The sequence below is a fragment of the Symphalangus syndactylus genome, chromosome 20 (assembly GCF_028878055.3).
Source record: "Symphalangus syndactylus isolate Jambi chromosome 20, NHGRI_mSymSyn1-v2.1_pri, whole genome shotgun sequence".
In the NCBI taxonomy this organism is placed as follows: Eukaryota; Metazoa; Chordata; class Mammalia; order Primates; family Hylobatidae; genus Symphalangus; species Symphalangus syndactylus.
In genome coordinates this window covers 23,543,021-23,778,369 of record NC_072442.2, presented here as the reverse complement: position 1 = coordinate 23,778,369, position 235,349 = coordinate 23,543,021, and the positions used below count along the sequence as shown (strand labels likewise).

Below are 235,349 nucleotides of genomic sequence, written 5' to 3'. Positions count from 1 at the left end.
TGATATAAGAAGGAAACATTCTAATATTGTACATGACCACATAATGTACAGAAGAAGCAACAAACGACACAGAACAAGGACAGGGAAAGAAGACAGGGACATTTCCCTCGTCCATGCCTGGTTCAGGCTCAGGATCTTACTGATCCCCAGCTGAGGAAAGACTGGAAATTAAGAACAGAAAAAAGCCTGGCCATGACTCCTCTTAGCTCCCACTTCCTCATTTTTCTGCTCCCTTCATGGCCAAACTTCTCTAAAGAATACAACTTAGACTTGTTTCCAGAGACCACACCAGTTGTCTTCCGGTCTACCCCAGGCTCTGAGCTTGCAGACTTCTCTCCTCATGGTGTCACAAAACTTCTTCGTTGATCTCCTGTATTCTCCCTAAAATGGAACCTAAAGGCTTAACAAGATTCAAGTTAAACATTTTGGGGATGATTACCTTAGATGTGACATGGTGTGCCTTGTGTTGCATCACCTGGAGAGGTATGTGGTGTGTGATTGTCCTGGATTTGTACAGTTTTAATTCCATCAGTTCTGAGTCTGTGTGGCTTGGATTCTGAGAAGGAACATTCTATTGACTGCACTATCAAGGCAGAGGGAACTGAAGACTCAAATGAGAACATCATCGTACTGTGGAATTTCTAATAGGTAAGAACATTTTGTTTTGTTTCATTTTGTTTGTTTTTGTTTTTGAGATGGAATCTCGCTCTGTTGCCAGGCTGGAGTGCAGTGGCACAATCTTGGCTCACTGCAACCTCCGCCTCCTGGGTTCAAGCGATTCCCCTGCCTCAGCCTCCCCAGTAGCTGGAACTACAGGCACGGCCACCAAGCTCAGCTAATTTTTGTATTTTTAGTAGAGATGGAGTTTCACCATGTTGGCCAGGATGGTCTCCATCTCTTGACCTCGTGATCCGCCCACCTTGGCCTCCCAGAGTGTTGGGATTACAGGTGTGAGCCACCGCACCCGGCTGGTAAGAACATTTCTTATTCATTTTATGGAACAATGTGGATGTCTTGCACAAAATTAGTTTACATGTTGAAAACCCTCATGACTTGAATGTCATTTATAAAAGTTATTTATTAAAATGTTTATAATGTAGTTTCCTTATTAAAATAAACTTTTTATTTTGAAATAATTTTAGATTAACAGAAAAGTTGCATGATAGTAAAGAGTCCCATATATTCATTCAGTTGTGAAGCTGGAGTGCAGTGGCCTGATCATGGCTCATTGCAACCTTGAACTCCTGGGCTCAAGCCATGCTCCCACCTCAGCCTAGTGAGTAGCTGGGACTACAGGCAAGTGCCACATGCCCAGCCAATTTTTAAAGTTTTCTGTAGAGATGAGATCTCACTATGTTGCCCTGGCTGCTCTCAAACTCCTGGCCTCCAGCAATCCTCCTGCCTTGGCCTCCCAAAATGCTAGGATTACAGGCATGAGCCGCCACACTCAGCCCCATATACTGTTTTTTTTCTTTTTCTTTTCTTTTTTTTTTTTTTTTTTTGAGGAGGAGTCTCACTCTGTTGCCCAGGCAGGAGTGCAATGGCACGATCTCTGCTCACTGCAACTTCTGCCACCTGGGTTCAAGTGATTCTCCCACCTCGGCCTCCTGAGTAGCTGGGATTACTGGCACGTACCACCGCACCCCGCTAATTTTTGTATTTTAGTAGAGATGGGGTTTTACCATGTTCCCCAGGCTGGTTTTGAACTCCTGACCTCAAGCAATCCATCCACCTTGGCCTCCCAAACTGCTGGGATTACAGGCGTGAGCCACCATGCCCAGTCTTTTTTTTTTGTCTTTTTTCTGAGACAGAGTCTTGCTGTGTTCCCCAGGCTGAAGCCCAATGGCACAATCTCTGCTCACTGCAATCTCTGCCTTCCAGGTTCAAGTGATCCTCCTGCCTCAGCCTCCGAGTAGCTGGGATTACAGGCATGTACCACCATGCCCAGCTAATTTTTGAATTTTTAGTAGAAACGGAGTTTCACCATGTTGGCCAGGCTGGTCTCGAACTCCTGATCTCAAATGATCTGCCCACCTCAGCCTCCCAAAGTGCTGGGATAACAGGCATGAGCCACCATGCCCGGCCCCCATATACTTTGAACCCAGTTTGCCCTAATGTTAAAAATCTTATATAGCTATGACACATTTATCAAAATTAAGACATTAACATTGGTACAATGATATTAACTAAACTATAGATTGTATTCTTTTCCAGGATACCACATATCATTTAGTAACTTTCTCTCTTTCTTAAGGTTGTTGTGATTTTTGAAATTGTGGTAAAATATACATAACATAAAATTTACCATGTTAACCATTTTTAAATGTATGGTTCAGTGGCATTAAGTACTCACATTGTTGTGTGTGTAACCATCACCACCATCCATCTCCAGAACGTTTTTATCATTCCAAACTGAAACTCCGAACCATGAGACAAGTTTCTTTTTAAGTATTAATTTTCAAACCTCCAGTATATTAAATTGAAATCATTTAGTCTGGGCCTGGCTTGGTGGCTCACCCCTGTAATTCCAGCACTTTGGGAGGCTGAGATGGGTGGATCACTTGAGGCCAGGAGTTCGAGACTAGCCTGGCCAGCATAGTAAAACCCCGTCACTACTAAAAATACAAAATTTAGGTGGGTGTGGTGGCACATGCCTGTAATCCCAGCTACTTGAGAGGCTGAGGCAGGAGAATCGCTTGAACCTGGGAGGCAGCAGTTGCAGTGAGCTAAGATTGTGCCATTACACTCCAGCCTGGGTGACAGAGCAAGAATCTGTCTCAAAAAAAAAAAAAAAAGGAAGAAGAAGAAGAAAGAAAAGAAAAGAAAAGAAATAATTTAGTTGAACATTCCTGGAGAAAGACTGCTCTCAGGATGTATCAGCTCCTGCTTTTTTCTGCCATTATTCGCATGCCCAGCTTGCGTTACCCACCTCAGTAGAACCTGGTCAAGCAAAAACAAATGCTGTCAGAGTGCCAGATCTATTTCCCTTTCTCCATGTAGCATTACCTTGATTTTGCTTTATTTATTTATTTATTTATTTATATTTATTTATTTATTTATTTATTTTGAGACGGAATCTCGCTCTGTCGCCCAGGCTGGAGTGCAGTGGCGCAATCTCGGCTCACTGCAAGCTCCGCCTCCTGGGTTCACGCCATTCTCCTGCCCCAGCCTCTCCAAGTAGCTGGGACTACAGGTGCCCGCCACCACGCCCGGCTAATTTTTTTGTATTTTTAGTAGAGACGGGGTTTCACCGTGTTAGCCAGGATGGTCTCGATCTCCTGACCTCGTGATCTGCCCGCCTCGGCCTCCCAAAGTGCTGGGATTACAAGCATGAGCCACCGCGCCCGGCCTTGATTCTGCTTTACAGATTGCCCCTTACTCTTTGCTTGAAGCTTTAGGGGACTTGTCAGGCATGATGTCTTGTTCTCTGTGTGCCACGGTGTGGCAGGTAACTCGAACTCTAGCTGGGTGTGTGAATAAGGGTAGAAAGGAGTCAGAGCTGACATATCCTGATAATGACGTCCTGAAGAACCAACCTTTAACTTCTGTGACTTCCTTCCCCAGAGCTACCCTGGTTCTCGTCCCTATTATTACAGCATTTTTTTTAAAAAGACTCTTTTTCTTGCCCTGTATCTTTCCAATAAGTTCCACTCCCTACCCCCCTTAAGTTAGTCAGAGTCAGGCACAACCAAGAACCCTATTTGATATAGGAAATTATTTTAACACAAAGACCCTTGGAGTCAAATCAATTCCAGAAAAGCATTTAATAATTTATTCTACTCTGTCAACAACAAACTATTGCACAGTGAGAAAAGGCTCTGGTGGAATCATGTCTGGAAGCAGCCTCTCCACCTGAGGAGGGGTCTCTGACCTCTGAGATTGATGACATAGGTTCTAGAAAAATACATAAAATTAAAAGTAGGGAGAGATTCTGCCACATACAAGCTCTCAGTCACTTTAGAACCATATAAGCTGTTTCCTGCCCTTTTCCGGGTACCTTAGTAGAGGGCTGGGTGCAGTGGCTCATGCCTATAATCCCAGCACTTTAGGAGGCCGAGGAGGGCAGATCACGAGGTCAGGAGATCGAGACCATCCTGGCTAACACGGTGAAACCTCGTCTCTCCTAAAAATACAAAAAATTAGCTGGGTGTGGTGGCGGGCGCCTGTAGTCCCAGCTACTCAGGAGGCTGAGGCAGGAGAATGGCGTGAACCCGGGAGGCAGAATGTGCAGTGAGCCAAGATTGCACCACTGCACTCCAGCCTGGGCGACAGAGTGAGACTCCGTCTCAAAAAAAAAAAAAAAAAAGAGAGAGACTCTGCCACATACATGCTGTCAGGCATTTTAGGAGCCATATAAGCTGTTTCCTGCCCTTTTCCAGGTACCTTTTGAGAGCCCACGTTAGGATAGAAGCATAGAGGCTGTGGCACTAGAAACATTCTGGTGAGAATCGTGGCTGCTTGTTGCACACGTAACCTATGTAAGTTAATTGATCCCTGCACCTCAGTTTCCTCATCGGCAAAATGAAAGATGATGTCTCATAAAGCTGTGAGAGTGGAAGAGATCACTTTTGCTGAGCACCTGGAGTGTTGTAGGCATTCACCCTGGATGTGCCCATTTTTCTCAGACCATTCTTTGCTGCTGAAACTACTTCTGCAAAGAAGTTGGGGTGGCTGAGATACTGAACTGGCTTGTTTGGCAGGTTATGTTTGGCGCCTATGCATGAGAAGCTGATTGGCCATTCGTAGGACACTGAGCAGTTTGGAGACTCAGGACCTCCTGCATCCTATGTGCTTGAATGTTTGCATGGTCAGCAGTTCAGAAATATGCACATCCTGTTGAGAGCTCCACAGCTCTGTAAGAAGGAAGGATTGGGTCTCTACACCAAATGCAAAGCCTGGCCTGGCATGGTGGCTATGCCTGTAATCCCAGCACTTTGGGAGGCCATGGCAGGAGGGTCGCTTAAAGCCAGGAGTTACAGACTAGCCTGGGCAACATAGTGAGACCCCCCATTTCTACAAAAATAAAAATTAGCTGAGTGTGGTGGTACATGCCTATAGTCACAGTTACTCTGGAGGCTGAGGCGGGAGAATAGCTTGAGCCTGGGAGGTCAAGGTTGCAGTGAGCTGTCATTGCACCACTGCCCTCTAGCCTGGGTGACAGAGCAAGACCCTGTCTCAAAAGCAAAACAAACACAAACAAAAAGCAAAACCCCAGGAGCTCTCCCAAGACACTATTGGTCAGTTCTGTAAACAATCACTGGAGGTGCAGAGGAGCTGCCCATCTTCAAGGAGTTCTGTAGCCTCTGACATGGCTGTATGGGGTCAGTTCCCTGAATATAGGTTGCTTTTTCATATTTCTGCCAAGTAGGCCCCTTCTGCCTGGATACCCTTCCCATCTATAATGGCTCACTGAGTGCAGGGCCAGCATTGGAATTGTGCAATGTACAACCTGCACGACTGTAAATAGCAGCCTTGGGTAAGAGAATGGGCTCCACAGTCAGGAAAAGCTGCATCTATTTCTCACTTCTGCTATTTATTCTTAGTAAAGAGGTGAGCAGGTTGACTTTATTTATTTATTTATTTATTATTAGTATTTTTTTGAGACAGTGTCTCACTCTGTCACCCAGGCTGCAGTGCAGTGATGCGATCTTGGCTTAGTGCAACCTCTGCCTCCTGGGTTCAGGCAACTCTCCTTCTTCAGCCTCCCTAGTATCTGGGACTACAGGCATGTGCCATCACGCCCAGCTAATTTTTGTATTTTTAGTAGAGACGAGGTTTCACCATTTTGGTCAGGATGGTCTTGAACTCCTGACCTCAAGCAATACACGTGCCTTGGCCTCCCAAAGTGCTGGGATTACAGGCCTGAGTCACCATGCTCAGCCTATTTATTTATTTATTTGAGAAAGGGTCTCGTTCTGTCACCCAGACTAGAGTGCAATGGCATGATCACGGCTCACTGCAGCCTCAACCTCCCGGGCTCAAGCCATCCTCCCATCTCAGCCTCCCAAGTAGCTAGGTCGACAAGTGCATGCTACCATATCCAGCTATTTTTTTTTCTTTTTGTAGAGACAGGGGACTCACTATGTTGCCCAAGCTGGTCTCGAACCCCTAAACTTAAGTGATCCTCCTGCCTCGGCTTCCCAAATCCTGGGATTATAGGTGTGAGCAACCACGCCCCACCAAGGTGACCTTGCTAAATCTCACTTTCTTCATTTGTGAAGTTGGAATAATTACAGTAGTGACCTCTTAGAGTTGTGAGGATTAAAATAAAACAATATATATAGGGAGATTTTAGCACAGTGCTTGGCATGTAGAAGACGCTTTAAAAAAGCTGTAATAAGGATTATTCTTTCTGGCAAACTTTTACTCTACTTTAAAGCCTTTTCCAATTCTTTCCAAAGCTGGGTCAAATGCCTCTTCTATGTGCTCCCATTCTCCACTAGCGCTGCCTCCAGTACTGCTGGGTTCCTTCCAGAACTGTGACCTCTTGACAGCAGGGATTGTGTCTTATACACTAGGGTCACCAGTACCAATAACAATGCCAGGAACATAGCAGGAACCCAATAAATGCTAGTTAAAGGAATGAACGCCTGAATGAATGTCCACATGTTATCTTTGATGGGACCAAAGGGAAGCTTGTTCTTCTTTTCTGTTAGAAGCCAATAATGGGAGAAAGAGGCAGAGAAATGGGAAAGGAGAGTATGGACTGGACATTTGGCAAAGGCAAGTCACTCTTTCCTGTGGTCATTTTTTGGGTAGAAAGAAAACTGAGTGAAACCTTGTACTAAGCTGGGTCTGAGAAGATAAACAAGCCAAGAGTTCTACCTAGACAATGGCCTGATTCTTCCTGATGGGGGCAGGTGGGAGCCATGAGGAGCCAGACAAACATCCCCTTCCAATTTCCTTCCGTCTGTGCTCAGCTCCTTCAAAGTATCACAGCCCACCCCCCTCACCCCCTGCCAAAGCCTTTCCTTCATAGAAGGTGTCTTCAACTCCAAGCCAGGCTCTTATCCCGTGAGATCTTTGAAGGCTGGAAGGAGATGCAATGAGTCTGAATCACTCCCAACCACAATGGCATTAGAATGACACATGGTTTCTGTTTCCAGCGCGTGTTCTAAAGTGGGTTTTTTGGTGGCTCAATTTGCTTCCACATGGTCCCTGCCAACCAGGAGCTGAGATGAGCAGTTTGCATAGATCAAATTATTGAACTTCAAAACACCCATGAAAAATTGTGAAAACAAAACAACAGCAGAAGTACAAAGTACAAAGAGATGTGGTTTCCCAGGAGCACGTGTGAAAAATGACTTTGCAGTCCAGATGCCTGCAGGCCCAGCATGAGTCAGTTGAAGGATGTGGAGGCCAAAAAACCTCAGACAAGTCTGGACCAAGCGGAGCTTCCAGAAAAAGAAAGGTGAGAGCCAACTGCACTCCACACTGGCCGGACCACCCTGGAGGAGGGCTGGCTCCCTCTAGATGTCATCATGTGACAGAAAAGCGTGTGTTCTGAGTGGAATTACCAAGATTGGGAGGGGGTGGGAGAGGACTCAAAAGTTGGACAAGAGGAGAGGAGATGTGTGCCCTGCGGAAGAAAGTGGTTAGTGTCAGGGTGGTCTTCTGCCTGTAGCTTCTGCTTGTTAGTCCTTCCCCTCCTGTCATCCTGGAGAACGCCTATTCATCCCTTAGGCCTCAGTGCCTGCCACCTCTTCTGAGAAGCCTTCCCTCACCTCTGTAAGCAGAACCAGCCACACCTGCATTTGGACCTCCTTCTCCTGCACTGGGAGTCAGGTCCCTTCATTACAGCACACCTCCTGTGGAAGAATGTTTTGAGTGTGTGGCTAGGCAGGGACCTCGTCCTACTTATCTTTGCATGCCTACTGCCTGGCACAGTGATCACTCTTCAGCAAATGTCTGATGAATTAAATTATTGGCAAGAAAACTGGCACCAAACATTTTGACCATGAGGAAGAGAGATTGTATTTTTTCTAGGTGGCCCAAAAAGACGGAACTGGAAGACAGGGTGGCAATTACAAGAAAGTGGATTTCAGCTCCAAATCAGGAAGTACTTTATAATAGTAATGACAGCAACTTTATTGTGTGTTTTAGTCACCTATTGCTGCATAATAAATTGCTCCAAAATTTGAGGCCTAAAACAACAATAAGTGTTTATGATCTCACACACTGTATATGGGTTAGGAATTCAGGAGCAGCATAGAAGAGTGGTTCTAGCTTAGGATCTGTCATGAGTTTATAGTCAAGATACTAACTTGGGCTATAGTCATCTGAAGGCTTAATTGGGGTTGGAGGATTGGCTGCAAGATGGCTGGATTGGCTGGGCATGGTGGCTCATCCCTGTAATCCCAGCAATTTGGGACACTGAGGTGGGAGGATCGCTTGAGCCTAGGAGTTTGAGACCAGCCTGGACATCATAGGGAGACCTTGTCTCTACAAAAAACACAAAAATCAGCTGGGTGTGGTGGCATATCCTGTAGTCCCAGCTACTCAGGAGGCTGAGGTGGGAGGATCACTTGAGCGAGATTGTGACGTAAGATTGCCCTGGTAACATGGAACAGATCTGGACCCGAGCCTAATAAAGGTGGCATAAATAAAGGTGTCACAAAGACAGGGTGGGGCGCATGCTTATAAGGGGCATGAGCATCTCGGGGCTGCCAGAATGGCTCCCATTGAGTGCGCAGCACTAGCGTGTGTCATGTCTTGGCAGCGTTTCTGGGGCCCATGGCCCTTCCTTACGTGGCAACTATTGTGTCTACTAGTCAAGGGGGCTCAGCCTCTGGTGTGGGTCAAGGACCTGCTCCAGCTAACCTCTAACCCTCTGGGGCCGCCTGAGCCCTGGTCTTCCCTCTCCTCCCATCTCCCATGGGAATCTCCCCATGCGCCTACTCCCCGGACAGTCCCCAGGGGACTTTGATTACATGGGGCCCTCTGCTTCCTCACAGGTGTCAGCCCTGCCTCAGGAATTGACTGAAAATTTGGTTCCATTCCTGGACACGGATTCAGCTGGAGAGCTGCCCCTGGGGCCAGAGCAGTTCTTGGCTGCACACCAGGATTTAAATGACAAGCTGACTCCACAAGCAAGGCTCCCAGAGGTGGTTCCACTGCTGGACGGGGATAGAACCAGACCCCAGTTCAGCTTCCTTGCCTCAAAAGTAAGGTTCAAACTGCAGATCTAGGTTGGGCTGCAGGTCATCAGGCAGATGAAATACTTGACTAGACAGTAAGATTTCAAAACCAACCAAATTTGTTGTTTTGCCCAAGAATGTGAAGAAAGATCTAGCTGAGCCCTGGTCTTCCCGCTCCTCCCATCTCCCATGGGAATCTCCCCATGCACCTACTCCCCCGACAGTCCCCAGGGGACTTTGATTACATGGGACCCTCTGCTTCCTCACAGGTGTCAGCCCTGCCTCAGGAATTGACTGAAAATTTGGTTCCATTCCTGGACACGGATTCAGCTGGAGAGCTGCCCCTGGGGCCAGAGCAGTTCTTGGCTGCACACCAGGATTTAAATGACAAGCTGACTTCACAAGAAAGGCTCCCAGAGGTGGTTCCACTGCTGGACGGGGATCAGAACCAGACCCCAGTTCAGCTTCCTTGCCTCAAAAGTAAGGTTCAAACTGCAGATCTAGGTTGGGCTGCAGGTCATCAGGCAGATGAAATACTTGTTTGACTAGACAGTAAGATTTCAAAACCAACCAAATTTGTTGTTTTGCCCAAGAATGTGAAGAAAGATCTAGCTGAGCCCTGGTCTTCCCGCTCCTCCCATCTCCCATGGGAATCTCCCCATGCACCTACTCCCCCGACAGTCCCCGGGGGACTTTGATTACATGGGACCCTCTGCTTCCTCACAGGTGTCAGCCCTGCCTCAGGAATTGACTGAAAATTTGGTTCCATTCCTGGACACGGATTCAGCTGGAGAGCTGCCCCTGGGGCCAGAGCAGTTCTCGGCTGCACACCAGGATTTAAATGACAAGCTGACTTCACAAGAAAGGCTCCCAGAGGTGGTTCCACTGCTGGACGGGGATCAGAACCAGACCCCAGTTCAGCTTCCTTGCCTCAAAAGTAAGGTTCAAACTGCAGATCTAGATTGGGCTGCAGGTCATCAGGCAGATGAAATACTTGTCTGACTAGACAGTAAGATTTCAAAACCAACCAAATTTGTTGTTTTGCCCAAGAATGTGAAGAAAGATCTAGCTGAGCCCTGGTCTTCCCGCTCCTCCCATCTCCCATGGGAATCTCCCCATGCGCCTACTCCCCGGACAGTCCCCGGGGGACTTTGATTACATGGGACCCTCTGCTTCCTCACAGGTGTCAGCCCTGCCTCAGGAATTGACTGAAAATTTGGTTCCATTCCTGGACACGGATTCAGCTGGAGAGCTGCCCCTGGGGCCAGAGCAGTTCTTGGCTGCACACCAGGATTTAAATGACAAGCTGACTTCACAAGAAAGGCTCCCAGAGGTGGTTCCACTGCTGGACGGGGATCAGAACCAGACCCCAGTTCAGCTTCCTTGCCTCAAAAGTAAGGTTCAAACTGCAGATCTAGGTTGGGCTGCAGGTCATCAGGCAGATGAAATACTTGTTTGACTAGACAGTAAGATTTCAAAACCAACCAAATTTGTTTTGCCCAAGAATGTGAAGAAAGATCTAGCTGAGCCCTGGTCTTCCCGCTCCTCCTATCTCCCATGGGAATCTCCCCATGCACCTAGTCCCCGGACAGTCCCCGGGGGACTTTGATTACATGGGGCCCTCTGCTTCCTCACAGGTGTCAGCCCTGCCTCAGGAATTGACTGAAAATTTGGTTCCATTCCTGGACACGGATTCAGCTGGAGAGCTGCCCCTGGGGCCAGAGCAGTTCTTGGCTGCACACCAGGATTTAAATGACAAGCTGATTCCACAAGAAAGGCTCCCAGAGGTGGTTCCACTGCTGGACGGGGATCAGAACCAGACCCCAGTTCAGCTTCCTTGCCTCAAAAGTAAGGTTCGAACTGCAGATCTAGATTGGGCTGCAGGTCATCAGGCAGATGAAATACCTGTTTGACTAGACAGTAAGATTTCAAAACCAACCAAATTTGTTGTTTTGCCCAAGAATGTGAAGAAAGGTCTAGCTGAGTATTGGAGCCTTGCTGAGATTTTTGGGATTCCACACCAATTATCCAAACCTCAGCGTCAGAAACAGACTCTGCAGGATGAATTTTCGAGTATGGACACACTGTATCCGGGCAGCCTGCCTCCAGAACCCCGGGTGAATGCAGATGAGCCTCCAGGGCCTCCTGAGCAAGTTGGACTTTCTCAATTCCATCTAGAGCCCAAAACTCAAAATCCAGAGACCCTGAAAGACATCCAGTCCTCTTCACTCCAGGAAGAAGCCCCAGCACAGCTTCCACAGCTCCCTCAGGAGGTAGAACCTTCAACCCAGCAGGAGACCCCAGCTCTGCCTCCAGTGTCCTCTGTGGAGAGTCTAGCTCAAACTCCACTGAATCATGAAGTGACAGTTCAACCTCCAGGTGAGGATCAAGCTCATTATAACTTGCCCAACATTACAGTTAAACCTGCAGATGTGAAGGCTACGATGACTTCAGAGCCTAAAAATGAGACAGAATCTTCCCAAGCCCAGCAGGGGGCCCCAGTTCAGCCTCCAGAGGGGGTGGAACCTTCTGCAACCCAACAGGAGACCCCAACTGAGCCTCCAGGTCCTCCTATGGAGCCTGAACTTTCCCCCAGTGAACAGGAGCAGCCAGCTCAGCCTTCTGAGTCTTCTGGGGAGGTTGAATCTTCTCCAGCCCAGCAGGAGACCCCAGCTCAGCCCCCAGAACATCATGAAGTCCCAGTTTCACCTCCAGGTCACCATCAAATGCAGCATTCAGATTTTCCCAATGTCTCTGTTAAGCCTCCAGACGTGCAGCTCACCATAGCAGCAGAGCCTAGTGCAGAGGTGGAAACTTCTCCAGTCCATCAACTCTCGGCCAGGTAATGATGTAGAACCTCCCACCATCCAGCACGGGGACACACCTCTGCCTCCAGAGTCATCAGAAGAGGCTGGACATTTAGCAGTTCAACAGGAGACTTCAGTTCAATCTCCAGAACCTATTAATAGAGATTAATTAGTGAGAACCCCTCTCCGACCCAGCAGGAGGCTGCAGCTAAGCATCCACAGACCGCTGAGGAGGGCGAGTCTTCTCTAACACAGCAGGAGGCCCCAGCTCAGACTCCAGAGCTCCCTGAGGAAGTTGTAGCTCAACCTCCACAGCATCATGAGGTAACAGTTTCCCCTCTAAGTCATGATCAATTTCAGCCTCCAATACTGCACTACGTCACTATTAAACCTGTGGATCACGTGGTTACCATGACTCCAGATTTCACTAATCAGGTTGAAATGTTAACCCAACAAGGGGCCCCAGCTCAGCCTTTAATGTCCCCTGAGCAGCTTCAACATTTGAAAGACCAGGGAGAGATTATAATTCAGCAGCTAAGTAGACCTGAAAATTATGAACTTCCTCCAGTCCATAAAGAGCCCACAACTCAGCCTCCAGCTCAGCTCTCCTCAGACTTTGGAAGTTCACTGAATGATGAAGCAATAGGTTCACCTCTAGATGTGTCATATCTACATCTAGATAGGGAGCTTACCAAACCTACAGCAGTCACTATGGGGGTAGAACCTTCTCCAGTCCAGCAGGACAACCCTCCTATTCCCACTGAAAAGGCTGACTTTTCTCCAGCCCAGCCTGATCTCCCTTCCCCGCCTCTGCATTCTCCTGAAAAGATTGAATCTCCTGTCCACCAGGAGGCCACAGCTCAGACTCCAGATCCCCCTAAGGAGGCAGAACCTTCTCCAGTCCAGCAAGGTTCCCAGCGGAGCCACCAGAGCCCCCTAAGGAAGTTGAACCATCTGCAACCCAGCAGGAAGCCTCGGCTCATCCCCGGAAGTCCACTGAATAGGTCAGTCCTCCACCATAGTGGGAGATACCAGCTCAGCCACCAGAGCCACCTGAGAAGTTCGAACCATCTCCAATCCTACAGCAGGCCCCAACTCGGCTTTTAAAGCCACCTAAAGAGGTAGAATCCTCTCCAGTCCAGCAGGCGGTCCCTGCTCAGTCTTCAGACCCTGCTATGGTTATAGAACCCTCTTTGACCCAGCAGATGGCCCCATCTTTGCCTCCAGAGTTCCCTCAGGAGGTAGAACCATCTGTAACTCAGCAGGAGATTCCAGCTGAGATTCCAGAGCTCTCTATGGAGGTAGAACCTTCTCTGACCCAGCAGGAGGCCACAGTTCAGGCTCCAGAGTCCCCTAAGGAGGTAGAACCTTCAAGGCAGCAAATGGTCCCAGTTCAGCTTCCAGAGCCACCTAAGGAAGTTGCAGCTCAGCCTCCAGCTCATTATGAGGTGACAGTCCCAACACCAGGCCAGGATCCAGCTCAGCACTCAACATTGCCCAGTGTCACTGTTCAACCTTTGGACCTGGGACTTACCATCACTCCAGAACCCACTATGGAGGTTGAACATTCTACACCCCTGAAGAGGACTATAGTTCCTCCAAATCATCTTAAGGTGACACTTCCACATCCAGACCAGGTTCAGACTCAGCATTCACACCTGACTGAAGCCACAGTTCAACCTCTGGATCTAGGGATTACCATCACTCCAGAATCCACAACAGAGGTTGAACCTTCTACAGCCCTGATGACTACAGCTCCTCCTCCAGAACACCCTGAGGTGACACTTCCACCTTCAGACAAGGGTCAGGCTCAGCATTCACACCTGACTGAAGCCACAGTTCAACCTCTGGACCTGGAGCTTAGCACAACTACAGAGCCTACTGCAGAGGTTAAACCGTCTCCAACCACGGAGGAAACCTCAGCTCAGCCTCCAGACCCGGGGCTTGCCATAACTCCAGAACCCACTCCAGAGATTGCACATTCCACAGTCCTGGAGAAGACTACAGCTCCTCATCCAGACCAGGTTCAGACTCTGCATCGAAGCCTGACCGAGGTCACAGGTCCACCTACAGAGTTAGAATCTTCACAGGATTCACTGGTGCAGTCTGAAACTGCACCAGAGGAACAGAAGGCCTCCACAAGCACCAACATATGTGAGCTCTGTACCTGCGGAGATGAGACTCTGTCATGTGTTGATCTCAGCCCAAAGCAGAGGCCCCACCAAGTGCCTGTGCCAGAGCCCAACACCTACAATGGCACCTTCACCATCTTGTAAGAATCACCTTTCCTCAATCGTCCTCTGTGTCTTGCCTGACATGGCAGCCTTTTCCTGGAGGCCTTCCTGGGCCTTCTTTATCTCCCCAAGCCGTACTGACAACTGACTTTCTGCTTTCACCTTTGCTTGTCAACTCTCCCTTCTCCTCATTCTCCTTTAATGTCAGACCCATTCCCCAGTCTTTTACTCTTACTCATTTTCTTATCCATTTTTATTTAGCCCCATCACATCATTGCTTAACCGCTGCTCTGCTCCTATTTTCACTTCACCCTCTTTACAGCAGCCTGTCACTCTCCCGATCTCAGTGATGATGCTCTAAGTGGTTAAGAGTTGATTCTGGAGCCAGGCTGCCTGGGTTTGAACCCAGGTCTGCTTACTAGCTTGGTGATCCAGAGCAAGTTATTCTGCTCTGTGACTCAATTTCCTCACCTTTAAACTGGGGATTATGCTACTTACCATTTCATAGGATTGTTGTGAAATTTAGGTGAGGGAATATATGAAACACTTCATCAGTGCCTAGCATATGTAGGAGTGTTGGCTGTTAACATGATTACTCAGTCCTTTAGTTATGTCCAGAACTCATCTTTGTCCCTGGCGTTTTATATGTAGCACTCATTTTGTGTCAAACCCAGGACCAAGTATGCTACTGTTTGCAGAACATGAAAATAATAGGAGGGAAGAAACAGAATAGGCATAAATAGGGAGGTATATATAATTAATTACTAAAAGATAATGCATGCCATCGGTGCTAGAATTTACCAGAATCGGTGGTCCTTGAGGTGTGGAGATCAGGGAAAGCTACATGGATAAGCTAAAACTTTACTTGGGTATTAAATGAGGTATGGAAAACCATTGAAAGTTTCCAAGCAAGAGAGATTAAATGATTAAAACAGGAAGATTATTTTATTTTGTTTTTTGCCTTATGTGGAGACATGCAAAGGATTATTTTAGAATCCATATGTAGAGTGCCCAAAAGGAAAAGCTTATTTCAGGGAGACAAAATAGAAAGGTCTAGCAAAATGTAGGAGTAAAGTGTGAAGGGGTTAAATCAGATCAGTTGTAATAAGAGAAAGAAAAAGCCTAGGATGTTTCAACAGAGGGCAAAGCTTTGGTGTTACCTGACATAGGGTTTCTTTCTACTTATTTATCGATAATGATAAGCTTATGCCCATTGTTCTGTTGAATTATTTACTATTTTTGTGTTGATTTGAAGAAGTTTGTTTAGACACATAAGTGCTTTTGGATAAAATACTTACATTCAAAGTAATTAACTGGCATCGTCTGTCCAAGAGATGGGATGGATAGGAAGTTAAGCTTCCGGGAGATGCCTCATCATTTGTCCCAGTGGCCCCGCATTATTTCTTGATGAATTGTGCAAACTGGGAAGCTGATAGCTCTGGTAATGAGAAGGCAGGTGTTATTTTCTGTTTCTGAATATCCCCGACAAGGTCGCCATGATTCTTTTATGTATCCTGTTCATTCTTTTCCTGCCTATTCAAGGATATGAACTGCCTTTCTTCACAGAAATTTCCAAGGAAGCTATGTTTCATACATTGATAGAAATGTATGGAAAGCATACAGTTGGACCGAGAAACTGTGAGTATATTCTCTCCAAATATGACAAAAAACTAACTGCATTGTAAGATCCTTCTTGGTCCAGAATTTTGAGGTCCATACCTCTGAGAAAAGATATTTCCCCTCCATACTCCAAATCAACCTCTGTGGATTGCAAACCTATGGTTATTTTAAAATTAAATTTGTTAGGCTCTAAGAGGCAATTTAAATTTATTTTTTATCATACAAATAATACATGGTTATATTCTTTTTCTTTTTCCTCTTTTTTTTTTCAGAGACAGGGTCTTACTTTGTCCCCTAGGCTGGAGTGCAGTGGCACAATCACATCTCACCTCCCAGGCGCAAGTGATCCTCCCACCTCAGCCTCCCAAGTAGCTGGGACCACAGGTGCATGCCACCACGCCCACCTAATTTTGTATTTTTTGTAGAGACAGGGTCTTCCTATGCTGCTTCGGCTGGTCTTCAGCTCCTGGGCTCAAGTGATCCTCCCACCTTGGCCTCCTAAAGTGCTCATATTACAGGTGTGAGCCACCATCTCCAGCCCATGATTCTATTTTTAATGTATAAAAATGCAATAACAGGTATAACAAAAACCCTCCTTGTGCCGTACTCCCTCATCCCTGAGGTAATGCTACTCTGCCTTTAGTATACATGCTTCCAGACTTTTCCCCATTTGCCTACATACATATTTACATAAAGCAAAATAGATTTGCTGTGTGGTTTTTAAAACCTTTTTTCCTTACATAAATGGTAACATCTTGCAACTTGATTCTTTCACTTCATGGTATCACTTATATTCTTTCACTTCATAATTTCTTTCCTTCCTAGGACTGAGTGGGTCACCCCATTCATTTAAACTCCTGCATAATCCATGGCATGGATGCATCATAGTTTATTTAATAAGTTCCCCATTGACGAATGTTTAGATTATGCTTAGTGGGCAAGTATTCCTGTAGCATAGATATCTAGAAATGGGAGAGTTGGGGTGAAGACTATGTAGATATAAAATTTTAATTGTCCTCAAAAATGTTGTGCCAACTGACTCTATTGTCAGCAGAATATGACAGCATTCATTTCCCCACACCTTTTCACTGCTGGGTATTCGCCAACTTTTTGCTGAAGTTATGGATGAATAAAAGGGATTCCATCCAGATTTGAATTTTTCTGATTACTCATGAATTTAAATATCTTTATATGTTTATTGAACATTTGTGTTTCTTCTCCGAGCTTTCTGTCCTTTGTTCATTTTCCTGTTGAATTATCGTTTTCTTACTGATTTATAGAAGGAATTAGTTTAGACACATAAATGATTTTGGAAAAAATGCTTACATTCGAAGTAACATTTTTCACAACAGTTTGTGTCACATCACTTGTTTGACTTATATAGATAAGACATACATGAGTTCTAAATTAAAAATAAAACACATGCTAGGTGCAGTGGCTCACGCCTGTAACCCCAGCACCTCGGGAGGTCGAGGCAGGCGGATCACCTGAGGTCAGGAGTTTGAGACCAGCCTGGCCAATATGGCGAAACCCCATCTCTACTGAAAATACAAAAATTAGCCAGGTGTGGTGGCGGGTGCCTATAATCCCATCTACTTGGGAAGCTGAGGCAGGAGAATTGCCTTATTTATTTTTTGAGACGGAATTTTGTTCTTGTTGCCCAGGCTGGAGTTTAATGGTGCGATCTTGGCTCACTGCAAGTTCCACCTCCTGGGTTCAAGGGATTCTCCTGCCTCAGCCTCCTGGGTAGCTGGAATTACAGGTGCCCACCACCACGCCCAGCTAATTTTTATATCTTTATTAGAGACAGAGTTTCACCATGTTGGACAGGCTGGTCTCGAACTCATGACCTCAGGTGATTCACGTGCCTTGGCTTTCCAGAGTGCTGGGATTACAGGCATGAGCCACCACGCCAGGCCAGGACTACATTTTAAAAGCAAGAAAATTATTACAAAAGTCAGGGTAGTGATTACCTATTAGGGTTAGAGAGAGGAATATGATTGGAAAGGGGCACACTGGGGTTTCTGGAATGCTAGCAATAATCTTTTGTAACAATGTTTACATGGGTATCTGCTTTATAATTATTAAACTGAATATTTGGCCAGGTGAGGTGGCTCATGTCTGCAATTCCAACACTTTGGGAGGCGGAGGCAGGAGGATCACTGGAGCCAGGAGTTTGAGACCAGTGTGGATAAGAGAATGAGACCTTGTCTCAGAAAATTAAATTAAATTAAATATAAACAACTTTTATGTTATGTGCACTTTATGCACATTGTAGTTCTCAAAGTTTTTTGATGGGGGAAAAATGTTGAATGGCTTCACTTGCAGCCCTGACATGGTCCCATGTGGGGCTTTCATAATAAGGTTTGGGAAGAGAGAGAAGGAAATGGAGGGTCTGCTGATCTTGGTGCCACCCAGAGTTGGATTCTGAAAGGTATATTATGATCTAGAGAGGAGTCATTAAAGATACAATTTGGTGGGAAGAGTGGAGCGGTGTGCTTGTGTGTGTGTGCTTGCATGTGTGTGTGTGTGCTTGCCTGTGTGTGTGTGCTTGCATGTGTGTGTGTGTGCCTGTTCGTGCTTGCATGTGTGTGTGTGCTTGCCTGTGTGTGTGTGCTTGCATGTGTGTGTGTGCCTGTTCGTGCTTGCATGTGTGTGTGCTTGCATGTGTATATGTGCTTGCCTGTGTGTGTGTGCTTGCCTTGTGTGTGCTTGCATGTGTGTGTGTTTGCCTGTGCGTGCTTGCCTGTGTGTGTGTGCTTGCATGCGTTTGTGCTTGCATGTGTGTGTGTGTGCTTGCATGTGTGTTTGCTTGCATGTGTGTGTGTGTGCTTGCATGTGTGTTTGCTTGCATGTGTGTGTGTGCTTGCATGTGTGTGTGTGCTTGCATGTGTGTGTGTGCTTGCATGTGTGTGTGTGTGCTTGCCTGTGTGTGTGTGTGCTTGCCTGTGTGTGTGCTGGTGGTGGTGGAGAGAGATGGACACAGAAAGGAGAATGGAATAAAAGGTTTGAATGGAAGCAGAGCAGATACCACCATCTTGAAATGACCATGACCCAGCTTTCCTCCACATGCAGGAGATAGTCCTGTGTAGCAAATAGTTGTAGTTTGCATTTTAATCTAGAAATAACTTTTTCATTTTCCAGAATTCTCAGTGAAAATTATTTGACTGAATTACATAAGGATTCATTTGAAGGCCTGCTATCCCTCCAGTATTTGTAAGTTAGTTAATCATATTTTTGAGTTTTTAGTCATATTATCTTTCAAATGAATAAGGGGTTCAAATTAGATAATCTCTAAGATTTCTTCCAGCAATAAAATTCTGCAATTCTGTAAGTTTGTATAGGGTCTCAGCCCATCTCTAGCATTAGCTATGTCCTATGCATTTTCAGTTTTTAAATTATATAGACAAAATACAGACAGAAAAAATTTCACATGGTAAGAAGATCTGAGTAGTGACTGACACCCATATGAATCTTGTTTTATAAGGATTTACATACCATCTTCTTCTATTCAATCTACAGCCAATAGATCAAATCTAACCTAAGGTCTATTTTGTAATAGCCTATTAAGTTAAGAATGGTTTTTGCATTTTTAAAGGACTATGAAAGAAAAAAGAGAAATATGCGAGAGAGATCGTACATGGCCCACAAAGCCTTAAAATATTTACTGTCTGACCTTCACAAAAAAAGATTTGAAAAAGTTGGCTTAGTAGGATGAAAGGAATTAAAATTAACGTCAGATTGTTGCCTAAAGGAGAAGAAAATATGGACCACCTACATTCATTTGAGCATCATTAATCCAGAATTTTTTGTAATTTAATCGGAATTAAATTAACATTTAAATATTTGAAATCAGCTGAATTATGGAAATAATATTATCAAGAATATTAAGCTACCAAAAGAATAGACTAGTATTAAGGATTTCATTTCGAGAATTGTTATATTAAAACAGATGTTTAAAATGATGGTTAAGTGGTAGAGCTAGAAATGTTTACACTAAGAAGCATATCAGAAATGCCCCTAACTCTTCACTAATTACACAATAACTATCTCCCCAGCCCTGTTACCAAGAAAGGGATACCTGCATAGTATTTCTGTCTGTTTAGAGACAAGGAGATACTATGTTCAATTGCTATGAAAGCTTGATTCTTATCTTTTGTCCATAGAGGTGTGTATGTCATTAATCCTTATTAAGCTTATTAGTGATGCTTTTTTTTTTTTTTTTGAGACGGAGTCTCGCTGTTTTGCCCAGGCTGGACTGCAGTGGCATGATCTCTGCTCACTGCAAGCTCCGCCTCCCGGGTTGACGCCATTCTCCTGCCTCAGCCTCCCACGTAGCTGGGACTACAGGCGCCTGCCACAGCGCCTGGCTAATTTTTTGTATTTTTTTAGTAGAGACGGGGTTTCACCGTGTTAGCCAAGATGGTCTTGATCTCCTGACCTCGTGATCCACCCGCCTTGGCCTCCCAAAGTGCTGGGATTACAGGCGTGAGCCACCACGCCAGGCCTAGTGATGCTCTTTTGCAAACAGATTCTTTCAAATGTGAAAGGCTTAAGGATAGTGGGTGTAAAGACCCTCAAGTGGATGCCAAAGTGCTAGAGAGGCCATGAAGTAATAAAACTACATTTGCTTTAAGATAGTAATTTTCCTTCTACTCACTCCCCCAGCTATTCATTCATTCATTCATTTTTTTTTTTTTTTTGAGACAGAGTCTCGCTCTGTGGCCCAGGCTGGAGTGCTGTGGCGCGATCTCGGCTCACCGCAAGCTCTGCCTCCTGGGCTCACGCCATTCTCCTGCCTCAGCCTCCCGAGTACCTGGGACTACAGGCACACGCCGCCACACCCACCTAATTTTTTGTATCTTTAGTAGAGACGGGGTTTCACCTTGTTAGCCAGGATGGTCTCGATATCCTGACCTTGTGATCCGCCCGTCTCAGCCTCCCAAAGTGCTGGCATTACAGGGATGAGCCACCACGCCCAGCCAGCTATTCATTTGTTTTACAAATATTTGAATTTACTTTATTTCCATGTGTCAGTTTTAAACATGATGGGCAATGCAGATGAGCAAGACCTAGTCCATGCTTTCAAGGAGTTTATGCTCAGAAAAAATGGGATGAAAAATAACTACATTAAGAGGAAGAAATGGATGTGGGCACTAGGAGGGATAAATTGTTTCTGAAGCATAGAAGAGGGGAAAATGACTTCAGTTTGGACCCAGGAAGATGTTACTAGAACAATCCCATTTGAATAGGACTTTGAAGGGCCATTGTGTAGCATCGGACAGACATCTTGGGGACAATATTCTAAACTTGGAGAAGGGCAAAACACAGGAAAGTATTCGAGGAATGCCATGAGTACCTGTAGATTACAAGGAGGGAGAGTAGGAAATTGGAGCCAGATCTTCTAGGGCTTTGAATGCCAAGTGAGGAGCCATCATGGGGTACTGTGTTATCACAGCAGTGCTGTAAGATGGATCTGCATCACAATCATTGAGGGGGCACGTTAGAACTCAGTTCTGGACTCCACCCTCATAGTTATTGATTCAGTTGGTCCAGAGTGGGACCAAGAATTTGCATCCTCAATAATTTCCCAGGAGGTGCTGGTCTTTGCAAGCCACTTCTGGAGAGTTTATGTGATGACTGTGTGCAGGATAGTTTAGGAAGAGAGAGACTAGAGATGGAGACATCAGCCAGACAACGTTACACCATCCAGGTAAAGAGGGAGGGAAAAGCCCCATCACTGTATAACTGAAGAAATTGCTTTCATGAAATATTAAAGCGATATAAAACCAAAAATGAATTTCTATTAATATGATAGAAATTAATTGTATTAATATGATTTGAATATTAGTTCCAAGTTATGTATTCAGTAAAGGGGTAACTTCCTTTCAAATGCTGTGAAAGGATGTCTTTTATTTCTTCTGATACTGAACTGGCTTAGCAAAACAAACCTAAACTAGGAAGGTGTATAAATGTGAGGCTATTCAATGTGAGGCTATTCATTTTAATATTAGAAACTGTATATAAAAACTTTGAACTCATAATCTAGGATTTGATGAGACTACAAAAGGGCATCTAGTCAAGTCTACTGCTCTCAGGAAAAATTAATCCCAAAGTCTATTAAGTAGTATATTTTATTTATTAAAAGTATGAAGATGAGAGTCTAGGAGAGGTACGGGCAGGGTTAGGGGCTCTGGAAAGCTCAAATACAGGTCCAAACGTTTAGAGTCGAGATGAAAAATGTGTATTCAATATTATTCTAAACTCTTGCTGTTATTCATACTAGTCAACACTGATAACTTATCAAGGCAATATTTTCCTTTTATTTTTCTAGAGATTTATCCTGCAATAAAATACAGTCTATTGAAAGACATACATTTGAACTACTACCATTTTTGCAGTTTATATAAGTTACAAATATAACTTTATTAAATTTGGAATTTTTATAAAACTTAATTATAAACCTCCTTGCTATTCATGTTGAAATATGATTAAAATTTGACCAGTAGAAATATACTAAAATTATATAGCAAGTCCTTTTTGTCTCTAGCAAAGATTAGTGTGAGAATTATTACACAGATCATAGTGAATCATCAGAGAGCAGTGGTTCTCAACTGGTGTGATTTTTTACTCAGGTGCCATTTGGTAATGTCCAGAGACAGTTTTGGTTGACAAAACTGTGGTTGTGCTCCTGGCATCTGGTGGGCAGAGGCCAGAGATGCTGCTAAACATCCTGCAAAGTATAAGACAAACCGCCATGGCAAAGAGTTATATAGTCCAAAATGTCGATGGTACTGAAGTCGTGAAATCCTGTTCTAGAGAAATAAAGATCACTTAACACAGGTACTTACTGAGCGTTCACTGTTTTGTAGCTAATGTACCACATGTGCAGTGTTAAAGTATAAATCATAAGCCAGTATCTTCCACAGCGAGATTTCCTTAGCGCACAAAGGACTGAGGTTATGTTCCATCCTATATAAATTAGACTCACAGCAAATGATAAATGTTCTGAAATAAATTTTTTCCTTTGGCTTATGTCTTTTTTTGTAGAAATCTGGGCTGCAATTTAATTACGGAACTGAGCTTTGGAACATTTCAGGCCTGGCACGGAATGCAGTTTTTACACAACTTGTAAGTGAAATAGAAGATGAATACGTGTAAACAACTATTTTGTATAAAAACTCATACAATTATTGGTTAGCTGGGTATAAGCCCATTATGAACTCTGAAAAGCGTGTCTTAAGATCCATTTGTTTTTCTCAAATGGGGAAACTAAGGTACAAAGAGGCCAAGAGACTTACACAGCTTATATATGACCTGCTCTGCTTGTCCTAGTTCTGACCTATGGCATGGGCAAGAAAAGGCATCAAACAAGTGACCCTCAAATTAGCCTTGTTGCTGGGCGGGGTGGCTCAGGCCTGTAATCCCAGAACTTTAGGAGCTGAGGGGGGTGGATCACCTGAGGTCAGGGTTTCAACACCAGCCTGGCCAACATAGTGAATCCCCATCCCTACTAAAAATACACAAAAATTAGCTGGGCGTAGTGGTGCAGTTTTTTGCTCCCTGGAGGACTTTGTGTTAAGCTTTCTTCCTTGCAGCTAAATGTTGCAGACATTTAAGCAGTTTGAAACTCTGCAAATGAGCAGGAATCAAAGTTAAATCCAAAGTGTAGGGCCAGATATAGTGGCTTATGCCTATAATTCCAGCACCTTGGGAGGCCGGGGTGGGAGGATCACTTGAGGTCAAGAGTTTGAGACCATCCTGGCCAACATGGCGAAACCTCGTCTCTACTAAAGATACAAAAATTAGCAGGTTGTGGTGGCAGGAGCCTGTGATCTCAGCTATTGGGAGGCTGAGAGTCGAGAATGGCTTGAACTCGGGAGGTGGAAGTTGCAGTGAGCCGAGATTGTGCCCACTGCACTCCAACCTCCCCTCCAGGCTGGTCTCGAACTCCTGTGACCTCAGGTGATCTGCCCACTTTAGCCTCCCAAAGTGCTGCGGTTACAGGTGTGAGCCACCATGCCTGGCCAAAATGGTGTTTATGTTACGTTATTGTGCAAAAAAAAATTTTGTAAAGAAAATACGTCGCTCTATTTTAATTCCATGTACTTTCCTGACTACTCTTCTACCGTAAGTGCAAAAATTCTATGATTTCTCTGTATAACACACCCAGCAAATCCGAGTGGATATATTCAATGGCCTGAAGGGGATTTTAGACTCAAAGTGAAGATTCTCCTCTACATCTGACTTTAGAAAATACTTTCCATCTTTCTTGTGGTTTAGAAATCTAGTTTCACACAGTTCATTTTGAGGTAGAGGGAGATGTTCAGGATGTGTCTGGATTAGAGCAGAAGTTTCTGCAGACGCTCCTCTCTGTCTTCATTAATTTGCTGATGCTTAACTTAGGGAAGAGACACTGAGGGTCTGTTTTTCTTTTGCCCTCACACCAGAGAACAGGCTCATTATGTCCCTCCACCAAGAGGTTTAGGTAGCATCAATACAAATATCTTAAAACTCACCACCTTTACTAAGCACTTTATAACACTGGGAGTCCCACATAAGAAACTGGTGGCCGGGAGCAGTGGCTCATGCCTGTAATTCCAGCACTTCTGAAGGCTGAGGTGGGTGGATCACCTGAAGTCAGGAGTTCAAGACCAGCCTGACCAACATGGTGAAACCCTGTCTCTACTAAAAATACAAAAATTAGCTGGGTGTGGTGGTGGGCACATGTAATCTTAGCTACTCAGGAGGCTGAGGCAGGAGACTCATTTGAACCCAGGAGGCAGAGGTTGCAGTGAGCCAAGGTCATGCCATTGCACTCAAGCCTGGGCAACAGAGCAAGACTCCGACAGAGATGGAGTTTTACCACGTTGGTCAGGCTGGTCTGGAACTCCTGACCTCAGATGATCCACCCGCCTCGCTTCCCAAAGTGCTGGGATTATAGGCCTAAGCCACCAGGCCCAGCCAGTAAATGGAAACTTTAACTCAAAAGAAGGAAGGAAGGAAGGGAGGAAGGGAGGGAGGGAGGAGGTGAGGGAGGGAAGGGAGGGAAGGGAAAGAAGGCGGGAGGGAGGGAAATGAAGAAAGAGAAAGAAAGAAAGAAAGAAAAGAAAGAATTGTAAAACCATAAGGTTAAAGTAAACCTTTTTTCTTCATACAGATTAAGCACATGAGTTCAGATTACAGCTTTGCTTCTTAATAGCTTGGTGACCTAGGACAAGTTATGTAACCTCTCTGTGCCTCAGTTTCCTCATTTATAAAATAGGGCAATAATAATATCTACCACATAAGGTTATTGTGAGGATGAAATGTGAAATGCTGATCACAAATACGTAGCAGCCTAATAGATACTCACTGTAATAATTATTATTTTTATAACTTCTGCAAAAATACAGTGATGATTCTTGGGTTAACCTAAAGGGTGATTTTCTTTTATTTCTTCCTGTTTCTTTTCTTTTTCTTGTTCACTTTACAGAATTAAAAAGAAAATAGATTCCAGCATTTTGGAATAAAAATTCACATCAAAATGAATTTATTCATTTTATTGACAGATAAACAAAATGTCATTTGTTTATTCAATAAACATTTATTAAATCCCTAGTAAATTTCAGACATCATGCCAGGCACAGGGATGACAATGACAATACGATGTGGTCTCTGCCCTCAAGGAGCTGATAGCCCAGGAGACTGACAAGTAGACAGGTGGTTACATGCAGTGTAACAAAGGCTGTGATGTCATACAAGGAGACAAGTTTGAGTATGTGATGGGAGTATGGTTTTGACCAGTTCCTCCTCTTAGATTTATCCCTTTTTCTTTGGCTGTAAAGCAAAAGAATTGGTCCTATTTTTTTTCCTTAACTGTGCAAATTAAACCATAAATTTTAAAAAACTTTATAAAGATAAAAGGCAAGCAGTCAGGTGCAGTGTCTCACGCCTGTAATCCTAACACTTTGGTAGGCTGAGGGGGGTGGATCACCTGAGGTTAGGAGTTGGAGACCAGCCTGTCCAACATGATGAAACCCCGTCTCTACTAAAAATACAAAAATTAGCTGGGCGTGGTGGTGGGAACCTGTAATCCCAGCTACTCAGGAGGCTGAGGCAGGAGAATTGCTTGAACCCAGGAGGTGGAGGTTGCAGTGAGCCAAGATGGAGCCATTGCTGTCCAGCCTGGGTGACAGAGCAAGACTCCATCTCCAAAAAAAAAAAAAAGCAACTTGAATTATGGACGAACAACTTGAATTATGGAGGACTCTAGAAATAGTGTTTCCTACAGAGTCAGGGCTTCCTACCAACATAGTCATTTCTAGGGTTTTTGACCTGAAAAGTTCTGTGGCATAATTTTTCTTTGCTATCCACTTCTTGTTTTTTTTTTTCTATTTCTTCTCTGCTTTCTCTCCTCTACTTTATCTTCTAGAGACCTAGGTAGTTCCCAAAGGAATAGTACTTTATGGAGTCTAATGGTGATTTATTATGTAAAAGCAGAAAATTATTTTTTTTCCTAAAAGTTCCATACCAAAAAATGAATATAGACTTTTTATGCAGTCTCACACATTGAAAATGCAGGTAATTTTAATTTCATTGCATTTTTCAGAATTCTCAATCGCAATTCTCTGACTGCTGTCGAAGATCCATATCTCTTTGAACTGCCAGCATTAAAATATCTGTAAGTACTACAGTACTGTCATGAGTCATGAGATGATTTATGCTTTTTAAATTTGTCATCAAAGATAAAGTATTTTGCATTTAGGCTAAAAAGTCATAATTTAAATTTTAACTGAGTTATTGAAAAAAGTTATTGGCAAAGAAAAGGATTAAGAAAGGATGTATAATGGTCAAGACAGCCAGCGGGGAAGAGAATAGTGTGGAAGAACCCGTATAGATTTGGAACATGTAGACACATGGAGGAATATTATTTAACCAAGAAAGCAAAGAGGAATAGGTGTTCATTATTCTAAAAAGGAAGAAAAGAGTAAATAATCAAGATGGGTGAATGCAATATGAAATGAGAAGTAAGATAATGGTAAAAAAGTGTAAGTTCTCTTAAATTTCATTAATTTGATGATGTAGATCAACTTAAATTTCTTTAATAAGATCTCTCTGGAATTTTACGGCAAATAAACTCTTGAAGTGGCTTGTTTTATAGAGAAGCCAAAATTGAAGTAATCACATGTCTTTGAATTATCTTTTGAAGTACAGAATTTTGTAATGGGTTCATATCATGAATGTTTCAGCTTTCTTCTTCAGAGACATGGGAACAACGCACATCACACTTACAACACTTAAGAACATTCTCACGGTGACTGTTGAACTGCAAAAACTGTAAGTTATTTTTTTCTTAGGTTTATTTTTACTTAGTTGGTTTTTTAGGTTTGTTTTATTATTTTCTTAAGCCAGATTTATTGAGATATAATTTTCATAAACATTCACCCTTTATAAGTGTATAGTTTGATGAGTTTTGACAAATGTATAGTTACATAACCACCACCACATTCCCAATATAAAGCATTTCTGTCACCTCAGAAAGGCCCCTCGTTTCCCTTTGTAGGCAATCCCTTCCTCCCACCAGCAGCCCCTGTTAGCTCCTAATCTGATTTCTGTCCCTATAGTTTTGTCTTTTTCAGAATGTCTTATAAATGAAATCATGTAGCATGTAGCCTCTTGTGTTTGACTTCTTTCACTTAGTATTGTTTTTTATTTTTTTTGAGATAGCGTCTCAGTGTCGCTCAGGCTGCAGTGCAGAGGCATGACCTCAGCTCACTGCAACCTCAGCTCACTGCAACCTCCACCTCCCAGGTTCAAACGATTCTCCTGCCTCAGCCTCTCAAGTAGCTGGGATTACAGGCGTGTGCCACCATGCCCAGCAAATTTTTGTATTTTTAGGAGAGATGAAGTTTCACCATGCTGGCCAGACTGGTTTCGAACTCCTGACCTCAAGTGATCCGCCCACTTTGGCCTCCCAAAGTGCTAGGTGTGAGCCACCTCGCCCGGCCTCACTCAGCATAATGTTTTCGAGATTATGCTACCATCTCTGTTGTTGCCCCTATCAGTACAGCTGGCCCTCCATGTCTGCAGGTTCCTCATCCATGGATTCAACTAACCATGGATGGAGAATATTTGGAAAAAATAAAATATATAAAATACAACAATAAAAACAGTAGAAAATTTAAAACACAGTATAATTATTTACATACCATTTACACTGTATTAGGTATTTAAAGTATACCCGAGGCTTATGTCATTTATTATATCAAGTATTATGTCATTCCATATAAAATACTTCAGCGTCTGTGGACTTTGGTATCTGCGGGGGGTCCTGGAGCCAATCCCCTGCAGACACCGAGGGACAACTCTTCACCCCTTTTTATGGCTGAGTAGTATTCCAGTTGTGTGGATGTATCAATTTGTTTATCCATTCATCAATGTATGGACATTTGGGTAGCTTCAGTTTTTTGCAACTATGAATAAAACTTCTAAAAACACTCATATACAGGTCTTTGTGTGAACCTATGTTTTCGTTTCTTTGGGTAAATACCTAGGAGTTGGATTGTTCACAAGCTTAGTGTATATTTAACTTTTTAAGAAACTGCTAAACTGTTTCCTAAAGTGGCTGTGCCATTTTACATTTCCACCAGCATTGTATGAGAGTCACAGTTGTTCTACATCTTCATCATTTTTTTTTTTTTTTTGCAACACAGTCTTGGGGTATCCCCAGGCTAGAGTGCAGTGGTGCCATTTTGGCTCACTGCAACTTCTACCTCCTGAGTTCAAACAGTTCTCCTGCCTCAGCCTCCCAAGTAGCTGTAGGCACCCGCCACCACACCCAGCTAATTTTTATATTTTTAGTAGAGACAGGGTTTCACCATGTTGGCCAGGCTGGTCTTGAACTCCTGACCTCAACTGATCCACACCCCCTGGTCTCCCAAAGTGCTGTGGTTACAGGTGTAAGCCACCATGTCCGGCCCAGCAGATGTTCTTTTGAGACAGAGTCGTTGCTGGAGTGAAGCAGCAAGATCTCAGCTCACTGCAACCTCGGCCTCCCAGGTTCAAGCGATTCTCCTCCCTCAGCCTCCTGAGTAACTGGGATTATAGCCACACACCACCATGCCCAGCTAATTTTTATATTTTTAGTAGAGATGGGGTTTCGTCTTGTTGGCCAGGCTGGTCTCAAACTCCTGGCCTCACTTGATCCACCTGCCTTGGCCTCCCAAAGTGCTGGGATTACAGGCGTGAGCCACCATGCATGGCCCAGCCCAGCAGATTCTTATATTTGAGTTTTTAAAGAAATGTTCACCTTTCTACTGCTAGATGTGCAGTGGAATCTCATTGTGGTTTTAATTTGCATTTAATAGCTAGTGATGTTGAATATTCATGTGCAAATATCTTCTTTACTATACTGTTCAAATTTATTCCCATATTTTAATTGGATATTAATATTTTTATTGAGGTTTTTTTCCCTGTAATCCCATTGGAGATTGGTTATTATTGAGTTTTAACAGTGCTTTAGGCCGGGCACGGTGGCTCATGCCTGTAATCCCAGCACTTTGGGAGGCCAAGGCAGGTGGATCACGAGGTCAGGAGATCGAGACCATCCTGGCTAACACGGTGAAACCCCGTCTCTACTAAAAATACAAAAAAATTAGCTGGGTGTGGTGGGAGGCACGTGTAGTCCCAGCTACTTGTGAGGCTGAGGCAGGAGAATGGCGTGAACCTGGGAGGTGGAGCATGCAGTGAGCCAAGATCGGGGCACTGCACTCCAGCCTGGGGGACAGAGCGAGACTCTGCCTCAAAAAAAGAAACTTCCCTGAATATTCCAGCCCTCCTGAGCCTAGTCCCTTTGTGAGATTTGTCTCCATTTCTTGGACACCATATGAGAGACTTCAGAGGCTGAAGTGGGAGGATCGCTTGAGCCTGGGAGGTCGAGGATACAGTGAGCTGTGGTCATACCACTGCACTCTAGCCTGGGCAACAGAGTGAGACCCGGTCTCAAAAACAGCCACCACTGAAAACTATCTTGGGATTTAATAGGATTACCTTAAATTTGTAGATTAATTTGAGAATTGACATCTGTACAACATTCTAGGAACATGGTATTCCATGTCATGTATTCATTTCTTGTTAATGTCTTTCAGAAGAGTTTTAGGGTTTCCATCATATAGATCTCACATGTCTTTTGTTAGATAACAGATCTTTGTATTTTTGTTCCTAAATACTTCCGACATTTGTATTGCCATTGTAAATGGGATCTTTCTTTCATTTTCTAGTTAGTTATTGGTGGCACATCTCAAAAATATTTGAGGTTTGTGTGCTGCTCTCTTGATTTTGTTTCTAGCCACCATACTGAATTCTCATCTTACTTCCAGTAAAATCTTAGTTGATTCTCTTAGGCTTCTTTGGCTAACATTTATTATTTTATATGCAAATAATGATAGTTTTGTCTCTTCCTTTTCAATACTTACTCTCTTTCCTTCCTTTCCTTTTTTTTTCTTTCTCAGGGCCTTGTTGTCACCCAGATTGGAGAGCAATGGTGTGATCTAGCTCACTGTAACCTCAAACTCCTGGGCTTAAGGGATCCTCCTGCCTCAGCTTCCAGAGTGGCTAGGACTACAGACAGGCAGCGAATTTTAAAACTTTTGTTGTAGAGACAAGATCTCGCTATGTTGCCCAGGCTGGTTTTCCTACCACTTTAGAGCAGGTTTCCTTTTTTTCATACTTTTAAGAGTTTTTTAAATTAGGAATTGTCCGTTGAATGTTAGCTAAAACAGTCAATAAAATGCATTAAGTGCCAGCTGCATGCAAGACCCTAAGTTAGATACAGTCAGCCCTCTTCATCAGCAGGTCCACATCTTCAGATTCAACTAGATGAGGCTGAATATTTGAAAAAAGAAACAACAAAAATACAAATAGAAAGTACAGTATAACAACTGTTGCCTGTTATACAATATCTATACATTTTATTAGTGATGACCTAAAGTACATGGGACCAGGCACGGTGACTCACACTTGTAATCCCAACACTTTCGGAGGCCAACCTGGGCAGCATAGTGAGACCTTGTCTTTAATAAAAATAAAAATATTAGCCGGGTGTGGTGGTATGCACCTGTAGTCCCAGCTACTCAAGAGGCTGAGGTGAGCAGATCACTGGAGCCCAGGAGGTTGAGGCTGCAGTGAGCTGTGATTGTGACACTGCACTCCAGCCTGAGTGACAGAGGGTGATCCTGTCTCTAAGTAAGTAAATAAATAAAGTATATGGGGGGTGTGTTGGTTATATGCAAACACTGCACCATTATATGTAAGAGATTGAGCATCCACAGATTCTGGTATGGTGTGGGGGCGGTATCCTAGAACCAGTCCCCTGCAAGATAGCAAGGCTGACTGAACTGTGGAAGAATCGAAGCACTGTTAAACTGCGTGTAATTCCTGTCTTCAAAAAAGTTATCTTCATCGGGTAGATGAGACTTAAAATGAATAAAAGGAATGAATACAGATTTGGAGATAGTGGTTGTTGTGATAGATAATCTTAATTGTGTTTTCTTCCAAAACAGATTCATTTGCACAAAAGGGCATCAGAGGAAGATAAAGAAGACTCATCAGTGTCAGGCCCCTGAGCCCAATTAAGGCATCTGGATGGCTTGGAGCCACGTTTTAAAAATTTTATTATTTTTTTTTTTACTGGTTAAATCAATGAAAACATTCTTTACTTTGTGGTTATGTTCCTCAAAACGAGGATTTTTAACAATAAAAATAAAGCTTGTTAGATCATTTTTAATGGTAACAAATTGGTTCCTGAAGATTCGACTAAAGAGAAAACTAGGCCAATCTAAGCAGAGTCCAAATGAAGTAGAACGTCCATAAAGAGCGGGCAAAAAGAAGTTGTGAAACCACAGACACAGTAAAAGGAAAAAATTGGCCGAGCGCAATGGCTCACACCTGTAATCCCAGCACTTTGGGAGGCTGAAGTGGGTGGATCGCTTGAGCCCAAGGAGTTCAGGCAACATGACAAAACCCCCATCTCTACAAAAAAAAAAATGGTAAACATGACAAAACCCCCAATGTCTACAAAAAATACACAAAAAACATGAGCCAGGCGTGGTGGTGTGCACTTGTAGTCCTAGCTACTTGGTAGGCTGAGGTGGGAGTATCACTTGAACCTGGGAGGTGGAGGTTGCAGTGAGCTGAGGTTGAGCCGTTATACCCCAACCTGGGTGACAGGTTGAAAGAGTGAGACCTTGTCTTAAAAAAACAAAAAACAAAAAAAAAAAAAAAGGAAGAAAACAAAGAAAAAAAATTTATTTTTGTGACAAGGTCTCTTTCTGTCTCCCAAGCTGGAGTGCAATGGCATAATCATAGCCCACTGCAGCCTCAAACTCCCGGGCTCAAGGCATCCTCCTGCCATAAAGGCCTCCCAAAGTGTTGGAATTACAGTCATAAGCCACTGTAAGGCTAGATTTTTTTTTTTTTTTTTTTGAAGCAAGGTTTGGCTCTGTCACCCAGGCTGGAGTGCAGTGGTGCAATCTCGGCTCACTGCAACCTCTGCCTCCCAGGCTCAAGCAACCCTCCTGCCTCAGCTTCTCAAGTAGGTGGAACTACAGGCACGTGCCACCAAGCCTGGCTAATTTTTGTATTTTTTGTAAAGAAGGGGTCTTGATACATTGCCCAGGCTGGTCTTGAATTCCTGGGTTACAGTGATTCACCCACCTCGGCCTCCCAAAGTGCTGGGATTACAGGTGTGAGTCACCACGACTGGCCAAAAAAATGTTAAGTGTTAAATCAAAAAAAAAATTCACCAATCCATTTTGCATACTTTTCTGGAAAGATACAGATACATATATATACATATATATATGTATTATATATATACATATATACATATATGTTTATATTATACATATATATGTATTATATAATACATATATATGTATTATATAAACATATATATGTATATATATTACATATATATGTATTATATATAATACATATATATGTATTATATATACATATATATGTATTATATATAATACATATATATGTATTAATAATACATATATATGTATTATATATAATACATATATATGTATTAATAATACATATATATGTATTATATATAATACATATATATGTATTAATAATACATATATATGTATTATATATAATACATATATATGTATTATATATATATATATAGAGAGAGAGAGATACAGATAGATCTGGGCTGGACACCTTATAGTATCAGTTGGGTATAACTTTGCTGCAGAAAGGACAAAGGGAACTAATTAGAGTTAAGGTACATATATATGTGTATATATATGTGTGTGTGTGTATATATGTATATATGTGTGTGTGTGTATATATGTGTATATGTTTTCCCAATTCCTCATACCACTCCTTTTTATTAATTTTTATTGAGATATAATTTATACACCACAAACTCACCCTTTTAAATAAGTGCAGAATTTAGTGGGTTTTAGTATAGTATTCACAAGGCTGTACAGCCATCACCACTATTTAATTCCAGAACATTTTCATCACCCCAGAAAGAAGCCCCAGAATCACTGGCCCTACTCCCCATTTCCTCTCCAATTTCCTGTCAAGTATTTACTTACTTCCTATGAATTTGCCCATTTGGGACATTTCATATAAATGAAATCATACAATACATGATTTCACTAAATAAGACTTTTGTGTGTGGCTTCAAACAATTTTTAAAAATTGTGGTAAAGTAGGCATAACATATCATTTACACTCTGACCCCTGCCCCCTCTCCCCACCTATTTTTTGAGACAGGGTCTCACTCTGTATTCCTGGCTGGAGTGCAGTGGTGTGATCACGACTCACTGCAACCTCAACCTCCCCGGGGCTCAGGTGATCCTCCCACCTCAGTCTCACAAGTAACTGGCACCACAGGCACACACCACCAAACCTGGCTAATTTTTGCATTGTTTGTAGAGACAGGATTTCGCCGTGTTGCCCAGGCTGGTCTTGAACTCCTGGACTCAAGTGATCCTTCCACCTCGGGCTCCCAAAGTGCTGGTATTACCGGCAAGAGCTACCACACCTGATTGTCTCTAACCACTTTTAAGTGTACAATTCTGTAGTGTTGAGTATATTCACACTGTCGTACAACAAATCTCCAGAACTTTTTCATCTTCCCAAATTGAAACTCTGTACCTATTAAACACTAGCTCCCCATTCTCTCCTTCTCCCAGACCATGGTAACCACCCTTCTACTTTCTGTCTTTATGAATCTGACCACTCTAAGTATCTCATATGAGTGGAATCACACAGTATTTGTCCTTTGGTGACTGGCTTACTTCACTTAGCATAATGCCCTCAAGGGTTCTCCATGTTGTAACATGCGTCAGAATTTCCTGCCTTTCAAAGCTGAATAATATATCTGTATCTGGGAAATGAGGAGCGCCTCTGCCCGGCCACCCATCGTCTGGGAAGTGAGGAGCGCCTCTGCCGGGCCGCCCCGTCTGGGAAGTGAGGAGCGCCTCTGCCGGGCCGCCCTGTCTGGGAAGTGAGGAGAGCCTCTGCCCGGCTGCCCCGGCTGGGAAGAAGTGAGGAGCGCCTCTGCCCGGCCACCCATCGTCTGAGAAGTGAGGAGCGTCTCTGCCCGGCCGCCCCGTCTGGGAAATTAGGAGCGCCTCTGCCCGGCAGTCTGGGAAGTGAGGAGCCCCTCTGCCCAGCCACCCATCGTCTGGGAAGTGAGGAGCGCCTCTGCCCGGCCACCCATCGTCTGGGAAGTGAGGAGCGCGTCTGCCCGGCCGCCCCGTCTGGGAAGTGAGGAGCGCCTCTGCCCGGCCGCCCCGTCTGGGAAGAAGTGAGGAGTGCCTCTGTCCGGCCGCCCCGTCTGGGAAGTGAGGAGCGCCTCTGCCTGGCTGCCCCCTCTGGGAAGAAGTGAGGAGTGCCTCTGTCCAGCCACCCATCGTCTGGGAAGTGAGGAGCGCCTCTGCCCGGCCGCCCCATCTGGGAAGTGAGGAGCGCCTCTGCCCGGCTGCCCCGTCTGGGAAGAGAGGAGCGCCTCTGCCCGGGCGCCCCGTCTGGGAAGAAGTGAGGAGAGCCTCTGCCCGGCCACCCATCATCTGGGAAGTGAGGAGCGCCTCTGCCCGGCCACCCATCGTCTGGGAAGTGAGGAGCGCCTCTGCCCGGCCGCCCCATCTGGGAAGTGAGGAGCGCCTCTACCCGGCCGCCCCGTCTGGGAAGAAGTGAGGATCGCCTCTGCCCGGCCGCCCCGTCTGGGAAGAGGTGAGGATCGCCTCTGCCCGGCCGCCCCATCTGGGAAGAAGTGAGGATCGCCTCTGCCCGGCCGCCCCGTCTGTGAAGAAGTGAGGAGTGCCTCTGCCCGGCCACCCCGTCTGGGAAGTGAGGAGCGCCTCTGCCGGGCCACCCCATCTGGGATGTGGGGAGCGCCTCTGCCCAACCGCCCCGTCTGGGAGGTCTACCACGGAGGCCAGAAGCAATGTGGGGGCTGGACGTGGTGGCTCACGCCTGTAGTCCCAGCACTCTGGGAGGCTGAGGTGGGTTGATCACTTCAGGCTAGGAGTTCGAGAGCAGCCTGGCCAACATGGCGAAACATATGAAAAATACAACAGACAAACCAACCAACCAACCCAGTGACAACAAAACAGGTCTACCCTGGAGTCATACTCTAATTTTTTCTATTTTCCTTCCTTTCTGATCCTTTATCCCACTTTTTCTTCCTCTTCCTTCTCCTTCTTCTTTGTCAAATAGAGGATTGAGTTATTATCATTGATCCATATAAAGTCCCTCTCTCATTTATTTTCTTTAATTCCCACCCCCCCATTTCTATTCCCCATCTTCCCATGTGCAACCTTCCTAATATGTTTGATACGCATCTTTTTGTTTGTATGTATTTTTAGAAAATGTTTGTTTTGTGTGCAAAAAAAATTAATAAAAAAAGAAAAAATATATATATATATATGTTACATAGATCAATCACATTTGCGTTATCCATTCATCAGTTAATGCACATGTAGGTTGTTTCCACCTTTTGGTCATTGAGAATAATGCTGCTATATACATATGTGTATACATTTCTGCATGACCATTTGTTTGCAATTCTTTTGATTATATATGTATGAATAGAATTACTGGGTCATATAGTAGCTCTAAGTTTAACTTTTTGAGTAACTACCAAAGTATTTTCCAGTGTTACAGTTTTACTTTCTCAATAACAACACATAATGGTTCCAATTTCACCAAATCCTCCCCAACATTTTTTATTTTTATTTTTTTTTAAACAATTACAGCCATGCTAGTGAATGTGAAGTGGCATCTCATTGTGGTTTGGTTTTTAATTTTATTTTAATTTTTAAAATCTTTAAAATTTTTATATTCTTTTAAAATCAAAAGAATATACTTGGTCTGAGGTGGTGGCTCACGCCTGTAATCCCAGCATTTTGGGGGGCCAAGGTGGGTGGATCACCTGAGTTTAGGAGTTCAAGACCAGCCTGGCCAACATGGTGAAATCCTGTCTCTACTAAAAATACAAAAATTAGCTGGGTGTGGTGGCAGTGCCTGTAATCCCAGCTACTCGGGAGGCTGAAGGAGGAGAATCATTTGACCCAGAAGGTGGAGGTTGCCATGAGTTGGAATCATGCCACTGCACTCCAGCCTGAGAGGAGACACTGTCAAAAAAAAAATATATATATATATATACATATATATATATATATATCATACACACACTATATACACACTTTTCTAGTATTAATAAAATTATTTTATAAAAGAAGTCCATTACTAACACACACTTGCATGCAAAGCACAAGACACATCTAAGGCCAGGCATAGTGGCTCATGCCTGTAATCCCAGCACTTTGGGAGGTGGAGGTGGGCAGATCACTTGAGGTCAGGAGTTTGAAACCAGACTGGCCAACACAGTGAAACCCCATCTCTACTAAAAATACAAAAATTAGCCAGGCGTACTGGTGGGCACCTGTAATCCCACCTGCTCAGGAGGCTGAGGCAGGAGAATCGCTTGAGCCCAGGAGGTGGAGGTTGCAGTGAGCCAAGATCCCGCCATTGCACGCCAACCTAGGCGACAGCAAGGCTATGTCTCAAAAAAAAAAAAAGTACTAAAATTAAGTTGCCAAGAATTTACATGTAGTCCTTTCTACATATAAGACATAAATACCTGACACTTCATTCATTCCCTTCATTCTCCAGCCAGCCTCCCCCGGACAAGTCTGGCAATGATTCTGACCATCGGGCACAAGAAATTACCTCTTTTCAGTTTATGTTAGGACAACCTACATGGGTTTACATTTGGCTTAATATAATACTACCCTACTTCTCCAATAAGTATTTAAACATTTATTTAAAAAACAGAAACTTTTCAATTTAACCACTTCTACTACCCTAGTCTCTCTGAGAAAGACATGACACGCCTAACTTCAAGGAAAAAAGGGTCCTTTTTCCTCACAAATATTTCCTTATAAACTTTGTTTCTTTAAATGCTTTTAAAACCAGATTCTAATTTAATTAATATAGAATTGCAAAATTATAAACAAAAAGTCTTGCCGGTTGTTGCTTCGGTTAATTTCACAATTTAGGAAATTCCAACTATGTATTTAATACAAAGCAGCCTTGGGGAGCGGGGGGTGGGGGGTTGGGAGAGCCCGCTGTGTCTAACAAAATGCATCTCAGCACCAGCCTAGAGAAACTTTTCTGTGTGAAAACAGACGAGGGGTTACCATGGAGAAATTCATTACGGATTTCGGGAGGGCTTTTTCCTCAGAAATAGAGTGAAAAGTAAAAGACATTGTGTAAGAAATCTGATACTGACGCTGTATGACTCAGAAGCTGTCCAAAAGTTCATCTTCAGCAATTATGTCTAGATGATCAACTATACATCTTCTGCAACAAGTGACACGAAACTGCACTTCCCAAGCAAGGCAAAGCAATCAAATGAGTTAAGACGCACATTCCTGCGGTCGTGTACTTTTATTTTTGATTTAACCAAAACAATTTCGAATCGGATGAATTACCAAATTTGGTTGGATCTTGTTTGGCTTTCTGCTTTGCTTTTTAATCAGCCATTTACCAGCAACTGTTGCACGGGCCCATTAGCACTCGAAGAATAAAAACAAACACACAGGACCAGGTAAGGTTCCCCTACTAACCCAAATGATCCGTTTCCTTAACACAATTTAAAAACCACAGCCAGAGGTGTGAAAACATGTTTTTCTATGTGTCTGTGTGCCACAATCCGTCCAAATCCTTAATTCCCTTTTAAGGAACAAATATACAATAAAAATCCGAAAGAAACCTCATTAGAAATGCAAAGAGGTTTGCAAAATAAGAGGCTTCTTTCATTCCAGAAAACCACACCAAAACAAGGGGAGAAAAATGAATGCAATGGATATGTGTTTGCCAAAGTTTCAATCCTGCCTGGTGGAGACACTGCACTGGCAGAAATTTTTTGAAGAGGAAAAAGAAGGGGTTGGTTGGTGGGGGAGAGACAGTGAGCGAGTGTGGCCTGCAAACTGCAACAATGCAATCTCCATTTTGAACAATGCACCTCTTTCCTCTTGTAAATCTAGTATTTTTGCTACTTGATGTGTCCTCGCATTTCCCGTTTCGGGGGTCAGCGGTGTTGGGGAGAGATCGGAGCAGGATGCACAGCACAGGATTGAGCAAGTGGGGGGGACAGAGGAGGTGGGAAAGGAATCTGCAGCATCTGGGCTGGGTGGGTACTTGGAGTGCCACTGTAGGCGGATCCCCTGAGGTCAGGAGTTCGAGACCAGCCTGGCTAACATGGTGAAACCCCGTCTCTACTAAAAATACAAAAATTAGCTGAGCGTGGTGGCACGTGCCTGTAATCCCAGCTACTCCGGAGGCTGAGGCTGGAGAATCGCTTAAACCAGGGAGACGGAGGTTGCAGTGAGCAAAGATCATGCCACTGCACTCCAGCCTGGGCGACGAGAGTGAAACTCCGTCTAAAAACAAACAAACAAACAAAAAATCAAGATGGCTTTTTTTTTGAGACGGAGTCTCGCTCTTTTGCCAGGCTGGAGTACAGTGGCGCCATCTCGGCTCACTGCAACCTCTGCCTCCCAGGTTCAAGTGATTCTCCTGCCTCAGCCTCCCGAGTAGCTGGGACTACAGGCGTGTGCCATCACACCCGGCTCATTTTTGTATTTTAAGTAGAGACTGGGTTTCACCATGTTGGCCAGGATGGTCTTGATCTCTTGACCTCGTCATCCTCCTGCCTCAGCCTCCCAAAGTGCTGGGATTACAGGCATGAGCCACCATGCCTGGCCAACGCCGCTACTTTCTATCAGCTCTTTATCATAATTCATTTAATGCAAAAGAGGCAAATGACTATAGAAATGTAATAATGTTTACATATATATATATATATATATATATTTTTTTTTTTTTTTTTTTGAGATGGAGTCTCGCTGTCTCCTGGGCTGGAGTGCAGTGGCACGATCCTGGCTCACTGCAAGCTCCGCCTCCCGGGTTCACGCCATTCTCCTGCCTCAGCCTCCCGAGTAGCTGGGACTACAGGCACCCACCACCACGCCCGGCTAATTTTTTGTATTTTTAGTAGAGACGGAGTTTCACCATGTTAGCCAGGATAATGTTAATATTTTTATGAAGATATTGGCAGAGGTTGAAGGGCTCTAAAAAAATGGAAAATAAAGAGACGCTAGGGTTTTTTTCCCCATGATTACAATTACAGTACAGTAATGTATGGCAAGTTTAGAACAATAAGTCTTATTACTGCTGGTACTCTCTCAATATTGATTAGCTATTTTATCCTGAATTTCCTTTTTTTTTTTTTTTTTCTTAGACAGAGTCTCGCTTTGTCGCCCAGGCTGGAGTGCAGTGGTGCAATCTCGGCTCACTGCAACCTCTGCCTGCCGGTTTCAAACAATGCTCCCGCCTCAGCCTCCCGAGTAGCTGCGACTACAGGCATGCGCCAAGATGCCCAGCTAGCTTCTTGTATCTTTTTAAGTAGAGACGGGGTTTCACCATGGAGGCTGTTCTCAAACTCCTGACCTCGTGATCCGCCCACCTTGGGTTCTCAAAGTGCTGGGATTACAGGCGTGAGCCACTGCGCCCAGCCCTAAATTTCCTTTTCAAAAATACCATAATCTACCTCACATCTATAAAAGAGCTAACATATATCTGGAAGCTAAAGTGATCTAAAAACAGGTATAGTGATTTTTAACAGTTCAAACAAAATGAGTAAATGCCATAATAACCTGGGTATAAAATTTTGTATAAAAATAATTGGAATTAAAATTTAACCATTTATACACTTAAATGGATGCAATTTATTACATGTAAGTTATATCTCATTGATGTTAATTAAAAATACTTCGAATGTTAAAAATAAAATCAGAAAAGAGTCAGAACTAGTATCAAAGAGACCAGTGATAAAAATCATGACTTTGGAATCAAGACAGGTTTGTGTGTTTTGGCTCTGCCACTTACTATGTGGCCTTAGGCAAATTACTTAACTTCTGTAACTCTTAGTTTTTGAGGATAAAAATAGTAGAAGCAACAGAAATAATAGTAGCTATTTATGAAGCACTTATTTTATGAAAAACACTGTGCTAAAGTGCTTTACCTGAATTATTTCATTTAATCCTCTCAACAGTTTATGGAGTATGTACTATTATCACTCATACTGTTTTGTAAATAAATATAAACTAAAGCCCATGGAAGTTAAATAAACTAAGGTCATAAAGCCAGTACACAGAAGAGTAAGGATTAGAATTCAGGTGGTCCGATTTCAGTAGCATGGCTATATACTGCCTTCCAATATGCTATGAGAATTAAATGATATGTACATAAAGTGTTTATAACATTATCTGACATATACATGCTCAATTAAATGTTACTATGTTATTTTAATTACTATCACACAAATTATCCATCCCATCCCTCTTAAATACAGCAATGTTTCTAATTTAGCACTTGCATGGCCTGTTTTGAATAATCCAGCAATTTTTTTTTAACTAGATAATATTTACAAGAGAGTTATATTTGTCAAGAAATTTCATTTGTCTCCTAGTCAAAACTCTTAATAACCAAATTTAACACATCTAATTTATGACTTATTTTATATATTTGTTGTGACAAGATCTTCCATTAATTTTACCATTAGAAGGAAAATCTACATTCAATATACAATAAACACCATTTAATATACAATAAACACAACTTATTTCTATTCTCTTAAGGATATTATCTATGTATTTCTCTAATGATTTCAGTGATGTTACCTTACTTGTCTGGTAAACCATTATCAAATAAATGACTGCAGTCCACAACTTCTCCTCCTGTGCCAATTTCGTCTCTGGACTGAAGACTTACTATTAAGTGATAGAAATATTACTAAGATTCATACAACTAGAAAGAATTATTATAATCAAAAATTTCTATCTTTAGAAGACATCTGGCTTAGCTTATTTTAATACTTTAGAATGACCTCTTTGGTTTCTACTAACATTTATAATTTGTTTTCCCATAGATATTTCCCTTTAGGAGTAATATTAGAATTCTAAAGTTTTCTACACTTTATCATGTTCATGGAAGAAGCCTAATTTCTTCTTTACCATAGTAATGGGGCATAGCAGAGTCACTACTGTACTTAAGAGGCATAACATATTAAGAGTATATTCATGTACAAAGGAGTTTGGAAAGTCCACATTAAGTTTAATACTTGATAATCTCACCATCTAAAAAATACACTGGGCTGGGCATGGTGGCTCACGCCTGTAATCCCAGCACTTTGGGAGGCCGAGGCGGGTGGATAACAAGGTCAGGACATTGAGACCATCCTGGCCAACATGGTGAAACCCCATCTCTACTAAAATACAAAAAGTATCCAGGCATGATGGCCTGTGCCTGTAGTCCCAGCTATTGGGGAGGCTGAGGCAGGGGAATCACCTGAACCTGGGAGGCAGAGGTTGCAGTGAGCTGCAATTGCACCACTGCACTCCAGCCTGGTGAAAGAGCAAGACTCCATCTCAAAAAAAGAAAAAAAAAATACACTGTATTCTAGCAAGAGGGCCATCCTGGTATTCCAGCAAGAGAGCAATCCTTGGATTCCATGAGTTTTAACAGGACACCGTTATCCAGTGTAGTATAAAACCACCACAAAAAATGAAGAAGAAAGAGATGTGAATTCTAGAGCAAGCTCTAGTAACCAGTTTAGCACTGTAAACTTGAACAAAACACTTAATAAACAAGGTTTAGACAACCCTCGTCTGAATAATGAGAAAGTTAGCTTAATTGACATCACTGAAGTCCTTCTTTGCTGCTCCAATTTTGTTTAATTCTAGTAAGTCTCCCAAAAGACAGAAAGAGGTACAGTCAAACTTGACTATAATCCAACTTCTTAAATAATAGGTTAGCACAAAGAGTATTATTACATCTAATGACCCTTCATTCAAAGAAGGGTCTCAAGATTCTGAAATCTTCCAGTTCTGTGAACATTTTGAAAGATCAGTTCAACATAGAGCTCCTTTACATTAAGTCCCATTTAGAGGACAGAACACTACGAAAACCTACTCAGCAAATGTAAACAAAACATTATTATCAAAACTGTACTAGACAACTATATGAATCAGTTTTTAAATAGATAAAATAAGTTAAATGCTTACCAAAATACAATCACGGTAGAAACAATGTATTTTCTCATTAGCTTTGTTTAGAATAATAGTAAGATTCAAAGCTAAAGAATTTCATGGGCTTCAATTTACATTTCCAGAATGCTGTGTTAATAGCATAGCTATTAACTGGTTAAATGAATTACATACCCACCATGGACTATCATATAACATTAAAAGTGCTATAGATTTTGCAAGCCTTAATGCAAAGTAGGAAAAAAAAAAGTAACAATGCTATAGAAATGTATTTATGGGCCAAAAAAAGATGTTTATGATAAATTTAAACCAGTTTTTAAAAATTCAGTATAATCTCATTTTTTAAAAAAATACATAGAAAGGGTATACATTCGAGTGATAACAATGACAATACAGTAGATTTCCCATGCTCAAATGATCCTCCCACCTCAGCCTCCCAATGTGGCTGGGACATAACAGTTTTAAACAAGGAAAAAAGTTTGTACTCCTTGAATCAATTATCTCAACTTGGGAGATCTTTTTCTTCGTACCAGCAATGATTCTAAAAAAGAATAAAGCAAAGTATACAAAAACGTTTGCAAGTTTCAATGTTATAATAGCAAAAAAAATTTTTTTAATTATTAAGTTGTGATATATCTATATACTTCATCCTTTAAAAATCATTAATTACGGCTGGACACGGTGGCTCACGCCTGTAATCCCAGCACTTTGGGAGGCTGAGGTAGGCAGATTACCTGAGGTTGGGAGTTGGAGACCAGCCTGACCAACATGGAGAAACCTTGTCTCTACTAAAAATACAAAAAAAAAAAAAAAAAAAAAAATTAGCCAGGAGTGGTGGCGCATGCCTCTATTCCCAGCTACTTGAGAGGCTGAGGCAGGAGAATCTCTTGAACCTGGGAGGTGGAGGTTGCAGTGAGCCAAGATCGCGCCATTGTACTCCAGCCTGGGCAACAAGAGTGAAACTCCATCTCAAAAAAAAATATATATAGATATAGATATAGATATAGATAATTACAAAGATTATAAATACTAAAAATGATTATGGTAAGTGAAAGAAAGCAAAGTAGAAATTTAATCTTTGCTGGAATTAAAGACATAAATATATACATTTTATATAAATATTTATGTATATAAAAATACTAGAGGGGAATACAGTTTTTAAAGTTAGTCCTCTAGTGTTCTTTTCTCCATTTTCCAAAAAGTATATATACCTACTTACAATTATTTGTTAGAGGGCTAATTCTGAAAGAACTGGAACTCATTCTGTTTTTGAATGACAGAACTAAAGAATCATAATGTTTGAGTCCAGCCTCCCTATCTCTTATTAATGGTCCTATTATGAATAGCAGATTCACACAAGAGCTTTAAATAAATACATATATATATATACATATACACATATTTAAGAGTAAAACATTTGTTTTCTATGTAGTATCATCCAGTAGGTATAGTTCTTTCTTTCTTCTTTTTTTTTTTTTTTGAGACAGAGTTTCACTCTTGTTGCCCAGGCTGGAGTGCAATGGTGTGATCTCGACTCACTGCAACCTCCGCCTCCTGGGTTCAAGTGATTCTTCTGCCTCAGCATCCTGAGTAGCTGGGATTACAGGCATGGGCCACCACACCTGGCTAATTTTGTATTTTCAGTAGAGATGGGGTTTCTCCATGTTGGTCAAGCTGGTCTTGAACTCCTGACCTCAGGTGATCTATCCGCCTTGGCCTCCCAAAGTGCTGGGATTACAGGTGTGAGCCACTGTACCTGACCTCCAGTAGGTATATTTCTAATGTCTAACAAAGTCTGCTATTTATATAAATGCAAATTCACACCTAGTAAAACTATTTTGTTACTACTAGACAGTAGTTGGCAAGCATTATGTAACATAAATTAAATCAAATACAGAAGGAACACTTATATGTGAAAGTACTGTTATGACTGAATTTATTTTTGAGATTTTTTTTTTTTTTTTGCTCCCTTCTCAATCTAAGGATGACAGGAATTATCAGTAATGCTGTAGTGTAGATCAGGGATCCCCAATTCCCAGGCCATGGATGGATGGGGTATTGGTCCAGGGTCTGTTCGGAACCAGGCCGCACAGCAGGAGTGAGTAGCGGGTGAGTAAGCATTACCGCCTGAGCTCCGCCTCCTGTCAGATCAGTGGCGACATTAGATTCTCATAGGAAACACAAACCCTACTGTGAACCACACACACAAGGGATCTAGGTTGCCTGTTCCTTATGAGAATCTAATGCCTGATGATCTGTCACTGTCTCCCATCACCCACAGATGGGACCATCTAGTTGCAGGAAAACAAGCTCAGGGCTCCCACTGATTCTACATTATGGTGAGTTGTATAATTAGCTCATTATATATTACAGTGTAAATAATAATAAAGTGCACAATAAATGTAATGCATTTGAATCATCTTGAAACCACCCCCACTGCAGCCTGGTCTATGGAAAAACTGTCTTCCATGAAACCGGTGCCTGGTGCCAAAAAGGTCGGGGAGTGCTGGTGTAGATACTTCCCTAGGATAACCAGAGTAGGGCTTTGCTATGTGGCTACCCTGGTAGTTCTCCATGAACCCAATTCACTGCCTTGTGAAATGAAGTCCTTCAAGTACCTTCAGTAATTAAAACCTCTATGATGGGTTCATAACAAAATAATCTTATTCTAAGTTCTGCTTTATCATGAAGTGTGACAGTCCTATTGGATTTTTCTTTTTTCTTTTCTTTTTTTTTTTGAGACAGGGGCTTGCTCTTGTCAGCCAGCTGGAGTGAAATGGTGTGATCTCGGCTCACTGCAACCTCCGCCTCCCGGGTTCAAGCGATTCTCCTGCGTCAGCCTCCAGAGTAGCTGGGATTACAGGTACTCGTCACTATGCCCGGCAAATTTTTTGTATTTTTAGTAGAGATGGGGTTTCACCATGCTTGCCAAGCTGGTCTTGAACTCCTGACCTCAGGTGATCCACCTGCCTCAGCCTCCCAAAGTGCTGGGATTACAGGCATGAGCCACTATGCCTGGCCACATTTTTCTTCTTTAATTTAAGAAGCCTCCAAGATGAACAGTGTCCTTCCATACTATGCATCTTGATCAAATCTTTATCAATTCTTAAGAAAGGTCTCAGCAAATTTTATATGAAGGCTTTCCCTCCAGGTCAATTCAAGACACCTAAATACCATATAAGGCTACTAAGTGCCTCATGAGTAAGGTAACAATTTCTCCCTTTTTCCAGTGTTACACTACCATTGCTCATTCTGTTTTTTTCAATTAGCATAGATTTTAAAGCTGTAAAGCATTAAACATTAAAACAAGTTCAATAGAATGTTGTCTTCTTACTAAAAAAACTAGTTGGAGAATTATTTTCAGTAAACTTTAATAACATCTACAAAGTCTGAACTCAGTGCTCTACTATGTTAGGATACTTTGAAAGAATTATTTCCTAAAGGATCAACAGTTCTTCACGACACACTTTTTTTTTTTTACATTAAAGTTTTTAAAATTAAGTTAACCTGGATCCTAGATTCACTGTAACATTTTACCTGATTCATTTAATTCAGGCCAACACTATGAAGCTACAGTTAACATACTTTGATTTAAAAGGTATTTAGACTTTAGGTCAGTTTGATTCATGTAACTTTAAATTCACACTTACCTACTGTCTTCTAACTGTCCTTTGGCCCAAGTTTGCATAAATCCAACCTCTGATCTATTTGAAATCAACAAAGAAAGCAATGAAAACATTAGTTGGTATCAGAGATTCTCACATTTATAGAGTGACAATAAATTTCCACAATCCATTAGAAATCAAACCTATCATTTAAAGAATTCAGATTTCAAAAACCATGAAACACTGGTATATTACATTGCCATCATGCAGTCACTTTCTCTCCAAAACTTTTAGACCACTTTAGTCTGTCTTAATAGTTGTTGGTCTTAAGGAATTTATCCGTGAGCCTTGGTTTTCTCATATATGGCAATATGTGAATCCTTATATTTTTTAAGGATTAAATCAGATAATTATGCAAAACTCACAGAATAGTGCCTGGCACATAAATGGTCAACAAATGTTAGTTGTCATTATTATTTTTTAACTAACCATTTCAAATGACATGCACACAAAAAAGTATTAATAAGAAGCTAAGAATAAACTGTAGAATCTGGGTTTGCATCAGTTCTGCCACTAATTCATTCAGGAGCAACTCATTTTTTCTCTCAGATGCCTCATCTGTAAAAGAGATATAACACTGGCCTGACCCTGAAAGTTACAATAAGGAACAATGTCACCCAAAGCATGCTGGTTTTACTTTGATTACAGTACTTATAGCTGAATACTTTTACAACTGTATGCCATCTGTCTACTTATTTGTGAATTGATAAAAGAAGGAGACCATATCTTAGTCTTTGTATTTTCCACTCCAACCTGGTAGAACGTTGCATCAGGTAGGTGCTCAATAAATATTTGATAAATTCAATATTACTGCACATCAAAAAAGTCAAATAAATTAACACAATGAAATAGTCACAAGAAACACAAAGAAAAATCCATGCCCCTAAACTACAGTCCCTAGTTATCCAATAAAAAATACAGACACTTTTCTCTTTGCAAAATAAATGGGTGCTACTAAGTTGGCTATACAGTGGATTCTGCAGAGCAACTCCTCCTCTCCTACTCAGTCCTTCCAATGTGGCATGCTCCCTTTGCCAGCAGGCCTTTGCCCTTCCTTCTCAAGAGGACAGGGTTCATGCCTTTTTCTCCTTTATACAGCCAGGGTTTAGAACAGTAGCACATTAAGTCTTCAATAAACATTGGCTAAATTGAACTAGGGGTAATGTCAGACATTTGACCTACAATTTTTCAATTTGCTGAGTAAGAAAACAGTTCATTTTTATGTGCAACTTGTTTTTTCCAATCCCACTGTCCTTTCTCTCCTGTTGGTTACCCTGTCAGCCCAGAAATACAAGAACTTCTCAGATGCCTTTAAATACCTTGGACTAAGAACTTCTAGCTCAGTTTTCTGCCTTTTTCTTTTTTACAAGGTCAATATATACCTATGCTGTGGTATCATACTACATTAAAAGAGACAATCTCTTAATATATTTAACATTCAATGCTAAATTTACTCTTTTTTTGTTTATTAATTTCTTTAGCTCTTATGTGAGTTTGTTTAGCATATGCATCTGGGCTAAAATCCCATTACAAAGACTAACAGTATTTTTTGCATTATATAAAAGAGAATTCTATAGAAACAAACACACACAAAAAAAACCTGTTGAAAAAGTAATTCCCATTTATGTTCCAATGGAAAGATCCACCCAAAAGACCGTCACCTGGTTATGCTAAGTCACCTTATAAATCCATTATGAAAACCACTTCTAATGTCTTGATCTTGGTCTAATCTTCTAAACGCCCAGGTTGGTGATAAACTGAACTACAGTTAAGTAGTTAATAGAGCCTTCGTACACTCAAAATAATGCTTAATCTTTAACTTTTAATTTTGTCACAGCAGTTTTATATATTATACCATTCTTATCCCTTGGTAACTGCCCTTTAACTGCCATCTTAAAGACTCCAATCACCTAAATAAAAACATTTTGTCCACAAATCCACCAAAACCAGAAAAGGGTACTAAGAAATTTTAAAAGGTATATACATCCTGGCACCTTTTTTTTTTTTTTTTTTTTTTTTTTGCCATTCCAGGTATCAATCATTTCTTAAAACTTTTAAATTAACTGGAAATGAAGCACCAGCTCTCATTTAGCTCTAAGTTTCACATATTTAAAACGTTTCATTTTTTTTTAAGTCTACAAAATAAATTTAGACCAGGAATTTTTACCAATGTTTCAGACATACATAAGAAGCTATGCGTGAACCCCTACCAACATACTCAAATATATATATTACTTATATATATTTGAGAATACATATATAGTACATGTATGTATATGCACACATACATATACACATACACACACACACACATATATATATAATTTGAAAAGCACTAATATCTACTCACAACCAGTGTCTTTGAGGTGGTTGATGGCACTGGAAAGAAGACGAACACAATGGAGAAATCCAGCACCTTGTTTCTTATGGATCTTCTTGTGATTCTATACACCGATTGTAACTGAATCAAACTTTTCAATATACCTAAAAATGAAAATGGCTGCATGAGTATGTTGGTAGTTATAAGGAGGTGGGCGTAGAATTTTTCTTTTGTTCTTTTTATACCCTAAAGTTACAAATATGCTTCAGAGCCTGGCTAGATTATGCAAAATACATGAGTTAATCCACAGGATTGAATATAAAGTTTTTAAAAATCTTGAAAGTAAAAATTTTAAAAACAATTTTAGTATATTTTTATCACATCTGCCACTCTCAAGCTGGGCTATAATTCTAGTTAGTAAAAAGGCTATTTTAGTAGCTAGTGTCTAATAACACTAAGGGAGTTTATTAAATAACTTCTTTCCAAGAAAAAGAACCTTAAAAACTTTTATCACGGCCAGGCACAGTGGCTCACTCCTGTAATCCCAGCACTTTGGGAGGCCGAGGTGGGTGTATCACGAGGTCAGGAGATCGAGACCATCCTGGTGAACACGGTGAAATCCCGTCTCTACTAAAAATAAAAATAAAAAAATTAGCCGGGCATGGTGGCGGGCACCTGTAGTCCCAGCTACTTGGGAGGCTGAGGCAGGAGAATGGTGTGAACCCGAGAGGTGGAGCTTGCAGTGAGCCAAGATCGCGCCACTGTACTCCAGCCTGTGAGACAGAGCGAGACTCCGTCTCAAAAAAAAAAAAAAAAACAACTTTTATCACAGTCACATTTTAAGTACATTTCAATGACATAACCTACTTTTCAAGGGATAGTGTCAAGGCTGACAGACCAAAAATCTGACCTACCTGTTATATTTTAAAATGCTGTAGAACAAAAGCTGTTTGTAATGCTTTTCCCCTGCTTCTTTCCTGTATGCAGGCCTTGAGCGAGTAGGACTCTTGCAGATTTCGCTTCACCTCCTGCAGACAAGCAGTGCAGGGAAAAGCATTACTGTACTTGTCTGTGGATATACCTGCAAGTACGTAAAGGCTCTACCACAGCCAATTGTTAACATGGCGTCAACCCATGCAAAAAGATAACACAATTGTGTCAGTAGAATCCTAGCTCTATTTCAATGACATTAAGAGGTCAAAGTTTTAGTCTAAAGTATTGCTAATTCAATAAATTAGCAATGTCAGAAAAATTCACCTAGTATAGAGAGAAGCCTAAACCACTTAAGGACTAAAGCTTTCAAATAAAGAACACGGAAGGTACACTTGAGCCGCGGGATCTAGCTGTGCCTAAAATATGCCCACCCCTGGGCTTTTCATTATGCAAATCAGTACATTCCCTTTTTAAAAATTAAGCCGATTTGAACTTGGTCTCTGTTGCTTGCAAATGAAAAGATGTGAACTAAAATATTGTTCAGTATGCATGTACCAATTTTCAAATACACCTACCCGATCTATCTTGGTATATATCTACTGGCATGTAATTCCAGAGCCAGAATCCAGTATTAAGTAGCTGAATTACCCAAACCAAACATTTTTTTTAAAATCACATTAAACCAGTTGTCCAACTAGTAAGCCTGGTTTACAGGTATGCTGAAATACATATATTGATTACTTCAGTCCTCAGGGCAATGCACCACTGGCTTAAGCAACTTCACCTGTTTAGTCCAGTGTGCCATAATATTTTTTATGTGTACCATGATATGAAAAGGTTGGGAAGCTCTACATTAAACCATAATAAGAAATTGCTAATTATGGACCTTCTGGAAGACAGCCTAACTCTGAATTACTCAAAATTATGAAATATATTGTATTACTTAAGTGTACACGTCACAAACATTCTGTCTAAATATTCCTGGGCCAGAAATTAATCAGAAATATTACCTTTTCTTATATACAGAGAAGTACATACTCTCACTTTAATGAGACCTCATGTAATATAACATACATGGCCACATAAAAGAAAAAGTAAAGCCTTTTATAATTGAAAGTGAAATAGAGGGCTCTATTAGTTTCTATTAAAACTTTGACTTCACTAACAAATACATGATTTATAAACAAGTTTCAGCATGTTTTGTTGAGAGGGGTAGATGGCAACCTCTATAGGTGAATATAATGTTACCATATAGACCAAAGTATAATATATATACTCAGGATTTTGGGCTAAAGTTTAATTATTAGACTTTTGTTTGTACATTTAGCCAGTTAAAGGCAAGGATTTTGCAAAATGACCTCAGACACAAGCAAGAGAGAAGCCTCTGGTAGCCAATTAATTTTTTTATTAATTTTTTTGCACACAAAACAATAAGCATTTTCTAAAAATACAAACAAAAAGATGCATATCAAACATATTAGGAAGGTTGCACATGGGAAGATGGGGAATAGAAATGGGGGGGTGGGAATTAAAGAAAATAAATGAGACAGGGACTTTGTATGGATCAATGATAATAACTCAATCCTCTATTTGACAAAGAAGAAGGAGAAGGAAGAGGAAGAGAAAGAAAGTGGGATAAAGGATGAGAAAGGAAGGAAAACAGAAAAAATTAGAGTATGACTCCAGGGTAGACCTGTTTTGTTGTTGCTGGGTTGGTTGGTTGGTTTGTCTGTTGTATTTTTCATATGTTTCGCCATGTTGGCCAGGCTGGTCTCGAACTCCTAGCCTCAAGTGATCAACCCGCCTCGGCCTCCCAGAGTGCTGGGACTACAGGCGTGAGCCACCACGTCCAGCCCCCACATTGCGTCTGGCCTCCGTGGTAGACCTCCCAGACAGGGCGGCTGGGCAGAGGCGCTCCCCACATCCCAGACAGGGCGGCCGGGCAGAGGCGCTCACTTCCCAGATGGGGCGGCCAGGCAGAGGCTCTCCTCACTTCCCAGACGGGGCGGCCGGGCAGAGACGCTCCTCACTTCTTCCCAGACAGGGCGGCCAGGCAGAGGCGCTCCTCACATTCCAGACGGGGCAGCCAGGCAGAGACGCTCCTCACTTCCCAGACAGGATGGTGGCCGGGCAGAGGTGTTCCTCACTTCCCAGACGGGGTGGTGGCCGGGCAGAGGCGCTCCTCATTTCCCAGACGGGGCGGCCGGGCAGAGGCACTCCTCACTTCCCAGACGATAGGCGGCCGGGCAGAGGCACTCCTCACTTCCCAGACGGGGCGGCCGGGCAGAGGCGCTCCTCACTTCTTCCCAGATGGGGCGGCCGGGCAGAGGCGCTCCTCACTTCCCAGAAGGGGTGGTGGCTGGGCAGGGGCGCCCTTCACATCTCAGACGGGGTGGCCGGGCAGAGGCTCTCCTCACTTCCCAGACGGGGCGGCTGGGCAGAGACGCTCCTCACTTCCCAGAAGGGGCGGCCAGGCAGAGGCGCTCCTCACTTCATCCCAGACGATGGGCGGCCAGGCAGAGACACTCCTCACTTCCCAGATGGGGCGGCGGCCGGGCAGAGGTGCTCCTCACCTCCCAGACGATGGGCGGCCAGGCAGAGGCACTCCCCACCTCCCAGACGGGACGGCAGCTGGGCAGAGGCTGCAATCCTAGCACCCTGGGAGGCCAAGGCAGGCGGCTGGGAGGCGGAGGCTGCAGCGAGCCAGACCACACCACCGCACTCCAGCCCGGGCAACACCGAGCACCAAGTGAGCGAGACTCCGTCTGCAGTCCCAGCACCTCGGGAGGCCGAGGCGGGCAGACCACTCGAGGTCAGGAGCTGGAGACCAGCCTGGCCAACATGGCGAAACCCCGTCTCCAGCCAAAGGACAAAAAACCAGGCAGGGGTGGTGGCGCGTGGCCACAATCCCAGGCAGCTCGCAGGCCGAGGCAGGGGAACCATGGGAGCTAGAGGCAGGGAGTGTGCAGTGAGCCGAGTACACTCCAGCCTGGGCAACAGAGGGAAGAAAAGAGAAAAAGAGGGGGAAGGAAGGAAGGAAGGAAGGAAGGAGGGAGGGAAGGAAGGAAGCCAATTAATATTAACCATAAGATAAAACATAATAAGCACATGCAAAGATGCTCAACATCATTAGTCATGAGGGAAATGCACTTCCAAACCATGACGAGGTACAACTTCATACCCACTGGGGGGGGCTACAATTTTTTTAAAGGAAAATAACAAGTGACAGAGGAATAAAGAAACTTCCAGTGGAAAACAACAGTCATGACAGATCAAAATCAGGATGCCATCAGCAATACTCTGAACCTACACTGTCCAAAACGGTATCCACCAACCACATGGGACCTTTGAGTACTTCAAATGTGGCTAGTCCACATTGAGGCAAGCTGCAAAAGAAACCACTGATTTTTTCTTAACATAAAATGAGAAAACCACTGATTTTTCAAAGACATAGTAAATATGTATATATACATAAACATGTAAGTAGCTCAATATTTTTATACTGTCATGTTGAAAATATTTTTGATATATTGAATTAAATAAAATATATTATGCTTAATTTTAAGCATAATAAATTATGCTTATTATGCATAATATAACTATATTATATTATGGGTCTCGCTATGCTGCCCTGTGTGGTCACAAACTCCTGGCCTCAAGTTATCCTCCCACCTCAGCCTCCCGAGTAGCTGGATTACAGGTGCAAGCCACCATGCCCAGTTTATTATGCTTAATGTCATCTTTCTTTTTACTTATCTTAATGTGGATACTAGGAAATTTAAAATTACAGATGAGCTCCCATTTGTGGCTTACATTATATTGCTACTTAACAGTATGGATCTAAATCTAGAAGATAATGGAACAATGCATTCAACATTTGGAGATAAAGTGCTATTTCATCTAGAAGCCTGTACTCAAACCATACCAACAGATAAGAAACCAAAATATATTTTCTGATAAGATCTCAACTTTCTTCCCATCTCTGCATTATTTCTCAAAATGACAACAGAAGATAGAGTTCACCAAACCAAGAGAGTAAACAAAAAACAGGAAGTCACTAAACCTAGAAGAGACAAAGGAAATTGCCAACATAACAATAAAGGCAAGTCCCAGGACAACTGCACAGAAGGTCTTAGAGAACCATCACACCAGACTGAAGAAAGAGAACACAGACCCCCAGGAGGGGTATCTCCAAGAAGAAACAAAGCCAATGGAATACTGACAGAACTGAATATATGGAGAAAAGATCTTTAGTTCTGCAGGAGAGCTTGAGGATTATGACATGTATTTTCTCATTTCTAGCTAGGAGATAAATAGAAAACTAAACAAAAGGGAAAAGTAGCTACTAACTTCAGAAAAAACAAAAGCTGTCAAGAAAGAAAATATAATTCTTGTACCCATGTGACCCAACTATGGATATTTACATAATCATAATAATGTAAACATGGAACAATGGTTTAACCAAAAAGGTTCCTATAATTATATTGGAAGACTAAAGAAAGGAAGGGGCTTGTGAGTGTCATGGGAATGGGGATGACGAATGCCAATTTTAAAAGCTGAACCACTGGGCTGGGCATCGTACCCCATGCCTGTAATCCAAATACTTTGGGAGGCGAAGGAGGGAGAATCACTTGAGCCCAGGAATTCAAGACCAGACTGGGCAACATAGCAACACCCCATCTCTACAGAAAATTACCAAAAAAAAAAAAAAAAAATTAGTTCAGCATGGTGGCATGCACCTGTAGTTACAGCTACTCAGGAGGGTGAGGTGGGAGGATCAGTTGAGTCCAGGGGTTTGAGGCTGCAGTGAGCTATGATTATGCCACTGCACTCCAGCCTGAGCAACAGAGTGAGACTGTCTCTAATTTTAAAAGAATTTTTAATAAAAAATAAAGCTGAATTATCTTCTATCTAGGAAATTCGAAAATATCTAAAACTAGGCTGGGCGCAGTGGCTCACGTCTGTAATCCTAGCACTTTTGGAGGCCGAGGCAGGCAGATCACTTGAGGTCAGGGGTTCAAGACGAGCCTAGCCAACATGGTGAAATTCTGTCTCTACTAAAAATACAAAAATTAGCTGGGCATGGTGGTGGGCACCTGCATCCCCAGCTACTCGGGAGGCTGAGGCAGGAGAATTGCTTGAACCCAAGAGGCAGAGATTGCAGTGAGCCAAGATGGTGCCACTACACTCCAGCCTGGGTGACAGTGCAAGACTCTGTCTCAAAGAAAAAAAAAAAATTACGTAAAACTAAAAAAAAAAAAACTGTGATGGTATAAAATAAGGAATATATCTAGAAACAGATGAAAATACCAGAATAAACAGCCAAAGTTATTAAAGCAGTTTCCTTGAGGGTGGGAATCACGAATGAGAAAAGAGCAGGGACCTTGCTGTTTTCCACAAAACCTTTATAGTATCATTTGCCTTTTTAAAAAGGTGCATATACTCCTATGATTAAAATAAAATTTAAAAGAAAGAAACCATCTACATAAAGGCAAAAAGAATGTGTATTCAGTGCAACCCAAATTCTGATTTCTGGTTTTATAATTGGTCTAAAGTGGTGAATTAATACCTTTATTTAATTGAAAAAAGTCGGGGGGACTGCTCTACTGTGAGCCAGTTTCATTTTTTTCCTCATAGAATTTTAGGGATATCTCATCTTTCAAAATCTGTCTATAAACCAAAGCACATTCCCACTGGGCTTTTCTTTACCTTTTGTGAAGACCAAATTATACCACAGATGAAACTCAGATCATTTCCCATGATTCTTTTCAAAGACTATATTAAGTAATATTAATTGTATGTTTCATTTCAAACTAGTTGTTTAAACCTACAGGTCATAATGCTGATTCCACTTTGGATCGAGCATATTCTTCACAGTATCTATAAAATGGCATTGCCCAGATCCATCAACTATCACCTTAGCAAATGGATCAGGAAGTCCCATGAAAAAAGATTTTTTAAAATTAATAATTTGGCATGTGAGATAGAAGATTATACAAACATTCCATTTGCTACAAAAGATTATTCCATTATTTTAAAAAAAGTTTAACAGCTATAAATCAATAATCCATTTTTTTGAAAAAGACTAAAAGTTACTTCTGTATAAAACACCAAAACTTTATTTTTTCTCATTTGTGTCTCAAAATATTCCCAGTTTAAACTACCAAAATCTACAGATTACTTCATAATGTGGAAGGTTTTGTAAGTTGTTACCAGCCCTCTGACCCCAGGAAGGTGAATTCTTATAACCATTCATGGCTTTTTCTTTCCAAACATCTCCCTCAGTAGCTCATTTAAAGGAGAGCTTATTAAAGGTTTTTATACAGGAACACAGGCTACAGAGAAATCAAATTAGCAAATGGGTTTTGCTGAATAACTGCCAGGAAAAATGAGACCGAAACAAAAGATGTAACACTCTGCCTTAAAAGAGCTTACTATCTAAGTGGAAAGATAAAAAATACTATACACAGAAAAAAAAAAAAAAAAAAACAGAAACAAAAATATCTGAGAATAAACAAGTGCTTAGTGATACTGATTATAATGATTATAATGCAAACACTTACATCACTATGTTAGGTACTATTCTAAATACATTCATCCTTAATCCTTACAATAACCCTCTAAGGTAGATATTATTATTTTCCCTATTTTACTGATGAGGAAACTAAGGCACAAGGGGGTCAATTAAGTAGCCCAAGGTCACACAGTAGTAAGTGGCAGAGCCAGGGTCTAAAGTATAGATGCTAAACCCGTTTGGCTCTCGACTTCATGATCTTAACCACTATGCTGTATTTTACCTCTCATTTACTACGTGGTTCAACAGTGAGTACAAGTAAGAGCTCAGAGAATCAGGAGAACAACGTGAATCTGAACAGTAAAGAAAGGGCTTTAGGAGAGAGGGGAACTCATTTGAGCTTTAAAGCAGGGGTCTCCAACCCCTGGGCCATGGGCCGGTACAGGTTTGTGGCCTGTTACAACCGGGCCACACAGCAGGAGGTGAGCAGCAGGAGAGCAAGCATTACAGCCTGAGCTCCACCTTCTGTCAGATCAGTGGCAGCATTAGATGCTCATAGGAGCTGGAACCCTATTGTGAACTGTGCATGCAAGGGATCTAGGTTGTGCGCTCCTTACAAGAATCTAATGCCTGATGATCTGAGATGGAACAGTTTCATCCTAACACATCCCCTGCTCCCCACATCCTTGGAAAAACTGTCTTGCACAAAACTGGTCCCTGTGCCAAAAAGGTTGGGGACTGCTGCTTTAAAGAACATACAGGAGAAGGAGGACTTTCCTAGCAACAGGAAGAGCGCCAAGGAGGGTATGACAATATAGTATTTAAAAGACTTTGAAGAGTCTAACCAAAGAGCTTGTGCTAAGGTGTAAAAGTAAATACTGTTGGAAATATGAATGATCCAGTAAGAGAAGCTTAGAAGTCACACACTAGGGCTTGGACTGATTGAGGTAGATAACAGAGAGCCATTTAAGTTCTTGAGCATGGCTGTAATTACAGTCATATTTTTCTATCAGTGGTATTCAAGGCCACTAGGAGAAAGAAAGATTAGAGGCGACCATATATGAAGCTGTTGTAATCATCCAACAGTAGGACAAAAAGACCCTGAACGAAGAAAGTCATATGGAAAGGGAAAGGAAATGAAAATTAAGACAGCTATTCTGAAAGATCTAATACAAATCAATAAGAAACTTGTATCAAAGATGACAATACAGTTTTCGGCCCAAAGCAATAATGAAAATGATTTTTTTGACAAAAATTTAAAAGGTAGAACTAAAAATGTTAGACAAAAATGACACTTCACATGTTAGACATATTGGGATAGAGTAGATTTCCTGTGGACAGCTGAAAATACTAGAACAAAACAGCGTTAAGTGTTGGTGACTGGAGAAATTTTGCATGTTGATATCAATGCTAATTTTTTTAAGATACTAATTTGCCAAGTTTCAAGGACAGACAAATCACGTATCAGTTCCCCAATTCTAGGATTCTGTGATCTATCACCTTCAAATAATAAAGGAAGACCAAAACTTAAGGGTTATGTTTCAAAGAAACTTGGTAAGTTAGGGTATTAAATCTGTTTGACTATATTGTTCTTGAAGCTGAGTGCTATGCATAGTATTTCAATAACACCTAACCATTTATAAATGTGTTCAATGGAAGAATGTTTTTACCTCCACCCTCAATTCATGAAGTATTTCCTCCTGGGAAGGATTTACTCTATCTTGTTATTTCTACTCTACTACTTAAACATATAAATTTATATTTATAAGCAAAAACAAAAAATCACATTTCTATACTTTCCCTTTGGGCGTTATTAAACTAGTTGAAGAATTAAGTCTCTCTGCTGGTTTCTTGCTTCTTTAAAAAATTAAAATAAAAAGAATTAAAAATTAGCCAGGCACAGTGGCTCATGCCTGTAATCCCAGCACTTTGGGAGGCTGAGGCGAAAGGATCACTTGAGCCCAGGAGTTTGAGACCAGCCTGGGCAACATAGTAAGACCCCACCTCTACAAAAAAATTTAAAAGTTAGCCAAGGGTGGTGGCATAAGTCTGTAGTCTCAGCTACTCAGGAGGCTGAGGTGGGAGGATCACTTGAGCCTGGGAGGCTGAGGCTGCAGTGAGCCACGATCATGCCACTGCACTTCACTCTGGTTGACAAAGCAAGACCATATCTCGGGGGGAAAATGAATTAAGGATTAAGAAAAACATCTGACAAAGGACTAATATCCAGAATCTACAAAGTAAGCAAACAAATCAGCAAGAAAAAAAAAAAACAAACAATTCCATCAAAAAGTGGGTCAAGGACATGAATAGACAATTCTCAAAAGAAGATACACCAACCAAGATAGGCCAACAAGCTTATGGAAAAATGCTCAACATCACCAAGTATCAGGGAAATGCAAATCAGAACTACAATGCGACGCCACCTCACTCCTGCAAGAATGGCCATAGTCAAAAAATAAAAAAATAACAGATGTTGGCATGGATGCAGTGAAAAGGGAACACTTTTACACTGCTGGTGGTAATGTAAACTAGTACAACCACTACGGAAAACAGTGTGGAGATTCCTTAAAGAACTAAAAGTAGATCTACCATTTGATCCAGCAATCCCACTACTGGGTACCTACCCAGAGGAAAAGAAGTCATTATACAAAAAAGATACTTGCACACGCATGTTTATAGCAGCACAATTTGCAATTGCAAAAATATGGAACCAGCCCAAATACCTATCAGTCAATGAGTGGATAAAGAAAATGTGGTATGTATATATACACACACACACACACACACACACACACACACACACACACATACACATATACATATATATACACCATGGAATACTATTCAGCCATAAAAAGAAATAATGGCATTCACAGCAACCTGGATAAAATCGGAGACTATTATTCTAAGTGAAGTAACTCAAGAATGAAAAACCTAACATCGTATTTTCTCAGTCACATGTGGGAGCTAGGCTATGAGGATGCAAAGGCATAAGAATGATACACTGGACTACAGGGACTGGGGGAAAGGGTGGGGGTAGTGAGGGATAAAAGACTACACACTGGGTACTGTGTACACTGCTTGGGTGATGGGTCCACCAAAATCTCAGAAATCACCACTAAAGTGCTTACTCATGTAATCAAACACTATCTGTTCCCTCAAAACCTACTGAAATAAAAAAAAAAAGAAAAACTTTTTCCATACAAAATGTGGCTTCCAGATCCTTAAATTAAGTAGGAAAGTCACAGCCTTTTATGTTTCCTTTCTGTTAAATAACACAATAACAAAAATACAAGTTCAATATCTTAATTTAAAAAATAGGTTTGAACTTAACCTGATTATATTATTCTACATTTAATTGAGAGCCAAGTTACTCTAATGTGGTCAAAAGCTATCAGATTTCCTGAAGTTAGTGAGACATCTAGTGGTAAATACAAAGTGGCTAGAGAACTTTGCATTTAAAAAACTTTCTTGGCTGGGCGTGGTGGCTCACGCCTGTAATCCCAGCATTTTGGGAGGCCGAGGCTGGCGGATCACGAGGTCAGGAGATAGAGACCATCCTGGCTAACACAGTGAAAATCATCTCTACTAAAAATACAAAAAATTAGCTGGGCATGGCGCCATGCGCCTGTTAGTCCCAGCAACTCAGGAGGCTGAGACAGGAGAATCACTTGAACCCGGGAGGCACAGGTTGCAGTGAGCTGAGATCGCACCATTGCACTCCAGCCAAGAGCAAAACTCCATCTCAAATAAATAAATAAATAAATAAATAAATAAATAATGTCATTATGGTGTATAGGCATACTTAAAAACCTGTGTAATAGAATAAAGCTATAATTTTTAAGGCCTTGAATCAATAAAATATGTAGTGAAACAAGATTAAGACACTAGCATATCTAAAGGGAAATTTTTAAAGTTAAATTTCCTCACATTATAGACAAGGTTAACCTCCTTATTGCCAAGGGCTTTGAAATTAATAATATGAGAAGCAGCATACAAAAACATTAAATTTATAAAAAGGTCTGAAATAAATGTTCTGAAGGAGTAATCTTATTCTACTTCTCCATACCTAAGAATTTAAAATATTACAAATTACACTAAACTGCTTTTTGCAGCCTTTGGTTTTCAAAAAAAATAATGGTCTAAAAATTACCCTAAAGTTTTTACTGTAAAGAATATTTTTCTATCCAAGTCATTGTAAGAAAAGCCTGTATCTGACAGTCCTATAGGTATAATGATATAGAAATTATATATTTTATAATCAATTTGTTCTAGAAATATTAGTTGAAGTTGATAGTGTTACCATACAGCCCATTTTAACGATCATATGTTAATCTGTCACAAAGAACAGAAGTAGCTTGATGGATGAAATTGGGTTCTAACCCCCAATTGCCTGAGGAATCTAAAATTTGGGATCAAATGATTAAATTAGTCCCACCTTATTAGCATTGACAAATACCAAACAATTCACTGATTGTGGTTTTAAGAATAATATGTGGAAAGGTCTAATATCAATTGTGGGCAGAGATCTCATGGTTCAAATATTTCCTCTTCTTCAGAAAGACAGTGTATGAGTGTGTGAGACTGTGTGTGTGTGAGTGTGTGTGTCACCATGCAGGAAATGTTTATACCTTTCAGTAAAAGGGCAATTCCGCAATAAGGTTATTACCAAGTAACTAAAGTTTATACAGCATCTTGAAATCAAAGGTATTCTATAAATTTAAAATACTGATATGGTATTAACTTAAAGCAAAGAACAATAATTTTAAAACATCTTATAGTCCAAGTGTATTGCAAACCAAATATAAATTCACTGTGGGATCTGATTTTTTTTCCTCTATTAGGGAACCCAGATCTAAATGAACTGTTAAACACTTAGTCTAAAGGTATGCCAAACATTTCTAGGTCTTTACAAAGAATCAACTTTTTTTTTTTTAAACAAAATGTGGGCTAGGTTAAATATTTTATTTGGCTTCTCAAGACGGACTGAGAAGTTGGGCACCAGCTCCAGACAAATTCCTGGACGCACATCAAACACAGCCCTGTCATTTATCCAGTCAGTCAAAACAATCTTTTCCATCTAACCCTTTAATGTTTATGTCCTAAAAAGCTGCTAATTAAATCCAGCTCTTGAGATCTATTTGCTAAAATATATACCATCTAATTTGTAAATGATGAACAAAAATGAAAAAAAAATGTTCACTTTCCTGGCAAAACAGAAGACTCCACTGTAACCAAAGGAGGAAGGACAATGTTTTTAACATTTGTCAAATTTTAAGAGAAAACTATTCAGAGACAAATAGTTGTAAGAAACTCAGAGTACCTCAAACTGTTTTTCCTATTAAGTGGACACAGGGTATTTAAAAAATCCTCAGAAAAACCTGAAACAAAATCACTCTATAAATGTAGTTCAATATTCCCTCTTCCCCTAAAATATAAGCATAATCTTTCCTCTTAACAAACTTTACTTATAAATTTTTATAATATATCATAGGCAGTACGGAAACCACAGATAAACACTTTAAGATCTACTGAGTCATACTAAAAACCTCAACTCATTTCATCTGCAGAAAATCAAAATCCCTATTTTTTCCCCTCATTTTCTCTACATAGCCTAGAGGCAAGTAAATGAAAACAGCTTATTTCTGATACTTTCTGCACACCTGGGATCGCATGTTCTTTCGACGATCACTGATTCCAGATAGCAACAGATAAACTCTAAAGCAACAAAGATCCCCTAAAAAGGTTTCCATTGACTTCTCCCAATATAAGGACATTGAATGGGGGGGAGTAGGGGGAAATACAAGTATCCTCCAATCCAGGTTTTCCATTAAGAACCACTCCGTTAATGAGTCCCTGCATTTTTCCCTAGGGAAAGCAAAACTGTCATGAAGGTAATATATTATTTAAATTGCAGCCAACATACATTCAAGCTAAATTCTCAAATACCAAATTCACTGCAAGTTTTCATCTAGCTGTACTGCGATGTGACACACAGGCATTCAACTACAAAATTAGCCCAAATAAATCTCAAAGTCTAGTATGGGCAAACATAATTACAGTTTATTCGTACACGTGCACGCACACACTAATCTTCTATGGAAAATTATCTTTCTCACCACTCATCCGAATATAAACGTGGACAATTTATCAGGGGTAAGTGGTGAAGGTAGGATAACGTCGTGATTTCAATTCCTTTTCAAACCAAATACAAGTTTTCCTAAAATGGGGGTGACGTGTCCATGTAAGAATACCAAAAATGGCACTGTAAGCAAAAAATGTGCCTGTAATGTTAAAGATTTCATGCACCTGGAATCATAAACACTTTGTAAGTGTAGTCTTCTATCTAGCAACCCCTCCGGACATTATTTTCCATTTAGAAAAAGGAAGGGGGAGGGTGGGTAGAGTAAGAGAAAGTTTGCTCTAAAGTTTGTATGAGCACATAGTTATAAAAGTACCCCCTACCCCCCCCGCCAAAGTGTGTTTTTAAAGCAGGTCTGGAGTTAGAAGCGACACAAGTTCTGCGGCCTACAAGGTACAACCCCAAACATGTCACCCTACAATCAGACACTTCCAAAACACAGTGCACCATGAGCCCGAGCCGTCGGATCAGACAGGCACACGGGAAAAGTCAACCTCAGTCTCCTCTCCTCAGAGAGACGTGAGCTTAAGGTGTGCGGCCCCGGCAGCGGTGACCGGAGGCGGGGAGTAAAGGTTTCGCACGTGGGCATAAGTGGGTGTGCAAGGTAACAACCCGGGAACACACACGCACACCCTCCCGTTAAGCGCTCCATCTTTAAGGAGTGTTTACTGCGCGCAGTCAGCAACCGGATTCAATAATCCTCGCCACGGGAGCTCTTCATCCCCTTCACGAGCCCACCTGGGCGGTAGCCCAGGGGCTGCTCCCCGAGCCCCGGGAGGCAGCGTCGGGCTCCTTGACCAAGACTTTCCAGCCTGAAATCCGCCTGCAATGCGAACCTGTGTATCCTCCCCTCCGCAAAAGACCACCCTCCCTCCCCAAGTCATCCTCGGCTTTTTAAAGAATGTCCAAACCGGAGCGAGTGGTTTTCCAATTACTCTCCCTGAACTAGGCTTTCCTACTCCTCCGACCGCCAACTCACCATTGATCGCGATCCTGGCCCTTCCCAAGTCAACAGGTACCCCCCCACCCCGCCCGGCCAGCTCGCCCACCCTGCGGCTGCCCAGCCCGGCCCGGCGCTCCCCCTCACTTGTCAGGCGCAGTTTGACTGGCCCGTTCCTCCGGCTTCCCGGGTTGGACATGTCCCCGGCGGCGGGGGTGGCGGGGCGGCCGGCGGGACGGGCACAGGGGCGACGGCGAGGCGCGGCGGAGTCACCACAGCGGCAGGGGCTGAGGCTCGAGCTGCGGGCCCTGCGACCGCCACGGCCGGAAGGTCCCGGATGTGGCGAGCGCCGTCGCCCTGAGCCGCGGAGGACGCGGGACGCCGAGCTCCCCGCTCCTCCCACTTCTCCTTCCTTGGTCCGGGCAGCACAACTAGGCGGTAGCCGGCCGCTTGCGCCCCCGCCGCCTCCTTGCGGCCTCCGCGGCTTCCGCGGCCTTTCCCTCCTCTCGTCTCGGCTAGGCCCAGTAGCCGACGGGGCTGGTCGGCTGAGGCGGGCGGTGCTCGGCGGCGCCGGAGCAGGACTCTGGGCTCGGCTACTCCTCCTCCACCCGCCCTTTTGTCTGAGGTACCTGGGACTTGGGGCTGCTGCCGCCACTGGTCGGCTCCGGGGGGCTGGGAGGAGACGGGAGTTGGGGCCGTTGGGGCCGTTGGGGCCGGGCGGGGCCAGCGGGCGCGCGCAGGGTACCCACGGTGCCCCGGGCGGGCACCGGCCGTTAGGGAGTGGGTGCGGTGCCGCCGAGGGTCCCACGCGGAACGCGGGGAGGGAGCGGACAGGGAGCAAAGTGGCAGCGGGGGCGACAACGCTGGCACCTGGAGGGGCTTAGTGTCCGGTCCACTTAAGGAGAGCTTTTGTCTAAGCAGGGCCGACTGCATTTATTAGACGCCTACTGCGTGCAGAGCGCTCCTAGAGGCTGGGGCGAGGAAGGTTAGAACCGAGTCCGCTGCCCGCTGGGAATTTGAGGTCTCTCGGGCGAGGGAAGAGACAGCATTCCCACGCCAATGGTTCCAGCAAAGCCCGAGGAGTGCTCTGCTCCTGGTCTTGTAGCTGACACCTCCATCGGGGACTCACCTGATGGAGGAGATCGGGTTACCTGCCAGCTCCCGCTCTTTTCAGGTGCAGCCAAGGATAGGGAGATGATACGTCTTAAAGGATTAACAAGGAAAACCTTGGAGAGTAATGTATGAAGAGTTGTTCATACCCTGCTGTATTTTGTTATCTCAGGAGGAGAAAGATAGGAAATTTGTTTTTAAATGTGTACCTTATCCTTTGACCTTGTAACTGTACTCCTGGGAATTTTTTTTTTTTTTTTTTTTTGACGGTGTCTCCCTCTGTTGCCCAGGCTGGAGTGCAGTAGTGCAATCACAGCTCACTGCAGCCTCAACTTCCTGGGCTCTGGTGATACTCTCACCTGAGCCTCTGGAGTAGCTGGGACCACAGGTGTGCACCACCACGCCCCATTAATTTTTACATTTTTAGTAGAGACATGTTCAGTAGAGACATTTAGGTTTCGCCATGTTGCCCAGGCTGGTCACGAACTCCTGACCTCAAGAGATCCGCCCGCCTCGGCCTCCCAAAGTGCTGGGATTACAGACCTGAGCCACCGTGCCTGGCCCTATTCTTGACAAATAAATAATAGTACAGAAGATGTTCTTTGCTATATTCCATTAATAACAAAAGGAATGAGGGAACAGCATAATGGTCCATGAACCACATGCTTTTTTATGCAGCCATTTAACTGACAAGTTTTATGAAGATCATATAATATGGAAGAATGTACATGTAATGCAAAGTTTAAAAACAGAAGAGAAGTTGTATGCATATGCATGCAAAAGTATGTAGCACAATGTAAACTACTAAGAACAACAGCGTGGGAGATTTTTTATGTGATTTATTAGTTTTGCTTTAGGCTGTTATAACATTAATGCAATTTTAAATGTTTTGGATTAATATATTTTAATCCTTATTCCATGCCAGTCATTTCTTTTAATGCCTCAGTGAAGTCACTTCTCCAGATAGTTACCTCTGAGAGCATTTCATCAGTTTGGATACAGCCTTACAATTAAAGTAGTCCAAAAAAGTATATGAAGTTCTAGACATCACACTAAAAATACCACAGATAGGCTGGGCAGGGTGGCTCACCCCTGTAATCCCAACACTTTGGGAGGCCAAGGCGGGCGGATCATTTGAGGTCAGGAGTTCAAGACCAGCCTGGCCAACTTGGTGAAACCCCATCTCTGCTAAAAAAAAAAATATATATATATATATATATTAATTAGCCAGGCGTGATGGGGCATGCCTGTAGTCCCAGCTACTAGGGAGGCTGAGGCATGAGAATCGCTTGAACCCGGGAGGTGGCAGTGAGCCAAGATCATGCCACTGCACTTCGGCCTGGGCGACAGAATGAGGCTCCGTATCAAAAATAAATACATACATAAATAAAAAAATACCAGAGATAGTGCCAGCAATTCATTCAACAAATATTAAGTGGCTATTTTGTGCAAAACAATGAGCAAGGTCCTTTAGAAATGCTTCCTTGTACTACAAATATATACAAATCAATGTGAACAATAGCTGCTACCACAATTTAAGAGGCTGAACAGTGGCAAAAAACTTAGCAAACTGATGTACACATTCACATTTGCCTTATTTTTATGGCACATTCTTTGTTCCTAGCCACCCAACTAACATAATTTGTAGCTTTATATTAGTTAATGTAAGTTAGGATTTCAGAAGGTGATGGGAGACCTGGGGGCGACTGCTTGTTTTGAAGTTTAAAGCAGTACATTCAAAAATGTAAGTGACAGCATAGAAAACGTATATAGGGTTAACATGCAGAGGTTTATATTTAGCCTTTCCTGTAAGTTTAAATACTATTGTTTAAAACAAATATTCAGATAAGAATAACACTTTAAAACCATTCAAGGACTGGGCATGGTGACTCATGCCTGTAATCCTAGCACTTTGGGAGGCTGAAGAAGAGAAATCAGTTGAGCTCAGGAGTTTGAAACCAACCTGGGCAACATGGCGAAACCCCATATCTACAAAAAATTAGCCGAGAGTAGTGGCATGCACCTATAGGCCCAGCTACTCAGAAGGCTGAGATCGGAGGATCACCTGAGCCCACGGAGGTCAAGGTTGCAGTGAGCCATGATCATGCCACTGCATTCTGTGGGGGAAAGAAATAGAGATCAGACTGTTACCGTGTCTATGTAGAAAGAGGAAGACATAAGAAACTCCATTTTGATCGGTACTAAGAAAAATTCTGCTGCCTTGTGTTGTGGGAAGTCAGGGACCCCAAATGGAGGGACCGGCTGAAGCCATGACAGAAGAACGTGGATTGTGAAGATTTTATGGACATTTATTAGTTCCCCAAATTAATACTTTTGTAATTTCTTATGCCTGTCTTTACTGCAATCTCTAAACATAAATTGTAAAGATTTCAAGGACACTTATCATTTCCCCAATCAATACCCTTGTGATTTCCTATGCCTGTCTTTATTTTTTGTTTGTTTTTTTATTTTGTTGTTGTTGTTGTTGTTGTTGTTTTTTGAGAGGGAGTCTCACTCTGTCGCCCAGGCTGGAGTGCAGTGACACAGTCTCGGCTCACTGCAAGCTCCACCTCCCGGGTTCAGGCTATTCTCCTGCCTCAGCCTCTTGAGTAGCTGGGACTACAGGCGCCTGCCACCATGCCCAGCTAATTTTTCGTATTTTTAGCAGAGACAGCGTTTCACCGTGCTCGCCAGGATGGTCTCGATCTCCTGACCTCGTGATCCACCCGCCTCGGCCTCCAAAAGTGCTGGGATTACAGGCATGAACCACCGCGCCCAACCAACCTGTCTTTAATCTGTTAATCCTGTCAGTCGAGGAGGATGTATGTCGTCTCAGGACCCTGTAATAATTGCATTAACTGCACAAATTGTAGAGTATGTGTGTTTAAACAATATGAAATCTGAGCACCTTGAAAAAAGAACAAGATAACAGCAATGTTTAAGAAACAAGAGAGATAACCTTAAACTCTGACCGCTGGTGAGCTGGGCAGAATAGAGCCATATTTCTCTTCTTTCAAAAGCAATGGGAGAAATATCGCTGAATTCTTTTTCTCAGCGTGGAACGTCCCTGAGGAAGAGAATACGTGCCTGGAGGTATAGGCTTATAAACAGTCCCCCCAGGTGCACCTGTCTCTTATAGTTGAAACTGCAGAGGTGAAATATACTCCAGTCTCCCATAGCGCTCCCAGGCTTATTAGGAAGAGGAAATTCCCACCTAATAAATTTTGGTCAGACCGCTTGATCTCAAAACCCTGTCTCCTGATAAGATGCTATCAATGACAGTAGTGCCTGAAACTTCATTAGCAATTTTAATTTTGCCTCAGTCATGTGGTCCTGTGATCTCGCCCTGCCTCCACTTGCCTTGTGATATTCTATTACCCTGTTAAGTACTTGATGTCTGTCACCCACACCTATTCGCACACTCCCTCCCCTTTTGAAAATCCCTAATAAAAACTTGCTGGTTTTTATGGCTTGTGGGGCATCATGGATCCTACCAACGTGTGATGTCTCCCCCGGACGCCCAGCTTTAAAATTTCTCTTCTGTACTCAGTCCCTTTATTTCTCAAGCCGGCCGACGCTTAGGAAAAATAGAAAAGAACCTACGTGATTATCGGGGCAGGTCCCCCGAAAGCCTTGAGATGCTGTTAATCTGTAACCCTAGCCTCAACCCTGTGCTTGCGGAAACATGTGCTATATTGACTCAAGGTTTAATGGATTTAGGGCTGTGCAGGATGTGCCTTGGTAAAAATCTGTCTGCAGGCAGTGTGCTTGGTAAAAGTCATCACCATTCTCCAGTCTTGAGTACCCAGAGACACAATGCACTGCGGAAGGCCGCAGGGACCTCTGCCCAAGAAAGCCTGGGTATTGTCCAAGGTTTCCCCCCACTGAGACAGCCTGAGATATGGCCTCGTGGGAAGGGAAAGACCTGATTGTCCCCCAGCCTGACACCCATAAAGGGTCTGTGCTGAGGAGGATTAGTGAAAAAGGAAGGCCTCTTTGCAGTTGAGGTAAGAGGAAGGCATCTGTCTCCTGCTCATCCCTGGGAATGGAATGTTTCGGTGTAAAACCTGATCATACATTCTATTTACTGAGATAGGAGAAAACCACCTTATGGGTGGAGGTGAGACATGCTGGCTGGCGGCAGTACTGCTCTTTACTGCACTGAGATGCTTGTGTGAAGCCAAACGTAAATCTGGCCTATGTGCACATCAAGACACAGCACCTTTCCTTAAACTTATTTATGACACAGTCCTATGCTCACATGTTTTCCTGCTGACCCTTACCCATGATTACCCTATAGTCCTGCCACATCCCCCTCGCCGAGATGGTAGAGATAGTGATCAATAAATACTGAGGGAACTCAGAGACCAGTGCCCAGGCAGGCCCTTGCTTGCTTAGCACCAGTCCCCTGGGCCCACTTTTATTCCTCTATACTTTCTCTGTGTCTTTATTTCTTCTCTCAGTGTCTCATCTCCACCTTGCGAGAAATAACCACAGGTGTGGAGGGGCAGGCCCCCTTCAGCATTCCAGCGCTGCTGCATTCCATCCTAGGCAGCAGACTGAGACTCTGTCTCAAAAACAAACCAAAAAAGACTGCTGGGTGCAGTGGCTCATGCCTATAATCCCAGCACTTTATAATGTTAACTAATTTTTTGGCAGTTTTTTTTTTTTTTTTATCAAATTGAGGAAATTCTCCCCATATACCTTCCATACTTTTTTTTTTTTCTTTGAGATGAAGTCTTGGTCTGTCGCCCAGGCTAGAGTGCAGTGGCACAATCTCAGCTCACAGCAACTTCTGCCACCCAGGTTCAAGCAATTCTCCTGCCTCAGCCTCCCGAGTAGCTGGGATTACAGGTGCCTGCCACTGCGCCTGGCTAACTTTTTTTTTTCTTTTTTTTTTTTTTTTTTTTTTTGAGACGGAATCTCGCTCTGTCGCCCAGGCTGGAGTGCAGTGGCGCAATCTTGGCTCACTACAAGTTCCGCCTCCCGGGTTCATGCCATTCTCCTGCCTCAGCCTCTCCGAGCAGCTGGGACTACAGGCGCCCGCCACCACGCCCGGCTAATTTTTTTGTATTTTTTAGTAGAGACGGGGTTTCACCGTGGTCTCGATCTCCTGACCTCGTGATCCGCCCGCCTCAGCCTCCCAAAGTGCTGGGATTACAAGCGTGAGCCACCGCGCCCGGCTACTTTTTTTTTTTTCTTTTTGAGACAGTGTCTCACTCTGTAGCCCAGACTGGAGTGCAGTGGCGCAATCTTGGCTCACTGCAAGCTCCGCCTCCCGGGTTCACACCATTCTCCTGCCTCAGCCTCCCGAGTAGCTGGGACTACAGGCACCCCCCACCAAGCCCGGCTAATTTTTTTTTGTATTTTCAGTAGAGACGGGGTTTCACTGTGTTAGCCAGGATGGTCTCGATCTCCTGACCTCACGATCTGCCTGCCTCAGCCTCCCAAAGTTCTGGGATTATAGGCGTGAGCCACTGAGCCCAGCCGTGCCTGGCTAACTTTTGTAGTTTTAGTAGAGACGGGGTTTCACCATCTTGGCCAGGCTGGTCTTGAACTCCTGACCTCGTGATCCACCCGCCTTGGTCTCCCAAAGTGCTAGGATTACAGGTGTGAGCCACCGCGCCTGGCCCCCTATACCTATTTTATCTGAATTTTATTATGAGTTGGTGTTGAATCTTGTCAAATACTTTTTTCTGAAATTAATTGACATGATTTTTTTCTTTTAGCCTTTTATTACAGTAGACTACATTGATTAATTTTCAAATACCAAATCAGCTACTTATCCTTGGAATAAACCCCACTTCGTCATGTTGTGTAATTCTCATATGTTGATTAATTCTATTTGCTAATATTTTGTTAAGGATTTTGCATCTTTATTTATGATGGGTATTGTTTGGCAGTTTTCTCCTTTTTTGTGCGTGCTTCCTTTGGTTTTGGTGTCAGAGTAAATACTAACTTCTTAAAATGATTAAGCAATGTTCTTTTCTATTTTCTGAAAGAGTTTGGGTAGGATTGGTGTTAATTATTATTATTATTTTTTTTTTCTTGAGACGGAGTCTTGCTGTGTCACCCCCGCTGGAGTGCAGTGGCATGATCTCGGCTCACTGCAATCTCTGCCTCCTGGGTTCAAGTGATTCTCCTGCCTCAGTCTCCCTAGTAGCTGGGATTATAGGCGCGTACCAGCATGCCCAGCTAATTTTTGTATTTTTAGTACAGACGGGTTTTCACAATGTTGGCCAGGATGGTCTCGATCTCTTGACCTTGTGATCCACCAGCCTTGGCCTCCCAAAGTGCTGGAATCACAGGCGTGAGCCACCTTGCCTGGCAGTGTTAATTATTTTTTAACTGGTAGAATTCTCTAGTGACATCATTTGAGTCTGGAGACTTCTTGTTTGTGATTTTTTTATTACAAATTTAATGTTCTTAATAGCCATAAGGCTGTTCTTATTATCCATTTCATATTGGATGAATTGTGGTAGATTACTTTCTTTTTTTGAGGAATTGGTCCATTTCATCTAAGTTGTTGAATTTATGTAGAACTGGTTTTAGTATTTCCTTACTATCTTTTTAATGTGTATAGAATATATATCCCCCATTTCTTTCTTTTTTTTCTTTTTTTTTTTTTTGAGACAGTCTCACTCTGTCGCCCAGGCTGCAGTGTAGTGGCACAATCTCAGCTCACTGCAACCTCCAACTCCTGAATTAAAGTGATTCTCCTGCCTCAGCTTCTCCCAAGTACCTGGGATTACAGGCACCCACCACCATGCCCAGCTAATTTTTTTATTTTTAGTAGAGATGGGGTTTCACCATATTGGTCAGGCTGGTCTCGAACTCCTTACCTCAGGTGATCCACCTGCCTTGGCCTCCCAAAGTGCTGGGATTACAGGTGTGAGCCATCGTGCCCGGCCAATTTAAACATCTTTAAGGAAACACATCAAAATGTAACTAGAGGTTGTTTCTAGATAATGGGACCATGAGGATTTCTATTTCTTCTTTGGCATATTTGTATTTTCCACTTTTTTCTATAATGAACATCTATTGTTAAAACAGGTAAGATATTGAGTTTTAGCAAGATAAAATATGCAAATAGAAAAGAAATAAAAGAAATATACCCAACGTCAACAGTAGTTGCCACTAGATGATGGCATCATATGAGATTTTCATTTTCAACTTTCTTTCTTTTTTTTTTTGAGACAGAGTCTCATTCTGTCACCCAGGCTTCTGGAGTGCAATGGCACAATCTCAGCTCACTGCAACCTCCACCTCCTGGGTTCAAGCGATTCTCCTGCCTCAGCCTCCCAAGTAGCTGGGACTACAGGTGTGCACCACCATGCCAGGCTGTTTTGTATTTTTAGTAGAGACAGGGTTTTGCCATGTTGGCCAGGCTTGTCTGAAACTCCTGGTCTCAAGTGATTTGCCTGCCTTGGCCTCCCAAAGTGCTGGAATTACAGGGGTAAGCCACTTTGCCTGGCAGATTTTCATGTTTAGCTTCGATGTTTTCTGAATTTTCCACTAAAAGCATATATTGGAACTATATTGGTAATATCACATATTATATCACCCCATATTAGATGAATGGGAAGAGGAAGATAAGTGGTTACATAGTCAGGAGAAGGGTCACTTCAATAAACTAAAACTAAAAACTTCTGCATTATTGTCAACTGCTATAGGGTCTTTCAAAGATGTCTAATTGTCAGCTGGGTGCGGTGGCTCACGCCTATAATTCCAGCACTTTGGGAGGCTGTGGTGGGTGGATCGCTTGAGGCTGAGAGTTTGAGACCAGCCTGGCTAACATGGCGAAAACCCATCTCTACTAAAAAATACAAAAATTAGCCAGGCATGGTGGCCCACACGTGTAGTCTCAGTTACTGGGGAGACTGAGGCATGAGAATCGCTTGAACCTGGGAGCCAAGATTGTGCCACTACACTCCAGCCTGGGTGACACAGAAAGACCCTGTCTCAAAAAAAAAAAAAGGAAAGAAAAGAAAACTCAGGGGACCCTAACAGCTAGCTGCCTTAACATATCTGATAAGCTATCAAGTTCAGGTCAATTAAATTTGTTCCATGTGGTTCTGCAGGAAGTAGCCAGGACCAGTGTGGTGGGGCTGCAACTGGAATTACATTGAGATAGACCTTGAGATAGGAGGAAGGATTTTTCAGTAGTTTGAAATGGCAGAAAATACATTGGTCTTGAACCTGCTTTTCAAAGTGTGGTGCAGAATTGCAGCCTGGCTTCAGAGGAAGCCTATTGGACAAGTACTGGGTCTCAGCCCGCAGCTCAGACCTACTGAATCAGTGCCTGCAGTTTAAAAAGATGCCCAGGGCCAGGCATGGTGGCTCATGCCTGTAATCCCAGCACTTTGGGAGGCTGAGGCAGGCGGATCACTTGAGATCAGGAGTTCGAGACCAGCCTGGCCAACATGGTGAAACCCCGTCTCTACTAAAAATACAAAAATTAGCCAGACATGGTGGCAGGCACCTGTAATCCCAGCTACTAGGGAGGCTGAGGCAGGAGAATCGCTTGAACCTGGGAAGGCAGAGGTTGCAGTGAGCTGAGATTGTGTCATTGCACTCCAGCCTGGTTGACAAGAGCGAGACTCTATCAAAAAAAAAAAAAAATTAAAGATAGTCTAGATAATTTTTTGTGCCTATTCTGCTTATGTAGATAAAAAAAAATTGAGACATGATCTCACTGTGTCACCCAGGCTGATATACCATACTGAATTCTCATATTACTTCCAGTAAAATCTTAGTTGATTCTCTTAGGCTTCTTTGGCTGTCTAACATTTATCATTTCATATGCAAATAATGATAGTTTTTCTCTCCCTTTTCAACACTTATACTCTTTCCTTCCTTTCCTTTCCTTTTTTTTCCCTTTCCTTTCTTTGTTTTTCTTTCTCAGGGCCTTGTTGTCACCCAGACTGGAGAGCAATGGTGTGATCTACCTCACTGTAACCTCAAACTCCTGGGCTTAAGGGATCCTCCTGCCTCAGCTTCCTGAGTGGCTAGGACTACAGGCAAGCAGGTAATTTTAAAATTTTTTTTGTAGAGACAAGGTCTCGCTATGCTTTCCTGGCTGGTTTTCATGCCACTTTAGAGGAAGGACTCAGGTTTCCTTTTTTTCCTACTTTTAAGAGATTTTTTTAATTATTAGGAATTGTCTGTTGAATGTTAGCTAAAACAGTCCATAAAATGTATTAAGTGCCAGCTGCATGCAAGACCCTAAGTTAGATACAGTCAGCCCTCTTCATCATCAGGTCCACATCTTCAGATTCAACTAGATGAGGCTGAATATTTGAAAAAAGAAACAATAAAAATACAAATAGAAAGTACAGTATAACAACTGTCACCATTGTACAATATCTATACATTTTATTAGTGATGACTTAAAAGTACATGGGACCAGGCATGCTGGCTCACACTTGTAATCCCAACACTTTGGGAGGCCAACCTGGGCAGCATAGTGAGATCCTGTCTTTACTAAAAATAAAAAAAAATTTTAAAAATTAGCCAGTGTGGTGGTATGCACCTGTAGTCCCAGCTACTCAAGAGTCTGAGGTGGGCAGATCACTGGAGCCCAGGAGGTTGAGGCTGCAGTGAACTGTGATTGTGACATTGCACTCCAGCCTGAGCGACAGAGGGTGATCCTGTCTCTAAGTAAGTAAAGTATATGGGGGGTGTGTTGGTTATATGCAAATACTGCACCATTATATGTAAGGGATTGAGCATCCACATATTCTGGTACGGTGTGGGGGAGCGGTATCCTAGAACCAGTCCCCCGCAAGATAGCAAGGATGACTGAACTGTGGAAGAATCCAAGCACTGTTAAACAGCATACAATTCCTGTCTTCAAAAAAGTTATTTCATCAGATAGATGAGACTTATAATGAATAAAATGAATGAATACAGATTTGGAGCTAATGGTTGTTGTGATGGATAATCTTAATTGCGTTTTCTTCCAAAACAGATTCATTCTCATAGAAGGGCATCAGAGGAAGATAAAGAAGCATCCTCAATGTCAGACATCTGAGCCCGAGCTAAGCCATCATAACCCCTGTGACCTGCACATATACATGCCCCACTCCAACTAATCGATCGACCTTGTGACATTCCTCCTCTGGACAATGAGTCTCATGATCTCCCAACCCTGCACCTTGTGACCCCTCCCCTGCCCACAAGAGATAACCACCTTTAACTGTACTTTTCCACTACCTACCCAAATCCTATAAAACTGCCCCACCCCTATCTCCCTTTGCTGACTCTCTTTGTGGACTCAGCCCTCTTGCACCCAAGTGAAAAAAACAGCCTTGTTGCTCTCACAAAGCCTGTTGGTGGACTCTCTTCACATGGACACACATAACAGTTGGGAGTTCAAGACCAGCCTGACCAACATGGTGAAACCCTGTGTCTACTAAAAATACAAAATTAGCTGGGTGTGGTAGCGCAGGCCTGTAATCCCAGCTACTTGGGAGGCTGAGGCAGGAGAATTGCTTGAACCCAGGAGGCAAAGGTTGCAGTGAGCCAAGATCGCGCCATTGCACTCCAGCCTGGGCAACAGAGTGGGATGACCCTGCCTCAAAAACAAACAAACACAAAAGCAAAACAAAAAAATGGTCAGGCGCAGTGGCACTCACACCTGTAATCCCAGCAGTTTGGGAGGCCAAGGTGGGTGGACTGCTTGAGCTCAGGAGTTTGAGACCAGCCTGGGCAACATAGTGAGACCCCCATTTCTACAAAAACTAGCTGGGTGTGGTGGCACATGCCTGTAATCCCAGCTACTTGGGAAGCTGAGGTGGGAGGATCGCTTGAGCCCAGTAGGCAGAAGTTGCTGTGAGCCGAGATCACACCACTGCATTCCAGTCTGGGCAACAGAGCAAAACCTTGTCTCAAAAAAAAAAAAAAAAATTTGTAATCAAGATATCCTCCACAACCCTCAAATTCTCTGGTCCTGATAATTCCATAGGTAAGTTTCACCAAACTTGCAAGGAATAAAACCTCATGTCTTGTGCAAGTTGTCCCAGAAAATAAAAATAGAAAGTCACCCAAATCATTCTGTGGAGCAGGTAGAAACTTGATTCTAAAGTCATATAAAACAGTAAAAGAAAATAAGGCTTATCGACAAAGATGGGAAAATTCTAAATAAAATATTAGTAAATCAAATAGAAAAGAGGACAAAAGTCAGGCCCATCAAAGTAATTTGACATTAGAAAATTAATCAATATAAAAGCAAAACATACAGTTATCTCGGTAAATGCAGAAAAAGCATTTGGCAAAGGTAAACAGCTATTTATGATTAAAAAAATCTATCAGAAAGTTAGGAATAGAATACCCTTGACATCTACTAAAAACAGGCATTATGGTCAGATGAGAAATTTCAGACTCATTTTGCATTGAATTGGGGAAAAAAGGCAAAGATAGCCATTGTCAAAAACTACCTTTAATTGTAGTATTGGAAGTCTTTGCCATCATTATAAGGCAAGAAAAATAAATTAGAGTTGTAAGGATTATTAGGGAAGCAAAAAATTTATGAATCAGAAAGTTCACCAACATTGCTGTGTAAATGGTCACTTAAAAAATTAATAGCCAGGTGTAGTGGCTCACACCTGTAATCCTAGCACTTTGGGAGGCTGAGGCAGGCAGATCACAAGGTCAAGAGATTGAGACCATCCTGGCCAATGTGGTGAAACCCCGTCTCTACTAAAAATACAAAAATTAGCTAGGCGTGGTGGCACATGCCTGTAGTCCCAGCTACTTGGGAGGCTGAGGCAGGAGAATTGCTTGAACCTGGGAGGTGGAGGTTGCAATGAGCGAGATTGTGCAACTGCACTCCAGCCTGGGCAACAGAGCAAGACTCCATCTAAAAAAAAAAAAAATTAATAGGGGTCTCTGGAGAAACAATCACTATGGTGCATTCATTCATTCATAGGGAATAAAAAAGGATTTATTAGAAGGAATTGGCTTATGCGATTATGGAGCCTGGCAAATCCAAATCAGCCCAAGTCTGAGTCGATAATCTCAGTTTAAGTCTGAAGTCAGGAAGCTACTGTAGAACCAGGAAGAGCCAATGACTCATTTCAAAGGCCATCAGGCAGGAGAATTCTACTTGGGGGATGGTCATCCTTTTGTTCTGATCAGGCCTTCAACCTATTGGATGAGGCCCACCCACATTATGGAGGGCAATCTGCTTGACCCAGTTTACCAATTTAAATATTAAGCTCACCCAAAAACACCCTCACAGAAACACCCAGAATAATGTGTGACCAAATAGCTGGGCACCCCATGGACCAGTCAAGTTGACACATAAATCTAACCAATACAGTGTTCCTCCTCACTAAGGTAAAATATTTAAAAACTATCTCCAGCGAATCATGCCTGTCCAGATCCATCCCTTTGCAATGTGCCTTTGCTCTCCTGCCCACCACCAGGCCCTCAAACATGTGAATGAAGCCATCTTGAAGCCTCTAAAACAGTCCAGTCACCCCACTGATGTCATGTGGAGCACTTTCTGCAGAGAGTTGCCTGAAACTCTGATCCCCCAGAATCATGAGTAATAACATGGTTGTGGGTTGTTTTTTTTTTTTGAGATGGAGTCTTGCTCTGTCTGTAGCCCAGGCTGGAAGGTAGTGGCATAATCTCGGCTCACTGCAACTTTTGCCTCCCAAGTTCAAGCGATTCTCCTGCCTCAGCCTCCTGAGCAGCTGGGATTACAGGTGCCCACCACCACACCTGGCTCATATTATTTTTGTATTTTTAGTAGAGATGGGATTTCACTATGTTGGCCAGGGTGTTCTCAAACTCCTGACCTCAGGTGATCTGCCCGCCTTGGCCTCCCAAAGTGCTGGGATTACAGGTGTGAGCCACTGTGCCTGGCCCGGTTGTGTTTATTCACTGAGTTTAGGGAGTGGTTTACTATGCAGCCATACATAAGTGATGTAACTGATACTACTGATTCAATAAGTACTGAGAAAATATGAATTAAGATATGACACAATAGCACCAGAAATTATTGTGTATCCTGGAATTTAACACAAATGCACAAAATCTTTATGAGGAAAAATATAAAACTCTTTCAAAGGATGTTTTAAAAGACTCAGATAAAAGACATGCCTTTTTTTTTTTTTTTTTTTTGAGACGGGGTCTCACTCCATCTCCCAAGCTGGAGTACAAGTGGCACAATCTCTGCTCACTGCAACCTCTGCCTCCCAGGCTTAAGAGATCCTCCCACCTCAGTCTCCCAAGTAGCAGGGACCACAGGTGCACACGACCACACCGGGCTAATTTTTTTGTACTTTTGGCAGTGATGGGGTTTTGCCATGTTCCCCAGGCTGGTCTTGAACCTCCTGGGCTCAAGCGATCTGCCCACCTCGGCCTTCCAAAGTGCTGGGATTACAAGTGTGAGCCACTGCACCTGGTGACATGCCATCTTTATACAGTTTTATTGACGTGTAACTGATCTACAGTTGACAGTACATTTTAAAGTAAACAATTTAAGTTTTGACATATGTATATACCTGTGCAATCACCACTCCTAGAACTACTGAACGTATATCCATCATTCCCAAAAGTCTTCTCATGTGCTTTTTGTAACCCTTCCCTCTTACCTCTCCCTGAACCCTTGTCCCTGTCCCCAAGCCCCAAGCAGCCACTAACCTTTCTGTGTCACTATAGATCAATTTTCATTTCTAGAATTTTATACAAATAGAATGATCCAGCAATCTTTTTGTCTGGCTTCTTTAGCTCAGCACAATTACTTTGAGATTGATCCCTGGGGTTGTGTGTATCGATAATATATTCCTTTTTATTGCCGAGTAGTGTTATTCCATGGTTTGTATATACCATAATTTATTCATTCACCTATTGATGCAGATTTGGGTTGTCTCCAGTTTTTAACTAATACAAATGAAGCTGCTTTGAATATTCATATTCAAGTCTTTATATTGACTTATACTTTCATATCTCTTGGATAAATACTTAGGAGTGGAATGGCTGGGTCTTTCAGGAGGTGTTCCAGAAGAAGGGATTGTTAACACAGGAAAGGACAGCTCCATGCGTGTTATTTCCCCTGAAGACCTTCCAGTGGGGCAAGATGTGGAGGTGGAAGACAGTGATATTAGTGATATTGATGATCCTGACCATTTGTAGGCCCAGGCTAATGTGTGTGTTTGTGTCTTAGTCTTGGACAAAAAAGTTAAAAAGTAAAAAAAAAAAAAACTTTTTAATAGAAAAATGCTTATAGAATAATGATATGAAGAAAATAATTTTGTACAGTTTCACAATGTGTGTTTTCCACTGTTATCCCAAAAAAGTCAGAAATTTAAAAATATTAAAAAGTTTGTAAAGTTAAAAAGTTACAGTAAGCTAAGGTTAATTTATTTATTTATTTATTTTTTTATTTTTTTATGTTTGAGACGGAGTCTCGCTCTGTCGCCCAGGCTGGAGTGCAATGGCGCAATCTGGGCTCACTGCAAGCTCCGCCTCCCGGGTTTACGCCATTCTCCTGCCTCAGCCTCTCCGAGTAGCTGGGACTACAGGCGCCTGCCCCACGCCCGGCTAATTTTTTTTTTTTTGTATTTTTAGTAGAGACGGGGTTTCACCGTGGTCTCGATCTCCTAACTTCGTGATCCGCCCGCCTCGGCCTCCCAAAGTGCTGGGATTACAAGCGTGAGCCACTGTGCCCGGCCAGCTAAGGTTAATTTATTATTGAAGAAAGAAAAATATTTAAAAAATAGACTGGGGGCAGTGGGTGGCTCACACCTGTAATCCCAGCACTTTGGGAGGCTGAGGTGGGCGGATCATGAGGTCAGGAGTTTGAGACCAGCTTGGCCAATATGGTGAAACCCTATCTCTACTAAAAATACAAAAATTAGCCCAGTGTGGTGGCATGCGCCTGTAATCCCAGCTACTCCGGAGGCTGAGGCAGGAGAATTGCTTGAACCCAGGAGGCGGAGGTTGCAGTGAGCTGAGATTGTGCCCCTGCACTCCAGTCTGGGCGACAGAGCAAGGCTTCGTCTCAAAAAAAAAAACCAGAAAAAAAAATTAGCTGGGTGTGGTTGAGGGCACCTGTAATCCCAGCTACTTGGGAGGCTGACACAGGAAGAATTGCTTGAACCTGGGAGGTGGAGGTTGCAGCGAGCCTAGATCATGCCATTGCACTCCAGCCTGGAGTACAATGATAGCCTGACAGAGCGAGACACTGTCTCAAAATAAATAAATAAATAATAAATTTAGTGTAGCCTAAGTGTACAGTGTTTATGAAGTCCGCAGTAGTTACAGTAATGTCCTAGGCCTTCGCAGTGACTCACCCTCACTCACCGATTCACTCAGAGCAACTTCCAGTCCTGCAAACTCCATTGAAAGGTAAATGCCCTATCCAGGTGTACCATTTTCTATGTTGTATACCATATTTTTACTGTACCACTTCTACGTTTAGATACACAAATACTTCCCGTTGTGTTACAATTGCCTACAGTATTCAAGACAGTAACATGCTGTACAAGTTTGTAGCCTATCCAATATGTCCTAGGTGTGTAGTAGGTTATAGCATCTAGGTTTGTATAGTACACTCTATGATGTTTGCACAGTGATAGAATCACCTAACAATACATTTCTCAGAACATATCTCTGTTGCTAAGTGACACATAACTGTACTTATTTGCCATCTACATGTCTTCTTTGGTAAAATATCTGTTCAAATATTTTGCCCATTTAAAAGAATTGAGTTCTTACTATCGAGTGTTGAGAGTTCTGGGTATATTCTGGATCCAAGTCCTTTATTAAATATATGATTTTCAAATATTAATGCAGTCTCTGGGCTGTCTTTTTTATTTTCTTACCAAGATCTTTCAAAGAGCAGAGATTCTTTTGCTGACGTCCAGTTTATCAATTTCTTCTTTTATGGATTATGCTTTTGGTGTAGTAAGAAATCATTGCCTGTAATCCCAGCACTTTGGGAGGCGGAGGCAGGCAGATCACGAGGTCAGGACACCGAGACCATCCTGGCTGACACAGTGAAACGCCGTCTCTACTAAAAATACAAAAAATTAGCCGGGCGTGGTGTCGGGCGACTGTAGTCCCAGCTACTCGGTAGGCTGAGGCAGGAGAATGGCATGAACCCGGGAGGCGGAGCTTGCAGTGAGCCGAGATTGCGCCACTGCACTCCAGCCTGGGCGACAAAGAAAGACTCCATCTCAAAAAACAAAAAAAAGAAAAAGAAATCATTGCCTAATGCAAGGTCAAAAAAATTTTCTTCTATATTTCTTCTAGAAATTTTAGTGTTTTAGATTTTACCTTTGGGTCTACGATATATTTGAGTTAATTTTCGAATATGTTGTGAGATAGCAATCAAAATCCATTTTTTTGGATGTGAACGTCCAATTATTCTTGTACCATTTATTTAAAAGACTGCCCTTTGTCCACTGAATTGTCTTTGCACTTTTATAAAAAACCAGTTGTCCATATATATGCAGGTCTATTTCAGGACTCTGCTCGAGTCCATTGATCTACTTTTCTCATGTCAATGTTCTCAGTATCCACTTAAGATTTTTTTTTTTTTTTTTTTTTTTTTTTTTGTCAGACGGAGTCTCGCTCTTTCATCCAGGCTGGAGTGCAGTGGCGCGATTTCAGTTCACTGCAAGCTCCGCCTGCCGGGTTCATGCCATTCTCTCACCTCAGCCTCCTGAGTAGCTGGGACTACAGGCGCCCACCACCAAGTCTGGCTAATTTTGTTTTTGTATTTTTACTAGAGACAGGGTTTCACCGTGTTAGCCAGGATGGTCTCGATCTCCTGACGTCATGATCCACCCACCTCGGCCTCCCAAAGTGCTGGGATTACAGGCCTGAGTCACCGCGCCCGGCCCACCTTAAGATTCTTAAAAAAGAAGAGCAAATTAAATCCAAAGTAATCAGAAGGAAGGAAATAGCAAAGATTAGAGTGGAAATCAACATGCTAGAAAACAGAAAAAATTCATTGAAACAAAAAGCTCTTTCTTTGAGAAGATCAATAAGATTGAAAACCTCTGGGAGGCTGAGGTAGAATGGCATGAACCTGGGAGGCAGAGCTTGCAGTGAGCAGAGATCACGCCACTGCACTCCAGCCTGGGCAACAGAGCGAGACTCCATCTCCAAAAAAAAAAAAAAAAAAAGAAAACCTCTAGCCACACTAATCAGGAAAGAAAGGGAGGATACAAATTAGCGATATCAGCGATGAGACAGCCAACATCCCTACAGACTTTCAGATATTAGGGGATGATAAGGATATTCAATGAACAATTTTATGACTTTTATTTTTGAGTTAAGATCTTACTCTGTCACCCAGACTAACTGAAGTGGCATGATCATAGCTCACTGCAGCCTCAAACACCTGCATTCAAGTGATCCTCCCACCTCAGACCCCTGAATAGTTGGGACTACAGGCATGTACCAAATTTTAGCTAATTTTAAAAAATGTTTTGAAGTGGCCGGGCGCGGTAGCTCACGCCTGTAATCCCAGCATTTTGGGAGGCTGAAGCAGGCAGATCACAAGGTCAGGAGATTGAGACCATCCTGGCTAACACAGTGAAACGCCGTCTCTACTAAAAATACAAAAAATTAGCCGGGCGTGGTAGTGGGCGCCTGTAGTCCCAGCTACTCTGGAGGCTGAGGCAGGAGAATGGCATGAACCCAGGAGGCGGAGCTTGCAGTGAATCGAGATTGTGCCACTGCACTCCAGCCTGGGCAACAGTGCAAGACTCCGTCTAAAAAAAAAAAATGTTTTGAAGCAACAGGGTCTTGTGATGTTGCTCAGGCTGGTCTCAAACTCCAAACCTCTGACAATCTCCCACCTCGCTGGGATTACTGGTGTGAGCCACCATGCCTAGCCTTAGGAGAATTTATATGACAACTTGGATGAAATGGACAAATTTCTTGAAAGACACAAACTACCAAAACTCATTTAATAAGAGATAGATAACCTGAAGAGCCCTTATCTATTAAAGAAATATAATCTGAAGTTAAAAATCCTTCCAGAGAAAAATTCAGGCCCAGGTAGCTCCTCTGGTGAATTCTATCACATTTAAGTAATAAATAATGCCAATTCTACACAAACTCTTTCAGAAAATTGAAGAGGAGTTAATACCCCCCAACTCGTTCTATGAGGCCAACATTACACTGATACTAAATCCAGAAAAAGAGTTTGCAAGGAAAAAGAAAAGAAACAATTCCAAACCAAAAAGCTACAGACCAATATCCCTCATGACAAGTATCTCTCTTAAAATTTTAGCGGCTGGGCGCAGTGGCTTACGCCTCTACTAAAACTACAAAAATTAGCTGGGCATGGTGGTGGGTGCTTGTAATCCCAGTTACTCGGGAGGCTGAGGCAGGAGAATTGCTTGAACCCAGGAAGCAGAAGTTGTAGTGAGCCAAGATCATGCCACTGCACTCTAGCCTGGGTGACAGAGCAAGACTCTGTCTCAAAGGAAAAAAAAAATAATTCATTAGTAACATGTTCATGGATAAGATGACCTTAACAATTTTAAGATGTCAATTATCTCCCAAATTCATCGACAAATTTATGCAAGTCCATTCAAAATTCCAACAGGACTTTTTCAAGTAAAATTTGAAATGAAGCATATACATACAGAAATCTACACCAATAATAAGTATACAGCACAATAGATTTTTGCAAAATGAATAACTCTATATAAACATGACTCAAATTAAAAAACAAAACAAAAAAAAACAAAACTAAAGTATTATCTGCACCTCAGGAACACCCCCAGCATCCCCAACCCTGGTAACTAGAGAATAGCTTTGCCTGTTTTGTACTTCATATAAATGGAGTGTAGGCCGGCTGCTGTGGCTCACGCCTGTAATCCCAACACTTTGGGAGGCCAAGGTGGAATTACTGGGCTCAGATCACTTGAGCCCAGGAATTCGAGGCTAGCCTGGTCAACATGGTGAAACCCCATCTCTACAAAAAATACAAAAAAATTAGCTGGGTCTGGTGGCACGCACCTGTAGTCCCAGCTACTCAGGAGGCTGAGGCAGGCAGATCGATTGAGCCCGGGAGGTTGAGGCTATAATAAGCTATGATTGCACCACTGCATTCCATCCTGGGCAGCAGAGTGAGACCTTGTCTCAAAAAAATAAATAAATAAAATAAAATAAAAAAGTGCAGATAGTGTAAAAAAGGAAAGTATATAATTGAATAAAACAAGAGCAGTTCCTTGGTGATGATAATGTATCATTAATTGAGAGGTATGATGAATTCAACCCTCTCCACCTGAGAGATCTCCAAAAACCTACAAAACAAACCAGCAGAAGACATAAAGCCTTCTGGTGAGCCTACCCTAGCAAGTCTAAACATGCCTGAATTCCAGTGGTAGACACAATTTAGGTTCTTCCGGCTTCCATCTCCCCACCCCCACCAGCTCCAAATAGAATAAAGTCCCTTTTGGGACTAATAACACCCTAGACTGGGTGGGTGTTAGGCGCTCCTCGTTCTTGTAGTTGGGCTCTTCTCATCACTCGGTTTCTTCATCTGCTAAATGGGTTTACTTGTCCTATCTAATTCACAAGCATTTGAGGAAGATCAAAATAGGGTAAGATACCTGAGAACAACTTGTTAACTGTAAAAGTATTGTTAAAATAAAAAACATTATTTATAAAGAAAAGTGGCCGGGTGCAGTGGCTCACTCCTGTAATCCCAGCACTTTGGGAGGCCGAGGCGGCTAGATCGCCTGAGCTCAGGAATTCAAGGTCAGCCTGGGCAATACGATGAAACCCTATCTCTACTAAAATACAAAAAATTAGCTGGGCATGGCAGTATGTGCCTGTTGTCCCAGCTACTGGTGAGCCTGAGGCAAGAGAATTGCTTGAACCTGGGAGGCGGAGGTTACAGTGAGCAGAGATCACGCCATTGCACTCCAGCCTGGGCAACACAGTGAGACACTGTCTCAAAAAACAAAAACAAAAAACAAAAAAAACAAAAAAAAACAGAAAAGTTTCAGGCCTATGTAACAGGCCTGCACATCCTGTACCCCTGAATTTAAAATAAAAGTTGAAGAAAATAAAAAAGTTTCAAGCAATTCCAGCCTGGATTTAAAAAAAAAATTTATAATGTGAAATATTTTCAGACAATATAAGTATTTTGATTTGTGGGAGAAAATGAGACCCTAAATTGAACACTTAAGTGCTATGGTTTCTGTATATTGCTTATTTATTTATATGTTAAACTTCAGATTACGTGTAATAAACTGTCTGTGGTGCAATGCTATTGATTTCCCTGCATTAGAAGCTGAATTAAATATGCATTACTTTGGGGCTGGTCATCATGGAGGAAGCTTAAAAGTTTTGACTGAAAATAAGTGAAGAGCATTAAGGCTTGCTAGGCCCCATCTCCCGTTGATCCCTACCACCCTAGGGAAGTTTTACTGCTTTTTGGCCATGTAGACATCCTTGTTTTAATGCTTCTTCTAATGGTATCTAATGGCTGCTTGGCTACATCACTAACTTTATAAAGACAAGGCTGCCTTCTCCAACCTTGTCTTGGGCACATTCTAGAGAAAAGTGGCACTTTTGAGTATATCCTATATCAAAATTCCATGCTGAGTCTCTTTTGCTTCATGTGTTCATTTGCTCATTCATTCATTCAACTAACACTTATTGAATATTCACATTGTTCTAAGCATTTGGCCAGTTGGTCTTCATCACCAAATTTATCACCACATAGACAAATAACATTTGTCTCTGTGATCAGTACTTGGAAGTGAATTACTACTCACTTGTCCTTGGAGAATATTAGATTATTGGGAAAAGCAAAGAGGTGGAGTCCTGGATTAGGATCCTACTTCCCTTCCCACCCAGGTGGGCTGCCTTGGTCAAGTTACTTTTCAGAATTAATTGAGATCTTCCTTGTGGCCTAGCATATAATCAGTTTCTATAAATATGTATGTTTGGAGAAAATGATATTTACTGTGTATGGGGTACAAAGTTTGATATAGAGACATTAAATTGATGCGGTAAATTGTTCATTAGAATTTTCCATAGTCGTATAGTGTTTTTTCTTATTTTTCAAATTTAAAATGTGATCAGACTGCATTTAGACCTTGTTTAAATTAATTCGGCCCAATACTCTGTGACCTTTTGAGCTTCAAAGTTTGCTGTATTCACTTGAATGTTTTCCCCTGCTTGACTCTTTAATTGCTCCTATTTTTATTTTAATTTACTTTAATTAATTAATTTATTTATTTTAGAGAGACAGAGTTTTGCTCTGCTGCCCAGGCTGGAGGGCAGTGGCACAATCATAGCTCACTGCAGCCTCAAACTCTGGCCTGAAGGGATCCTCCTGTCTTTGCTTCCCAAGTAATTGGGACTATAGGCATGTGCTACCACACCCAGCTATTTAAAAATATTTGTTGTAGAGATAGGGTCTTGCTCTGTTGCTCAGGCTGGTCTTGAACTTCTGTCCTCAAGCAATCCTCCTGCCACAGGCTATTCTATTGCTCCTATTTTATCAACTCTGTGCCTTCCTTCTGGGATTTCTATTACAGGTCCCTTTAGCCACAATTCCAAAATCCTAAAGTCTGAAAACCCAAAATGTTCCCATGAGTTGGCCACATTTATTTGGCAGTAAACCCTGACTGGACATGATGTCTATTTGTCATCTTTATTTCCTTCTGTGTTTTCCTACAAAAGTGTTGATGGTTTCAGTTACAGGGTACTGACCTAGACTCTGCAGGGAGGTGTATATATCAGCACATGCCCCACACCATCTTTCTAAAATCTTCCAACGCTGAATTTTGAAACACACCTGACTCCAAGGGTTTTGCATAAAGGATTGTTGGTCTGTATGTATGTCTACATTGGATCTCCTGAATAAATCTTCCACATCATTCTTGATTTTGTACTTCTCATATTTCTTCTCTGCATTCTAGGTGAATTTCTTGTGTGTCTACACTAAATTAGTGTTTGGCATTTCTGCCTCTTTGTAGTTTCTTTCTCCATGAACATCTTTTTGGATCTAGAGTGATTCCTCCTTTGGACTTCTTGCTCTGTATTGGTCAATGGTCCCTTCAATGTGACAGGAAGAAAACACGAAGCAGAAGCTCTGTTTGCCAGAACACTTCAAATGCAAGAAACAAAAACCCAGCTGGCTTTAGGAGAAAGGGAACGTTACTGGGAAGATAACGGGGAAGGTGATGAAACCAGGACATCTCCAGGAACCTCAGAGATTCCAGGTGCTATTCTCTCTCCTGCTCTCTCTCTCTCCCTGTCTTTCTCTTTCTCTCTCTCATCTCCCCCTGGCTTCACTGGCTTCATTTCCTCCCTCTGCAGTTAGATTGTTGTCCCTTAATTAGAAACATGAACACTAGTAGCATCAAATTCATCTCCTTTGAGCTCTGGATAGCGTTTCTCTTTTCCAGCTTCAGGGAAACATTTCAGGAGAGGCCAATTGGCCTAGCCTCGGTGTCATTCCCAGAACTGTGTCCACTGGATGAGGCCAATTATTATTATAATTTTTTTTGAGACAGAATCTTTTTTTTTTTTTTCTGAGACACAGTCTCACTCTGTCGTCCAGGCTAGAGTGCAGTGGTGTGATCTTGGCTCACTGCAACCTCCGCCTCCCAGGTTCAAGCGATTCTCCTGCCTCAGCCTCCCAAGTAGCTGGGATTACAGGTGTGCACCACCATGCTCAGCTAATTTTTGTATTTTTAGTAGAGACGGGGTTTTACTGTGTTGGTCAGGCTGGTCTGGAACTCCTGTGATCACCTGTCTTGCCTTCCCAAAGTGCTGGGATTAAAGACGTGGGCCACCCACCCTGCTGAGGCCAATTATCAAAAGAGGTGGGGGAGGGATGCTGAGCAGATTAAACAGCAACATCCACTTTCTACCTTTTCTGAAATGTTGATACATTCACTTCAAATTGGGGAGTTTCTCCTGCTTCTCCCGGGTGGTCGTCTTTGATTTGCAGGGTCGTTTCTTGCGTTTGCTCACGTGGGAGGAAGCCCCGCGGCGTGGATCTGCTGCCTGGTTCAGTGAGAAGGATCTGAGCTCCTGCGTGCTGGGTCGGCCCACCCTCAGCCCTCCAAGACAGGAGAGGAGAAGGGCTCTGTCAGTGTTCTCCCAGCACCAATTCCAGAAGCATTGGAATAGTAGCCTTTATAGTGTCTCTGTTAGGTTTCCGTTTGCTACGGTAACAGAAATAAAGAGGATTTATTGGCTCCCATCGCTTAAAAGGTCCATCACTGGTGGGGGTGGGGGATGGGATGTGGGGCAATCAGGGCTTCCACTCTGGTTCTTGGGACTCCCCAGGCTCATCTTTCCCCTGTGCTGGCAGCAAGGTGCCTGCCACAATTCTAGGCCTCACCTGACAACATGCCCAGGAAGACAGCCTCTTCCGGCAGCGATCTCTTCAGCACCAGGGTGTAATGTCCCAGAAGCTGCCAGCAGACTTCTCCTCACATCTCAGTGACTCCAACCCCTTTGTGAACCCATCCCTGTGTCCAGGGAGATGTCATGCACGAATCCGCTCAGGCCTGGTTTCCTGAAACAATCAATGGTTGTGGATAGAAATCCGCTTAGGCCAATTGGACCAATCCCTGGTGCTGGCAGTGAGGTCAGTCTTGAAGCACATGGGTTATGTGAGGGAAGGTGGGTATCTGAATGAAAGCTGGGATACTGCAGGGCAGAAGGAAATGGGTGCTGGGTAGGAAACCCCTTAACTAGCATCCTCTGCCTCCTTTCCATGTCTGAACCAAGTCCCTGCCATCCCAAACTCTGCCGGAAATTCCCGTGAGAATCCGGGAGGGGAGATAAACTAGATGTTCACACTCACCTTGCCATTTTATCCCCCAAACCCTTAGAGACCACCCAATTCAAACCTCTCATTTTACAGATAATGAGTCTCAGAGAGACAAGTGACTGCCCAAGGTCACGCTGTGGCTACAGTTGGCTGTAAAGGCATTCAAACCTTCCCAGTTCTTTTTCTGAGACCCGTCTGTGATGGGTAATTTTATGTGTCAATGTGGCTAGGCCACAATACCCAGATATTTGACCAAACATTATTTTAGATATTTCTGTGAAGGTATTTTTTAGATGTGATTAACATTTAAATCAACAGATTTTGAGTAAAGCAGATGACCTTTGAAAAGGTAGGTGGGCCTCACTCAATCAGCTGAAGGCCTTAATAGGAAAATGATTACCTGCCCAGAAGAAGAGGGAATCCTGTGAGTGGACTCAGCTGCACCTCTTCCGTGGGTCTCCAGCCTGCCTGCTGACCCTGCAGATTTTGGACTTTGCCAGCCTTCACAATGGCAGGAGCCAATTTTTAAAATTAAATTCCTCTCCCTGTGCATATACATCCCATTGGTTCTGTTTCTCCGGAGAATTCCAACTTCCCTGAAGGCTCAACCTGTTCTTTATCCTGACTTTGGACCTACACCAATGTTTAAAAAAGTAATATTCTAGGGCTGGGCAGGGTGGCTCATGACTGTAATCTCAGCACTTTGAGAGGCCGAAGTGGGTGGATCACGAGGTCAGGAGATCGAGACCATCCTGGCTAACAGGGTGAAACCCTGCCTCTAAAAATACAAAAAAGAATTAGCCGGGTGTGGTGGCGGGTGCCTGTAGTCCCAGCTACTCAGGAGGCTGAGCCAGGAGAATGGTGTGAACCCAGGAGGCGGAGCTTGCAGTGAGCTGAGATCGCGCCACTGCACTCTAGCCTGGGTGACAGAGTGAGACTCCGTCTCAAAAAAAAAAAAAAAAGAGTATGTTCATTTTAACCCTGTGATGTACATTGCCATGTTGACTTATGAGAACCCCGTTTCTGTGAAAATATCTCAGGGGCCTCACAGGATAATTTACTTGTTTTCAGTAGCCATTAGTTGAAAAATGCATAAAAAAAAGCTACCATAAACTAAGTTGCACTAAACACAACAGAATCAGCATACACTTTAAATAAAAACCCTTTGTGTTCAGAATGTATTGTTTGGCCAATCTACCTGCAATCCTTGGGCTGCTTAGGGCCTGGCTGGCTCTTTGTAGCTGTGATTGATTTCCCAAATTAGGAACTGTTGCCTCTTGATTGTATTCTGTGGATCCAGGTCCCCAAAACAGCAGGTCTTGGAGATAATTTTTTTTTGTCTTTTTCTCAGATGAAGAGTTATCTTGAGGATCATCTTTCTCTAAGATCATCATCCCTTCCTGGAGTTCCTATCTTCCAAGATGTGACTGTCTAGAGTTCCTTGACTAGGAAGAGGGATGAAAATGGCGAGCCTGTGGATGGAGACTACAGGGGATATGGGAGGCAGGGAAGAGGGGTTGCTTCTTTTAATAAATCGTCATTGTTAAAAGCACTCATACTATTTGAGTTATTTGGTTAAAGGTGAGGAGGAGGGGGAGGAGGACGGACAACACTTGTTGCGTACTGACTATCAACAAGGACCATGTTAAATTCTCCCCAGGCATTATCTAAGTATCCCTTAACAACCTTTTGACTGCACTTCTTATCATCACCATTTGAGGACACTGAGGTTTGGGGCAAAGTCATATAGCAGGTAAGTGTCAGGGCCTAAACTATAATCTCATGTCGAATGCCATATAAGGCCTATGCATCATAGCATGGTGGTCAGGAGCCCTGATTCTGAATTTCAAACCCAGGCCCACCACACAGCCATGTGGCCTTCAGTGAGAGTCTTCATCTTTCTGTCAGTTTCTCATATATATAATAGTACCTCATGAAACTACAAAGATTAAAGAGGGTCACGTAAAGTGCTGACACATAGCATTCAGTAAGTGTTAACTACAATGATTATTAACACAGTAGTACCCCAATCCACGGGGGATATGTTCCAAGAACCCCAGTGAATGCACAAAACTGTGGATGGTATCAAACTCTACATATACTGCCGTGGATAGTATCAAACTCTCTATATATGTGTTCTGTCCCATAAATACATACTTATGATAAAGTGTAATTTATAAATTAGGCACAGTAAGAGATTAACAATAACTAATAATAAAATAGAACAAATATAACAATATGCCAGCATTACCATTCTTATGCTTTGAGACCATTATTAAGCAAAATAAAGGTTACTTGAACACAAGCACTGGGACAGTGGATCTCATAACTGAGATGGTTATTAAGTGACTAACAGGTGGGTAGCATATAAGGCGTGGATATGCTTGACTAAGGGATGATTCACATTCCAGGCAGAATGAAGTGGGATGGCACAAGATTTCATCACGCTACTCAGAACAGCAGCAAGTTGAAATGTATGAATTGTTTATTTCTGGAATTTTCCATTTTGTATTTTTTTTTTTTTTGGATGGAGTTTTGCTTTGGTCACCCAGGCTGGAGTGCAATGGTGCGATCTCGGCTCACTGCAATCTCTGCCTCCCAGGTTCAAGTGATTCTCCTGCCTCAGCCTCCCAAGTAGCTGAGATTACAGGTGTGTGCCACCATATCCGGCTAATTTTTGTATTTTTAGTAGAGATGGGGTTTCAACATGTTGGTCAGGCTGGTGTCGAGCTCCTGACCTCCAGTGATCAGCCCGTCTCGGACTCCCAAAGTGCTGGGATTACAGGCATGAGCCACTGTGCCCAGAGCATTTCATATTTTCATACTGCAATTGACCACGGCTAAATGAAAAGGCTGAAAATGAAACTACTGATAAGGGGGGACTACTATGTAATCAAATACATAGGCTGATGACCCTGAAACAGAACTCAAGGCCAATCCTCCTTCCTAGCCTCTCCTGGTTCAATGTATAATCTGGATACCGAAATCAAGCTCCTCTCTTCTGGTTTTCCCCATTACAAAATGTGGGAGGTAAAAAACAATGGGTTTACAGTTTCTTGTCTATGTTCTTCACAATCACAGCCAGCCTGGGCTGCAATCTGATTTCAACCAATTTGCTGCCTGTGCAGCCTTGACCAACCATTTATACTCTTTGGCACCATTTTCTCAACTGTAAAAGGGGAAAATAATAATATCTACCTAATTTGATGCTAAGACTTATAAAACTTTATAGTTTACAAAGCATTTTTCACAAGAATCCCATTTGATTTTCACACCAACCAATGGCAAACAGGGGACCCTGAATAAAAAATTAGTGAATTCATTCATTCTGTTAACAAGTATTGTGGGCATCTACCACATCCCAGAGGCTGTGCTAGCCCTGGGATACGACAGTGAATGAGACAAACGGGATCTGTGCCTTCATAAAGTTAACATTCTAGAGAAGGCAACAGATGATAAAGTCAGCAAATAAACAAGATAACTGCAGGTTATGGTCAATTTTCTGAAGGAAATAATCAAAGATGTGAATTAGAATGAACTGGGGGTATGCAAGCGTACGTGAGTTAGGATGACCCAGACTCTCATGAAGGGACAGAAGTGAAGTCTTGAGAGGTTTCCACACATGAAAGGAGTGAAATTCCACTGAGGTTCCAGATCATCCGATGCAGGATCTAACAAAGGAAATGGCTGTGAACGTGCTTAGCACCCCTTAAAGCCCCTCAGTCACTGTAGGACTATGAAAATGCGGAGAATTGAGGAGGAGACAGAAGATTTTCTTGGAAGAGAGCTTTTGCCATGCTGTGTTTCCACAGTTTCAGGGTGGGAGGTGGGAGCAGGAGTGCTCCTGTCTAAACTCAAGCCAATGCAGGGTGCCTTCAAAGGCCTTCCTCAGAGCTTGAGATATGTTTCCTTCAGTTGGTGATCATTGCAGAGTAGGGATGTCCATTTCCTTAAAGGAACCACACTAATCCACAAGGGTATATTCTACCGGAACTGAACAGACCGGCATCAGTATACTGTATTTTACAATTCCTGGGCCATTCCACCCTGAATAACACAATATGTAGGTCATCCATATTGCAACTTAAGGTGAACCACACCAAACCCAGATCCTTCCCACAGTCTCTTCAAACCTGCATTGTGGAAATGACCAGGCCTCACATCCTTCTAGCCCAATGTGTAAGACAGCTCTTTAGTACTACTTCACATACTCCTGGTCTTACATTCTTATTCTAGCCATTGCTACAGCAACTAGTTTATCACGGGCATCTACTAGCTTAGCACAGGTATAACTGGTGAGAGCCTTGCCTCAGATATGCACCTAGTTTCCCCATGTTTGCCTCAGGGCTTCTTTGACTATGCAACATAGGACTCCTCCAGGAACCAAGCACAGATGCATGCTCCACACAGGAACACCAGTGAATTAATGCCTTGTGGGCAACTTTTGACAATAGAGTTCAAAAGCTGAGAGATAAATGCTTCCCCTCTTTGTTCCTCAGAAGGGTTTTGAGAGCTTCACAAGGCTTCTCAGAAACTCCTGAGGACTGAACAATCAGTCACCCTTTGCAATGGCCAACTCAATAGCACATATTGGTATTAATTCTCCTTCCTTCTCTGTTCATTCCTGGATAAATCCCTCACCTATTAACCTCGTCTGAGGCTCTGCTATCAGGGAACGCAGATTAAAATACCCAACGACTAGGTTTCAGCTCCTGATCTTCTCTGAACAAATGCTTGAATACATTTCTTTACACGAATACACACACATACATGCACAATACAATGCACATATGTACACAGACCAGGAATAAGAAATAATATACCCGCAGAATGGAATCTAAATCCAAACAAAAAAATTAACATTTCTCCTCAAGTCCAGTCTTCAGAAAACCACCTCTGCTAAAGCATACCCCCAATTTCCACTGCTGAACAGAAATGTTTTATTCTCAGAATAAAACATACATTCAGGTGACTTCAAGGTTTTCCCTAAGGGCTAGGGGTGAGGATTTGCTTTATATTTGCATAACTCAAAGGCCCTAGGATGGTTTTCCCAATCTGCCCAACTGTGAAAGTCAAGCCTTCACTTCCTGGATGACAGAAAACTGATCATAGATTTTTAAATGGCCATTTTATTCTCCAGCTTCTTGACTTCAACGCTTCAGAAAATCTTGGGGTGTCTCATCTCAACCTGGTCACCCTTAGGCAGATTATATTTTACATGATTCAGTTGAACTCCAAAATTCCTCTTCTAGTGGGGCGAGGTGCCTCATGATCCACAAGAGGATTCACACTGGGAAAAAGGGAGAAAAAGGAACCAAGAGTGCAGCCAGCTGTCACTTAAGTAAGGAAAGCTGCCCTATATTCCACTGGCCAGATTGTAATCACATAGCCACAGCCAACTGCAAGGAATGCTGGGGAATGTAGCCTTTATTTCAGGTGGTTTTGAGCCTGGGGAAAGATTTTAGAAGAGTAGAAGGGTGCCTTAGAACTAGCGGCTTCTGCTACTGCCATCCACAGCATACCCTCTCCAACTCCAGCCCGAATCTGAAACTCTAGTACTGAACAGAGTACATTGAGCCCTGTCCAGGAACAAACTCTGGGAGGACAAACTTTCTGGAAGCACAAATTGAGCACTCACTTTTCAGTCAGGGCTCAAGAAGGAGTGGCCGGCGAAAAATCTCCAAGCCAATTTCTTTCTTTCTTTTTTTTTTTTTGAGACGGAGTCTCACTCTGTCGCCCAGGCTGGAGTGCAGTGGTGCGGCTTACTGCAAGCTCCGCTTCCCGGGTTCATGCCATTCTCCTGGCTCAGCCTCCCGAGTAGCTGGGACTACAGGCGCCCGCCACCATGCCCGGCTAATTTTTTTTTGTATTTTTAGTAGAGACGGGGTTTCACCGTGTTAGCCAGGATGGTCTCGATCTGCTGACCTCGTGATCCGCCCGCCTTGGCCTCCCAAAGTGCTGGGATTACAGGCGTGAGCCACCGCGCCCGGCTTCCAAGCCAATTTCTGACAAGCATTTGCAGGGTACTAGTCCGAGGGGTCCCGTAGTCATAGAAACCCCTCTGAGTCCCAGTCCGGCCTAAAAAAGGTACTTCCAGAGCTAGCGCGCGGAGGCGGAGGATGCTCCGGAAGTATTTCTCTGGGACCCCGCCCCCGCCACGTAGAAAAGATGGCTGCTGTGCAAGTTGCCGGCTTGTTGACTTCGGGGCAGCAGCGGGAGACACCGCGGGAAGCAATCCCTGAGCCAGGCAATGGGTTTCGCCGCTTGTCTGCCAGGCTCTGCGCCCTGCGCTCGGATGACAGCAGCTCCGCCCGCACCGAGATCCACCTGCTCTTCGATCAGCTCATCTCCGAGAACTACAGCCAGGGCAGTGGTGTGGCCCCGCAGGTAGGCAGCGCGCCTGGGAGAGAGCGGGTGCGGCGCCTGCCGGCCCCAGCCCCACCCCTCCGGGAACCCAGCTGGTGGCCTTCGCCTGCCTTTCCCTGCTCTTCCCACTCTGGCGCCTGATGATTTAGTTTCAGGCTGGCGTGTCCGCTCCTACCTTGGCACATCCTTAGTTCTCCATCTGGAAGACCCTGCAGGAACTGGCACTCTCCAGTCATTCAAAATCCAACTTGAGGACTCCTGCTCTGATAATGCCTTGGGTTTCCTCTCTGATACCACCTTTCCATCTGCCCGCACCCTCCTTCACTCCCTCTCTATGCACCCAGAACACTGTTGACAAAATGCATTACTACTGTTTATTGCATATATGATACACGGACCACGTGGGAATCTTAGAACTTGGGTAGTGTTAGGTCTTTTTTGCTGATGAAAATACTGAAGCTCATAAAAATACAGTATACAAAACTCTGCACAAAGCCCCTACGTTTTCTGTTCCTACACACTAGCTCCTTCCCTCTGCCATCTGAGTTATCACACACATCAGGCCTTAAATTAATGAATTCTCTGAACTGTTGACACCATGGCCTTCTGGCCCTACGTAGTAAAGAGGGAAGTGGTCCAAGTTGCCTGCTTGCACAGGCATCTCAAACTAGACAGTTCCTAAAGATGAAATTCATTAGTTCCAAACATACATTCCCGTCCCCAGCCCATCCCACCTTCCAACACACATGCACCATCCACCAAGTCACACAAGACACAAACACTGGTTCTTCCCTCCTTCATCCCAGATCCTGTCCAATTCAGATATTTCAGAATGTGTCTCATATATATTTCTCCGTTCATCCCCTCATGTCTGTTCCCATAACGCGTGCCTTAGACCTCAGGCAAGGCGACTTATGCCTGGACTGTTCCGCTGGTCTCTTCTGACTGATCTCCTGCCTCCTGTCTGGCTCTTCTCCAAGCCAGTCATTCCTCTGATGCCAGAATGATCTTTTCTTTAGGAGGAAAAAAAAATTGATCATAAAATTTAAAATCTGCTTTCGAAAAGTCTTCAATACATATTGGTAAATGGTTGAAGCAAGTTGCAGAACAATTCATACAGAATGAGATCAGTGTGAAGCTGGAGGAGGGATTTTAAAATATGTGTGTTTATATATGCAAAGTAAAAGGTCTGAAAGAATTGACTACAGAATAATAGTGTATGTCATTAGGAAGCAGAGTGAGATTAAGGCAGTAGTCGGGGAGTTTTGCTGTATTTGTATAATTGGATACTTTTGCAACAAAACTTCCATTCTCTCCTGTTACTCCCCCTTTTGTTCCTGTGTGTAGTCATGTAAAACTTGCTGTTCTTCAGGCACCTACTGGTATTTCACACCTCCAGGTTTTTGCATACTCTGTCCACTTTGCTTGCAGTGTTTTTTGATGCCCTATCTGGCAAATTTCTCCTCATCCTTAAAATCATTCCAGATTCCGCTTTACAATCACCTCCATAAGACCTCCCTAATTACTGTTTCTGGACAGAGTTTGTACTTTATTCTCTCAGTACTTAATTCACCTTATTTTAATTGTTGTGTTTCTTTCTCTTTCACTAGTTTCTGAGCTCTTTGAGGTTCAGGAACATGTTTGTTTTTACCTTTGGAGCCCAAGGACCTAGCACACTATGGCACATAGTAGGTGCTCAGAACCTTGTCATTCTATAAACATCGATGGATGAATGAAGAGTGTGACTTGCAAATAGGTCTCTCTCTTTTTTTTTTTTTTTTTTAAGAATTCCCTAATTATGCATAAAATCCGTAGAAGTGTTAGGTCTGATTTTTCCCAACGGCATTGAAAATCTGGTTCACTTACCTTTTGATATTTTTAACTTCAGTTTGTGCTTTTATACCCTAGAAGCTTTTTTTTGGTTATTTAATTATACTGTCTCTACATATATAGAGCACAGAGTCTTCAGCCTGACCAAAACCATACTGATTCTTTTCCTTTTTTTTTTTCTTTTTTCTTTTTTTTAAGAGACAAGGTCTCTGTCATCCAGACTGGAGTGCAGTAGCAAGATCATAGCTCACTGTGACCTAGAACTCCTGGGCTCAAGCCATCCTCCCACCTCAGCCTCCCAAGAAGCTAGGACTACACACCACCATATCCAGCTAATTTTTTTAAAAAAGTTTTTTCTGTAGAGATGGAGTCTCACTATGTTGCCCAAGCTGGTCTTGGACTCCTGGGCTCGAGCAGTCCTCCCGCTTTGACCTCCCGAAGAACTGGGATTAGGTGTGAGCCAGTGTGCCTGGCTTTTTCCTTCTTTTTTAGCACATCCTGTTTTTGTTCTATCACTTCATTTTTTTCCTTCCTGCCTCACATTTTCTTTCCCCATTTTGAATGTGAATATTTACTTTTATTTTCCCATTTGGCTGTGTTTTGAGGATCTTCACTTGACTAGTAAGTATTTTACCTCTTTATCTTTTTTTTTTTTTGGTAGGACGTTAGTGCTCTTCTTGTCCAGGCGTGCCGACTGGTACCTCTTAATCAGAATCATCTCGTCAGCAAAGTGTCCCAGCTTATCCACCATTTACTTAACAGATTACAGGTAATCATGTGTGTAACTCTAGAATTCAGATCATGAACTTTGAGAGTAAGTAAATCTCTTTGAAATACTACATCTGTAGTAGGTATGATAGGCTATTTTTTGAGATGCTATAGGAAAAGCAAATGCCTTAAAAAGAATGCTTTTAAAGCAAGTAAACTCTGATCCAAAAAAATTATTCTGTAGAATTCTAGAAGTTTGTTTATTAGAAGTATGCCTTTCTGTTTGGTTCAGTAAACCAATATCATTCAGGCCTCCCAACCTTATAATTTCTTTTTTTTTTGATACGGAGTCTCACACTGTCGCCCAGGCTGGAGTGTGGCGTGATCTCAACTCACTGCAAGCCCCGCCTCCCGAGTTCACACCATTCTCCTGCCTCAGCCTCCCAAGTAGCTGGGACTACAGGCACCCACCACCACGCCCAGCTAATTTATAATTTCTTATGGAAGATATATTTGAACAAAATATATCTAAGAATAAATTGAAATAATCCCCTGCCTCTTTCCCACCAATATTTTTCCCCTTTCCTGAAGCTACCATTTTTATGGTCTACTTGTGATGCTTCTAAAATATTAGAAGTAGCTTGGGGCCAAGGGGACAGCAGGATAAAAAGACCCCAGTTATTTATTTAAGACTGTTACCACATGAGTATGTTTATATATTTAAGAGCACAGGCGGAGCTTGCAGTGAGCCGAGATTGCGCCACTGCACTCCAGCCTGGGTGACAGAGCGAGACTCCATCTCAAAAAAAAAAAAAAAAAAAAAAAAAAAAAGAGCACAAAACATATCAACTAGCATTATGTGAATTAGGATGCTTTTGGCTGCAATAAACAGAAAAGCCATCCCAGAGTCACTAAACAATTTTTGAAAAAATAAAAAGAAATCACTCCGTGTCCCAAGTCCCAAAGGAGGCATCTGTAGCCCCTTAATAATAAGAGGCTCATCTTTCCCTTCACCATCCTCAGCATGTGGGTTGTCCTCAGCTAGCATCTCTCACAGTCATAAGATGGCTGTGCCAATTCTGGACATCCCATGGCAAAGAAATATTAATATTCAGCAGAAACTAAATAACTTTATTTTATGTTGTGTCTCTTGTACTTAAGAGTAAGGAAACGTGTCCCGTAAACTCTCTAGTAGACTCCCCAGTATCTTGCTGGAGAGACTTAGGTCATATAAATACCTCTCTAAACCAGTCTTTAAGCAGGAGAATGGCTCCAGCTGGTAGTTTCAACCTTCACTACACATTAGTATCACTTGGAGGAGGACTTAAGCTCCCTCGATGCTTACAATGTACAGCCACAATTAGCCTACATCAGGGTTTCTCAACCTCAACACTATTGATATTTTGGCTCAGATCATTGTTTTAGGGGCTGTCTTGCACATTGTGGAATGTTTAGCAGCATCCTTGGCCTCTACCCACTAGATGCCAGTAGCACCTCTCCAACTGTGACAGTCAAAAATGTATACAGGAATTTGCCAAATGTTCCTTGGGGGTTAAGGTTGCCCCAGGTTGCCCCACTCTCTTAAACTAATTAGCATTTACCCTTAGGTCTCACGTGGGAGAGGTGGACATTCAAATTAAATTAGTACTCTGCCAACAGGGAAGGAAGAAATGGATGCTAGTAGGTAACCAACAGTGTCTGCTGCATGGAGTAAGGCTGTTTCAGTTTAGAATCTTTGAAACTAACATGGGGTAGCTTATGTATGTTTACTATTTTGAGGTGTATCATCTTTGTAACACTGGCAATTGGAGATGTTCCTGATCACCAGTGGCACCTATAACCCTTTACCAGCTTTCCAGCACTTGGTGACGGTTTGTCTCAATTGTCCATGAATTCAAGACCAGACTTTGATTAGCCTGGTCTGTCCCAACAACATTATCAGCTCCTTGACAGCAGGGATATGCCCTCTCTTCATGGTGTATTCCTCATGTCATGTTAGAGATGCAGTATTTAGCAGTTATATTGGTTCACTGTGTATTCGTTGAGTGTTTATTATGTATAAGGCAGTTTAATTAAATTTCAGTGCATTGAAATACTCATATCTGTGTATTCACAGCTGCCAATGTCTGGTTAGTTCAAGGAAAAGTTACAAGGACTTTATCAAGTTCTACTTTACTAAAGAGGAAGAAGTGAGCAAGACCTTGGGGTGGGGAGAAGGCCCCTACATTGATCAAACTTTCAGGCCCTTTAGAGGTGATCCTTTTGACACATAAACGACAGACACACACTCTGTCTTTTATACAGCTTGATTCATGTGAGCATCCATGTCCATAAAAGCATAATCTTTTTTAAAAGTTAGATCAGAATGTATCTTTTCCTGTCCTGTTAGGTAATTGTTGATGAACAGCACTTGGATTTCCTGTTGGCATATACTATTTCAGCTATTCATCAGTGTAGTTCCTGGACACACATGGAAATTCTTCAAGCCCTGGCAGCTCTGGTGTACTGCAATGGCTCAAAATGTCAAAAGGTAAAGTGCTTTATCCTTCCTTTGAAAGGCCAGGAGCACAGGCTCTGGTGCCAAACACTGTGTTCAGGTTTCTATCTTGCCACTAATCTCTAGCAATTCTTATGTAACTACTCTGGGCCTTGTTTCCTCATGTATAAAATAGTTACTCTGAGGATGAAGTGAGACAATACTTGTCAAGTTCGTGGCCCTCGGTAAATAGTAACCATTATTCTTAATATTATCATTACCCATCAGCCATGCAGCCACACTGAAGAGCATCAGCAGCTACCTAGGCTGGGAGTAATGATCGTTATTGATGCTTTTTGGCATATCTTTGCATATCCATCTGAGACGTTTATTAACAGCTAGTCTTTTGGTGCTTAACTGCCATTTGGTTAAAAAAAAAGAGAAAGAAAAAGAAAGAAGGAAGAAATCTGTCTAAAACGTAATATTTTCCTAGAAGCTTTTCTTTGACCTACATTGACTGTTATTTTTCTTAGTACCTCCCAGAGCTGCTAGGCAAGACCGGACTCTTAATGAAGTTGAGTGACTTGGCTCAGTCGGATCCTGAAGTCAGGAGAGCTGCAGTACATTGTATGGCAAACTTATGTCTCAGGTATGTGGCTCCAGTCAAGTTTCTCAATGGTAATAAGATAGTGCCTCTATTGGGCCCTTTGTAGGTAGTTCCCTCTGCCTGAAGCCAGAGCCAACTTAGACAAATAACTAACTTTGCATTTCCCATGTACTTTACTAGTAAAATCATCTTATGTTGTTTGTTAATTTTAATATTACTTGTAAAGAAGGAAAATAGACTAGGACCATATTCCTAAAATGTGGTAATAGTGACTTAATGTGCAGTATGTCAAAATTTTGTTTTCTATTGGTATAAATTCTAAGCATATTAAGTTTTTAGAAGGATATATTCATGCAAATTTTAAGTGCTGGTGAGATGTATCTGTAAAGGGCAATTTCTTTTCTTTGAAGAAGATGGAAACAGCTCTAGCTGCTCACCCTCGATTCTCACAGTAGGCAGTAGACAACGAGCAGCACAAATGTGAATTCATCTCTGCATAGCACAGTGCTGTCCAGTGAGTAGGAAGGCAGGTACAGGTGTGTGATTCTAGCTTGACAGGACCTGTCTGGATTATTTCCCTCCTAGGACTGAACAGCAGAACTAAAACAAGATTTTTCTTTCTCCATACTCTTTCTGCCACAAACTTCTGTAACATTTCTGTATGGAAACCACCCTTTATATTCATTCTAGCCCTGTGCCTGTCCCCCAGCAGTGGCTAATTAACCAAAATAATAATTTTCCATAGCATAGTTGCACTCAAGGGTATATTCCAACTCTAATAGTCTATATTACTGCTATTTTTAATTAGTCTTTTGCAAGCCTCATTTTAAAGGAGACTGAGTTTGAGTTGTTTTCTCTGTATGCGTTTAGTATGCCAGGACAGCCGTATTTGGAGGAGCCCTACCAAAATGTCTGTTTCCAAGCTTTCCTGACTATTTTACAATCTCCAAAATCATCTGATATGGATGATGTCACATTTTGCATGGTAAGTGGATTATCATCGATCTAGTGAATGTTGCGGATGTGTCTAGAAGCAGATTGGAAGAGTGTTACTAACGAGTTTAATTTGCACTATTAGCTTTGTCTAGAGAAATACACATATATGAAATGTTTGTAATCTAAAAAGACTAAAATCATACCATTTCGGTTTTAATTACAAGAAGCTTTTTATTTGTTATATTTTGCAATTCTAGGTTTTTAGAGGAAACTATTCTTTTTCCTTCTGAGTATAAAAGCAATAGTTGCAGGCTAGTGACTGTCTTTAAGATGAAAGTGAAGAGAGATTTCACCAAATATATCTGTAATATTTTATTTCTTTTTAAAAAATATGATGCAAATAACAGTTTGTTAGCATCTTTTAAATTTAGAGTAACATATTTCGAATGTTATATATCTAAGATAAAGTTCCTTCTAGTCTCCTGCTCACATATAGCCACTGAAGACAATTTGTGCTATGTGCCCTCAGATTTTTTTTTCTATATCTAAACGAGCATATTTACAACTTTAAATGGGATCATATTTAACATGCTGTTTTGTAAGTTTCTTGTTTTGTTAAAACTTAGTATCTCTGGGACATTTGTTCAGTTCCTGTTAATATACCTCATAGTTTCTAACTGCTATGGCTGGAAGACCTTGGACAAATTAGTTAACTTCTTGGAGCCTCCATGTTCCTCCCTGAAAAGGGACTGATACAACCACATTGTGGGGTTCTTATGAGAAGTATATGAAATAAAGCATTCAGAGGGCCTGCTGTTATTGTTGCTGAGTTTTACATTTAGCAGAGGGTTAGTTTCCTTTATAATCATTATCATAATCATCAAAATTGAAGTTTTTAAAATTTTCCCACTATTTCAAACAAGGCTACAGTTCACATCATCCCAATGTAGGAAGTGTTTCTTAAGGAGAGAGTTCTAGAAATGAGATTACTGAGTCAAGAAATCAATCTTGGTCAGAATTGCCCTCCAGAAACCAAGGTTTTATAATTTATCATCTGTTCCCACATACATCCCCTTGCTTTTAAGAGGGCTGGGTTTGCCATATTACAGAGCTTTCCCAATTCTGATCTGTGCTATCTTTTTTTATCCCTTGTCACATTTTTCTTGCTAAACATCTCTCTTTTTTCTTCCTCACCATTTTTACATAGTGGTTTATAAACACGTACAATAAGACCACTTCATTATTCTTTTCTTCTAGAAAAGAATTCATGGTAGTTTATCAGGTCTCCTAGGATCTTCATCTCTGCTTTGTGGGTGTATGTGTGTGTCTATAAAGTTTTTTTTCATCATCTAGAGACTGTCTCTCTTCCATCGTAAGTGGTGCTAATAAGTTGATTCCTGGACAACCAGATTTTATTCTGCCTTCTAACTGGGTCTCCCTTTTCCCCCTAGTTATTGCAAAATGCATTAAAAGGTATACAGTCACTTCTAAATGGTGGGAGAATGAAACTAACACAGACCGATGAACTTGGAGCACTTTTAGCTGTGCTAAAGGTAAGGCAAGTCTTCATATGATCGTTGTCTTTCCTGTTTCAACCCATGGTACAAGCACCACTTTACATCCTTATTCTAAGGCTAACTTTGAGGTATTAAAAGTTCTTACATATATTTTGAGAGAGTAGACAAAACTGTTCATATTCAAAGACACTTAATATTAAGAACAGAAAATAATAAATCTCCGTTTAATAAATGCATCAAAATTTTAAAATTATTTATGAATCTTAGGAAGGGAATAGGTAGGGAGGTATGATCTGTAGAAGATTTAATTATAAACTATGTTGTACCTGTTTGTACAAGAAGAGCCAGTGCTTCTCCTTGGCTTTCTCCTCCAAGTAGTAGGCAGGCCAACCAAGACATGTGTCAATGGGCAGCTTCCGAGCGTGCCAGTCAGTTGGAAAGTCAGGCCAGCATCTCCGGGGACCCAGCTTCTTCAGCCAGCAAAGTAAGAAGTAATTCTTTCCTTGTGGCATTCCCTTGCTCCCACATCAAATAGAGAGATAGCTATAGGTGGAGATAGGTAAATAAAAATGACAAATTGGTTTAAAAAATTATAGACAGATAAAGTAATTGGATAAATTTTATAAATAAATAAGGAAACTAAAACCAGACCTGATTTGATCTGACCAAACCAAATCCAGCTGGAGGCCAGATAAACTTCAGCTCTTCTTTAAGCCCTATGCCTTCAAGGTATCTATTTTGTGTCTCATTTATGTTTCTTTAGTAGGCTGTTGAACATTAATCTGTGAGTGTTCTGATCCAGACATGGTAAATAGTTCCTGTTTTATGATTAATGGTTTTTTTGGTTTTGTGTGTATGTGTGTGTCCTTATTCATCATTATTAGAAATTCATGTTTCACGGACTCCCTGGACTAAACATAGAGATGCCCACGGTGTTATACCCAACTCCGCTTCCTCAGTATGATGGGCGAACACCTATCAAACCACAGCAATCAGAATCCAGTGCTTCTCGACCAACTTTGGTACATTTATGTTTATTTAGATTTAAGTTGTGGCTTATTTTTAATAGATTGTTGTGTGTGTTTTCTATGATTTGCATCACTACTACCCTAAAAGCCTACCTTGAATTTTATTTCAGTTTAGGGTTGTTAGCATAGTAAATTTAAACTCATCTGATGCTCAAAGTACCAATTAAAGCATCTTATACTTCTTAGAGGTGTAGTCAGTGTAACAGCTATAAAAATGAGCATTCACTTTATACCCCAAACCAAGCATTCTCATCCCCATGATGCTCAAGACCAGGAGTCAACACACGTTCTCTAAACTTTCTCTACTAGGCTAGTAAATACTTCAGGTCTCTGTCATAACTACCAACTCTATTGTGACAGTGCAAAAGCAGCCATAGACACTATGTAAATGAATGGGCATGACTGTGTTTCACTAAAATTTTATTTACAGAAGCAGGCTGTATGCTGGGCTGGATTTGGCTTTTGGGCCATAATTTGCCAACCCCACTCTAGACCGTTAGAAGCCCACCTACCAGTCAGCGCACCATCTCCACACCTTACATTCACCTGATTTCCCAGCCTTTCCAGATAGCTGCCATCTCCCTCGTGCTTCGGTTAGAGAACCTGGAGCATACAGATGTATGGCCAAGGATTCACTTCCAGAAATGTCATACCTGATCAAAATGCTTCTTATTAGAAATTATTTCACTCATTCACTCACTCAGCGTTTACCCAACATCTGCTGTGTTCCAGACGCTGTGCTAAGCACTAAGTATATAGACTCTGGCTGCTTTTAGGAGTTTGAGGGAGAAGGCAAAGATGCATAAATAAACAACTACAATACAATATTATTGTTTCTCTCATTAGAATATTCACAGTACTCTGGGAACACGTTGGGGGCACTCAGTCTAAATGGAGGAAGAAGAGGAGGCTTTTTAAAGGTGTGGTAGCTAAACAGAGATTTCAGAGTGAGTAGCAGTACAGACAAGGAGGAATGAGTGTTTCATGCAGATAAAACAAAAGGTGCATAGACGTAGATAATGAGAGTATACATTGCCCATTTGTTAACTAGTAGGACTAGAGTTTCAGTGCGGGGAGAGAGAGTGGAGCCATTGTGTAGCAGAGGCTGAATGAGAAGATTCTTGTACAGGAGGCTGAGGAGTTGGGCTTTTTATCTTGTAGGCAATAGAGATTGATTAAAGAATCTTATATAGGGGAATGATGGGATCAGATTTGCGTCAGAAAAATCACTGTGGTAGCAAATAAGAGAGTATGGGTCTTGGGGCCACAATAAGTAGTCCAAGATAGAAATAATGGGAACTTCCTTCCTCAAGGCCACAGACTTTGAGAACGTGGAGGAAGACACAGATTCCAGATATACTTGGATATCAGAAAGAAAGTAACAGGGAGAAGGAAAGAAACTGGCTTCTACTTAGTATCTACTTCTACAGACACCCAAAGCCCTGAAATGAGCATTGTATGTAATGGACTACTGTCTCTTCTGTGCAGGCATGTGGAGTGGTACTAGCTATGTATCTTACTCGGAGAACTGATAAAATAGACACTCAAGTCATTTTCTATAGGCTTTAATGCTCTTGAGAAATTCCAGTTGAGAAGGCTGAATACTTTCACAACGCCTGTGCAAGGTAGGAGGTATTAGCCGCATACTTACAGGTAAGCAAGGTCAAGCTCGAGAGAGGCTAAATTATTTGCCCCAAGGCACAGAGGTACGATTTAAACCCAGGCCACGTGTTTTACTGTGTCTCGTGTATTTCATTGTTTCTTTCTTATAGTAGACAGTAAGCACTTAGCATCGTGCCTGATGCTTAGGGTATTAAAGAAGTTCCACTTTTTTCTTTTTTCTTTTCTTTTCTTTAAACTACATGTTGGGGACATATTTAATCACTTTAAAATGAAGAAGTAATGATTCAGCGAAAAGCCATTCTGAAGTAGCTATTACATATGTCTTCATTTGCTCCTAAAATCAGAATAAAAAGAAAAAGTCCAGAGTAAAACCAAAGAAAATCCAGCAAGGAGAGGAGGAGGAAAAGGAATCCAGTGGTGAAATAGAGGCAGCCCCAGTCACTGGCACAGGCAGAGTGAACCTGCATGAAGGGAACACTTGGTGTCCCTCCTCCCTGGGTGTCCAGAGTTTGCCTTTAGATGGAAGTGGAGCTGCAGGAAAAGATGAAGTCTCCTCACCCTTCAGTTCTTCCAGTTGGAAAAGGGTCAGCAGTAGTGAGTCAGACTATTCTGATGCTGAAGGAGGCATGCAGAGTAAAATGAGGTAGTAGTATTTTGTTACATTTTTATACCTTGTATTCTAAGTTGCATGTAAGTTTATAACTTTTCTGAAAAACCTGACTGCTGCATGTGATTTAACTGGAAGAGCCTGATTTCTGGGGGGCATGGTGTTATTCAGAACATGACTTGCTCTCTTGATCTGCCATTGCACATGTCATTCCTCTTCTTAGAATATTCTTTTTTGCCTTTTCGTCTTGCTAACCACTACTCATCTTTGATACAGGCTCAGAAATCATATTCCCCGGGAAGCCTTTTCTGCCTTAGTGTTATTCGTAATGTATGATAGTTATCTCCTTAACTGTCCCTCGCTGCCTAGCTTGTCAAGGCTGGGGCTTTGTTTATGTCTAGCAGCCTCAGCATGATGCCTGGCACATACATAGGTCATTCAGTAGATATTCGTTGAATGGATGGATGGATACTCGGCAGTGTTTCGTGTCTAACACTAGTTTCCTGATATCAAAATGTTGCCCTCTTGTTCTCCAGTTGTGTCTTTTAATTGTCGTCCTTAATAACTTGTTACAGAAACAAATTGTCTTAACATGTTTTGATTGTAGTTTGAAAGAAAAATTTTTAATAACACATTGACAACTTTAGGGATTATTTAGAATGTTTAATTTTTGAATGTATCATTTGAATTGGTGGAAATAAATACCATTTCATGTTTGCATTTGAAAAAAAAAAATGATTTTTTAAATGTTTTTTCTTTTTTCTCTTGGGTATGAAAGGTCTTACCAAGCTAAAGTTCGCCAAGGAGCCTTAGTTTGTTTTCTTTCAACTATAAAATCGATAGAAAAAAAGGTTCTTTATGGCTACTGGTCAGCCTTTATTCCTGATACACCTGAACTTGGCAGCCCACAGTCAGTGTCCTTGATGACCCTTACATTGAAAGACCCTTCTCCAAAGGTAAGAGGGTTTAAACTCTAAGCTTTATAATAGGAAGAAAAAATTTACAGATCCTTATTGTTTTCTCTGCCTTATCCTGTCTGATCTGAATATAGCTCTTAGTAACACTGACCCAAGTTCCGACTTGAGAACCACTGGACAGACAGGAAAATAGGAAATGGGATTAATGTGAATAATACATTGAGGCTGATCATGTAGGATTGCTTCCTGCCCCAGGGCTTGCTTGAAGCCTGAGCACACTGAATTCTAACTTTGGTGTCTCCCTTGAACTGCACTGAAGCAGCTGTGCTTCTCTTCCTTTTATGAAAATGTTGATTGCTGTGGTATTTATAATAAGAAAACATCAGAAATGGCTTAAACAGCTCAGTAGAATATCATGGTACATAACGGCTATGAAGGATGCATAAGGCTTAGAAAAATGCTCAAAATGTTCTGTAAAAACACAGGATGTAGAATTATATATACAGTAGGATCTCAAACATGTTTTTTTCCTTGTAACTTTTCCAGTTTTCAAATCATGTGTAATAAATATTTACATATTTTAATGAGAAAAACTTATTTTTAAAAAAGAAGAAAAAAATGATTGTCAGGCGTGGATACCTATAGCAGGATATCTCATGGCTGATCAAATATTTGCCTCTGCTTGAATATGTTAATTCCTCTCCAGAATTTAGCCACTTAACCAAGTAAGGAAAATAGCCTGCCGTTTACAATAATGAACATTAAAAAGTCATGCTGAATAGCATCTGGGTGTCCTCAGGTAACCAACTACCCACAAAGAGAGAAGTTTTAATTAGGCCAACAGCATATTGTTCCTTTTCTATTTTTAAGATTATTCCTTAAGGGGTCAGGGGTGGTAACCCACAATATGTTGGAATTCCGTATGAGTCATCTCCTTGAGTAACTTACTATATAAGAAAATTTCTGGATGACCCATCAGAAGCTTTTACAAGGTAAAGAAAAATAAGTTAGCCTTAATTTTACACACACACACACACACACACACACAAATGACTTGTAGGGTATTTCAAATACTCCTTATCCTAGGAAATTAACTGGCAGAAATTTTACAAATTAACTAAATCAATAGTGAATGGGAACCTGGGAGAAAAATGGAAAATGAGTGGTGGCAAAGAAATCAGTAATGAAGCCATTAGAGTAATTGAAATAAAAGCTACTAAAAATATTGAAAATATATATTTGAAGACCCTTCATCTGGGGGAGCTGCCAGCAGTGGCCAAGGAGATGGTGCCGTGGAGCAAGAAGCAGCCCAGCTTCATCACCTGTGTCACAGCTGCCCAGCCAAGGGGATGCGGGACATGGGGGTTTAGAACATGAATACAAAAAGGTTATGAGGTCATAGCTGATGGAAATGAATTGGAATAATTTTCATGATGTTCATATCTTCATATTTTTTAAAATGTTTACATTTCACTTAAACTGCCATGAGAAATTTCACATATTGCAAAGTGGTCTTATCCATCTCCTTGATTTAGGTACCTTTTAGACTTGTTCTTACTGTTTAACTTTGGTGAATGCAAGAGATGTGCTGAGGAAAAAAGATACAGAACTTCCTTCTGGAGATACCGTAGATCCAGTACAAAAAGCCACAAGAAAATCCTAGAGAAATTAAAAAAAAAAAGTCATCCTACTTAAAGAGGATTTTAAAAGATGAAAAAAATTAAATTAGTTCAGTGTAATGGCAAGTGAAATGATTGTACGTAAGAGATTCTTTTAATCAAGCGTTAGCTTGGAAGGGTTTAAATAAGTGTGGTGATTAATTGTTTACAACAAAGCTTGGAGCATACCTCTGCAGTCTGTCCATAGTATAATTAACTGTGCACCAAGACATATGCTAGAAGAAAGTGTTGTGGTAGGTGATGTCATAGGACAGGCTTTTTTGTTGTTGTTGTTTTTCTTTGAGGTGGAGTTTTGCTCTTGTTGCCCAAGCTGGAGTGCAATGGTGAGATCTCAGCTCACCACAGCCTCCGCCTCCTGGGTTCAAGCGATTCTGTCTCAGCCTCCCGAGGAGCTGGGACTACAGGCATGCACCACCATGCCCGGCTAATTTTGTATTTTTAGTAAAGACGGGATTTCTCCATGTTGGTCAGGCTGGTCTGGAATTCCTGACCTCAGGTGATGTGCCTGCCTCGGTCTCCCAAAGTGCGGGGATTATATGCATGGGCCACCACGCCCAGCCCAGTGGGACAGGCTTTTAAAATAAAGACTTCTAGAAAGTTATGTGCGTTAAAATTAAAAATAACAGATGATGTAATTAGAATGGAACAGCTTTCTGGGTTGACCAGGTTAAAAGAGCTGCCATGACTCCAGGCTAAGTGGTCATCTCAGGTGCTCCTTGTGCATATAGAGTTAGATGCTGGAGTTCCTCTTAGCCAGGATTCAATAAGACAACTGTAGTTTATCTTGTCATTGAAGTGCTTAGTGATTAGTTTTGAGTTTATGGCAGGTCTGATATGACCCATGGCATACTCAGCTGGAAGCACAATTTTAACTGGTATACTAAGAAATTTTCTAAAGACAAATGGACAGAAGGAAAGGTGATTAGACTCTTCCAGTCGGAATGCCAACAATAAACAGAGGCTACTTTTAGGAAATTGAAACATAATATGCTAGAATCGTTAATTGGGGAGAAGAAAACTTAGAAATGTCCATTAGGATTTGGCAGGGCTGTGGTACTTGGGAAATGATCACGTTTCCATGTTGGAGCACATCTTATATGCTTCCAAAAGGGACAGAGCAAATTATCAATAAAAATAACAAGACTAATTTAAGAATTTCTTTTATTTGATTTCCTTAGGTGTTATAAAGGCATATTATGGAGAATATCATCAAGACCTATCTTAAGAAACAAACTACAGGGCAAACCTTTGTCTTAGTACCTTGAGAATTATCCTGATTTACAAATTTCATGATGATGACTTATTGCTCTTTTAGATAACTATAAAAAGTGAAAACAAATCGAAATCTAGATAATAGATGGTATAACTAGAAAAGAGAATGAAAAGGTTGGAATTGTTAACTGTTATGGAATGGTAGATTTTCTCATGGCCAGCCAAGAACAGGCAATCTTTGCTTAGTGTATTAGCAAAGAACAGGCAGTCTTTAATTAGTGTACCTGTGTTCACGCTTCTGATAAAGACATACCCGAGACTGGGAAGAAAAAGAGGTTTAATTGGACTTACAGCTCCACATGGCTGGGGAGGCTTCAGAATCATGGCAGGAGGCAAAAGGCACTTCTTTACATGGCGGCAGCAAGAGAAAATGAGGAAGAAGCAAAAGCGGAAACCCCTGATAAACCCATCAGATCTCGTGAGACTATCGAGAATAGCAGGGGAAAGACCAGCCCCCATGATTCAGTTACCTCCCACAAGTCCCTCCCACAACGCGTGAGAATTCTGGGAGATACAATTCAAGTTGAGATTTGGGTGGGGACACAGCCAAACCATATCGCTTAGATACCTCCCGATCCACAGTCCCTGGCACAATGTTGAAATGCCTTTACGTAAAAGACAACTGACTTTGGAAGTGAGATCCAATAAAATAACATGTGAACAGTCATGTGTCCTGCATGGAAACTTCAGTGTACCCACTCCCAGCAGGGACTTCTTTGTCACCCTTCCAGAAATATTCTGAGACCACACATAAAGAGGAAAAAAAATTGGGATTGACTAGGCTACCTCAGCAAACATTTCTGCTATATTCTTAAGTAGCAAAAAAGGAAAAGTACTTTTCTGTTTTATTAGCTTTAGACAAGCCTTTATGTCCAAGGAGATGAAACTATACACTAGTAAAACCGAGCACACTGACTTTTGTAAGACTGAAAAGCCTTTCATTCATCATTTTAAATATTCAGACAATAAAATCTTAACAAAATGAGCTCTCTGGAGAGCTACACCTGTTATGATTTGCTTGCATGTTGGTAATTTCTGCTGAAAGTGCTGATTAGAACTGGTAAACAAGATATTAAATATTGATATAAGAACAAATGAAGCAAAACTTGTATCAGATTCAGTATCTTAAGTAACAATTATAACAACAAAGATATGTTAAACAGAGTTTAAAGGAAATTAACTCAGAACTGTGAGAAGTACAATTTGATATAGTATCAAATTTCTATATAGATTTTATAACTTAGTGGAAAAAATAACCAATTTCAATGACATTTGTTTTCATCTGTGATAGTCATGATTTTCCCCCTAAGATGCCAAAACTGTGCTAAAATTTTTGACTTTTGGAACATTAGTTCATTTCTTCCCCTTTGATTTTTAATTTCATTCAGTTTGTGAACTGTTGGAATTGTGATTTTTAGTTGCCTTCTAAAGAAATGAAGGTTTAGCATAAGATCTATCTTGTTGAGTTCGGACCAGCCTCTAGTAGGGATTGGTCAACTGTGGCCTGTAGGGCAAATCTGGCCCACCACCTGTTTTTGTATGGCCTGTGAGCTAAGAATGGTTTTTACACTTTTAAGTGGTTTTAAAATAAAACAATAATGTCTCATGATATATGAAAATTATATGGAATTCAGATCTCATTGTCCGTAAATCAAAGCTTTTTGGAACACAACCACATTTATTCCTTTACATGTCTATGCTACAATCACAGAGTTGGGTGGTTGTGACAGAAACTGGCCTGCAAAGTCTAAAATATAGAATGTGTGCTGCTGGCTCTTTACAGAAAAGTTTGCCAGTCCCTGATCTAAGTCCTTTTTGGATCAGCTGTCTTGTGTTCATGCTCTCGCTCTCTCGTTTTTTCACACATATACACACGGTTTCCTAATACATTGTCAGTTTCCCACCTTAGGGGATTATGCTTAATTCTGAAGTCTGATGCTACTGTACTTCAAATTTCTCTTCGGAGCAATAAGTCTAGATTTCTACAATTCCACTCTATAAAAGGCCTGCCTAGTGATTTATTACCTGGTTGTTTGGAGATAATATAATTGAAGGCTTTTGGGAAAACCTTTTTTGCTCCAAACTCGGATATGCTTCATATTGAGTAACTATTTAGGTTAGATTCTAGAATTGTAATGTTGATTCCCTGCTTTTAAATTTTTTGACTGAAAATGTTAATTGTCATTTTTGGATGAGCTGGCCAAAGAGAGCACAATATTATTCCGTATTAATAGTCCTATGCTTATTACCTATATCCCATTTTTGTAAAGTTGGGCTTTCTTTTCCCTTCTGATTTTTAATACTGCAAAATCGTCTGAGTACCAATTGAAAGTAATCTTTCAACCTTACAAAGAAAATCTGGGTGCCAATGACACCTTTCCTGACAAATACAGCAGTCATGCCAAAGATGTACTTTTTGTCCTTTCCATTCATAAGATTGTACTTAATGGGATTCCTTTTTTGAATTGTCAAATACTGTCACTGCAGGCAGTGTTATTTCCTGTACCTAAGACTGTTTCTAAAAGTTGGATCACTAATGATGTCTGCCAAGTTGTATGTACACAAAGTTCCTAAAGTCCTATTTAAGTTAACATTGAACACACGTACTTCAGAGTGGAATATGAGGCATAATGTTCTCAGGAACTTTGATAGGAAACAGACTCTAGGCACGTACATTTTTTCTACCCCATGGGCTGTATAGCTTTAACTTTTCAATCGGCATTCTGCTTGAATAAACCAGGCCTCTAATCCTTATTCTCATGCTTAGGATTTCAGATTTTTGTGTTACGGTGTAGCTTAGATTTATTTCTTACTGTAAAAAACCTAACAGCAATGTGTTTCTAGATTTTTTTTTAGCCAGGTGTGGTGGCACACACCTGTAGTCCTAACTACTTGGGAGGCTGACGTGGGAGGATTGCTTGAGCCCGGGAGTTTGAGGCTGCAGTGAGTTATGATTGCACCACTGCACTGCAGCCTAGGTGACAGAGCGAGACTGTGTCTCTAAAATAAAAATAAAATAAAGATTTTTTTTTTTAGGTCTGGGATGCAAGTGGCCTAGTTTTTAGGAACTAACAGATAATCTCATTGCCTTTATTCTTCCAATTAAAATGATTGTAGATACTTTGAACATTAAATATGTATAGGAAGAGGGGAATCTGACTCCTAATTTTCAACTAATCAGTGTGAATCATCCTGAAATTTCAGACACGTGCCTGTGCTCTGCAAGTTTTATCTGCCATCTTGGAAGGCTCAAAGCAGTTTCTTTCTGTTGCTGAAGATACCAGTGACCACAGAAGGGCTTTTACCCCCTTCTCCGTAATGATCGCTTCCAGCATTAGAGAGTTGCACAGATGTCTTTTGTTAGCTTTGGTGGCGGAGTCATCCTCACAGACCCTTACTCAGATAATTAAGGTAATGTACCAACTGTGGGTTCCCGAGGGGGCTTCTCTGTTTTAATTTTGTATACTATTTTACATAGCCCAAAAGTAACTTCACTTAAGAATATAACTAAGTAATAGTTTTTTAAAAATACCCTATTTGGAAGTCTGTACCTACTTGTCTGATCTTACCTATAATCTCTGTATGTCCTAATAAATGATTTGCTAAAAATACTTCTTTATCTTTAGTTGTACAAATGAGAATTCAAGTGTTATTTAAAAAAAAAAAAAGACTAATTTTTAGTTGTGTGAAAACTTTTCTTTTTTCATTAAATGCTGCAAAATTTGTTTCTATGCTGTGGCTTAATCAAGCCTTTTGATGAGTGACTTTTTGTGTTTTACAGTGCCTTGCAAATTTAGTATCAAATGCACCTTATAATCGTCTCAAACTCAGCCTGCTGACCAAAGTCTGGAACCAGATAAAGCCTTATATTCGCCACAAAGGTTTGTAGTGGCTTAAAACTGATGGCTTCTTTATATCAGTCAGATGCAGACTATTAGTAAAAATATATAGATACAGATATATGTATATATTCAAAGCATTTTTACAACTCTTGAGATCGCTGCTTCTTCTCAACTTTTCAGGGGTATAAGCTGTTGCAAGAATTGACCCCTCAAGTCCCAGTGGAAGTGAGCTAGAGAATTAATTGTAAAGTTTGCCTGCTTAATGCTCAGGGCAGTGACCCGGAATATCCCTTTAGAATTAACATTGAGCCAGGTGCAAGCAGCCCCCCTCAGGAGTATGGTAGTTTATATCCCTTACGCATAGGTAGAGGATGGATGGATGGTTAGATAGACAGACGGACAGATAGATATTATCTACTTTTTGGAAAGAAAAACTGGAATACAAAATTTAACTTCTTTAATGTTATTTCCTATGAAGTTCAGATAAAATCCCAGAACTTCAAATCTTTACTAACTGCAATCTTATTTCCTCCCACACATAATGTATGTGAGCTATAAACACTTGCCTTTTGTAGATTTGCTTTTCTTTTGTTTGCAAACTTTCAGATCAGACCACATTCTGATGAGTTCAGTTTTTTAGGCAGAATTGTAACAAGGAAGGAATAGTGGATGTTTTCTGTGACATAGTGGGAAGAGCATGGGACCCGAAGTCAATCCAAGGGTCTGGAGCCCACTCCGATTTTTGCCATCTCATGGCCATGGCCCTCTCTGAACCCTAATTTCTTCCTAACAGCAAGAATTATAACTACATCGTAAGATTTTTGTGAGGCTCAAATGAGATAATGAGGTGTAACTAAGTCCAGTTTACTACTTACACTAATGTGTGAAAAAGGGACCCAGAAAGGTAAGTCTTACCCTAAGGTTTCCCATCACATTCATGGCAGAAATAAGATGAAAACAACCCCTGCTCATTCCACTGTACCAACTTTTCATTATCTGCATCTTCAGCTGAGGAGAGTGCACCATGTCTCAAAGGTTCCTTTCAAGTATCTGACTTTATCCTCAAGTAACTTTTTTTCATTAAAATGTTCAAGCCCTGAAATTCTTAGGTATGAGCCTAACAAAATATGTATAAGATCTATACGAAGAAAACTGTGAAACTGATGAAATAAATCAAAGAACTAAATGAATGGACAGAGATTCCATGTTCATGGATAGGAAGGCTCAATATTGTAAAGATGTTACTTCTTCCCAACTTGATCTATAGATTCAGTGCAGTCTCAATCAAAATTCCAGCAGGTTATTTTGCAGGTATCAATGAACTGATTCTGAAATGTATATGGATATGCAAAAGACCCAGAATAGCCAACACAACATTGATAGAGAAGAACAAAACTGAAGGACTGGTATTCCCTGACTTCAAAATCTACTATAGAACTACAGTAATTAAGACAATGTGATATTGGCCAAGGAAGAGACAAACAGATCAATGAAACAGAATAGAGAGCCCAGAAATAGACCCACATAAATATAGTCAACTGATCTACAACAAAGGGGCAGATACTTTTCAACAATTGGTGCTGGAACAGCTGGACATCACATGCAAAAAAAAAAAATGAGTCTGGACACAGACCTTTTAGCTTTTTAAAAATATTTCTTGTTAAAATCCGGGGTTCATTCAAGGTACATGCATTGCATTTAGTTATTATGTCACTGTAGTCTTTTTAAATCTAGAGTCCCCCCACCCATCTTTTTTATATCAAACTGACTCAGGAAAGAATCTAACCCAATTGTCTTATAGAATGTGAACTCTAAACTCTGTCACCAAACTTTATGGTGTTAACTTATTCTCCTGTCCCATGTATTTCCAAACTGGAAATGAGGCCTAGAAGTTTGATTAGATTCAGGTTACACAAGGAACTACTAATTCTTAATTGCCTGCAGGGATAACTACCATCTTTACGGTAGCTGTTCCCATGGTGATAAGTTCTTACTGCTTCCTTTGACAGATGTTAATGTTCGTGTGTCAAGTCTCACACTCTTGGGAGCTATAGTGTCCACCCACGCACCTTTACCTGAAGTCCAGCTACTTCTGCAACAGCCATGTTCTTCTGGACTCAGTAATAGCAATTCAGCAACCCCTCACCTCAGCCCTCCTGATTGGTGGAAGAAAGCCCCTACAGGACCCTCTCTGGAAGAAACGTCAGTTAGCTCACCTAGGGGATCTTCAGAGCCCTGCTGGCTCATTCGACTCTGCATTTCCATTGTCGTACTGCCCAAGGAGGATTCCTGTTCAGGTAGCGATGCTGGCTCTGCAGCAGGAGGCAACTACGAACCATCCCCCATGCGACTGGAGGCCTTACAGGTAGGAGATTTCATTTCCTCATCTCTGAAATGGAAGTAACCATTCCTCCTTCAGAGTGACCGTGGGGAGCGAGCAGGTAAAACCAAGCCATGTGTCAATTGTGTTCGTGGGAGTTGTATTTTAGGTATGGGTGGTGTATTGTTTTTGTTGTTGTTTTGTTTCGGGGAGGTGTTCCTTGGTTGTAAAATAGCAGATTCATTCCTTTTTGTTCTTTGATTGCAAACTATTTTAGTCACTTCAGGTATTATATGACAGGTGGATGTAATAGATTGTAGAATAATTCTGAGTGAAATTGTACAGTTAATTTTTGATTTTTGCAACTTAAATGTTTAATTCTCTATAAGCTTCTCCTTGGTCTTGTACCTGCTTAGAGTAACAAAATAATTGTTCTTTCAAAGGAAGAAAACAATCCTAGATAAAAGAGTTTACTTTTTCTATACAAATGTGATCTGAGACTGGGCCTGGTCCTGGGGTCTGCTGCTAATTAACTGGGCAACATGAAACATGTCCTTTGATCTTGTCAAGCTTAGTTTCTTTAGCTGTAAAATTCAATTAATATCTACTTTAAAGAACAGTTCCAAGACTTAAATGAGATTATGTTAATGAAAAGCAATCATATACTAAAGCACCATAAAACTATGATACAGTTTATTGATGTTAGTCACGAAATAAAGATTATGGTTCTTAATTTCATTCAACAGATTTCAGCCCCTGTTAAATATAAGTGATTTCTGAAATATTATAACACTTTTCTGGATATTGCAGCCTTGCACTCAGGTCTTAGAGGGTTAATTCCATGCTGTCTTTGCAGGTATTGAGTCTTCTGGCAAGGGGCTACTTTTCAATGACTCAAGCCTACTTGATGGAGCTTGGAGAGGTGATTTGCAAGTGCATGGGGGAAGCAGATCCATCCATTCAGCTTCATGGAGCAAAGGTAATTTTCATCAAAACCACAATGCTTTTTCCTTCTCTTCACTTTATATCCTTCCTTTTCTTCACTTTGTATTCTTCTGCCACATGTCCTTCAATTCTGAGATTTCTTAAAGAGGTTTCAGGTAAGGAAGACATACATTCTTCTGTTTTCGGCTCTTACACGTAAACCCCACGAATTGATTCGGTAACAAATTAATAAGATATAGCTGTTGATTTCAGTCCTTGAAAGAATGCCTCTGTTAAGAGTGACTGAAAAAAGAAAGAAAATTAGTTGCAAATTATGTTTCCCCTTGATTTGAGGTGATCTCCGAACTCAAGTGAAGGTGTTACTAAAGTGAAGGTGTTACTAAAGTGAAGGTATTACTCAAGTGAAAGTGTTACTCAAGTGAAGGTGTTACTAAAGTGAAGGTGTTACTAAAGTGAAAGTGTTACTCAAGTGAAGGTGTTACTAAAGTGAAGCTGTTACTCAAGTGAAGGTGTTACTCAAGTGAAGGTGTTACTCAAGTGAAGGTGTTACTAAAGTGAAGGTGTTACTAAAGTGAAGGTGTTACTAAAGTGAAGGTGTTACTAAAGTGAAGGTATTACTCAAGTGAAAGTGTTACTCAAGTGAAGGTGTTACTAAAGTGAAGGTGTTACTAAAGTGAAGCTGTTACTAAAGTGAAGGTGTTACTCAAGTGAAAGTGTTACTAAAGTGAAGGTGTTACTCAAGTGAAGGTGTTACTAAAATGAAGGTGTTACTAAAGTGAAGCTGTTCGTTCGTTCTCATGCTCCACTTTGGTAATTCTTTTTCTTGGCAGCTTCTGGAAGAACTGGGCACAGGCTTAATACAGCAGCATAAACCGGACTCCACTGCAGCACCTGATCAGAGAGTGCCAGTCTTCTTGGTAAATAAATGTCAATTCATAGTTTTCTTTTATTAGTGCTTCAGTTGCTGTTTTATTTTGAAGCTCAGTGATAAATGGAGGGATGATACGGTTTCTTCCAGTGTCAAAAATTATGTTTTATAATCCAGGAAAACATGAAACTAGTATAAATAGGTTTTATTTTACATTTCAGTTTATTTGCAATTTAGTATGTGGTAGGCTTATGTATAACATATAACCAGCAATAGTAAAACTAATATTTCTTTTGCATAAAACCTAGTCTGGTTACTCAGCCTGCCCAAGACAGAAAGAGCCAGGGATTTTGTCTCCAAAGCCATGGGATCAAATTTAGGGAACATGATTGTATTAGTCCATTTTACGTTGCTATAAAGGAATACCCGAGGCTGGGCAATTTATAAAGAAAAGAGGTTTATCTGGCTCACAGTTCTGCAGGCTGTACAAAAAGCATGGTGCCAGCATCTACCTCTGATGAAGCCTCAGGAAGCTTTAAATCCTGGTGGAAGGCAAAGGGGGAGCAGACATGTCATATGGCAAGACAGTAAGTAAGAGGGAGATGCCAGGCTCTTTTAAACAACCAGCTCTTGTGTGAGCTCATAGAATGAGAGCTCACTCGTTACCACAAGGACAGCACCAAGCCATTCAAGAGGGATCCGCCCCCATGACCCAAACACTTCCTATTAGGCCCACTTCCAGTGTTGGAGGTCACATTTCAGCATGATGTTTGGAGGAGGCACACATCCAAACCATATCATTCTGCCCCTGGCCCCCACAAAACTCATGTTCCTCTCATTGCAAAATGCAGTCGTCTCTTCCCAGTAGTTCCCCAAAGTCTTAACTCTTTCCAGCATCACTCAAAAGTCCAAAATCTCAGCTGTGACTCAAGGCAAGTTCCTTCCACCTATAAGCCTGTAAGATCAAAAACAAGTTATTGATTTTTGAGATACAATGGTGCTACAGGCATTGGGTAAACAGTCCCATTCCAACAGGGAGAAATCAGCCAAAAGAAAGGGGCAACAAGCCCCACACAAATCCAAAACCCAGGACAGACATTAAACCTTAAAGCTCCAAAATAGTCCTTGACTCCATGTCCCGCATCCAGTGCACACCGGTGCAAGGGATGGGCCTCCAAGACTCCTGGCAGCCTTGCCCTTGTGGCTTTGCTGGGTGTAGGCCGTGTCCCATTCCCAGAGTTCCACTAGGCAGTGCTCAGTGGAGACTGTGTGTTGGGGCTCCAACCCCACATCTCTCTTTGGCACTGTCCTAGTAGAGGCTCTCAGTAGGGGCTCTGTCCCTGTGGCAGGCTTCTGCGTGGGCACCCAGGCTTAGGGAATCCTCTGAAATCTAGGTGGAAGCTCCCAAGCCTTCTTCACATTTGCATTCTGTGCATCTGCAGGCTTAACACCACATGGAAACTGCTAAGGCTTACAGCTTGTACCCACTAAGCAGAAAACCAAGCAGTATCTGGGGCCCTTTGAGCCAAGGCTGGGGATGCTGGGAGCAGTGTCCCAAGGCTGTGCAGGGCAGTGGGGCCCTGGGCCTGGCCCCCAAAACCACTTTCCTCCTAGGCCTCTGGGTGTGTGATGGGAGGGGTTGCCTCAGAGATTTCTAGAATGCCCTCCAGGCTGTTTTCCCGTAGTCTTGGCTATTAGCACCTGGCTCCCTTTGAGTCATGCTAATCTGTCTAGCAAGTAGTTGCTCTGAGCTTGGATTCCTTCTCTAGTACAGGGCCAGGGTGCAAATTTTCCACATTTTTATGCTCTGCTAACCTTTTAATGATAAGTTCCAACTTTAAGTCATTCCTTTGCTCCTACATCCGACTATAGGTTGTGAGAAGCTGCCACATCACCTGTTGAATGATGCTTAGAATTTCTTTCACCGGATACCCTAAGTCATTACTCTTAAGTTCAACCTTATGCAAATCCCTGGGACATGTGCATAATGCAGCCAAGTTGTTTGCTAAGGTGTAACAAAGGTGACCTTTCCTCCAGTTCTCCAAACTTTTTAATTTCTATCTGAGACCTCCTCAGCCTGGCTTTCACTCTCCATATTTCTATCAGCATTTTGGTCACAACCATTTAATCAGTCTCTAAGATGTTCCAAACTTTCCTTTGTCTTCCTATCTTTGGAGCCTTCCAGACTGTTTCAACCTCTGCCCAGTACCAAGTTCCAAAGCTGCTTCCACATTTTTAGGTATCTTTATAACAACACCCCATTCCTTGGCACCAATTTTCTGTATTAGTCTCTTTGCTGCTGCTGTAAAGAAATACCTCAGACTGGACAATTTATTTTTCAAAGAGGTTTGTCTGGCTCACAGTTCTGCAGGTTATACAAGAAGCATAGTGCCAGCATCTACTTCTGGTGAGGCCTCCAGAAGCTTCCAGTCATGGTGGAAGGCGAAGAGGGAGTAGGCGTGTCACATGGCGAGAGAGGAAGGAAGAGAGAGATGCCAGACTCTTTTAAGCAACTAGCTCTCGTGTGAATAACAGAGTAAGAACTCACTTATTACCACAAGGATAGCACCAAGCCATTCAGTAGGGATCTGCGTGCATCACCCAAAAACCTTCCTCTAGGCCCACCTCCAACATTGGAGGTCACATGTCAACATGAGATTTGGAAGGGACACACATCCGAACCATATCAGCCACTTAATGGATACGTGGTTATAGGCATGGTTTCCTAGTTGTAAAAAGGAATAATAAACCATAACCCTTCAGTCACAAGGCTGTTGAAAAATCGAATGACACGTAAAGATGCTAACACATAGGAGGTAATTCCGTTACCCGCGTCCCCCCTGCCCCCCACCAGCCCCACCACAATTCTATTAAATTCCTGTGTTTTCAGGTTGTTTCTGCTACCCCCACACTGTACCAGTTCCAAAGATGGATGAAGGGCATGTGACCACACCAAGAAAGGCTTCTACTTAGTGCCAAAAGCAAAATCAGCTCAGTGTTGGTGGTCTTTGCTCCCTCTGCCCTTCACATGCTGCCTATTCTTTTCCCTTCACAATTTCTGTCATCCTTGCAGTGAATTAAAGATTCTAACCCTAGTCCCTGCCTTAGACTGCCACTAAAGCTTTCATATAACATGTGCAGGGAAGTGAGTTGAGCTTTGTTATCAGACAGAACTCAGTTTGAATTCAAACTTCTCCCTTTGCTAGATAAATGACTTTGGGCAAGCTTCTTAACTGTTCACACTCAGGTATTGTTCGTCTGTGGAAAAAAAAAGACGTGTTTTCTATATTGCTTGTCTATTAGTGAGTAACAAACATTTAGCAGCTTAAAGCAATGTACATTTATTTTCTCACAGTTTCTGTGAGTCAGGAATTAGGACTGGCTTGGCTGAGTGATTCTGGCTTAGTTCTTCCATGAGGTTGGGATCAAGATGCCCCCAGGGTTGCAGTCAACTGACGGGTTGCAAGACCTGATGGGGTTGGAGGATCCTCTTCCAGGGTGGCTCACCCATAGACCTAGCAAATTAGTGTTGGCTGCTGGCAGGAGGCCTCAACTCATTTCCTCCCCGTGAGGACGTCTCCAGAGGGCCGCTTGAGTATCCTCTTGACAAGGCAGCCAGCTTCCTTCATAGCAAGTGATCCAAGGGAAAGAAAGCAAGACAGAGCTGTGGTGCTTTTTACGACCTAGCTTTGGAGGTTTCGTGCTGTCATTTCCACGACATCCTATTGGTTACACAGGTCAGCCTGTTCAGTATGGGAGGGACTACACAAGGGTGTAAATATTAGTAGGTGAGTGTAATCGTGTGCCATCCTGGAGACTGGCAACCACTTTTTGTCTACATTCTTCTGGAGTGGGGCAGGGAGGGCCCAGACTGGGTTTCCAGGAGCTGAAGTAGGAGAAAGACAGAACTGGTGTGTGAAATACACAGCAAAACCCAGGACTAGGTCCATGGGACAGAAACAAAACATACCAAAACCACAGAGGTTCACAAATGAATATGAAATCACAGGATATGTATAAAGCATGGAAAGGAAACTGTTGACATGGCTACTTTAGAGGCTGTGAAGTGAGGTAGTTCTTCAAAGTGCTGAAAACAGAACCTACTGCCCAATTTAAGAGTGTCCACTGTGTACCAGGCCCTGCGCTAGAAACCTTACACAGAGTATTACATTTTATTATCACACAGACTCTGCAAAGTAGTTGAAAAAGCCCTAGCCGAGTGTCAACTGATCTGGATTCTGGTTCACCCCTGCTGCTGATTAGCAAGTTGTATTGTCTCTTTGTGCCTCAGTTTCCTTGTGTGAAAAAGTAGGGATAATGCTACAGACCCCATTTATTTGTGCCAAAGAATAAAATGCGTTGATACATGTAAAATACTTAAAGCAGTGCCTGGCATGGCATGAGCTCTCTGAAGAACATTAGCTGCCGCTGCTGTTGCTGTTACTGTCGTCACCATCTTCAGCCTCCTCTTAGTTATTATCACTGTTGCTGCATAACTTTATCAGACCACAGTCTCCTAATCAATAGGAGTTGAATGAGAGGCTTAAACCAAAGTCCTTTCATCACTGTGGAAGAAGAACCAATGAAAACATTTACAGAAAGCTGCTACTTTAAGGGAAAATGTTTCACTAAGGCCATTTCTGGTAGGCTTAGCTCCGAGTTGGTTCCCCTATCATGTCTTGGGCTGCAGCTTTTCCTTTGCCTCCGTTCCAGGTGGTGATGTTCTGGACTATGATGCTGAACGGTCCTTTACCCAGAGCCCTGCAGAATTCGGAGCACCCAACTCTCCAGGCGAGCGCCTGTGATGCCCTGTCTTCCATCTTGCCAGAGGCCTTCAGCAATCTGCCGGTAATGTGAGGGTGTTTTCTCACCCTGAAATCATGGCTGGAGCACCAGAGCTAGAAATTGATGCTTTTGCATTTTGAACCAATATTCAGCATCATCTCTGATGAAAAGGTGCTAATTCTACTTGAGTTGGGGATGAGGGCACTGGGGAACAGCAAATAGGAAAACTTGAAGCCTTAATATATCAGGAAAGCTGTTTCCCCATATGCGTTAGAATGTAGGTGGTAGAGGCAAGGGTAGCAGAAACTTGGAAGGCAGAGAGATTTCAGGAAGATTTCATATCCAAAGTTTAAAAGGCCTGAGTTAAAGCCCAGCTCTTCGACTTGCTAGCTCTTTGACTCTTAACCTCTCTAAAACTTGGTATTATCATCAATAAGATGGCAGTCATGTGAAAAATAACAAGTATGGGAAAATACTTATATTTATTGTCCAACACATATGGTATTTGTCTTAGTCTGTTTGGGCTATTATAATCAAATACCATAAATTAAGTGTCTTCTAAACAACAGAAATGTATTTCTCATAGTTCTGGAGGCTGGAATTAAGATCAAGTCACTGACAGACTTGGTGCCTTGGGAGGGTTCGCTCTCTGGCTCACAGATGGCACCATGTGAACTGTGTCCTCAAGTGGTGGAAGGGGCAGGCAGCTTTCTGGGGCCTCAATCATAAGGGCACTAATCTCTTTCATGAGGGCTCTGTTCCCAAGACCTAATCTCCTCCCCAAAGCCCCACCTCCCATCACCCTGGGAGTGAAGATTTCAACATAGGAATTTGGGGGAGCATAAGCATTCACAATACTGCTATTGAGAATAGTAGTATTCAGCCTGCTTTTTTTCTTTAGTCCTCAGTGACATTTGCATCCATTCTTATTTACATAAATGAGCTTCTATAAAGAAGGCAACTTTAATAAAGGTTAAATGTGATGAGATGCTGTGTGTGTCTTGCATGAAGTGGGTGCTCAGATAATCATGGAATCTGAATTGAACCTGCTCTTTACCAGAGTAGCCTCAAGGTCGCAATTGTGTTCAACTCCTGAATATGGTCTCAGACACAGATATTTCACATCTTTTATGGAAGCCTTTGGCTCCTAGTTATTTCATTCTCATTTTTCCCTTGTCGACCTTCTCATTGCAGAATGACAGGCAGATCCTGTGCATCACAGTGCTGCTCGGGCTGAATGACAGCAAGAATCGCTTAGTGAAAGCTGCAACTTCACGGGCCCTGGGAGTCTATGTGCTTTTTCCCTGTCTCAGACAGGTCAGAGTGAGCCTATTTAGCTCTTCTGTGTCCCTTTTGTAGTCCATGACACCCCTATTTTGTGGATATAGAGCTCCTGCATTGGATGGTAAAGGAAACTAAATTGCTTTGTAATCTGATTTCTTTAATTGCTACTAAAATGTGGTCATGTGCCAGGCATGGTGGCTCATGCCTGTAATCCCAGCACTTTGGGAGGCCGAGGCGGGTGGATTGCTTGAGCTCAGGAGTTTGAGACCAGCCTGGGCAACTTGGCGAAACCCTGTCTCTACAAAAAATTTTAAAAATTAGCCAGTCATGGTGGTATGCACCTGTAGTCCCAGCTACTTGGGAGCCTGAGATGGGAGGCTCACTTGAGCCTGGGAGGTGAAGGTTGTAGTGAGCAGAGATCACACCACTGCACTCCAGCCTGGGTGGCAGAACCAGACACACACACACACACACACACACACCCCCACACCCACACACACACACACACTCTCTCTCTCCATATATATATATATAGTTATACATATAGTTTTATGTATATAACTACAAGCATTACTGTATATATACCATATATGTAAATGAACTAAGGCATATATATATATGGTATTTATTTATTTTTAATTTTTAATTACTTAGCACACTGCCTGGGACCTTAGGCACCCAATAAATGCTTAAATTAATGAATGATCTAATAAAAATGAAATGGGACATTACCAGGTGGTAGTCATCATTTAGAAAGCTGACATAGTTTTTACTAAGAAGGAAATAATGTCTTCTTTCCCTCTTACTTGTGACATTTATCTCACTGAGTGGTGTGTAGTACATAGGATGTGTTTTGGAAATGCATTTATTTTTCAGAACATTATTTCCTGAGATGGAAATCCACCAAGCACAGAATTCACAGATAACTGTCCCAGGCTATCTTATATATTCGATGTTCATAAGAGCAAAATCCGTAGGCTCCTCGGGTGTCCATGGCACATACCAAAATCATGGGAGCTTCCCCTGAGATTTTTTTGAGTGTCGAAATTGTAAAATACAAGAAGAACAGTAAATTGATTGAGTAGATGAATTTTTATTTCCAAGTAGAAATGTGCATGAAGGCTTGTAGCTTTATCTGAAAATAAGTTTGAGAATTTCAAAGGTAGCAGCATGACCTGCTAAAGTAACTGCAGTGTTTTGTTTTGTGTTATAGGATGTCATATTTGTTGCAGACGCAGCAAATGCAATATTGATGTCACTTGAAGACAAGTCTCTAAATGTTCGAGCCAAAGCAGCCTGGTCCCTGGGCAACCTGACAGACACTCTGATTATCAACATGTAGGTGACTGAGCTTGCTTTCCCCAGCTGACTTCTGAGAATGTCGTCGGTCCCTTCCATGAAAGTATCAGCAGTAGTTCCCGCATATTATGCCGTCTTCCTGCTTTGTTTTGTTTGATATTCCTTCAGAAAATAAAATTAATAAGCTGTTCTTAATATATATTAGGAATATATTAAGACATATATATAAGACATATATATGACATATATGCCATATATAAGACATATATGGCATATATGACATATATAAGACATATATCAGACATATATATTATATAAGACATTATATAAGACATATATGTAAGACATTATATATAAGACATATGTTAACACATATATAAGACAAAAAAATACTGTATGTCAATATAAGTAATATGTCCACATTATAGAAAACATAAAAGCAAAACCTTAGTAATGGTTACTGTACTTCTGCATTTAAAAAAAATTTCTTAAAGTAGTATATTCACAGGCTAAAAAAAGATCCAGATAGTACGAAGTAGCATTTAGTGTGAAGCCTTTCTTCTACCCTGACACCTTAGTTCCCCTCCCCAGAGGTAGCTGGTTATTCATGTGCAAGTGTCCTGCCTTTTGTCACTTCACCATATAAGCGACGTGTAAAATGTGTAAGCATTCTCTTTTATTGACTTGTTAGAAATCCTTATTTATGATTACATAATTATCACTGTGTGATGATTATTTAACCATTTTTCTATTACTGAACATTTGTTTTAGGCTTTAGGCTTGTAGGCTTTTATATTCAGTGAATATTTTTTGCATGCAATCTGCATTTTGAGACTTTTTTTTTTTGGAGACATTCCTATGTGGGGAACTATTGGGTCAAAAGATATATACTGTAAGTTTCTTGATATAATCTAAGCAGATTTGTTAAACTGTTTTCCTAAACTTTTATGCTTATACTAAGTGAATGTATTTCTATATGTATATATTTAAGTGTATTTACCTTTTAACATGTGTTGCCTGCTTTGGGTGGAACAGGGAAACACCAGACCCAAGTTTCCAGGAAGAGTTCTCTGGTCTCCTGCTCTTGAAAATGTTACAATCAGCTATAGAAGCATCCAAGGATAAAGACAAGGTAGACTCACAACAAAACCCAGTATCTCCCAAACAGATAGTTAATGTATTGTAGCTGCAGTGTGGTAGTTTAGTGTGGCTTGATGTTCCTCAGACTATCCCACCAAATGTACTCCTGTTCAAAGGAGACTGAGGGTGTGCTCAGGGTATAAACGGCCCATTCCACACATGTATGGTTTCTTTACTGTCTCCCGCCTCCGGAAAAATATCAGTACCCATTGTAATACTACATGACATATTCAGATTCCTTTTAAAATTAACTTTTTTTTATTTCCAAAAAAAAAAAAATTTTTAAGTAGAATTGACAAGTCAGAAAGATGAGTAGCTCTTGGCTTTGAATATTACCTGTTAAACTAATAAGTTTAAAAAGCACAGGTCTGGGCTTTAGGTCAGACATACATGGATTCAAGCCCTGGCTTGCCCTTTAGTAGCTGGGTGACTTTGGTATATTATGTAACTTCTCTGAAGGTCAGCTCCTCACCTGTAACATGGAAGTTATATACCTCACTGGATATGAAGATGCCCTATGTTAAAGCACCTAGCACAGTACCTGACCCATACCATGTGCTCACTTTAATACTACTTCTGAAAATCTGGTAATCACCCAGGAAGCCCTACCTCAGAGCAATTCAATCAGAAATTCTGAGGTTAGGGCCTGCGAATTGGTTTTAAAACAAAAGGAAAAATCTTCCCAAGTGATTCTGGTGGGCTGCAGAGGTTGAGACTCTAGTCTAGTAGAAAAGTATTGGACTGGAATTATTGAACCTAGCTTCTCGTCGTCTTGCTGTCAATCAGCCTTGTCCTGTTGTCCCCGGTCCTTATACTCCATCTCAGTAAAACAAGGAAGTTGGACCTCTCTGAGTTCCTGTCTAGCACTAAATAAAATAAGAAAATAAATAAATAATCAGAGAGAGGAGTTTTGTAGAACCTCACCTTTCTGATGGCTCAGGATGTTAACCAGACCAGACCTTGTGAGTTCCAAGGACTTGCTTTAAGAAGTCGAGGACCTCCTGGGTTTTTTAAAAGCTGAAATTAGACTTTTGGAAACATCTCTTTGGCCAAACAGATTTCTAAAGCATTTACATTTTTTTCTAGGTAAAAAGCAATGCAGTCCGGGCCCTTGGAAATTTGCTTCATTTTCTACAACCGTCTCATATAGAAAAACCCACATTTGCAGAAATCATTGAGGAGTCTATCCAGGCCCTAATTTCTACTGTACTAACAGAAGCTGCCATGAAAGTCCGATGGAATGCTTGTTATGCAATGGGAAATGTATTTAAAAATCCTGCCCTTCCTTTAGGTAAGAAAGTTTCCCTTCACTCCCTGGTGGAAAGCCTCTTGGGACAACACACACCAATCTACATTGTTGTTAAAGATGTTTGTCACATGTTATTTATCATAGTATTAGGAAAAACTGGAGACATCCTGAAAACAAGTTTAGGGGAACATTGAAATACATCATTACCTATACAATGGGATATATAATGGGATATTTTGTTGCCATTTAAAATTACTTAAAAGAATTTGATAATCTGGAAAAATACTTCTGATATTAAACAAATGAAAGCAGGTATTAAATAATTTCTACAGAATGATCTCAATAGATGGGTAGAAAAAAGACTGAAAGGAAATTGGACTAATTATTAACAGTGATTGCCTCTGGATGGGTAGGATTTTTTCTGTTTTCATTTTCTCAATTGTCTACAATAAGCATATATTGTTTTAATGGTCAAGAAAAAAGGAAGGAAAAAAACTGGAATGAGAGGGGATATAAACTGGAAATCCCCTATGAGCTGTGTACAGAAGTGGATGCCATTAATAAATGTAAGGAGGACATCTGTCTCTAAGTAGTGGCATGCCATGCACCTTGATATGTCATTCAGGACCAGTAGCTGCTTAGGTGTATGGATCGGAGCCTCCAGACCTCGCTCACTTTGAATGCCAGCGTTTGCTTTATTGCGTCTCTCTCTCTCAGAAGATCTGAGACCTAAGGATGTGTTCCTGGAGAGGAGAGCATGCATCAAGTGAGGGGAGTCTGGCTCTGCTCCCCTTTATTGCCCAGAGCGTCCAGGTCGACCAGTCAGCTGGGAGTATGTGAAGTAGCCTCCCGGCTTCTTCCATTGAGGAAGTCACCTAAGGGTGACCTTTTGGGTTGGAGCCCATTGAGGTGGATGTCCACCTTCTGGAGAGCCAAGAAGTCCCTGAAACCAGGGCACCTCAGTGGTGGTTGGCTCCTACCTGCCTCCCCGTATGGCCCTTGCCCTCAGCCTACTAGAGAGAGAAGTTTACCTGCATGACTTGGAGGGAAAGGGAAGCTCCAAAGAGGCAGGAAGTTTGAGAACTAGAAAGCATCCAGTAGCAGAGCTATCAAGAGCCACATAAGAAAAGGGAGCTAGAAACTGATAAAGGACTCTGACGGGTCGGATTGTGAGTGTCTTGTAGCTCTAGCAGTGGCCCATTGTCAATGGCAGTGGCATCCACCAAATGGAAAGGGCCTGCTTGCCTATCTTCGGAGGCAACAGAGAAGCCAGGAAGGGCTGGGAGAGTTAAGAGAAGCTGCATTCTACTCTGTCAGCCATCTTGAGTAAGGACACCCCAAAGTGGAGTGGGTAGCAGTAGCTCTGATAAGGAGGAAAGCAGGCTGATTTCCTAGGGCCTACAGGTATGGAGAAAAGATAGAAATCTGGGGATCTTTTTCTTGAAATTGTAAGTTTTCTTTATCTTTGCAATAAAATGCATGACTTGCTATGGCCAGAGCAGTGTCTGGATGCTGTTGCAGGTGAGCATGCAGCTCAGAAGTGCCCAACTGAGAGGATAGATGGGGTTGCAGTTCAGTCCACGCTCTGCCCACGAAGCCATACCCCCATGGGACAGAATCCTCCCAGAGAAGAAGCCTTTTTCTGAGTCACCAAAGGCCCTATATAGGGTAGCAGAGGCTCTAAGCGTGTGGCAGGCTGAGGGAGGGAAAGAGGGAGGTTTGGGGATTGGCATCTGGCCACTTACCTAGGATCGTACAGTCAGTCACCACCCTTGTCTTACAGGATGATTGTGAGAATGAAGTGAACACATAAAATGAGTGTCTTGAGCACTAGCGTTTAAGCTTCCTTCCGCCCCTCTCCCTCTCACCCCACCTAGTTCTAAGCCTGCATTTGTTTTAGTGACTGTGGATTCTTTCTAGGGACAGCCCCATGGACCTCCCAGGCCTACAATGCCCTGACATCAGTCGTGACATCATGCAAGAACTTCAAAGTGCGCATCAGATCTGCAGCTGCCCTTTCCATCCCGGGGAAGAGAGAGCAGTACGGGTCTGTTGACCAGTATGCTCGGATCTGGAACGCATTGGTCACTGCCTTACAGAAGAGCGAAGACACCACAGACTTTTTGGAATTCAAGTACTGTGCCAGCCTACGGACCCAAATCTGCCAGGCACTGATTCACCTCTTGAGCTTGGCCAGTGCCTCGGACCTCCCTTGTATCAAAGAAACCCTTGAACTGAATGGGAATATGGTCCAGTCCTATATCCTACAGTTTTTAAAATCAGGAGCAGAGGGAGATGACACTGGAGCACCCCACAGCCCACAGGAAAGAGACCAGATGGTCAGAATGGCCCTTAAGCACATAGGCAGCATCCAGGCACCGACTGGAGACACAGCCAGAAGGGCCATCATGGGCTTCTTAGAAGAGATCCTGGCCATTTGTTTTGACTCATCTGGATCACAAGGGGCACTCCCAGGGTTAACAAATCAGTGAAGATCCCACCATACTGTCTAGATGTCGAAGGTGGCAATAGGAAGACCTGAGCTTGAGCATAAGATCTGTGGGATTTCATCTTAGGGGCAGGAACAATCTGTTCACTATTTATTTAGAATGACTTAGCAGCCATTTAAATTTTCACAGAGGGCTCAACCACCTTTGGAGTGGCTCCATAGCACTGGCCATGGTCAGGGTTGTTGGAACATCTGAGCTGTGCATCCAGGAGCAGAGGAGTCAGGTTGTAATATGGGCCAAGCAGACGGGCTTTGAGGGCATTTAGTCTCAGAAAAAAGAAATGTAGAAGGATTTCGGAATTAGAATTTTGTATATTGTATCTGTAGTTTTGTAATAAACCAACAAAAAATAGTGTGTCTGCAATCTCTTGTTACCAAGTTGTATTTCTAGCAAGCTGCAGGCAGAGCTGCAGTTCAGCCAATTTGTCCTGGCCCTGCTGCACAGGACGCGAGGATGCTGACAGTTCCTCACAGTGGCACAGGACGCAAGGATGCTGACAGTTCCTCACAGCCGCACAGGATGCGAGGATGCTGACAGTTCCTCACAGCCGCACAGGATGCGAGGATGCTGACAGTTCCTCACAGCCGCACAGGATGCGAGGATGCTGACAGTTCCTCACAGCCGCACAGGATGCGAGGATGCTGACAGTTCCTCACAGCCGCACAGGATGCGAGGATGCTGACAGTTCCTCACAGCCGCACAGGACGCGAGGATGCTGACAGTGCCTCACAGCTGTGAGGAACTGCCGCTCCGAGCTTCTGGAGTGCCTGTGTTCCCCCGACCGCCTTCCCTGCCACACCTCCCCACAATCCAATAACCAGAGTTAACTCCCAGCAAGCAGGGCCCTCTAACCTAGGCTCCAACATCGACTTCTACCTAAATTTCCTAAATTAGAAATTAGATTTCTAATTTCTAATGATGCTCTTTAGGAGAATGTGATCCCACACACTAAATATATGGTGGTTTTGCCACCTTTTAATTTGTGCCTTTAAGAAAAGATCATTTGGCTAATTTAGTTGGTTACAAAGAGGGGTTTCCAATTATATTTTGATAATGCCCCAAAAGTTATGAAAGTAATTTCTACTGAATATATTTAAATTTTGCATTTCTCTATTGAGCACCAACGATTTATTGGAATTGATTTCAATTAGGAATTTAGGGATATATAAGAACCAATTAAAGTTGTCCATACTTATCTTTGATGTGGGACAGTTAAGAAGATACAAAAAATGGGTTTTGGTGATATTTTATCATGGTTATTTAGCTTAAAATACACGTGTAAAGGCACATGTCTTCCATTTTTCTCCTTTGCCTTTTAGCTGCTCTTTTCCTGTCTGACATGTTGGCTGCTCAGAAACTGCTCTCTGGGCAGTGATTGGGGAACAGGGTATTCAGGTTCACTAAAGGCTCAATTTTCCATTGATAGAATATCAGTGTCCACAGAATTAAGACTGCAAGCACAGCAAAGACACCCATATTGAATGTTCCCTTAAATTGCTTTTCTTTGGAGACAATTCTGAACATGAAGTGTTATAGAGGGCGCAGGAAACAGTGGAGCCCACCTGACCCTGTGATGAATCTTGGAACTTCCTTCTCTTGAATACATTCTTAGTAGTAGCTTATTGGCATTTTCAAAAAAGGAAAAAAAATATATGGCATAGATAGCTTATTACTGTGATTCTTTGAGTTTTCTCAGGTGAGTTTTTTGATAAAATATTTGTGAAGTGGCCTCATGGTTTCATTTGATGATTCACTCTTATCCTTTCCTTATCTTGAATAAAATCCCATTCATCTTCTTTTTAAAACTTTAGCTTCTGTAAAGGTTCCTAGATCCTGATGTGGATGTTAATGTTCACGTGCAGAAAAAGAACAAAGGCATAGCACCTCTAGAAATTTCAGAAGGCAGTGGTACTTGCTGTGTCCCAACAGTACGCTGATTCTCTTCTCTGCAGCATTGTGGGTGTACATACACCAGAGGACAGAAGCTCCTCAGATGCCTGAGCACGTGCCTCCATAAAGCTGCTGTGGGGAAAGGAAGCCACAGACAATAAAGACAACTTAAGCTGATGAAAATCAGCACACAGCCCCAGTGGTTCAGATTTCTAATGCAGAATGCCAGATTCTAAATTATCTTTTGACACTTAAACATTGGGAGGAAGAGTCATCCAGGCACAGATGGCTAGGGCACTTGTCCATTAGATTACAGCATTATTGGACATTGCTGATCTTACTCTTTGAACCTTTTCTGTGGTGAGTAAAAAAAAAAAAAATTCCTATCGCCTTCCAGAACTCAAGAAAAGCCTCTCTTCTGAGGTGGGGTGCCGTGGCTCATATCTGTAATCCCAATAGGCCAAGGCGGGAGGATGACTTGAGCCCTAGGAATTCTAGACCAACCTGGGCAATATAGCGAGACTTTGTCTCGACAAAAAAAAAAATTAAAAGTTAGCTGGGTGTGGTGGTGCGCACCTATAGTCCCAGCTACTCAGGAGGCTGAGGTGGAAGACTGCTTAAGCTCTGGAGGTCAAGGCTGCAGTGAGCTGTGATCACACCACTGCACTCCAGCCAGGGCAACAGAGTAAGACCTCTCTAAACAACAAAAAAGGAAACCTATAGAGCACCAATGCAAAGGTGTCCTCGATTTTGGTATTTGTGTATGAATACAGACCATGAGCAAAAACCTCACCATCTTTCCAGCATAAGAGCTAAGTAAATCAAATACTCTGGTTCATTCAGCCTTTGTTGCATTGATACAGTGCAGTGGTTAAGAGCTTGGGCTTAAATCCTGGCTGTGCAGCTTTCTACCTGTGAAAGTTGCTTAACCCCTCTGTGCCTTACTTTATTCATCTGTAAAATGGGGATAAAAGTGCCTACTTCATAAGGATGTTATAATGATTAAAATAGATTATACATAGAAAGTTCTTAAAACAGTTTCTGGCATTCAATAAATGTCAGGTATTTATTTCCTTGAATTTTCAGAGCAGCAGGCAGAAATACTGTCAACACATCATGAGCCTTTGTGATGGCAGTTAAACAGCTGGAATCTTGTAGGTCAGGTGCTAGCTGGCATGCCTTGGGAACCTGAATCAGAAAGATAAGCAGCAGTGAGGAAGAGGCGCTGCTGCAGGACCTCTCTATCCTACTAGGAACAGCCCTCTGTCTAGCCCCCACGGGTCCCTCCCAGGAAAGAGAAGGGACTAGAAGTGGGAGAGGCCATACACACTGAACAGGGGAGTATGAACCGCCTTCTTGGTTCTGCCTCATGACCCATTCCTGAGAGCCAGTCTTCAGAAATCACATCTCCAGCTTGCACACACTCAGGAATTACTCCTGGTTTTAAAGGACAACTCCTCTACTTAATGACTACACCCTTGGGCAATCGCTTGACCACTTATCTGTAAAGGGATACCAGTACCTCACAGAGTTGTTCAGGAGTAGCTCCTGGCTCAGATCCTGGCATAGAGAGAGGGGCTCAGTGACAGAGGTGCCTCTTGTTACACTTTTCTTGGGTCTTCTCCCGGGGCTAGAATTTCTCTGCTTCTACTCATTGGAGTAAGATTCCTAGAGTGGAATATTGGAGAATGTCTGTCTGGTTCTAGTATGCAACTTGAGTCCTCAAGCCTAGGCTGAAGGGATCCTCAGCTCCAGGAACATGGACATTATATTAGGGGTGGGGCCAAAGTCTTGGATAATGAGCACTCATTCAATTACCATTTCCATCCAACACGCCTGAGCACCACAACACCGTAGCCGGCAGCCGTGGCTCACTGGACTCATCGGGGAGGAACGCGGTGGTGGTGCAGGCTCTCTCCAGGCATACTGTGTGAAAAAGCCCCTCCTTGAGAATGATTGCTTTACAGTCTCCGCCATGACCAACCAGGATTTGCTGTAGGAATGCAGGAAAGTCCTATTAATAAAATGCAATCACATTAGTGGGTCAAATAAGAAAATACAAATGGTCATTTTTATGGATGCTGGAAGAGTGATGAAATGCAGTATCCTTTTCTGATCAAAATTATTTTTAAAAAAGAATTCAAAAAGATAATTCATTAGCATAATGAAATATACCTATCTTAATAGGGACTTCCCTAAAAGACTCAGAACCAAGACAAGCAAGAATGATATCACCAATATCACCTAATACTGTACAAGAATTAATGGCCAATGTGATTTGATAAACCAAAAATCAAAATTTTCAGTTTTTTTTTCAAAAAGAGGTTCCAAATTATCATTGTTTGCAGAAAACCAGTCTGAGTGATTGGATTCACAAATCCTTGTGTGCAGAAAACCAAGAAAGTAATAAAACCAAAATTCAGAAAGTAATTAAACCAATATTCAGAAAGTAATAAAACCAACAAAAGTTCTGTAAGGCAGCTGGTTACAAAGTAAATATGCCAAATCAGTAGCTCTTCTATATATCAGCAATAACCAATTTGATTTTTAATAAAAATTTTAATAATAAAAATACCTGAGAATAAATTTAACCAAGCTTATGCAAGGATTCTGAGGAAAAAAAAATAAAAACTTTTACCAGTGGTCATAAAAGAAGATTTTTTTAAATGAGAAGATGTATCATATTACTAGACTGAAGGACTCAATCTACTAAAAGGCTACTTTTCTCCAAATCTATACATTTCATAAAATTCCCATGAAAATTAGAATTTTTTTTTTTTTTTTGACAGAATCGCACTCTGTCACCCAGGCTGGAGTGCAGTGGTATTATCTTGGCTCACTGCAACCTCTGCTCATGGGTTCAAGCAATTCTCGTGCGTCAGCCTCCCAAGTAGCTGGGATTACAGGTGTGTGCCACCACACCTGGCTAATTTAAGGACAAAATGATTCTAAAGGTCATCTGGAAAAGTGAAAACAAAAATTCAAGCCAGGAATCAGGCTTACAGCTACCACACTGCGGGGGGAAAGAGAAATTTCTCCCCCAATTAGTGTGCATTTTTCAACCTTTAAAAATCCATGCTTTTGTTTTTTAAATAAAAATCCATCTCCCATTCTCATTCCAGTCATACTCCATCCTGTCTTTCCCACTGAATGCAACTATGAATCCTGGACCACAGGCATGGAGCAGCTAGCTCTGAAAACAAAGTGGTAGCAGGAAGATCAGGGAGGGAAAAGAGAACTTGAAACACCACCAAAGTGGCAGTAAGTCTGCCATTTTACTTCCCCTCTGGGGTCTCCTGGCCTGGACTCAAATATGAACCAAAACCTGGAATTACATACCAGATGCAGATAGAAAGAGCTCTGAGCCTCTGTTTCTGACCCTAGGAGAGAGCGACGCACCCTTATAGGTCAGCGAAAGCAGGGAAATCCTGTGTTTGCTGTCTCTTTTCTCCCCACACCAGCCCCTAGGCAATCTCACTGCAGCAGTGGCAGCCAGGCAGGTGCCTAGAACTTCAAGGGAAGGAAACTCATCTCTCTGCCAGGGGAAGAATGGTCCCAACAGCAAGGGAGTCGTACCCATGGCTTTTTTCTCGCTACACATCCTTCCATGCTTGGCCGTGGAGGCAGTCACAGAAACTGTAGGGCAGAGCAGTACAGTTAAAACCCTTTCTAGCCAGAGGACCGGAAAGAGGGACCCCTGAGACTGTAAAGTGTTGAGATTTCAGAGAGGAGGGAACGCAAGAAGGCAATACCCTAAAGTTGTATATGAACTCCTGGGCTCATGCCCAGGCATTCCATGTGTGGATCTGACCAAAGGCTTTGAGAACTGAACCGTGGGACAAGCCACTGTCCAGTCTCGTACCCACCACTGGGTGGCGCACACACGGGGCGGATCTGAACAGCGCGGCAAAGGCTCTGAAGCTTAATTGACATTGAACCACAACCCGCAGGAGGCAGGTGGGAACTTGTGAACTGAACCTAACCAGGACGATTGCCTGCCAAAGCAAAAATACAGGCTTCCAACATGGCCCAGATTCTCATAACACAAAATTAGAATGTTCAGAATACCGTCCGTAACTACTTGACATGTAGAGAACAGAGAGAACCTTAATTTCCTGAAGACACTCCTGGGCTCAAAGGATCTTCCCATCTCAGCCTCCTGAGTAGCTGGGATCATAGGTGCGCGCCACCACGCCCGGCTAATTTTGTATTTTTAGTAGCGACGGGGTTTCTCCATGTTGGTCAGGCTGGTTTCTACATTTCATGTGAAGCACTAAATATATAATCCTAAATAGACTATAAAAACCTAGGTGTTTTGTAATCCCTAAAGCAACTACATTTTCAACTTACACAAAAAGATATGGTTAAAAAAATCAGTGAATTAAAATGGAATTCAAAAAAATTCAAATACTCCAAATGAAGGCAGGAAAAGTCAAAACAGGAATGAAAAACACAGGGAAAAATAGAGAGCAAATAGAAAACAAACAATAAAATATTAAATGTAAATCCAAACATACCAATGATTATATTAAATTTAAAAAGTTGAAATATGCTAATAAAAAGGCAGAGATTGTTGAATGTAAAAAACTAACGAACAAAACACCCAACACTCAACTATATGTGTCTAAGAAACTCATTTTAAGTAAATAGTATAGATTAAAAATGAAAGGACAAAAAAGAAAGCTATATCATACAAATACTAATCAAAAGAAATCTGGAGTAGTTATATACCATCAGACAAAACAGACTTCAGAGCAAGGAAATTTACCAAGGATAGAGAGGGACATTACATAATGATAACAAGGTCAATTTTCAAAGAAACCATTAACAATCCTAAGCATCTATGTACCTAACAACAGAGCTTCAAAATCCACGAGGCAAAACCTGACAGAACTGAAAAGAGAAATGGCAAATCAGCAATTATAGTTGGAGCCCCCAACCTGCCTTTCTCAGTAATCCCTAGAACAAATAGATCACATTCTGTATCATAAAACAACAATTTTTTTTTCTTTTTCAGACAAGGTCTTGCTCTGCTGCCCAGGCTGGAGTACAGTAGGGCAATCTCAGCTCACTGCAGCCCAACTTCACGGGTTCAAACGGTCCCCCCACCTCAGCCTCCCGAGTAGCTGGGACCACAGGCTTGTGCCACCACACCTGGGTAATTCTTGTATTTTTGGTAGAGATGGGGTTTCGCCATGTTGCCCAGGTCTCGAACTCCTAACCTCAAATGATCCACTCGCCTTGGCCTCCCAAAAGTGCTGGGATTACAGGCATGAGCCACCACTCCAAACCCATAAAACAAACCTTAACAAATTTAAAAGAACTGAAATAATACAAAGCAAGGTCTCTGACCATAATGGAATTAAACCAGAGATCGATAACTGACAAAAATCTCTAAATATTTGGAAATTAAATAATATACTTCTAAGTAATCCATGGGTCAAAGGAGGTAGTCTCAAAGGAAATGAGGATATTAGAAAATACTTTAAACTGAACAAAAACAAATACAATAAATCAAAATGTGTAGATGCAGCTAAAGAAGAGCTTAGATGGAAATTTATAGCATTTGATGCTTATTTTAGAAAAGAAGGAAGGCTCAAGTCAACAATCTAAACCTCAGCTTTAATAAACTAAAGAAAAAAAGGGCAAAATAAACCTAAAACAAGCAGAAAGAAGGAAGTTTTGGTAAGTTAAAGAAGCCACTCTCAAAAGGTTACATATTGTATGAATACATGACATTATGGAAAAAGCAAAGCTACAGGGACAAAAACAAATCGGTTGGTGGCCAGGGACTGGGGTGAGGCAAGGATGCCACAACAGGGAAACATGAAGCAGTTTTGTGGGAGTGATCAAACTGTTTGGAACCTTGATTGGGGTGGGGCTACAAAACTCACAGAACAGTATACCCCCAAATAGCCTTTTTATTGAAATAATATTCTCTCACTGTTCGGAATCCTGATTGGGATGGGGTTACGAAACTCATAGAGCGGTATACTCCCAAACAGTATTTTTATTAAAATAATAATTTCTCTCTCGCTGTATCTCCCTCTCGCTCTCTCTCTCTCTCACACACACACACACACACACGCATGCACACACAATCTCTTTCTCACCATGCAGACTGTGTCTGTTCACCACTGCCAACAGTATGCCAAGTATAATAAGACTAAATATGCTTTTCGGTTGAATTAAAGGCATTCATTCAAAATGAATCACTGGTACCCAAAAGATGGGGTCTAACTTATGTTTAATTATAATGGGAATAAGTAGCACTTATTGACTGCTTTTTAATTTGCCAAGTACTGCAAAAGATTCAGATGCATTATTCAAATGCATTTCTAACTCTTAGATCCTTCTGTTCTTTATAATGGTATATTTTGTAGCCATTTGTATTTCTTGAAATTTCAAGTCTTTTTGGTTCTTTTTTATTCTTTTGGCAAACTTTCTTAAAAGTACAAGATCCCAAGTTGCACAGGAAAATAATAGCAATGTAGCGGTATGACCACCAGATGGAGACAGAGAACACAAAGTTATTCAGACGCAAGGTTTTTGCCAGAGTTGTTTCCCAGGCTCAGGAGGCACAACACCTGGATATGAGATTGCTCCCATTAGGACGCTGGTCCTCAAACCTGGCTGCTCATTAAAATCACCTGGGGACATTTACGCTCCTGATGAACAGCCCCCTTCACCCCACCCCTGAGTTTTGTGGTCTGGCGTATGGTCTTGCCACTGAGGGTTTTAAAAGCTGCACAAGTGATTCTAGTTGCAGACAAGTTTGAGAACCATTACTTTCAAACATGCCACAGTGGAGGGCCTCAAGCTGGTGTGTTTCAGAATCATCTGGGGAATTGGTGAAAAACAGAGACTCAGGCTGTTGTAGCCTTCATTCTTTTGAGAAGCAGTGTATTCTGAAATGATGACATACTAAACTTACAATAGTTAAAAAAAAAATCAGTACTGAATCTGACACAAGCCCAGGTGTGGTGGCTCACACCTGTAATCCCAGCACTTTGGGAGGATCGCTTGAAGCCAGGAGTTCAAGACCAGCCTGGTCAACATAGCAAGAACCCATCTCTACAAAAGAAAAATTAAAAAATTAGCTGGGCATGGTGGCACATGCCTGTAGTCCCAGCTACTCGGAAGGCTGAGATTGGAGGATGGCTTCAGTCCAGGAGGTCAAGGCTGCAGTGAGCTGAGACTGTGCCACTGCACCGAGCGTGGGTGACAGAGTGAGACCGTGTCTCAATAAACAGATAAATCAGATACAGTCTCATACTAGATTCTTTTCCAAACTGGGCCAGTGGGTTTCCTCTCCAGAGAAGTACAGGCCACACATGCTGGCAGGTGCTGGAAGAGTTTCTAAAGCTGTGTTTGGTTGTTCCATTTTGGGATGTTAAGAAAAAGGCCCCTCAGCCCAGTGGATTCCCAGCCTTCATGTAGTCTACTCCCCAAATTTGTTTGCACTCTTTCATCAAAATGTTTAAATTATTTTATTTATTTTAATTTTTAATCTGATTTTTTTTTTTTTTTTGTAGAGATGGGGGACTCGCTATGTTGTCCAGGCTTGTCTCAAACTCCTGTTCTCAAGCCATCCTCCTGCTTTAGCCTCCCAAATTGCTGGGATGACAGGTGTGAGGCACTGTGCCCAGACTGAATTATTTTAATATTACAGCTATTATAGATTAGGTTTCTAAATAACATTTGTTGTTTTTCCATATCATCAAAGTAATGAATCTTCATTGTGGAACATTTGGAAAAAACAAAACAAGACACACATGTAAGAAAAAATTACCTATTCTCCTACCACCTGGAGATAATCACAGTTATTTTGATATGTTTCATTACAGATTTTTTCATGATATGTGTACAAGTGTGTATGGGTATACACTCTTAAGTGTGCACTTACACGTGCTCCAAATGTGTGTGTGTGTGCACATGTGCACAATCCAATATACATCGTGGGGGATCTACAAAGCTGTGGTCACAGTGTGGAGCCAGCTTCACAGGCCTCCCCAGACAAGGCCCTGGACTGCCCCCAAGTCCTCCCGAAAGGGACATCTGTGGCGGTGGCAGGGCCAAGATGCCACGAGCAACCACCTGGAAGCCCCGAGTACTCAGTGTGAACCAGGAAGTGGAGGGGAAGGGGAAGGGCAGAGTGACAACCAGGAGGAATGCTTGCTTTTTCTTCCAAGCACGAGGGACCCTTTTCTCCACTGCAGCTGACCTGATGCTTATGCCGGGAAGGAGGAGGGGCAGACTCCATCCTCCAGGTCCCTCAGGAGGAGAAAGGGACCAAAGTGGGAGACTTGGGTCTGAGGTCTGAACTTGACCCTGCACCCGCATCACTGCCGGGTCTTGTGGATCATGAGTGATCCTGTAGTAAGTGAGGGTATTGTTCACGTGGTTCCGAGTGTTACGGAGAGCTTTTGTTCTAAGCTTATTTGCCTGGAGAAAGGAAAAAACGATCTTATTAGCACCAAAGGGTGTGGTAGACAGAACAATGGCCCCCAGAGACGGCCACATCCTAATCTTCGAAGCTGTGAATATGTTATTGACGTGGCCAGGGGGAAGTGAGGCTGCAGATGGAGTTAAGGTTGTTAATTAGCTGACTTTAAAATAGGGAGATTATCCTAGACTGTCTGGGCGGCCCAATGTGGTCACAAGGTTCTTAAAAACAGAAGAAAGGACAGAGAAGAGAAGAGTGAGCTGTCACCAAGGACGAAGGCCAGGGAGACGCAACCAGGCCGGCTGTGAAGATGGAGGAATGGGCCACCAGCCAAGGAGGGCAGGCAGCCTCTGGAAGCTGGAAAGAGCCAGGAAATGGGTGGGATCCCCAGGCTCCAGAAGGAATGCAGCCCTGCCGACACCTTGACATTAGCCCAGGGAGACCACTGTTAGACTTCTAACCTGCAGAGCGGCGAGATAGTAAGTGTGTTGCTCTAAGCCTCTAAGTTTGTGGTCATTTGCTGCAGCAGCCATAGGACGCTCATCCAAGGAGGATCCCAGCTCCAGCCCCTGGTGCCCTGGGGTGGGTTCTGCAGGACACCTGGTGTGGAACTGGAGTCTCCTTCCCAGGGCATGCCCTGCTTTTGCCGACTGTCCTCTCTGCCTGGAACCCATCCCGGCCTCGGGCATGCTCGTGCAGTGGCCTGAGCTGGAATATTGCCACCACTCCTTCCTCCTGTGCCAGCGACTCTGAGCTCCATGTCTGACTCAGTCTGATGCCCGCCACCCCGGCCTAGGTTTGGAGGTCAGGCAGTCCTGGGGTTTCAATTCCAGCTCTGTGGCAGCGTCAGGTTCCCCACTGTGGAAAGGACACAGGAATCCCTCTCTCGTACTGCTTTCAGGAGCTTGTCTACAAGGAGACTGCTCTTTATAAAATACTGGGGGGAGTCCTGGGGACTTCCTACAACAGGCCCTGCCGGCTCCAGTCCCACGAGTCGGGGTCACGGAGCTCCCGCGTTGGGCACGCTTCCCTGGTTACACTCACTCTTGGCTCTCACATCCCTGAGCTCCACTTGCAGCATAAGGACATCGAGGCCTGGTGTGAGGAGCCATTTCTTCCCCAGGAGTAGGTGGTGGGGCACTGCCGTGTCTCCCACAGCCCTGCCTTCCCCAGAGAAGGCGCAATGTTCCCTTCTGGGTGGTCCTCCTGGACTGCGGTGGGCCCCAGGCATACACATTTAGGTCCCCAAGTCAACTCGGACTCTGCCCTGTGAAACTAAAAATAAAACAACACTGAACTATAGGATGCACAGAAGGAAGGAAGTCTAAGAAGTTCTGATTTTTCGTGGTTCAAGGTCACCTTGCTGCTTTTATTTAATAGCATTTTTTTCTCTCCTCTCATAGATGCACCTGTTGTGCTGGTGCCTTAAGTGCATTTGTGGTCAGCCTCTTGGCCCATCTCTCATGGGAATGAGGATTCTGTGGTCAAATACATTGGGCAGATGCTGCCTACTTCATCCCCCTCACTGAGAGTCGAGGAACAGCCCATCAGCACATTAAAGGCTCTGGCAAGTCCTACAGTAAAGAAACTGCTTTAACAGTGTTTTCCAATGTGATCTGACCACAGTCCTTTGTTTGCACATCATAGTAACCTCCAGCTGAGAATGCTTCTTATAAAATGCCAGCCTGGAAATGCTCCAGGGGTTTCCCCAGATCAGCAGGTAGGTAACGCTTGAAGGCATCCTGGGTGTGGGACAGACTGGGCACTCTGCATGGAGGTGAGTGTCTGAGGTCTCCTCAGCTTGCTACGGCTCTGAGGGGGAGTGGCAGCTGTGGGCCTCCCTGGGTGCCCCCAGCCCAGTCCAGGCCCCATCACTGTGGGTGGGCACAGCTGGTGGGCAAGCCTGGGTGAAACTCTCTCACCTTCCTGACTCCTGGCCGCAGGTGCAGCTTGACACAGGGATCTGCCAGCCCACTGTGGTCCATGGGCTTCAGGTCCCGGGTAGAGAACAGCAAAGGGTGTGAACGGGAAATGGGGAGACGGAGCTGCCAGGGCCTGCAGGTGCCTGGGCCAGCAGATGCCCTTGTCCCCTGGGTCTCCTGGCTGGGTCCATTCATGGCCCCTGTCACAGAAGCCCCTGGCCCCACACCTCCAGACAGAGGGAGTGAGGGTGGCATTGTGGTACAATCTCCCCTCCCCCAAACATCCTGGCCCAGGGCAGCTGTCGTGGGGCCTCTGTCAGGACAGACTTTCTCTCCTCATCATCCTGAAAGCCAGGTGGCTCACCTTCCTCTGAGCCTCCCTCCCTACCCCGCTTTGGTCAGGCCCTTCCCTCATCCTGACTCCCATCCCCCATCTTCCCAGCATGGCCTCCTGAAAGGCCATGTCCCTCACTGACCCTCAATCCACATAACCCCCGGTCACCATCTGAGACTAGGCCCCATTTCTAGCCATATTTATCACAACTCCCAGTCAGTCCACAGAGGTCACACAAGCTGATCGGCCACAGAGGGTTCCTCCACAAGACGGCACCCCTCACTCACTCTGCCTTCGGGTCCTTTAGAAAACCCAGCCAAGCGTGCAGTCCCAGGGACACACAGAAGGATGGGCAGATAGGGGCTTCACTGACCTCAGCAGGCTCTTGTTTCTGAAAACTGCATTTTTTTTTTTCTTCTGGGCTGGAGCACAGGACTGTAGGGAGGCAGCTGTGGCATCTGTGGGTTGCAGCCGGTAACCCCAGAACATTATTCAAAGATGCACCTCAAGGCCTCTACCCAGCCGGGTCAGGGAGGCAGCATGGCTGCTCACACCAGGCTCATCTCCAAGGGGAGGCTGAGTTTCCCTCCCAGATCAAACCCACCTTGGTTTGGCAGAACTCCGGGGGATCGGGGGGCTCCCAACCACCTACTTCTCTGCCACTGGAAAAGGGCAGAAGTTTGGGGGCCCGGCTGGCTTGGTTTCTGGGCTCAGCCCCTGTATTCACTAGCTAGGAAGTGGATGAGTACTTTTCACCCTAAGCCTCAGCTTTATCATCATCTGCGCCTCAGCCGCGCGCAGTGGCTCACACCTGTAATCCCAGCCCATGAGCCCGGGAGTTCAAGACCAGCCTGGGCAACATAGTGAGACACCGTCTCTACAAACAATTTAAAAATTAGCTGGGTGTGGTGGCACGTGCCTGTGGTCCCAGCTACTAGGGAGGCTGAAGGAGGAGGATTGCTTGAACCTGGGAGGCAGAGGCTGCAGTGAGCCATGATCGTGCCACTGCACTCCAGTCTGGACAACAGACTGAAACCATTTCTCAAAATTAAAAAAAAAAAAAAGGTCAAGGATGTAAGAGTCCCATCTTCCCAGGGCTGGAGTGAGAGGGAGGGAGGTGATGTGGACACAGGGCCTGGCAGGCAGAGCGTTTCCTCCCCTTCCCTGCATGCCAGGCCCCTGTGAGATGCTAGTGAAGTGGCTGAGGTCAGATGGGCATACGTGAGTGGTGCCCTGCACTGTGGGGCTGCCTCTGGGACAGGGCCTGGCTCAGTGGCCCCATGTGCACCCACAGTGACATGGCTGCTCTTCCAAACCCAACTCCCTCACCCTGGCCTCTTGCCTTTCCCACCATGTGCCTGGAGTGCAGAGTTCTGGGAATCTGGTGGCCCACCCTGTGCAGTGGGTGCCTGACCACTATCTCTTATTCTTACAATTCGTATACATTTGTTTGTTGTAGCTCAAAATGTTTTCACTGGGTCCTGTCCCTTGACACATTTCACTTGCATACCTTTGGGCCACCAGAAGTTTTGGCATGTCTGTCCAGTGGCTCTGGTTGTCCCACCTCTGCACCCCAAGACATCCGTGAGGGCTAGGCTGGGGGCGCTGCTACACTGGGACGGAGTGATGCCTGCTCTGTCCTTCTGACCCCTGGACTGTGATGGGCCCTCTGCTGCCGACTCTCCACTCCTTCACCCGGCAGGTCTCTGAGCACCCTGAACAGCCACACATTTGGCCAGAAGCAAAAAGACCAGTGGGCACTGCCTGAGGCCGTGTCACTGTGCTGCCAACGGCTTCTGTGCCCAAACAAGTGGCTTCCCTGGCCCTGACCCGGGGTTCGCACCAGTGCCTCCACCCAGCCCTCTGTGGGGCTGCCCTCCCAAGAGTCTGACCTCTGTCCACAGAAGGGGGAGGGCAGGAGGCTGATTCCAGGTCAGGGAGCTGTTGGGGTCTCTTGGATAGACCCTCCCCAGCTAGTGAGTTGGCAAGAGACAGAAACTGACCCCATGGTTTAGGGGCGGGTCCCACAGTAGGGACAGGAGGAGTAAGCCATGAGAGGAGGCCCTGGCTGGTGCTGGTTCTGAGGGGACAGATGGGGGGGGGTCTGGCTTTGAGAGGAGAGCCTCTCCCCAAAACCCCAGCCCTGCCCCTCCCTGGGCCTCTCAGATGCTGTTGCTGGTGAAGTGTCCAGGAGAGGAGATTTTGATTCTCAAGTATCATTCAGCCTGAAAAAGGAAGCTTTGACACGGGCTGCAGTATGGATGAAGCCTGAAGACATTCTGCTGACTGAAAGAAGGTAGACACAAAAGCACAGATACTGGGTGATTGCACTTATATGAGGTTCCTAGAATAGTCACATCCATGGAGAAGGAAGCAGAATGGCAGTTGCCAGGGGCCGGGGGAGGAGGAATGGGGAGCTGTTGTTTAATGGGTCCAGTTTCAATTTTGCAGGATGAAGAGGCTTCTGGAGATGGGTTGCACACAGCGTGAAGGTAGAAGGTACTGAGCACGACGGAACTGTACGCTAAAAATGGGTGGGTGGGTGGGGAGTGAAGGAGCAAAAAGAAATGGTTGAAATGGGAAATTTATACTTGTATATTTTAGCACAATTAAAAAACCCAAGAGTCTCCGAGGACTGGCAGCTCATTGAATGCTCACAACAGCCACGTAGGGCAGGGACAATCAACCCTATTTACAGATGGGCAAACTGAGACTGACCCTTAGAAGAGCGGACAAGCAAGGGTGCACCCCCGGGCGTCCAGCCTCCCCCAGGCCCTCCAGAGGCCTGTGCCAGTCCTGCTTCAGCTTGCCCACTCTGGGCCCCTCCTCACGGGACCCCAGCCCCAGCTCCCCACACCCCAGGACCCCAACTCTTCCGGGAAATGCACCACATCCCCTTCCCTGCAAAGCTGGATTTACACAGAGAAAGAACTGGGGACTGAGGGAGCCACCATGGCTCCGGGCCTCCCATCCGCATTTCCAATGCCTGAGGGATACACCCCTAAGTGGACCCCTAAGCAGACCTCCCAATCCTGGAGAGATGCGGGAGTCTTCGCTCCGGGGGTCACTGGTTATCCCCACCTTCAGCTTCCGGTGGCACATTTGATGCTAGGGAAACTCCAGGCTGGCAGCCTGCTGGCCCTGGTGAGTGCCCGGGCCCGGCGCAGACACCCCTGCTGCGCGGTAGAGGGGCCCTGGAGAAGCCTGAGCGGGACTCTCACCAGGCAAGGTCCACATCCTGGGCAGGGTGGGGTTTGACGCTGGTTTGAGTGCGGTGGCGCAATCTCGGCTCACTGCAAGCTCCGCCTCCCGGGTTCACGCCATTCTCCTGCCTCAGCCTCTCCGAGTAGCTGGGTCTACAGGCACCCCTCACCATGCCCGGCTAATTTTTTTTGTATTTTTAGTAGAGACGGGGTTTCACCGTGGTCTCGATCTCCTGACCTCGTGATCCGCCCGCCTCGGCCTCCCAAAGTGCTGGGATTACAAGCGTGAGCCACCGCGCCCGGCCTTGACGCTGGTTTTCTGAGTGACATGGCTGAGGCCACAGCTGGGCTGGGGCTGGTGGGGTTGGGGAGGGGTCTCCCATCCCACCCCCACCCCACACAAACCGATTCCTTGCTGGACTGCGACCTCTTCCGGCCTCGGTTTCCCAGCCAGTCCCGGCCTGGGCCGGACCGGCACCCTCCGGGGCGGGAAAAGGTGCCGGAGCACCCGCCGCTCGGGCCTCGGCCCCGGGACTCCGGCGCTTGCCTGCTCCATGGGGCTCGGGGCTCCGTCTGGGAGGAGGGGGTGGGTCCTTTCTACCCCTGGGCAGTGGGCGCAACCGGTGGGCAAAGGTCCGCGGCCCTGGAGAACGCCGCGGCGGGGTCCACGGACACCAGAGGAGGAACCGCCAAGGTTTTTCCAAAGGACAAGCGGCCCGGCCCGGCGGTCCTCCTAGTTACTCGGCCCGCGCGCCACCCGGGAGCCGAACCGGCTCCAGCCCTGGGCTCCCTCCCCAGCCCGCCCCAGCCCCGACCCTCCGCTGCGGGGCCCTCCCGGAGCGACCGGCCAGCGGGGAGCGACTACGCTGCCGGCTGCAACGCGTGTCTCCCCCAGACGCAGCTCCGCCCTTCCCGGGAACAAAAGCGGCTGCCCGCGCCTGAGCTCCCAAAAGGTTGGCGGGCAGGGAGCGGGCGCCTCGCCGGCTCCCCGGAGCCCAGCCCCGGAAATGGGACACCCCCAGCGGGTGCCCCCAAACTTCCCACGTCTCCGGTCCGGTCGGGGGAGGGGTCGGGGCCGGTGGGCAGGGCGCGGAGAGGGCGCGGAGCGCTTAGGGGTCTGCGGCCCCGTGGCTGGGGGTTATGCCAAGGCAGAACGCGACGACGCGACAGGGAGGGACAGAGGGCACCCGGAAGCCGGGACCGCCAAGCCGGAGCCAGTGGAGGGGCGCGAAGTCGGCGAGTTGCAAACTTACTGCAATCGTCCACCCGTAGCCTTAATCTCTCAGGCGGCTTGGCGGGCGGCTGCGCAGGGCTGGGACCTGTGCTGGATCCTTAGCCTCCGAAGAGATGGTCCGCATCCTTGTCGTCGTCGCGGGCGCCCTCAGAGGGGCGGCGGCGGCCGGCGCTGGCAGTGGCTGGGCGCGCGGGGGTGTCATGGGGCAGGTCCCCGGGGAAGTGGGGGAAGTAGCCAGAGACCTGCTGGATGGGGCGGATGGGGCCAGGGCACACGTCGATGGCCACATGCTCCTGGATGCAAATGGTCGCCTTTTCCCCGCGCCGCCGGGAGGTCATACAGGCAGCGCCTCCCCGCCCGGGCACGGCCTGGCCCGGAGCGACTCCGGCCCGGGGGCGGCTCAGCAGGCCTGGCGTGGCGCGGCGGGGCCTCCACGAAGGCCAGCACTAGAGAGTGCCAGGGGCGGGCAGGCAGGGGGCCGGCCCAGCCCGCGTCACCCGGCAGCACCCACGCAGGGTGAGTGTGCGGGCTGCCCAGGCAGCGGAGAGAGCTGCGTGGGGCCACAGTCACTCGCACTCACACAGGCGGGCACGCCGGCCTGGGACCCCGTGCCCGCACTCCCTCGGGACAAGCGGGGAGCCAGCAGGACAGGGACCCACAGAACGCACACTCACTCACACGTTCCTGCAGGTGCCAGCACATGGCTGGGCTCCGTTCGCTCTCACGGGACACACGCAGGTGTGCAAGGACAATGCAAGTGCTCGCACACGTGTGCAGACATGTAGTGGAAGCATCCACTCGGTCACACCTGTAGGACACACATACACACAAACATATGCACACATACAGAGTTGGTTGAGGATGCTGTAACACAGTACGCCCCCAATGCGCGTGCGCGTGCATGCACACACACACACATACACACACACAGGTGATCAAGGGCACCCAGGGCACACATACACACAGGTGATCAAGGGCACCCGCAAGCACCCCTAACAAGACGCACAAACATGCACCCATAGAAGTAATCGGGACCCTGGGCACAACTCCCTCTCTCCTTCCCCATCTACCAGGACACGGAGTCACACTCCTAGGCCTGTGTGGACAGGCTGCCTACACACGGGCAGGACATGTACATGCTCAACTGTACAAGGACACTGTGGGCACAGTCTGTGCAAAAGCCGGAGATTTCTAAGTGGGAAAATAAAATTATTTCTCACCTGCAGTCCCTCAAGCTATTAAAGGAAACTCAAAGTAATATATAGTCTCAGTGGTATAGGTTTAATAAAAGGTATGGCTGTAGGACGCTCTGTTAAGAGCTCTGTAAGATTTAAGGTGGTGCTTAGTAGATACTTTGAGCTACACAAAATAGCTTCTAAAAATTTTAGGGGACTAGTCCAACAGACGCTTGCAACTCTCAAAGAAGAGAGAGACCTATTCACAAAAGGATCGTGGTAGACTTTTGGGTCATGGAGATCTGAACCAGTTTCATAGGAATCGTTTGAGCTTTTTAAAAGAATTGTACTGTTAAAAGCACTACCACTCAGACTACGAGGGACTAAGACAAAATCATTAGAAAACTGTTGGCCCTCAAATTTCTGCAGACAGGCAGCAGGATGAAATACCTACTGTGTTAAAGGTTCCCAAGACATTTTTAGGCTCAAAGTTTTGGTAGGAGGACTCACAGGATATAGTCATACTTATGGTTCTGATTTATTACAGTGATTTATTACAGTGAAAGGATACAAAACAAAATCAACAAAGGGAAAAGGTATATGAGCAAAGTCTGGAGGAAACTAGGTGTAAGCTTCCAAAAGTCCCCTCCCAGTACAGTCACACAGTGATAATTTCTTATGCATCGAGTTGTGACAGCCCATTTGAAATACTGTTCACCAGGAAAGTTTGCCTGAGCCTAGGAGTTGAAGATTTTTACTGGAGGCCCGTCATATAGGCACTCCTTCTACCTAGCATGTGCCAAATTCCAGACTTCCAGAAATGAAACATGTATTCCACATAAAGCATACTGTTTGCACAAAAAGTTTAGGCGTAGTGAGGCACTCTTGTCATTTAGGGAAAATTTTGTATCAGTGTAGAGAACTGTTTAACATTCAGGTTCCCAGATGTCAGCCAAGGGCCAACTTTGCAAGCAGGCCTTTCTAAGGACTGCAGTCTCAGGCCAGCTATGTTATCTTTTCTGCACAACTAATCAGATGCAAGCACAAACTTGATGGTAACAGAAATCTCGGTGATTTTCCAGGGTTGAAGTTACTATGAGCTGAATGTTTGTATCCTTCACAAATCCGTAAGATGAAATCCTAACCTCCAGGTTAGTGGTGTTGGGAGCTGGACCCTTTGGAAGGTGATTAATTTTTGAAGGTGCTGTGATTTCTCTTGATCCTCAGTACAGATGGGACTGTTGCACCTTGTTCAGTTATCTCTGTGATTTAATTGATGTTTACATGCTGTTTTATATCTCTGCACAACATGGAATATGAATACAACAATTCTATCTGGTTTAAAAGTACCATGCACAATCTGTCTTGATAATGACCTTCCTGATGTAAGTGGGTTTGGACCTCTACAGATTCTATTTGTGATTTTTAAAAATGAAAATATATCAATTTAAACATAAATAAAAGTTTACAGTGAAAAGTAATAATTTGCTGGCTGGGTGCGGTGGCTCACATCTGTAATCCCAGCACACTGGGAGGCCAAGGTCGGCAGATTGCTTGAGTCCAGGAGTTGAAGACCAGCCTGGGCAACATGGCAAAACCCCATGTCTAGTAAAAATACAAAAAATTAGCTGGGCTTGGGGGTGTGCACCTGTTATCCCAGCTACCCAGGAGGCTAAGGTGGGAGAATCACCTGAGCCTGGGATATGGAGGCAGCAGTGAGCCAAGATCGTGCCACTGCACTCCAGCCTGGGAAACCAGAGTGACACCTGGTCTCAAAAAAAAAAAAAAGGAAAGAAAAAGAAAAGAAATTTTCCTCCCCATTCTGACTTCCAATACCTCCCACCTCACTCCAGGAAGAACCACTATTATAATTTCTTGGGTTCTCGTCTAGAGATACTGTACATCTATCTGTCTGTCTGTCTATCTATCATCTATCTATCTATCTATCTATCTATCTATCTATCTATCTATCTATCATCTATCTATCATCTATCATCTACCTATCATCTATCATCTGATCAATAGTTACATACATTTTTGTATATGTGTGTTTGTCCTGATAATATTCTGATAATATTTCAGTTTAATGCTTGGGTTAATGTCAAGATCTTTGGAATGTGTGTTTGGGCTGATACATATTTGAATTAAAGTCATGATACAGCCGGGCATGGTGGCTCACTCCTGTAATCCCAGCACTTTGGAAGGCCGAGGCAGGTGGATCATGAGGTCAGGAGATGGAGACCATCCTGGCCAACATGGTGAAACCCCGTCTCTACTAAAAATACAAAAATTAGCCGGGTGTGGTGGTGCATGCCTATAGTCCCAGCTACTCCAGAGGCTGAGGCAGGAGAATCGCTTGAACCCTGGAGGCGGAGGTTGCAGTGAGCTGAGATCGCGCCAATGCACTCCAGCCTGGTGACAGAGCAAGACTCTGTCTCAAAAAAAAAAAAAAAAGTCAGGATATGTATTTGGGCTGGGCTGTTTTCTGATCTCTGACTGACTTTGTTTTGTTTTCTGATTGACTTTATATATATATATATAATCTATATATATAATCTTTATATATATAAAATCTATAGATATAATCTATATATATAATCTATATGTATAATCTTTATATATATAATCTATATATATCTTTATATATAATCTATGTATATAATCTTTATATATAATCGGATTGACTTTATATATATATAAAATATATATATACATAAAAATATATATTATATATATAAAATATATATACATAAAAATATATATACATTATATATATATAGAGAGAGAGAGAGACAGAGAGAGAGACCGAGTCTCTCTCTTTCGCCCAGGCTGGAGTGCAGTGGTGCGATCTTGGCTCACTGCAAGCTCCACCTCCCGGGTTCACGCCATTCTCCTGCCTCAGCCTCCGGAGTAGCTGGGACTACAGGCGCCTGCCACTGCGCCCGGCTAATTTTTCGTATTTTTAGTAGAGACGGGGTTTCACCATGTTAGCCAGGATGATCTCGATCTCCTGACCTCGTGATCCACCCACCTCGGCCTCCCAAAGTGCTAGGATTACAGGCGTCAGTAGCGGCGCCCGGCTTTTTATATTTTTTTTATTATAAATCTTTTTGTGGGAGGAAGGGAAGGACTAAAAAATGCTACTGGAGATAGAAAACCCATTTATCCATTTGTGTTATATCACACACTGTAGTTTTCTGAAATTATATCTTTTTTTCATTTTCCGGATCTAGACTAGGGGTCAGTAAACTTTTTCTGTGAAGGGCAGGAAGTAGCCACTTTAGGCTTTGCAGGCCATTCAGTCTTTGTTGTGACTCCTTAACTCTGACATTGTAACTCGAAAGCAGCCGTGGACGATATGGAAACCAATGAGTGTAGTTACATTCAAATGAAACTTTATGAGCACTGAAATTTGAATTCCATATTATCTTACATATCACTAAATATTATTAGTCTATGTGTCTGTTTGTATTTTAAACATTTTAAAATGCAAAGATCAGTTTAGCTCTTGGGATGTGCAGAACCAGGAGGTGGCTTGGATTTGGCTGTGGGCTGTAGTTTGCTGATTCCCAGACTATCTGAAAACTAATAAAAATCAGTATTCAGGCTGGGTGTGGTGGCAGCCTGTTACCCAAGCTGGAGTGCAGTGGCGTGATCTCGGCTCACTGCAACCTCCACCTCCCAGAGTTCAAGCGATTTTCCTGCCTCAGACTCCCGAGTAGCTGAGACTACAGGCATGCAACATCATGCCTGGCTAACTTTTGTATTTTTAGTAGAGACTGAGTTTCACCATGTTGGCCAGGCTGGTCTCAAACTCCTGATCTCAAGTGATCTGTCTGCCTCAGCTTCCTAAAGTGCTGGGATTACAGACGTAAGCCACCACACCCAGCCAACTTCTTCATTCATTCTCTATGACCCAGCTCTGACCCCCACTTTTAGTGCTCCCTCAGTCTACCCTACAGCCTACCCTACATCTTTGATATCTCATCTTGAATTCTAGCTCCCATAATTCCCACCTGTTGTAGGAGGGACCCTGTGGGAGGTAACTGAATCATGGCAGTCGTTTCCCCCATACTGTTAGTGAATACATCTCATGAGATCTGATGGTTCCATAAGGGGAAACCCCTTTCACTTGGTTCTCATTCTCTCTTGCCTCCCACCATGTAAGATGTGCCTTTGCTCCTCCTTCGCTTTCCGCCATAATTGTGAGGTACCCACCTACCAGGTCCTCACATGTGAACTCTCCCTGCACTCATGAATGCCCTGCCACACGAGTGTTGGTTGGAGTATTGTTTAGAAGCAAATCAGCCTTCAGTGTGTACCATGGGCAGCTATTAGGCATGAAAATCTGCCGGTTGCCCTATGATTTCTATGAACCAAGGGATCCCTACAACAAGGGAAAGTTGGATTCCCACAGAAAGAGGCTAGGCAGGCTGGGCACGGTGGCTCAAGCCTGTAATGCCAGCACTTTGGGAGGCCGAGGCGCGTGGATCACGAGGTCAGGAGATCGAGATCATCCTGGCTAACACGGTGAAACCCGGTCTCTATTAAATATACAAAAAATTAGCTGGGCGTAGTGGCAGGCGCCTGTATTCCCAGCTACTCGGGAGGCTGAGGCAGGAGAATGGCATGAACCCAGGAGGCACAGCTTGCAGTGAGCCGAGATCACGCCACTGCACTCCAGTCTGGGTGACAGAGCGAGACTCCGTCTCAAAAAAAAAAAAAAAGAAAGAGGCTAGGCAAAGGCATTTGGTCCATTTGTATTGTAAGGCCTAAAATTTCAAGAGCTGCCTTGAAGTGGTTTCAAGTGCTCACAGGGTCCAAGGGTCTAACCCTGAGTTCTCCTGCTCTTTTTATGTGCCCCCCACCCAGTGGGATAGGCTCCCCACCTGGCTAGTTTCTCTATTATCAGATCAGCTGCACCCACCCACTTCTTAACCTATGAGTCTCAAGTCTCTGCCAGTCCTCACAAAAAAAGCTAATCACATCTTCCTGCAGGAGTCAGGGGGCATCTCACCCTCTTGTTACTATTAGCTTGGTGCAAAAGTAGTTGGGATTTTTGACAGTACTTTTAATGGCAAAGACCACAATTACTCTTGCACCATCCTAATACAAAGCCTGCCTTCCACGTCCTCTGCCGGTTCACCCTGCTCCCAAGTGGAACCCCTGTGGGCCACTGCATGGCATGCAGTATCCTCCTCCCTCAGGCTGTGAGTATAGGTGACACTAATTCTATGTGCTATTCATCTCATCTGTTCAGTGTCAGGTGTCATGGGTTCAGCCATCTCATACTATTTAAGGTGGGGGACCCGTCCTTCACTGATGGAGTGGACAGGTGATCAGAGAACCATCCCACCAAGAGAAAGACCCTCTTGAGGCCCTCCATCTCTGCATGTCAGGTTCACACTAGGTCTTAACGGTGCCAAACATAAGCCCTTATGCCACTCTTCTCTTCTCTTTCTCTTATCACCTTTGCACCTTTCTCCCACCCACACACATACATACACTGGGCCCCTGACTTCCCTCTTCCCAGCTTCTCTTTCTTCTATTAACTGGCAGTTGCTGCCTAAACTTGCCAGTCACCTTGAGAGTTGTGAGAGGATAGCCTGGCAGCCTGTAGCTTTATGCTGGGGGTGGGGAGGGCTGAAAGGAAGAGGACGCCCACCCTCCCAATATCAAGTTGCTGAGTGAAGTCTCCTTTGATGACAATGCAGTAGGGCTAAAGTGGACTAAAATTTGCTTTCTCTCTCTCAGGCTGTGAGACAGAGCATAGAACCTGTGTCAGGTCACAGGAGAGTGATCCCTCAACACTTTGGGCCATGTCCCAACCCCGCCTGCCCCAATTTCCATTGTGTAAAATCCACCTGCAACCTATGCCAGGTGGGTGGAGAATCTTCCCTCCAGGTTAATTCAACTTCCTGGGATATAGAGGCTGTGAGATTAAATAGGAGCCCCTAGTGAATGGAGACTGAATTGTACTCACCTTTTCCTTGGGCAGGCAGTTGGGGCTGCAGACACAACACTCACACAGCAATGTTCTGGGAAGGCGATCTTCTGAAAACACAGATTCAAGACAAATGTGTAATTCTCTCTGACCATGAAAAGGGATGTTAGAACCCCAGAACAGAAATAACATGTTTTGCAGGCACACAAATACTATGGGGCCAGTTGTGAAGGCATAATAATTCAAACATTCTTTTTACTCTGTGACAGGGCTCCATTCAGGCTATAAGATATAGGGCTACCATATGTTCCCTGGTGGAGGTGGATATGGTTAGGATGGGACTCAAGAATAAGGTTGGCAAATGTCTAGCTCCTAAAAATCCAAATTTTTTTTTTTTTTGAGATGGAGTCTCACTCTGCCACCCACGGTGGAGTGCAGTGGTGAGATCTCAGCTCACTACAACCTCTGCCTCCCGGGTTCAAGCAATACTCCTGCCTCAGCCTCCCGAGTAGCTGAGATTACAGGCTTGTACCACCACATCTGGCTAATTTTGTTTTTTTTTTTTTTGCATTTTTAGTAGAGACGGGTTTCACTATATTGGCCAGGCTGGTCTTAAACTCCTGACCTCAGCTGATCTGCCTGCCTTAGCCTCCCAAAGCGCTGGGATTACAGGCATGAGCTACCTCGCCTGGCCTAAAAATCCAAATTTAAGACACAAATACTTTGGAAGAAGATGAAATCAGGAGCAAGAGAGTGAGAAGTAATTGTAAAAGTGCTGTGTCCTGACCCTTGCCCCACTGGCCAGATTCCTGGAATCGGCAATAAGTAGACCCTGCCTTCATGTTTGGGGGTCTTTGAGTAGAAGATTCCAGGTTTTTTGTTTTTTGTTTTTGTTTTTTTTTTAGGCAGGGCCCTCAATGATAGAAAGTCTTATAGATAAGTTCCACAGTGTAACCATGGAGAGGAGGCATCCCTATATCAAAACTGGAGGTGCAGTATGCCTAAACACAAGCAGGGCAGAGGCAGCTCTCTGATTTTCCATGAGCACAGAGTATCATGGGAGGATCATCTTAATCATCTGATTCCCCTAAGAGGAAGACCGAAGTTAACTGAAAAATAGCTGATGGACTTGCAAAAGGTAGCCATGACCAGGACAAAAGGGCAATCTTTGCTTATGATTTCACCAGAGCATGCCTAAAGCCTGGAAAATTGCCAGCAGTCTAAAAAGTGGTTGTTCTGTTGACTTAGCAACTATTCCCGGCTGTAAAAGGAAATAGCACTACTGCTGTACAATGTAGACAATGTGGAAAAACAGTATGAATGGAACTCAGATTATTCCTGGGGTCTCTCCTTGCTTTACTGTGTCAGTGGTATAAGCTCATGAAAGATGTCTATAACTCCGTACAGGTTGGGTCATCAAGGGCTCAGATCTCCTCCAGAATAAAAATCTCAGTCACTCCACCGAAAATAGCACCAATCAATTGAGAGGGTGGCTGAAGGCAAAGGGAACATGCGTTGGATAAGTGGAGGAAGGAATTTGTTATAATAAGCTACAGCCTCACAACTAGTTTCAGAAATAAAGACTCTCAATCTACCCATATTTCACTTTTTATTGTTGGGTATATGTTTCTGTATTTAATCTTCTTTTCTCTTTCTTCTCCCATTTTCTCACTATTATAACTAGGTGAGTTAATGGTGGTTGACTTTTAGTATATTTCATAGGATATGAAGTATCAGTACAGGATCACAAAAGAACAAGAGATGAAGTGGGCACTATCAGGAGATCCTGAACTTGGAGCTGAATGAAAATAGCAAGTATTGGGCTGTCTCCCTTTGGGGACAAGATGAGTGGATTTTCAGTAGTACAGGGGCATATGCAGCTGTACTTGTATTATATTAGGTAGGGTTTGAATCCAAGGGAATGTACAAATATGCAGGTAGAGTTTGGGAATATTCCCAGCAGTGCTGATGCAGGCAGGAGTCCAGCAGTGGTGGTGAGTATGCAGGGTATTAATACAGCATTGGCACATGTCAGAGTCTTCTTGCTGTATGGACATAGCTATATTCTCTATTGCCAGACGCCTTTGTTTGCTGTCTATCAAACCTTCCTATCAATTTTCCAAGCTACTGTTAATATTCTAGTAAGTATGGTCAGTTTCAGTTATTTGCATAAAAACTTTTTGCCTGGTTAGCTCCTAGAGCTGTGAACTCCTCCAAATGCTCAAAGGGTGCTATGTTCTCACAGTCCTTCCTGCCCCAGAATCAACTAATACTGGGTGTAATTGGAAAGAGTTCTGCTGTCATCGTGGGACTTAGTATGGGTTGAGGAAGAGATAACATTGAGGCAGGAGTAAATACACAGGGAGTGTGAGCAACCTATTCACGCAGATCATTTCTGCCTTGGGGTCTGCTCAGGCCCAGTCACACTTTCAGCTTTTCCATTTGACGGGGTGTTGCTGGACATGCCCTACTTGATGGCTAAGTGGATCAGATAACACCCAGCTCACATGGGTGGTAATGTCACACATGAATGGTTGGGCGTTCAGTCTTTTCAGAGTTTTAGCTAGTTCTACAAAAGAGAGTAGATACTTTTCGCAGAGAACAGGAATTTGCTCCAAAACCCTAGGGGCTTTCACCGTGATTCTCCTATCAGGGTTTTCCAGCTCTATACAGCATTCCTGAGCAACTCTAGACATTTTGTGTATCAAAGACCTATTGGTTTATGAGGGCCAAGAGTCAGAGCTACACAAATTTCAGTTTGAGTCAACCAGAGAGACATTGATTTTTCTTGGCATAACTCAAAGCTAATATTTTGTTAAGTTTTAGACCACAGGGATCCTTCATCTCCCATGGAGAACCTCCATGAGGTGGTAATTCCATGAATTTTTATAAAATTTATCTTTCATCACAAGAAATTAATGTATTTTACCAAAACATCTAGGGTATCTGTGTCATCTGTCTCCAGGCCTTGTTGCACAATGCCATAAATGTACTAGATCAGATGGATATTCAATGGGATGGTGAAGTGGTTAACATCACTGTAATCTAGATTCTGTCATTGAGCCACAGAGGTAACTGACCATGAAGCAAGATAGCAAAAGTATACTGACAGCCCTGCAAGGTGAAAACACTTCACTTTTCTGCTTCTGATGTTTCTGCTTAAAATTTCAAATATCCAGGCCGGGCGTGGTGGCTCACATCTGTAATCCCAGCACTTTGGGAGGCCAATTCGGGCGGATCACGAGGTCAAGAGATCGAGACTATCCTGGCCAACGTGGTGAAACCCCATCTCTACTAAAAATACAAAAGTTAGCTGGGTATGGTGGCACATGCCTGTAGTCCCAGCTACTTGGGAGGCTGAGGCAGGAGAATTGCTTGAACTTGGGATGCGGAGGTTGCAGTGAGCCGGGATTGCACCACTGCACTCCAGCCTGGTGACAGAGTGAGACTCTGTCTCAAAAAAAAAAAAAAAAAAAAAAAAAATTCCAAATATCCAGATGTATAGCTGGCAACATTCCAGATACCAGGAGATGCATTTATTAGCTGTAGTAAAGAGAACACACCTTAAAGGGCAGCCATCATTAAAATTACCAACCAATTAAAATCACTGTTTCAGTTTTTGATAGGGCCCAATAATAACACCGTTTTATCACTGCCTGAGTTTTGAACTAAATGAGAAGCCAGACAAAGGAGTCAGCAGAGGAGGGACAAAATATTACCCTTATCATTGATAAAAATCTAACTTGGAGGATACAGCTAATGCCTTCAGAAAATTTAGATTACAAATATTAAGACTCAGAATTAAACAGACAATCTCATTCAGCAGTGTTAGACTAAGGCAGGATCATGTTCCTTGAGAAAGAGAGGGGAACAGAGCCTGTTCCTTGAGAAAGAGAAGGGAATAATGTGTGCTCTCGTGGTCAGCCAGCCACCAAGTGGAAGGAGAAAGAAAGGGGCTTATGTAATTTACAATTATGTAAGTAATAGGAAGAGTACATAGGGAGGGAATTTATCCAACTACAGGTGTACCTTGGAGACACTGCAGATTCAGTTGCAGACCACTGCAACAAAGCAAATATCACAATAAAGTGAGTCACACGAATTTTTTTTTGGTTTCCCAGTGCATATAAAAGATGTGTTGACACTATATTGTTGTCTATTAAGTGTGCAATAGTATTATATCTAAAAAACACTTTAGTGCTCAAACTGCTAACAATTATCTGAGCCTTCAAGAATTCTTTCATTTTTTTTTTGTTGTTTTCTTTTTTTTTTAGCTGGTGGAGGGGTCTTGCCTCCATGTTGAAGGTTGTTGATTGATCAGGGTGGTGGTTGCTGAAGGTTGGGGTGGCTGCAGTGATTTCTTTTTTCTTTTTTCTTTTTTTTTTTTGAGACAGAGTCTCACTTTGTTGCCCAGGCTGGAGTGCAGTGGTGTGATCTCAGCTCACTGCAATCTCCACCTCCCGGATTCAAGTGATTCTCCTGCCTCAGCCTCCGGAGTAGCTGGGATTACAGGCACATGCCACCATGCTCAGCTAATTTTTTGTATTTTTAGTAGAGACAGGGTTTCACTGTGTTAGCCAGGATGATCTCAATCTCCTGACCTCATGATCTGCCCGCCTTGGCCTCCCAAAGTGCTGGGATTGCAGGCGTGAGCCACTGGGCCCGGCCGGTGATTTCTTAAAGTGAGACGACAATGAAGTTTGCCACATTGATTGACCCTTCCTTTAATGAAAGATTTATCTGTAGCATACACTGCTGCTTGATAGCATTTTGCCTCCAACAGAACTTCTTTCGAAACTGGAGTCAATCCTCTCACAGACCCTGCTGCTGCTTTATCAACTAAGCTTATGTAATATTCTCAGTCTTTTGTTGTCATTCCAATAATGTTTGCAGCATCTTTACCAGGAGTAGATTCCATCTCAAAAAACACTTTCTTTGCTCACCCATAAGAAGCAACTTCTTATTCATTCAAGTTTTATATGAGATTGCAGCAATTCAGTCACATCTAATTCTAATTCTAGTTCTCTTTCTATTTTTACCACATCTGCAGTGACTTCCTCCACTGAAGTGATCCATTAGGGCTTGAATAAACCTCCAAACTCCTCTTAATGTTGATATTTTGACCTCATCCCATGAATCACCGATGTTCTTAATGGCACCTAGAATGGTGAATCCTTTCCAGAAGGTTTCAATTTTCTTTGCCGAGACCCATCAGAGGAATCACTGTCTATGGCAGCTCTAGCCTTACAAAGTGGATTTCTTAAATAATAAGGCTAGGAAATCAAAATTACTCCTTGATCCATGAGTTTCAGAATGGATGTTGTGTTAGCAGGCATGAAAAGATCATTCATCTCCTTGTACATCTCTATCAGAGCTCTTGGGTGACCAGATGCATTGTCAGTGAGCAGTAATGTTTTGAAAGGAATCTTTCTGAGTAGTGAGTTTCAATAGTGAGTTTAAAATATTCAGTGAATCATGGTGTCAACAGATGTGATGTCATTTAGGCTTTATTTTTCCATTTTTAGAGCATGGGCAGAGTAGATTTAGGATAATTCTTAAGGCCCCTAGGATTTGTGAAATGGTAAATGAGCATTGGCATTTATTTATTTACTTATTTATTTATCTATTTATTTATTTATGACAGAGTTTCACTCTGTAGCCCAGGCTGGAGTGCAGTGGTGCAATCTAGGCTCACTGCAACCTCCACCTCCTGGGTCCCAGTTCAAGCAATTCTTCTGACTCAGCCTGCTGAGTAGCTGGGATTATAGGCATGTACAACCATGCCCAGCCAATTTTTGTATTTTAAGTACAGACAGGGTTTCTCCATGTTGGCCAGGCTGGTCTTGAACTCCTGATCTCATGATCTGCCCACCTCAGCCTCCCAAAGTGCTGGATTACAGTCGTGAGCCACGATGCCAGGCAGGCTTCAACTTAAAGTCACCAGCTACATTAGCTCTTAGCAAGAGTCAGCCTGTTCTTTGACGTTTTTGGGCCAGGCATTGACTTCTTTCTAGAAATAAAATATTCCTAGATAGCATCTTCTTCCAATAGAAGGCTGTTTTGTCTTCATTGAAAATCTCTTCTTTAGTGTAGCCACCTTCATCAATGATCTTAGCTAGATCTTCTGAATAACTTGCTGCAGCTTCTCCATCAGCACTTACTGTTTCATCTTGTACTTTTATGTTATGGAGATGACTTGTACATCTCTGTCTTCTTTCCTTAAACCTCATAAGCCAATCGCTGCTAGCTTCAGACTTATCTTCTGCAGCCTCCTTACTTCTCTCAGCCTTGACAGAGTTGAAGACAGTTAGGGCTTTGATTAGGTTTTGGCTTAAGGGAATGTTGTGGCTGGTTTGATCTTCTATCCAGGACACTCGAACTTTCTCCATATCAGCAGTTAAGACTGCTTTGCTTTTGTATCATTTGTGTGTTCACTGGAGCAGCACTTTTAATTTCCTTCAAGAACTTTCCCTTTGCATTCACAACTTGACTCTCAGGTGCAAGAGGCTTAGCTTTCAGCCTGTCTCAGCTTTCAACATGCCTTCTTCAGTAAGCTTGTGCATTTCTAACTTTTGATTTAAAGTGAGAGATGTGAGACTCTTCATTTCACCTGAACACTTAGAGGCCATTGTAGGGTTATTCACTGGCCTAATTTCAATATTTTTGTGTTTAAGGGAATAAGGAGGTCTGAGGAGAGGGAGAGAGGTGGGAGAACAGCCGGTGTGTGGAGCAGTCAGAACGCACACAACATTTATGGGTTAAGTTCGCTGACTTACATGAACATGATTTGTGATACCCCAAAATAATGACAATAATAACATCAAAGATCACTGACCCCAGATCACCATAACACATAATAATAGCGAAAAGTTTGAAATGTTGAGAGAATTACCAGTGACACAAAGTAAATGAATGCTGTTGGGAAAAAAATGGTACTGATAGATTTTCTCAATGCAAGGTTGCCACAAACCTTCAATTTGTAAAAAAAAGTGCAGTATCTATGAAGTGCAACAAACTGAGGTGCCAATAAAATGAGGTGTGCCTGTGTTTATTCTCTCAGACATTAAACCTAGAGTCAATGGCAGGTGTAACCATTCCTCCTGGGGAAGGAGGTCAGCAGTTAGCAAGGCCACTCTACTTCTATCTTCATGAGGTTACTCATAGCTTCTTTGGATATTCCCTGGAACCCCAAACATTGGCTGGAAAGATTGTGAGCAATTCTGGGGAGAAATCTTGGCATGGGAAGGGGCACAAAAGCCCGGAGCAGAAAAGCCTCAGGGTACCACAGACAAGAGGGCTGATGACTGATTGGTAATGAAGATGTTAAAATATGTATTAATAATTCAAAATCCTTCAGACCAATATCCTTGATGAACATTGATGCAAAAATCCTCAGTAAAATACTGGCAAAACGAATCCAGCAGCACATCAAAAAGCTTATCCACCATGATCAAGTGGGCTTCATCCATGGGTTGCAAGGCTGGTTCAACATACGCAAATCAATAAATGTAATCCAGCATATAAACAGAACCAAAGACAAAAACCACATGATTATCTCAATAGATGCAGAAAAGGCCTTTGACAAAATTCAACAACGCTTCATGCTAAAAACTCTCAATAAATTAGGTAATGATGGGACGTATCTCAAAATAATAAGAGCTATCTATGACAAACCCACAGCCAATATCATACTGAATGGGCAAAAACTGGAAGCATGCCCTCTGAAAACTGGCACAAGAGAGGGATGCCCTCTCTCACCGCTCCTATTCAACATAGTGCTGGAACTTCTGGCCAGAGCAATCAGGCAGGAGAAGGAAATAAAGGGTATTCAATTAGGAAAAGAGGAAGTCAAATTGTCCCTATTTGCAGATGACATGATTGTCTATCTAGAAAACCCCATTGTCTCAGCCCAAAATCTCCTTAAGCTGATTAGCAACTTCAGCAAAGTCTCAGGATACAAAATCAATGTACAAAAATCACAAGCATTCTTGTACACCAATCACAGACAAACAGAGAGCCAAATCATGAGTGAACTCCCATTCACAATTGCTTCAAAGAGAATAAAATACCTAGGAATCCAACTTATAAGGGATGTGAAGGACTTCTTCAAGGAGAACTACAAACCACTGCTCAATGAAATAAAAGAGGATACAAACAAATGGAAGAACATTCCATGCTCATGGGTTGGAAGAATCAATATCGTGAAAATGGCCATACTGCCCAAGGTAATTTATAGATTCAATGCCATCCCCATCAAGCTACCAATGACTTTCTTCACAGAATTGGAAAAAACTACTTTCAAGTTCATATGGAACCAAAAAAGAGCCCGCATCGCCAAGTCAATCCTAAGCCAAAAGAACAAAGCTGGAGGCATCACGCTACCTGACTTCAAACTATACTACAAGGCTACAGTAACCAAAACAGCATGGTACTGGTACCAAAACAGAGACATAGATCAATGGAACAGAACAGAGCCCTCAGAAATGATGCCACATATCTACAACTATCTGATCTTTGACAAACCTGACAAAAACAAGAAATGGGGAAAGGATTCCCTATTTAATAAATGGTCCTGGGAAAACTTGCTAGCCATATGTAGAAAGCTGAAACTGGATCCCTTCCTTACACCTTATACAAAAATTAATTCAAGATGGATTAAAGACTTACATGTTAGACCTAAAACCATTAAAATCCTACAAGAAAACCTAGGCAATACCATTCAGGACATAGGCGTGGGCAAGGACTTCATGTCTAAAACACCAAAAGCAATGGCAACAAAAGCCAAAATCGACAAATGGGATCTAATTAAACTAAAGAGCTTCTGCACAGCAAAAGAAACTACCATCAGAGTGAACAGGCAACCTACAGAATGGGAGAAAATTTTTGCAACCTACTCTTCTGACAAAGGGCTAATATCCAGAATCTACAATGAACTCAAACAAATTTACAAGAAAAAAACAAACAACCCCATCAAAAAGTGGGCAAAGGACATGAACAGACAGTTCTCAAAAGAAGACATTTATGCAGCCAAAAAAACTCATGAAGAAATGCTCATCATCACTGGCCATCAGAGAAATGCAAATCAAAACCACAGTGAGATACCATCTCACACCAGTTAGAATGGCCATCATTAAAAAATCAGGAAACAACAGGTGCTGGAGAGGATGTGGAGAAATAGGAACACGTTTACACTGTTGGTGGGACTGTAAACTAGTTCAACCATTGTGGAAGTCAGTGTGGCGATTCCTCAGGGATCTAGAACTAGAAATACCATTTGACCCAGCCATCCCATTACTGGGTATATACCCAAAGGACTATAAATCATGCTGCTATAAAGACACATGCACACGTATGTTTATTGCGGCACTATTCACAATAGCAAAGAGTTGGAACCAACCCAAATGTCCAACAACGATAGACTGGATTAAGAAAATGTGGCACATATACACCATGGAATACTATGCAGCCATAAAAAATGATGAGTTCATGTCCTTTGTAGGGACATGGATGAAACTGGAAACCATCATTCTCAGTAAACTATCGCAAGGGCAAAAAACCAAACACCGCATGTTCTCACTCATAGGTGGGAATTGAACAATGAGAACTCATGGACACAGGAAGGGGAACATCACACTCCAGGGACTGTTGTGTGGTGGGGGGAGTGGGGAGGGACAGCATTAGGAGATATACCTAATGCTAAATGACGAGTTAATGGGTGCAGCAAATCAACATGGCACATGGATACATATGTAACAAACCTGCACATTGTGCACATGTACCCTAAAACCTAAAGTATAATTAAAAAAAAGATTTATTTATTTGTATTCTGTAACATTGAAGCAAAAAAAAAAAACAAAAACTAAGTTTGTTGACTCTGCAGTAGGTAAAGAAGTATCTGTTTTAGCATTGTCTGTATATACAGCATCACTAAACAAAATTGAGAGAAAACAATGACAGAGAACATTGCTAAGTTGTCAAGAAAATGAGAAGTTTCTGCTTCACCGCAAATCCTCACCCCTCCAGCTTGAATCTGCTCCCTGCCCAAGAGTTTTGCATCTCGCCAGGCCAGACTCAAGCCCTGAGTCATGGCCAAATTCAACCAGAATGTCTAAAACTGAAAATGAGGTGTGCCTACCTTGATGTCTATCCACGGCTACTCAGGCTTTCTGTTGTGAAATGACCTTGTTTGGAACCCTGTCTACACATATCTTACACCAAGTCACCCTCATTAGAGAAAGGGTTGTCACTCTAGGGCTCTTCATTTCTAACTTCAGGCTGGTCATCAGTGCAGTAGAGACAGGTTAAAGCATCTGATATTATCAGCAGTTAATGAAATATCTACAGTGCTCAGAAATGCAGATATCTTCACAGCTCCCTGAACTTCCCTGATGACACTTATTCCACAGTATTCCTGTTTTCACTTCATTTTTTAGTTTGAGCTGGAATTCCTTAGAACTATAATTTTTATATAAACTAATTCTAGTTATGTTCTTAAAGCATCACTGTCAGAAAAGATAACTTCAAACTCTGGTCTCTTTACTGGGTCAAACCCTCTTTTTCCTTACAGAGAATTCACTTCTGCAGGGTGAAAAATACTGTTTCTGTTCCCGTATCTCCCACCAAATCTTAGAGGGAAACCTGTATATAACCAACATTTAATGTACTGAGCTTAATGAATGGTGCTCTCCTTCATCTTCCAGTTCTTACATGACTCACTAATATACTTCTTAGGTGTATTTTATAATTTAAAAGAATTGGTCCCAGATCACATGAATAGTATTTAGTCAAATGAAGTCTGTCAAAATATAAAATCAATTTTTGTAATCACTAAGATCAATGCTGAAAACTGAAGTACTCAGTTCAGAAGCTCCCAAAGGCCTGGAAACACATGATGAATCTCAATCTATGTTTAAGGTGCAAATATCACATGTGGACACAACCAAGAAACTTCCGTGTTCTGATATATATAAAAAATAAACCAGAACACCTTTATAGAACTGCTGACATATAATTATCGAGCACTGATGTATTTCATGGGTTTTCCCAGATTCCAAGAATTGTCATTAAAGTAGCTGAAATGTAAGAATGTAGTTTTGAAAGAGAGCTCTGGAAATTATATAGATAAATAGATGATAGATACACTTAATAACATGTTTAAAATGTTTAGGGACATGATGGGCACAGTGGCATGCGCCTGGAGTCCCAGCTACTGGGTAGGCTGAGGTGGAAGGATCTCTTGAGCCCAAGAATTTGAACCCAGAAGTTTAAGACCAGCCTGAGCAACACAGCAATACCTCGTCTAAAAAAAAATGTTTTAAGACAGAAAACAAGGAATTAAAATATAAGCATCAAGAATATGAGAGCAAAGTGGTAATGTAGTCTTGAAAAAAATAAACAATATAGAACTTCTAGAAAAAACATTTGTAAAAGATTACACGAATGAAAAATTAAAAGCCTGGCTTAAACATAAAAATATTTCTAGACATGAAGAATTATTTACACCCAACACTAAGCTAAACAAATTACTCATGGTGCAATACAATACAAGAAATGATAAATTTGAAAAAGAGAGGTATCTCTTTTCAATGGTGTATGTTCGTGTAACACACATTGGAGTACCAGAAAGAGAATAGAAAGAACAGAGGGAATTTAAATGCATATATATTTCACAAGATATAAATTTTTAGATTCAATAAACAAAATGATTATTAAACATGATTTCATATAGGAAAAGATAGAGATGAAAAAGAGAAAGGAGCGAGAGAGAGAGAGGAAATTAACACCTAGACACATTAAAATACCACTGCAGAATATAAAGATAATAAAATTTTTTAAAGATGGCCGGAGTATGTATAGATGGCCAATAAGCATATGAGAAGTTGCTTGATCTCATGATGCATGAAGGAAAGTAAACTAAAACCACAGTAAGTGCCTTTCATACTCACTACAGTGGCTAAAAAACAAAAACTAGTAGAAATAGCAAGAATTAGTAATGATATTGAGCAAGTGGAACTTTCTTGCATATCTGGTAGGAATGTAAAATGGTACAGAAAAATTCGAAAATAGCCTGTCAATTTATTGTAAAGTTAAATATGCTTACCTTATGATATAATCTGATTCTACATATCTATTCAAGAAATATGAAAATAGATATACACAGAGGTATACATTAATATTTATAGTGACATTACTCATAATAGTCTAAAACAGCCCAAATGTCTATCAACAGGTGAAGGGATAAACAGACTATGACATATTCATGCTATGAAATATTCTTTAATAATAAAAAAGGAATAAACTACTAATAGAGGCAACAACCTAGAAAAACATAAAAATTGTATGCCGAATATCAGAAATCAGAAACAAGAATGATTAGATCATAATAGGATCGATTTTGTTCCATTCATTGATCTGTATAAGTGCCTACTTATTACTTACTTGTTTATTTATTTATTTATTTATTTAGACAACGTCTCACTCTGTTGTCCAGGGTGGAGTGCAGTGGCATGATCTCTGCCTTTTCCATGATGGAAAAGGTCCAATATAATCAACCTGCCACCAGGTGGCTGGCTGATCGCCCCGAGGAATGGTGTCGTGTTGAGGGCTCAGTGTTGGTCTCTTCTGTTGGCAAATTGGACGCTCAGCAGTGGCCATAGCCAGGTCAGTCTTGGTGAGTGGAAGTCTATCTTGCTGAACCCATGTGTAGCCTCCATCTCTGCCACCATGGCCACCTTGTTCATGGGCCCATTGGGCGGTGACAGGGGTGGCTGGGGAAAGAGGCTGAGTAGTGTCCACATTAAGACTCATCCTCTCCACTTGATTGTTAAACTCCTCCTGCACTGAGGTCACTCGAGCACTCACATGAGATACAAATATCTTCACAGTTTTTGACCATTCAGAGAGGTCTATCTACATACTTCTTCCCCAAATTTCTTTGTCACCAATTTTCCAATCATGCTTCTTCCAAGTCCCTGACCATCCAGCCAAGCCATTGGCTACAGCCCAGGAATCACTATATAATTGCACATTTGTCCATTTCTCCTTTCATGCAAAGTGCACAACCAGGTACACTGCTAGAAATCCTGCCCACTGGGAACATTTCCCTTCACTGCTATCCTTCAGGGATGTCCTAGAAAGAGGGTGTAGTGCTGCAGCTGTCCACTTTCGGGTGGTGCCTGCGTATTGTGCAGAACCATCTGTGAACCTGTCCCTAGTCTTCTCTTACTCTGTCAACTGATCATCAGGAACTCCCCATGAGGCCATCAGTGCAGGCTGGGGGACAGAAGGCAGGTGGCAGGAGTGAAGACCCTGGGAATTTGAGCCATGTCCTCATGTAACTTACTTGGCCTTCAGGACCTGATCACATATATACCACTTCCATTTGATGATGGAATGCTGCTGTTCATGACCCACTTCATGGCTAGATGGGTCAGAAAACACCCAGTTCATGATAGGCAGTTCAGGTCACATGGTGACTTGATGACCCATAGTCAAACGTTCAGTTTCCACCAAAGCCCAGTAACAGGCTAAGAGCTGTCTCTCAAAAGGAGAGTAGTTATCTGAACTAGATGGCAGGGCCTTGCTCCAAAATCCTAGATGCCTCTGCTGTGATTCACCTGTGGGAGCCTGCCAAAGGCTCCAAACATCATCCCTGTTTGCCACTGACACCTCAGGCACCATTGGATCTGCTGTGTCATATGGCCCAAGTGGCAGAGCAGCTTGCACAGCAGTCTGGACCTGTTGCAGAGCCTTCTCCTGTTCTGGACCCCACTCACAACCGGCAGCCTTTCAGGTCACTAGATAAATGGGCCAGAGTAACACACCCAAATGAGGAATGTGTTGTCTCCAAAATCCAAATAGGCCCACTAGGCATTGTGCTTCTTTCTTGGTTGTAGAGGGGCCAAATGCAGCAAGTTATCCTTTGGTTTAGAAAGAATATCTCGACAGGGCCCACATCACTGAATCCCTAGAAATTTCACTGAGGTAGAAGTTCCCTGAATTTTAGTCAGATTTATTTCCCATCCTCTGGCAGGCAAATGTCTCACCAATAAGTACAGTGTGTTTGCTAGTTCTTGCTCACTGGATCCAGTCATCATAATGTCATCATTGTAATGAACCAGTGTGATATCTTTCAGAAGCAAAAACTGATCAAGGTCTCTCTGAATAAGATTATGACACAAAGCTGGAGGGTTGATATACCCCTGAGATAGGACAGTAAAGGTATATTGCTGGCCTTGCCAGCTGAAGGCAAATTGCTTCTGGTGGGCCTTATGGACAGGAATGGAGAAAAAGGCATTTGCTAAGTCAATACCTGCATACCAGATACCAGGAGACATGTTAATTTGCTCAAGCAATGAAATCACATCTGGTTTCATTGGAAACCAGCTGCAACTGGAGTCACAACTTGGTTAAGCTTACGATAATCCACTGTCGTTCTCCAAGATCCATCATCCACACAGGCCAAATGGGAGGCTTGAATGGAGATGTGTTGGGAATCACCATCCCCGCATCCTTCAAGTCTTGATGGTGACACTAATTGCAGTCCTCCCAGGGATGTGATATTGTTGTTGATTTACTATTTTTCTAGGTATAGGCAGCTCTAATGGCTTCCATTTGGCCTTTCCCACCATAATAGCTCTCACCCTACCAGTTAGGGAGCCAATGTAGGGGTTCTGCCAGCTGCTGAGTATGTCTATGCCAATTATGCATTCTGTCACTGGGGAAATGACCACAAGATGAGTCCAGGGACCCACTGGGCCCACTGTAAGTCGGACCTGAGCTAAAACTCCATTAATTACCTGACCTCCATAAGCCCCTACTTTAACTGGAAGACCACAGTGACATTTTGGGTCCCCTGGAATCAATGCCAAATCAGAGCCAGTGTCCAGAAGTCCCCAAAATGTATGATCATTTCTCCTTCCCCAGTGCACAGTTACCCTGGTAAAAGGCCGGAGGTCTCCTTGGGGAAGGGTGGGAGAAAGGTTCACTGCATAAATTGTCAGTAATGTAGTGGGGTCCTTCCTCAAGGGGACCCGGCCTCCCCTTCATTCAAGGGTTTCTGGGTGTCTAAACTGGCTCAATCCTGGAAATTGATTGAGGGGCTGTGATTCTCTGTTTTTATGATTCAAATTAGTCATTTGTCCATTCGACCTTGAAGATCTTTGTTTGTATAATTTAAGTAGGAATGCAGTAGGCTCCCTATCAATTTCACTTCTAAGAACACCATGATTAATTAGCCAATGCTGGAGCTCTACACAAGTCAGACTATTCTGATTGCCACTTTGCCTCTGCTGTCCATTACAGTAGTTACGCCCACCTTGCCTTTGATGGTTGAGTGCTGCCACCTAGCCCCTCCTACCTTGGGATCCAATTATTCCCATTGTATTTAAATTTTGTAGTTGAGCGGCTGCAGTTCCCACCGTTAGATCTGACATACAGAGAAGAGCAATCACAGGGCTCTTCAAAGATGCTGGTGCCATGCTCACAAATCTGTTTCACAAGGTATTGTTCAAGGATATATCTTCTGGACCCTCCCCGCTGGGATAAGTAGGTCTAAAGTGACTAATCCACTCCACCACCCCAATCTCCCTAAGCCTTTAGATCCCTTCCTGTACATTAAACCAAGAGAGATCAGGCATTTCCAGCTTGCTCACAGTGGGCCATCTTTTAATCCATATTTCAGCTATCCAAGCAAATAAACTATTAGAATCTTTTGTAACTCCCCAAGCTGCAACATTAAATGCAGAATCCCTACTTAGGGGCCCAAATCTATAAATTCAGCCTGATCCAACTCTATGTTCCTTCCACCATTATCCCATACCCTTAATATCCATTCCCATGTGTGTTCTCCAGATTGCTGTTTTTATAAATTAGAGAACTCAAACAGTTCTTTTGAAGTGCCATGCACCTCTTCATGGATCACACTCTCGTCCTCACCTCCAGGGGCCCACTGGGACTTTAGTCTATTTATAGGTCTAGACTGTCATCAATGTGATGGACCAGACTTTAATCTAGTTACAGGTCTAGACTGTCATCAATGTAGTGGATGGGAAACAGGGGTGTTGGGGTGGCTCCTGAGGAGAATCAACATTATTTTGCCTGGCAACTGCCTCGTGGGGGCCATCACTGTTGCCTCAGGCAGCACAGGGTTTATCTCCTCAGACAAAGGTGGAAATGCTGATGGCACCATGGGTCGGGAGTGGATGTTGCTACTACTGGGGATGGGGAAGCTGTTCCTTCTGGCAAAACAGGTTCATCAGAGTTTACAAACTCAGTGTCCCCAGCTTCATCTGGGTGCTCCCACATTTCCCTATTCCAAGTTGCAGGTTCCTATTATTTTCCAATCAATGCCCCTACTTTAACAGTAGACACCTGGTTAGGCTGTGCATGCCCCTTTTGTTGCAGGTCAGCCACTTGCATGATAAGAGTTTGTGTCTGTTTTTTCACAATTTCAGCTCTTTCTCTATAGGAGATAAGGGTCTCACTCAGGGCAGTCTTAGCAGATTTGAGGCTCAGTATCTGCTTCTGAAGCTGGGAGACAGAATCCCTGAGTTCATCATTTTCTTTCATCACTTTGTCTATTGAACTCAGGAGCAACCAACCAGCTTCATTATGTTCCTTGGTTCTCCACATATAGTCAAAGGTATTATGTATAGAGTCACTAAACTCCTTGCCTCTCATGAGCAGTGAATCAGAAGTGCCAAATGCATTTACTTTGCTTAACTCTCTAAACAGTTCACACCAAGGACTATCAGTGTTCTCCATACTATTAGACGTAGAGTCCTTAGCATTTTGGGGTCTAACCATATTGAGCAGCCAACTCTAGAAACCCCAAAACCATCGAAAGAACTCCACCCTTAATATTCCATTTCTCTAGAACCACTCCTGGTACCAAAATCTGTATTAGTCAGGGTTCTCTTAGAGGGACAGAACTAATAGGATATATATATATATATTAGAGGATATATATAAATAAATATATAATATAAATATACAAATAAATAAATCATATATGTAAGTTAACTATATATAATATATATGTGTTATGTATATATTAATATATATTATATATAACACATATATATTATATATATATAAAACACTTATATATATATAAGTGTTAACTTACACGATCACAAGGAAACATCCAGCAGAGGAGAATGATGTAGGCTGGGAGGCTAGGCCCATCTCGCCTTTTCCAAGTCCCTAGCAGAAAGACAAGAGGACCCCCTAAGGAAATGAATCAGGAGTTACTGTAAATAACAAACATCTCCTTGAGGAGCCCAGGGACATCGGGTCCTGAGATTTAGAAGGAGCTAACACGGCCTGAAGAAATTATTTCCGTGCAGCTGTGCTGGTCTCCCAGTTGGGAATGTTTCCATAGAAGGGGAGAGTCTCCCAGACCATCCTCCATCAAGTCCCATCAAGTCCATCTTCCCTGAAAAAAATTAATTTTGATTTTCTCATTCCTTCTGAATATATATATTTTACACACTTATCATATAGAACCATCCCTTGGTATCCACAGGGGATTGGTTCTAGGAATTCTCATGGCTTCCAAAATCTACACATGCTTAAGTCTCTGACATAGCATAGTATTTGCCCATAACCTATGAACATCCTCCCATATACTTTAATCTCTAGATTACTTAGAATACCTAAACAATGTAAATGCTATTAATAAATGTAAATGTAGATCGTTGTTATACTGCATTGTTTTTTATTTATTTTTCTTTTTTATTTTTTAGTTTTTGAGACAGGATATTGCTCTAGCACCCAGGCTGGAGTGCAGTCATGTCATCTCAGCTGTTTGTAACTTCTGCCTCCTGGGCTCAAGCGATCCTCCTGCCTCAGATTTCCAAGTAGCTGGGACTACAGGCATGTGCCACCTGACCCAGCTAATTTTGGTACTTTTTGTAGACAAGGGGTCTTGTTATATTGCCCAGGCTGGTCTAGAATTCCTAAGCTCAAATATTCCTCCCACCTTAGCCTCCCAAAGTGCTGGGATTACAGGTGTGAGCCACCAAACCTGGCCTATTGTGTTTTTTTCTTCCCCAAATATTTTCCATCCATCATCGGTTGAATCCACAGATTTGGAACCCACATATTCAAAGTGTTGGCTGTATCTAAAAATGAAACTATTTAAAAGGTAGAAAAATGCGCCACGATTTTGCCTCTCAATTCTTTTCTTCCATTTTCCTGTATGCTAGACTCAGTGGGAACCCAAGAGAGAAGGAGTTTAGAAGGGAGAACAGGTAGAGATAAGTGGGAAAGAGAGGGTTTTAAGGCCCTCAAGTCTGTAAAGGGTGAATGCAGACTGCAGCACAGGACTGCCACCCGGTCGCTGGTCTCAGCCTTAAGGAAGAGCTGTGGCTATGTCACCATCCTCAGCTCATCTTGCTCCCTTGATCCCTGCCTTTGCTTGCTCAGCTCCTGGCCTCCTTGGAGGAAAATGCCTGTGTCAATGGGAGCGTGATGGAGGGTTCCAGGTTGAGGTGGGATAGGGGGATAAGGACATGTTTGCGTGGACATGTCCTAAAGGAACATGTACATAAGGAAATGGACTCCCATCTGGAGAGTGAGCTGGGGGTGGTGGGCACTGCAAGGAGTAGGAAAACAGGCTGGATGTCTAGAAGTTGCTCCATAATCCATAGTTCCTTTCGAGTGTCCTGCTTCATCTGTTCTGGCTTCTGCCCCCACCCAGAGACCTGGAGAAACCTCAACTGGAATGTCAAGTAAGCAGATTCCAGTTCTCTGGGCCCAGGGTGAGAAAAGGAAGTTGTATGAAAAGAAGAGAAAGGAAAAAACAGTCTCCTATTGTGCAACAGGTGAAGTCCCACATTGCCCCACTTCGAGGATTCCATGCTTCCGTTTGTAATTCCTGGTGAAGCATTTCTTCATGAGGCTGCCCAGGCCTCCTGCCCTGGTGGCCCTGCCTCTGTGGAGCTGAGCTCCTCTGTTTCCATTAGCTGAGGGGCAGGGAGGATTGGGGAAGGGACTCCATCGTGAGGGAGGAGACCCGGATTCTGGCCCTAACCCTGCCTGCTCAACAATGAACCAGAGATGGGTCATGGCTCTGCTCTGGGCTGCATCTGACAGATGAGAGGATGGACTCTTTCTCAGACAAGAATCCAGGACCCCTCAGAGCACCCTAGATGTCTCAAGAAGAGGCGTGCTTCCTAAGGGTCTTGGACCCTGGATCAAGCCTCAGCCCCAGAACTCAGTTGCTGAAGCTGGTCTCCTCTTGGGATGCCTCTCCTCATTATAGTTCATCTCCTTGAGGTATGTCCCTCTCACCCTGGGTTCCTCCTGCAGGGAGGTTTGGCTCACCCTCTAGAATGCTCCCTTTCCTGCCACACTGAGCTATTGGGGGTCACTATTGGTGACGCGTCAGTTGGTGGTTGTATTTGTTCCTATTGCTGCTGTAAAAAATTACCACACACTTAGCGTCTTATAACCACATATTTATTCTCTAATAGTTCTGGAGGTGTGAAGTCTGAAATTAGATTCGCTGGGCCGCACTCCCTTTGGAGGCTCTAGGGGAGGAACGATTTCCATGCCTTTTCCAGCTTCTAGAGCTGCATCCTAACACCTCTTGGCTCCTGGCCTCTTCCTCTATCTTCCAAGCCAGCAGCATAGCATCTTGCTTCTGCTGTCACATCGCTAGCTTCTCCTCTATTAGCAAATTTTTCTCTTCCTCCCTCTTATAAGGACACTCACAACTACATTTAGGGCCTGACCAGATAATTCAAGGTAATCACTCCATCTCAAGATCCATAACTTGATCATATCTCCAAAGTCCCTTTTGCCATACAAAGTGACATTCACAGATTCTGAGGAATAGGATATGGACGCCTTGGAGGTCACTATTCAGCTACCATAGTGATCTATACCTTGTCTCTGGCCTGGGGTCATCCATTCTCTCTCCCATCCCATCCCCTCAGAATAGAATTGTGTATCTTCCTCCAAATCCACACCCTAATCTTACAGACCATCACAACTGCCCTCCCTTCACTCTCTTTAGGCTCTGAGAACATTCTAGGAGACTGCTTTCCAACAGAACTTTCTGCAGTGGTGGACAGAAAGTCCATAATCCATGCTGTCTAACATGGTAACTAGCCATGTTACCAAGGGCTACTGAGCACTTGAAATGTGACTAGTGTGACTCAGGAACTAAATTTTAAATTTTATTTCATTTTAATTAAATATAATGAAAATGTAAATAGCCACTTTGGCCAGTGGCTAACATATTAGACAGCTCAGATCTAGGCAAATGAAAGCAGAAACAATGGCCAGGCACATTCTTTGCTGCTAGCCTCTTCCCACATCTGTTTTGGATCAGCTCTGTCCCCTAATCTCCTTCTCTCAGTCCCCGCAGAATCTGAAGGAGGTTTCCACTGGGGCTCTGGAATGACGGGGGTGACCAAGGGCAGGACAAGGAAAGGAATTGTGTCTGTTGACCCCAGAGAAGTGCAGGGCTCCAGTTCTGCTTTTGCACAGGACTGAGAACACTCAAATGATTTTCAAGGTAGTCTCTGCCTTGTCCTTACTCAGCAACTGATCTCCCTTTTGAGGACCACAGAGGAGTGTCACTAGGGAATGTGTGCAGGAAAGGGCCTGAGCTTGGGAGCTGGCACTGGCCAGGGGTTCTGCTTTGCTATGCACTCGCTGAGTGGCACATGGAAAGTTACTTCCCAGGCCTTCTCCTTCAGTTTCCATGAAATGAGAGGGTTGGACCAGATGGTCTAGTTTCCTTTTAGCTTTAGTAGACCATGAGTCTATGTTCTGTGGATCAGGCTTTATTGTGCATGTAATTCTATTTCAGAGCCATGTAGTCTCTGACCTATGGAATAGGCAGTTCTGATTGAAGGATAATTAAGTAGAAGTGGCTTTAGGTTACTCCTGCAACACTTCCAAACAAAACCAGACCTCCATCCTTCTGTCATCATGACAACACTTTGCAGTAGCTTGGGATTTAGAGTGCTGATCCGTCAACTAACTAATCTAATCCTCATGATGATCCTGATAATTTCTAGGTCCATTTTAAGTGAAAAGGCTGAGGCTCAGAGAGGGAAGGAGGGAATCTTCCAGGTGCCCATTCCCATGATGGGTGCTTTACACATCACCTCGTAACAGCCCTTCGAAGTGGTTAATATTATCTCCATTTCACAGGTGTGAACTCTGAGGTCTAATAAGGCAAGATGACTTTCCCAATGTTATGCTGATAATAAGATGATGAAGTCACTTTTCTCACTCTTCTTCCCCCTTTGCTGTGCTGCTTCCCCTCTTTACAATTCGCCCCCAAGATGTTGAAATGATAACCTCCTTTTTTAAGGCATTCTTTCGTGACACTCCCCAAGCAGACCTACAAGCCTCAGCAAGTCACTTCACCTCTCTGTGCCTCTGTTTCCTTAACTGTGAAACTGGGGGCAATAGTCCCTACTTCATAAGGGTGTTAAAACCCTTGTTGAAAGTATGCAGTGAGATCATGTATTGAGAGCGTTCAGCCCAGAGCTCATATTAAGGACTCAGCAATTGCTCATTCTTACTGCTTTTGGAAACTGTAGCTTGCCCCCCCGCCCAATAGTACCAGGCAATTCCTTTTACTCCCAAATGAAATTAAAATCACGAAGAAATTGTCTGCATTTTATTTCAAAGTTTTATTATGAAAACACATGGAATTAACGGTGTTATCCGTGTATTTGCAACAGCAGAGAAACAGTGACAGTGGACCATCCCCTTAGGGGACACTTATCCTTTGGCTAAACTAATATAAATAATGGAAATAACACGTAATACAATAACACGGCACATAAAAAAGATTAAGAGAAGGGACAGGAACTGTGGAGAGGGGTCCTGAGTATGGAGGAGATGTGTCTCATGGAGATGCGTCCAGGCTCAGGTGACCTTCCCTGAAGACTTCCTGCCTCTGAGCAGCTCAGTTCAGTTCCAGGTCATTCACATACTCCTGGACCCACGTCTCACTGGGGTCAGCGCACACTTGCTTGCCTCTTTTGGTTTGGAATCTGTAGAAAAAGGAGCAGATAGATTAGAATCCCATGGGACCTTTGAGGTCATCTGGCTTTATCCCTTGCCTGTGGTCGGCATCTTCCTCTGCCTGACCGTGGTCCATGTGGGGCAGCTCTGGTGGATGGGATCCTTCCTGGAGCAGCACTGGAAGCAGACTCCCTGTAACTTCCACCCACTGGATTTCGCTGTGGGCCCCAGGGGTTGCCCAGATTAGGAACCAATGGGCATTGCGATCAATATGAATAGATCTCCCCATTCCCTGCCAGCCTGGGAGTGACTTTTCCACATGTCTTTCTAGCACAGTTTAAGGAATCGGTCCATATCTCATGGGACCTGTCTGCCTTCCCCTGCTTCCCTGTCCTCTGGATCACTTCCTCCCCAGGAACCCCCTTCTCTCTCGGCTGCCACTCAGCCGCCTTCAGCACTTGAAAAGTGAGTTCATGACCTGTGTCCTCACTGCTCTCAAGGAAGGCTTCAGCCCTGAGAGCTGCCTCCCCAGCGCTCAATCACCCCCCTCCCCAAAACAGGCTCCCTTTTAAAATCCAGCCCTCACCCTGCCTCCCAGGGCAGCCCAGGGGTGGATACTCACACGACAGCTGGCTGGGAGCAGAGGCTGCTGGTCTCGTAGTAATCGACCACAAAGTTGCGAGGCAGCTTCCTCGCGGTATAAGAAAAGCAGCAGGCGGTGGGAGGGTCTGAGCCCACTGAAAGGAAAGGCCGGGGTGAGATCAACACTGCCCGTGGGAGCTGTTTATTTTGACTTCTAATTTTGTGTCTTCATTGAGCATCCCTGTGGAGCTACCAGAACCCCAAATATGGTCCCTTGCATCCATTCCCACCTAACCTGAGCAGGAGTCTTATTCTGAATAGTGGATCTTCAGAGAAGAACAAGAAAGAAATCTAGAAGATTGGAACTGTATTCAGTCTCAGAACACATCGCACTCCCTTCATGTGACAGATGGGGAAACCGAGGCACAGAGAGGGATAGGACAGGGCAGGGGCTTGCTTGAACAATTAATTAGAGGCAGAGCCAATTCAACAGTCTGACTTCCAGCCCATCCTTTTCCTCTGCTGGTTGCTAATTCTTAAGAAAATAGGAACTTGAATGTTATTGAATATCTACTAGACTCTACATTTAGCAGCAGACTACGTGGCAATCTTCCTAGCTGCCTTTTGTCCCATCCCCAGATCCCACTGTTTGACCAGCCACAACTAGAAAACAAGACCCTGCCTACACCTTGACTTGAAATAGCAGTTGCAAAAGTAGACTTACTTGGTGCTGAGAGCGCTGGAGAGCAGAAGGCAGCTACTAGCACGAGGAGAGACAGGACAGCCACACAGAGCTTCATGGTGTTGGTGGAAAAGAGGTTTTCTCAGAGGTGAGGCTGCAGAACTCAGAAGCTTCAGAACCCAGCTGTGTCCCGTGCTGATACTGAGTTGGGAATCTCTCTTTATAGGGACTGTGAGGCCTGGGACAAATGTAGGGGCTCAGGGGAGTGAGTGGAATTTCCATGGTAGAGATGATGTCATGGCCCCTGAAGCTAGCTGAGTGAGGAGTTCCTCTCAGCTTCTCTTCCCCAGGGCGGTCATCATAGAGGAAAGATGAGGGAGGTGCAGGCGAGAAGAAAAGGGAAGTGGCACAACCAAAGGCAGTGACCGAGACTGGGGAGAGAGTTGCAAACCCCACAGGAAAAGATGAAATGTTCACACCTGCCACATGTGGCTTGTAGACAAGAACTGTGCTGCTCTTGGTGGTTGTCACCCCCAGATGCTGGAGGGTTCATGTCAGTCTTTCCAGGATGGCCACAAGCCTGGCCCCAAGCACAAAGCGGGAGCCAGGACTCCCCCATCCCCTTCCTGTGCCTTCTTCTGCTGAGCTGAGTGCCACTGACTTTTGTGCCCTATATGTTTCCTTGGGCATGAAGAGTCCAGTATTGGATGTGCAGAGGGACCCAGTAGGGTGACTCAGGAACATTTGTAACTTCTTATTGGACACCTACAATGTACCAGGCACTGGGAAAGCAGTCTTAAACATATTATGTCTAATCCCACCATAATGCTGAGCAGGGGTGTGTAATCTCATTTTACAGATAAGGCAATTGAGGATGAGAGAGTGGTCCACTGATGCGCTCAATGCCACACAGCTGATGAATGGCACTGCCAAGATTTGAATCAAGATTCACCTGACTCCAAAGTCCATTTTCTTTCCATGCTGTAGTCTCCAGAATAAACATAGAGTGTGAGCACAAAGAGAAACTGTTGACTGATAGACTGCTAGGAACTATTCCACACTCAAAGACCAGTTGTACTCAGACTTAATTCAGGAAAGGGATAGGGCTAGTCTGTCCTAGAACAAGGAGGGAACGGAGAAGAAATAAAGATTTCAGGATATTTTCTTGGACCAATAAAAGAACAGGACAAAAAAAAAAAAACAAAAACAAAAACAGTAAGAATCAAGTTTGGAAGACCCAGATAGAGAATGTTCTTCTAGTATAAAAACAGGATTGAGCTGGGTGCGGTGGCTCACACCTGTAATCCCAGAACTTTGGGAGGCCAAGGTAGGTGGATTGCTTGAGCCCAGAAGTTTGAGACCAGCCTGGGCAACATGGTGAAATCCTGTCTCTACAAAAAATACCAAAAAAAAAAATTTGGCTGGGAGTGGTGATGCACACCTGTAGTCCCAACTGCTCAGGAGGCTGAGGTGGGAGGATCACCTGAACCCAGGAAAGTCCAGGCTGCAGTGAGTGGAGATTGTGCCACTGCACTCCAGCTTGGGTGACAGAATGAGACCCTGTCTCAAAAATAAAGCAAAGCAAAACAAAACAAAACAGAATTGTATACCTAGTAAAGAGTTTATCTATGTTACAGACAAAATGTGTAATCTAAGGATGTGGGTGTGTCCTAACCAGACCATAGGGAATGCTCATGTTAAGCCCTGGCTGGTTTGAGGGCTGCTGGGCACCTGTACAGAAGGTGAAGATTAAAAAGGCCCTGAATACAGGAGTGTGTGAAGTTGGGCAAATGAGGGGAATGAGGATAATTGGATCAAGATCTCTATTTGCCTTTAGGTCTACTACTCTAACCCACCTGCTCACCCCAACCCCACTCTTCTCTGAGAAAGAAAAAAGAAGAGTAGGCCAGTAGCGGCGGCTCATGCCTGTAATCCCAGCACTTTGGGAGGCCGAGGTGGACAGATCACAAGGTCAGGAGATTGAGACCATCCTGGCTAACATGCTGAAACCCCATCTCCACTAAAAATACAAAAAATTAGCTGGGCGTGGTGGCAGGCACCTGTAGTCCCAGCTACTCAGGAGGCTGAGGCAGGAGAATGGCGTGAACCCAGGAGGTGGAGCTTGCAGTGAGCCGAGATCACGCCACTGCACTCCAGCCTGGGCAACAGCACAAGACTCTGTCTCAAAGACTCCAACTTGGTTTTCCAAAGATCAAGACTGTAACACCACGGCTTTTCTTTCTCTCTTTTCTTTCTTTCTCTCTTTCTCTTTTTCTTTCTTTTTTTTTCTCTCTTTCTTTCTTCTTTCTTTCTCTCTCTTTCTTTCTTCTTTCTTTTTTTCTTTCTTTGTCTTTGCTTAGGCCATTATCCTAAGCAAACTAACACAGGAACAGAAAACCAAATACTGCATGTTCTCACTTATAATTGGAAGCTAAACATTGAGTACATATGGACACAAAGAAGGGAACAGTAGGCACCAGGGTATACTCATGGGTGAAGTGTGGGAGGAGGGTGAGGATTTAAAAAAACTACCTGTTGGGTACTCTGCTTATTACCTGGGTGATGAAATAATCTGTACACCAAACCTCTGCAACACACAATTTACCTATATAACAAACCTGCACATGTACCCCTGAACCTAAAATACAAGTTAAGAAAAAAAGACCTACAGCATCTGGGAGCCTAGGAGGGGTTGGAGCAGCATCCTCGGGTACTTCAGGGTCATCAAATAAAGTACAAGGTCATCCTATCTCAGCATTCTCCCTCACTCCCCACCCGCACACACAAGCTGCACTTCTCTCATCTGTTCTCTCCTCCTTTTCTTTGTACAGCTCTTGGTTCAAATGTTCTGATCTTCTCCAAGACCCTCGCCCCCAGCTGTAATATTCAGTGTTCCCTGATAGCAGATGTGTTAGTACCTCTCCTGGCCTTTCCTAGTTGGTGCAGTTTCATCTTCATGCATCAAGGACCTTACTTTAAGGGGAGCAGAATGTGTCTCATGTTCTCTGGATTCACACAGACTTCGTTATCTATGACATTTTTATTCAACCCGATGTACTAACTATCTGCTATTTGTCAGGGCAGGCAGAGCTGAACAAAACCCCATCCCTGCCTTCGAAGAGTTCCATGTCTAGTGATGGCACTGACAGTGACAGAAATAACTATTCCATGAGGAGGAATAAGCTAAGTGTCGTGTCAGAGGAAGAAACAAAGTGTCAGGAAGGCTGAAGGATGGAGAAGGCTGTCTATCAGCTGTAGATGTGTAGTTTCAAGTGAAATCTCAATCCCCACTAGAGCAGCTGACTGAATGAGCAGGGTGGAGGGGTTAGGAGGATGCCTGCTCTGGGGCTTCAGGAGAATAACGATTGATAAAGTGGGTGATTAGTCATCACTGAGCCATACAATGAGTTTGCCTGTTGACTTTTGTTTCCTCGCCTTGATCTGATCTTTGGCTCATGGGGGTAAAAGGTTTTGAGAGATCTTCATGAAGATCCTAACAACAATACTGTGTCTGCACCAGTGGAAGTCCACACTGAGAGTGAAAAGGACTTGTATCCTTTTGTTCAGCCGTATTAACTCCCCCCACCCCAAGATTTAGGCACTGGTGCCATTTAGAACTCCTAGAGGGCAAATGGGGAGACTGGAAAGCCAAAGAGAGCCAATAATCAATGATAACAAATGACTCTCAAATACATGACAAAAAAGATTCTCATCTTCCCTAGAGAAACTTCCCTGACCTCTTTCCCAGGTAAACTCTGTATCCTTCACTGTGCTCCTACAGTCTCCTGAACTATTTCTTTCTTACCACCTATCACATATTTATCTATTCATGTGGTTGCCTCCCCAACTAGAAAGTGAGCTCCTTGATGCAGAAACTGTGTTATGCTTATCTCCATGGAGGGGATGTGATGAGTAATATGGACTCAAGATGTGGACCCTTATATAGCCAAATGAGTAAACCAAGTACGAATGAACTGGGTGTTCTGACATTTCACCCAAAAGGTGATTCCTCAGCCCTGACAGTGTGGTACTTCCCCTTCTCCTCCACCCTCAACCCACACATCCAGTAGTTTTATCATAATGGATACTATTCTTGGACTCAACTCTTTGTAGCTCAGCGTTGCAAGAAGTGACAGCAAGGGTCATCCAAGGTTCCAGGGAGCTCCATTCAGAGGGCCACCCCCTCACCCCTAGCAGGGAAGCCCTTCTTTCCCCCTCACTTGTGGTCATTTGGAGGTTTCCCCCTCCACATCCTTCACCACCACTATATTCATAACTCCATTCTGGGCATTTTTACATTTGTCTTGTCATCTTGTCCTCAACCTCCCAGGCTGCAGACAGGCCCAGCAGCCACAGCAGTAACATAACCTTGAAAATGTCCTGGTATTTTTCATTTTCCTCAGCATATCCATGGCCTGTGGTTTTACCTGATCCCAATCTGTTTTGCCAGTGTACAGATTAGGAAAGCAAAACCTAGAGAAGTGAAAAGACCTGATCAAGGTCACACAGGATGCATGTCAAGACCCAAGGCCTACAACTCCCAGTTCAGTGATGTCCAGAGTCCCTCTACAGGTATGACCTTCTGAGATTACACATATAGGCAATCTCTGTTAATAACAGACTCTCAGAAGAGATTACCAAACTGCAGAGGAGCAGGGTAGAGAGGCAGTCAATCTGGACATCCTGGCCTCTCCTAGAGTGTTGGGGAGACCCCTGAGTGTTGAGGCCAAGAGGTGGCCTCCAGGAGGTGGATGCCTAGAACTAGGCCAAGAGGTGGCCTCCAGGAGGTGGATGCCCTGGAGGGCAAATGTGGAGACTGGAAAGCCAAGGGGAGCTGGAACATAGGGTCATTTTGCCAAGATAATAAACCAAGATGAGGCAAATCCTGCGGTTTTGCCAGTATGGTATCCAAGTCACTTTGGTGGAAATGGGAGCAGAAGCTGAATTGTGGATTGAAGAAACAAGTACACAATTATCCAGAGTGCAGCATTCTTCAGGATGAAATCTGTAATGCTATAGTAAACTGAGGAATGAAGAGACCAATATGGGAGAACAGGAGGGTATTTATTTTAAGGTGTGCACTGGCTCAGTGAATTCACATCCAAAAAGCTGAGCATTGGGAGCACTTCAACAAAGATAGAGTGGGGTTTTACAAGCAGGCTTACAGAAGCAAAACAAAAGCAGTTAATCATATAATGGTAGGTCCCATAGTCTATAGAATAGCATAACTTGTGGCCTTGCTTAGCTGGTGGCCTTGTAGCTGCACTGAAAGAAAAACAAGAACTGGCTAAATACAGACATTTGTCCCTTTTTTTTTCTTCAGCCTTGTTGTGGAGGGGGGGTGTCTGGAGCCCATTCCTTTGGCTTTGACTTCTCAAACAACGTTATCTTATAACTGTCCTTGAAGTGAGCTTGCTAGGCAGAGGAAAACTTGTTCTCCTTTACTTTTTAACCCTTGCTTGCTTGTTACTTTTCTTGGAGTGAATGAGTGCATATTTATTTTTGAAATTTCTGCCTCTGTAGGACAGTGAGTGGTTGGAGCAGCTCATCAGTGATTGCCAAATTCTGACTATGGAGCTGGCCAGCCCCACTCTTCTTACCATGGAAATGGACCTTCGTCGCCTGCCACAGACTGCTCTTAGTTGTGAAAGGCAGAAGTCAGGAACTTCAGGAGATGTTAAATTCCTGAGAGAGGGGTAAAGCCTCACCAGCATTCATGAGGTCAAGAAAACTTTCAGTATTCCTTGTGAAGCATCTTCCTTCAAATTGTTTCTGGCCTCTTTCCATGCAGGTTATAGGGAATATTCCAGCAAGAGATGAACATAATTCAGTAAAGCTTTATTGAGTACCTACTGTGTGACAGGCATTTTGTCCGAGGGTGAGGGTATGCACTTTAGATGGTGGTAGTGAAGTGTTATGGAGGGCTTCCAAAAAATTTGAGATCTGTTTTTTTTTTCTTTTTGAAAAAAAATTTATGGCCAGGGGTGCTGGCTCATGCCTAAAATCCCAGCACTTTTGGAGGCTGAGATGGGTGGGTCATCTGAGTCAGGAGTTTGAGAATAGCCTGGCCAACATAGTGAAATCCCATCTCTACTAAAAATACAAAAACTTAGTTTGGTGTGGTGGCACATGCCTGTAGTCCCAGCTACTCGGGAGGCTGAGGCATGAGAATCTGTTGAACCTGGAAGGTGGAGATCTCAGTGAGCCAAGATCGCGCCACTGACTCCAGCATGGGTGACAGAGTGAGAGTCTGTCTCAAATAAATAAATAAACAAATAAATAAATAAATAATATATATATAACTAATATATGTATTATATCTATATATTTATAACTAACATATATATTAGTTTTTCTTTTATAGAAAGTATACATGGTCATTTACAAAATTGAAAAAATATAGGGAGGCATATATAAGAAAATTAAAATTGCCCTATCATTCTGTACCTAGTTTTATAGTTTACTATTGGTACTTAATATTCTTTCATGACCTAGTACACCTTATTATTGCTACTTAGTCTTCTTCTGTGTCATTACAAACTTAAATATTACTCAAAAATGGCATGAATATACACATGATATTTTATTGCATAGATATACCAAAAGTTGTATTTAATCATTCTGCTATTCACATCAGTCCATTCATGTTGCTCTAACTTTTCTCTATTATAGGTTAAACTGAGATTAGCCAGGCAAAGACAGGGACAGGGGTATCCAGACAAAGAACAAGAGACCTGCACTTGTTTCTGATGTAAAATGGAGGTATTGAAATATTTCAATAATAATGAAATGGTAATAGTAATAATAGTAGATAGCACTTACTATGAACCAGTAATGTTCTTGGCCTTTCATAGATATTAATGCATTTAATCCTCACAGTGGCCCTCTGAGGTAAGTGCTGTAACTATCCTCTTTCACACGCGAAGAAACTGAAGCACAGAGAGGTATGTAACTTATGGAAAAACACACAGCTGACACACAGCAGATTTGAAACTGAAGCCAAGAAGTCTGGCTCTAGAGCATGAATAAATCACAAAAGGGAAGTGTGCTGTATTATAAATTTGTGTTAAAAGCATAACAGCCAAAGTTTGTTATTCTGGTGTAAAATGTCTTTTCTGTTTTGCATTTTGCCTGCCTTTGAACAGCAAGATCCATGGATTTCTCTCTTTTTCTTAGAAAATTTGGGGAATTACAGGATGGTTTTGCTGTCTCATGCCTATAATTCCAGCACTTTGGGAGGCCGAGGTGGGCAGATCACTTGAGGCCAGGAGTTTGGGACCAGCCTGGCCAACATGGTGAAACCCTGTCTCTGCTAAAAACGCAAAAATTAACCAGGCATGGTGGCATATGCCTGTAATCACAGCTACTCAGGAGGCTGAGGCGGGAGAATCACTTGAACCTAGGGGGAGGGGGAGGGGGAGGGGGAGGGGGAGGCGGAGGTTGCAGTGAGCTGAGATCGCCCCCACTGCACTCCAGCCTGGGCGACAGAGGGAGAGTCTGTCAAAAAAAAAAAAAAAAAACAAGAAAATAAAAGATGCGAAATTACATAATGTTTTTCCTTAATTGTTCTAAATATGAATCCCTGCAGCTGTCATGGAATGTGCCCACATTCATAGTATTTCACTCTGCCCTGTGGTTTACAAGAAGGGGAAATTGTGCTTTACCAAGTGGGCACCTCCTTCATTAAAAGCAAGGTAGAGAGCTGCACATTTAAGGAACCACAGGTAGTGCAAAAAATGCTGAGTCTTGGTTTTCAGGAAGTCTCAGCAGGCAAGTCATGAGGCCAGAGAGGTAGACAGGGGTCAGGTTACAGAGAAGCTTCCATTTCATGCCAGATACGATGCAGAATGTTTGCAAGATTTTAAAAGGAGAGAAACGGAGACTGAGTTGAGCTTTAGCAAAAGTATATTGGATGCCGTATGGTGAGACAGATTAAAAAGAGACAAAACTAGGCCAGGCATGGTGGCTCATGCCTGTAATCTCAGCACTTTCGCATGCTGAAGCAGGCAGATCACTTGAGGCCAGGAGTTCAAGACCAGCCTGGCCAACATGGTGAAGCTCCGTCTCCACGAAAAATACAAAAAGTTAGCTGGGTGTGGTGCCACATTCCTGTAATCCCAGCTACTCGGGAGGCTGAGACACAAGAATTGCTTGAGCCTGGGAGACCAAGGTTGCAGTGAGCCAAGATCGAGCCATTGCCCTCAGGCCTGGGCCACAGAGTGAGACCTTGTCTCAAAATAAATAAATAAATTAGAGACAAAAGTAGAAGAAAAAGCAGTTGCTAGGACCTCTTCTAGCTGTCATGGTGAGAATCCATAAGAACCTGACCTAAGACAGAGGCAGTGGGAATGGTGAGAGGCAGATGCATTTAAAATTGAATGTAGACTAGAGTTGGTGATTGAATAGCTGTAGGAGATGACAGAGAAAGAGGAGACAAGGGTGACTCTCGGCTTTCTGGATTGGAAGACTGATAGGAAGAGGCACTTTTTATTGGGTAGAGAATATGGAAGAAGGGGCAAGGGACCAGGAGAGGGATCAGATCCAGTGCCAAGACATATGCCCTGACCTACTGCACACACGCAAGAAATGGCCAGAGAAAATAACAAGGACTCAGGACAGGAAACAAGGGGCTGGCTGCAGAAAGAAGGGGCTGTGTCAATGAGACATTGTCTGTCTAAGATCCTAGACAGGGAACTCCAGGCTGCTGCTTCTGCCTGTATGAAAGGCAGGACCCATACCTGCTGCAACCTGACCACACAGACCACATATGAGAAAAGGAGGCCAAAGCTGGGCCAAACAGGGTGTCATCATCAGTGAACCCATCCCTGGGGCGCCTGCTGCTACAGGAGATAGCAGAGGGTGACACTTGGGGAAGTGGAGCCTCGGGGCCAGAATCTGGAAGGAAAGCAATGCCCCACGCTGGGCAGCACGGGCAGCAGCACACAGTGGTGAGGCAAGCTGAGCAGCACAAGGCAAAGACGCCGCAGAGGACAAACTGCCCAGCCAGGATTCCCTGCACTGCGGACTGGGACGCTCTGCTGGACTGAGTTGGGGCCTCACAGAGGCTGAAATGAGCCAGAGCGCTGGGACACAGATCAAATCCCTCCATGCTGAAGGGTCCATGGTGTTGACTGCTGGCTACTTTCTGTCACCACCACCTAAGGAATCTTGGATGGTCAGTTTCCCAAAGATCAAAACTGTGACACCATGGTCTTTTTCTTTCTTTTCTTTTCTTTTCTTTTCTTTTCTTTTCTTTTTTTTCTTTTCTTTTCTTTTCTTTTCTTTTCTTTTCTTTCTCTCTCTCCTTCCTTCCTTCCTTCTTTGCTTCTTTCTTTCTTTCATCTTTTCTTTCTTCTTTCTTTTTCTTTCTTTCTCTTCTTTCTTTCTCTTTCTTCTTTCTTTTTCTTTCTTTCTTTCCTTTATCTTTAAAACAAATCATAACCTTTTAGATCCAAGTTACTGAAAACTTCTTTATATAAGTTTAATTTACATTTCTCTTTCGAATTGTATCTTTATTGGGGCCCTAAATTCTCTCTTTTTTTTTTTTTCTGAGACGGAGTCTCTCTCTGTCGCCTAGGCTGGAGTGCAGTGGTGCGATCTCAGCTCACTGCAGCATCCTGGATTCAGGTGATTCTCCTACCTCAACCTTCCGAGTAGCTAGGACTACAGTCATATGCCACCACGCCTAGCTAATTTTTTGTATTTTTAGTAGAGACAGGGTTTCACCATGTTGACCAGCCTGGTCTCAAACTCCTGGCCTCAGGAGACCCACCTGCCTCAGCCTCCCAAAGTGCTGGGATTACAGGCATGAGCCACCGTGCCTGGCTTCAATTCTCATTTTATTTACAGATTCTTCCTTGGCTCTGGAGACCTGTCACACTTCTGACTGTCTCTCCTGATTCTGTGTGTGTGTATGTGTGTGTTTCTTTTATTTTAAGTTCAGGGATGCATGTGCAGGTTTCTTACATAGGTAAACTTGTGTCATGGGGGTTTGGTGTACAAATGATTTCATCACCCAGGTATTAAGCCTAGTACTCATTAGTTATTTTTCCTGATCCTCTCCCCGTTCCCACTCACCATGGCCTTACTTATCCTACCCTTCCCATTAGTCTTTCAACTCCATAGTGAGAGTTCAGGCATAACACATATTGTTAGTCAAATCAGTGATTTATTTATTCATCAAATAGCTATTATGCTTCACTATAGGTCAGGCATTGTGGTTATCACTGAAGATACACTGGTAACTAACACAGACAGTGGAATATAAAACTGACCAATTCCATCTGCATGACCCTGGGTACATCATTTCAACTGGGAACATCAATTTACCACCTAGGAAATGTCTAAGACCCTCCCAACTCAACCCCGTCCTACATCTCTCTTACATTATTCATTCAACGTATATAAATTAAGCACACGCTATGCATGCGACTGTATTTTACTCCAAGCCAAAACACATGGCAAAGGGCTATTTCATGGTTTGGGGATTGATCAAGAAAGTCTTACAAATATATAAACACTGAGATAGAATTATGTATTCAATAAATCATCTTTATTATAAAGAACACAATAATAAGAGATAGAGACTAGGTCAGGAGGTTCATCATGTTATAATCATGTGCTAGGATTTGGTTTAAATCAACCAACAAGACATGGTCTAAAGTTGATTTACAATCTGAGAAGACACTCTAAAAAATCTACCATTATAGGAGTGTTGTGAGGATCAAATATAATAAGTTGTGGTACAGGACATGTAGCGTGTGTTACCTAGAGTCAGACTACCTGGATTTGAATCCCTGCTCTCCTAGTCATCAGCTTTATGGCCTTCGGAAAATTGCTTAACCTCTATTTACTTTGGTTTCTTCACCTGTTCAACTGAGAAAGTATAATGGTAACTAAATCATAGGGTTGTTTTGAAGAATAACAGTTCAAACATGTAAATCCATATTATGGAAATTGGCACATGGTGATCACTCGATAAATATTACTTATTGTGAACTAAAATTTGTGTAGTTGCTAATCTATCATTAGCACAAAATAAAAGTTTGTTTCCAAACTCCCACATTGCCTTTATTAAACTATAAATTTCTTGAGAAAAAGAAACTAAAATAAAATCAACAGGACGTGGTCTAGATTTTTGAAGAGCAAATTACATAGATAACTAATTATAACACACTGTGCTGTAATCACAGAGATAGAGGATGTCCCTTATCAGAACACTGATTCAGCAGTTTCCATTTCCTTTTCTCACTCTCCACAACTCACAGAAGCCAGCTCCCAGGAAAGGAATCATGAGTATGGAGGGGGTTCCCCTGAGAAGTGCGTGAGGGAATGCAATTCGGGGTATCAACGAGAGCTGGGAGGCAGAGGGTGGGGTGAGAAGGAGGCATTGCCTGTGATGTAGGTTTCTAATGAGACAAGTGGCAGAGATACCTTTATTTGGAATTGGTAGCAATAGGGGAAGATACGTGGATGACAAAGCTCCACTGAAACCTACCATGGCCCCTGATCTTGCCTCTGCTTCTCCTCCCTCAGGACTGGCACTGGCCATCATTGGGGTGGAATGGAAACAGAGCTCATGTGTATTAAAAGACCTAAGTTTACAGACACTTAGGAAGGACAGAATTCCAAAGGCGTGGTCGCACTTGGCTTCTGTCCTCCGTTGTTCTCCAGCATCAAACATATCAACTCTAACCCCTTTGGGGGGAATTCAAGGCCTGTCCTGGTTTGGTCCCAATTTAGATTTATCATCCATATTTGCCCCCACCGCTCTGCAGCTCCACTGAAGCACCCCCTCTTTCCTCTGAGCCCACAATGTTACACCCAGAACTCTGCCTCTGCTGGGCCTCCACCGCCCACCCATCTATAGATGCCTAAATCCTGGGCAGTTATCCAGACACGACTAAAGTTCCATCCCTTCCATGAAGCCTTCCCCAACCCTCTGGTCACTTCTTCCCCTCGTGGGGTTCTGAGCTTTCATTTCTTTTTCTACTAAGAATCTTACAATTACCTGTTCATATACTCTACCTGCCCCCACGAGACCAGGGGCATCTCAGAAACAAAGATCATTAAAACCAACTAAATCTATTTCTCATTATAAAATGAGGTATGCTGATTGATTGTGAAATAATAAAATAACAAAGTATGGAAAAGAAAAAAAAAGCATATAATCTGGCTGAGAAGGTAGAGACCCTTCCACACCACTGAAATTATGTATTGAAAAGAATAAGGAAAAAACTGCTTCAGTTTGGCATGATTTGTGTAAGTATAGTATAGGATCCTTAAAATGCTTCAAAGAAATGGGAAATCAAGACTTCATTTTGGCAAAGGCCATTGAACAGAAACTTTAGCACATTTATCAGTAATTTCTTTCAGATTAAACAACTGACAACAACCCACTTTTCAACCAGTGATGTTGGAAATGTTTTAAAACAAAATTAGTTCACAAATTTGTGGGCTGACCAAGAAGGTAATAAAGTCTCACTAAATAAAATGAGGAAAATTCAGAAAAAGAAAAAAATAAGAAAATAAATCACCCATGGATCTAAGCACTATTCATTCTTTAAGGCATGTATTTCCAAGCGTTTTTATTTTTTCCATGCCTAGGGTTGGCATGGCATATATATATCTTTATATGATTCTTCAAATTTTGTAGAGTTTGTATAATGTCGTATCTTGCTTTTTTAACCACTGATGTTATAAGCATATTTATGCCGCTTCATTCATTTTAGGGACTTAATAATAAAGGATCTCGTGGATAATTTATCATTCGCTGATAGAGAAAAATCTGGCTTTGCTTATTTTAGAGTTATAAATGATGCTGGGTCGGGTATCTTTATGTTTGAGGATGGCTCCATATTTGGGTTGTTTCCACAGAACTCTTTCCCAGAAATGCTTTTTCTGGGTTAATGGCTACACATATTTCCAGGCACCTGACATATTGACACCCACCTCTAAAGTATTTTTATGATCCACAACAAGTGTTTAACACAGCGCCCCAGTCACTCCGAGACTAATAAACAGACAAATGACTGAAACGTGACCTCATGCTTTCTATTCCTCCACCTTTCATTGAGTTCCTTGCCTCTGGGAGGAGGAATGGGGGTTGTGCAGCCCTCCACAGCATCAGCCCATTGACCCTATCCTTGTGGTTATAGCAGCTGAGGAAGCAGAATTGCAGCTCTGTGGGAAGGAATGGGGCTGGAGAGTTCATGCATAGGCCAGTTCTTTTTGTTTGTTTGTTTGTTTGAGACGGAGTTTCGCTTTTGTTGCCCAGGCTGGAGTGCAATGGCATGGCCTCGGCTGACCACAGCCCCCGCCTCCTGGGTTCAAGCGATTCTCCTGCCTCAGCCTCCCGAGTAGCTGGGATTACAGGCATGTGCCACCACACCCGACTACTTTTGTATTTTTAGTAGAGATGGGGTTTCTCTTCCTTGGTCAGGCTGGTCTCGAACTCCTGACCTCAGGTGATCCGCAGCCTTGGCCTCCCAAAGTGCTGGGATTTCAGGTGTGAGCGACTATGCCTGGCTGCATAGACCAGTTCTTAAGAGAAGGGATCGACTAAGAATAGCCTTGGGTTGACACACACCCCTCTTCACACTCATAGAAGAAACCCCATGAAACTAGAACCAGTCATGAGTTGAGAGCTGAGAGTTAGAGAATAGCTCAGAGATGCTATTCTTGGATATCCTGAGCCCCTGTGGTCACCAGGGACCCTGAGTTGTGCAACACTCGGCATGACAGCATCACTACGCTTAAAAATTTCCCTCCTCACCCCCAGATTCCATTTCCCCATCCGCCAGGGCTGCCTATAAAGAGAAGGAGAGATGGCTTCAGACTTCAGAAGGACACGGGCAGCAGACAGTGGTCAGTCCTCTCTTGGCTCTGCTGACACTCGAGCCCACATTCCATCACCTGCTCACAATCATGCAGGTCTCCACTGCTGCCCTTGCCGTCCTCCTCTGCACCATGGCTCTCTGCAACCAGGTCTTCTCTGCACCACGTGAGTCCGTGTTGTTGTTATGGGTATCACCACTCTCTGGCCATGGTTAGACCACATCAATCTTTTCTTGTGGCCTAAGAGCCCCGAAGAGAAAAGAAGGAAGTTCTTCATGGGCTGCCAAACACCTTGGTCTTTTTCTTCACGGCTTTTATTTTTATCTCTAGAAGGGGTCTTAGCCCTCCTACTTTCCAGGTATGAGAATCTAGGCAGGGGCAGGGGAGTTACAGTCCCTTGCACAGATAGAAAAACAGGGTTTGAAATGAATCAGTTTGCAACAGGCAGAATCCAGGGCTGGTTACTTCCCAGTGGGGTCTGTTGTTCACTCTCCAGCTCACCCTAGGTCTCCCAGGAGCTCTGTCCCTTTGATGTCTTATGAGAGATGTCCAGGGCTTCTCTTGGGCTGAGGTATGACTTCTTGAACCAGACAAAATTCCCTGAAGAGAACTGAGATAAGAGAACAGTCCGTTCAGGTGTCTGGATCACACAGAGAAACAGAGAACCCACTATAAGGAGTCAAGGGGAAAGAAGAATATAGACAGAAACAAAGAGACATTCCTCATCAAAAATGCCCAAATGCCTTCCAGTCACTTGGTCTGAGCAAGCCTGCCCTCCTCGAACACTCGGGGATCAGAAGCTGCCTGGCCTTTTCTTCTGAGCTGTGACTCGGGCTCATTCTCTCCTTTCTCCGCAGTTGCTGCTGACACGCCGACCGCCTGCTGCTTCAGCTACATCTCCCGGCAGATTCCACAGAACTTCATAGCTGACTACTTTGAGACCAGCAGCCAGTGCTCCAAGCCCAGTGTCATGTAAGTGCCAGTCTTCCTGCTCACCTCTAGGGAGGTAGGGAGGGTCGGGGAGGGGGCAGAGACAGGCCAGAAGGCAATCCTGGAAAGGCCCAGCCTTCAGGAGCCTATCGGGGACACAGGCCGCAGGGCTCCGAGGTGTGACCTGACTCGGGGCTGGAGTGAGGCGGGTGTTACAGAGTCAGGAAGGGCTGCCCCAGGAAGAAGGAGGCAGCAGGACCTTCTGAGGACCCCCTCGCCCAGAGTCACTGAGAGAAGCTCTCTAGATGGAGATAGGCAGGGGGCCCCTGAGAGAGGAGCAGGCCCTGAGCTGCCCAGGACAGAGAGCAGGATGGCGGGGCCATGGTGGGCCCAGGATCCCCCTGCTGGATTCCCCAGTGCTTAATCCTTCCTCCCTTCTCCACAGCTTCCTAACCAAGAGAGGCCGGCAGGTCTGTGCTGACCCCAGTGAGGAGTGGGTCCAGAAATATGTCAGCGACCTGGAGCTGAGTGCCTGAGGGGTCTGGAAGCTGCGAGGACCCAGTGACCTCGGTGGGCCCAGTGGGGAGCGGGAGCCTGAGCCTTGGGAACATGCCTGTGACCGCCACAGCTACCTCGTCTATGGACTGGTTGTTGCCCAACAGCCACACTGTGGGACTCTTCTTAACTTAAATTTTAATTTATTTATAGTATTTAGTTTTTGTAATTTATTTTCGATTTCACAGTGTGTTTGTGATTGTTTGCTCTGAGAGTTCCCCTGTCCCCTGCCCCTTCCCTCACACTGTGTCTGGTGACAACCGAGTGGCTGTCATCGGCCTGCTGTAGGCAGTGAGGGTACCAAAGCCACCAGACTGACAAATGTGTATCGGCTGCTTTTGTTCCGGGCTGTGATCGGCCTGGGGAAATAATAAAGATGCTCTTTTAAAAGGTAAACCAGTTTTGAGTTTCATTTTGTTTTTCCGGCAAATCAAAATCACTGGTTAAGAGGAATCATAGGCAACGATTAGGAAGATGTGAAATGGAGGGAAATTGGGAGAGATGGGGAGGGCTACCACAGAGTCATCTGCTTTACAACGTTCTGGAACATTGAAACTACGAATATGTTATAACTCAAATCGTAATGTGCACGCTCTAGGAGAATTCACTACTTGAATGGACACCATTAAGCAGAGTATTCTGTAGTGCATATTCATGATGAATCAAGCTCTTAATAGCAATTACTTACATTGTTGAGGCTTACTCCTACTGAGTGCTTTTTATACATTGTTCGTTTAATCTTACCAATGCAATAGTACAGCTTAGGTACTATTAATACCTCCATGTGACAGAAAAGTAACCCAGGACTCAGAAAGGTTAGACAACTTGGCTGAGGTTACACAGCACGTAAATGGTCAATTGTGTTCCAAAACTGGACTTTTATTGAACTACAGACTATGCTGTTAACAATTGACCAAGTTATTTCCCAAAGTATGACCCACCTATACTCAAATCTTACCCTATTCTTTAACAGATGATATTTTATCCATTGCAACCACTTCCTGTCAGGATTCTGAGTTGACATAGAGTGTTTGAGCAGTGATTATTTAAGCCAGTTACATCAGGATCTTTAGGTGTAGACCTGGGAACTGATACTTTTATCAAGCTCGTGAGGTGTTCCATAGCATGTTAATGACTGACAGCAACTGTCAATAGAATTCACCACTGTTTTCTAAATGTGGTTAAGTATCTGCATATGGCAACAGGCATATTATACATTATTTCTCTAGAATCTACACTCTACAAAATAAATAGCTAAAGTCAGAGAAGGAAAAGACAACCAGCTTCTGTGTGGAGCAGGATGCTGTCTATAGGTTTACTGTGAAAGGTAAGTTATTTAATAGATGGATTGCTTGCATTGTATGTACAAGAAATGCATACTAAGCTAGGGTCCTTTTTGCAGAAGAAAGGGAAATTCAAAATATTTGTGTGAAAACCAAATGTGTTAATTTTTATGAGCTATGCTTTTTTCATTTTGTCTCAAATAATCTAATTTCTGTGTCCAAACATGTTTAGAATTGTAGGGCTCAAACTCTTTAAAGCATAATTAAACACTACTACTTTGCAAATATTAAAATGCACATACTATGTGACCTACGTCCCATTTGACCTGATCCCATTTCTAGGAATCTGCTTCATAGAAACTCTGCCAAATGATGAGACTATGTAGACATGAGGATATTCTTTCGAGTATGGTTGGTAAAGAGCAAAGAAATGCAAACAGTCATCAGTAGGGGATTAATCAGTAGAGGATTAAGATGTCCATCAATGGAATATTCTGCAGTCAGTAAACAAAAGCAGCACACATCTATATCTGTGGAAAGTGTCCATAATATTATAGATAAAATGCCTATCTATTTACATTCAATATATGCATATATATTCTCTACATATGGTACAGAACTATCTGTAAAGGATATTATTTTGTTTTTATTTTTAAAAGCCATATACACATATATATTTACATAGGCAAATATTTGAAAAGACACATCAAATAGCTAACTGTCGTTTCTTTGAGGAAATGAGTTTTGTTTTTTTTTTTAGGAATGAGGGTTTTTCCTTTTCATATTCTGCACTTTTAAAACTTTGAGTTATTTTCTGATTAGCTTGCATAGCTTACCTCTCTGGTGGCATCTTACCCTATTCTTTGATGGGTGATATTCCATCCATCACAACCGCTTTCTGGTAGGGATTCTGAGTTGATGCAGAGAGGATAGAGCTCAGCCTGGCTTATACTGTTTTGATGCCATGATGGCTTTCATATAATGAGGGTATAGCAACAAACACGTCCTTTTGACAAGGCTGTTTCTCTCTCTCTCTCTCTCACACACACACACACACACACACACACACACACACACACAAAAGCAGCTTTTGTCCCCATAGACACGGTGAAGGTGTCATCATTCCTTCTTTATTGGCTTTCAGGAAAAAATATAGGGGCATACAATATTTGCCTGCACTGAATTGTTTCTCAAGGTCTAGAAACCCAAAGCTAAACGAAGTTTAATCATGCCCAACATTCCCTAAATGCAAGTGTTATGAACAAACAGAGTAAGTTGAACAAAGATCCCTGATAGGGAACTGGAGAATGGGAATTGCATTTTTAAGCAGTTCAGCTGATCCGGCAGTCCCTAGCTCTCCTGCCTGGGGGAATGTCCTCTATGGACAATCTGAGATGTGCAATGTGGAGGATCTGCTTTCTGGAGGCTGCTGACTTCCTGTCTGTGTGAGTTAGCCTGAGGTTGCCTTAGGTATTGTGTAATCAACGACTGTTTGGAACCAGTCTTATGGTGTCTTTGGCAATGTGACTCCCTTCTAATGTCCATAGGCTACTATTTGCTTCTGATCAATTCCATGGGCCAGGTAGCCAGAAGCAGAGATGTTTTCAGTTACAAAGCTCGCATTTGCATTTTAACTGGGGTTGGGGATATGCACTTTCTTTTTTCTTCCCTTTTCTTTCTTTTTTCTTTTTTTTTTTTTTTTTTTTGAGATGGAGTCTTGTACTGTCGCCTGAGCTGGAATGCAATGGTGTGATCTTGGCTCACTGCAACATCAGCCTCCCGGGTTCAAGAGATTCTCCTGCTTCAGCTTCCCAAGTAGCTGAGATTACAGGTACCTGCCACCACACCTGGCTAATTTTTTGGATTTTTAGTAAAGACGGGGTTTCACTATGTTGGCCAGGCTGGTCTCGAACTCCTGACCTCGTGATCCACCTTCCTCAGCCTCCCAAAGTGCTGAGATTACAGGCATGAGCCACCGTGCCCAGCCAGGGATGTGCACTTTCTAGCACAGACCTCACTACCAGTGTCACCTCTACCACCCAGCCCCTGGCGAGAGACCTCTGCCTGCATCTTGGCCCATATGGAGGTGATGAATATTTGACCCTTGGCCTCGTTAGGTCTCTCATTTCCTGTCTCCGCTCATGCTAACTTTATCTTAGAGTAGAAAATTCTGCCTTTACAGCCCTTCAAGTCTCCAGATTACTGGGTTCTCAGTCAATAAGTTGGAAGGGCCTTTTTTAGCAAGTTCAATTTCTTCCTTTTTCAATTTCAGATGAGCTCATTTCAAAGCAGCCTAAACTCTTTCTTAAAGGACGTTACTGATGTAATACATAGCTACTAAGTTCCAATATTCAGAATCTCCTCTTTATTTATTTATTTTTTTTTTGAGACGAAGTCTTGCTCTGTCACCCAGGCTGGAGTGGAGTGCAGTAGCGTGATCTCAGCTCAGTGCAAGCCCGTCTTCCAGGTTCACGCCATTCTCCTCCCTCAGCCTTCCAAGTAGCTGGGACTACAGGCGCCCGCCACCACGCCCGGCTAATTTTTTGTATTTTTAGTAGAGATGGGGTTTCACCGTGTTAGCCAGGATGGTCTTGATCTCCTGACCTCATGATCTGCCCGCCTCAGCCTCCCAAAGTGCTGGGATTGCAGGCGTGAGCCACTGCGCCCAGCCTATATTCAGAATCTTTTCTATCAAATTCCTTAATGCTGCAGCGTTGGTATTTGGCACAGGCTTTTAGCACCAAAATAAGACAGACCATAGTTCAACCAGCATGTGCAATACCTTGTAATGGGTATGGCAAAAGGTAGTTTTCAGACAGGACAGCATGGTGAATATCACCTGGGAACATGGGAGAACTGCACATTCTGAGCCCCACTTCCTTTCTTAATGGACTAGGGCCCAGTAACCTGTGTCTTCACAAGGCTCCAGGTAATTCTGATGCATGTAAGGTTTAAAAGTCACTTCCATTTCACAAGGTCCTCCCCAAATTACTTCCTACTTTCTCGTTTCAGCCAGTTCCACACTTCAGTCAGGGCCTGTGACTTTTAACAGACCCTGTGTCTCTGCACACATACAGATCTCATATCTCTCAGGATGCTGGCAGTTTCCAGGCAGAAAGCAAACAAGCAAACCAAACTCAAAGAGGCTTTGAGGAAATGCACCTTGTGGCTCCAAGACTATAGGGCATCGAGGTGGCCCTAGCTCCAGGCAAGGCTGGACGCAGCGGCCCTGTGGTATCTCATGAGTCCTCTTTGCTTCTCTTTCTGATCTCCCTTTCCTGTGAGAGGCCCTGGGTGGCTGCCAGTACCGGCCAGTGTACATGAATCCTTGTTCATTTTCTGCAGGGAAGAGGGAGTCTGTGTTCCCATTGGAAAAAACATCACTAGGCCCTTTCCGATTTGACTGACTTAGGAACCGAATTCCTAACCAGTCGCTGTGGTTATGGGGATGGGTTTCATTGATTTGCTTAAGTTAATCAAGGCATATAACTTGAATCTTTGGGTTTACTGAATTTTACATAAACTTAAAGCCTGAGAATGGTGGGGAAGGGGGATTTGCCCTGAGGAAATGTGAGTTTCTGGCATCAGGAAACATGCAGAATAGATGCTGGTTAGGAAAAACAAGTTTTCACTATAAAGTGTTTGTCTTTTTCCTGTTATTTTTGTCTTGATGATATAAAAGGCACTAATACTTTGCGTGTGGTAAACATTTCTTCTCCTATGCTCTCTAGATGAGAAACTGTTGTCCACTTTCCTGAATGACCTTATTTTTAACAAGATGCTGACTTGTGTTATTTCCTGTTTCCCAATGAATGACTATTGCCCAAATGTAGGGCAAAAGAGACATAAGCTCTTCATGATGTCAAGGTAACCAATAGAAAATAGGGCTACATACTCACTCCAGAACATACTGAGAAAGGCAGAACTGGCCCTGCCATAAGCACTACCCACCTTCCTTCATAGAAGCCAAAGATCGGGCACTGAGGAGGCAGGAGAAGATGAGACAATTCTTAGAACAATGAGTCCTCAGTAGAAATTGTCCATATTAAGGAAGAGAAGGGAGTCCTTTCATAGTGGATAGACAAAGGGGTAGACAAGGAGACTGAAAGCAAAGGCAACACTTCATACTTGCAGTTTTTATTCCTCCTCTTTCCTGGGAACTGCACCCACAAAAATACATTATGTGGGATTGACCACATCCTAAAAGTTAGGTGGGTCCTGATTAAAATAAGCTGATTTGTATCTTGAGTTTTTTAAACTTACCACAACATAAGCATCTCTCATGTCATTGCATTGTTTGTAAAGGCTGCCTAATAGCCAATTAAGGGAAGATCCCATAATTTTCTTAGCCATATCCATATCATAGGCGTTTAAATTGGGTCCAATTTTAAGTTGCTATAAATATGCTGGGGACACTTATGCATTGTTCTTTCTTTCCACATTTGAATTTATTTCTATAGAGAATAGATTCCTAGACATGGACCCTCTTGGCCAAATGCTAAGAACATTTATTTCAAGGTTCCTTATGCATATTAGCACCCACATTAAACTCATCTTTAGGTCCTTTGCTTAGCGCATATCTCTCTTGAATGAACAGATGTCTGGAAGCCTGGCTGTACTCTCATTGCTTAGTAGCTCAGGCTTCGCTAACACAGCTCTATCCATCTGTGTGTGGTTGAAGTTGGGCTGTGCTGCTCAGGACTCCTGGCATCATTGCATGAGTCAAGTCTACACCGTTAGAACAGCTGTGGGATAACATAGAAGCTTCTGCTCTGCCAGGGGAAACTATGACTACAGAGCTTTAGTGAGAAGGAACCAGCTAAGTGTGGTCCAGGGTGACACCAATATCTCACCTCCTGTCACTGTGGAAACCACTTCCCCATAAACAGCCCCAAGACAAGTGAGCACTTGAACTATTCTTGCAAATACCCTGAGCCCTGTGGTTACCGAGACCCTCTCGCATGTGCAAGTCAACAAGACACCACGGTGCTTAAAAAACATCCTGTCTCATCAGCCCCGGTTTCCATCTTCCCATGACTCAGGGCTTACCTCTTTAGAGAAGGGGACACAACTTGGACCCCAGAAGGGGGCTGGTGACTGAGTGCCCAAGCCCTGTCCTCTTTTGCTCACTTTCTTGGGCCCCCACGTCCTCCTCATTCACAATGGCCCCTGTTCCTGGGCCTCCTCTCACAAGTCTGTCTTTGTCCTGCCTTTTGCTGTTGTTCCCCTCACTCTCTGGCTGGGGTCAAACCACATCACCAAAGTCCAAGGACAGAGGTACCCAAGGGAAACAGAGAACTTCCTAAGGGATTTTCAAAATGCCTTGGGCTATCTGTTCAGGAAGATTTTCTTCCCCAGAGAGTTTTCACTTTTTATTCTATAAATCTTAAAGGCAGGGTACGGTCTTGTCCTACTTAGGGAAGGAGAACATTGAGTAGGTTCCAATAAGGGGCAGAACCCAGCTACAATCCCGGTGGCCAGCTGAGTCTGCCTCACAGGTCTGCCTCACAGGTGATTTGCAGAGATGGCCTCTTGCTGGAAAAATCTCTTCTTAGACCATATTATGTTCCCCCAGTAGAGCTGGAATAAGAGGCAGACTATTTAATTAGCTGCAATTCCTACAGAGGGAGATGGAGGCCAAACGTAAGGCTCAAACAGAAATGGAAGGGAAAAGTGGGGAAACAAGAAATCCCCAACTTCCTGCTGGTTCTTCTCACCCCCAAATCCCCAACTTCCTGCCAGTTCTTCTCATCCCCAAATCATCCCCTGAACAGTGCTGTCTCCACCTACTTCCTTCTGATTTTATCACTGGGTAGAAGAAGTTGGCTCACTTGTCCCCAGTGAAAAATGACTCAGGGTCACGCTGCTCCTTCCCTCAGAATGCCCAGGTCCCCAAGCACCCAGGCATCTGCTGCTTTTCATAGGATCCCCAGAAGCCCCCTAGCGAAATGGTAGATGGCAATTATGAGACTCACTGCTGGTGCCAGGTAAGGGCTCGTACTCTTGCCCATCTCTGGAGAGAAGCAGGACTTGGAGGGAGGCAGCCTGCAAGGGAACCAGCTGGTATGACACAGGGAAGGGCCATAGAGGTGTTTTCTGGCCTAACCTGGGGTCTGCAAGGAACCAGGGAAGAGCTGCCCCTGGCAGAGGGAAGAGAGGAGGAAGTGTTAGCAGGAGGAGGCTGCCTGAGGAGACCCCCTGAGCCACTGAGGTAAAGTCTAGGGAGCTGAGGTTGGGCAAAGAGTCCTGAGCAAGTGGACAGGCCCTACGCTTGCCAAGAAGACAGGAGAAGGCAGCATGGGACAGGAATTCCCTTGCTGATTCCTCAATTTTTATAACTGTCTCTTTTAACAGCTTCCAGAATGAAAGTGGCTGAGGCTGGCAGGTCTGTGCCAACCCCACCGAGTTCTGGTGCCAAGTGCATCACTGACCTCAGAGTCGAATCCCTGAGTGACCTAGAAGCAACAAGACACTGTTATGTTTGTGGCAGATTAGGAAGCAGGGACCCAGGCCCTAGGGACGTCTCTTCAATTCCTGAACCTACCCCTACCCAAGCAACCACACTCTGGGACTCTTCTTAACATGCATTTCAACTTACCTAGATTATTTAACTTTTGTAATGTATTTCTATGTGTTCCTGACTGCTTGTCGGAAGGGATCCCACAACACCCTCTACACCCCTTCCTCAGCCCCTCCAGTCACACAGTGGTTGACACATATTCAGGCACATGGCTATACTTTGCGGCTCTCATACAAGGCGGGTGGCTACGTTCAGCTTTTTCTAGAGTACATTGTTCCAAAGCTGTCAACCAACAAATATTTATAGAACATTATTTATCATTTCTGTGTTCAGCTATGTAAGATAATGAATTCGTTTTGAGTAAAGCGGTCTTAAACTGTGGTGATTCTATTGGCTTTGTTTTGTGACAAAGCAAGGCGGTGGGATGGGAGGGGAAGAGTAGAGAACTCTGAAGAGGGGAAGTCAGCGGAAAGGAAATGACAGAAAAGCCTCTCCCCAAATAATGAAACACTATTTTATAAAACAATGATTATTTTATAAAATATTATGCACCCAGTGTATAATGCATATGCACTAGGTAAATTCATGCTTGATATATATATTCATGCATTTAAGTTTATTTTTCTCACGAGTCAAGCTCTCTTAAAAATTATTCATTGTCTTTCAAATTCTAACAATGTCTCCAAGGGCTAAGTATTATTAATATTCCCATTTGATAGAAGAGGAAGTGTTGGCTCAGAGAGTTAAAACAACTTGTCCATGGCCATGCAGCGAATAAATAGAGTGACCAATATGCAAACCTATGAGCATTCCAGAACCACCTGGGATGGTCGTTTAAAATGCTCACAAAAGAATTGGATTTGGATGTGGGAATCTAGATTTTTACCAAACCCGCAAGTGATACACATGCAGACTAAAGACAAGAAACTACTGAACTTGTCAATAAGACTTTTTTTTTTTTGAGACTGAGTCTTGCTCTGTCGCCCAGGCTGGAGTGCAGTGGCACGATCTCCGCTCACTGCAACCTCCGCCTCCCGGGTTCAAGTGATTCTCCTGCGTCAGCCTCCCAAGTAGCTGGGAGAACAGGTGCCTGCCACCACACCCGGCTAATTTTTATATTTTTAGTAGAGACGGGTTTTCACCATATTAGCCAGGCTGGTCTCAGTCTTCTGACTTTGTGATCTGACCACCTTGGTCTCCCAGTTTTTTGTTTGTGTGTTTGTTTTGTTTTGTTTTGACTTGTTTTGAGATGGAGTCTTGCTCCGTCGCCCAGGCTGGAGTGTAGTGGTGCCGTGTCGGCTCACTGTAACCTCTGCCTCCCAGGTTCAAGTGATCTTCCTGCCTCAGCCTCCCAAGTAGCTGGGATTACAGGTGCATGCCACCACACCCAGCTAATTTTTGTATTTTTAGTAGAGACGGGGCTTCACCATGTTGGCCAGGCTGGTCTTGAACTCCTGAACTTGAGAGATCTGCCTGCCTCGACCTCTCAAAGTGCTGGGATTACAGGCATAAGCCACTGCACCTGGCCTCAATAAGAATTTAACCACTCTTTTAAAAATAAGACGCACATGGTAATAGACATCTTACCTGGGTATTACTTCCCTAGAATCCATACTCCACAAAATCAGTGGTTAACATTAGAGGAAGGAAAGACCGTCAGCCAATATATACAACGAGACTTCTATTGTGAATGCAGAATTATTTGACGGATTGCCCAGACTGAGGTTAAGAAACTATGGTCCTCAGAACAAATCTAGTATGACCCCTGTTTTGTAAACAAAGTTTTGTTGAAACTCAGCCACTCCCACTCTTTTACATATTATCTATCCCAGCTTTCCAAGACAAAGGTGGAGTCACATTGTTGCAACAGAGATTATATAGCCCACAAAGACAACAATATTTACTATCTGGTCTTTTATAGAAAATGTTTGCTAACTCCTGGCCTATGTTTAGTATATACTTTTTTAAGTATAAGAAAGGTAGACTGAGTCAGGATACCTGCTGTACAATGCAAGGGGGAGAAATTCAACACACTTGTGAGAAATGCAAAATATATTAACTTTTTCATAAGCCCTACTTACTTTGTGTGTTTAAAACAATATTTTTTAGTATCATAAGTGACATTTTGGTAATCAGCATTTTTGAAAAGCAATGACACAGTCTGTAGAAAAATTTAAAATTTACATACTCTTCAATCTATCTTATTTCTAGGAATCTATTTCAAGAAACACTATCTAAGGAAACAAAGGAGGGCCAAGCACGGTGGCTCACTCCTGTAATCCCTGCACTTTGGGAGGCCAAGGCAGGTGGATAGCTTGAGGTCAGGAGTTCAAGACCAGCCTGGCCAACATGGGGAAACCTCATCTCTACTAAAATAGAAAAATTAGCCGGGCATGGTGGCAGGTGCCTGTAATCCCAGCTACCTGGGAGGCTGAGGCAAGAGAATTGCTTGGACCTGGGAGGCAGAGGTTGCAGTGAGCCGAGATCTCGCCACTGCACTCCAGCCTGGGCGACAGAGTGAGACTCTGTCTCAAAACACACACACACACACACACACACACAAAGTGTTGGCACATCGCTGTTGTTTGCAGCTCTGTTTGTAAAAACAACCAATAGAAATAAATTCTTTAAAAGATGAATAGTTTAAACCATCATGGTATAGCCACATAATAAACATGAAATCACTGAAAAGAATAAAGTAGATATACATACTGAAATCAAAGCTATCTATGATATTAATGTAAAATTATGTATATAGAATATATTCCATATGTGGAGAAGGAAGCAGAATGGCGGTTGCCAGGGGCCGGGGGAGGAGAAATAGGGAGGTGTTGTTTAATGGGTCCAGTTTCAATTTTGCAGGATGAAGAGGCTTCTGGAGATGGGTTGCACACAGGGTGAAGGTAGAAGATACTGAGCACGACTGAACTATACGCTAAAAGTGGGTGGGTGGGTGGGGAATGAAGGAGCAAAAAGAAATGGTTGAAATGGGAAATTTATACTTGTATATTTTAGCCCAATAAAAAAACCCAAGAGTCTCCGAGGACTGGCAGCTCATTGAATGCTCACAACAGCCACGTAGGGCAGGGACAATCAACCCTATTTACAGATGGGCAAACTGAGACTGACCCTTAGAAGAGCGGACAAGCAAGGGTGCACCCCCGGGGCGTCCAGCCTCCCCCAGGCCCTCCAGAGACCTGTGCCAGTCCTGCTTCAGCTTGCCTACCCTGGGCCCCTCCTCACGGGACCCCAGCCACAGCTCCCCACACCCCAGGACCCCAGCTCTTCCGGGAAATGCACCACATCCCCTTCCCTGTAAAGCTGGATTTACACAAAGAAAGAACTGGGGACTGAGGGAGCCACCATGGCTCGGGGTCTCCCATCCGCATTTCCAATGCCTGAGGGATACACCTCTAAGTGGACCCCTAAGCAGACTCCCCATCCTGGAGACATGAGGGGGTCTTCGCTCTGGGGGGCATTGGTCATGCCCACCTTCAGCTTCCGGTGGCACATTTGATGCTAGGGAAACTCCAGGATGGCAGCCTGCAGGCCCTGGTGAGTGCCCAGGCCCAGCGCAAACACCCCTGTTGCTCAGGGGAGGGGCCCTGGAAAAGCCTGAATGGGACCTTCCCCAGGCAAGGTCCACATCCCAGGCAGGGCTGGGGTTTGACGCTCGTTTTCTGAGTGACACGGCTGGGGCCACAGCTGGGCTGGGGCTGGTGGGGTTGGGGAGGGGTCTCCCATCCCATCCCCACCCCACACAAACCGATTCCTTGCTGAACTGCGACCTCTTCCGGCCTCAGTTTCCCAGCCAGTCCCGGCTGGGCTGGACAGGCACCCTCGGGGGCGGGAAAAGGTGCCAGAGCGCCCGCCGGCCAGGCCTCAGCCCCGGGACTCCGGCGCTTGCCTGCTCCGTGGGGCTCGGGGCTCAGGGCTCAGTCCGGGAGGAGGGGGGTCCTTTCTGCTCCAGGACAGGTGGCGCAACCGGTGGGCAAAGGTCCGCGGCCCTGAAGAACGCCACGGCGGGGTCCACGGACACCAGAGGAGGAACCGCCAAGGTTTTTCCAAAGGACAAGCGGCCCGGCCCGGCGGTCCTCCTAGTTCCTCGGCCCGGGCGCCACCCGGGAGGCCGAAGCGGCCCCAGCCCTGGGCCCCCTCCCCAGCCCGCCCCAGCCCCGACCCTCCGCTGCGGGGCCCTCCCGGAGCGACCGGCCAGCGGGGAGCGACCACGCTGCCGGCTGCAACGCGTGTCTCCCCGGGACGCAGCTCCGCCCTTCCCGGGACCACAAGCGGCTGCCCGCGCCTGAGCTCCCAAAGGGCTGGCGGGCAGGGAGCGGGCGCCGCGCCGGCTCCCCGGAGTCCAGCCCCGGAAATGGGACACCCCCAGCGGGTGCCCCCAAACTTCGCACCTCTCTGGTCCTGTCGGGGGAGGGGTCGGGGCCGGGGCCGGTGGGCAGGGCGCGGAGAGCTCATGGAGCTCTTAGGGGTCTGCGGCCCCGCGGCTGGGGGTTACGCCAAGGGAGAACGCGAGGACGCGAGGGGGAGGGACCAAGGGCACCCCGAAGCCAGGACTGCCAAGCCGGAGCCAGTGGAGGGGTGAGAAGTCGGCGAGTTGGAAACTAACTGCAATTGTCCACTCGTAGCCTTCGGCGTCCGGCTTGTCCTCTGGCGGCTTGGCAGGCAGCTGCACAGAGCTGGACCTGTCCTGGATCCTCAGGCTCCGAAGATAGGGTCCCCATCCTCGTCGTCGTGACACTCCGGACAAGTGGAGAGCCATCAGGACAGGGACCCACAGAACGCACACTCACACGTTCCTGCAGGTACCAGCATATGCTGGGCTCCGCTCTCACGGGCCACACGCAGGTGTGCAAGGACAATGCAAGTGCACACACACGTGCAGACACGTAGTGGAAGCATCCACTCGCTCACACCTGTAGGATACACACACACACAAACATGCACACATACAGAGTTGGTTGAGGATGCTGTAACACAGTATGCCCCCAGTGCGCGTGCACGTGCGCACACACACACACACATACACACAGGTGATCAAGGGCACCCAGGACAGAATCTTCCATACCCCCAAGCACCCCTAACAAGACGCACAAACATGCACCCATAGAAGTAATCAGGGGATCCTGGGCACAACTCCCTCTCTCCTTCCCCATCTACCAGGACACGGAGTCACACTCTTAGGCATGTGTGGACAGGCTGCCTACACACGGGCAGGACATGTACATGCTCAACTGTACAAGGACACTGCGGGCACAGTCTGTGCACACGTATTCTCAGGTCCCATAAATACAGCACTCTGTTACCTGGAGTCAGTCCCTCACTTGGTCAGTGAGTGGGCTGAAGCACCCACAGGGACAGGGTGGCTGAGAACCAGGACAGGGCCTGGTCAGGAGGGGTTGAGGGCAGGGCCTGGGAAGTGAGTGATGCAGTGAGGTTGGGCATCATTGCATTGGTACCACCCCCCCCACCCACCCAACCACCCACTCCAGGCCTCCCACATAATCGGGTCACTAAACAAATCCCAGAGGGCCCAGCCCCAGCTGTGCCTGGCTTTCCAGAAACAACTCGTTTGGGAATGGCTGCTGCTTGGACAGGTCTGTCCCCAGAACGCCCTGGGCATGGATGGTGTCCTGTCTACCCTCTGCTTTCCACTGACACATTTATCTACCAACATTCTGTCCAAGTCTCCTCTTCGGAATCACCAGAATCACCCTTAATGAAGAGTCACAGGGGGAAGACGTCCATACACGCATGAGGAGACAGGCCTGGAACAGAGCCTTCCTGCACAGCCTCAGAAAGGACCCACCCTGCTGACACCTGGATCTCGGACCCATGGCCTCCAGTGCTGCGAGATGGTAACATTCTGTTGTTGAAGGTGCCCAGTCTGTGGTACTGTAAAACAGCCCTAGGAAACTAACACAGCCTGTTAGCCCACAGATGGTGGAGAGATGGAATGCTCAGTGGAGCTCCAGGCTTACTGTCTACACCTCCCAAAGTGTGCTACCGGACCCTTGGGTGGGTGAGGTGTGCAAGGTAATTTTGGGTGGTTCAAGGTGAATAATTTCAATTGACATAATAATGTATTTATCTTGCTGGGTAAATCGGATCCCCACCTGTTAAGAACCAGGCAACACAGCAGGAGGTGAGCAGCCAGCCAGTGAGTAAAGCTTCATCTATAGAAACAGCCACTTCCCATCCCTCGCATTACCGCATGAGCTCTGCCTCCTGTCAGATGAGCGGTGCCATTAGATTCTCATAGGAGTATGAACCCTACTGTGAACTGCGCATGCCAGGGATCTAGATTGCGTGCTCTTTATGAGAACCTAATGCCTGATGATCTGTGACTGTCTCCCATCACCCCCAAGTGGGACCATGTAATCACAGGAAAACAAGCTTAGGGCTCCCACTGATTCTATATTATGGTGAGTTGTGTAATTACTTCATTATATGTTACAGTGAAATAATAATAGAAATGAAGCACACAATAAATGTAATGGGCTTGAATCATCTCTGCATCATCCCTTCCCCTTCTCCCGGGTCCATGGAATAGTTGTCTTCAAGAAAACTGGTCTCAGGTAGCAAAAAGGTTGGGAACCACTGGTGTAAATGCTTTAAGAAATAGTTAAGCAACTTAAGGTTTACATGCTACAAAAAATACAGGTTTAAATGCTAATAAAAATGGGAGCAAATGAAAACACTCTCTTTCTGTGGTCCGAGGAATCTTAAGCATTCTATCAGAAAGACTTTCAGCTTGGAACTGCAGCTGCCTTCCCACATCCTGTCCACTGTAAACCCCTGCAACACACAAACACACGCACATGCACATGCACACACATACACGCACACACACATGCACATACATACAAATGCATATATCTGCGTGTGTGCACGTGCACACACACACACACATACACACACACTGTGCTTCATGCCCTCACTAGGGTGGCCTGGGAGGGAATGCATTTTTTTTTTTTTTGATATGGAGTTTCACTCTTGTTGCCCAGGCTGGAATGCAATGGTGCAGTCTCAGCTCTCTGCAACCTCTGCCTCCTGGGTTCAAGCAATTCTCCTGCCTCAGCCTCCCAAGTAGCTGGGATTACAGGCATGTGCCACCATGTCTGGCTAATTTTGTATTTTTAGTAGAGATGGGGTTTCTCCATGTTGGTAAGGCTGGTCTCGAACTCCCAGTCTCAGGTGATCCACCTGCCTCAGCCTTCTAAAGTGCTGGGATTGCAGGCGTGAGTCATCACGCCCAGCCAGGAATGAATGCTTTTAGGAGAAACAAAGACAACTCAGGCCCCTCGTTCTCCTGGTGTTTGCACAAGTGCCTTCTCTGCAGACCATGCTTCAGTCTCTTTCTTAGTTATCCTTCTTACTGAGAGAAGCAGAGCCCCAGCCTGTACCCAGATGCTTAGGGCCCAAGCCAAGTGCACAAGCTTCCTGGGGAGCCTAGTGAGTTGAAGGCACTGTAGACCCTCCCCAAAAGAAGCATCAGTTTTCGGTGGATCCTTGAGCCCAGGAAGGCAATAGACAAGACATCACGGTTCACTGGAAGAGACAACAAAAATGCAGTGAGGAAGGGCAGTAGTCAAAGGTTTTACGCTCCACGAGAAGGGGTTCTCAGGGCTCTAAGCAGCAGGCAGACTTTATTGCATTTGTGGTTAGGTGATGGCGACCTACAGTTTTCATTGGGAACTGGGATCAAGAGTAACCCGACCTCCTACTCATGCACGTCTCTCTCTGTTTCTTTGCGTTTTGTGTCTCTCTTCCCATCTCTGTCCCTCCTTATCCTCTCAGCCTCCTCTGTCTCTCTCCTCATCTCTCTTCCTCTCTCTCATTCCCTTCTCCTCATCTCTCTTTCTCTCTCCTTCTTTTCCAGTTCTCTCTCCCTCCTCATCTCGCTGCATGCCACTGTTCAGGCTCCTGGGGCTCCACGTGGATGGGCGGACACGGGACTCCTAGGCTAATTTTCACGGCACAAGCACAGGGCTGCAGGACCTTCGTCCCCCACCTCCCAGCACCCTTAATGAGAGGTGTGGGGTGTGCCCGGGCTCTCCTGTGTTGGTGCCCCATGCACCAGGAAGCAGAAACTGCAGGACAAAGCTGGTGCAAGTGACATGCCCGCGTGGCTGCCAGCTTCCATCTTGGGATCTGCTGAGGCCAAAGCAGAGGACACCTGCCCAGGACCGACCCTGCACCAGGGTGGGGGTAGGGGTGGGTTTGGGGGTGGGAAGGGTGATGGAAGCAGCCACTGCAAAGCAGTCCCTGGCTGGCTTCCTGCCCTGCACCCTGTCATGCAAGGCCTCTCCTCCTGCCCCCACCCCCGCCCCTCACCACCTCCACCCCTAGGCTCTCCAGATCCAGGCTCCAGAAGTCTCCCAGGATCCAAGAACTAAGGGCAACCACTGGGCTCCGCAGCCCCTAGTCCATGAGTCAGCCACCCCTCTGCATGCTGACAAACCTTGGCTGTCACTTATCCTCCACCCCAAACCAGCCCCAGCCCCATCCTACTGCAGGCCTGTGTGGCTGCTGGAGAGGCCGGGCTCCTATCCTGACCCCGAGGCTGCCTGATATGCTTTCTGGATCCTGGAGAAAACTGACCCACTATTCTCATACTGGTGCAACTTCTTCCAAGACCTCAAAACTGGACAACGTGAACTTGTCTTGTTTCTTGTCTCTTCTTGCTAGGGCTGTCATTGGGACAGTCTGAGATGGGGGGTGGGGGAAGACAATGGATGAATGTATGGATGAATGGACTTCCCCCACCAGCATCACCACCTCCTCCTAAACATAGTCCTGAGAGCTCTATTTCCTGGTAAACTTCCCCCTTCCCACCCTGGTCCAGAGAAGCCCAAAGGCCAGCGCCCTCCACCCACTCTACTGTCCGCTTGCCCAGATGTCTGGGGTCCACTCTGCTGTCTGCTTGCCCAGATGTCTTAACCCGGCTTTACCAAGCTAGAACAGATAGCAGGGATGAGCTCCCAGCCTTTGCCCGGAAGATTTGCTAAAATGTTCTCAGTTTAAAAGCAGGGGCAGTGACGGGGCCTAGGGATGATCCCAGGGTTGTCACTTAAGCATCAAGAAGGGCAAGGAGCCCTGTTTCCTGCCTTTACCCTGGGAGAACTTGGCCAGGGCTCCACAAAGCCCTGCAGGGGCAGGAGGAGAGCAAATCCACCCTTCTCTGGAGGAAGTCACCACCATCCCCAGGAAGCAGCAGATGGGGGGCGCACTGTCAGAGCCCTCGCGTGCTATAGGGCAAGGCCGGCAGGTCTGTACTCAGTCTCAGCCACAGGGGAGCTGCAAGATACACTGAGACCCTCACAAGTTTGGCTCTGTGTCCCCACCCAAAACTCATCTGGAATTGTAATCCTCCTGTGTCAAGGGAGGAACCTGGTGGGAGGGGATTGGATTTGGGGACAGTTTCCCCCTTGCTGCTCCCCGGATAGTGAGGGAGTTCTCAGGAGAGCTGATGGTTTGAAAGTGTGGCACTTCCTGGTTCTCCACTCACTCCCTCCTGCTGTCTTGTGAAGAAGGTGCCTGCTTCCCCTTCACCTTCTGCCATGGCTGTAAGTTTCCTGAACTGCAAGTCAGTTAAGCCTGTTTCCTTTATAAATTACCCAATCTCAGGTATTTCTTTATAGCACTGCGAAAACAAATGAATCCAGTCCCCTTCCCTGAGGTGCCTTCTCCTTAGGCAACCAGCTGCCCCCATGCTCCTCTTCTGCCCCCTGGTATTTCCTTTCCCCTCATGAGGCCCAAGTGATCCATGTGGCCAGCCCCAGCGCCATCCTACCACAGGCTTGTGTGGCTGCTGGAGAGGCCGTGCTCCTTTCCTCTCCCCGAGCCTGCCTGATATGCTTTCTGGATCCTGGAGAAAACTGACCTCTATTCTCATACTGGTGCAACATCTTCCAGTACCTCAAAGCTGTACCATTTGAGCCAGTCTTTTTTCTTGTCTCCACTTGCTAGGGCTGTCATTGGGACAGTCCTAGAGGGTGGTGCCAATGGATGAATGGATGGATGGACAGTAGTCCAGGGATGATGTCCCTGTCTGTCCTGAACCGGGCCCTTCCTCCAATGAGAAGCCTTCCTGAGTGAGTATATACAGTCATCCCTTGGTATCCATGGAGGATTAGTTCTAGGGTTCCCGGTAATGCCAAAATCCAAGGATGCTCAAGTCCCTGATATAACATGGCATAGTACTTACGTATAAGCTATGCACATCCTCTCGTATACATTAGACCATTACTGGATTATTTATGATATGTAATACAATGCAGATGCTACATAAATGGTTGTGATACTGTATTCTTTAGGGAATGATGACAAGAACAAAGTCTGCACGTGTTCAATAGAAATATAACCAACCAATTTATTTTCTGAATATTTTCCATCTGCTGTTGCTGAATCTACAGATGCAGAGCTCCTGGATACGAGAGCCAAGCGTGCTTTGAGAGTCGGGTGGGTGAGGTTGCTAATGAGTACAGGGGAGCAGGTGTTGATCAGGAGGGCCCTGCACTGGGGCATCTGGACGTCCTGCCTCAGGACTTGAGACTCCAGTTGGATGGCACAGGCAGACTCAGCCCAGGTCACAGCCCTCCCTTTGAAGTTTCATTTTATCCCGAGCTCTTTCTGGCCCCTGGAATTTGGCATCCCCTAGGCCCTGGGTGGAAGGACAGATGAGCCAGGTTTTAGATAACATGTCTAGAAGAGTGAGCCCCTACTGTGCGCCTGGCACTTTCCCCACAGGATCCTCTAGCTAGAATAGCCAGGGGTCATGGCGAGAAATACCCAGTTAAAATGTCAGAAATGAAAAAGCGATACCGTTAGAGACGCTAAAAAGACCATTAGGTAATAGTATGAGCATTTGTATTCTGAGATCCAACAGCAGCAGTCACTTCCCTCCACCCCCATGTGTATCCCAGGACCACCCTGGGTGAGGAGGGCTGAGGTTAGAGAGCACCCATGGATGCTCTGATGCCGGCCCTGGGCCTCGGGGGTGACAGTGATGAGCAACTGTGTGCACACGAGTGGGGCAGCCGGGCCTGGCCAGAGAAGCAACACACACGTGCACAGACAAGTTTACCCACGTACGGGTGTGCACGCATGTGCACAAACACATTGCAGGCAGGCATGTTGACGCCTCAGGCAGCGGAGGACCCTGACTCTGGGCCCTGCTGACCCGGGCCAGGCCCCCTTGTGATGCGTGCCATGACCTCAGAATGCCACTGGTGCGTAGCACCTATCCGCTCTCCGGCCTGCCTCTGTGTTCTACAGCAGTTACACACAGGCAGTGGTGTCTGTGAGCAGCTGTGTTTTCTCCCTGAGAAGGTTTTCTCCCTGAGAGGCATACATAACCCAGGCCAGCTGATTGATCAGAATCAGGTGAGTGTGACCTGCTCTCTTCCCTCCAGGCTGACTTGGGGACAGTGGCTACGGTACGGGCGGTGTTGGCCTCTGGGCAGCTACTGAGGAGGAGGGTCATCCCTGAGCACTCACAGGGAGCCCGTTCTACACTGCCTGTGTAGATGATTTTCTCTTTCGTCCTCACGGTGGCTTCGTAGAGTGGGTGCTGTTCCCGAATGTACCCATTCGACAGGTGAGACCTCTGGGGTCAGAGAGGCGGTAACCAGCCCGAAAATCCAGACATGACCCTGGGTTTTGCTCTCAGCCCTGCTGTGTGCCATGCTAGACTTCAGGCCTCAACCCTGTGACCTCCCTGCTCGAGATCCCAAATCTGCCCAGATTTCCGATCCTGATGGGGCAGAGCCTGGCCCTGGTAGAGACACTGGGATGGATCCACTGTGGGTGGGGAGGAGGGAAGGGCCCTCAGAACACACCTGGGGCCTAAGCTGGGTCCTGATGGTCACTGTGGGACCCACTGGACACACACGGTCCCTTGTCTGGGAGTGGCATGGGGAGCCTTCTGCCCTTGGGCAGTTGTGGAAAGTGAAGGAGCCCTGGAGGGCTGGCTGAGGGGAGACTATCTTTCCTTGTGTTCAAAGGGGTCCAGGCACTGGGCTTCTCCCCAAGTATTTCTTATTCTGTCTGGCCTCGCTTTCCTTTTGCCCTGAGTATTCTCAGAAGGGACGGTCCATCTAGATGTTCTCCAGGAGCAAGGACCCACTGTTCTTCATCAGTGACCCAGGAAAATGAAGCCCCCTCCTATAGGGACAGCTCAGAATGGTGGAGTCCGCAGTCCCTCCCCGAGAGATGTGGTTTCCATGAGCGCAGTGGCTGTTTTGGGGACAGTAGATCATTTTCATCCCTCATCCCCAAAACCAAACACACTCCTGCTCAAATGGCGTTATTCCTAAAGCAGCTTCACTAGTTAGCCCGAAGGGCCATGGTAGCTCAAGTGATGAGCGAGGTAGAACGGAGCAGTCAGGAGAGATCTTGTTCCCCATAGGAAACTGGGCATCTCTGTGGCCCTGAGTATCCCAGGAGGCCAATCGTACAGAGACCTCTGGTGCCTGACCCCAGTTAGCATCCACAACCCCGAATAGCCCATCACAGGCCCTTCACCCTTGGCAGGTGGACACCATTCAACCTGCCGGGGAAGATATGTGCCCGTTTCATGGCATAAGGGGAAAACGGGATTCTCTGTCCAGGTCCCACTCTTCTCGAGTCCTTGGGAAGATGCTCACCCCTGCTTGCGGCTTCAGACTGCAGAGACCCATGGAGGTGTGGGCCACGGGGTTTGGCCCCTTTTTACCAGAGTTCAGTGGTGGAATGAAGGTTACACAACCAACCAGCATCTGGGAGCCCGGTGGGAGAGGTTCGGGTGTTCTCCAAAGCTGTCGGGTACAGTGTAACCTTTAGCCAATTTTGTCTCACAGGATGAACGTGGTGGAGGACGTGGAGAGTTGGCGGGCGCGGGAGCGAGAGGACATCATCAGGGAATATGAAAAGGTACAGTTCGGTCTGCTTCTTGGAGGGAGGCCTCTTCCAGTGCGCCCTGGTCAAAGGGTCCTGGGTTCCCTAGGAGCACAGGGCAGGGACGGGTGGCCAATACCCCCAGGCCCTTTCACTCTTTACCTTGGACCCCTCACCAAGGCTCCCTCTGGGTTACAGGGGCACCGAGCGGGGCTGCCAGAGGACAAGGGGCCTGTGCCTGTTGGGATCTACGGCAACATCGACGACTTTGGGATTGTGTAGTGAGTCCTCTGTGCTCCCCTCACCCCTAAAACATCTGTCTCAGCTCAGGGATGGGTTTGCTTTTAGAAAGGCCATTCTGACACAGGACATGTCTCGCCAGCTCGGGTCAACCTCCTTTCCAGGGTCAGAACTCCTCCCTGGCTCCCCTGCAGGTCCAACCCGAGGTTGTTGTTAGGCCAGAGGTGCAAGGCCCATCTAGGGAGCCGGTGGGAATGGAGACTGGGCTAGGTCAGGCCCCTGGGCTCTCAGCAGTTCTGTCGGCAAGTCAGCACAAGAGGAGCGGGGCAGCCCGAGGGTCTGGCCCTGTCTACCAGGGGACAACCCCAGTGAGATCCAAGGGTTGTGGCCACAGGGTGAGGAGACACCTGGCCCAGCCTCGGGGCTGTTGTCCAGCAGGTCTCTCAGAGCCCACCTGCCCCTGTCCTCCCCCATTTCCCTAGAGTTACAGCCCTCACTGTCCCCATGGGGAAGGGGGAAAGGTGTGGGGACAGTGGGGGCTTTGGACCTAAGAGAATGGGGGAGAAGATGGGCAGGGCCCTGCTCTGGGCATCTCAGGGTGAGGCCGGGGAGGCAGCAGGGCTTGTGACTGAAGACCCTGGGTCTGGTGCTGGGAAGGGATCTGGGGCCAGGTAAGAGGAGCCCAGCCTGGAGCCCATCCTTCAGGGATCAGAGGATGGAGAGACAGCGGATCCCAGGGGACGTAGGGTGGGAGGGAGCTGATGAGCCGTGCCACTTCTGAAACGCAGGGTGTGTGGCTCAGATGCAGGGAGAGGCAGGTGGATGCTGGGAGATCAGAGCCTGCAAGAGCCTTGGGGCTGTCAAGTGGGATGGGCCCCTGGTGCACCCAGAGTACACCGGGCAGGTCTCAGGGCAGGCTCCCTTGACCCTGGCGGGGTGATGTGGTCGATCCCTGAGGGATTCCTGTCAGGGCCCGGTCGCCCACCCTGGGCGGCCCCCATCCCATCTCAGGGCTGACCTTTCTCAGCTCCAGCAGAAAGCACCACCTGGAGTCCAGGATGGGCAGCCCCATTGTGCAGCCTGACCACCCCCCACGCCAGGGGCCCCGGTAACCCCAGCCATGCTGTCCCTGCACTCCTTCTTCTCCCAGGTCCTGCCCCTCCTGGGAGTCAGCCCCACAGGAAGGCCCTTGTCCTCCCTTCCCTGTGCCTTCTCCCGGGCTGAGCCCTGAGCTGGGTAGGGACAGAGCCAGTCCTTTCTGGGGGCTGGCTCCCGGGCTGGGGTGGCTCCAGGCCCTGTGCAGGTCCTCAGCGCTGCCTGGGTTGCCTTACAGTGAGACGGAGCTGCCTCCTCTGACTGCGCGGGAGGCAAAGGTAAGAGCCTGATGCATGGAGGGGTTGGTCCAGGGACGTAGGGACTGGGCGGGTGGGCAGTGAGGCAGTGAGGCAGCTGGCCTGGGCGGTGGCGGGTGAGGACAACACTCTGTCACTGGGAGAGGGAGCAGAGACCTGACCCCAGGTTGATTTAACTTTGGCAGTTTGATAAAATTCCGAAGTGAGAACCACAGTCCTGGCTTGGGGGTGGCTTCCCGCTTGTGTCGGGACCCCACCTAGAGGCTGAGGCCTAAGACTGGTGTGTCTGTGGCCTGAGGATGGCACATCCCGGGGTCCCAAAGCCAGCCCACTGGTGCTCATTTGCTCAAAGGCTGTCAGCCCTTAGGGTCTGCCCTTCCCTGGCTCCTTCCAGCTGGGTCCCACCAGGGCTCCAGAGCCCAAGACCCAGCATCCACGGGCAGCTCTGGGAAGCCCGGCAGCTCCACTAACTCCAACATTCCTCATTTGACAGCGAATTCGGCGGGAGACGAGAAACAGCAAGTGGCTGGAGATGCTGGGCAAATGGGAGACGTACAAGAACAGCGAAAAGGTAATGTGTGGAGGGAGAGGCCCCCAGAAGCACTCTGCAGAGACAGGGGACAGGCACCCATGGCTGTGGCCTGACACCGTCAGCCTCTCAGAGGGCACGTGGCACACTGTCCTCGCCCAGAGGACTGCAGGCCTGGTCGCCAGATTGCCTGCCTATTCGTGCAAGCGTCACCTTGCTGGGAGGGAATCTGAATCTAGGGCTGGGACCACCTGGAGCTGAAGGCGAGGGATGCCCTGGTGACCCGAAGGAAGAAAAAGGTTCAGATCAGAGTTTTGACTCTGAGTGTCCATCCACTCTTTCAGTCCTGGGAAGGGAGACCCTGTCCCAGCTCGATCTCACCTCTACTGAGGAATCATGGGGCCAAAACCGACAATTCCCAGAATCCCCGGGCTCTGGTCCTCACTGGGGTCACCCCGTGGCCTGTAACACCAGACTGTTTTCTCCCCACAGCTCGTAGATCGCACATACAAGGGGATTCCCAGGAACATCCGGGGCCGGGCATGGTCAGTCCTCCTGAACATTCAGGAAATCAAATCAAAAAACCCCGGCAAATACAAGGTACACTCAGCCAGAGCACAACAAACGGGACAGGCCGTGTCAGGGGCCCAGGTCTCCAGCTGGAGGGAACATCAAACCCACCCTGGGGGGCATGGGGGAGGATGGTCAGATGCACATCCTGGGCATGGACGGTGGCATAGTCACCACAGACAGACTCGGCTCTGGCGACCCTCCCTGGCTTCAATAACAAGCCAAAAAGCAGCTTTCTGCAGAAGGAAACCTTCCTTCTTTTCTTCCTTCCCGAAGTGCTGACTGTGGGCTGACTGCCATTTGGGGCAGGGAGTCTTCCATGTGTTCTGAGGCTGCTTCCTCCTCTTGGCCCTGCCCTACAGCTCATGAAGGAGAAGGGCAAGAGGTCATCTGAACACATCCATCAGATCGACCAGGATGTTAGCAGGACTCTCCAGGACCATGTCTTCTTCAGGCGTCGATATGGAGCCAAGTAAGCCTACGGGAGCCACAGGGTCCCAGCGGAGATGGGGTGAATGAGAGGGATGGGCACTTCCCCGGAGCAGAAGCCAGGGTCACCCAGGAGGGATGACAGAGCCACCAAGAGCTCTCCTGGCCCAGGGAGCAGCAGGCACCATGAACCGAGCACCTCCCTGGTTCCAAGCCCTGGGCCAGACTGGAACATGTGGGGCTGGAACCCAGGAGGATCCTGAGGAGACAGAAGACAGCAAAGAAAATCATGCACAATGGTGAAAGGTGCTCTCCCTGACCCACGGGGACCCGTGGTAGGACCTACGGGAGGGTGGCAGGATGGAGGGCCCATGAGCCTACCCAGACAACACTGACAGCACCAAACGCTGGGAGAATTATGGGTCCTGGAAACTCTCATCCAGGTCTGCTGGGAACATGACACGGCACAGCCACGTTGGCAGCCAGTTGGGCAGTGGCTCACAAAGCTCAATGGACTTGAACCAAGTGTCCCCAAGGTGTCACAGATATTGAACCCACTGATTTGGAAACTGACATCCACATGAAACCTGCATGCCAGGTTCACTGCTTGATTCACCGTCACTCACACACCGAGCCTTCGGGGACGGCCTTCAACACGGGCATGGGGAGAGCAAGGCTGGTCCTCCCTTCAAACGGAAGACCCAGCGAGAAAAGGGAACGAGCCGGTGATGCCCGCACGGACGTGGGTGGATCCTAGATGCATTTTGCTAAGGGAAAGAAGCCAGACCCAATAAGCTACCACAGTAGCATTCCCATTCCTAGGCCATTCTGGAAAAGGCCAAACCACAGGGACTGAGAAGCAGTCTGGGTGGCCAGGGGCTGACGAATCGGGGAGAGGCTGGGTGCGTAGGGGCTGCTCTGGAGACTTGGAGGATGAAGGAGTCACTCCAGGAGGGGCTGGAGCAGTGGCTGGGAGACTCTGCACATTGGTTTGGAACTGTGGAGGAACTGTACACCCAGAGACTGAACTGGCGTGTGTGCAAACTGAAAAAAAAAAAAATCATTCAGAGTGAAAAGGATCGGTCAACTCACTGTACAACTGGGCTATTTGCATGTCACAGATGTGGCTTTTACTGAAACATTTCTTCAACAGCCTCAGGCCCTGAAGAGCTCACTGCTTTTCTGGCGAATCATCTGAACCTGAAATGGGATTTGTCATTAGGATTTGTAGACAAAGTGAAACTAACAGCATCTGCACAAACCAAACCATAGCCCCCTTTCTCTGTTTCCTAGGCAGCGGGAACTCTTCTACATACTCCTGGCATATGCGGAGTATAACCCGGTGAGTATTCCCGGCAGTGAGGTTCCTGGGCCGTATTTCCATATTCACAGGAGTGGGTGTCTGGTGGGGGTGTCGTTGCTTCTTTTAAAGTTGGTATTTGTGACCCACCAGGTTATAGGAGGTAGGATTCCAGCTCCTCGCTGGCATAAACCTCCAAGCAAGGGGGTGGTCTCAAGGGGTCAAGCTGAGACACAAAGGAGTTGGGGCCTGGACTCCTGGTGTCACCTGGGCCTGACCACCACTTCTCAGAACAAGAAATTACGCCCTCCTCCTGGGGCTGCCCCAAAGCCTGGGAGCTTGGCAGCATCACACGCAGGATGGTGGTCTCAGGAGACATTTTGGACAAGGTGCTGAAGTGCCTGATGGACTTGGCTCTTGTCATGAAATGAATTTGCATCCTGAGGAAGCCTCTTCTTTAGAGGAAGCCTGTCCAGTCACCTCTGCCCTCTCCAATGACATGAGTCCTCCCAGGTGACCTCAGCCCTCCCAGCTGATGTCCTTCCATGGTGACTCTGGCTCTTGCAGGAGGTGGGCTACCGCAGGAACCTGAGCCACGCCGCCGCCTTGTTCCTCCTGTATCTGCCTGAGGAGGACGCATTCTGGGCACTGGTGCAGCTGCTGGCCAGTGAGAGGCACTCCCTGCAGGGTAGGTGAACAGCTGCCCCTGGGGCCTCACGCAGCCAGACCCGGGGACGGCCACCGTGGCCAGGTGATCTCGGCTTTCAGCCAAGGCACCCTCCTTGTGTCGCCGGCTCGTTGGGAGCCTTTAGGACGTCTCTGCTGAGGGTCCCACAGGAGTCCGCAGCTGGCCCCCCACAGCTGAAGTCAGACACCTTTCAACCCCATCAGCAGAGGGCATCTCATCCTCCCCGTGGCCACGCTCTGTGTCCCGGAGCCACGGCCTCCGGCTCTGATTCTGTGCAGCCGACTCTCCCCTCCCTGAGAGTCCTCCTGCCCTCCAGCTGCCGGGGCTCCCGCTGCCCTTGGTGCACACGAATGGGCCGACCAAGCCCAGGTGGCAGCATCTTCCCATCCTGTGTCCCCTGGCCCGACCCCACTTCCAGGAGATGACCAGGAAGCCCAGTACCCACACTGTTCTGGCTGCCCTGTTGTGGCCTCAAAGTCAGGCTTGCCCCTTCTGCACCCTGGCCCAGGAGGCCTCCAGGGGAACCTCCAGCCAGGCTCCAGGGGATGTTCCCGCCACACCTCCCCAGGGTAAAGGCCGCAAGGTGGGGTCACCAGATGGGAGGGTGGGAAGCCTTCGGGTTTGGGGGCCTCTCAAGCTGCCCAGCTCTTGCAGCTGATGGCTCTACATCTTGGGGGAAGGCTCTGATTTCATGATGGGCTGGGGGCCTCTCAGGATTCCACAGCCCAAATGGCGGGACAGTCCAGGGGCTCCAAGACCATCGGGAGCATGTGGTACCCACGTCACAACCCAAGACCATGTGGCATCTGGTGAGTTTATGGTCCCTTCGGCTCTTCCCCAGAGGCCCTGCATCCCGTGGGGCTGGAGGAGCAGGGGGGCTGGAGCCCCTCGTGGGGCTGGTGACTGGCTGAGTCCCAGCCAGGGCCTGACCTGGGATGCCGGGTCCTCCATGGGCTGGGAGTTGGTTTCCTTTCCTGCCCTGGAGGAGACAGAGGCACAGGGATGGCGCCCCAGCTCCCGCAGAGCAGGGCAAAGGGCAGTGTGTCCACCGAGAGTGTGGGAAGGGGACGGTGTCGCGGGGAGCCCCGGACAGTGCCCAGTGTTCTGCACTAGGCATAGGTTCTTCAGAGGCCCTGGAAGAGGGAGGTTTTTAGGGCAGCCCAGTGGCCTGAGCACCTCTGTTGCTCCCATCAGGACCAGGACATAGACGCTGGTATATGCGGGAAGCATCTCTCGTTAGGCTGGCTTCTCCGGACGTTAATGAAGGTAAGGTGGCATAGGGAGACCCTGGCTCAGGGACCCTCGTTGCCCTGCAGTGCCCTGCTTCCTCAGTCCAGCAGTCTGGCTCACCCCCAGCCCACAGGAGTCTCAGGTGGGCCCCCGAAGGACACTCAAGCAAAACCCTGTGCCCAAGAGGGGTCATCCCAGGGCAATGGCTGGGGCTCAGGCCCAGCCTCATGGGCAGACCGGGCCAGGACCCGACTTGAGAGGGCTCAGGGAAGCCTCAAGCGCTGGGCAAGCCCCTCTCTCCAGGAGCCACATCTCCACTCATATGAGTGCCCCCCATGAGGAGCTGCAAGACCTTGCCTGACCCAGCATCCTGGAGGGCCCAGGCGACGCTCATGGGGAAGGCCACTGACTCTGGGGACTGAAACCCCAATGGGCACAGCTCGAGCCACCAGCCCCAACCTGGAAGGGCCAGGTTCTCCCACGCCTGCTGTCTCCACAGATCTCTCTCAGGCTGACCCTGCGCCTGTGGGACGTTTACCTGCTACAAGGAAAACAAGCACGGATGCACATGACCAGCATTGCGTTCGAGGTGCGGCAGAGTAAGTCTACGTGTGCCTAATGGGGCCTGGGGAGCCCCGGGGTCAGACCCCGACTGGCCCGAGGGCAGCTTCCTCACACTGTCCTCACGATCCCCTGTTCTGGCTCAGAGGGAGGTCTGGCCAGGTGGGCCGGGAAGGGCACTGTGACAGCGAGCCCATCCCCCACATGACCCAGATGAAAGTCAGGAGTGTGGCGGGCACTTCCCTGTCCAGGTCGCCCCCCAGTCACAGCCTCCTGTGCACATCTGGACCCCTGGGGTGGCCACAAAAGGATCCAGCACCACCCAGTGAGAGGCTGAAGTGGCCATGGGGTACGTGCTGGCCCCCTCCCAGGGAACTCTTCTGGCCTGATGTCTACCCTGTCCCTAGATCGCTTCAATAAGACGAGTTCCGGCCTGTGCGCATGCATCGCGAGCCGGTTCTGCCATCACTGGGCCAGGGATGATGACAGGGTGCTCAAGCACCTCAGGGCCTCTGTGAACGAACGACGGAGGAAGCAAGCGGACCTGCCACCCCCAGGTGGGCTCCAGTGCCGTGTCCCCTCCCATGTCACCCTCTGGGGCAGTCAACAGTGGGGGAGTGCCCGGGACCTGCAACCCTACTACCTGGGCCTTCCTCTTCACCTTTTCTTCCTCCTCTTCCTCCTGGACTCTAAGAAAGTACAGGAGGCCCACCGGTCCTCAGGGCAGGTGCTCAGTGCCTGTGTACTGGACGTGTTGTGCACGCAGGAGGGGGATGTGAGCAAGACCCTCCCTCAAGCCCCCCCCACTTTCCACGGTGTCTCGCTCTCCCCCTCACAGGGCCCTCAAAGTTACTAGAGGAGCCAGACCCATTTGTGGGAGACCCCGCCTCTCCCTGCAAGCACCCACAGCCTCAGAGAGCAGCAGAGGCCCCTCACTCCTGCACGCTCCTCCAAGGTTGCCAGGACAACAAGCCTTGAGCCAGGGAGACAAGGGAATTGGGGGTCCCTGACCCCCAGAGCATTCAGGGAGAGGGCACAGGCGGGACCCCGGGCCCAGAGCCAGAGCCAAGAATTCAGCCCGATGTGGGAAGAGTCAGTCCTGGCATGGACTGGGCAGCCCAGGAGGGCAGAGGGTGACCCACGTCCGGGCCCAAAAACCCACTGCAGAGACGGGTCCCCATGTGAGGTGGCAAGGGGCTGGGTGACATCCAAGGACCCTCCCACCTGAGTTCTGACTGGGGGCCGTATCCCAGGCCCAACAGCCCTGGGACGAATGTGTGTGGCAGGAAACCCACAGCCAGTCCCAACCCTGGGGGCAGTCCCAGGAGCCACCCTCCATGCCACGACAGCTTCCCCACGCCAGGCAGCACACACCCCTCCTTCTGGGATCAGCAGACTACAGGCTTGTCCTCAGTGTCAGGCCACGGGGGCCACACAGAGACCCCGAGGACTACAGAGACGCAGGCAGGTGGGGCCCAGCCCGGAAAGGCCTGCATGGGCTCCCTGGAGACGCTGACCACATCTGTTTTCCTTTCAGCCAAAGCCGAGCAAGGGTCCTCGGCACCCAGGCCTGTGCCGGCTTCACGTGGCGGGAAGACCCTCTGCAAGGGGGACAGGCAGGCCTCTCCAGGCCCACCAGCCCGGTTCCAGCGGCCCATTTGGTCAGCTTCCCTGCCAGGGGCACCTCGTTCTTCCACACCCTGTCCTGGTGGGGCTGTCCGGGAAGACACCTATCCTGTGGGCACTCAGGGTGTGCCCAGCCCGGCCCTGGCTCAGGGAGGACCTCAGGGGTCCTGGAGACTCCTGCGGTGGAACTCCATGCCCTGTCTCCCGACGGACCTGGATATAGGGGCCCATTGTGATTTCGAACAGAGCTACTGGGTCCATGCCATATCCCAGGAGGACCAGCTGGCCACCTGCTGGCAGGCTGAACACTGCCGAGGGAGTGAGATTGGCTTTCGCGGAACTGAACAACGTGGGCATGGACTTCCGGGCCCTGCAGTGCACCCAGCACTGATTCCGACCAGGACACCTCCTTCCCAGCGAGGGACGAGGAGCAGTGCACTCCCACCTCAGGGCCTTATTATTTAGTTAATAGGATTGTGCTCATGTTACATTTCTCAATTTTTTTTAAGAGATAAAGTCTCACTCTGTCACCCAGGCTGGAGTGCGGTGGTGCAATCATGGCTCACTGCTTCCTGGAACTCATGGGCTGCAGCAATCCTCCTGCCTCAGCCTCCTGACTAGGTGGGACTATAGGCACACGCCACCGTGCCTGGCTAATTTCTTTGACTTTTCTCTGGAGACAGGGTCCACCCATGTTTCCCAGGCTGGTCTCAGACTTCTAGGCTCAAGTGAACCTGAACCTCCCGCCTCGACCTCTCAAATTGCTGGGATTACAGGTGTGAGCCACCACACCCGGCCTGAATTTCTTACGTGCGATGCTACCACAAAACGTCATTATTAGGGGAAGCAGGATGGAAGGTGTAGGGGAGGACACTGTAGTGCCTTTACAATATTTCTGTATATCTAAAATCATTTCAACAGGAAACATTTATTTCAAAACGTGAAGGTTTTGACAACACCATGAGCCTGCCTTTGTACTTTAAACTCATGGAACGAGAACCACCTTCACATTTTGAAACAAATGTTTCCTGTTGAAATGATTTTAGATATACAGAAATATTGTAAAGGCACTACAGCGTCCTCCTACACCTTCCATCCTGCTGCCCCTCATAATGACGTTTTGTAGTAGCATGGCACATAAGAAATTCAGGCCGGGTGTGGTGGCTCACACCTGTAATCCCAGCAATTTGAGAGGTCGAGGTGGGAGGTTCAGGTTCACTTGAGTCTAGAAGTCTGAGACCAGCCTGGGAAACATGGGTGGACCCAGTCTCCAGAGAAAAGTCAAAGAAATTAGCCAGGCACGGTGGCGTGTGCCTATAGTCCCACCTAGTCAGGAGGCTGAGGCAGGAGGATTGCTGGAGCCCACGAGTTCCAGGAAGCAGTGAGCCGTGATTGCACCACCGCACTCCAGCCTGGGTGACAGCGTGAGACTTTATCTCAAAAAAAAATTAAGAAGTGGGTACAATCATATTAACTAATCCTATTAACTAAATAATAATGTGAACTATTATCTAAGGTTATGAAGGTTAGAATTATCCCATTTTTGGCTAACTTCTCATACCTGTCCTAAGATCCCACCTGGGACTCCCTCTCTGCCCTCAGCTCACGTCTCTTCAGCTTCCTCCACATGGTCCAGCAAACACACACCTGATGAGCTGATGGCTCATACACAAGGATAGACCTGTGGGCAGGGATTTTCAAATTTATACAGTAAACGAGTTTTCCATGGTGTTCCGGAGAACACTCTTTGAGAAACACTTTGACAGTGAATCTAGGCCTCGATATCCATCAGCTGCTGTAGCTTGAATTTTGTTCAAGCTCAGTGAACGCTTGCCCTGCCGGGTGCATGTGAAAGGGGCAAGGATGAGTAAGCTGCAGATGAAGAAGACAGGACACAGAGGGTCTGTCTAAGCTCTATCCCCTGCCTTCAGCACTGACGGATCAAATCCAACTCTTAGGGAATGGTGGCCACGTGCCGGGCCAGCCCCGGGCTCTGAGGATCTGACAGTGAGTGACGCAGAGCCAGGCCTTGCCCGTGGGGAGCTCTCCAGCATACACCTCCCTCTCCCCTCCCAGCGCCCTGCAAAGCAGGCGTCAATGCCATTGTTAATGCACAGAGGAGGAACCTGACTGTTAGACAGAATAGATAGTAAATCCATTTAATAGTAATCATATTGTCCAGAAAGAATGAGGCATATTTATGTGACATGGGAAGATCCACAACTAATGTTAAATGGTAAAAGATATAAAATGTTATGCTCAATAAAATACTTTCTGTGAGAGAATATATGTTAATTTATGCAAGTGGCATCAATGCCACACTGTTAATGCACAGAGGAGGAACCTCACTGTCAGAATAGATAGTAAATCCATTTAATAGTAATCATATTATCCAAAAACAGTGAGGCATATTTATGTGATATGGGAAGATCCACAACTAATGTTAAATGGTAAAAGATATAAAACGTTATGCTCAATAAAATACTTTCTGTGAGAGAATATATGTTAATTTATGCAAGTGGCGCCAATGTGGAGGGTTTATGCTAATTTCATTATACCTCACAGACAGACCTGGGCTCTCCCACTCATTATCTGTGTGGCCTAGGGTAAGTCATTTAACTGCTGTAAGCCTCAGCATCTTCATCTGTCAGGCAGTGATACCCTGACTACTCTGCAGGGTAACTCTGAGATTTAAGCGTGATCATCTCAGAATATGCCTGGCGAACAGTAGGAGCTCAGAACTTGATGTTTTTTTCCTACAGCAACTGCTGTAGGGGATAGCAGCTAATGCAAGAGGTTGGTAAATCCTTATATATATCAAATATTGTAGAAACATAACTACATGCTACTATTTTTTCAAACCCTCCCCTCACTCTTTTTTTTTCCCTGAGACAGTCTCACTCTGTTGCCCAGGCTGGAGTGTAGTGGCGCCATCTCGACTTGCCTCACCGCAACCTCTGACTCCTGGGTTCAAGCGATTCTTGTGCCTTAGTCTCCCAAGTAGCTGGGATTACAGGCATGTGCCACCATGCCCAGGCAATATTTTTGGTATTTTTAATAGAGATGGGGTTTCTCCATGTTGGCCAGGCAGGTCTCCAGCTCCTGGCCTCAAGTGATCTGCCTGTCTCGGCCCCCCAAAGTGCTGGGTCAAACCTCTTATATCCAGTAAAACAGCCTCACTGGGTCGATGGATCTCATGCGGCTGCCTAACATTTTTACTTTATAAAAGGTCTTCCTGAGGCCATTTGAAAGTATGAATCAAAACACTTTATGAACAGGGCCACAGGTTTGCATGAGGCTTGTCAGTGGACCTCCAGGATGAAGACCAAAGTAATTGTGCAATTTCTAGTGGAATAATTGACACTTAAGATCTTATTTACTTATCGAAAGACTGCTGTGAGGTATGAATTCTTAACCCCAATTTGCAGAAACTGAGACTTTGCCTGACACCGCAGAGCTAGGAAAAAGTGGGCGTAAGATCCTCACCAAGTCTGACTTCCAAAGGAAGTTTTCAAAAGAAACCTCCTTGCTACCTGCCAAATCTCTGTAGAGCCAGCAGCCGTGTTCACACATCAAACAGGACAATGACAATAGCACCAGGGATAGCTACTCCTGGTCAGATGCCCTCATGAGCTCAACTCTGCAGGATGGGGACACCGGGCCCTGCCTAGGGGAAAGGAAGGGGGTTTATAGAGGAAGCCCAGCCAGCCAAGCAACCAGAGTTGGGAAAAACCCGTTGGGAAGAACTTGCTTGCTCTAGCTGGGCTTTGCAAAACACAGGAAAAGATGAGTCTGCACAGGCCAGGCGCGGCGGCTCACGCTTGTAATCCCAGCACTTTGGGAGGCCGAGGTGGGTGGATCACGAGGTCAGGAGATCGAGACCACGGTGAAACCCCGTCTCTACTAAAAATACAAAAAATTAGCCGGGTGTGGTGGCGGGCGCCTGTAGTCCCAGCTACTCGGAGAAGCTGAGGCAGGAGAATGGCGTGACCGCAGGAGGCGGAGCTTGCAGTGGGCCGAGATTTCGCCACTGCACTCCAGCCTGGGTGAGAGAGCGAGACTCCATCTCAAAAAAAAAAAAAAAAAAAAGATGAGTCTGCACAGACAGAAATGGTCTACAATGGCTGAATGTTTCATGTAGAAATTTTATTCTATGATTAATACACTTGTGTCATTTCTTAGAATCATTTGCTTGTTTAATTCTAGTCTATCAAGTGATAATTTTGTTGATATTTAGAGGCTCTTCAGTTAATTTCTGTGGGATTTTTGGTTATATTTAACAAGGATAGTAATACGAAATCTCTAAGGAAAAAAAGAAACAAAGCCAATTATTCCTGAGAATGTTTAAATTTATTAAAGTACACTTGTTAATTGTTAGTATAGAACCTACATTTCATAATAGAAAATCTTGGACTTGCCAGTGGTAGCTGCTGGAGTGAGGTGTTTGTCCAATACATCCAGAAAACGTCGCCACAGATTAACTTCAGCTCAGTCTCAACCTGAAAAAATAAAAGTAAATTTAAAAAAATCAGATCGTCAAATTCTAGAAATTCCGTAAATTATTACACATTTTATGTACCTCTGTTTTTGTGGAAGAGAGCTTAGTGTTACAGAGAATTCGTTTCCCTCTCCAAACTCCCTTCTTCCCATTTGACACAAAAGCAGAGAAAAGCTGCCTGTCGGTTATCAAAAGTATCTTTTCCTTTCTCCACGCAATTAAGTGCTACACACACACACACCCCCCCCCAACCCAACACCCCCTCACAGTCCAACTGCAGAATCACCAGTGACTGAAACTAAACAGTGATGCTACTTGGTAAATGCTGGTCAATTACAGGAATATTTCACAAGGTAGCAACTATTGTGTCCATTTACTTGGGAAAACAGAAGCTAAGACATTTGCTCAAAATTCATCCCCTTAAAAGAACTTAATAAGCAGAGCTAGGATTTGAAGCCAGGCAGGGTGCAAGGGACAGAACAAAATTCAAACCCAGGCAGTTTGCCTTCAGTACTTATATTCCTAACAACGTTCAACAGGCAATCCCTTTAGTGGAAGAGATCAAAAACTAGTTAAGATACTAAAAATCTATGTAACTATTGCCACTCATTTATATTCATTTATAATGCTGAAAATGTACACCACCTCTAAAGGCACATACCCAGTTTACTACTTCTTCCCCGTTTTTTTTTTTTTTTTTTTTTTTTTGAGAGGGAGTCTGGCTTTGTCGCCCAGGCTGGAGTGCAGTGGCGTAATCTCAGCTCACTGCAACCTCCACCTCCCGGGTTCATGCCGTTCTCCTGCCTCAGCCTCCCTAGGAGCTGGGACCACAGGCGCCTGCCTCCACGCCCAGCTAATTTTTTGTATTTTTAGTAGAGCCGGGGTTTCACCATGTTAGCTAGGATGGTCTCCATCTCCTGACCTTGTGATCCGCCTGCCTCGGCCTCCCAAAGTGCTGGGATTACAGGCATGAGCCACCATGCCTGGCCTATTTTTTGTTTTTTAGTCAGAGTCTTCCACCGTCACCCAGGCTGGAGTGCAGTGGCCCTATCTCGGCTCCCTGCAGCCTCTGCCTTCCAGGTTCAAGCAGTTCTCATGCCTCAGCCCACTGAGCAGCCGGGATTACAGGGGTGCACCACTGTATCCGGTTAATTTTTGTATTTTTAGTAGAGATGGGGTTTCACCATGTTGGCTAGGCTGCTCTTGAATTCCTGGCCTCAAGAGATCCACCTACCCCGGGCTCCCAAACTGCTGGATTATAGGTGTGGGCCACGCGTGGCCCAACTCTACTATTTCAGTGAAGCTCCTGTACCCTAGGTCATCACTGACTTCCCAGTTGCTGAATCCAGTTGTCTTTACTGAGTTGGTCCTTAATTTAACTTTCTTTTGCATTGAAGCTACTGACTGACCACAGCATTTGGAAACTCTGTTCATCTTATTACTGTGATTCTACTTTCCTTATTTTTCATCTTTTCTCTTAAGTCTGTGGCTTCTCAGACTTCCTCACAATTGATTGCTTATTTTAAAAATTCAAAAATTTAAACCTCCTGAGCAGTTCAAAAATAATATACCTTTGAAATTTTTTAAACTTTTCAGAATTGCAAGAATAGTTCAGTGATCACCAGTTGTTACCATTTTGCCATATTTTCTTTGTCTGTGTGTCCCTCCCTTTCTACCTGCCCCCATATATATGTATATCTAAGAATATTCACATTTTTTAACTTTAATAAATTTTCTTCCTGTACAATTTGAGAGTTAACTGCAGATTTCATAGCACTTTACCCCTAATTTCTTCTATACGTCTACTAAGAATAAGAGCTTTTTTTTTTTTTTTTTTTTTTTTTGAGAATGAATCTCACTCTGTCGCCCAGGCTGGAGTGCAGTGGTGCAATCTTGGCTGACTGCAATCTCCACCTCCTGGGTTCAAGCGATTCTCCTGCCTCAGCCCCCCAAGTAGCTGGGATTACAGGTGCCTGCTACCACGTCTGCCTAATTTTTGTAGTTGTAATAGAGATGGGGTTTTGCCATGTCGGCCAGGCTGGTCTCAAACTCCTGACCTAAGGTGGTCTGCCCTCCTCGGCCTCCCAAAGTGTTGGGATTACAGACGTCAGCCTCCATTCCCGGCCTCTTTTTCCTTTTGTAATTAACAGGTGATCTATGGAATGATAGAAATAGTGTGAAGATTCTGTCCCATAATAATCTTTACTTAATGGTTACATCTGGATTGCTTCTTGCCCAAATCAATTACTATAGTGATTAGAAAATGGAGACTTTTCTATTTTTTCTGTATTGTCATTCTTCTGTAAAGATTTTTTTATACTCCTTTTTTTTTTGTTTTTTTAAGATGAAGTCTCGCTTTGTCACCAGGCTGGAGTGCAGTGGTATGATCTCAGCTCACTGCAACTTCCGCCTCCCAGGTTCAGGTGATCCTCCTGTCTCAGCCTCCAGAGTAGCTGGGACCACAGGCATTTGCCACTGTGTCTAGCTAATTTTTTGTATTTTTAGTAGAGATGGGGGTCTCACCATGTTGGCCAGGATGGTCTCGATCTCTTGACCCCGTGATCCATCCACCTCAGCCTCCCAAAGTGCTGGGATTACAGGCGTGAGTCACTGCGCCTCGCCCTATACTCCTTTTTAAATTTTTTTTTTTTTTTGAGATGGAGGTTCACTCTGTTGCCCAGGCTAGAGTGCAACGATGTGGTCTTGGCTCACTGCAACCTTCGCCTCCCAGGTTCAAGCAATTCTCCTGCCTCAACCTCCTGAGTAGCTGGGATTACAGGTACGTGCCACCACGCTCGGCTGATTTTTGTATTTTTAGTAGAGATGGGGTTTCACTATGTTGGCCAGGCTGGTCTTGAACTCCTGACCTCATGATCTGCCCGCCTCAGCCTCCTAAAATGCTGAGATTACAGGTGTGAGCCACTGCACCTGGCCCTTTTTTTTTTTTTTTTTTTTTTTGAGACAGGGTCTTCCTCTGTTGCCCAGGCTTGAGTGCAGTGGCATGATCATGGCTCACCACAGCCTTGGACACCAGGCTGCCTCAGCTCACTGCAACCTCTGCTTCCCTCGTTCCAGTGATTCTCGTGCCTCAGCCTCTGGAGTAACTGGGAGTACAGGTGCTCACCACCATACCTGGCTAATTCTTGTATTTTTAGTAAAGATGAGGTTTCACCATGTTGGGCAGGCTTGTCTCAAACTCCTGGCCAACATGGTGATCCACCTGCCTTGGCTTCCCAAAGTGCTTCCTATTGTTAGCCCTATTTCCAGTCGAATTCCATAGCGTTCTTCTCTTTTATTTTTATTTTTTTATTTTTGAGACGGAGTCTCGATCTGTCCCCCAGGCTGGAGTGCAGTGGTGCAATCTCAGATCACTGCAGCCTCCACCTCCTGGGTTCAAGCAAGTCTCTGCCTCCGCCTCCTGAGTAGCTGGGATTACAGATGCCTGCCACCATGCCCGGCAAATTTTTGTATTTTTAGTAGACACGGGATTTCATAATCTTGGCCAGGCTGGTCTTGAACTCCCGACCTTGTGATCCACCCGCCTCGGCCTCCCAAAGTGCTGGGATTATAAGCATGAGCCACTGCACCTGGCCACATCCTTCTTTCGGTTCATATTTGGATATCCTTTTTTTCTACAGTGAGAACTCTGGTAACAACATAAATAAATGCGGTCATTTGTTCAGTTGTACAATATATGCATAATGAAAATTATAATACCGATAGTATTTCCAGCTACAAACCTACCAAGTTTGATTTAATATTTCTTTGCAATTTTTGTGTGCTTACATATAGGCCACTAAAGGTGTGCGGTCTAAAATTACTTAAGTATCTTTTTCTCGCCAGGCACAGTGGCTCACGCCTGTAATCCCAGCACTTTGGGAGGCCAAGGGGGGCAGATCATGAGGTCAGGAGTTCGAAACCAGCCTGGCCAACATGGTGAAACCCCATCTCTACTAAAAATACAAAAATTAGCCAGGCGTGGCGGCGGGCACCTGTAGTCCCAGTTACTTTGGAGGCTGAGGCAGGAGAATCACTTGAACCTGGGAGGCGGAGGTTGCAGTGAGCCGAGACCATGCCACTGCACTGCAGCCTGGGTGACAGAGTGAGACTCCATCTAAAAAAAAAAAAATCTTTTTCTCTTATATCTTTTTTCTCTTTCTCTTTCTGTGGTAAAGTTATTGGTGTAATAGTCAATTAAATTTATGTATTCCTATTGTATTCCGTTGTACTTCCCACCCCTCATCCTCGTTGATTTTATTTTTGGAATATATTAAACATTAATATGGTTCAAAAGGAAAAATCTACATTTTATAATTGCAGTAATATTTCATTCAGGAAAGAAAAAAATGGATGATAAAACCATTGAGGTTTTACTCAGAAGGTATAGTGAAAAGTCTTATTTCTTATCCTTCCCTTCCAGTATCATTAGCTTTTAGTTTATCTTAGTTGTCTTCATTTTTGCAGGTATAAGCAGATACATATTATATATATATTCTCATTTCCCCTTTCTTGCACAAAAGATAGCGTAGTATCCATGCTGTTGTACTTTTAAATACTCTTTTGTATCTTGTTTTCATAGAGATTTTTCTTATTTTTATAGCTTTGTTACATGTTGTGTAGATTCCATAGGTTTTCGGCCAATATTCTAGGTCTGAGCATTTAGGCTGTTTCCAGTGTGTCAGTTTCGCAGATAATGTTGCAACCAATAACCTGTGTATTTGCTTTCCATATTACTTATGGAGATGTACCATCGGGGTAACTTCCTGGAACTGATACCTGGCATGTCTAAAACAGGGCATCGTTTTCCCAAAACTTTTTCACTTTCATTTGCCAGTATTGAATGGCACCATTATCTATCCTATTACTTATGCAGAAATAAAGGTATCATCATTTCCTCTCATATCTAGTTTGTCAGCAAATGCAAATTATGTATTCTTAGCCTTTCATTTTTTTCTACCTTCATTTTCTTATAGATCTTCTTAGTTGGTTTATTATACTAGCCTCCTAACTAGCCTCACTTCTCTCCTAATACTCCCTACTGCTACTAGACGTGTCTTTCGTAAAGCCAAGTATTTGTTCATTTCACCCAGACCTTCCTCTGTCCAGATCTTCCATTTCCTGGCCTCTACCTACTTCTCTAGCCTAATCTCTAACCACTTCTAACCACAGTGAGCTACTTGTAGATTCCCCGGACATATCCTGTCCTATCAAGCCTCTTTTGTACTGGAATGCCTTTTTTTTTTTTACTTTCTACATTTCTTTCTTTCTTTTTTTTTTTTTTTTTTTTTACCATTTTTGTGGAGAATGGGGTCACGCTTGTTACCAGGCAGATCTCCAACTCCTGGGCTCAAGCGATCCTCCTGCCTCTGCCTAGCTAAGTGCTGGGATTACAGGTGTGAGCCACCGTGCCCGCCCAGATAAACTTTATTTTGACATAATTTCATACTTAAAGAGTTTTAAGAGTAGTATAAATAATTCCTATGCCAGGCTCAGTGGCTCATGCCTGTAATCCTAGCACTTTGGGAGGCCAAGGCGGGTGGATCATGAGGTCAGGAGTTTGATACCAGTCTGGCCAACATAGTGAAACTCTGTCTCTACTAAAAATAGAAAAGTTAGCTGGGCATGGTGGTGTGCTCCTGTAATCCCAGCTACTCGGGAGGCTGAGGTAGGAGAATCGCTTGAAACTGGGAGGCAGAGGTTGTGGCGAGCAAAGATCGCACCACTACACTCCAACCTGGGCAACAGCGCGAGACTCAGTCACAAAAAAAAAAAAAAGAATTCCTATATATTCCTCACCTGGATTCCCCAAATGTTACCATTTCACCACATTTATTTTGTTTTATCTTTCTATGTATATATGTGTATACATATATACACGCGGGTGCATACATAATTTTTTTGAACTGTTTAAGAGAGTGTTACAGCCATGATTTCCCTTTACCCCTAAAATTTCAGTGTATGTTTTCTTTCTTTTCTTTTTTTTTTTTTTGAGATGGAGTATCACTCTGTCACCCAGACTGGAGTGTAGCGGCAGAATCTCGGGCTCACTACAACCTCTGCCTGCCAAGTAGCTGGGATTACACGCATCCACCACCACGCCCGGCTAATTTTTGTATTTTTAGTAGAGATGGGGTTTCACCACGTTGACCAGGCTGGTCTCGAACTCCTGACCTTAGGTGATCTGCCCGCCTCAGCCTCCCAAAGTGCTGGGATTACAGGTGCGAGCCACTGCGCCGAGCCTATTCAGTGTATATTTTCTAAAATCAAGGACAGTGTCTTACATAACTATACTAAAATGATCAGAAATAGGAAATTGACACTGATGCAATTATAACTCTCCCTAGTTTCCTTTAATCTGGAACATTTCCTCAGTCTTTCTTTGACTTTCATGATGTTGACATTTTTGATTAGTACAGGCCAGTTAGTTTGTAGAATGCTTTGGGTTTAGCTGATGTTTCCTTAGTATTAGATTCGGGTTATGCCATTTTGGCAGGACCTTTGAAGTGACATTGTGTCCTCCTCAATGCATCAGATCAAGAGATACATGATATTTATATCTTTGTCCTATTACTTGTGATGTTAACTTCCGTCACATGTATAAGGTGGTGTCTGCCGATGTTTTTCCCTGGTGACATTTTTGCCTTTGTAATTAGTAAGCATCTTTTGAGGAGATACTCTGAGATTATTTAAATATCTGCCATCAAACTTTCATGCTCAGTTTCGTTGTTGTTGTTGATCTTGGCTCACTGCAGCCCCCACCTCCCAGGTTCAAGTGATTCTCCTGCCTCAACCCCCTGAGTAGCTGGGATTACAGGCATGCGCCACCACGCCAGGCTAATTTTTGTATTTTTAGTAGTGACGGGGTTTCACCATGTTGGTCAGACTGGTCTTGAACTCCTGACCTCAGGTGATCCGCCCACCTTGGCCTCCCAAAGTGCTGGGATTACAGGCGTGAGCCACTGCACCTGCTGAGGTGTATTTTTGAGGTCACCAGTTTGTTTTAGTTCTGACACTTTAAAAAAAAATAGAATGATTTGGGTTCACATAAGCTCAAGCAAAGTCTCTGTGAAAATGAGTTGGGCAGGGAGGAAGGACGTGGTACACATGCGCTGTCTGTCAGCTTGGACCTGGTGTGTGTGTTGTGCCTCAGAGACCTAGGAGTGCTTGGCCTAACACCTTCCAGGGCACAAGGGACCTGGGGCATGTATGGTTAGCACTTTTTTTTTTTTTTTTGAGATGGAGTCTCGCTCTGTCTCCCAGGCTGAAGTGCAGTGGCGCGATCTCAACTCACTGCAAACTCTGCCTCCCGGGTTCAAGTAATTCTCCTGCCTCAGCCTCCCGAGTAGCTGGGACTACAGGTGTGTGCCACCACACCCAGCAAATTTTGTATTTTTAGTAGAAACAGGGTTTCTCCAACTCCCAACCTCAGGGGACCCTCCCACCTTGACCTCCCAAAGTGCTGGGATTACAAGCTTGAGCCACCACACCCAGCCCTAATTTTTGTATTTTTAGTAGAGACAGGGTTTCACCATATTGGTCAGGCTAGTCTTGTACTCCTGACCTCGTGATCCGCCCGCCTTGGCCTCCCAAAGTGTTGGGATTACAGGCGTGAGCCACCGCACTGGGCCAGCACGTTTTAAAAAATAACAAAAGACGCTATCCTGTGCGTCTTACAGTGAGGTTTAAGACATACCTCTTGGGGCTGGTGTGGTGGCTTATGCCTGTACTCCCAGCACTTTGGGAGGCCGAGGCAGGTGGATCACTTGAGGTCGGGAGTTCGAGACCAGTCTGACCAACATGGAGAAACCCTGTCTCTACTAAAAAATACAAAAATTAGCCGGGTGCGGTGGTACATGCCTGTAATCCCAGCTACTCGGGAGGCTGAGGCAGGAGAATTGCGTGAACCGGGGAGGCAGAGGTTGTGGTGAGTTGAGATCGCGCCATTGCACTCCAGCCTGTGCAACAAGAGCAAAACTCTCTCTCAAAAAACAAAAAAATAAATTAAAAAAAGTGAAGTGTGGACATAATGGTCAACTGGTGACAGGGAAGGAAGGGGCAGTTGGGAATGCCTGTGGACAGGAAGGTGAGCAGGGAGGTGAGTTGCATATAGGGACAGCCAAAGATGACCTGAAGGCCAGTTGGGGTGAGGAGAAAGGGCAGTTAAGGCTGGGCACAGTGGCTCACACCTGTAATCCCAGCAATTTGGGAGGCGGAAGTGGGTGGATCGCTTGAGCCCAGGAGTTTGAGACCAGCCTGGGCAACATGGCAAAACCCCCTCTTTACAAGAATACAAAAAAATTTAGCCAGGTGTGGTGGTGTGCGCTTGTATGCGAGAGGCTGAGGTGGGAGTATCATCTGAGCCCGGGAGGTCAAGGCTGCAGTGAGGTAACATCGCACCACTGCACACCAGCCTGGGCTTCAGAGTGAGACCCTGTCTCTAAGAAGAAAAAAAAAAAAAAAAAAAGCCGGGTGCTGTGGCTCAAGACTGTAATCCCAGCACTTTGGGAGGCCAAGGCGGGCGGATCACTTGAGGTCAGGAGTTTGAGACCAGCCTGGCCAACACAGCGAAACCCAGTCTCTACTAAAAACACAAAAATTAGCCAGGTGTGGTGGCAGGCATCTGTGATCCCAGCTATTCGGGAGGCTGAGGCAGGAGAATCACTTGAACCCGGGAGGCGGAGGTTGCCGTGAGTTGAGGTCGCGCCACTGCACTCCAGCCTGGGCAACAGAGCAAAAAAACAAAAAAGAAAAATAAAGAATACTAGATAAGTTCGGAGAGAGTGCACGTAGGCTCCCGAAGGACAGAAGCAGCCAGCTGGAACGGTAGAGGTGAACTAGTATTTATCCAAGGGAACTAGGGATGGGCTGAGAAAGCAGGTGAGGTCGAAAGCAGAGAGAAGTATACCGGGCGGAAGTGGCAGATGGGGCTAGTCGGAGTTGGGCTGAAAGGGCCTAAAGTGGGGTCTAAAGGGGATGTCCTGACTCGGAGGGGGGTCAGCAGAACGCCAGGGGGGCAGCGGGAGCTGCGGGGCATTCGGGCCTCAGATAGTTGGGTCCAAGCGGGTGACCTAGATCCAAGAGCAGGATGGAGCTGAAGGAAGCCAGGAAGGATCCTCCACAGTTGACTTCGGGGTAGCCACGGCCTGCCGGCTGGGGCTGAGGGGCGGCCTGGAGCCCCGCTGGAGGGAAGCGCCAGGCCGGAGGGCGCGGCCTGCGCCTGAAAGGGCGACGGGAACCCTCGACAGGTGGACCGGGCGT

The 235,349-nt window shown here is 44.4% G+C and overlaps 5 protein-coding genes and 5 long non-coding RNA genes across 26 annotated transcripts; 6 read left to right on the top strand and 4 right to left on the bottom strand.

Annotated features, from left to right (window-relative positions):
- Positions 1 to 3,749: 3,749 nt before the first annotated feature.
- Positions 3,750 to 63,023, bottom strand: LOC129469412 (uncharacterized). Of its 3 annotated transcripts, XR_010118029.1 has the most exons (8): positions 55,175 to 55,331; positions 51,037 to 52,332; positions 49,325 to 49,438; positions 48,441 to 48,574; positions 46,076 to 46,129; positions 41,061 to 41,150; positions 15,477 to 15,616; positions 3,750 to 12,096 (listed from the first exon to the last, which is right to left on the bottom strand). It is a non-coding gene; the product is annotated as an uncharacterized lncRNA (long non-coding RNA). The 3 variants fall into 3 exon arrangements; XR_010118030.1 differs by lacking the exons at positions 51,037 to 52,332; positions 55,175 to 55,331 and adding an exon at positions 62,982 to 63,023; XR_010118031.1 differs by lacking the exons at positions 49,325 to 49,438; positions 51,037 to 52,332 and having other exon boundaries at positions 55,175 to 55,315.
- LOC129469618 (leucine-rich repeat-containing protein 37A3-like) lies at positions 8,578 to 28,191 on the top strand. Its single transcript, XM_063628608.1, is given in 13 exon segments — positions 8,578 to 8,908; positions 10,730 to 10,924; positions 11,063 to 11,967; positions 11,969 to 12,113; positions 12,116 to 12,274; positions 13,270 to 14,216; positions 15,745 to 15,816; positions 18,943 to 19,014; positions 22,133 to 22,204; positions 22,849 to 22,929; positions 26,390 to 26,461; positions 27,043 to 27,117; positions 27,679 to 28,191. Coding segments are annotated over 13 exon segments (3,090 nt in total). The 5' UTR covers positions 8,578 to 8,671; the 3' UTR covers positions 27,737 to 28,191.
- Positions 63,024 to 64,130: 1,107 nt separating the features above from the next.
- On the top strand, positions 64,131 to 74,258 carry LOC134735203 (uncharacterized). 4 transcript variants are annotated; one of them, XR_010118034.1, is made up of 3 exons: positions 64,131 to 64,440; positions 72,958 to 73,080; positions 74,023 to 74,258. It is a non-coding gene; the product is annotated as an uncharacterized lncRNA (long non-coding RNA). The 4 variants fall into 4 exon arrangements; XR_010118036.1 differs by lacking the exon at positions 64,131 to 64,440 and adding an exon at positions 64,447 to 65,796; XR_010118037.1 differs by lacking the exon at positions 64,131 to 64,440 and adding an exon at positions 69,200 to 71,105.
- Positions 74,259 to 86,206: 11,948 nt separating this feature from the next.
- On the top strand, positions 86,207 to 89,386 carry LOC134735209 (uncharacterized). The gene is made up of 2 exons (XR_010118046.1): positions 86,207 to 86,269; positions 89,186 to 89,386. It is a non-coding gene; the product is annotated as an uncharacterized lncRNA (long non-coding RNA).
- On the bottom strand, positions 86,269 to 93,866 carry LOC134735202 (uncharacterized). 2 transcript variants are annotated; one of them, XR_010118032.1, is made up of 3 exons: positions 93,473 to 93,866; positions 87,400 to 87,576; positions 86,269 to 87,220 (listed from the first exon to the last, which is right to left on the bottom strand). It is a non-coding gene; the product is annotated as an uncharacterized lncRNA (long non-coding RNA). The 2 variants fall into 2 exon arrangements; XR_010118033.1 differs by lacking the exon at positions 93,473 to 93,866 and adding an exon at positions 88,235 to 88,313.
- Positions 93,867 to 93,969: 103 nt separating this feature from the next.
- HEATR6 (HEAT repeat containing 6) lies at positions 93,970 to 129,993 on the top strand. Of its 3 annotated transcripts, none has more exons than XM_055255931.2 (20): positions 93,970 to 94,221; positions 96,692 to 96,799; positions 99,128 to 99,268; positions 99,748 to 99,863; positions 100,692 to 100,806; positions 102,209 to 102,310; positions 103,159 to 103,296; positions 105,270 to 105,568; positions 106,311 to 106,488; positions 112,605 to 112,811; positions 113,182 to 113,281; positions 115,252 to 115,607; positions 116,419 to 116,541; positions 117,338 to 117,424; positions 122,089 to 122,223; positions 123,355 to 123,477; positions 124,658 to 124,782; positions 125,779 to 125,875; positions 126,970 to 127,174; positions 129,053 to 129,993. In XM_055255931.2, the coding sequence occupies exons 1-20, from the start codon at positions 94,003 to 94,005 to the stop codon at positions 129,622 to 129,624; spliced, it is 3,546 nt and encodes a 1,181-aa protein (XP_055111906.2). In that variant the 5' UTR covers positions 93,970 to 94,002; the 3' UTR covers positions 129,625 to 129,993. The 3 variants fall into 3 exon arrangements, with proteins under 3 accessions (XP_055111906.2, XP_055111915.2, XP_055111910.2); XM_055255935.2 differs by lacking the exon at positions 93,970 to 94,221 and adding an exon at positions 96,233 to 96,593; XM_055255940.2 differs by lacking the exons at positions 105,270 to 105,568; positions 106,311 to 106,488 and having other exon boundaries at positions 93,980 to 94,221.
- Positions 129,994 to 132,587: 2,594 nt separating this feature from the next.
- Positions 132,588 to 133,538, bottom strand: LOC134735383 (uncharacterized). The gene is made up of 3 exons (XR_010118429.1): positions 133,351 to 133,538; positions 133,055 to 133,200; positions 132,588 to 132,720 (listed from the first exon to the last, which is right to left on the bottom strand). It is a non-coding gene; the product is annotated as an uncharacterized lncRNA (long non-coding RNA).
- A 41,883-nt stretch (positions 133,539 to 175,421) lies between these two features.
- Positions 175,422 to 177,567, bottom strand: LOC129469718 (C-C motif chemokine 4-like). 7 transcript variants are annotated; one of them, XM_055256587.2, is made up of 3 exons: positions 177,093 to 177,552; positions 176,409 to 176,523; positions 175,422 to 175,800 (listed from the first exon to the last, which is right to left on the bottom strand). In XM_055256587.2, the coding sequence occupies exons 1-3, from the start codon at positions 177,166 to 177,168 to the stop codon at positions 175,728 to 175,730; spliced, it is 264 nt and encodes an 87-aa protein (XP_055112562.1). In that variant the 5' UTR covers positions 177,169 to 177,552; the 3' UTR covers positions 175,422 to 175,727. The 7 variants fall into 7 exon arrangements, with proteins under 7 accessions (XP_055112562.1, XP_055112561.1, XP_055112558.1 ...); XM_055256586.2 differs by having other exon boundaries at positions 175,422 to 175,815; positions 177,093 to 177,535; XM_055256583.2 differs by lacking the exon at positions 175,422 to 175,800 and adding an exon at positions 175,843 to 175,994 and having other exon boundaries at positions 177,093 to 177,559.
- Positions 177,568 to 190,777: 13,210 nt separating this feature from the next.
- LOC129469447 (C-C motif chemokine 3-like 1) lies at positions 190,778 to 192,767 on the top strand. The gene is made up of 3 exons (XM_055256049.2): positions 190,778 to 191,052; positions 191,744 to 191,858; positions 192,262 to 192,767. The coding sequence occupies exons 1-3, from the start codon at positions 190,977 to 190,979 to the stop codon at positions 192,350 to 192,352; spliced, it is 282 nt and encodes a 93-aa protein (XP_055112024.1). The 5' UTR covers positions 190,778 to 190,976; the 3' UTR covers positions 192,353 to 192,767.
- Positions 192,768 to 210,125: 17,358 nt separating this feature from the next.
- Positions 210,126 to 222,123, top strand: LOC129469445 (TBC1 domain family member 3G-like). 3 transcript variants are annotated; one of them, XM_063629950.1, is made up of 14 exons: positions 210,126 to 210,286; positions 213,032 to 213,143; positions 213,267 to 213,349; positions 214,642 to 214,681; positions 215,154 to 215,231; positions 215,682 to 215,789; positions 216,122 to 216,231; positions 217,482 to 217,530; positions 218,056 to 218,176; positions 218,891 to 218,985; positions 219,371 to 219,442; positions 219,906 to 220,005; positions 220,375 to 220,524; positions 221,505 to 222,123. In XM_063629950.1, exons 1-14 carry the CDS (start codon positions 210,201 to 210,203, stop codon positions 222,056 to 222,058), a joined length of 1,758 nt encoding a protein of 585 aa, XP_063486020.1. In that variant the 5' UTR covers positions 210,126 to 210,200; the 3' UTR covers positions 222,059 to 222,123. The 3 variants fall into 3 exon arrangements, with proteins under 3 accessions (XP_063486020.1, XP_063486021.1, XP_063486022.1); XM_063629951.1 differs by lacking the exon at positions 210,126 to 210,286 and adding an exon at positions 212,689 to 212,751 and having other exon boundaries at positions 213,029 to 213,143; XM_063629952.1 differs by lacking the exons at positions 210,126 to 210,286; positions 213,267 to 213,349 and adding an exon at positions 212,689 to 212,751 and having other exon boundaries at positions 213,029 to 213,104.
- Positions 222,124 to 235,349: the final 13,226 nt, after the last annotated feature.

What these genes read in the sequence shown, in the direction of transcription:
- HEATR6 (XM_055255931.2), top strand. Translation starts at nt 94,003, where the DNA reads ATGGCTGCTGTGCAAGTTGCCGGCTTGTTGACTTCGGGGCAGCAGCGG. An exon ending in ATGATGTCACATTTTGCATG is followed by an intron (nt 100,807 to 102,208) that starts GTAAGTGGATTA and finishes TTTTCCCCCTAG; the next exon opens with TTATTGCAAAATGCATTAAA. An exon ending in CCCTTACTCAGATAATTAAG is followed by an intron (nt 112,812 to 113,181) that starts GTAATGTACCAA and finishes TGTGTTTTACAG; the next exon opens with TGCCTTGCAAATTTAGTATC.
- LOC129469718 (XM_055256583.2), bottom strand. Translation starts at nt 177,168, where the DNA reads ATGAAGCTCTGTGTGGCTGTCCTGTCTCTCCTCGTGCTAGTAGCTGCC. An exon ending in TCCAGCGCTCTCAGCACCAA is followed by an intron (nt 176,524 to 177,092) that starts GTAAGTCTACTT and finishes CTTTCCTTTCAG; the next exon opens with TGGGCTCAGACCCTCCCACC. An exon ending in TGCTCCCAGCCAGCTGTCGT is followed by an intron (nt 175,995 to 176,408) that starts GTGAGTATCCAC and finishes AGCGAAATCCAG; the next exon opens with TGGGTGGAAGTTACAGGGAG.
- LOC129469447 (XM_055256049.2), top strand. Translation starts at nt 190,977, where the DNA reads ATGCAGGTCTCCACTGCTGCCCTTGCCGTCCTCCTCTGCACCATGGCT. An exon ending in CCAGGTCTTCTCTGCACCAC is followed by an intron (nt 191,053 to 191,743) that starts GTGAGTCCGTGT and finishes CTTTCTCCGCAG; the next exon opens with TTGCTGCTGACACGCCGACC. An exon ending in TGCTCCAAGCCCAGTGTCAT is followed by an intron (nt 191,859 to 192,261) that starts GTAAGTGCCAGT and finishes CCTTCTCCACAG; the next exon opens with CTTCCTAACCAAGAGAGGCC.
- LOC129469445 (XM_063629950.1), top strand. Translation starts at nt 210,201, where the DNA reads ATGAATGGATGGATGGACAGTAGTCCAGGGATGATGTCCCTGTCTGTC. An exon ending in CATATGCGGAGTATAACCCG is followed by an intron (nt 217,531 to 218,055) that starts GTGAGTATTCCC and finishes TGGCTCTTGCAG; the next exon opens with GAGGTGGGCTACCGCAGGAA. An exon ending in CCAAGACCATGTGGCATCTG is followed by an intron (nt 218,986 to 219,370) that starts GTGAGTTTATGG and finishes TGCTCCCATCAG; the next exon opens with GACCAGGACATAGACGCTGG.